A 208,782-nucleotide genomic window follows, 5' to 3' on the forward strand; every position below is an offset into this window, starting at 1 on the left:
TTGTATTGGTTTTTTATTTGTACCTTTGAGCAGAAAAACAAGCAGCAAATATTTATCTATCATGAAGCTAGTTCATGCTTGTTTTGGGGAATTATTTGCCTGAAAGGGGTATTTCTAGGATCAACATATTGCAGACAGCATCAGATCAGTTTGTCTGTGCAAGATGAGAGGTTTACTGTGGTTTCTTAGTGCAGTATTACTGCTGGGGTCAACAGATGGAGGCAAGACATATGGGGATCGCATGATATATGAAGAACAACATGAAAATAAAAGAGAAATTCTTAACAAGGCAATAATGAAAGCCAACGAGGACTATGGAAGTAAACACATTGATTTTTATTCAATCATATCTGAAGTGAGTATATCTTTCTGTGGAACATTTGCCATGTAACTGTCAGTTTATTTGTATGATTACTATTTGTATTCTGTAAATACACGGTGCACAAGCATATTTAAACAGCTCTTGCATGTATGTTTTAGATGTCATATATACCCGCATGACATACAAAATAACATTGCTTATAACTTTACATACCTGACAGGATCATTCAAAGCGGATGATCCAGGTGTTATTAACATCCACCACATGTGACAAGACAACCAGTGGCCATCGGAAGGATTGTGAAGTTTCAAAACAGAATAAAGTAAGGACTGGTTCTCATTACAAGATTGTGCTTGTCCAAATGCCTTTGGAAACCTTTGCAAAATCTACCTGAAGCTGACAGTTTCACACAGCTTTCTTTGTTTATCACAGCCTTTGGTTTCCTGTGTTGCATGTGGTCATGAAATGAATTGTGCACTGTTAAGAGAGACCGAAAAGGTAATTACTTACCCTTCTACAGCTACATAACTTCATCAGCTATTTCTGTACTAAAGGGTTGTAACTATTCTCTTTGCAGATAAAAAACTGTCAGGGTTGTGGTGCAGAGAACCCAAATGCAGGCAGGCAATGGCAATGAAGGGGTTAAACAAGATATTTATTGAACAACACAAAACAAGGACCCACGATGGGGTAAAACAGCAACAAGAAATAATAAACAAGCACAGAACGAAGACTGACTAAACACAAGACAAACTAAACTAACACTTACTACAACAAATGATAACAGGAACAAGAGACACGGGAGGAAACGAGGAACATCAGCAAACACAGTAGCACAGGAACAAGAACCGTAGGACACGAGAACAACCACATACATACAATGCACGAGCACAAGACAAAGAAACAAGAGGGTATTTATAGGAAACACAAACGAGGGATAACGACATGGGGCAGGTGTGAGACATTAAACACTCAGGGAAAGATTACGAGGAAACGAGAGGAATGGGACCAATGACAAGACACTGGAGAGAACGTATATTATTGTCAAACGGACAACAATATGTTTCTCTCCACACATAACCTAAGGACTCTGCCCCGATCCCACCACACGACTAGAATTTCATAAACAAGACGGTGGGACCGTGACAAAAAACGATCTAAAAAAATGTACAGCTGGAGAAACTTCTCGTATTGAAGAGCAGCATCGACTGTTCTAAATAGGATCGAACAGAAAACAATGAGCAAAAGTATGGATGTCTTGGATGCGTCTGAGAAGTAAAAGAATATTTGTAACTTGTTAACAGAGGAAGAAGCATTTGCAAATAAAAGGTTCTACAGTTTTGTGTTAAAACATTTTAAAACAATAATAGAAAAGGCTTTCTTATATCTGAAATTAGTCAAAATATAACGCCTCAATAACAGAATGCAATATCTGCAGCATCTGTGCATGATTTTTATCTCGGTTATATTTTACCAAAAAGATTTTGCAAGTCCAAAGGGTTAGCAAATATATAGGCTTTGTATATCTTTATGTAATGCAATTTTAATCCATGATTAATATTTGTTAATGTCAATGTTTCTTAGTGAAGAATCGAATAAAAAAAGTTTGTATGTTCTTTGCATTAAGACCCTAGCTTAGGCATGATAAATAATTTGTGTTCAATAAAATTATAAACATAAAGGCTTTTCTCTTGTGCATTGTTTAAATATAAATAAAACTTGTTACATGGCAATATTATTATTAATATTATCATATATCACATCTTGCATTTTGAACTTTCAACATTTGCAAGAGAAAGCATGAACTACAAACTAGAGTTTGGTCAGATTATGTAATGTTTGAGTTTATATTTAGAAATCTGTTTTAATCTTTGATCAAGCGATCATAGTCCTACAGTTAAAATAGCATGTTTAAAAGAGAGAATATGAGAAAACGTGTCAACAGTAGTGTTGTAGTCGAGACCAAGACAAGACCGAGACCAGAGGGTGTCAAGACCAGAGGGTGTCAAGACCAAGACCAGCACTCCCAAAATGTATTCAAAAGATCCACAAAACACTAAAAAGTCCAAATAAAATAATAATAGAAGTAACTTGGGTGATTTATTGTGCAGAAATGTATGTGAAGGATGTTTTATGTTCCCTGTTTTATCACCCACCTATTGTAACATATTACAATTTTTGTGCAGGTAAAAATTCCAACAACTAAACATAAAAAACACTGTAAATACCCAAGATTAATTTAAGTCTGTGACCTTCAACAAAACAAAACATTCAGCGACTTATAGTTTCATTGCTTTTTTATCTAATCAACAGCAAAATAGCTGTGTGTTGCTCAGAAATGCATAAAAGTTCAGGGTTACACTTTGTATTAAGGTACACAAATTCATTATTAACTATTTACTTATTAACATGCATATTGGTTGTATATTAGTATTTATAAAGCACGTTAATGGATTTTTCTGCATTACCTTATTCTACATCCCTTAATCCTACCTAATACCTACACCTCAAAATGACTTTAAAGCAGTAATTAGGAGTTATTGAGGCAAAACTTGTAGTTAATCGTTAGTTAATACTGAGAATTGTTCCTTTTTCTAAAGTGAGACCAAGTTCAGATTTGTTCTAGACTTGTTTGGGACTAGCCAAAATAGAACAAAAACGTGTGTTTAATTGTGTCTAAAACTTAAGTCGCTTATTAACTCAAGGTTTATTGAATAATTATACAAAATCAATATCACATCAGATGTTATAAAATGAAAAAACAAGATCTCTTTTTGCAATCACATCTCGGATATTGTGGACCTTTGTGTGTATTCATTTTGTTGACAGATTTCTTTAAGACAATCCCCCATTCTTCTCTTATCAGCAGTAAGAGTAACAAAAGTAACAGAAGAATCAAATAAGGAACAAGTGGTGAATGCTTTTAAAGCCAGAAGTTTGACATCCAATCGCATGAATGATGTTAACACATAATTCAGACAATGCACCAGCAATTAAGTGCAATTCCCACAGTGCGGTCTTGACCGGTCTTGAAATAAAATCCCAAGACCACTAAGTCTGAGACCAAGACCAAAGACAGTCGAGACAGAGACAAGACCAAGACCATCAAAAAATGGTCTTGAGACCAAGACCGGTCACTAGTAAACCGTGAACAAATCATTTCTTGTTTTATGGTAATTAAATAAGTATGGTTAAGGATATCTAATTCTTCACTAAAGTAAATCTAGTAGAAGTTAACCTCAGGCTAATTTAGATCTTGTCTGATAAAAGGTCACGGGGTCAAGTGGCATTTATTTTGTCATTTGCACAATTACACTGGGGAAACTGAAGTGAGCTTTTGCACTGGTGCCATAGATATATATATATATATATTTCCACGTGACTTAAAATAGTTTATAAAACATTGCATCTTTCATTCTCAAAGAGTCAATTAAGCAAATGTATGTGTGTATTACCTCGATATTCTGTCTAGGTGTTGTGGTATTGTTTCACTCTGACCCCTAAATGTGACTTCAATGTGAATTTTTAATAATAGTAGAACAAAATAAACCAGTCATACAAGTGACGAACATCTGGCTTAACTGCCAAGAATTCGACACGTGTTTCCGGTCTGCTTCTGTTGACTTCCGGGAACATGGTGGACACCGGGGCGGCGGGCGACCACTGGCGGAATGTGAGGGGAGTGTAGTGTTGTTGAGGTTACAGGCCGTGACAGACGTGTGACAGGAGATGAGTGTCATGTATGAATCTGTATCCTGATATAGTTCCGATCAGCCAGCTTTAGAAACGTTGTTAAGCGCTGTCTGACTTTCGCAAGCTGGGGAAAGGGACGTAACGCGTTACATGTCGATCAAACCATGTCGTGCTGGCTTCTGTACGGATCGCACGTTTTCACGGACGATATTAGCTGGATTTTATAACGTTGACAGTTTCGTGACAGAGAGGCAGCTTCAGCAGACACAAAACTTGCTGTAAAACCATCGGTGCTGTAGCTCGTTAGCTAAAGCTCAGCTCTGCTGTGCTCTTCTTCTTCCGGGGCCTCACTGGATGCTCACTTCATTCTTTCGCGACATGTCGGACTTCGTAAAAGCTTTAATAAAGACGACTTTTTAATTTCACACCCCTGTTCAGCACAACTAGCCAAATCGATATAAGCAGGCGCAATAATAGTTCCAATGCCACTGAATTCATCCAACTGACCCTGCACGTGCATCCATGCGTCATCTTCTGAGATAAACATGTAAGCCTGCTCTTAATAACACTTTAGTTACATCATATTCTATATGTGATTAATACGGCAGTAGTATGCCCATGTTTACTATTCATTTGCTGTGTTTGAAGCGTCTGTTACTTAAAGTTAATTTCCTAGTTGTCATTGTTCAAGTGCAGAGAGATTTTGTAACATTTAAAGGAAAGGTTCATACCATATTGTTAAATCTGTCATTACTCACCCTCATGTTGCTCCAAACCGGTCTTGACTTTTTGCTTTCATGTAACACACCATAAATCATAGTACTGTATGCCAACATTTCAGAGCTGCTCGCTTCTATACACTGAAAGAATCAATCCAAATGATACAACTTGTGCTCTATATTCTATACAATAGTTTTGTGCGAAGAACCGACTGAAATGTAGGTCGATGTTCAATGACAACCTTTAAAGACGACAGCCATGGTCATCTTTGACTTTCATTTTAAGGACTATAACAGCCTTGACATGCTGCTTTAAATAATTGTTTGGGGTTATACAGGGAAAGCAACATCACGAGGGTGAATAAATGATATGATATAACGGACACAAGGCATCTTTTTCATAGCTATTTTACTTTTTTTGTTGTTGGTCCAGTTTCAGCTGTAATACTGTATAAATATATTGTTGTGTAATGAGAAGTGCTTGAATCAGAATTTTCCTATGTTTTATTTACCCTCAAGACGTCCTAAGTGCATGTGACTTTATATATATATATATATATAAATGCGTCGGAGTTATAATACCACGTATACTTTTACTTCCAAGTGGTAGAATGGGGGGGGATTTTTTGAAGCTCCAAAAAGTGCATCCATCGATCAAAGAACAGCTCGACACGGCTCCGTGGTCTTAACAAAGGTTTTCTAGAGCGAATCGAATCAATTGTTTAAGAGAAATATGTTTTTCTGCTAAATGATGGTGATGAAAGCGCCCGCCCAGAGGAGGCGGTGTTTCTTTTGGCTGAAAATGAAAAATGCTGTGTTCGTCGCAGGAACTTACCTGCGTCGTTTGCCGGAAAAACAAGCCTCTCGTTCTCTTGCAGAGGATGTTAGACATTATCGTTAATAGCGTTGTCAATATGGATATTTCTCTTAAACAAACGCATCGATTCGCTTCAGAAGACCTTTGTTAAGACCACAGAGCCGTGTCGAGCCGTCCTTTGATCGATGGATGCATTTGTGGAGATTTCAAAAATTGCCCCCCATTCACTCCCATTCTACAGCTTGGAAGTAAAAGGATTCATGGTATTATAACTCCGACTGCGTTATTCTTCAAGAAGAAAGTCACATTCACTTAGGATGCCTTGAGGGCAAGGAAAACATGGGGAAATTTTGATTCAAGCCTGAAGTATCCCTTTAATTCAGATATGAGGGCTGATTCAGATGTGAGATTAGGAAAACCTTCCTTGTGATGGAAGGGCACATCAGCCTGACAATTCTCAAGTTACCGTCTATTTCTAGAGCACCTCTTGCCTGATTCATTAGTGTGGAGAAGAGTTTCTTTAAGGGCTAAAGTGTTGCATGTCACCAGTAAAACCCCTAAAGCAACAGTTGATATATATACGGTAGACAATAAATATGAAAAACAGTCAGCAATATCCTGTTATTAATAAAGAAACTGTTTCTTTTTGTAGGAGTGTTCTCTTGAGCTTCACAGTCGGATCACCCCATATGTCATGCTGGGGCTGCCAGTTAGCTTCGGCCTCTTAACCTGCAGGAGATTCTCCTTGCTCCACCATCCTTCTTGCCTACTGATTCCAGTTGCCCTCGCTAGTATGTACACCGCACGCATGTACAGTGGCGGCGGATGCAAACCAGCCCTCCGCAGCGGCCTAATCGGAGGCGGGCCGCCCATGCTGGAGAACCATCATCATCCCCTACCTCCCCATCATCCTCATGTCCATCAGCCTCCGAATTACCCACCTGTTTATCAAGCCCGTCTAGATTCCCACCGGGCACATTACCAGACCCACCAACATTACCACACACACCCGCAGGTCACCCACTTCCCTCCTTCACATTATCAACCCCATGCGCATTTGCACCACAGCAAGAAGAAGACGTGGAACTTCATCCACGAGAAGATGAGCTACGACACCTTCTTCACCATGAAGCGGCTGATCGATCGCTCGCGCACCGTGGATGAAGTTCTTCGCTGGGTCACGCAGAATCCAGGGAAGATCTCACACAATCATTACCCCATCGCTCTGCAGAAGATCGGTCAGCTTCTGGTTCTGCAGCAGGCTGGAGGTCAGGTGGCAGGGAGTGGAGCGGGCGCTGGAGGAGCGGGTAAAGCAGCTTTGCCGGCATCTTCTGGTGGAGGATCAGGGGAGAACGCCATACGACAGATTCTGGACAATCAGGATTTTCAGACGCTCTGTGATGCTATCGTCAATGACTGCTCCAAGTTTGATAACTTCAGCATTGTAAACTGCCTTTATGCTGTAGCTGCCCTTGGTGAGTACTTGAGGTTAATATTATTAATATATATATTTTTAATTGTGATTAAAATATACACAGTGGAGTTAAAATGACTCGGTTCTCACTACAAAATATGTTTATAATGTAATTTAAACCCAGAAGTAAAGTTTTAGGAGTTTGCCACTTTACAATTTAATGTTATTAAATAAAATTTTGAAGGAATTGATCCAAAAGTTATTTCGTAATTTATTCACTCTCATGTGGTTCAAAACCTGAATATGACTCTTTTTTTCTGTGGAACACAAAAGAAGATTTTGGTTTTGTGTTCATACAATGAAAGTCAATGGAGTATAATCTTGTTTGGTTTTAACATTCTTCAAAATATCTTCTATTGCTGAAGAACGTCAAACAAAGGTGGTTGCCCAAAAGCATCGTTAAGGGCAATTCACATTTCGCGTCTTTTGCACACGCAAGTTAGTTATTTTAAATGTAGACACGTAGGCACCTAGGGACTAGAGAAAGCGGCGCGGCTTGCGTTTTCCACACGGTTTAGATGCCAAATGTGAATTGCCCCTTAGGCAACAATGGTTGCAAGTTCCGTCGTTCCAGCATAGTTCAACGATGAAAAGTGTTTCCCAAAACAATCGTTCTGATGATCAATCGCAAGCAGCAACCTAAAGTTGCGTGGTTGGAACTACAGGTGTAGAGCTGTGGACAGAAGCGCAGTTCCTTTTTGTTATGACATGTAGACTTGCATGCATCATGCCTTTGAGCAAACTAAGCAAGCAACATGCAGTGCATTCTAAATCCATCATTCTAAACATATACACATTTAATTTTACAACTTCTAGTTTTTTAAGAAAATACAAGAGCTGTCTTTTGAAAAGTGCGCATGCGCTTGAGCCTACGTGCTCTAGGACCCTGGGGAATCCCTGGGCGGAATGAATAAAATATCCTGAAATAAAACAACAGATAACAAAAATAGGACAACAAAAGTTGCCGTAAAATGCAATGTATGTTATTTACAGCAAGAATTTGATATTAATTCGATCTGAACGTATTTATTAGTAGACGTCATTACACCACCTGTATGGCGTCATCGGCTAGATTGCTGATCCAACTTTGTTCAAACGATTGATCTCCGAGTCCGATTTAATACTATATTTTTATATAGTATTTATTTTAGTATAATTTTTAGTTCTTTACAATTTATGACTATAATGTATAATATAATACAATTTGTTATATTTTTGATTGGCTTTTTTAATTTACTTTAATAGTGCTGGAAAGTGACAATTTTTAAAGCACATATATTATTATTATACAAAACTTGTGTGTTTATGATAGGGCTGTTCAACGATTTAATCACACCCGGAATAACTTGTTTACATAAAATATGTCTGTGTACTGTGCATATTAATTTTGTATTTATACACACACATACACATTCATGTACATATTTAGGAAATATCTGAATGTTTATATTTATATATAATTAAGGTTATAAATATTTATTCATTTTTATATGTTATATTTTTCTTAAATATAAACGTGTATGTGAATGCAAATGTGAATGTGTGGATGCAAGTAAGCATGGAACAGCTCTAGTTTATGATCATAAAAGTCTTGGAAAAATGTTTGCATTTGTAAAAGGGGTCCTATTTTGCCTACTTTTTTATTTTAAGTTTCTTGATTTAAAGTTGTTTATTATGTGCTGAAAAATAGGAGTTCATGTTTCGATTTTCAAAAAAAATGCTTTGTATATTACGTCTTTCACCTGTGTTTTACACCGTCATCTCGATTCTCAGAAAACAGGCTGTTGAGTTCCTGGTTCTATGAAGTCCCTCTTTCTGAAACGCTCTGATTGGTCAATCTGAGCCAGTCTTTTGTGATTGGTCTACCGCTTATAGTGTGTGTTGAGATGTCCCGCCCATTACCCTATCCTATCCGGGGGGCAGGCTCAATGTGAATTTTGGGATTCGTGATGACAGTAACCCAACAAAAGTTTGTTTTAGTCCCAACGAGCCGTTTATCGTCGTCTTTAAAAAGTGATTTCTGTTAAAGAGAATATCTTCCTTTTCTGTGAACTTTGAGCTCCCCTTAAAGCATGTCACAATGCAGGACAATGCTGTTACCATGCAACATCAACTGCTTAGTTACTGTAGTTTTGAGATGTAATATTTGAATAATCAAACTTTCTTCTCTTCTTAAATCCTGTGTTGCTCAGGGCTGCCCAGTGACTCTCAGATCGTTCAGGTTCTGGAGGAAGAATCCCAAGCCCGCCTGTCTCAGTTTAACCAAAAGGACATTTCCATGGTATTCAGCAGCAGTATGAAGCTTCATCTGTCCAGCCAGCACCCTTTGATCGAGTCTTGTCTTGCCGGGTTGGAAAAGAACATCGAGCGGGAGCGTCACCCCCAGACACTCTTCCTCCTGCTCTCCTACTACCGCACCAAATGGAGAGCGCTGCGGGTGGCTGACGGAGCCTCTCCGGAGCAGCTGATGGTGAACCGGAAGATCCTGCGGTTGGTTAAGCACACACTGGCCAGCGTCAGCAGCGTGAGGGACCATGAGATGGCTCTGCTGGATGAGATGCTGTCGGTATGTGCCAGAGAGGCCAGCAACAAGAGCCTTGAGCTTATCTTCAGCTCTCACCTCTTCTACCAGAACAGACAGGAGAAGTTTGTGAGCAGCCTGGCAGGTAAGTTGATGAAGAAAATCAACAATTTTAGTCATTATTAATGGTGGTATTCCATGCGACTCGTATTCCATATAGCTTTATATTGCAAGTCTCGTGTAGCTAAACTATCTTTTTTCAGAGGAGTTGCCTAAAAAGGTTGATAGTATAACACCTTACACCATGGCCCTCATAGCCAAATACATCGCTCGCCACCGTCTCCGGGAGACACGCCTCCTGGACACCATCGCTGACTTTTTAGTCAAGAAGGGCGAATACCTGGACAGCAAGGTTAGACATGATGTAGTATTAGACCATGTTAATACTACTGGGGGCATTTTACATGAGCAATGTATTGTACATGTAACCATTCGGCATCTGTTTCTCTCTCCAGGTGATCCAAAAGCTTGTTTTCCCATTCAGTCGTATGAGTTATCGGCCTGCCAACGAAGCTCAGTTTTTCTCCAAGCTGGAGATGGTGCTGGAGTTAAAAGCTTTGAGCTCTCCGCTGGCCACCGTTAACATCCTCATGTCCCTGTTCCAGCTAGGTCATTTTCCTGGACTCGTACTGCACCGTGTCTTCTCTCCATCATTCATCAGTAACGTCACCAGTGAGTCTTAATACCCGTTTTCAATACAAACTATATTACAGGTGCATTTGTGGGACGCTTGTGAGATTAGTGCTTATCTCTTTAAATATGTATGCCCTAAAATGTCTCCAGATGGTTCATAGTTCATGGAATGTTTACTGAGCTTTATTTACAGTATAATGTGCTTGTAACCCATAAGTAAACAGTGAAACTTCCACGGTCTAGCAAGATCTCTTGCAACCACATCATCAGAAAGCGATAGCAACAGTGACCTCTGCTGGCTGATTTATTTCTTTTACATCAGAGCTTCCCAAACTTCAGAGGGGTATGGACTCCAAAAAACATTCCAAAAAGACGAAAAGAATTCAGATAAATTAACCATAAATGTGTTATTTAGTGTGACAGCAAAAAATCTCTCTAAAGCTATTTTATGTTATGAATATAAATATGAATTATATAAAATAATATATCAACAGTTTCTTTTCTAAGTTATTGCTATGTCACACCATTGGACAAACGTAAGGTATATATGTCAACTACCCAAAGTAAGTTTTCTCATTGCAGAAAATGATCAACATTTATGACCTGTTTTTCTTTTGAGAATTATGTCCACTACCATAAAATAAATCTGGTGAAAGTAAGAAAAGATTATGTAAACATACTCTTTAAATCCACATTAGATGACGTTTACATGTGTGTTTATGTCTGACAGTTCACAGGTCTATGGCAATAAAATCTATAACTTGTTTGAAAATTTTGGTTTACCCTGTGGCATGGCCCCCTGCCCTACCACTACAGGCCACCGGGGGCACCTCACAGTTTGGAAAGCACTGCATTATATAAAGTTTCTTACCGTCCATAGTTTACAGTATTTTAAAGCATTGGCATAAGAGTATTTACTGTATTGAATACAGTACAAACATTATTAGTAAAGTTTTTTTTAAATTTCTGATTAAATTCGAGAATTTGTGTTTTGTGTCGCTGTGTAGACAGCCCTTATGCCCTGATTGTACGTCGCTATCTTTCACTGCTGGATGCAGCTGTAGAGTTAGAGTACAGGGACTACACTGGACCTCGCCTTCAGGACACCCATAAAGTGCTCATGTTTGACCATGCATTAACTGCAGATGAGGTGAACCGCAAATACAGGTGAGAAACTCTATACATCCATCTTCTCTCGGTCAGAAATACAGCAGAGCATTGAGGCCATTTGTAAGCTTTTTGTAAATGTGTAAACTTCTGGACAGTACTAATTTTCAAGTGTTTTCACTCGAGATTAACTGATTTATCACCGAATAATTGGTATTGGTTGATAAAAGCACATTTTCACACTATCGAATATCGGACGATAGTTTAAAAACAGTCAATGATCAGGGCCGATATATCCTGTCAGTCAAAAGAGGACAGGAAAATGCAATGAATTTGTGCTCTGTGCATATAAAATGTTAAGAAATATCGCCAGTTTGATGTTCAATATTAATAGTCATTATATTAATTAATAACATTCAGAAAGTTAAGAAATATCGATTTTATCTTCAGAATCAGCAGATATCACTCTGAATAATCGGTATTGGTGGAGAAGTTTACCGATACATAGCTTGTGTACCGGTGCAGCTCTAGTTTTTACTTTGGAACATTTTACTTGACTACATTATAAATCATATATCACACTCCACAACATTGCAAAAAAGGGTAAAAAATAAATCTAAAAAAAGTCTTTTTTTTACTTTAATACTGAAGTTCATTAAAAATCTTGTACTTTCTTACTTTTGCTCAAGTTACATTTTTAAGTGAAAATACTTCAGTGAAAGTAAAAAAGTACTAAATTTTCAACATTTTCAAGTATTAAAGGTAAAAAATGACTTGTATTTATAAAATGTATTGGAAACGAGCTGAGAGTGTTATGTTTGTATTTCAGTTATAAAGGTCTGGTTGCAGAGGCGCTCCGGCAGCTTGTCGGCGAGCACGGCTACAAACAAGATGAGGTTCTTGCACCGGGATATTACACAGGTTATTTTCTTTTTATAATGTGCCACCAAGCATATAAATGTCTATCGTCAAGATCTAGGCATGTATCTAAAAGTCATGTGCGTTCTTATCTTACTCCAGATTTCCTGCTGTGGATCGATTGCACGGGCCGCGTTCTCCCGATCAGAACACCGGCAGCATCATTAACTGCAGGTTCAACCCCGTGTGTAGTGCCAAACCTCAAATCTCCTGAAGGTTCTGCCTCTGTCGCTGCTCTCACTACTGACTTCCAGAAGTTTTCTCCCTTCGCTCCGTCACTAGAGGAAGGGAGCGACAAACGAGCGGGGGAGGAGCCTGTCTTCCTCTCCGCTCACATACGCCCCTCGGTGGCAACATCAGGCGCTCCAAGGGTCGGCCCTAATGGAACAGTACCGCTCGACTACAACCCATATTACACAACTTCTGATTATTACTCTACCCTGGCCAAGGAGCACTCTCTAGAGAGCCAGGACAGCTCTACTCTTAGTAGCCCATCAGACTGCCTGACCCAGGCAGGACCTTCTGTTCCAGGGACGGTTGCCCCGCAAGACTCCCTCTTTCAGTTCTCCATTGGTAAAATCCTGGAGGATGAGGAGGGTGCTGCCATCACGGCAGGAGCAAACCCGGGGACGGACTGTGAGATCTCAACGTTTTATGAAGGTGTGTCGTACCCGGAGGGCGGTGAGAGCGACGTAGGGGCCAGTTCACCACTGAAGCTTCACAACGCAGACAACCCAGAAGCTGAGCAGACCACAGGAGAACAAGTGAAGAGGTTAGTCTGTGTATATGACTGGAAGCTATTTTAATAAAAGAAGATATTTTGAGAAATGTCTCAGATTTGGTGTCCATACAGTGAAAGTCAATGGGGGTCAATGTTGTTTGGTTACCAGCGTTCTTCAAAATATCTTCTTTTGTGTTCTGCAGAAGAAAGAAAGTCATGCAGGTTTGAGGAATATTAAGGAATTAAAGTGGTTAAATGCTTGCTTATCGTCTTGAACATATTTTCTGCCTTTTCTCATATGCAGGGTTATAATGTCTGTGAATGATAAATGGCATTATTGCCATAATTCTGATGTGCTGGTGGGATCCAGGGCAATGAGAGACCGACACCTGCAGTTACTGGGCTACGTGATACTGCAGGTGAACACAAATATTCATAAGTGTCATAAGCATAACTTTCATGATATACAAAGTAACCGCTCCAAAAGGTTATCTATAAAGATCTATATGATTTATGTAGAAGACGACAAACACATTAAAGTACATATGTCATGGTACCGTAATAGTATAAAATATAAATATACCGCCGCTGAAAAAATGTAAGCGACCATTTCAAAATTATTTTCAGTTTTTTTCTGAATTTTGTATTTACAGGTATGCGTTTAGGTAAAATTATATATATATTTTTTCATTCTCTGAACTACTAACAATATTCAAATAAAAATATTGATTCTATTTGCATTTATTTGCAGAAAATGAAAACTGGAGCATTTTTTTTTCAGGCCTTAAATACTGCAAAGAAAACAACAACAACAACAACAACAACAAGAATATTTGTACATGTATTTAGGAAAAGTTCAAAATTGTTTTTTTATGTGATAACCTTGATTTTTATCACAGTTTTCATGCGTCTTGTCTTGCTGTCAGTCTTTCACAGTGCTTGTGGATGACTTTGTCACTCCTGAGAATTTTTTTTTCAACAGACACTGGACTGGACACAATACATCTAAAAACTGTGTAGTAACGATGTAATTTTTGTCCGAGAGGTAAACCGTTTTTGTCTGTTTCTTATGTTCATGTGCTGTTCTTTGCAGCTGCCCTATCTGGAGCTGGAGAAGCTGAATGGGATAGAGGAAGTAAAGCAGTACCTACACAAAAAGCTGCTGGAAGTTCCTTTATGACATCATCAATGGAGAGAGAATGCGTTTGTGTGCTTCAGAGAGCATGTGCAACAGTTTCAAGAGGCTTTGTTGCTTTCAGAAAGACTTTTGTGTACGTGTGTGTATGTGTCTGTATGCGTGTTTGTTACGCACGGGATGTGAACAGTCCTTGTTTTCAGGACAACATCTGTGGACACGAGGAATCTGGGTGGGTGTTATATTAGTTCTTTAACTGTAGAGCGAGATCTCTGGGCAAATTTCAAAGGTATATCATAGTATGTAGTATGTGCCAGGATGATTTTCTTCATCAAGCACACGATACTTCCCTCAGCCAAGTAGGAAGCGCCATTTCTGTCACTTTGAGGGAAATATTTATCCTTCTCAATATACTTATATCAAAAAAACACAGTAGCACTTCTGAAATGTTTATGTTTTGTCCAGAGCGAGTGTTTTGGTATATTTGGTCATTGGTATGATCACTAAGGGATGAGAGAGGTTAGTTTATTATTATATGTTCCCCAGCGGTTTCTTTTGTATTCGCACATCTCTTTTGGTCAACACTTTTTTTTGGTGTGTTCATGTGCAGGTTTGGGAGTGTCTTTTGGGGCAAGTATGGAATATATTTTGTGCAAGTGCACTTGGTGTAAACACAAGTGTGGACTGGTCTGGTGAAGAGCTGTTTGTATTCCTTTATTTCAGATGCAGCCATAAAGATTTGAAACCTGAAAGAACTATGGATGTATATTAAAAATAGATGGGACCGTTAAGTCTTATGATTCTGTTGGATGTGAACTATATAAAGTTACAGAATGGAAAAAGGAATGTACAGAAATTTTAATATGGAGGGAAGGGTTATAGTTATACATTTTATTTTCTCAGAAAGATTGTCAATGTTGGTGTCATGAAAGAAAAGCAATGCACCCAGTTGACTGTAGGATAATTATTAAATAATTTTCATCTCTCCTGTGTTGGAGAATGTTGAGTTTTTAAGAGTGTGCCTTTAGATTATGGAGTTGCTGTCATTGTAATCGTCAATTCAATTCTTTATGTGATAAGACAAGTCAAATTTAACTTCAGTTTTAAAATAATGGTAATTTCATTAGTCGAAAGGCCTTAATCCATTGGGTTTGTCTGGACTGACAATAATCGGTTATTTTTGTCATAGTGACTATGAAAGGCAACCGTCTATCCAGATATTCAAGTTTACAAAACATGCATATTTGTTTTCAACTAAAACAGTGATAGCTTATTCAATTTCTTCAGGCCTTGCTTTAATCCATTTATGAAAGCATAACGATCTTGTAATCTGAGATCTTTTTCATATTAAATACTTATTTTGTGCGAGTCGTTCATATGCCACTTTCTCTGTGTGCATTTGCTTTGCTCTTTCTTTGGAGGGGAACATAATTTATTATGGGAAGTGAGTGTAAGTGGATTGTGTGAGTGAATGTCTGTTTATATATACATATTAAAATATCTATATAAAAAGATTATTACAAATTAAAAAGCAAAAAACCTTGTTTGTCTTAACACTTTAGAAGAGCAACTTTATTGAGGCTGGTGATTATATATTTAGTCAAAAGTAGAATATTGAGATCTCTAAGATGATTGAGCTCTAATAAATAGACTATTACGAGTTTAATGCTGTCTGGTCACTCACAATAGGAGACCTTGATTCAGTCTTCTGTCTAACAGAGTCTGATCAGGTGTTAGTGGCAGCTCTGAATTTCTCTTTTTGTGTCCGGCACATCTAGACATCTGTGTGTGAAGGACGGACACAAAAGACAACTTACTAAGATCAAGTCTAGTAGCAAAATAATATAGAGGCACCACTGAGTCACTTCAGAGCTGTGCCCAACACCGCAGTGTTGGGTAAGTTACTTCAAAAAAGTAATAAGTCATTTCTTGGTCAATATATTTAAATGATTCAGTAATTTCACTGTGAATAAAATGGCATTAATCGTTATTATTTAACGTTACTTCTTAAAAGCCTTTTCAACCTTGACCATGCAGGCAATAGAAGTGAAGCTCTTTATCAAATTTAGCCAATTAAACATCGACTTATTAAGAGATTTCTTAAAACAAAAATGCAAGCAATTAATAAACTGCCTCATCAATAACTCCTGTCTCCATAGGTCTTAATAATACAATATTTTGACACAGCAAAGAGAAATCTCTACAAACGACATGAACAAAATAAATTAATTTGAAACCCATTTCTAACCTATTTTTTATTTATTATAGTTTTATGTTCTTTTATAAAGAGTGGTTGAAAGCATGTAGACTATGTAGTGCACTTACAAATGAAGCGTAATTACTATTTCGGGGAGAAATTATTTAATTCCAGTCATTAGTAGGAGTAGTTCACTTAAAAATGTGCTCCCTAGAAAGGTTGTTATGTGTCCAGAACTTAGGCCAATAAACTTTTATTTTGACGTCTCATGTTTAACCGGAAGTGGCCTTTTTGGCATCGCTCTCTTCTGCCAGAGATCAGGAAGCGCAGACGTAAAACGGTGCAAATCATGGACCATCATACGATGTGATATGTCAACGGTAAGTCGAGTTCCCGTAACCTCTCACAGCTTTTATAAAGTCTTAATGCTGTTTACCTCGTGGACATGTTCAGATAGGACGCGACTGCATTAACAGCTGTGCTGAGCTTGTGTTAGCTGCGCTCGAGATGTAAGTTAGCAGTGAGCAATGCGCTTTACAGTCACACACACATAATAATTTACCAACAACACTTGATGTTCGTCAGCAAACACTTATTACGCAACGTGCTAAAGTTAATGGTTGTTTAGCTATTTAATTTAAATTACTTCGGTCGATTATAACTTTTCTATACGTACTGTCTAAGTTACGTGGCTGTAACTTGTTTTTTTTCGCTTCCTGCTGTCGCTTGTATCTTTACATCATGTTTGATGATTTTCGCGATTAAATTCACCTGTTGTTGGTGTGTCCCATTACAACAGTGTAAAATCGCTGCAAAGGAAGTGTATTTTGGGGTTCTCCTTTAAAGTAGTTGTCATATGGCTCGAAACATGCTGACACTTCCAGTTAAACTGGGAAAAGTGTCTGTGAGACCACCTCACTGTGCGTTCAAAGGTTGCATCTCATGCACGTAACAGTTTATAGGTGTATTTACATGCAGTATCTCACAGAAGTGAGTACACCCCTCACATTTTAGTAAATATTTTATTATATCTTTGTGTCATTTCTTCAGTGTTGTCACATGAAAAGATAAAATAAAATATTTACTAAAATGTGAGGGGTGTACTCACTTTTTGTCACTATGTTTTAAAAAGCCCCACCTCATATTATCTTCTCTACAATAAATTCATAAATAAAACCAGTAATTGTGAACATGTGCTATAGGTGCCTAGTTTGAAGTTGCCTTAGTCCAGGACACAGCAGACCAGGATGGCTCTAATAGAGGGGGTGGGTGATGAGGTCACCCTGCTCTTTGGAGTGGTTTTCCTGGTGCTCATCCTGGTTCTGGCCTGGGCCTCCACTCACACTGTCGAACCCCCTGAACACCTCCTCTCACCTAGCCCAGGGACCACCCCCTCCACAGAGACTGACACCCAGGAGCCACTGCCCCCGGGTAACACGGACACGTCGCCCGGCCATGTCAGGGAGAACGATAAGAGTGAGCCTGGAACTGAAGCGGGAGCGCAGGGGCAGAGCCCAGATGGCAGTACGGCAGGAGGAGGTGAGGGAGGGCTTCTGGAGGAAGCGCAGATTGGGAGGGATGGGTTGAGACATCGAGAGGCAGCGGGACCCTCTTTTTTGACTCCAACCGGTACCCCAAGTGCCACGCAGCCTTCTGCCGAAGAAGCACCGAACGACACCCAAAGAAACATGGTGCTCAGGCTGAAGTTCTTGAATGATACGGAGAGGGCGGCGCAAGTGAATCCTCAAGACACAATTGGTTACATTAAAAGGTAAGCAGATAAAAACTTATTCGTCACAAAAATGTTAACACTGTTTCTTTTAAGGCAGTATTTTCAAGGCGTTTTCCTTTGTGCCGATGTGGTAAATAAAAATAAAATTATGTTTGAGAATTGGTCAAAGAAAAATAGTCAAAAACTCTCGAAACAGCTTCTGTCTTAAATAGACATTTATGACCTGAAAGGGTATTTTATGCATTGTCTATGATTTATGTATATGGGATTATCCTTGGTGAATTAATTGTCTCTAGGCAACATACACATTTTTGTCAATCAATAAAAAAGCTTGTGCAAAGAAAATGTCTGTTGTAACAGCCCACACACACTGTTGCCATCCAGAGACATTTTTTTCCTACTTCAATTCTTCCTCCGATGTAATGTGTGCCACTATGTTTTCAATCAGAAAAGTGAAACAGAGTACAAGGATACTCGGAGGTAACAACAAAGATTGATTATGAAAACATCCATATACACTAGTACATGAACTTCTTGCTGTTTTGCAGTTCATCGGGTAGTGTGCCACAGGGCCATAACCACTATAGAGTGCAGGAATGATGTATTTTTATATGCAAGATCCGAAAAAGACTTGAAAATGGGCTTTTGATTAAAGGCCTGAAATAAGGCCTGTGGTTAACAAAAGCATATTTTATTGTTTTGTAATTCTACGACATAAATCTCGCTAGTATTACCCCACTGCCCACTCGTGATCTTTTTAAAAGCTTTTTCTGTAAAATGATGGTTGCTAACAAGATTTATGAAGATTGAATTCACAGAGTAGTTACTTACCAGGAAACATGTTTTTTAATAAAGTTTGAAAGAGTTATTAGGGGCTTGGTGGTTGTGACATTGATATCAAGCAACTGTGGTGTAGTCTGTTTATAGCCACATGTATTGCGCCACTAACTTCCAGGGTCTAGTTTATCAACCGTGCTCAGAAAAGGTTATATATTTTGTCCTACGAATTAAATTTAGAATGTGTCGAAGTACAAAAAAATCTGTATTTATCAAACGTGCGTACACTGTTCTTACGAGCACCAGTAAGTTATCATTGTTGATAAATTCATTTGCAGTCGGAAACGCCCCCAACGAACCATATATGGTGACGAAACCTCCCTTTATAAATCACATGAATGTACTCTGTGCTCTCACTGAACAGATCACAGCGGTCTTTGAAAACGCGTTCTTTGCACGATGCATGTTTTGCTCATTGCTTGTTTTTGTTGTTAATTTCATAATTATTTTATAGGAGATTTATTTTGCATAAATTAAAATGTTCAGAAAAGAAACCGAATTTGCAGTTCTTTTTTGGTGGAATTGCAATGTTATTATGATTTGGTAAAGCGATGTAGTAATGGAAAAGCAATAAGATGTTAACATTTTTTTATTTATATAATGATTAATATACAACCCTTTTTTTGTTCTTTTTCAGTTTGTTTTAATGTTTTTTTTTTTCTTTTTTCATATATTGTTGTGTTAAGTGTGTCTTTACATTGTGCTTTCAATAAAATAAGGATTGCCAAATCATGCAGCAAAGCGAGATCAGCCATGAGACTATAACTACATTTCAAATGATTTCCCATCTGTCTTTTGTAGCTTCTCACGCCAATTATACAAATGTTTAACTTGAACTATGGATTTACTAATTGAGTATTTGCACTTACGCACCCAGTATGCACACATCTGTGTGTATGCTCTCTTGATAAATGAGGCCCCAGGTTCTCCTACAGAAATACGTCATCCCTGCAGTACTCTAGGCAGACAAGTCCACCCAAGAAATCAAATATGGCCCCAATTATTAGATTTTTTTTAATGCCCTGCTGCACTTTATTATGCATTACTATTTATTATTAGACTCAAACTAGAGCATGATGTAATTTGTGAATTTGAATTGTGTTTTAGGACATTTATTAGAAAAAGAAATATTTAAATAATTCAAAATATATATTTTAATTTCGGGCTGTCACGATGATTAAATAATCGTCTCATCGCGATTGTTTGACCTCATCGCGATGGTTTCAGATCATCGCAATTATTGCACATCTCTATTGAAGACACTAGGGGGAGCTGTAGTGCATCTGCATATTGCAAATTTTATTATATATATTGTAACTAAAGCATGGTAATACTTGTAAAATGTACCACCACAACACAATCACTTTAAAAAAAACTAAAGCATATACCATAACAATAACCTGCAGTACAATTTAATATTATTTCAGTGTGAAAACCAGTCTACCAAAATCTCATTAACATAGAAGTAAACTTTATTGTAGTCTTGCAAGTGAGAAAAAAACAGACTAGAAGCTTTTCTATGACTGATAGCATTTTAATGGTGGCTTCAATTCACTCCTGATCGATTTACTTAATTTACAAGTATTTGGTGTTTGTATTATTGACAGGTAAAAGCCTAAACCTTAAGTATGACGACCTAATTTTTTCCCATGCATTTCCTAACCCTAACCCTAGTCTTTATATTCAGAACAATATGGTCGTTTCAAAGCTGAATAAAAAATGTATGAGAATTAAAAGCCAAAGCTCTAAAACCGACAATTAATCGTCATAATCGCAATGATTTATTAGACAATTAATCGTCAGCCAAATTTCATAATCGTGACAGCCCCTATTTCTTGTCTCTGTTCGTTATTTACAATAAACCCTCCGTTGTATTTTGATGTTCAAGATATGGTTATAGCCTTGGTTTGCAGTAACAGAGACCCAATGTAAAGTTTGACTCGCGTAAAAACCCAACTAAAGTCATTTTTTGTGAGTTACTGTTTTCTACATAAAATCATAATATAAAGATAAATCTGTAAAAATATAACCTTGATGTCTTCAATATTGACCGAGTAAGGCCGTCAAAGAATCCTAGTGAATACTTGGAATAAAACTTTGTTATTTATCATCTCATAATTAGATTTAGTTTCTAGTAATCCTGAAGACCTTGATTAGCTGAATCGGGTGTGTTTGATTAGGGTTGAAGCAAAAGCTGTGGCCCTCCAGGAATTGAGTTTGAGACCACTGACATAGACCAACCATAAAACAACACGGATGGATCCATACCGGGTTGATTTATCGCTCAAGAACGTGATTACACAAAATTACCAAAATGCCCATGCCTAGTAACCATTCTAGTAGAATCCGAGAATATGATGGAAAAAGGGTTCTGTGACATCTGCTGGAAATATGATGCATTTACCGTGTGGGTGTCGATGCTTGCAGTAGCTGAATGCAGCTTTGCATAAAGAAAAAGGTCATGGAAAAGTTTCCATCTTTGAAAGGCATTTAATGGGAAGACAGCTTTTGTTTGTTTGAGTTAAAACATTGCACAAACTATTCAATGATTTGTCATAAGCTTGACATTTTACAAGATATTTCAGATGTTTCTGATGCAGTTCATATTAATTGACTATTTGTATTTTGATGGACTGTGTGCAAGAAAGTCCTTTCAGGTCAGAGAAGTATACTAGATTTCCCCCAAATGTTTGGTTTAAAAGGTAAATGCTAATTTACCCATACAGAAATTGTTCTTGTATTTTATATGCATGTCTTGCAGTTTGTTATGGTGAGACCTAAACAGAGACCACATAGAGGTTATGTGAGTGAAACGAGTGACAAAACTGGTTAACAGATGCAGGCAGATCAATCTGTGTGTATGTTTATGTTCTAAACATGTGTCTGATTGCATTTTCAGGACTTATTTTGCTGGACAGGAGCACCAGGTACGTCTGATTTACCAGGGCCAGCTCCTTCAGGACGATGCACAGACGCTGGTGTCTCTCAACCTGGCTGACAACAGTGTTCTGCACTGCCACATCTCGCAGCACGCCACACGAGCGATGCCCGCAGGGGCACGTGCTGCTGATCAGGTGCATGTGGCACTTAACGTTGGCAGCCTCATGGTGCCTCTGTTTGTTTTTATGCTCTCTGTGCTCTGGTATTTTCAAATTCAGTACCGGCAGTTCTTCACCGCACCTGCCACGGCCTCACTCGTGGGCATTACCATCTTTTTTAGTTTTGTTGCGTTTGGGGTGTACCGCCGTTGATGGCCGATTCTGAACACTCACGTTCAGCACATACATGTTTGCACACACACAGACACATTCTTTGCACTTGCTCACCAGTGCCAGTTGCAAAATCTTCTGGGATTTCTGAACTCTGCAGGTTCGCTGAAGGCTGTGATTTCAGAGATACATCTCTGAGATTTGTGTTTGTTTGTTTGATTGATTTAGGTTTTTGTCTTATTGTTTTGTTCATCACTTTTGCCATTTTCATCTGCACCAAGCTTGTCACAGATAGAAACGTGGTATATTTTTGATTTTTAAATAGATTTGCTTATCATACCTGTCCTCGTTTTCTTATTTTTTCATATGCGCGCTGCCAGTGTGAAAGTTTCAAGCAGGGGCTCGTCTGGCTGTCTGTCGGACTTAAACTGTAGTAAAGCAAGGCAGGCACAACTGCTCTTATATGTTTGGACATTTAAAATTATTTGTGTACAATATGGCTTTTGAAACAGAGAAATAATCTATTAAATCATTCTTTTATTTACTGGTCTCTGTTGTTACTTATCATGTGTTTTCAATACTTGCACTATAGGTTTTTGTAAAAAAAAAAATGGCACGGAAATTATGTACATACTGTATGTGTTTTGCCAAATGTAAATATGAGTCAATAAATGGTTAGTCCAGTAGGCATCTTTTAAGCTTCCTGTGGCCCTTATATTTGAGACTTCAGCAATTCTTTTGAAGGAAAATAGCTGCAGTGCGCGTTTTATTCCATTAAATAAATACACAGAAGGTCTAATTTTGTGGTAAACTTTACAATTAAAGTTATAGTTTAAAATGTTCAGGTCATCTCCAGATGTAGTTTGACGACGTTCCCTTAAATCCTCATCGACTCCCCGCGCGTGCGCCGGCGTGTCTGCGGCACTCACAGCAGCTCGAGCCCGACTGAAATCCCAGACACGGGCCTTCCTCGCCAGCATCCCTCCATCCAGCTCCTGTACCCGGGGGAGGGGGGAGTATCCGAGAATCTGTCTGCAACAACGGAGAAGTTAGTGGACGCTGAGCGCCTGTAATTCAGGATTTTTTACCTCGACAACTGAACTGTGAGCAGCAAACTTGCAGCGATGGAACGAAAGGTAGGAGTGCAACGCCTGCATCGCATCGCTCATTATCTGCTTCCCATATGTAGTAAATGCGTTTTCAGCGAAAATAACATTTAAAAGGTTTTCTGCGTAAGCAGTGTTGTTATAACGGAAACAGTCTTGCCGCAAACGCCATATTTAACGTCTTGTATAATTTGGCGATATTTATGCAATGTTACTAATGTTTAATGTGACCGCAAACAACGCTGCTCTTGATTGACACCTGTCAAATGAACCGTTCTCCTGTCTCCAATTTCTCACATTGTTTTTAGAGGAAAACATCTCCGATTGTCTACTTAGCGTATTATTCATACTATAGTCGTCTGTGTGCTTCCATTCATAAATACTGTGTTATGGTGAAGTTCTCGTCCGTTAATGAGTGCACGTGCAACACGCGGAACTGCTGATGAGCATCCCCGTTTAACACAGAATCTGTTCTGCATTCTGTCTATTTGTGCTGCAGACAATGTGGCAGTGGACAGACAGAGTTGTTTGTAATACTGAAGTTTGTCATTCCAGTGGAGGCCCATCCACAGGAGCTCTTCCGTACAGTTCGGCAATGTGTGCATGTCTTTTAGTTTAACAGAATTTCATCTGCAGCCCGTTTACAAACCTGATCTTTAGGCCACCTAAATCCTATACATGCGGCTTTGAATAATTGCAGAGTTTATTCCATAGTGTATTTTACACAATGAAAGCAATTTCATCATGTGTGTTGAAATGAATTACTAACCTTTGTTGTAAAACGTATCTTTTTATTTGAGTATTTCTGAAAAACAGAATTATTAGATTTGAAGAACTGGTGAATCTTTTTGCACATGGACAACTGAATACATGTCTTCCCAAGCCTGTGTTTTCCCCCTCCAGCCCCCCTTTACTCTGATTGAATGGGACATTGCCACCCTCCAGTATTAGCCTTTATGGGGGTCCTTAAAGGGGGTATTCTACAACAGAGTTTTGAACCGAGATTATTCCTTCTCTATTTTGTTTTGCTACGGATATGAATATAATTAATAAATACTCCACATGTTGTGTGCAGCCGTCTTAACATTACATTCAGTGGAATCCAATATAATAATTCATTTATTCTGTGGTCAGCATATTTTGTGAAGGTGGGTTCATTGCGACAGTAAGAGTAGAACACCCATTTTTTCATTAAATCCTTTCCGGTTATTATTTTTAGAGAAGGTCATTTAATCATTTAACCTTCACTGTAATATCATTTTTAATAACCAACTGTGAGCATACAGATTGGCGTTATTCCATCCGACTGCCAGTGGAATTCCACTGCACACTGGTGGTCCAGCGACAGCCCCCTTCTCAGACCCCCATCCTTCCCAACCCAGACTCTGCAAGAGAAAACGCTACAACAGAAAGAGAGAGAGAGAGAGAGAGTGGAGAAAGGGAACACCAGAGTGCCGAGAAGGAGGGAGGGAGCACTCTCTTTTGGAGAGGAGAGGGAAAGTAGCATAGAGAGAGGTATTGGAAGCAGGAATGAAGAAATAAGAGAGAGATTTGGAAAAGGGTGCTTCATAAATGGACATGGAAGACTCTGCCGGAGGAGCTCGCAAAGCCACCAAGAGTAAACTGTTTGAGTTTCTCGTCCATGGAGTGGTGAGTGAGTTAGTGAGCGTGTTTGTGTGTGCATGTGGAAGCGTGTGAATGTGTGAAGCTGGGATGCGGCGGGGGCTGATTTTCATTTCAGTTTTATAAAGAATACCAGCAGCTTTGAAGGAGAGAGACTGAGTATGTGAAGGAGTAAAGACAGTGTTGAAAGGTTATTGGGTTTTTTTAGTATTAAGAAGGATTATGATAACATGAAACAGGGCCGTCGGTGGTGGATCATCACCTTGTGAAAGTATGAGAGGACTATGGTGGGAGAGAGGTGGAGAACTGCTAGAAGATGCTTTTGGTTTGTGTGTTTGCAGGCAAAGGAGGGTGTGTTGCAGAAGTGTGTGAGGAGCACCCTGGGGGCGCATCGCACATTAAAATGTAGCTGTTATTTTATTCACGGGTGAGCATGCAGTGGAAAAATGCTTGGCTGTAATTGCTTATGTGGTGTATGTATCAAGACGTTTACTGTATAGAGATAAATCTGTTAAATATGAATTTATGTATACTTTTGAGAACTTTTAGGGGCGTCGTTCAGTCTGCTGCCATTCCTTGCATGAATGTCAGAATAACAAATACTAAACAAATGCATAAAAAAATGTTAACGTGTTGGTTGTAAAGGGGATCGTTTATTTTCTGAGCCTTCTGTTGGCTTCAGTTTCCCCCTCAATTATTGTCATCATTAATCCTATGTTGTTCCAAACCTGTATTACTCTGTTTTCATGTGTGAACACAAAATGATTTGCACTTTTATTAAGCTGTACCCATTCTATGCTTTCAAAATGAAGAGGGTCTGGCGTTTTTAAGATTCAAATAAAATGCAAAAGCACTAAAAAGTGGTCTATACAATTGATATGTTCTATGTGCCTCCTGAACAACTTATTCATTTGAGTCAGATCTTTATCATTCATCCGGATCCAGATCACAAAACCTGAAGGTTTTGTTCACAAATCCGACTGATGTGTATTTTTTAATCAAAAGAATTTGCGGACTCGATAATAAAGCAGCGGTGGGTTTTGAGTTAACAGTTTATTTAGCAATAAATAACGACACAAATATTGGGCTATTTCTTATAATTACATTGTTTAGCAAAATAAGAAAGTATTTTTCAAATAACCTTGCTGAAAAATGTACTTCTATCTTAACCTTGTAGGTAGCTGCTTTCAAGTGGTCTTTAGATGAACTGGTAGACAATCAGTTTCAAAACACAATTCGACACATATTTCACATAAGTCTGGCACATTAGAAGTGCTTTTTCTATAACCTGTCCTCTATGATGTGCAGTGCAGCATCCCCAAACCGACCCTAATGCATCCAATGTGACCTTGAGAGCCAGGGATTGGCAGAGGCTTGCAAAGACGTGTATATACACTGCTTCCCGTGTCCAGCTGCGTCCACATGTTCCTGTCCCACTGCCTCTCAGCTCAGATGTTGTGAGATTGGACAGGCTCCGGACACCCCTGGAGCTTGGCCTACTTTGAGAAGTGATGATTGGGTCATGAGGGTCAGAGAACAATACAGGAGCATCTCTGGCAGAGGTGTGCTGTGCTCACACTGCAGGGAGGACTGGAGCTGGGGACTTTGGCTAAGATTCTGGAAATTCAGTGAACATCCAAAGAGTCACAGTGACTTTGTGACTCTGTCAGTATGAGTCATGAACAACAGACCTCAAATCTCTGCACTACCTGTGAAATAATAACTGATAATAAGATGAATCAGATTCAGTTCACATTCACTTTCAGTTTGGTAAAACACGTGCTTCAACAGGGTTTCTCCTTTTGTGTTCAACAAAAAATGTGGTTTGGAACAGTATGAGAATCAGTGGTAACCGTTAACATGTTCATAGTAATAATAATAAAAAATTACATGGAAAAACAACATGTTTCTCCAGTTTTCATTGTCCGCAAATAAATGCAAATAGAAAGAATATTTTTATTTGAAATTTGGGAGAAATATTCTTAGTATTTTACAGAATGAAACAAAAATGATCATTTAACATAAACACATATCAATAAATAGTAAATTTCAAAATCAGAAAAACTATACTATACTAAACATCTCATTTTAGGAAGAGCATTACTGGAAACAGTGAATCTCTGGTCAGAGTCACAAATCTCATTTATACAAAACCAGATTTCTGTTTATTTTTTCATATATACATAACTACTATAGACAAGAAATCAAGACTTGGGAAAAAATACTCCTTTAAAATGTGGAGGGAAAAAATTCCTTTTTGTTAATGGCTTCATTTTCTACTATCTAACATTCGTTTCATTTAAATGTGTATATTATATGCCTTTCTAGTCCTTTGATGTAAATGAAGAACATGGTGTGTTATGTAAGGGATAATGTACAGGCAACCGGTTGTTATCGCAGAAATAAGCCTGATACGGGCTTATTTCGTGATAAGAGCCGGCTGCTTGTACATTATCCCGCTTATTACACGGCTACTTGCCACATGAGAAAAAAACTGGACATGAAAAATGTGAATTAGAAATTTTTTTAGCTCATTTTTACCGAATGCAGACCTTCCGCAAGGAAAAGCCGTTTACTTTCGGTTTTAAGGCAAGAAACGATGTTCAAATGTCACGAACAGGCAATTTGGTTTAATCATTTGTAAATATAATGTCATATGTGACCCTGGACAACAAAACCAGTCTTATGGGTCAATTTTTCGAAATTGAGATTTTTACATCATCTGAAATCAGAATAAATAAGCTATCTATTGATGTATGGGTCATTAGGATAGGACAATATCTGGCGGAGATACAACCGTTTATAACTCTGGGATCTGAGGGCGCAAAAAATAAAAACATTGAGAAAATTGCCTTTGAAGTTGTTAATCAGAGCAGGCCATCCATTCACAAAAGTAACATTTTTATATATTTACGGTTTGAAATTTACAAAATATCCTCATGGAACATTAGGATACTTAATATCCCAATGATTTTTGGCATAAAAGAAAAATCTATCATTTTGACCCACACAATGTTTTTTGGGCTTTTACTAAAAATGTTCCCGTGCTACTTAAGACTGGTTCTGTGATCCAGGGTCACAAATATGTTATTAAGAGATATATTTTTATTTAATTTGTCAAAAAAAACTGTCAAAATGATTTTTGAGAGGTTATCTGGGAATAACGAACCTGCAAATGTCACGACTGGCCAATCAGAATCAAGTATTCCAACGAGCCGTGTAATAAATGTTAGAAAAGAACGTGTTTTTTTTACAAGGGGCAGATATCACACTTTAATGAGAAGTGAATGAACACTGAGTTATGTGTTAAGTAGACAGCTTTGGGGAAGAAACTGTTCCTAGGTGGTGGTGTTTTTAAACCGAATTGTTTTACATTTGAATCCCGATGGAAGAAGGTGGAATGATTTCCGTTGTAATGTATCATTATAGCACGATGTAGGGACTTTATAAAGAATAGATTTGAATGAAATTCATGAATGAAACATCAGAAAGGAAAACGTATGTGTGCTTGGTGGACTAAAAAGCTGTTAGCATCAGAGCTATCCTCTGGCATTTTGTCTTGTCCAGCACGTCTATGTTTGAGTAAAGGGCAAAGCAGCTGTCAGTTCTGAAGTGACAGGCACAGGTGTGAGAGACCCTGCATGGCCCGCTTCAGCTTCACATACTGAAGGAGAAGAGCGTGAAAAGACTCTTAAAGCGAACTTGTTTCTCAGCATTCTCCAAGACAACATCAGAATAATTAAATATTGGTGTTTATTCATGTTTGATGAAGAGGTGCATTAGCTCTGAACCAGCGATTCTCACTTTGTTTTTACAATGGCATACTTCTCCAAACAATAAACATCCTTTTGTGTACCCCCTCTCTCTGGACTCAAACACAGACTGCAGTCATTTTAATAGAACTTACAACACAATTTTATATATAGTATAAACATACAGTTTTATTTATAGTATATTCATATTAAAACCATTCGAAACAAATCAAACAGTTTATATTACGAAATAGAATTTTGAATGTTAGACTTGGATGTTTAGTTGTATTGGAGAAGGATCCCCTTTGTCACCTCAGTTTGGGAACCACTGCTGTAAAGAATCTTTGCAAATACAACGACCCTCTGATTATCTATGTTTAATGTATAATTATGCAAAACTATTATTTTGCAGTCCTATATATCGCGTAAGAGATATCTAAGGTATACTTTCTATAATAAATGGGTTCAACAAAGAATCTGACCTTCAGCCCACTGTGACATTTCTCTTGCGCCCGCAGCGTCCAGGGATGACCTCAGGGGCACGAATGCCCCATCAAGGAGCTCCCATGGGGCCTCCTGGACCTCCGTATGGAGGAACACCACCGATTCGGCCAGGGATGCCTAACCCGGTTTTGGACCCCAACCGAAAACGGCCTGCCCCGACCCAGCCTGTGCAACCTCCTCCCGTCCAGAACCGTCCCAGAAAGTGAGTTTTTGATACGAGACATAAGTTTAGATGGTTACTTTAGATCCAATGCACACAACATACTGTATATGCAATGAAATAAAAATATGCAATAGAAAATAAACTACATACTGCATTTTGGTTTCCAAGAGCTTTAACTATGGATATTTAAGTTCTTCTGCGTTTTCTAAAACCTGTACTAAGGTTCAAACTCTATATATAGCGCACTCTATTGACTGGAATAGTTTATGTTTGGCCAGTGTGGTTGCTCTTACTTTACAAAACCTTCATTTGATTTCTATCAAATGCCAAAATGCTCTTTAGTAGGTATTAATAGTGCCACTCACCAGTAATTGGGTACCTGAAATAGGTCCCTTTCATTTAGTGAACCTCTTAAAACTTTCCATAAGAGCAAATTCCATTCAAATGTAAGAAGCATGTTTTTTTCTGGAGTTCAGAGAATTTGATGTGAATAATCTCGAGGTCTTTACTGTCTCATATCTGCCCGTTTGGTGCCCCCTATTCTAACTTACTCTTTTCAAAAGTTTAGTTCAAACTCTATTCATACACACCTGAATCAACTGACTACACTCTAAAAAATGTCGGGTCAACCCAGTGTTGGGTCAAAAATAGACAAACCCAACCGTTGGGTTACAAAATAACCTATGCTTGGTGGTTTCAACCCAAAATGTTGGGTTGTTTTTACCTACTGTTGGGTCAAATATAAACATTTTTGGGTTAAATTAACCCGACAATTGGGTTTATCCGTTCTGACACAATGATGGATTAAAATAACCCAACTTTTTCAGAGTGTATGTTGTTTGGACTTTGGGAACATGGTTGGAACTACACTGGGGAAAATGGCACTCCAGGAGCAGGAGTGAGTAACACTGGCCTATACGAGGCTTTGTCACTGACAAGTAATTGGTAAAGTTGTATGAAGTCAATTGTAGTAACACCAAATTGTATCTTGTTTAGCTGTAGATGTTTCATTTGTGACCACTGAGGACAGATCACTGTATCCAAAAGATCCTCCTAGAACATTTAAATCATTAGGCTTTGTAATAAAAGTACTTTGGCATTTATTATGACTATTATGTCCGAGTTTCATCTGTATGAGTGACTAACTAGAGATACCCCAAATCCCACCAACCTATAGGAAACCACTTGGATTTCCAGCAACAAATGAGATATCTGCCAGACAGATGGACATGAGAGAAGCCCAGTCAGATCATCAAGTTGCATCCAAGTAGGCGCTTTGTTCTGCTGCATGTTAGCTTGATAGTGTGCGATGCCTGGTTGGCCTGTTCCAGTTTGAGCATCAAACCTCACTGGTCCCTATTTCACCCATGCATGTGTGCACTTAATGCAACAGAATAAAAAGTTAAAACAAACATTCAGTGAAATGGTAGTAGAAGTCAACATGACCTGAATCTGAGAATCAGTGTGATGTTATGCATGTGAGACAGAACATGGAGTTGCAGACAGAGAGAGCGCTTTTCCACCATCGCGCCGAACACTTCCACGTGAGCCTGATTCGACACGGCACGATTACAAACTGTTCTCGGCTCGGAATTTATATATATGGAATCGTGCTAATGAATGCGCGCAGAGGTGTTATGAAAATGAAACCATTTCGTACTGGCTGGCATGGATTGGCACGGAGTGGAACGATTAAGCAACGAGAGCGATTCGGCGCGATGGTGGAAGAGCGCTCGGAGATGTGTGAAGGTTGCATGATCCTACTGACAGAACATCGGATGTGGACAGATCCCTCTGCTTCAGACTCTTCTGAGGCCACCCCGTGTGTTCCCACAAAATGTGTTTCCTCTGGAAACTACCACCTGAATTCAATAAATGTTCACTGAAGAGTGCTTGCTCTCTGTTTCAACCTCATACCCCCCACCACATCTCTGTCTGTTCCTCTTAACCTCTCCCAGAGGAACAGTGTGGCTTGGGGTGGACGAGTCGGATCATGAGAAAGTTTATACTCCAGAGGGGGTGTGGATGTGAACGTGGACAGACATTTCCTGTTCCGATGGGCTCATGGCTCCTCAGTTCTGGTCCCGAGGAGCTGTCAGTGTTTGGAGGAGTGGAGTTTGGAAGCATGTCTGTCAGTGGAAAAATGTTCTTCACTAATGAATTACATGCATCATGTTTTGGTGGAGGAGGAATGGGTTTAAAGAACTTTTTGAAACAGAAAAGCTGTAAAGGATGTTCCAAGGTCGCCACGTTTTGTATTTTGAGAAATTTGCACCGCATAGATCTGGTTGTCACAAATGAGACATGTTACAATAACTGAGACAGCCAGATGTTTTAACAGCAGGACACCACACACTGTCAAACACAGAACATAATTGTAAAAAGTGTAGTAGTAACATATTTTTAAAAATAAAATTACAGTTTGATTGGAAAATCATACACTAGAATATTCTGTTTATAAATGTGAACATGTATTTGACTTTTCTTGATTTTCATTGTTTTCACATAAACAAGTGCGCTTATGTTTTTCCTTTAATAGGGGCATTTTTTTGTGTTTAAATTATTTTGACGTTATAAATATTGAAATGCTTTATGATGCTTGGTTGAAGTTATCATAGTTTCAATTTATATGATGGATTTTCATGTTGTTTCATATTCATATTGTTCATATTTATAAATTAGGGCTGTCAAATAATTAATTGTGATTAATCGCATCCAGAATAAAAGTTTGTGTTAACAAAATATATGTCTGTGTACTGTGCATATTAGTTTTGTATTTATAAACACAAAAACATACACATACATGTATATTTAGGAAATATTTAATTTATTTATATTTACCAATATAATTTAACGGTTATTTAACGGTCCGCCTGGAAACAACACGAAGCCGTCTGATCTAAGAAGTAAGCTGTCGTGTTTACATCGGTTGCTATAAGAATTCATCACGATCGACTAAACGCTTTATTCGTAAAAGTATGCGAGGTTCACGGCATAAACTTATAATCATTTTGTTGCTGTTAACTTTTGTCACGTTCATGAATATACACCGGTCTGTTACTGCGGGGACATTTCCATGCCTCTAAACATGACGCGGCACCAAACTAAACGTGATTGGTTGCTTTGCGAAAGAAAGCGGCGATAAGTTCCAGACCTTCAGTATGAAGGTCTTGCTACGCAAAACTAGTTCTGATGTGACTTTTATCTGACAAATACAAAAAAATACATATTTGAAATTACAATTAATTTCAGGGACATTCAGGGCCTGCAGTTGAAAACACTCAAAGATGACCATTTACATTATATGTTTCTCTTTATTTAAACTCCCTCTCTTTTATCACACGCACACACACACACACAGCTGGAAAAACGTCTGGATGGGTCCCAGTTATTCAGCAGATGGACTCTGCTATCAGTCACCATAGTAACATGCCTTCCTTCTCTCTCTCTCTCTCTCTCTCTCTCTCTCTCTCTCTTTTTCTTTCTTTATCTCTATTTTCCCCCATTTGTAGTGCCAAGAGAAGAAAAATGGCAGACAAGATTCTCCCTCAAAGGGTGAGGTCCATCACTAAGTCTTTTACTTTGTCTCCGTTTGTTCTTGCATGTGTTTATTTTATGTATGATTGCATGGTGCAGGCAATTGTGCTAGAAGGTGGGGGGCAGAAAGGGAAAGGGGGGTCAGAAAGATCTTATGTATTTGTGGTTGCAAAAGGGGCCGATTCCCAGGGCATGTATTGCCGTGTGGTTGCATGGAGAAGAGGGACGTGCGGAGGCACTTGACTGATTTGGTAATATGCCTCCGTCGGGATGTGACACGCAGTTATACGCTATGCACAGAGGAATTGGAGACCGGAGTTGATGTGTATCTGATAGTGGGTTCTAGAATACCAAGGATACAACACACATGGCCAATATCCTCCCAGTGTATTTTTAAACAGGCGAAAGGGAAAATGTTAATTTATTGTGATGGGGTTTGTAAATGAGGTTTGTTAATGCTGAAAGTCACATGGGAAATAGAGAATGATGCAATACAGTGAAAATCAGCAGCATGTCAGGATACAGTTTTCCTTTGCATCACACAAGGACAAACATGATTTGTTTCAGTAACAAGTCATAAACACAAAGCAGAATGTTAAATAGTCATTAGCATAAAAACAACATCGTTCGAGTGATCCAGACGTCTATGAAATCTGCAAGGGACCTGAATTTAGGTTTAATATTTCGCCACATTGGAATTATGTCTTATTTGGTGTCACTACATTTGTGTTATTAAAATGTTTGAATTAATTTTTTTATGTTCGGCCAACATAAAGTAGTTGGTTTATGCAATGCTAGTTTTTTTTTTTGTGCAATGCTAGTTTTTTATTCAACTTTGTTATATTTTTAGATTATATACAGGTATATATTTGACTTAAAGGGACAGTTCACCCGGAAATAAAAATTCTGTCATCGTTTACTCACTCCAAATCTGCATAAATTTATTTGTTCTGATGAACAAAGAGAAAGATATTTGGAAGAATGCTTGTAACCAAACAGTTCTTGGCCACCATTGACTACCATAGTAGGAAAAAATACAATGGTAGTCAAAAGTGCCCCAGAACTGTTTGCTATCCTACATTCTTCAAAAGATCAAAAGAAATTTATAAAGCAATTTTTGGTAGTCAATGGTGACCAAGAACTGTATGGTTAAAAGCATTCTTCCAAATATTTTTCTGTGTGTTCATCAGAACAAAGACATTTACAGATTTGGAACAACTCGAGGGTGAATAAATGATGACAGAATTTTCTATTTCGGCTGAACTGTCCCTTTAAGAGAGACGAAAACATTGATTAACTGCTCAAACACAAAAAGTTTGTGGCGAAAGCACTTTTTTGTGAGGGTCGTGTTAAGGACAAATGTTATTCAGTATATACAAAATAATAAATCGACTCCTACTAAAAAAATCGTTCTTCAAATTCACAGTGTACAATACTTTTTCATTAGATCCGTGAATTGGTGCCAGAGTCGCAGGCGTACATGGACCTCCTGGCATTTGAACGCAAGCTTGATCAAACCATCATGAGGAAGAGAGTGGATATACAGGAAGCCCTCAAAAGACCAATGAAGGTATGTGTTTGTGTTTATGGCTATACATGCATGCTGTCAGAGTACACTTATATAAAAATGTACCTGTCTTTTGTTGTAGCAAAAGCGCAAGCTACGGTTGTACATTTCAAACACATTCAATCCTGCCAAACCTGAAGCAGAGGACTCAGAGGGCAGCATTGCATCCTGGGAGTTGCGTGTAGAGGGCAAATTGTTGGATGATGTAAGCATTGAGTTTGCATTCATAATCTTACCATCTGTTCTTTTATTCAGTCTTATTTTCATGATCAGTATTATTGTTTTAGATGTCTCAAACTCAATAAATGGATCTTTGTTTTACTTAGGTTTACTTAATTCATTCAATGCAACATAATTCCTGAATATTTTGACAACTATATTTAATTCAATTATGTCTAATTGTTTTTAATTGTAAATATATTTTAAATATTTAATTTTATACTTAGGGGATGAATAATTGAAGGGATGGTTCACCCAAAAATGAAAATTCTGTCATCATTTCTTCACTCTTCTTGTCATTTCGAACCTGTGTATTGCTTTCTTTCCTCCGCAGAACACAAAAGAAGATATTTTGAAGAATGTTGATAACTGAACAGCGGTGGCACCCATTGACTTCTATTGTATGGACACAAAACCAATGCAAGTGTGAATGGCTGCCATCGCTGTTCGGTCAACAACATTTATCAAAATATCTTCTTTTGAGTTCTGCAGAAGAAAAAAAGTCATGCAGGTTTGAAATGACAAGAGGGTGAGTAAGTGTTTTCAGAATTTTCTTTTTTGGGTGAACTATCACTTTAATAATTCTTGCATGGGCTGTAACTGGATGTATGGAAATGTATTTGTGAGTGTATACATTCATATGCACGCACACACACACACGCACACGCACACACACACACACACACACACACACACAATACATCAATAGTAATATATTTAATACTGTATTAGAGGGATAGTCCACCCCAAAATACAAAGTATTAGACAGAAATTCTGTCATAATTCATTCACCCTCATGTAATTCCAAACCTGTACATGACTTTTTCTTCTGTGAAACACAAAAGAAGATATTTCGAGAAATGTTTCAGTGGTTTTGTGCTATAATGGAAATACAATGGATATCAGTGGGGACCAATGTTGTCTGGTCACTAACATTCTTCAAAATATTTTCTTTTGTGTTCTGCAGAAGAAAGAAAGTCATTCAGGCGTGAAATGACATGAGGGTGAATAAATATCGACAGAATTTTCAATTTTGAGTTGAGTGACATCATCAAAGATGCACCTGTAGTGGATGTGTCTGTGTGACCGAAGTTCAAATTCTTTTCTATTTGTGCAAATCCATTCAAACATTTTTTCTCTGAAAGGGCTTTGTTTGTAACAAAAGCCTAAATTTTATTCAGGTATCATAATTTTTTCTGAGTGTACTATACTATTATAGTTGAGCGGTTATACTATGTTCTATTATGCTATCCTCTGCACAGGTCTCTGCTGTATGTATGTATATTAAGACCTGATTACATTTTCAAGATCATTTTAATGCCTTGTCTGTTACTCACTTTAGCCTGGGAAACAAAAGAGGAAGTTTTCTTCATTCTTCAAGAGCCTGGTTATTGAGCTGGACAAGGATCTGTACGGCCCTGACAACCACTTAGTGGAGGTGAGAATTAACTCCGAAATGCAGCGATTAGAAGAAAATGGTTGATATTCGCTGTACAAAAAAGATGAAAGCGTTTAACGTGCTAGAACCTTAAGAGTTCTTGGGTTTCAAAGAAGGTTGAAAAGATGCGACACATTTCCCGCCGTGTCCAACTGCTACGTGTCCAACTGCAGTGAAATGCAAAAGAAAAGCCAATGTCATAGGGAAAAGTTTGGATAATCATACTACATGTATAATGCGTCTTTATGGTCGCCATAGCAACATGCTATGTAAGGAAGTTGCCCATGACACTGTGGAGTGATGATGACATTGCAGCCAGCACAGAGCTCTGGGCAGAATTACAAGAGAAAAGAAATGCATTGGTGAAGACAAACACTCATACAAAGCGAGTACCAAGACTCTCGATTCTGTGCTCTCTATTTTAGTGAAGAAGCTATTGTGAACAGGTGCTATTCAGACACACTCTGAACCTTTCCAGCTGTCTCTCACACTTAATATATATGGGCTTTGTTTGGGACATTCATGTCTAGAGAAGGCAGATTCTTCACAGCAGCTGCCCTCGAATCTCAAGGAGGGACCCTCGTGTCTTCGGCCCATTCATTAGGCAAGCGTTGTCCTCCTGGCACGGAACGGGTGCGAGGCTGCGTGCGCGGCACGCTCGGGTTTATTCATTCGCCAGCTCTTTAAACCGTCCTTGGTGGCTGTGGGTTTTCAGCACGGCACACCAGATTTTAGCGTGTGATAAAAGAATGATTTACCTGTGTAGAAAAACAGCATTGATAAAAGCCTCCAATGTCAAGGAAAGCTAATTGAGTTGAGCTGTGAGTCATTGCCATTATGTTGTTTCTTTTAAATAGTGGTGTGACCACTCAGAAACATGCGGAGGTTGAGGGAAGGTAGAAGCGAAAGCATTTTTAGCGAGAGCCTCGTTTTATTCAGTCTCCCACTTAAATGGTTTTGCTCTGCATGAAATGCACATAGTGTAAGTAGCCCTGTTAAAACGTCTGTTTGTTGAGTTATAAAGTTTCGTGTGAATGAGTACATCCTGGCAGCTTCACTTGATTGAACCTCTTGAGAATACACATACGTGTCTATACAGTTCCTTTTCTGAATTTACTATTTATAGGTTATACAGTATGTTTAGTTAAAAGTATGATTTTTGTTTTATTTTGTGAACTAGCACCGACAACATTTCTTCCCAATTCTAAATTAAAATATTGTTTTTATTTGTATTTATTTGCAGAAAATCTAAACTGGACAAACTGGTCAAAATAATAAAAAAATATGCAACGTGTTAAGACCTCAAATACTGCAAAGAAAACGAGTATGTATTTAGAATAATTTTTTGATCACCTTAATTTTTATCGTCTTGTCGTGCTGTCAGTCTCTCACGTTGCTGTTGGATGACTTTATGTCACTCCTGAGGTTTGATTTTGTTGAATTGCAACAGACACTGGAAAAGACAAATATGAGTAAAGACAAATATGGCAAATTTGAAATGGTGTTTTATACATAATATACAGCCGCGGAAAAAATGAAGAGACCACTCCAAATGTTCATTTCAAATCAACATTTTTAGATGTATATTGTGGCCATTCCTGTGAAATGGTCTCTTGTTTTTTTTCCGCGGCTGCATATGATACATTCTTCATTTTATGAGTATGGTTTTGTCCTAACAGTGGCACCGCACCCCGACAACCCAGGAGACAGATGGCTTTCAGGTGAAGAGGCCTGGTGATGTGAATGTGCGCTGTACTCTGCTGCTCATGCTGGATTATCAGGTGTGTGCAAATTTCCTGCATTATTGTTAGGTTTCTGGTGATAGATAACTAGGGGAGAGCTGCTGAAATTGACTGAAAGAGAATGCAAACAATCCTGGAAATAAACACAATGTTTTAGGATTATGACAAATAATAAAAAAGAGAAGTGATGTAATATGAAAAAATCGTAAGTCATGAATCAAATAAGCAAAAATGTGACATTGAGCTTAGTAACTTCAGATGGTTCAGATGGTTCTTATTGAAGCACACAGAATGTTTTCTGTAACATTTAAGATCATGCTATAGGATAACATCAGTACATGCCTCGACTTTTGACATTTTTTATGAACTTTTCACTTACATTGTTTGTATAATTAATTGTTAGTAATGGGGAAAAGCTGCGTAAATTACAATAATGCAAAAGAAGCTTTCTCACCAGTAAAGTCTGAAATTTTGTACTATTTTGTACTGGAATGGTTTAGCTGTGTCGTGCCATGTAACGTGATTTAATTCCTCTCAAACTTTTTTTAAAACTATTTTTGCACACATTAATACCATTAAGTTACCAGCTCTCCGGTCTTATTTACTTGAAAGTCTACATGGAACATTTGTACCTTGAAAGGTGATTAAGATGGTTAAAAAAAACATATTTTTACCGATCTCAGCATTTATTTTATTTCAATTGAAATCTAAAATCTTGATGTTGAATGATAAAATGAGATCATCTTTGTTATACCAAAAATACAATGTATTAGGTATAATGCACTGAACATGTAAATGCGCCGATATTTATCTTTACAAATAATGAAATTAGAACAGACATTACAGTTACGCTTGGATGTTTGTGAATGTCAGGTCTCTCACATTGATCTCAATGAGACTTCCTGGAAAAATACAGGTAAAATAAAAAAAAGGCGTTTGTTTTATTTTGTGTGTTCATATGCATATCATCAGCCTCCTCAGTTTAAATTGGACCCACGCCTTGCTCGTCTCCTGGGAATCCACACTCAGACCCGCTCGTGCATCATCCAAGCATTATGGCAGTACGTCAAGACCAACAAGCTGCAGGACTCTCATGAGAAGGAGTACATCAACTGTGATAAATACTTCCAGCAGGTACTGGCATCTGTCCTGTTAAATTCTTGCATAATTTCATGTGTCACCCTATAGCAAAGGTATGTACTGTAAGTTACTTTCCTGTACCAGATCTTTGACTGTCCTCGACTGAAGTTCTCTGAGATTCCCCAGCGACTGACCAACCTGCTTCTGCCACCTGATCCTATTGTGATCAATCATATTATCAGGTATTAAGTCATCGATTCATAATGGACAGCGGGCTCCAAACATCTCACAATCTTTCACTCAGATAAGGGAATATTCTTTAACGTTTTACGTCAGCTTTTTCTTTCTTTGATTTCTTACTTTTTCGAATTGATCAGTGTCGATACAAACGACCAGAAGAAGACAGCCTGCTATGACATCGATGTTGAAGTCGATGATCCTCTCAAGAGTCAAATGAGTGGATTCCTGCTGTCCACAGCCAATCAGCAAGAGATTGCATCTCTTGACAACAAGGTCAGACACGCAGCATCATCATTCATGTGTGAAAGAGACCTTCTTGTTTTAACCAACCACATATTAACCAAACTACATGCACATATCTTGTTCTTTAGATCCATGAAACCATTGAGTCCATCAACCAGCTAAAGATTCAAAGAGACTTCATGCTCAGCTTCTCCAGGGATCCTAAGGGCTACATCCAAGACTGGATCTGTTCCCAAAACCGAGACCTTAAGGTGCCTTTAATCACACCGTTTTAAGTCATAGTCATAACCAGTCATGTATAATAACTCATGATATGTTATTATATATTGCATTTGGTCTCTGGTATTAAGCCTAAAAATCCAATTTTGGAACAGTATCTCCACCTAGTGGCGAAAGGATGCAACTGCTACTACCATTAATGTTTGTTTTTTTAAACGGAATGCCATCTTTTTTATTGCTATGATTTGTTTCTTTTTATTTTGTGGATACAGGTGATGACGGATACAGCTGGGAATCCAGAGGAAGAGAGGAGAGCAGAGTTTTATAACCAGTCCTGGTCTCAGGAAGCTGTCAGTCGCTACTTTTATTGCAAGGTGAGAGGGACATAAACATAAACGTTCTTCTTTTTCTACTTGTAGAAAAGTAGAAAAGCACGGCACTAGCAATGCAAAGGCCAGGAGTTGGGTGATCAGAAAACACATGAATCTATCAAATGTACAGAACAAATTGAAGGGAGATTTTTACTTGTGTTTTTTTATTATGTAGATTCAACAACGAAGACAAGAGCTTGAACAAACTTTGGCGATGCGAACCACTTAGACACTTCACAGTTTCTAGAATGGATTGACAATTGATTTCTATCTCACGTGGTTTGGGCAATATTAGTCTAATGCTGCTGGACTATTCTACTCGGACGTGAAAATATTAGAGAAGCCCTCCTTTTTACTGTGCTATGGACTGATTTTAACCAGAAGGTTGTGAGACAATGAAAATTCTTTTTTAAATGTATGTGTAATGTACATTTGAATGTATATATTGTCACAATACAATGAACTTAAGAATGTGGCTTGAAAAGAATCTTATGGAAGTTTTGTCTTAAAATGTGCAGCAGGTGATGTAATTGTTTTAAGATCTGATTTGATGCACACAAAGTGCAAACATGCTACTGATTCCCACTTGCTGATTATTAAACTCTAGGAAAGGTCAAAATAGAAAAAATGAAACTTTTTGATGACTGGGACTTTAACGAAAATGACATGCTAAATGTTAATATGTATTTGTGGATAACATGTTGTTTTTCTACAATTGAATATTACGTGACGTTTTGCTTAAAGCTTTCTTTCGTGTGTTTTGCTTGTGAACTTGCACTGTGAAAAAAAGATCGCCCAGAAATCCACTGGAGTCAAATGTGTCAGAATACCGTTATTTGCAATATAAATTACATCTATTGTCATGATTTTTATACACTCTGAACGCTATAAATGATCTTTGAATATGTCGTTTTTAGACATTCTTCTGCTAAGTAAAACAAAATGTGATCTAAATATACTGTGTGCTGACAAAAATCTGTGTGTTACAGACAATAATGCATGTTGCAAGATAATTATTCTGTTTCTAACTTGTGTTTTTATAAAGTTTTCAGTTTTTCAGCATGATTCAGAAAATGTTTTAAACTTTGTTGCCTTAACAAAGAAATCACTGAGGATGCAGAGGAAGAATTAACCAAAGGTGAAATACAGTTGCTTTTTTGAATGCAAATAAATTACGTAGTTTAAATGAATTTTCCATTTCATCTGTTGATGGAATTTGCATACCTGTGCCCTGAGGTGTGCTTGATGGGTATGCATATGTCAGGTGGTATCATTTATATTCAGGAATATTTGTGTTGGCTGTCATAAATCTATTTTATTTGGTAAATTTCATATACTATAAAAAGACATACTGTTTTATGAATGTCTTAAAGTGAGCTGCATATGTAAACAGTAGAGAGTGAGACAGCTTACTAGGGTTTATAAAAGAGCCAGAGACAGACAGACATATGTATTGATGGAGGATAGATTGATATTAAAAATCATGTGATTATTCATAACACATATACATAAGAAAGTAAACTTAGAAATAAGAATATAAAATCACTGACTGATGAATGCATTAAGTTACATTAAAAGTGTTTGTTGAATGGGCCTTTATTATATATCGAGAATGTATATTAAACGTCCACGAGGTGGCGCAGGTGAGTCACAGGTTTCAGTTTTCAGGACAGCAGACTTGATCGAAATGGCGCAGAGTTTGGGTAAGATCGACTTCACCAGATATGTGTAGTGTGTTAAAACTTTCTTCATTGATCAGAATCTAATACTAAAGGCAACTGATCGTGTCGCTTAATAATTTTATTGTATTTCCGTGAAGTTATACGTGTTGAAAAGTGCGTGCATGTAATACTCGGTGTTTACTACAGCTAAAGACACTATTTCTTTATCAATAATAAGACTCGGTAATTTATTTTCCGTTGTCTTTTTCAGATTCAACACAAAACATTTCAACCTTGAATAAGCCACGTAAGTATCACAATCATAGTAGATAATCACATACCTTGTCTTTTCTCTTTTGAATTTCAGATCTGTTATTTCTTAATGGTATCTGCAAGTTTCATATTCTCTTATGACACATCATTATTATTTTAAGAAATGCATTCACAGGGCTGCCTGCCAACTTTTGTGTTCAGATTTCGAGGTGCGCGCGGAGACTCAAATTTCACTTTTCAATTCCACGTTTACAATTTATGTATTTAGATACACATGAAAATATAGCCTAGTAGGCAGAAGGCTACACTAAACGTTTCTGATCTCAAACGGATTGACAAATGCATAGAAGACCGCTCTATTGTTATATCATATGATTATATAATAATAAGTTTTCAATAAGATAAGAGTAAAACTATAATGAAAAGCCTATGTAACCACGTATTTTTCCTCTTGTGTCCCAATTCGGGGGGCTGCGTCCTATGAAGGCTGCATTTTAAGACCGATTGCGTCACATCAGCGCGACTGAAGGCTGGGAACGTTGACCCGATTCGAAGGCTGCTTCAGAGGCAGCCTCAAAATGCGACCTTATTTCGCGGGTTTTTAAAGTCGGCATGAAATTAAAAATGTTTTAGTTTTAATTGTTTTACACAGTGAATGAAGTATTTATTATAAACTATTTATCCGTGCACATCATTATTATTAAAAAAACATTTGCACTTGTGGTCTTTAATCAAAAACGTTAACCTCCTCCGCCTCTCGAAACGACTTCCTGTTGTCCCTGTTGTGATGACGAAAGAGTTGAACTATGGCAGCTGAGAAGGCCATTCTATGAGTTCTTTTTGAAGAATTTTCGGAGCCTGATGAAATCGGTATAAATGCGTGTTTAATACTGTAAAATACATGTATTCTAATATCTTCAATTGTTGCGTATACCGAGCTGCAGCAGACACATTTGTAAACAACTTTACTTCCCATTGTGCGAGCTGTGTCTTTAATACCCCGTGAGTTATACACGTTGCTGCTGATTGGGCTGAAATTCTTGACACACCCACCAAACAAGAGAAAACTTTCTCAAACCCCGTTGCACACCATTGCAAACCGTTTCCAGGAAACATGTCGTTCAACCCGGAAACCGTAGCAAAACGTTGCGCACCGGTTTGAGTTTAAACATGCCCCAGGTCATGAGGAATGGCGCGAGGGCGGGGCTGCAATGACTGACTGATTGCAAACTGGCATTCAAATCTTTCAATTTTTAACGATCCAATCAGTTCTCGGTGGACGAAATCAAATCCCGCCCTACATTTTTTCTCATTTCAGAAGTCGTTTCACTCGGGTATACAGTACGTCCCGATACGGAAAAAAGACGGAAACTACTTTCGTTACAGTATGTTAGACACATTAGTCCCTTTCACACATACAGTCTTTACTGGTAAATTGCAAGAAAATTGCAGTTAACAGATCATGTGTGAACAGGACCTTTACGGTAAAATGGTACTTCAAATTTTCCAGTAATAGAAGTAGTAACATTACCGGCAAATTCCAGTAAGTGGCGATGTGTGAACGAAGAAAGAAGACCCTTACGAAAATGAACCATGTTTTTTTTGTGGTACAAGTGTAGTAACCATGGTTTTTTGGCGTATTGATTACTTGGGGCAAAACAATGATTTTACTACAGTAACCATCGTTTACTATGGTTTGTACAAAAACGTGGTTTTCAAATCATGGTTATTTTGTGATAACCTTGTTTTACTACAGTAACCATGATTTTTTTGTTTTAACTGTAGTAAAACCATGGTAATTTTTCGTAAGGGTTGTGAAAAGGGCTCATTGTTTACTGTCAGTATGCTAGATATATTGTTTACAAGCTGTTTTCTTTATGTTAAAACACTGATATTTAAGTGAGTTGTACTGTTTTTTCAGCATACTCTCTGATATTTGCTCATTTGTAGGGTTGGGAATCGTTTCAATTTTATCGATTCCGATTCCAATTCTGATTCTGCTTATCGATTTCGATTCTTATCGATTCCCAGTTTCGATTCCACAGTTGAAGTAAAACATTTAGATATCAACCTGTATGGTCATTTAGCCTGCGTATAGACTTGTTTGCAAAATATATATATTTATGAGCAGAGTTTTGTGTATATTTACACATAGAAACACACCTTTTCTGATTTATTACAATTTGTATAGTTGAACTACATCATGGTTAAACTGCAGTTACTATAATGCAACTATGGTTAATTTGTGATTCCTGTGCTTTAATACAAATTCTATAGCTAAACTACGCTTACTATAGTAAAAAAATATCGATAATTTTCATAAGGGCTTTTATTGAGATATCAGCAGATCATGCAACGCATGTACTTTTCTGAAAATATGCACACAGGAATTGATAAGAGGAATTCAAATTTTAATTTCAAGTATCCGATTCCTATTCATTTCGATTCCGATCCGATTCCTAGCCTTTCAATTCCGATTCCAAATTGGAATTGATTTTCGATTCCCAACCCTACTCATTTGATAACAAGAAAGAGAGATGATGTATTCATGTGCGTGTGCTTAACCTGCACTGTCTTGTGTCTTTTTAGCGTCCGAGCTGTTTTTGGAGTTTGTCATGTTGCTTTTATGTTTAAATTAGATAAGTCATTTTTAAATAAGTTTATCGTTTTGTAGCTGTAGCTGAAGCTCATGCACAAGTTATCTTCTTTCACTAACAGTTTGTGTTTCTGTGTTTTGCAGGGCGCAGAAACAGTCTATTCCTACCTCCCACTTGTACGTCAATTTTACAAACTTCCTAAAATGTGACGTCACATATGCTGAATATGATTCTAAAAAGTTATATTCATATAAAATATTTATGTAAATATAAAGCAATATATATGTAGTGATGCCCAAACAAAAAACGATTTTATAATAGTCATCGCAGACAACGATGTGTGTATGTGTAATGATGTGTAAATATTAGGGATGTAACAATATCAAAATCTCACTCTACTATAATACCTCGGTATAGAATCGGCATTACGATATTTTTTGCAATATTTTAAATGGCGAATGATGACTTGGAAACGTGCTATAAGCATCCTCTTTTCTTTACCCTCTAATCATAACTGTTGCTTAGAGGTATGAGTTATAGTATGAGATGGGTCAAATGACCTAAAAATCTCTTTGATAAATAAGACAACTGCACCAGATGGACCTTGACAAAGGTAACATCTATTATTTTTCAAACATTCTCTATGTTAGGCCTGGAAGACCTATCGTTTCATACAGTCATGTGACCACGATAATATTGAGATAATTTTGCTGTTGCGATCACACGATACAGATAAAATACATCCCTAGTAAATATTAAATGTGTGCTTGCAGTGAGGATTGTTCTGCTGGGTAAAGATGTGTCAGCAAACAGTCGAGTGGGAAACGTCATGTTCGGGAGATCAGCGTTTGAGAGTGAATCTCTTCCATACGATCATCACAATGAGAGAGTCAGAGGAAAAGGCATGACGCTCATCAACTGTCCTCATTTGCTCCATCCCAACCTCTTGTACTCTCAGATCACAGAAGGAGTGAAAGAGTGTATCAGTATGTTTACTCCAGGACCTCATGTCATCCTTCTCATACTGCAGCATCATGACTTCAGTGAAGAGGACAAACACAGAGTCAAGAGTGTGTTGAAAGAATTCAGCGATCAGGCGATAAATCGCACAATAGTGCTGACTACTGATGAAGAAACACAAAGCTACATGAGTACATCTGTGGTAAAGAATGAATGGATTACTGATTTAAAAGAAGAGTGCGGAGGAGGACATCTTCAGTTTGATGAAGAACGACCAGCATGGCTCTCTGAGATGTTAACAAGGGTAGATGGGATACTGAAGAAAGAACCTGATGAATATCTTGAAAGTAAGGTATCAGGAACATCTGTTGATCCAGAGCCGATGGTAAGATCACAAGAGAAAGATTCTTCTCACAAAGATGATGGAAAACTTACAGAGAGCCATAGAAAGGGAAGAGATGAAGGAAATGTTCAAAGTTCTTATTGTAAGTATTTAAGATTGTGTTCTTATGAATGTCTACACTACAACTTTATTTATATAATAATGCTTTGTCATACTTAAAATATGTTTTTCAGCATCAGTAGCTGTAAAATCAAAGCTGAATTTGGTGTTGTGTGGAACTGATGCGACACTGAAGGTCACCCTATCCAAACTTTTACGAGGAAAAGCGAAAAAACCTTTAAGTCAGAAAGTAATCAGTTCCTCCGTGTGTGTGAAGAAAGAAGAGAAAGTACATGGACATCACATTTCTGTTGTGGAGCTGCCTGCTCTCACTCGACTCTCAGATGAGGAGATGATACATGAAACGTTCAACTGTTTGTCTCTCTGTTATCCTGGAGTCCATGTGTTTCTCATCATTGTTCCTGTCGGTCCATTGTCTAATGAAGACAAAGGAGAAATGGAGAAGATCCAGAAGACATTTTACTCCAGTGAACACTTCATGATGATTTTCACGACTGATGTCGATGTTGACAGAAATGTGACAAATTTTGTAGAATCATATGCTGAATGTCAGAGATTCATCAGTCTTTGTGGAGGACGATACAGAGTGATGGGGTTTAAAGAACATGAAGAATTTAAACCAACATCAGTAGAGCTGCTGGATTATATAAATAACATGAAGTCTGAACCGTATTCACTTCAGATGTATGTGAGATCTCAAGAGAAGAGAGCGAGACATGAAACTGAGGAGAAATATAAAGACGAACTGTGTGAATTGAAGAGTAAAATTAAAGAGTTGCAGCTAAAGGTCAGCTCATATGGTGAGTATTATTTTGAAATAATGACTTCGATGTAATGCAGTAGTAATGTTAAAGGTGCAGTGTGTGAAATTAAGGAGGATCTATTGACAGAAATGCAATATATTATACAGAACTATGTGTTCAGAGGTGTATAAAGACCTTACATAATGAAGTGTTTGAGCCTGTCCTCCGAGTAAAATCGACTCAAAAGGTCGTTTGTGGGTCTTCATTTAATCACCCTCAAGTTGTTTCAAATCTGTATAAATTTCTTTGTTCTGTTGAACACAAAGATATTTGGATGAATGTTAGCAACTGAGATTTCTGGGGGACCATTATCTACCATAGTGAAAGAAATGAACTGTATATTTTTTTGTTCAAAAGAATATGTTTTGAAGAATTTAAGAAAACAAACAGTTCTGTGGCACCTCTGACTAACATATTAGACAATCCCAGAAATCTCAGTTGCTAACATTCTTTTAAATATCTTTATTTGTGTTCAACAGAACAAAGAAATGTATACAGATTTGGCACTATTGAGGATGAATAATTCCTCATTTTGGATAAACTGTCTTTTTAATTACAGAAACAGACATGTGTATTAGGAACTTTAATGTGTGAATTCTTAACTTGACTTTCAGGTGTTGAAGATAAACAGGAGGATCTGAGGCATTTGAGAATCGTGTTGATTGGGAAGACAGGAAATGGAAAAAGTGCAACAGGAAACACAATTCTGGGAGAGGATAAGTTTGAAAGCCTTGCGAGTTCAGACTCGGTGACGACTGTTTGTGAGAAGAGAGTTGGTGAGATTGATGGTCGATCAGTTGCTATTGTTGATACTCCAGGAGTGTTTGACACAACAATGACAAATGAAAAAATACTGGAGGAAATAGTGAAATGTGTGTCGCTGTCAGCACCTGGACCTCATGTCTTCATCATTGTGTTATGTGTTGGAAGATTCACTCGGGAGGAGTCAGACACTGTAGATCTAATAAGAACATTCTTTGGTCCTAAAGTTGCACAGTTCAGCATCGTTTTGTTTACTAATGGAGATAAACTTCGTAATGAATCCATAGAGCATTTTGTGAATAGAAGTAACAATAACGACCTCCAAAAGCTGCTGCGGGACTGTGGAAACAGATTCCTGGCATTTAATAACAATGAAACAGGAGACAGAACTCAAGTGAATCGACTGTTAAACATCATAGAAGAGATGAAAACAACTAACCAGGGTCGATATTTTACGAACAGCATGTTTGAAGAAGCAGAGATCAGCATTAAAAAAAATATGGAGAAAATACTGAAGGAGAAAGAGAAAGAAATTCAGGCTCAAAATGAGGAATTAAAAGCCAAACATGAAATTGAAATGGAAAACATGAAGAAGAGACTAAACGAAGAGAAAAGAAGAACAGACGAGGAAAGAATGAAAATGGAAAGAAAGTTTAGGGAACATAAGGAAACTCTGAGAAAAGAGTTTGAGGAGAAAGAGAAATCAGAACGGCTGAAACGAGAGAAAGAAAAGCAGAAACAATTCGAGGAAGAAAAACAACAAAAAGCTGAATATCATCAGAAGATAGAAGAGATGAAGAAAGAGATTGAACATCAGAGATCACTGTATGAAAAACAGCAGAGAGAGAGAGAAGAGGAGTATAGAAAGAGAGAAGAGAAATTCAGACATGATGTTGAAGAAATGAAATATAAAGAAAGTCTCATCACACAGTTACAAAAGAAACAAGAGGAAGAGATTAAAAAGAGAGAATCCGAGGAGAAAAAGAGGCGTGAACAAGAAGAGAAAGAAAGTGAAGAATGGACCAGAAAAATAAGTGAAGCTGAAAACGACAGAAGAGACATTCAAGAAGAAATTAAACGACAACAGAGAGAATGGGAGGAGAAAATTAAACAACAGATGAGAGAACGAGAGGAAGATGAGAGAAAGAGAAAAGATAGTCATGAGGAGCAACTGAGGGAAAAACAAGAAGAACTGGAGAACATGAGATGGACATTTGAGAAAGAGAGAGAAGAAGAGAGACAACAGAGAGAAGACGAGAGACAGAAACAGAGACAAGAGAAAGAAGAGAAAGAGAGAGAGTATGAAGAGAAGAAAAATGACATAATCAAATGTTATGAGCAGCTGGAACGCGAGAGAAAAGTGATGTGGGAGACAAAAAGTCGAGAATATGATGAGAGAAGAGAAGAAGAGACAAAGAGATGGGAGAAAATGATTGATGACCTTAAAAGACAGCAAGAAAAAGAGATCAAGAGAAGAGAAACCCAGGAGAGAGAGAGAAAAGTAAGAGAAGAGAAAGAGAGACAAGAAATAAAGCAGGAACATGAGCTGAGAATAAAAGAGATGAAGAAGAAACATGAAGATGAAGCCAGAAAACAAGCAGAAGAATTAAATGAGTTCAGAGAGAAAAATGAGCAACATGTTCAAGAGCTCAAACAAATACTGGAAGAACGTCAAAAACAACAGGAATTACTGGAAAAACTATATGAACACTTAAAACAACAGAAAGGAGAAAAAATAGAGGAGCTACGAAAGCAAGTTGAAAAACTGAGAAACAAGTCAAGATGTGTCATCACGTAATTCTGTGAAAACTTGAAAGATTTCTAAGAATCCTTTTAATGCTTCTTTGTGAGTGTTATAGACTCAACAGAGGAAGATGAAGTGGAAGAAGAGTCTCTGCCTCACACATGTAAATGACCACAGCATCACATGAAGAGAAAAGGAGACCAGACACAGGTGCGAAAACTTCTAGAGAATCGAGAAGACGGTGGAGGAAAATGGAGGCCATTACTTAAAGATTCTTGAAGAACCTGCTGGCCAAAAAGACATGACAGCAATTAAAAGTAAAATAAACAATAAAATATTTAGTTGATTTACGACTGTGGAAAGATGAAGAGATCACTCCAGTTTCATCTTAAATCATCATTTTTGCATGTGTCAATTCTAGTCCGGTGTGTTTTTTTTATTTCATCAGACATGTTTGATATAGGGATCTGAGTTTATTTAAAGCAACTGTGTGTGTGTGTGTGTGTGTGTGTGTTTTCTGAGAAATTATTAAATTCTATTTACCAGTTATATTATATCCATTTTCATTTGATCACTGTTGTTTAATCTTATGTTGGATGCTGTATATGTATTGTCTTGCAGATATGACTTTCAGTGGTCTTATTCTCAAGGTAAACGTCATGAGAGACAATGTTGTGACGCAGTAATTTTCCAGTCTATGTTGAATATGCTTCTAGTTAGACGAAGTTAAACTGAGCACTGAAATTCGACTAAGATTATTTAATTAACTCTGCTCATTGTATTCTATCATCACTTTGTCTTCTGCCTGCTGTTCTTCCTGTTCATCTCTGCATCTGCCTCGTGGTTGATCTGAGATGTTAACTCACAACAGAGTTGATATTCTGAAAAAATATAGGCCCAGAGAGAGAGAGAGAGAGAGAGAGAGTGAAATTTAGTGCAAGAACTTGTTAACTGGGTAGGGCTGCACCAGTCATCCGTATAAGTCCTTAAAGGGTTCCTCCAAAAATCAACTTTGTGTGATTTTTTACTCACCCACATGACGTTAAACATGTTTAGAGAACTTCTGGCGTCTTCGGAGCACAAATAAAGATCCGAGAGCTTTCTAGGCCTCCTGATTGAAACCATGGTGTCAGTTTTTGCCAAGGTCCAGAAAAGTACTAAAGACATCATTAAATTGGTCCATCCGCGCATAGTGGCTCAGTAAAAATTTTTTGAAGCGACAAGAATGCTTTATGTGCTAAAAACAAATAAAAAAAAACAACTTTAATCGTTATATTCTCCTCAGTGTATGGGGCGCGTTCACGAGAGCGCTATCAAAAAAGCAAGAATTTTTACAAAAGGCTAGTTTGTAACTATGTAAGTTATTCGATATTTTACAGTTTTCCTGATCACACCTGATCAATTTTACAAGATCGTTGTCAAATGATAAGCCATAAAGTCGTCCATGGCTGCCACACACATCATTTTTGTGTTGCCATTGCCATACTCTAACCACTGAGCCACAGGAAAGCTTACGTCACCACTACCAATCCTCCGTTGTTAAAATTTGTTCCCTGGCAAGTAATTACTCTGTGCATGAATCCCCAACAATGATTTTAGACATTTGTGTCCATATTGCATTATTTGTGAAATTTATAGAGCGATCACGTCTGACGTCCCCGCCAAAGGAAGTAGTCGGTTTTAGCAACATGTTAGCAACCGCCTTTTTAAACACACAACAAAGGTTTTAAAAAAATCGCAAGCCGTTATAACTGTTGTGTTTTATGTCATAGATTAAAACGTGGAAATATTTAGAGGTTATGTTAGCTACAGACCTTAAATCAGGCGATTTACCAAAAAACATTCAAAAAACCCATAAAACTAAATAAATAAGAGGGTATGGACGTGTCGTCATTTTACCACGTGAACACCCCCGTGGGTGGCAAAACACTCAGCATTATTGTGCATATTGTGACTGCTTACAATATCAGGAAACACAGTTCCGCGCAACATTTCAGTGTCCAGGAACACCTGATTCCTTTGCAAGTCTAGTGAAGCCATAAGGATCACCGTCGAGTCCAGCTGCTTGTAAGTTCAGCAAATAATTGCGTGTTTTAGTTCTGGTTTCTTTGTTTCTCCTTTTCTCCTCAGCCATTTTGCCGGTGTTTTGCCACCCAGGGGAGCGTGTCCCAGGGCGTGTCCCGACATGTTCACGTGGGAAAGTGACGTCCATGCATACCCTCTATACGTCATCTCTGTGGTACTCAATTGCTCATTCTGTTTTTAAGTATTTTATAAAGCTGGAAATGAAGGTGTGTTTGCTAGAGAAATTCTAAAAAAAAATACGCTGTATGTCACACTTACTGCGTAGTCGATGTCAGATGTATGTTAGCTTGGACATACCAGTGAGTAAAACGAGAAATAATTTTCTCCTGATGAGAAAACCGTTCAACACTCCACATGCAGATAAATAGGCGGAGCGTCATTGCGTCTCGCCATCTGATTGGCTGGGGAGCCGGTATTGGCGACACGCGCTTAGTGCCGCTTGTAGCGCCAGCCATGAGCTTGCTTCTCCGCTGCTAGCGCTTCATCCATCACCAGGAAGAGAAACTAAGTAAGACAACGATCTAATCTCACAAATTTTGTGGTTTACTTTACTTTTTAATATTCCTTAAATATCGATGTCTATAAAACGTGTTGTCTTCAGTTACACGTTTAGTCATGTTTTCCGGACATCTTTTTGATGGAGTCCAGTTTTGCCGGTCGTTAGCTTGTGAGCTAGCTCGTGGGAACACAATGAACCTCGCGCCTGCTTAACGTTAACTACTTTATTCCTCGTTAAGCAGACAGATTTTTTTAATGCGTTTACTCAATACCTGTTCGTCTGTAAGACACGGTTATATAACAAGATTTACTTGTGATCTACGACCCATTAGTGTGGTATGGATGGTTAGAGTTAGCATTGGTAAATCGCCACATCGGTCGGGCCTCAAACACCGACATGAATTATTCACTTGATAGCAGCAGTATCCCCTGTACTTTACAACTAAAGAATCAGTCTGTCATGTATTTCTCTAATCGCGATATTGTTTAAGAAATTGTCGAAGGATGTTTTTGTACCACCGCCATCATTGCTGTTATTCTTAAATGCGTCAAGGAAAAGTACAGAACTCCACGTGAGCCGGAGCAGCCGTTCCACTGCCCTCTGCTGCCTAAAGATAGATGCATCTCAACCCAGGCCAATAAACGTACTTTATATAGACAGATCTGGCACTTGTTTGTAGAAATTGCATGCACTTCTTAGTTGTACACAAGTACACACGATCGTCGAACTAACTGTCCTGTAAACTATGTTTTCACTATATTATAGAATGAGTGTTTACCTGCCTAACGCAAATCTACTTGCGTTTCTTTTAGATTTTCGGAAGTGCGGTGTTCCTGGGATCAGTTCAGAAATGCCGTCAGATCTAGCGAAAAAGAAGGCAGCAAAGAAGAAAGAAGCAGCCAAAGCCCGTCAACAAAAGCCCACCACAAAGAAAGCAGATGAAGTTGATGGGGATGGGGGGAACCCTGAAGTTCAGCAGAATGGAGCAGCTGATGTCAATGGTGAGATATTCAACAAGTCAGTCTTGATCTATTGTTTGATACTTGAAATAATCTCACCGAGTTCTTCTTTTTTCTTATTTACAGGGATTTCCGGTTTGACAAAGGAGTTGGATGAGTTTGAGCTGAAGAAAGTGGAGGCACGAGCAGTGACCGGTGTGCTGGCATCTCATCCCAACAGCACCGATGTGCACATCAACAGTTTGTCTCTCACGTTTCACGGACAGGAGCTGCTCATGGACACTAGTTTGGAGCTCAACTCTGGTCGTCGCTATGGTCTTATCGGGCTCAATGGAACTGGTAATGACCTTTTAGATGGCTGTATTGATGATTTGATTTATGGTTGTGCCAGGGTCATGCTGTATGGCAGGATTTTCTATTGGTTGATGCGGACTTAAAACAAACTTTAATTTTTGTGCAGGAAAATCCATGCTGTTGTCAGCGATTGGCCACAGAGAGGTGCCCATTCCAGACCACATTGATATTTACCACCTTACCCGTGAGATGGCACCCAGTGAAAAGACTGCCCTGCAGTGTGTGATGGAGGTCGATGAGGAGAGGATTAAGCTGGAGAGAGAGGCTGAGAGACTCGCTCATGAAGATTGTGAGTTTCATGTTGATGGCAATTTCTTTTTTGTAATAATACATTTATATTTATGCAGTTATTTTCTATACAACGAAATTTCATAGTTAACCAGTATGTACAACATTTTCCAGTATGTTCCAAATTTGTTCGTGATCTTCAGGTCTGGAATGAAAAAGAAATAATAGAAATGTACTTGTCAGGTCTACTTGAAACTTTCCACGTTTTCATAGGAACTGCTTCTGTAACAGCTTCCTTTCCTAGGCGTGGTACATGAAGCATCTTAGCTGGATAAGGCTCCTTAATTCTGTGCAGTTTTTAAGGAATCTCTGGGCTAAGGCACACAAAACATACACATTTTTAATTAGTGTTGTGATGTATGAGCTGTACGTTTTTCTTAGTTTGCATCCACTCTCTTTTTAGCCGAATGTGAGAAGCTGATGGAGCTGTATGAGCGTTTGGAGGAGCTGGATGCTGATAAAGCTCAGATGAGGGCCTCGCGGATCCTCAACGGTCTGGGCTTCACGACCACCATGCAGCATAAGAAACTCAAAGACTTCAGCGGTGGCTGGAGGATGCGTGTCGCTCTCGCTCGGTACGTGGACATTTTGCAGCTTTTTTTTTTAGATGCTGGGAGATGATGTAACAAAAGGCCGAATGAAGCGCAGTTGCCTTGTGCTAACTGTGCTGTGACAAAAACTGTCTGAAGCGTTTTTCTGATCCCTCTAACTTAGTGTCAGTGTATTTTTTGCGTTGGTTAATTTTTAAGACGTTAGCGTTTCATCACTTGTTTTGTTTGTTTATCAGTGCACTGTTTCTGAAGCCGTTCATGTTGCTATTGGAAGAGCCAACTAACCACCTGGACTTGGATGCTTGTGTGTGGCTGGAGGAGGAACTCAGAGAGTAAGTTTTATTTTTAGCACAATGCCTGTGAACACAGAATGTTTATTGTGGGTTGCTGCTGATGACATGATGTTAACAAAAGGCCGAATTGTAGCTCTTCCGTCAAGCAGTTTGTTCTCAGTACGGATAGAGCGTTGACAAAAACTAGACCGAAGCGTTTAGCTGATCCATCAACACAACCCATTTTGCTTTTTAAATGTTTATGCACTTGTCCAGTTTATTTAATTCCAGGTATTTTGGGATGGATCGTTTTACTAAAGTGACTTTAACGTATTGGTTGCTTTCAACTGTTTCTTTTCATTTTCTTAGGTTCAAAAGAATCCTGGTTTTGATATCCCACTCTCAGGACTTCCTCAATGGCGTTTGTACCAACATTATTAACCTGCACCAACGCAAACTGAAATATTACACAGTAAGGACACCGATACTTTTACTGTTACGCTGTGCTTTTTGTGATGTTGTCTTTGACCACAAATTTGAGTTTTAATTTTGTAAACCTTTTCTTATGAAGGGTAATTATGACCAATATGTTAAAACCAGAGAAGAATTGGAAGAGAACCAGATGAAACGGTTTAATTGGGAGCAGGACCAGATCACTCATATGAAGGCAAGTATTTTCCAAGCATTTCACTAGGGGTGTCCCCGACTAAGGATTTACATAGTCGAGTCAGAATTGTCGCGTCTTGCCTATAGTCGAAGTATAGTATACTATATTAGTGTGTGTGCGCTCGAGATTGCATGTGGGGATGACACCAGGGTACAGCGCAAAGTGCACATTGATGCACCAAAAAAATCACACATTAATTTACAGAATTTGCTTGGAACAGAACATACCTTTATAATAATTAAAATAAGAAATGAAACGTAATAAGCTAGAATCAAGTCAAAATGTGGAAAATAAATGTGTTTGGGCAAAATGTCTGAAATGCAGGGGAATATCATTTTCAAAACACAAGCCACAAATAGTAAAATTAATGGACATTTTCCTTAAACACCACGTAACAATGCTGTGCCATATAATACTAGACCAGATCTCGCCTCAAAACTATTTTTAAAACGACTCGATAATAATGAATTATTTTTTACAAACGGAAATACAGCACGTTCCTTACCAATGCACTACAAATAAAGTTACTTCATTTACCGTATGTAAAGGAGGAATGCAATAAAGCATCTTACCATTTAAACAGTCAATAAGTCCCTTTCACCTTTTTTTCCTGCGCACTCTTTCTCCGTCCTCCTGACGAGCACGCTTGCTTTCAGTGCAGCGAATGACACGTTCCAAAAGTCTGCGCCGTGCTTGCTATATGCGGTGATTATGGTTATTTCACTATTCTTTTTGTCATGGAGTGCAAAGTTCAGTCTAAGTAAAGGACTACGTGCATTTAAAGAGAAGGTGTTAATTCATATTTAAATGCTCAAACATTCAGTAAGTGACAAATGTTTGGAAACGGTATACACATTAATTTGCGAGTCATCTGCGGGTGCGTGCTGCTTCTCTTTACCGGTCTCACAGCACAGAAGATGCCGAGAGACGTGACCCTGCGCTGGGTCATAGCCAGACCTCTCGCTCATATGCGCGGGCGGTTTCGGTACCAACCCTAAAAATGTCCCTTTTCTTTACTTCATAAATAATATTTTTGGCGGAGCAGTGCGTACCTGTCTGCTACGCCACTGCCCATATAATCAAAATGACATGATCCCCATTGCATAACACCTCTGCGAAGATTCGACTGAGATTGGTAGTCGAATCCGGCTCCTCCTATTGAAGCATCGAATCTTTGACGATTCTGGGTCACCCCTACATTACACAATATTCTTTCTAAGTGGAAATCGTCCAAATTTCTCACCAAGTGACGTCATGTGGTCATGTAACCTTGGCTTGTTCATCCTCAGAACTACATTGCTCGGTTTGGTCATGGCTCTGCTAAGCTGGCCAGACAGGCCCAGAGCAAAGAGAAGACTCTACAGAAGATGGTCGCCTCAGGTCTGACCGAGCGTGTTGTGAATGACAAAGTAAGGAAGAATGCAATAGATTATTCAATGCTTGATATTTAGAACCAACTCAAACCTTGCCTTAATTGTATTTCTTTCAGACCCTGTCATTTTATTTTCATCCCTGTGGGAAGATCCCCCCTCCTGTCATTATGGTTCAGAATGTCAGCTTCAGATATTCAGAAGAAACGGTATGAACGATCTTCACTCCTGTACCTCTTTCATGCATCCTTTGCTGAATTGTTGAGTCTTGAGTCAGATGTTCATGTCTCTTTTTTTGTTTTCAGTTTTTATTTTTAGCACAATGCCTGTGAACACAGAATGTTTATTGTGGGTTGCTGCTGATGACATGATGTTAACAAAAGGCCGAATTGTAGCTCTTCCGTCAAGCAGTTTGTTCTCAGTACGGATAGAGCGTTGACAAAAACTAGACCGAAGCGTTTAGCTGATCCATCAACGCAACCCATTTTGCTTTTTAAATGTTTATGAACTTATCAAGTTTATCATTCCAGGCATTTTGGGGTGCATTATTTGACTAAAGTGACTTCAACATACTGGTTGCTTTCAGCTGTTCATTTTCATGTTATTTTCTCCTCTTGTTTTCAATAGCCATTTATTTATAAGAACCTGGAATTTGGAATTGACTTGGATACACGGGTGGCCCTTGTGGGGCCCAATGGGGCTGGGAAGTCTACTTTGCTCAAGCTTCTTACTGGAGAGGTAATGCGCTTTAGCTCTGCATAAACGACACTTGGCAATTGAAGTTTTCTAGTTCACGTATTATGTGAAATCTAGTGTTTTGCCATTGTTTACATCATTTAAGGAATTATCTTCTCTTTCAGCTCCTGCCTTCGGATGGTATGATTAGAAAACACTCCCATGTGAAGATTGGCAGATATCATCAGGTGTGTTGGCCTTGCTGCATAAATAATATTTTATCTGGGTTTGCAGGTTTTTTGCCTATAATTGTAATTTTCCAAAGTAACTTAACATACAAGTAACACCCGAAAGTGTTAATCCTGCATTATGAGTTTAAAAAGGGCGGTGTATTGAATATTATTGGTTATCTCATGTCTCTTCATTAGTTATTACAAAATCCATAAGACGGGGCATGAGAAACAATGAGATTTGATGTGGCACACAATGGAATGAGGGTGACCATATTATAACGTGTTTTGTGAACTATTTCTTTAATATTTCTAATTTGTTTTTTTCCCATAGCACCTGACAGAGCAATTGGAGCTTGACCTTTCACCTCTGGAGTACATGATGAAGTGTTACCCTGAGATTAAGGAGAAAGAGGAAATGAGAAAGATCATTGGCCGTTATGGGCTCACTGGCAAACAGCAGGTGTGCAGTGTTTAGCTTTGGAAATCCTGTTGTTCTTCATTGCATGCCTTAAAATGGATTCAACTAAAAGACTTAAGTACAATATTATGCGGGCTTGTTTTCTTATACCAGGTGAGCCCCATTAGGAATCTGTCTGATGGGCAGAAGTGCCGAGTCTGCTTTGCCTGGCTGGCCTGGCAAAATCCGCACATGCTCTTTCTTGATGAGCCGACCAATCACCTTGACATTGAAACCATTGACGCTCTGGCTGAGGCCATCAATGACTTTGAGGGGGGAATGATGCTGGTCAGCCACGACTTTAGGCTTATTCAGCAGGTACTGTGAACATTAAGGAAAATCATATTTTTTTTATGTTCCTTAATTTCCTGAATCCATGTAAAATGGTTGCTCGTCAAAGGAATGCTGTTGGCCATGTGTGTTTGTTTTATTCATGACTGACTGGTTTGTGTTTATTTTAGGTGGCTCAGGAGATCTGGGTTTGTGAAAACCAGACCATCACTAAGTGGAAACGGGACATTCTAGCCTACAAGGAACATCTGAAATCTAAAATTGACAAACAGATGCATGATTAATATCTGATATAGTCTGATAAAAGGGCAGTTCCAACACCCCCGCTAGGCAGAATATCGGTGTACAAGTAAATACAAGCATGCTACTTAGACTGCAGTCAATGCACCACCTTTCAAAGTGTCATCTTTTACACTTGTCTCAGTTATCGGGGTTACCAGTGGAGGTAGCGGTCTTGTTTTCATTATATGTTAATATGCATTACAGTATTTGGACTTATCTTTGAGGAACCTATTCAAATCACGGTTAAGCACTTCATTTTTTATTAGAACCCTGTTTTGAGATAGGGCATATGTTGGACAGAGGATAAAATATGAAAGTGAACATCAAGGACTCTTGATGAATTTTATTTAATCAAATATTGTTTAAAGCTGTATTTGCAATGATGTCTGATTAAAAGGGTACATTGACAAGGTATATGCATTTTTCTTTGCCGTCAACGTTAGCTTTTTTCAGCACGTGGAATATATGGTTCAGTGTCTATTCTGTTAAAAGGATAGTTGACCCAAAAATAAATTAAGTATTTTCTTTAATTTATTAATCATTTATTCATGTTCTTAACTTGTATGTGACTTTCTTCCATCAAACACAAAAGATAGTTTTGGTGATTTTTTTTTTTGTGCCCATCCACTAGAAAACATCGGGGTCCAAAGTTGACAATGATATAAACTATGTATCATATAACGCTTTTTTGCCTATGGGTAAATGTTCTACTGTTTTTTTAATGATCTCAAACATATTTATCTGATTTACATGTGAGATTTCAATTAAAATAATTACTTTTATTACTGTACAAACATTGTATTCCCTAAACCTAACTTTCACACAAAACGTTCTGCGTTTTTACGTTTAAAAAAGCTGCTTAGTTTCAAGGTTCAAATGCTTATTTCTGGAGAAGAAAAGCGAAGATTGTTGAATTAAACTACTACTTTACGTGATGCCTTAAATACCTAAGCACATTGGTTGTTATATATGATTAATGTTACAGAAAGGTAGAGTAATTAAATTTTGTTTAATTTTTGACACGGCGTCGTCATTTCCGGAAACACCGGATGTACGTCAGGACACGGTTGAATTGATTGTTTTTACTTGAAAACGCGATTGGCTTTTATCCGTTACGGTTACAGAAAGGTAAATTGTATCAGAGATTGGTATCTAAGTGTTTCATTCGTCAAGTTTTTATGTGAATTTTAATAACGCTTCTTATGTGAATAAATACCCGATAGAATGCGCTTTGAAAGTATCATCGACGAGCTAGCTAAGCTAAGCGCTGTCAGCAAGTATATTACTCCTGTATGAATGATGCTGATTCAATTGTGACAGTTTTACTTCAGTGTAATAGTGTAATACGTGTATAGGTCATCGTAACACAATGTTCATGTTCTGTGCATTTGACAGCTCTCCAGTCAGTTAGACAGATCAACATGCGCGGCTAAAGTGATGTTCGCTATATACTACTTCACAACACTTCACAGTATTTTACATTCAAACCCAAAACAATGCGTTTCATTAGTGTTTGTCAATACATCAGTGTACTCTAAGCACAACTCCAGCTGTGCCTGTCATCCATAATAATGTGTCAGACTGTTTATCTGACCGTTTTAATGTTTTACTTTTACAGTAGACCATGAGTTTGCCAGCTGCACCACCCAGCTATGCCGAAGCCACGGCAGGCGATAAAGAACACGGAACTGGAAACCTAAATTATGCCAGTCAGCCGCCCCCAATGCCGCCTCTATCCCTGCCCATGCATCCCAACTGGGCTTACGTGCATCCTGGCCCCAGTAAGTCACATTATATTGCAGTTTGTATATATTCTTTTAAGTGCAGTGAATACTGTGTTATGAGTCTGCAGTCACGATTTAGTTGTTGTTCTCTCTGTGTGTGTACTCTTCGAGGTCCGGGGTATTCAAATCCTTACGCTGCGGACATGTCCTCGCCCTTCTCTGATCCCAGCTCCAGCAGTAGCTTTGATGGCTTGAATGGGAGCAACTGGGAGGACAAGAATATCCGCCGCATGTTCATCAGAAAGGTGAGAATGCGTTGCTGTTTTTTGTTATGTGTTTGCTCTCTCAAAAATCTGCCATTCAAGCATTGTTCATATACTGATATAAGTTTTGAAACACTTCTTTTGATGCATCACGTTATGCATGTGACATTTCACTTGCCTGACTTCACTTGCTCATCTTAAGGTTGACGTTTACGTGGAGTTGCCCACATGTACCATAGCCAAATAAACATGTCAAAATGTATTTCTGTTTTTTAGGTCTTCTGTATCCTCATGGTTCAGCTGATGGTCACATTTGGTGTGGTGTCACTCTTCACATTTTGGTAGGTAATACATAGGCTACATCACAACAGATGACAATAGACTTTCATTCCACCTTAGGATTTATGCTTTAGGCCATTTATTCTTTAGTTCCCGTACTGTCATTCATTACTGTAGTACTGTCATTCATTACTGTAGTACTGTCTTAAATTCCGCAGTGAGCCAGTCCGGAAGTTTGTCCAGTACAATCGGGTGTTTTATCTAACCTCATAGTAAGTGATGTCTATGCTACAGTACTTCAAATAATTTATGACCGCTTCTGGTCAGATATGTCTCTTAATCTGTTAATGACACTGCATTTTTTTGAACAGCATGACTTTCATGGGAACCTACCTGATGCTTGTATGCAGCACAAATGCACGGTAACCAGATATTAAAGTCGGTCTTACAGCGTCCATAGGGGTCCATATTATGGGTGTCACAGTATATCGGTATTGACAGTAACTGTGATATTAAAAACTATGATTATCTATATTGTGTTTACACGTGTGGTAATATCGTAAAAAATTCAGCACCTGTTTAAAATTTTGCCTTAAGACTCATAGAGGTTACAAACTCTCTCTCTCTGCCTCCCTAGACTCGTAATTTGAGTGTGATTCATTGATCAAATCAAAGAACAAACACCAAATAAGTGTAGTCTAGTGTTTTAAAATACAAAATAAAAGGGTGTAGTGTTATTTTGCATGTCTGAATGTGTGTGTCTCCTATGTACAGGCGAAGATACCCTACCAACATGTGTCTCCTTGGCATTTTTGTAAGTAATACTTCCTTAGTAGTTGTTTTTTTAACAGCCAGCTTTTACTTGTTTATAATGTTTTATTCATCTTAAGTGTGTGTTTTATATCTAATAAAACGAACAGGTTGAATAGTCTGTCCTTATTTGCAGACTTTGGCAATGTCCTATATGGCAGGCATGCTTGCGAGGTAAGATGTTTTACTCACATTTATGCAGAAAAAATACACGGACCTCAATTTGGAACAAAAGATTAGGGCCGATAAAAACAATCAGGTAATAACATTGAGGAATATATTTATAGCTGTAAATTATATCTGATTTGATAATTGCGCAATTAACCATATACTGTATATTCTTTAAATGGATAGTTAAACCAAAAAAGAAATTTCTGTTATCATTTACTCACCCTCTTGTCATTTTAAACCTTTCTTTCTTTTGCAGAACACAAAAGAGGATATTTTGTAGAATGTTGCTAACCCATTCACTTCTAATGTATAGACACAAAACCAATGCAAGTCAATGGTTGCCGCTGTTGTTCGGTTACCATCATTCTTCAAAATATCGTCTTTTATGTTCTACGGAAGTCATACAGTTTTGAAATTACGAGGGTTAGTAAACAATGACAGAATTTTTTATTTTTGGGTGAACAACCCCTTTAAGCCCTTTCATCAATCTATAACTCGCACTCTTTCTATTTTCAGCTATCATAATACCAAAGTGGTGATGATGTGTGTGGGCATCACAGCCCTGGTGTGTCTGGCCATCACGCTCTTCTGTTTTCAGTCCAGGGTGAGCTCACTTTGTGGTTAATAAACCGCTTCTTCCAGATGTGACGCCTGTAGTCTGTTTACACTAGCGTTGTGTTGTGTCATCTAGGTTGACTTCACCACCTGTCATGGATTACTCTTCTCCCTCATGATGGTGCTAATGATAACTGGCCTTCTGCTTTTCTTCACAGCTCCGTTCGGATATGTAAGCTGCTTGCAAACCTCGAATAGATATTATTTATGTAGACTTGGGATCATTACTTTAAAGCTGTTACTGTTATGCTCTGACTAACTCCAAAATCTGCCGCCTTTTCAGATACCTTGGCTGCACACTGCTTATGCCGGATTTGGTGCTCTGGTGTTCACCCTGGTTAGTATTTGTAATGACAAGAGCACACAACAAAACTAAAGTGGATTGTGGTAGATTGACATGTTTATGTTCTTAGAAGGAGATCTGATTTTTTCTCTCTTTAGTTTTTGGCGTTTGACATGCAGCTGTTGATTGGGAACAGGCGGTACTCTCTGAATCCAGAGGAGCACGTGTTCGGAGCCATCTGCCTCTACATGGACGTCATCTACATATTCCTCTTTTTCCTTCAGCTCTTTGGAAGCCGTGAGTGAGGTGTTCGTGCGGCACCCTCCAAAGGCCAGGCTGGAGATCAGCCTTATCCCCTATTAAACATACATACACACACCCCCTTCTCAGTTACTCCAAGGTTTGGTGAGGAGAGAGCAGTCTTCCTTCATTCTGTGTGGCAGTTTGATTTGTGATATTGTTTTTATGTCCTGGTCGTGATCAGGCGGCTCTTTGCACACCTGTAATGCACCCTGGTTGCGAGAAAACCACACTACCAATCAGACAAACACATGCTGTTTAGGATAGACAATCCCCTGCAAACGACCAGTGAGGAGGGTGATCAATGAAACATCTCAGTTCTGTCCCGTGATTTGAAATGCATCAGCACAAAATCATGGTTAGAATTCCAGTAGAGTTAAAAAAGTAACGTGTGTGATTCAGTGGGGAATATAGTGACAGTATTTTTCAATGGTATTATATCTTCGTTTGCACGTTGTATAGTTGAAGTTAATCTTACACCGGACAGGCAGCTCTTTGCTGATGATTATTGAATATATAACAGTCATAGGCTTTTAATCAGTTTCGTCAACAAGTAAAATATTGCGGCGAATAGCTGAGCCAGGTCCATTTGTAAACGTTTGTTTTCCTTGTGCAATAACCGGTTCTTTACTGGAGGACAGCAGCTGTACCTACAGAAAGTTGTTGCCGTCTGTATTTTGTGCCTCCTTTGAATGCTGGTTAATAATGAGGTATTGTTGTATGCAGTTTTAGGGTTGCTTTACATGTGCAGCCTAATCTATAAAAAATATGCTGTGTGCCAAATGTAACCCTGTCACGTGATGAGGACAGAGTTTTTAATTGTGGCACGTCGTCCAACAGGTCAGTCGTGAGGTCTGCAATATACTGTATGTGTCTATAGATTGCCTGAGTTGTGTGATGCTTGGGTGTTTATGCTCATTTTCAAGACTTGCTTTTAAAAATATTGATTTCCACATTTGAGTTAAATGTCTTAAGTACTGACATATTAGGTGCTGATTTGTTTAGAAAGAGATGATGAGAAGAAGACGGGGGCATACTTTATTACATGGGATTATGTGTTCCAATGAACACAGGACTGTATTTCCATTGGCTTTAACATAAAACAAATCTTTTGTCTCTTAAGAACTTACAGGTATAGAGAATGAGTGTTTTTTTCTGTAATGTTTACCTGTATTGACATTCCTCTCTGCTTGTGTTTTTGTAATGCATCTGTAAGCTAACCATTCTTCTAAGTGGATAGATCATTTATTCCTGAAACAGTAAAACATACCAATACACTTCATCTCTTGGTTTAACGTTAACAAAACATTGCCAGAATAAGTGGCCGTTTGGGAAAAACCCTTTGTACATATTTTTCTGAATGCATTTTTTGGTATTAAATGTGCACAGGTTTAAGTTCAAAAAGTTCAGTTCTGTCAGTTAAGTTTGATTTTAAAAACATTTTAGGCGGAGGACTTAAGCTGATCTATGTATTTTATGTGCAGTTGATAGTGTGCATATTAAGTGTGAGTGTTTTTTTTGTGTGTATGTGGATCACCCTATGCCTTTTCTCTCTCTGTGTGCACTTATGTGTCTAACCTATAAACACTGCATGATCTGTGATACAGAGACTCTTATTGTAATGTCACTGAATGTGTGGTAACATAAAACTGAAAAGAGATTACTACAAAGATTCCTGTAAAAAACTGACACTGCGGACAGTGGATAACAACAGGATACTGTGTTTTGAAACCTCATCAGTTCTTTACAATTAATAAATGAAAGAGTGAATCAATAATTGATATCTTGTTTGATTTATTTATTTATCAAAGCAGATGTTGGATGTATTCACTTTCTCTAAGTCACCTTGAAAGAAATTATATGTTCTACAGAAAATTGGCTGGTTGGCTGAGCAAGGGACCCGTTTCAGAAAGGAGGTTTAGTGAAAACTCTGAGTATATTAACCCTGAAATGAGAGAAACTCGGCGTTTTCCGTTTCAGAATGCGAGGTATGTCAAACATGAGAAAGCAGGGTAACCCGAGCCCGTTTCTAAAAGAGAGGTAACTTATACTCCGAGTCAGTAACCATAGTAGCTTACTCTGTGAACCTAACCTGGAGTGCGTTTCCCAAAAGCATCGTTAGCCAACTATGGTCGCAAGTTCCGTCGTTCCAACATAGTTCAACGATTGAAGTGTTTCCCAAAACCATCGTTCCAATGATCAATCGCAAACAGCATTGCAAAGTTTCGTGGTTGGAACTAAAGGTCTAGAGCTGTGGATAGAAGCATCGTTCCTTGTTATTATGACATGTAGACTTACATGCATCAAGCTTTTGACCACAGCAAACAAGCAAACCACAGTGCATTCCATATCCATCATTCTAAATATATACAAATTCAATTTTACATCTTTTAGTTAGTCAAGAAAATAGAAGCCCTGTTTTTGAAAAGTGACCCTGGGGAATCCCTGGGGTAGGAAGAAACTTATGAATGAGTTAAATATCGTGAAATAAAGCAATAGAGAGCAAAAATATGATAAGAAAAATAGTTTTCAGATGCAGTGTATATTATTTACAGCAATAATAGGACATTAAATCGATCTAAACGGATTAATTAGAAGACGTATTACTCACCCACCTATGTGACGTCATCGACTATGTTGTTGAGCTAACGTGTTCAAACAACAGCTGTGCGACAAAGTTATTGTTTTTCGGGAAACCGTTGTGAGTAGCTAGTTAGTTTCTCAAACGATGCATGTACTATGGTGGTTAAACAGCGAGTTATGTCGTTGTTCGGGAAACGCACCCCTGGTCGGGAGCAGGTTTTCTTTGGTAAATCCAGAGTTTCTTTCGATCTCCTCCCCCTTTTAAAAGCGCAAGTGGTGTACCTCATTCATTCACTCATTAATACAGTCATTCATGGCCCACATTTTGATCACACAGAGACTATCTCAGTGACTAATGTCATATGTGCTTTTATTGAGGATACTGTATGTGAAGAGGCTGCATTAAGTCATATGATTTCAGGAGAGGAATTTAGGACTCGAGTGGAATTTTGTCATTTCCCTGTGCATTTTTATTAAAACTGTACCATTTTTCTTTACAGTGAATTAGATATATCAAAATATATCTCATCCATCCTTACATCAATAACATCAGGCATCGTGGCCGTGTATTACATCAGAGCAGATTATTTCCCTTACATGCTCTCACAAATGATAGTTTTCTGTGGAGGATAAGAAATGACTTAATAAAGTTTGCAAATAAAGTGCATGAATAAAGGAATTAATAAATACAGAAAAATGCAGTGATAATAAACAATTAATTTAGGCGTGCAGCCATTCCTACCCAAAACTGCTCCGAGCAGGGTTCGAACCGATGATCATTCTGACTTTGACACGAGAGGACTCATGGGGAGTGAGAACATAAGAATTTTTATTATTAGTTCTGTTTTAGTTCTGTTTTATTTCTGTTGTTTCATGCATTTACTGATTAACTTATGTGTTTATTGGTACATTTGTCTGTTTATTCATTTAAAGTCATCTTCAACACATCCACTGTATGCAGAGCGGAAAGTGTGCCTCGCTCTCAAGCGCTTTCTGCCGCCATGTTGCTTTTTCTTTGGTGCCGTTGCCATGGTGTATTCGTGGTGCGCGCGCTTAACTCAATGTAAGCTTACCCAGAGTAACTCAAATCAGCTGTTCTGAATCAACTCGGAGTTCACATTTTAACTCGGTGTTGGTTGAACCTCCTTATTGAAATAGGCCCCAGCCCTTACGAAAATTTACCATGGTTTTACTGCAGTTAAAATTGAAAAAACATGGTTACTGTAGTAAAACAATGGTTTTGCCCTAAGTAATCAATGCGCCAAAAAACCATGGTTACTACACTTGTACCACAAAAAAAAAACATGGTTAATTTTCGTAAGGGAGGTTATATTTAAAACAACAATACATTTTATTTACACAATGCACATTAAAAAATGTAGGTTAGGGTATACGGTAGTTTTAATATTTGATCTGTTAAATATTTAATGCTATGTTGTTTGCACAATGAAATGTTATTCAAGGATAATGTACAACTAAACTGTGAGAGTATAACAGTGAAGAATGATTCATGAACGAGCAGATTTTTTAAAAACCTGTTGAATTAGTTCAAAAATCTTACTAACAGATTGGACGTTTACGTCTGATTCAAGGTAGAACCGGGAGATTCTTATAGCTCGATTGTGCACACAACTGATATCTATCTATCTATCTATCTATCTATCTATCTATCTATCTATCTATCTGTCTGTCTGTCTGTCTGTCTGTCTGTCTGTCTTCCTACCTACCTAGCTACCCACCCATCTACCTATCCACCCGCCCGCACCGCAAGTTTGTGAGAGACCCGGTGCCAAATGACTCATAGACAACCTGAATCTACGAGTCATTCTATCCATCCATCCATCCATCCATCCATCCATCCATCCATCCATCCATCCATCTCTCTGTCTGTCTGTCTGTCTGTCTGTCTTCCTACCTACCTACCTACCCACCCATCTACCTATCCATCTGTCTGTCGGTCCGTCCGTCCGTCTTCCTACCTACCTACCCACCAATCTACTTATCCACCCGCCCGCACCGACCTATCTATCTATCTATCTATCTATCTATCTATCTATCTATCTATCTATCTGTCTGTCTGTCTGTCTGTCTGTCTGTCTGTCTGTCTGTCTGTCTGTCTGTCTGTCTGTCTGTCTGTCTGTCTGTCTGTCTGTCTGTCTGTCTGTCGTTCTTCCTACCTACCACCTATCTACTTATCCACCCGCCCGCACCGCAAGTTTGTGAGAGACCCGGTGCCAAATGACTCGCAGACGACCTGAATCTACGAGTCATTCTACCTACCTATCTATCTGTCTGTCGGTCGGTCGGTAGGTCGGTCGGTCTTTCTATCTATCTATCTATCTATCTATCTATCTATCTATCTATCTATCTATCTATCTATCTATCTATCTATCTATCTATCTATCTATCTATCTATCTATCTATCTATCTATCTATCTATCTATCTATCTATCTATCTATCTATCTATCTATCTATCTATCTACGTATGTATCTGTCTGTCTGTCTGTCTTCCTACCTACCTACCTACCTACCCACCCATCTACCTATCCATCTATCTGTCTGTCGGTCGGTCGGTCCGTCCGTCCGTCTTCCTACCTACCTACCTACCTATCTACTTATCCACCCGCCCGCACCGCAAGTTTGTGAGAGACCCGGTGCCAAATGACCCGTAGACGACCTGAATCTAAGAGTCATTCTACCTATCTATCTGACTGTCTGGCTGTCGGTATCTATCTACGTATCTATCTACGTATCTATCTGTCTGTCTGTCTGTCTTCCTACCTACCTACCTACCCACCAATCTACCTATCCACCCGCCCGCACCGCAAGTTAGTGAGAGACCCGGTGCCAAATGATAGGACTAGAGCCTATCTACCTACCGAATCTACCTATATGCCTATATTTGTTATGATTGTTAATACTGTATCGTTATTTCCATGTCGTTTTGATGTTGTTACTAACCTTGAGCTCGATTGCCGTTCCTACATTTACTCGACGTGTTTGTCTCAAACTGGGTGTCTGTAAACAGCTGGCTGTTGCTGAAGATGAATGTTGCCTCCAGCAATGGAGATGTAGACATCTTGACTTCAGTAAAATGTTCAGCGAGTGGCTGTGGCTAGCTTAGCTTTTCCACTCAGACAACCGCCGAAGAACAACTGAAACGATGATTCGAGCGCGCGCCTTTTGAGTTATTTTAGCCTTGTTGCGTAATCATACTGTTACGTAATCACATGCTTGATATAAGGCACAGCAAAGCACAGTAAGCGATTTAGCGATCGTGTTGGGGAGCAGCTAAGAACAAGTAGTGAAGCTACTTATCTACATTTTTCATCAGTTAGACATACATTTAAAAATACACACATTTAAAATACATTTCGTTTGACCTTTTAACGAACCTTTAGCGCAGTGTCTTTTATATATTGTTGTATCGGTTGTCACGGTACCATAAACATGTCTTACGATACTATACCAGCTGAAGTATCTCGATACCAAGTAGTATCACGATGCTGCGCCATATAATTCAAATCTATACAAAAAAACACAGATTTAGATTAAACATTTTGTATTTACTATAGTAAACTGTATTATACTTTGCACTAGAATATGTTGTTGTATTAACTGTAGTAATTGGATACATTGTAGCAAATACATTTACATTTAGTCATTTGTAAATACAAACCCGATTCCAAAAAAGTTGGGACACTGTACAAATTGTGAATAAAAACAGAATGCAATGATGTGGAAGTTTCAAATTTCAATATTTTATTCAGAATACAACATAGATGACATATCAAATGTTTAAACTGAGAGAATGTATCATTTTAAGGGAAAAATAAGTTGATTTTAAATTTCATGGCATCAACACATCTCAAAAAAGTTGGGACAAGGCCATGTTTACCACTGTGTGGCATCCCCTCTTCTTCAGTCTGCAAACGTCTGGGCACTGAGGAGACAAGTTGCTCAAGTTTAGGAATAGGAATGTCTAAATTTTCATGACACTATTTATACTTTTAAGATAAACCGTCTAAGATGTTTAATTAATCCAAATTCCATGTGGGTTTTTATTCCCAATTATATCTTTAAAGTGTAAAATGAAAATTCTGTCATCATTTACTCACCCTCATGTAATTTCATACCTGTATAAATGACTTTGTTCTGATGAACACAGAGAAAGATATTTGGAAGAATGTTAGTCATTTTCAATTCAGGGTCATATTGACTACCAGTTTTTGATTGAAGTAGACTCACTGCTCGAGATTTTTTATTTAGCAATAAAAAAAATGTATTATGTTTTTGAAGTTGTATGAGAAAGATAGGTTTTTTTCTCATGCCATTTTCTCCTTAAAGGACATTGTCCTTTCTTCTGTTCTTTACATGTATGTCTATCATTGTGTTTAATCCCTTCATTGACTTTACGTCCTTATTGTTTTCCTGGAAGTTTTTGTACAATCTTGTATATTCTGAAATAAAAAAAAGTTCGACAATAAGTAATGCTGACATACCCATCCTATTGAGCATGTGTATCTTTGGATAGTTTAAAATAAAACAATACTTTTGAAATAATAATTGTACGCATGTAGCTTTAAACATCAAATCTTTTATATAAAACATTGCTCATTACCTCCTTAATCCGATAATATCCCACATTAAAAATACAGCTGTATATTTACTATTATTTGCAGTAAATTGTATTGTAGTGTATAGGGATGTAACAATTCACTCAGCTCACGATGCGATGCGAGTCACGATTCTGATCTCACGATGCGATTTAGTCACGATTTACTCACGATTTATTTTGAAAAAATGAGTTGAAACAAATTAGAAATGAACAACTTCCCTTGCATTATTTCTTAAATGCTTCACGTTTCTTTGTATGATAAAATAATGTTTTATTTCAAATAACAAAACTAAACTGCAATTTTATAACAAATTAATAATAGAAAAAGTCTCTTTAATATAAATAAACTAATACTGTATGTGCTTTTCTTGGATTTTTTTGCATTTAAGAAATATCAGCATCCACGTTTAGATTTGCAGTGAAAATAGCGGCCCCTGCTGTTCAAAAAATGTATCGCGATTCAGTTCAAGCCTCAACCGATTTGAATCGTTGCTCATTACAACCGATTTTCAACCGGCTCACGGTGAATCGTTACATCCCTAGTAGTGTATTATATTTACATTAATTACCTCACATTATTTACCTCATCCCACAAGACGAGTTTCTTTCCTCAGGCCATCCACCTCATGAACAGTTAGGATAAATGTTCTCCCACTGTGTAATAAAACATGTGCACCCAACTTTATATACTCATATTTATTTATACATAATTGATTTAATATATCATACAGCTATCCACATTGCCTTGCATTGTACATAGCACATTATAATTTGTATATAGCACATCTGTACTTACAATGTACTGTACACTCTGTTGCCTTTCGTCATATATTGTCTTTTTTGTCAAATGTGTTTTGTCTTTTACATATTTATGTTTTACTACTTGTCACTTTTCAAACTGTATGTGCACTGGAAGCTTCTGTCACTAAGACAAATTCCTTGTGTGTGTAAAGCACACTTGGCAATAAAGCTCTTTCTGATTCTGACTTTGTTCATGCATACTACAGTATTCTGTAATTATAGTACATTTTAATACTGTAACATACTTTATTATTTACTATGGTATGGTTAAAAACGCCAAAGTATCTAGGAATTGTACTACAGTTCACTATAGTATTCACTAAAGTATACTGCAAAATTAATTGCTTTAATGTCTTCTAAATAAGATATAAGTTAGATATATAAGATGTAGAAAGTGGCTTGGATATTTTATAGAAAATTCCCTGAGTTTCATAGGAAAAAGAAAATCATGCACATTTCTAGGGTGTAAATAGACAAATGTTTATTTCTGGGTGCACAATACCTAAATTAATTAGCATTGCTATTTAAATAATGCATGTCTTTTTTAAAATATTGTCTTAAGTTAATTTAAAGTATTGTATTTTAAGTAAAGTTCTGCAATATTTATATGATTAGATATTTATATAATAAGATAACACACATAAGGATGGGAACACGCTGTGATTATTGATCAAAGGCCTTTTAAATGTAACCTGTATGTGAACGTGCTGTTGAAAATAGAGATATAGTCTATTAAATATACTCTAAGATTTGCGCATTCTATTTTCTCATTTCTATTTAGTTCATCATGCGTCGTGTCAACGTTGGTCACGTGAACACCACCGCTAAGTCATTGCATAATCGCAACAACATGGCGCTGCGAACAGAGGGTGGCGGTAATGCACCAAGACGTTGGATGCCACCCGCCGTAAAACAAGAAGAAGAAGAAGAAGAAGAACATGGCGCTGCGCTCTTACTGCCGACAGCTTGTTTCACAGATAGCTCGTTTGAAGCATTGTGTAAACGACTGTACGATAAATGTACCCGCTTTAAGTTTATCTCGTGCAAGAATGAAAATGCCGCATCAGTCTGCCGGCTTGCAATCGAGTCGTTGTCAGAGCAGCTGGCGCAGAAGGTCGTGGTATCCCCCTGTTGTTGCATGTATCAATGAGAAGCATCGCACGAGAACAGCCGGGTGGGCTCTTGCAGCATGGGGTGCCATGGGTAAGTGTTGAATTATGTAAATTTATTACACGGCTTGTTGGAATGCTTGGTTCTGATTGGCCAGTCGCGACATTTGCAGGTTCGTTATTTCCAGATAACAACCTCTCAAAACTAATAACACACGGTAACCCGGATGCAGCAAATCATTTTGACAGTTTTTTTGACAAATTAAATTTAAATATGTCTTTTAATAACATTATATTTACAAATTATTGAACCAAATTGCGTGTTCGTGACATTTCAGCGTCGTTTCTTACCTTAAAACCGAAAGTAAACGGCTTTTCCTGGGTAAAACGAGCTAATAAAATATTTCAAATTCCCATTTCCTGTCCAGGTTTTTCTCATGTGGCAAGCAGCCGTGTAATAAGCGGGATAATGTACAAGCATCACAGTGTGATACAGACCTGATCACACTGTCGGGGCTTATTTCTGCGATAACAACCGGCTGCCTGTACATTATCCCGTACGCAATAGTATAAGCAAAACATGCATGATGTTGACATCGTGACCTGTCATAACAGTGTTGCATGTGAAATTTACATAATGTATAAGTCTCAAGCTAACTCTGAGATTTGCATTAGCGTTTTCGCTTTTTGGAAGCTCCGACGAGAGGACTGAAGAACAGAAACTTGAAGATGAACTAATTCTGCTGTTGAAGAAAGCCAAGGTTAATGTCATCTTACTGATCTCTCTTGCTGCACATAAATCACATCAAGACTGTAGAGTATATTTAACCTTAAGCCACATTTTTAAATTGTTTCCTCTAACATCCAATATTAACACTTAAGCTTCAATACATGTAGTGGGGTTAAGTCCACATCAATGGGCTGGAATTGATTATTAAAATGCAAATAAAGCTTTAGAATTTTGAACAATTTGTTGTAAAATATATGAGTTTATATGTGCTTTATAGGTGAATAATCAAATTAGCCAAATTGTGTTATTGACGACGTGGCTCATTTAAAGAGGAACTCCACCGAAAAATGACAATTCTACCATGAATTACTCACCCTCAGGTCGTTCTACAAGCCTAGGACATCCGTTCATCTTTTGAGTAATTCATGGCAGAATTTTCATTTTTCGGCAGAGTTCCCTTTAAATTCACTAGATGCTCTTCTCAAACCATACTAGGATATCATGGATCAGCGCATGTCGTCATTAAAACAAATAGCAAACCATGAAGAAAACCCTTAGTTCATATTTCGAAGATTTAATAATGTTAGTTAGGTTTGCACTTATACATGAAAATGTTTTAATAAAATAATACTGTTGACTTTTAATGCCTGAATGTTATCCATCGCCCTCCCTCACAGTACAGCATGATGATCGGGGAACTGGACGCAGCGAACGTTTTTTTGCACAAAGCTGTCCGACTGGCACATCAGACACACAATAATGACGCCATCATATACACATACAGCCTGGTGTGTTTTTTTATTATGCTAGTCAAATACATAATTACTGCCAAAGAACTATTAACATAATATGTATCTCTCTCCACAGATGGCAAATCTTGCTTTCGTTCAAGGTCAGCTGGATAATGTGAGCAACACTCACCATTGACTCTGTTTCTAACCATTACATACAGATGTACAGTACATCTGGGGTGAATGCGAGCATTTGATTGTGTGTCGTCTGTTTTACAGGCTGAGAAGCTGTTCAAAGCAGCGATGAGTTACATGCTGTCAGGTGGCACGCCACAGGTGATTTGAACATTCATGGAAAATGCTATTCATGTATATGCGCAAGAGTTACACGTTATTTTATTAAGTTCGCTATTTATGAACAAGGAGTCATAAGGGAATGAATAAAAAGTCTGACATTAGAAAGCATATTAATATAAGAACTCTTTAAAACATTTTTCTCTTTTTGGAAAGGATGACAATGCAGTAATTGAAATGTCGCTGAAGCTGGCCAGCATATATGCTACTCAGAACAAGTACGTTTTCATCTTCCACTAAAAACAGTCGAGTCGGTTGACCTTCTAACCTCTTCTCTGTTCAGTAACTCATACTTTTCATTTCCAGGAACGAGTTGGCAGAGCATGGCTTCCAGTTCTGCACAGAGTCTTTAGAGGCCAAGATTGAGAAACACAAAGACCTTCCACTGGAAAGTCTGTCAGGTAGTTAAAAAAAACAACTCTTTGTCAACACGTGTCTGAATTGATACTGAATGTTTGTGTCTTTTCTGACTAGATGAGGAGCGCAAAGACACCAGGTTGCTGTTGGGTCTTAGTCTAGACGCGAGAGCGCGTTATTTGGCAGCTAATCGCCATTTCACAAGGGCTTGCAGGGATTACCGGCATGCCATGCAGATTTGCCAGGAGGAGCAGGGAGAGTCACACCCACAGGTAATAGGCTTTCATTTCTGTGTAGAGCAATACATGGGTTTTGAGTATGAACGTACTGCTACATGTACTATAGTCATAATTATTCATTGATTAACATGTTCTAAGTCTGAGGACATTTAGAGGTCTTTCGATGTTTTGTGTGTCGAATAAATTCTGTCTCATGACACGCGTAGTTTTCCTGGTAAAGCAAGGCACAAGCAATGCCAAGATTTTGAGTTCAAACTGTCACAATATCAGATTTTCACTACACGGTTATCATGACCAGAAGAGTTTGTGATGATGATATCATCAGGATATCTATTGGAAAATGATGCGCTCCGTCAGATTCAGCTTTCATTTTGTTTCTCTTTTTTGCTATGCAGTAGCACAATCAATACTGCTGCTGAACTATTTACAGTATTTTCATCTGTGTACGTTTATCCCAATATCAATAGTTGTGTTTATTCATATTAATATCATATTAACCCACAAACCGATCAAATGTATACTTAAATTCACTGGGATGAAAGCATGTGCATAATTCAGTTGCAATCTGTTTCAGTCCCTGGTTCTGATGAGTGACCTGGCGACCGTTTTGGACCTGCAGGGGAAGCATGATGAAGCGCTGGCTCATGTTAAGAGGGCCATTGAGCTTGCACAAGCATCTGGTCACCCTGATCAACATGTACTTTTAGGAAATATGGCAGGAATTCTCATGCACAAAGGTTCAACTGCTCTCTTTATTTACAGTAACGTTCACCTGTCCAGTTGTGTTTTTACAAACCAGTAATTATGATTTAATATCGATGTCTGTAGGTATTGTTAATAAGGGAAGCACAGATGTGTCATTTTTGATTGTTTGTCTTGTTTTTTTGGTCATCAGGGGAGTTTGAGGAGGCTGGCAAACTGTATCAGGAGGCTCTGGTCCTAGCGCAAGCAGCTGGAGATGCAGAGGCTGTTGAACAGCTTCAGGAAGGGCTGAAGGAGCTGGCCAACAGGAAAAGTGAGAAAATGACAGATGAACAGGAAATCTAGGAATAATCCAAACAATGCATGTCAATCCAAATTCAATGCATTGAATGATGGCATCCTTAACAGGACCATAAAGATCCAACCATAAAAACGTGTAATATTCACTGGTCGTGTTTCACGTGTTTTACATTCAACAGTGCACGATTGAACTGATGCCTATTTAAATCTAAACTTTCATTAAACTTTTGTAGATTTACTTTTAGTTAGTATATGTGGTTCCTTTGTGAAACTGAATCAGGGCATATAGTAAATGCTGATGACTGAGCGCTAGTATGTCAGACATTTTATACATCAGGGTAACTCATCATCAGTCTGTTGACTTGATGTGCAATAGAACATTTTTCTTGTGTGTGTGTGAAATTTGCAATGATCTTATTTAAAGCCAATTAGTTGTGTAATGTATTTGTTGTGAGAAGTGATTTTGTGATTTTGCGATGAACAAATTTCGTTTGAATTGGTCTTGTTTACCCCAAAGAAGCAGGTGGTCGCAAAAATGCTTCCTGCAGTTATAGAAAACCCGGAAATATCAGGGAAATTAGGAATTGTGCCTTTGAAGGACAGGAGGTTTCATGCGGAAGTTAATAAAATCGGTCAAAAAAAGGTATAGTAGACCCAAAAATGAAATTTCTGTCATCATTTTGTACTCAACCTCAAGTTGTTCAAAACCTGTCTAAAGTTTGTTGTTCTGCTGAACACAAAGAAAAAAGAAGAATGTTTGTAAACACACAGTTCTGGGGCAGTTTTGACTATCATAGTGGAAAAAAAACTACTATGGAGCCTCAAAACTTTTCGGTTACAAACATTCTTCCAAATATATTTTATGGTTTTCAACAGATCAAAGACATTTAAACAGGTTTGCAAAAACGTGAGGGTGAGTAAATGATGACAGAATTTTCATTTTTGTGTGAACTATAACTTTGAGTCAAAACGTTTTTTTGCGGTTTTTCCTTTTTTGCCCATGTTTGCACAGAATCTAAATACAACTAAATAGTCCTGTTTGTGTAGATGCATCAAACTCGAAGAACTTAACCTGACAATAACTTGTGAAGATATCCAGTGCTTAAACATTTTGTTAAAGAAGCTTTCTCGAAATTTGCATAGTGCGTAGACTTAAATGAAAAGGAGATCCGCTCGGTTACTTAATAACTGGCCTTGGATCCTTTGTATCCATTAAACCATTAGTCAAGTTTTGGTCATTCTGTGAAGATGCTCCAGTTCTCAATAATCAAGTTAAATATTTCCTCCTTTCACTGGGCAAAGACATCCAACAGATTTTAATCAACAGCTATGTTCTGTTTTGTCCCCCTCAGCATCGTTGAGAGATGTTTTGAAAAAGCTATGTCATCATGTTCCCAATCCATTAGACTGAATCCAGACATGATATTTTAAACCCGTAATTATTAATAGTGGGAACGGCAAGTGCAGCCTTAATAAAGGAGGACTAGAGCAGCGTTGGGGCGGGTGCTGTCGGTGTGGTCTAGTCATATGACTGAGAGTATAAGACCGAGATCAACATGGCTCAAGAAGTCATTTTGAATCTCATAAGAGGGTGGTTTATCAGATAAGACTAGCTCATGTTGTCATACCAATCTAATATCAGTCTGTTGGGCCGTAAGGTGGGATAAACGATCTTTATATTGGCATAGACATTAATGCTGTGAGCTGTGGTTTTCTGCACCTATGAATCCTTCTTAAGAAGGTGCAATGGTAATAAAAAATACAAATAACTGGGTTGTATTAACTAGCAATTATATAGTAACCATATTAGGATCTGTAAAATACTTTCATAATGGTGCAATGTCTCCTGGATATTGTTAAAGGTTATAAAAATAACAAATGTCTGATGCATACTGTGTATGCAAATATTTATTATTCAGTGCACATTTGTTTTCTCCAGTAAAAAAATGAAAATTGGGGAAAAATTGGAATGACTCTTAATATCTTTGTGATTCAATTTTGCTGTTTGTATGTTAGTTAATATGCATGACGTATGTTTATTCATTCGCTAGATATTATTAGTCAGTACACAGCTCTTTGAAACGCTTCATCCAGATTGGAGTCCCTCATGGGACTGTTTGGAGCTGGTCTAAGCTGGTCCAAGCTGGTTGACCTGCCACCATGTTTCAAAAACCAGTTCCACCAGCTTGTGAGATGTACTAAGTGGCATCCGCTTTGCGTCAGAGTGCTGTTGGGGTTGTGTAATAATGACCAGCAGGCTGTGCTTTATTCCTTGAATTGCATTTTTGAAGTCCATTACACAAAATACTGGTTTAAATATTGTACTCTGCGTTCTCTACACACTTTTAAATACAAGATATTGGGTGCCCAGACCCACGAAGCTCTCTTAATGAAAGTTTATTATAATATCTTATTGAATTCTTACAACATGCTCAAAAGGTTAGCGTGTAGCTTCAGGCATAGCTCATGTTTAAGCAGTACAGCTTGCAGGTCGTTTTTTCACCAGTCCTTCTGAATCTGTTTACGCTGAGCTATATTCTTTGTTTTTCTTTTTGAGATGTAGCCTATAATATGAATAATGTGAAGCAGGGTTCATTTTTATGAAAGTCATACTGCTTTAGATGTAGGTTTCTCTTTCGCAGAAAAAATAAAAACACGTTCCAGATGTGCATTGATCTGTGTCTTTTTATGATAACTGCCTCTGCAGTTTGCCATCAATAAATGTACAGTATATGTACAATCATACAAAATCCTCTAAAGTGAGTTTTAGTTTAAGTTTAGTTTTATTGTGTTTAAACTGTGAAACGTGTTATTTTATGTAACACGGTTTTCAAAATCACGTCAGGTTTTTTCCTGAACATTCTCTGAACTATGCCACACTAGCCTGCTGACTTTAATACATTGCGGTGCACTCAAAGCAAAACAATAGCACTAACTATTGCAATAACGTTATTTATTTAAACTCCTCAGAGTAAACTTTAATCTTGCTACTGCTATTGATTTAGTCATACATTTTAGATGTAATTTTTAGTTAAATCGGGTATCTCATAAATGAATTATACGGGATGTAATTATATGATTAGCCTACTTCCCTGAAATGTTTAATTTTTTCCCATCCTTCAATAACAAAAGCTATTATTTATGCTGAAACAGCCGTTAATTGTCTTAATATTTGTGAGGCAGGTTTGCATAACACTGTTCACTCTCTAATTATTAACAACACGGACAAAGAGATTATTGTTCCCACAGTACACCTGGCTGTTCTCTCTTCTGCTTTCTCTCATCAATATTCTGCACATAATGATTCTAAAGGTAATTATATATTATCATCTGCTTTCACAGGACCCTTGTGTTTTCACCAAAGACACCCGGAGGTTCTCATGGTATTGCCATAGTGACGCTAAACAAACTGTTATGTTCAAATGATTTGTTTTCTTAGTGCTAATTTGTCAAATTTATCATTCATCTTAAAGTGATAGTTCACCCCAAAATAGAAATTCTGTCATCGTTTACGCACCATGTTCTCATCTCATACCTTTTTGACTTTCTTCTGCAGAGCACAAAAGAAGATATTTCGAAGAATGTTGTTAACCGGCACCCATTCACTTGCATTGGTTTTGTGAATGTGAATGGGTGCCAGTGCTGTTTGGTTACCAACATTCTTCAAAATATCTTCTTTTATGTTCTGCGGAAGAATGAAAGTCATCAAGGTTTGAAATGACAAGAGGGTGAGTAAACGACAGAATTTTCATTTTGGGTGAATTATTACTTAGAAGTTACTTCTTGAAAGGGCACCACCTAAGAGTGCTGATAGTAACTTAAGGTAAGGGTCAATATTAGTCTGACATTTTTTTACTAAAGTTCACAAAGGTGGTGTATTTAGTTATAAAGTATCTGCTTGTGCACAGCTACATATTCATTTTTTTTAGCCAGGACAATTGGTTACCAGTATAATGCAATAAATCATGCACACTTTTAGGGTCCATAGATCTTGGAGAACAGCAATTGGTCATTTTGGACAGATCTTTAATTGGTTTGAATTTTTTCTATTTTTCAATTTCGCATTGTTGTAAATGCAGCTTTACAGAAAACACATTTTATGAGGGACATACTTGAAGAATAAATCACATGATCTTTAAATGTAACAATCTCTTTAATGTTGCCGTTAAAGTGATAGTTGACCCAAAATGAAAATTCTGTCATCATTTACTCACCCTCTTATCATTTTAAACCTGTATTTCTTCTGCAGAACACAAAACAAGATGTTTTGAAGAATGTTTGTAACCAAACAACGACGGTACCTATTCACTTGCATTAGTTTTGTGTCCGTACAATAGAAGTCAATGGGTACCGCCATTGTTTTGTCGCCAACATTCTTCAAAATATCTTCTTTTGTGCTCTGCACAAAAAAATGAAATGACATGTATGTAGATGATGACAGAATTTTCATTTTTCTGTCATCATTTACTCACCCTCAGGTTGTTCCAAACCTGTAAACATTTATTTGTTGTGCTGAACACAAAGGAAGATATTTGGAAGAATGTCATTATCCAAACAGATCTCATCCCCCATTTACTAGGGATTTATTATACTATGGGAGTCAATGGGGAATGAGATCTGTTTGGTTACTGACATTCTTCCAAATATCTTCCTTTGTGTTTAGCAGAACAAAGAAATATATACAGTTGAGAACAATCTAAGGGTGAGTAAATAGTGACAGATTATTAATTTTGGGGTGAACTATCCCTTTAATATACAAATATACAAAAAAATAGTTTTTTTGTTCAAAAAAAAATATTTGAACAAATCCCTCTGAATCCCATTCTCATATGAACACTTACAAACAGACACCGAGATTGAGCGGTCGTTTTCGGGTTAATATTTGTGCTGTTCTTCTATGTGACTGCTACGTTTTTCACTTTTTTCCCTAGGGATTTAATAGGTCACCAATTAATCACGCACACACCATGCATCACTTCTTGTATATAAAGTTGAGTCTTGAGTGCCCCTTGCAAAAAGTTTATGAGAGGCCATGTAAAGACTTCGTGACAACACCTCCCTCTCTGATTGACTCGCTTTAGTTGACTTCCCGTGATCATCCTAACAGTCCTGGAGAAATCTTGCGTGCTCATTGTCAGGTGAGTGAGTTATGTCTTTTTCTTTGTGGCCAGATGTGGATCAATGAAATTGTTTATCGTTTTTAATAAACCTTGTGGTGTAGTTTCATAGATAAAATTGTATTGTACAGGTGGTTGAAACTTATACCTTTCGATCATTTTTAACTGGTCGATTCATTAACTTTGGTCATAGTCAATATTTGACTGTGAGATTGACCGTGCAGCCCATTTGTCACTGAGAGATCAACGTTTAAAATACTTTCCTCCGGCTGTAGATCTGAAGCAAACCAACGAAGAGGTCTGTATTTGTTTGAGCTCTGGTATTCACGCCATATGATCATGTTCTGTGTTTGTTGTCATTATTCTGTCAGTAAAGCTGTTTACACGGCTAGCGCTGTTTGTGATTTATAACGCAATGGTCGCGTCGCGTCGCTTGCTGACTGGTTGTCATTCACGACACCGCTGCATTCTGCATGTCGACATTTCTCTAAGCTTACCGGGCTGAATTTGACATTGAAGTTGACTGAATTGCTTTTGCGTCAGACCGGTCAGTTTTTTCGCATGCGCTGATGAATTTCGCGGTTTATACCACTGTCACGCGCGTTGAAGCGCACGCTTTGATGTGAGACGTCAACACTTTTGGGAAGAAAGCAGCTGCTCGCGTGTTTGCCGATGCATTTGACGGTAAATACTAATGCTGGGCAAGATATAGCCTACAGTCCGTCCCTACGACTGTCTGGGGTCTCCTGTGCGTCAGTTTTTCGTTTCGAGTACGTAAATCAGTGTTATTTGATTGAGATCTCTGTACGCGTTGTTGAAAGTCAGGCAAGCACGTTGAAACGCCAATCTGAGATACAAAGACTGCATCCCAGTTTCCGCCAAAATAGGTAGCCTACCATTCACAGAAAACACTAAAAGTGATTGTTAATAACAGTACTTTTTCCGAATAGATCTGTCATTTTATTTATTTATTTAGGCTATTTGTTTATTTTTTGCATTGCCTAATATTTACCTCCTATTTAACTGTATTTTGGCAACTATATTTGTTATGGATTAACCAGCATATAGTCTCATGTTATTGTTTTATTTCATTTCATTAATAAATGTCATACTGTAAGTCTAGGGATTCATATATAGTAGATCCACTGAGAATAGAATGTAAACATGACGAAATAGTTTGTTATTTATCAGGTTATTATTAGGTATTTATTAGGTTATTTGACTATGAATGCACGGTGTGTTTCCACATCATTGATTTCAGGTTATATGACTTTGCAGTTCATTCAGTTGTACCATCTGAACATGCTGAATCACACTTTGTCATTCTGGATCAGCGCTGGGAAATTGTCAGGCATGTTTGTCTGGAACGTCTCCGTTTATAAATGAAGACCTTAACAACAAATATTTGTCGCTGTAAAAATAACTCTTCCCAACACCCCGCACCCCTCACCCCGACGGCTCCCATCACAGCTGCTTGGTCTGAAAAATTTTTGGGCAGGGTTATGGTTATACTCGAAGCAATAATTATCCGAATAGTCATAGTCATTTTTTAGCCCACCAGTTGCTTGTCCTGTTAAATGTTCATTTACAGTTCCAGTTTAACCTTTAATAGGATACAAAGTTGTTTTAAAACATTTCTTAATAATACATTTGCAGCTAATGGTAGAATTTTTTTATAAAACTGATGGCTGTATTACGTGATCAGAACAATGCATCTGTAAATTGACATCATCACTGGGACAACACGTATGATGCAATGATCCGTTATATCATAATTTACAGCACACTATGTTTCTCTACTGGATATGACATCATTTTGCAATTGCGACTAGTGTATAACCCCGGGCAGTCCAGTGGACGCCTGAGGTCATACGCTGGATAAAGCGTATCTCTACTGATACAGTACACATGCATGTTTGCTTACTCTAAATGGTTGTTTTGTCTAGTAATGATACCGAGACGCTCTCATTTTCACACCACATAGGCAAAGGAATAATATATCTATTGTGTAATACCTTTAACCTTCGAAAAAAGTATATCAGTTAATGTCTTTTGTCGATGCGTATGCAATTGACAGCTGTTGCTTTTTCGCACATTATATGCATGCAGACATATCAGACCAACAGTTTATTAAAATCATTTAAAAAAGATTTTTGGAGAAAGTTATAGAAGGGCTGTATTGTCGAGTCATGTCCCCTTGGTCACATGTTTGTCAGAGGGCTAAAGGAGGAAACTTCATCGAGGGGGGGGCAGCTATCAGTGGATGCCTCAAGGTTGGAAGTGAACAATGTTGTGAGAGAGTGAGAGAGAGAGAGAGAGCGAGAGGTTGGGGTAAAAGGGTGCCAGAAATCCAATCACTGCCGATTTTTTCACCTCCTGTTCCTCCTCCTCTGTCTTTTGGTGGCCATCGGGCTTCAGTGGGTCTCTGCCATTGCACTACAATGACTGCTGTAGCTGTAGTCTCTGTGCTGTAAGCAGTGTGAGGTAAGTCTCTCTCTGTGTCTCATGATAGTTTAAGAGCAGCGTTGTGTCTTTGGTTTGATGCCTGCCACCGGGTTTTGATAATATGGGTGTATTTATATGGACATTTTTTATGGTGAAAGAGGATGCACAATCACATAATACAAAAGGCAAGAATTTGCTATTTTGTGAAAATGTAACTGCAGCCCTTCCTGTCTCTACAAAATGTTTCCTGTTTGAATTTTTCAATTTTACACAAACTGTGAGGGGAGAACAATACTTTGCTTAGAAATGTGCTTGAATGAATTGTAATGCGATGGTTATTTGCCTGCTGTTGTGGAGCTCACGGAGCTGTGAGTGTCTGGAATGCGACCGTCTCTTCAGTTCTTCATTCATTCTATCCAGTTCAGTGATGATGAGAGGTCTAGGGTTACACATGCTATCAAAGCAACGATGACTTCAGCTCAGAATAAGATTATCAGGGATGTTTTCTGAAATCTGAATGTTCTAGTTGTTTTTCTTTTGTACTCGAACAAATTATAATTCCAATAGTTTGCCTACATGAGACAAACTGAAAGCGGTAGTAGTGTTTGTGGTTGTCATATTTACATGGCTCTTGAAAATACTTTTGTACTTGCAAATGTCAGCCTTATGATGAAAATGTACAAAACATGGTTTAAATACCCATGTAAGGTCTCTGCGAAAGGTTTTAAAGCATTTTTGAATTGCATGTTCCAGAGTCAGCTGCTATCAGAAATGTCACATCTGTAATGTCAGGTCCGTAACATTATTTATGCGCACAGAAAAGTTAAAATCGCAAATATTTTAGCTGAAGAGCTGTCCCATCTCCATTTGCTTACCAAGTATGTTGTTTCTTGTTGTTCTCACATTTATAATGCATGTACACTTTTCTCATCTAAAATAGAAAGCATATGTATAGAGATGTTTTTCTGATATCTGGATTCTATCAACAGGGGCTTACTGTAAAAAGTTAAAAGCTGCCTTTCTTTTATTTAAATCAGATTGGCTTTACAGGTCACTTGAATTAAAATGATAATAACCGGACTAAAATAAAGTCAAATTGAATAAACATTTTTTAGTCATACGAAATGCAACTTTATAACTAATATGAAGTGTAACATAATTTAAAATCAAATGACTTGATTTAACTTGCCAATTTGATTTAACTCGAAAATGTCAGGCAGCTTTTGAACTAAAGTTTTCAAATTTCAGTTGAAATAGCTGGTTTTGCTCACTTAGTGTCACATTGTCTCTCAAAAGCCTCAAAGATCTTACCAAAGATTTTAACAAATTTAGTTTCATGTTTAAATTGCGTCCACGGAACTGTGCATTTATGTTTAATTTAATTCAAAAACAATTATTATTTTAAAACTAGATATAAGTATACTAACTATGATAAGTATTTAATATGTATTTAGGCAGTGTACAAGTATGTGAATATGCCCCAGACTCTCTGCCAGTTCATACTGTATAGTCTCTGGGGAGCATCTCTGCCGAATCACTGTCCTCAGTCACCTTTACTGCCCAAACTCAAATCACAAGCATAGAAGCAGCACGAGGCTCTTTTAAGTACCATAATGGTACACGTCAACACAATACTCATGCTCACTGAATTGTAAATAAAGCACTTTACCTTTACTTTGACGTATATACTGCTGTAAAACACAACCTTTGAATACACTGTATGACCTAATAATGATGGAAACCGTGCACATGAACTCAAGCTATTATAACTACTCAGCCTTGAAAATAATGTTCTCTGTTTAAGCAAGTACATGCTTCACCAACGTCACACATTACTTAACCTTTGAAAGGAGGGTGCTACACAGGAAACACAAAGAGTCAGAGGAAGTTGATAAGTCGAGAGAGCAGGAACAGTAGTGGCAACATTTTAATTTATTCCATAAAATGGCATTGACAGGTATAAATGATGTCTTAAATGATCCGATTAATGCAATCACTGTATTGTTATGTACTCTTTGTAAATGTGCTATAATTGGCAAAGAAAATCCTGTGACATTTCAATAACCGTAATATGACGTTATATGTTTTCCATTGAGAAGTGAATCTTTCCATCTGTTCTATCAGTTCATATGAGACGCTGAAACTGTGATACTGTGTATTACTGTCGCTTTGACCTTGTTATTGATGCTCGGACAGTGTCGCAGGAAACTGTGTCCTTGTTTCAGATGAATGAGTAATATCTTTATAGAATATGTCATTTTTTCTTTTCCCTCGAGAATTTATATTTAGGCTTCGGATTTTGAGAATTTTTATACAGTTGCATCAATTGTTTATCCGAGTATGAACGGCCCTTGTGGTCGTTCACGCTCTTATTACGTATGTATAATAAAAATACTCCAATGTGGTGGAGCTTTGAAAGTAAGTTGTGTTCACCTCTAATCACAGAATGTATCTTTTGTGTTTGTTACTCTGTAACTATATGGATGTTTACTGAAGCGCTTTAAAGGCCATTAATGAACAGGCTTTAACAGCTATTAAAGCCAAGCGATCTCTTTAGAGTCAAGAGCCGTCTTAAGTACAACATGTGAATGGAAACTTCAAAAACAGACACGCAGTGAGGAAAGCAAAAGTCATGTCTATCGCATTTCTGAATGGAATGAATGATATCGTGTAAACTGATCTGTGCTGAACTTTTAATTCAGACGTCCTCTTTATCAATGTGTCACATCATCACAGGTTATGCTGCCCGAAAGTTCCCAGTTGAGTCTGAGTGAAAGAGAAAAGGGCTAAAGCCAACGCGCTTTACACAACCACCCACAACACTTACCATAAACAATGAGTGACCCCCAGGACGCCGGTGATGTCACTTCTGCGTCAGGCTTGACTAGACATTTGGTAAGTAATCTTTAACTTGTTCACTGAATGCTCAGTTTTTCGTTTCTTAGGCTATAAAGATTATTAAGCTGGATATGCCTGTACATATGAGGCGAGCTTCATCTGTATAAATCCATGGTTAAAGGGATATTTAATTCAATTTAATTCAATTTTATATTGTTTCACAATGTGCATTGTTCCAAAGCAGCTTTACAGGAGAAAAACAGAAAAACACAGAAAAGGTCAAACACAGCACAGCGCATGGTGTTTATAGAACAAGCAAGCAAGATCATTCTAGTAAATAATATCTAATAAAAGACCTTATTTACACCCAAAATGTAAATTTATTTGTTTACTCATCCTCATGTCATTCCAAACCTGTATGACTTTCTTTCTTCTGCAGAACACAAAAGAAGATATTTTGAAGAATGTTGGTAACCGAACAACATTGACCCCTCCCCCATTGACTTCCATTGTATGGACACAAAACCACTGAGACATCAAAATACCTTCTTTTGTGTTCCACAGAAGAAAGAGTCATATACAGATTCTGAAAAAAATGGGTGAACATTCCCTTTAAGTTGGGGTCCTAGGGAATCAATATAGGATAAAATGCATACCTTGCACCAATGTATAGGTTGCATTGGAAAACAAACGTCTGCCAAATGCATAAATGTATACAGGTCTCATCCGTCAGCACCTGACCGATTAGCTCTGACTTCTATCTCTTTTCCACTCTTTCTATTCTTTAAATAAAAAATAAAATAAATAAACACCTTAGCTTTGTATGTGGTAGGCTATATGAGACCAAATTTACTGCGCCTATGCTTTTTGTTGTCTTTGCTTACATGGTTTACCTCATTTGTAAGTCGCTTTGGATAAAAGTGTCAGCTAAATGACTATATGTAAATTTAAATGTAGGTCAAGTCAACAAAGTAAGAGCACAGTCAAGGTAGTCTTCAGCTGACCTATTCCCTATGTTCTCTTTGGACCACTGCCTGACTCTCATTTCCGATACGTGGGATCGTTCTGGCTCACTGAATATAATCCTGCTCTTGACCACAAGAGTTCAGGCGTTTTTAAAGGGAACTGAGGGGGATCTCTGACTTTGTGTCTCGGGTTGTGTTCTTTTTGGCGCAGAGGAGCTCTGTGGCATAAATAGCTAGCCAAGTGTTATCTAAGGTGAGGCCACTGGTTTGGTTTATTCTCAGCTGTGGTTGATGTTGTAAACTTGGCTTATTTTATGAAGTGGTCTTAACGCACTGTCTAGATTAGATGCTGGATATACCACTTCTAATTAGCCAGAATAAGCTTTAAAACAGTTTGAATCACCATGGAGACAGAGCTGTCTGATGTGCCATACCCAGAAATCAGTTTACCTCTGAGGAAAATGTTGTGCCATTATGCAGCTGTGATGAAGTCGCACTGTGCAAATGGTGTCTTGGGTTTTAAATACGTCCCCTAGCATTCAATTCAATGTCACCTGGGTGCTTCTCTTCAAACAGACACATCTACACCAAATTACTTATGGGAAATTTAGCAGTGGACGACATTATGCAGATACATTATTTATGGACCAATTCTTTGCCTGCAAACAACTTCAATAGTTCTATGAAATGACAGTTAGTATGTGCATGATGTGTGCCAATTGCTTAAAGCAGTCCAGTGATTTGCACAGGGATTTAGTTTTCAAGGAAGTGGGCCTGGATTTTTCCTATGTGACTTGGTTTTACTTAAGCGAGTGGATCTTGACAAAACATATTACCTAATTATACCATGGTCTGTTTGAATACTGGATTCTGATTGGCTGGAAGGTGTGCATTAAAAGCCTTTAACGCACGGGTAGCTCCAGTCAGTTTGATTACATTTAAAATTAACTGACAAAATAACCGTCATTTTCACCCGTTTGATCTAAAATGACACTGTAAACATCAATAAAAGCTTTAACTTGGCAAATAACCATGGTATAAGCGGGATAATCCATGGCTAGCCGTGCATTAAAGGATTTTAATGCACTTCGCGGAGGCTACCACCCAGGTTCTTCGCCTCCACATCGTGCATTAAAATCCTTTAATGCACGGCTAGCCGTGGATTATCCCTTACTTGTCTATTTCCATTTTAGCCAGTTGTGGTGCAAGATCCTGCTGTTGCCACCAATATTTGACAGATTTGTCCTTACATGATGATAAGATAAGCAAGCTACACTGTAAAAAAATCCCATAAAAACTGACATTTTCTGGCAGCTGGGGCGCAGACAAATACAGTAAAATAAAAAATTCCAATAAAATTAAAGGTTTTTCACATTTTTCTTGTTAATTAGCAGGGGTTTTTTGTAATTTGATATTTTTTTCAGGTATTTCACTGTACGATTCCATGTTGTCTTGTAAATTTGCAGTCTTTTTCTGTAATTTGACGGTTACCATATTTAAAAAATATGTGAAAAATCTGTAAAAACAGTAAAATTTGGTAAAATTACAGTTTTTTTCATTATGTGAAAAATCTGTAAGAAAATAACAGTAAAATTCTGTCAATTCTGTAACGTAAATTATAGTTTTTACAGTGTATTTGTGTATAAACAGAAGCTCTTATACTTTTGCAGTTGTGCTACAGAAACTGTATCTCCATAAAAAATCTTCTGAACTGCTATTAAATGCCATTAAACTCTAAAATGTGTATAGTCAGTGAAGTATACACATCATCCCTGTGAAGAAAACACATGGGTTGATACAGAGAAACAAGAAACGGTTCAGTCACAGCTTTCATTGCTAAACATGTAAACAAAATCCCCTAAACTATATTTAGGGAATATTTACGTTTAACATCTCGTACATCCCACATAAAGTGGAAATTGTCACAGGAAGTTGATCTTGATTACTTTGATGTGGGTGGGACGAAACGTCCTGAAATGACACTGCTTAATTTCATGGTGGTTTGTTGAAGATTATGCAAAAGATCTGTTTTTTGTCTGACTGGATAAAAGAGCCTGAACAAAAGTCACAGCAGATTATTCAGTAAAGCAATTTTGTGTCCAGTGAAATGATCGGGTCATTCTGCAGGATCTCCTTTGCTTTGTCCCGTGCATTGTTCTCGATATTAAAACGCTGCTCAGATTTCACAGAGGCTGTGAGACATTTGTGGGAAAAATGCAAGTCAATATGAACCCACTGTTTGGATGAAGGGAGGAAGGTGGAGGGACGAGAGAAGCATCACATTTCATCAGACACGGTCAAGACAATTCAGTATTCAGAAATACAATACTTCATTGAATCATATTAGATACATTTCAATCAGGCCATGGCCATGTTTCGTCATAGTGCATAAACGTTAACACAGAGTCACAGACAAGCTCTAAGGAAATAAATATAGCGCACCTAGTCATTTTGTTATGATATTCCGTTAGGTTAGACTTAAAAACTTCTTTCATTATTTACTCACCCTTGTGTCATAACAAACCTGCATGACTTTCTTTCTTTTGCAGAACACAAAAGTAGACATTGACTTCCACTGTATGGACGCAAAACCACTGAGACATTTCTCAAAATATCTTCTTTTGTGTTCCACAGAAGAACGAGTCATACACAGGTTTTTACCGACATGAGGGTGAATAAAAGATGACAGAATTGTTATTTTTAAATTAAGACCTAGTGGTATGGATGCAGAATGGTTCTTCTGTATATAAGAATACAATGTAAGACATCAGTATGTGACAGCGGATCAAAGATGTCAGAGAACGATGGATGTTGACAAGTTTCAGGTTAGATCCTTTCATGAGCGATCTGCTTTTTGCTCTTGATGGAAAATCGCATCCTCTCCTTCCTCTTCTCTGAGGTCTACCTAATGTGTGGTTGCCATGGTTATGGCTGCAGCTACCTTTGGGTGTGTTGTCTGCACAGTGACTCCTTATTACTGCCTTCATTCAAAATCAAGCGATGTTTATCTCACTGATGCTTAACGAAACAAAACAGAGTTTAGTCATGATCGACCTATCTCTTGTGAGCGTCTGTAGGTGTGCTGACTCACTCTCTGTGGCATAGGTGGGACGAGCTACAGGATGCGTAACCTACGCGTGCCAAAGCCTTGTCTCTGTATGCAAGTTTAACCACAGAGGGCCTGCGTGTTTATCCTCTGGGTAACATATCACAGACCACAGGAGAGAAAACAAGAAGAGAGCAAAAGGAAGCTCACACTTAAACATATTGTTTTTATACATTTAATACGTATCCAGTCAAATGCAGGTGCTCAGCTGGAACAGGACCCTATGAAGGTATGCAGTTTAAAAACAGCTGTCTTTGCTCAAGAAATCAAGGTTCCGCATTCAATTTAAGCTAATTTTGAGCCTTGACATCTAGGGCAGCAGACAGACACATTCCATTTCATATATTTAAGAGCCCTTAGGAGATTGTAAAACATCTACTGTAATAAAAAGCAATATATTTGTGATTTATATGATGCTTGTAAAAAAATGTCATTTAGTCAGAATGCTTGGCTATAGAGAAAAATGCTTTTGTTTTTTCCCCAGATGCATAAATAGAGATGGTGTAGTTCTGGCAACTACCAGCAGGGGCAAACTGGACTGTGTAAACAAGTCAAATCCCTTGTTTTCCACCAGTCCTACTTTTAACTATGCTTAAATATAGTTCACTTTATGAATATAGTTCATTTCATTTTTATGGTTGAAAACAGGACTTTTATTTGTTTACTTAGCATAGTTCTCGAGATTTCATTTGTAAGATGGGTCAACCAATGAGAATGCATGTCTGCTATGTGTACTTGTTCCATGTATCTGCATTAGAAAAAATAGAAAATAATGATTTTTTATCTATATGGTTTATTGTAGCCTATCGCAGTGCAATCTCCTCCTCAGCCATGTGATGATGATGATGAAGGGGACTTGAACAGGACTCTGGGAGTACAGCGCTTTCAGCAGATCCTCAGCCCTGCCCAGCACATGCCCGCAGAACAACACCGCACCTTTAATGAGGAGGATTTTGAGTGTGAGAACTACACCCCTGTCATGTCTTCTTTTTGGCATTAAACGTGGTCCATAATGCTCTGTTAGTTTCTATACACTGATAACTTGAATTACTACAACAAAATATTTAAGAATCTTTTTTTTCTCATATGTAATTGGGTTCGTCTCTTTTGGAACCAACGCTGGATTGAAAATAATCCAGCATTGGTTCAAAAAGAGATGAACCCAACTGTTGGGTTGTAAACTAATTTATGCTGGGTTGTTCAAACCCGGCTCTCCTGATTTTGCCAAGTGGTTGATGTCCTTAGGGCAACATCATGTTGACCCTGGGACAACATTCAAATCAACCAATTAGATTTCAGAAATAAATTTACAGTTTATTTTAAATTTAATCTTCTAGACCATTGTTTTTCAATTATCATTTCCCTCTGATTTTAAGGGTAAATTAAGGTGTGGGGTTAGGTTTATTTATAAAAATGTTGTCCTTAGGTCAACAAAATTTGTTGCCCTGAGGACATCATCCACTTGGCAAATTAGGTTGAGCGTTCAAACCCAATGGTTGGGTTTGACCCTTTTTGACCCAGCACTGAGTTGAAAATAACCCCCGCATTTTTTAGAGTGTAGATAAAATCTATAGACATTAAAAAAACGTTTCGCCTAAATATTACAACTTTGTCACCATTTTATTTAACAAAACTGAAATTTAGAAGCCACAGTTCTCCATACGGCTAAAGCCAATGTCAAGCTCAAGCTGTCTTCATTTAGGCTACTCACCCTCAAGTTGTTCCAAATCTGTATCAATGTCTTTGTTCCGATGAACACAGAGGAAGATACTTGTGTTCATCAGAACAAAGACATTTATACAGATTTAGAACAACTTGGGGGTGAGTAAATGATGACAGAATTTTTATTTTCGGGTGAACTTTAAGTCAACAAGGCTTCATGATGTTGATTGAATCAAATGGACAGTTATTCAGGCTGATGTATGTGCCATTCACAGACCACCGTCATACCTCGCTACACATTCATCACCCTCTGTCCAAACACCTCCCCAGCGAGAGCCGGAGGAAAAAGCCTGGGAGGAAGCGGAGCACCGGACGGATGAGGAGTTTGTCCACCGGTGCGGCTCCCCCTATAGACGAGGATGACGAAGATGAAGGGGCAGATGAAGATTCCTGTAGCCAGCAGGAGAAAGAGGGCACTGCCACCACCACACCCACCCCGGACACCGACACAGAGATGAACAATGAACAGGTAGACATGGCTCACGTACACGGCAAATCTGTCTTTTATCAGCTTTGTGTCTTGTTTTTGCAGAATAATACCTTAAAATCAACAAAATCTCATTTTGAAATCCAAGAAAAGTTCGCAAGTTTTATGCTTCAAACACACTCTCTGTGTTTGACACTCAGTGTTTTGAATCCATTGATGACCCCGACTGGAGCGTACAGAAGAACATAAAAGTCACACCGCATCGAAAGCTGCCAATCCTACCAAATTCAGCACTTCACACCAGTATCAACATCCCAAGAGATGCTGCACCACCCGAGTATGTGCGCTCACACAGGAAAGAATTAAAAAAAGTGCATTTTTTTTCTAAACTAAGTTCACTTGCATCTTTACAGGGGCAGAACTTCAGTACGTACTCTTCCCAACGGCAGGCGTGTGTCTGCTCCATGCTTGTTTCCACTGAGTTCACCGGACGGAAGCTCCAAACTCGGCCGTAGCTATGACCTGCAGGAGCGCCGCCGCATGGGCAACATGACGGGCAATGCGCTCTACCAACACATGCCCACTGATGAGAGCGAGGCCAAGACACTCGCTACTGTTGACCTTGATGGCATCAAGAGTGAGTATGTGTGTGTGTTTTTGTGTAAAACATCATGCGGGTCTACACCGATATTACATCTGAAATTCAATTTGGTATGAAACACGCTATGAAATGCATACAGTGTATTTTATGGTGTGTAGTACAGTTTTCCATGCCTGTTCGAGCAGTATCATAGCACTGCACATTTTGGATATAATGTAGGTTAGCATCATTTCAGGTTTATAATAATTTGGAGTTGTAAGTATTGTATTTGTTAAAAATCTATATTTTAATATAGAGCAATGTTACGACGGCTCGTGAAACCGCAACAAAACAAAGAGGTGAACACGCGTTCAACGTTTTAAGCCCATTTCTGGGACATTTTTATTAAGAACACTCATATTTATATTACTGTTGAATGAATAATGTAATGTGGTGCGTGGGGTGAGAATGGAAGTCAGTTGGAAAACAAGTGTAGTAAAATGTAAGTGTTGAAGTGGATGTGTAGCTGCAAAACACGACGAGCGGTCAATAGACGTCCGAGCCCGAGGATGGCGTGTCAAGAGAGAGAGAGCCGCGGCGGAAGCCGTCCTTTTAAACCCCGGGAAACACTGGGCCCTAGTGGTTCCCGGATCGCCTCCAGCTGCTGCACCTCAGGGCAAATAAATGGGCAACATTAAAATGACATTAGCCACTATAAACCCCGGGGACCGTCACAACATAAACAAACGTTACTGCGCATGCAAGCATTTGTGGCCCAAACTGAACTTCCGACATAACAAGCAAAAGAAATAACAAGTAAATTACATTAGCTAGCAAGTTAAAAGTCAAATCAGTTATTATTTTGGCTTACCAGTAGAAGAACCGTTTCTTAGCTAAACTTAAATGCGACAAAGTTACACAATAGAACTAGTTCTATTATTAGCCACTAGCCACCAGTAAACAAACACAGACCGGAAGTTAACTTCAGGCCAGGCTTGTGTGTCCGATGAAACCATCTATACTAGTATAGTGATCCCTAACCCTGTTCCAGGAGTACCCAGCTCTTACATTTTTTGATGTAGTACAGTACAGTGAATTTGAAGGATTTTTGTTGTTTGATCATAGTGTTTTTCTGACATTTGTTTTGTGTTTTCGTGTTATAAAGGACTTTTTATTTTCACCTTTGTGCTCTCATTCTTGTGAGCATGAATCATGTTTTCAGTCTGTACATCTAATCATCTATGGCTGTGATTCAGGAATGTGGACATTCTGTAAGGGTGCACAACTGCCCACAACAACTGTGCCTTTGACTTTTCTTTTCTTTTGTGTGTGTGTGTGTGCGTGCGTGCGTGTGTCTGAGAGAGACAAAGAGAGAGAGAGAGCTGTAAATACAGATAATCACTGAACAATAGGTCACTTTGAGACCAACATGAAAATGAACAATGTTTTTGTGACCGTTCAGTTGATTTTTGTGGCTCTGTTACTCTGTTTGGATGCTGAGTATTATCAACTTTAGCAAATAGTTTAATTTCTGTTTTAAGAACAAATCATAAGTAAGTACAGAGTTACTGCAACTAAAGACTTCGACGTCATAACATGTGAGTACAGTATTGTTTTGACTGTTCATCATGTCACTTTCTTGCAGGTCACAGGTTTGAAGATGTCCCCGGTGTGCGGCGGCACCTGGTTACGAAGAGCGCTAAAGGTCAGGTGGTTCACATCGGCAAGGACCACAAAGAGCTCAGCAGTCGCGTCAGGACTAAACTGGATCGAACCCCACATGAGGTGAGACCTAACTCTGCAGCTGATCTCCAGACCTTTGTGTCTGATGGAATAAATGCATATTATGCCATTAATATCACCATTCGCTGTTCCATGATTCCTTGTGCTAGAGAGGGTCTTGTGCAGGTTTAGATTGCATGGTATGAATAAAGGAGCGATATCACTACCGTTGGCTCACTGAGCCTGCTGTTCTTTATTAGAGGAGATCGTGGCCCTGTTACGTGGACCACAGGGTTCGTCGTGCCCGACAGCTGAAGGTAGAGTTGCATGGAGGTGCTCTGTTTGGTTAAAAAAAGCAGACGCATGTGTGTGGTTTAAACTTATCGCTTGGTTATGTCCAATGTCTTATTTGTACATGGGTCAAGACGCAGGTTTTTTGGGAGGGAATGAGTGGTCACAATATCAGAATGGTGTGAAAGTGAGGTCACGCTTAACAACTGCATTATACATTTTGACATATTGACATTTCAGCATGATCACGTCTAAATAGGTTTTTGTGTGTCTGACATTTAAAACATACAGATATTTTTTGATGGTTTGGCTGAAGATAGACTAAAAACTAAAAAGATTTCATCTCTGCCCTTAATAAAAGTATTCTAACATATCTCAATGCATGACCAGCACGTTTGTTTTAACAAAGTTCAGTTACTGTAGGTCTAAAGGTTTTGTTGTCTTATTTTTTTAAACGCGCTTTGTACTTCAAACTCAACTTCCCACTGAACTCTTAAATGCCTTTTATGACATTTTCCATCAAACCTGTGCTTTGGATCTCAGAATATGAAAGATGTGAAGGAAGGATTGACACGTGTGTGTGTTCTGACAGGTGTTTGTAGAGCTGAATGAGCTTCTGATGGATAAGAACCAGGAGATGCAGTGGAGGGAAACGGCTCGTTGGATAAAGTTTGAGGAGGACGTTGAGGAGGAGACAGACCGCTGGGGGAAACCTCACGTTGCTTCACTCTCGTTCCGCAGTCTCCTGGAGCTCCGCAGGACCATTTCACATGGTGAGAGACAAGATAAGAGACCGTCTGATGTTGGAAAGAAAAACATCTCTCATTTGACAAAATAAGAATGGAGAAGATCAGCAAAGTCACAGAGAAATTTTAAATATAGAGCTCAGTTTAAATGTGCTTCTGTAAGTTTTGCATATCTGTCGCCATCTCTGTTTGAAACAGACTATTGCAAGTTATGTACTCATCTATAACTAGTATGTGACATTTTCCGAGAAATCTGACCCGACAGCTCAAATTATAAATCATTATTTTAAGCTTACAGTTGTGAATCAGGGTAAAGTAAGGAGTCTGTTTCGAACATTTATTTTTGAATGTGCTTACTATTTTTTTTAACCAAAAGGAATGCAGATACTTGAATTGGAATTAAAGGGATAGTTCGCCGAAAAATGAAAGTTCTGTCATGAATTACTCACTCTCTAGTTGTTCCAAATCTGTGTACATTTCTTTGTTTGTTTGAAAACAGAGAAAGAAATTTGGAAGAATGCTTGTAAGCAAACAGTTCTTGGACCCCATTGACTACCATAGTAGGAAAAAAATGAATGGTAGTCGTAAGTGCCCCAGAACTCTTTGCGTTCCTACATTCTTCAAAATATCTTCTTTTGTGTCGAACAGAACAAAGAAATTATAAAGTATTTTTTCCTACTATGGTAGTCAATGGGATCCAAGAACTTCTTTTGTTACAAGAATTCTTCCAAATATCTTTCTCTGTGAAAGAGGAGTAAATGAAGACAGAATTTTATTTTTAGGTGAACTATCCCTTTTAAGTTTTTATAGTTTACAAATTAAAACTAGTTCAAATTATTGAGATGAATTAAAATAAAATAAAACATTATTTGAATTAAGGAAACGCTAAAGAACTAAAGAAATGTTGCTTTAGCATTAAACTGAAATAAGTTTAAAATAAGTGAAAATTAAAACTAACATAAATTAAAAGTATACAGCAGTATTCAAAATAAACAAATAAATAATAAAATGACAAAAGCACACAAGACAATTGCTAAAAATGAAACTAAGAAAAAATATAAAAATAAAAGTTAATTCAAAATATCAATAAAACTACAAACTCTGACTGTAATGTTGTATTAATTTGATATTTATATAATATAAAAAACAATATTTTTGTTATAAATGAATGTGATTTGTATTAAAACCATAATTATATTAAAGACATTGATTTTTTTATTGAATTTGAATAAAATAATTATTTTATTTTATGTATTTACATGATTATATATACCTTTTTTTTATCAAGAATGTGATAAGGATTATACTGGATGCTGTGTCTGATGTATTGTTGGGTGTAAATAAACAGGTGCAGTGCTGTTGGACCTAGACCAGAAGACTCTGCCTGGTATTGCTCATCAGGTTGTGGAGCAGATGATTATCTCAGACCAGATCAGAGCAGAAGACAGAGCCAATGTGCTCAGAGCCCTGCTCCTCAAACACAGGTCAGTAGTGCACATGTTACACAACCAATAAACCACATTCACACCAGACACTGAAAATAATGAGATCGTTTCATGTGACTGAATCGGTTTCTTCTGTGCATCAGTCATCCAAGCGACGGCAAGGAACACAACTTGTTTCACCGAAACATCTCAGCAACTAGTCTTGCCTCTCTGATATCTCCTCATCACAGCAATAATCATATTGCTACATCCGAGCCTCCTGCCACATACCCGCTCATTGGAGGACTGCCTTACTTCAATTCACGCAGCATTGTTGATCTAGATAAGAACGAGGTAGTGTGTTCATTAAAAAAAGCTAGCGAAAAAATGACCCGTGTGTGGTTGTGTGTGTATTAAAGGGATACTTCACCCAAAAATGAAAATTCTGTCATCATTTACTCACCCATTTACCAGACTGTTCCAAACCTGTATAAATGTCTTTGTTCTGTTAAACACACAGGAAGATATTTGGAAGAATGTCAGCTCTCATCCCCTATCGACTCCCACAGTATTTATTTTCCCTATGGCATGAATGGGGGATGAGATCTGACAATCTTGCAAACATCTTCCTGTGTGTTCCAAAGACATTAATACGGGTTTGGAACAATCTGAGGGTGAGTAAACGATGACAGAATTTTCACTTTTGGGTGGAGTATCCCTTTAAGAGACATCTCCTTTTTCTTTCCGCAGAGAGACACACCTCAGTTTTTCGGTTTGCACAAGTCTAAATCGAAGCTGCTTGAGAAGATCCCAGAGAATGCAGAAGCTACTGTTGTCCTAGTAGGTCAGTTTCCCTCAATGGCCGAACGTCTTCATAACATCAAAACCTTAGGTCTTAAAGTCTTCACATTTATGATCTCAATTTCTAACAGGTAGCGTGGACTTCCTGGATCAGCCCACCATGGCCTTTGTGAGGCTGCAGGAGGCGGTTTTCTTGGAGTCGGTTCTAGAAGTGCCAGTTCCAGTGCGCTTTCTTTTTGTGCTCCTCGGCCCACCCACGGCCAACATTGACTATCACCAAATTGGTCGTTCCATATCCACGCTCATGTCTGATAAAGTAAGATAAAGCGTCAATGAGAGTCTATCAAATGTTGCTGCAGCTTACCGACTTCAATCTGTTATCTTCATACGTCCCTTCCAGCACTTCCATGAAGCGGCGTATTTGGCAGATGAACGGCAGGACCTGCTGACGGCCATCAACAGCTTCCTGGACTGCAGTATTGTGCTTCCGCCGTCTGAGGTGGGCGGAGATGAACTGCTGCACTCTGTCGCTCGCTTTCAGAGAGAAATGTTGCACAAACGAAATGAGCTAGAGGTCAAACTACAGGCCAAAGAACCCAAGAGCCCAGAGGATATTGGTACATCTCTCTCATATACAGTACATAATGCATTCATGAACAGATCAGAATTCGTCAGTTGCATCGTTTTAAAATAAATGTGTAAAATGACCTATTTGTGTCACATTTGTTATCTCATTCTGTTCTCTCTCAGCTCTTGAGCCGCCATCTAAGCCAGGCGATGATCCTCTTCGGAGAACGGGACGGCTGTTTGGTGGGGTTATCCGAGATGTACGGCGCCGCTACCCTAAATACATCAGTGATTTTACAGATGCTATAAGTCCTCAATGCATGGCCACTGTCATATTCATTTACTTCGCTGCACTTTCTCCTGCCATCACCTTTGGAGGACTGTTGGGTAAGTCAAAGTTATTCTTTTTTTACTGTTTAAAACACCATTTTTAATTAAAAAAGCAGGAGTTTCCAGTTTCCAGTGTTTTATTAGCATGATTCAGCTTTTAAATCAATACACCTATAAAAATGGGGGTAAAAATACTTTACAGAATTCTATTTGTTTTTTTAACTTAAAAATAAAAATCTATAAGAAATAAAGTCTGAGATTGAAAAAACAACGAATTACATCACGATTTTTAAAAGTTTCTACTTGAACTACCTAAAAGAATAAAAGTAGATATATACAAGTATGTTTACAAACATGAAAGTATGGTGCTGTTAAATTAATATACATTGTATAGATACACTTTTAAAAAATTCTACTTAAAAACTTCAAAATCCACCTTAAATTTTTTAAGTCAAATTGGCTTTACAAGTCATTTACACTTAAACTTAAAATTATATTCAACTGACTTAAAAAGTCTTTTATACAAATACAAAAATAATTATTTTGTATTATTCCAAAAATCTAGTTGAACCGATTTCTACCTAATTTTGTAAAGCCAGTTTAATTTAACTTCAAAATTGAAGGCAGCTTTTGAGCTAAAAATATTCTGTCAATGTTTTTATAAAGTGAGATAATCTGGGTTTAGATCAATTGAATACGAAATCCTTTTATCCTCATATTAAAATCTTCAAAAAGTGACGTTGGTTTCAGACATGGCAAATCTGAGAACGGTTTGTGACATTGTTAAGACATTGTCCATACGTGAGACTTGGATTGCTCCAAAGAAACATTTAAGATACTAAAGATTTCTCATCTCATGTATGGGGTCTTCCTCCACAGGTGAGAAGACGGGTGGTTTGATAGGGGTGTCAGAGCTGATCATTTCCACTGCTGTGCAGGGAATGTTGTTCTGTCTGCTCGGGGCTCAACCTCTGCTGGTGGTGGGCTTCTCGGGACCCCTTCTAGTGTTTGAAGAGTCCTACTATTCCGTAAGCATTTGTAAACCCGAAACTCAATTTTATGGTAGCAGAACGACCTGAATGAGCTAAACTATGAATCCATGTTTGCAGTTCTGCAGGTCCAATGACATCGACTACTTGACAGGCCGTGTGTGGATTGGATTCTGGTTGATCATCATTGTGGTTCTCATGGTGGCTTTTGAAGGAAGCTTCCTGGTGCGATTTGTTTCACGCTTCACCCAGGAGATCTTCTCCTTCCTCATCTCGCTTATCTTCATATATGAGACCTTCTTCAAACTGGGCAAAGTATGAATATCTCTTATGTTTTTGTGAGAAAATACTACTCGGTTTACAGGTGTTCAGACTGTGTTTGTCTGATGTGCAGATCTTTATGGATCATCCTCTCCAGAGCTGCTATGGAAAAGAAGACAATGACACTGCTTTATCGTCACCCAATGATACCAGCACATCTTCAGTCACCTCTCAAACCCTAAACCAGCCAAACACAGCTCTCCTTTCCCTGGTGCTCATGTCTGGAACCTTCTTCATTGCCTATTATATACGGAAATTCAAGAACAGTGCTTTTTTCCCTGGAAGGGTAAGGCAGTATTACTTCTTACATATTCATAAAAATAACTTTCAAGCAGTTGAAAAGTGTCAAAGTGTCTGTGAATGATAAAGTGGTATTGACCATAGTAAAATTCTGTTTTATCTGTGGCTCAGCTCCGAAGGGTTATTGGAGATTTCGGTGTTCCTATTGCAATCTCCATCATGGTTCTGTTGGACCAATGCATAAAGGACACTTATACACAGGTGAGACAAAACTAACTTTCATCAGCACAGCTATTGTTTAGAGCAGTGGTTCTCAAACTTTTTCGTTGTAAGGCCCCCTTTGTGTTAAGTGCATCGCTTTGCGGCCCCCCATATAAAGACGTATAATCTTAAACTTAGAATTTTAATTTAAAAACCAAAAACATTCAGTTATACAATGCTGGAACCTCAATTCTTTTGGTTGGTGGTGTCATTTTTCTGATGTTTGATTGCATAAAATCTATGATAAATTTCTATATTTCATAAATGCCACAAAATCTGTGGCCCCCATCTTGGGGCCCCCCAGGGGGCCACGGCACCCAGTTTGAGAACCACTGGTTTAGGGGGTATGCATGTGTCTGGCTAACCTTAAAGCCGCAAGTATGGTCCGGCCGTCCGCATGACGTAATTTTCGTTGTCTTGCTGTTTGCTCGGATTGTTTGCAATGGCGAATGACTTCCTCTATAATTAATTTGCAGTGGGTCTGTGAATAACGCGACTCAGCGCTGCCCTCTGACAGTCTGGTAGTGCACACATACTCATTTGTACTGCGCATGTGTCGAAATCGGACGTCCGCGCTTAATCCGTGATGAGTATGCTCAAGAAGCTGTGCAGACGCGTTGAAAAGTCAAGTATACCCGTGGCTTTAGTCTCTTTATTACTATGTGTAGTTGCACATTTGAAAGAAAATGCAAATTTCAAAAGATTTATCCATGGATTTTGACTATTTTGTCTTTCTGTAAACTGTAAACTATTGACTGTTGTTTTGGCTCGCTGAGTGCTTTTAAATGTGGTTTTGAACTTACCCAGCAAACACATAATGTTAGTTTTTGGTTTCCCAGTACGTTCTGGAAACATTCTATTTCTGTAAAGAAAACGTTCCTGGATAACCAAAAACTAACGTTCCTGTAACTTTCTGGGAACCAAAAATTGTTAAAGTAGTTCACTTTAAAATTTCATGATAATTAACTGAACGGCATGTCGTACAAGCCGCCCGTCTGTTAATTTCTTTTGTTGAAAACAAACTGAAGCTTTTGGGGAACACTTTCCAGCGTTCTTAAATGCACTTAAACGCGGTGGGCTGTTGGCTAAGGTCCAAATTTCAGTTTCATTGCAGCTTCAAAAGGCTCTACATGACAATAACTGAATAAGGGTGTTGTCTAGCAAAACGATCAGTCATTTCCCAAGAAAATTTACTTTTTAAACATAAATATATGGCTTGCACTGCCTCCATGTTGCTCGTCCATGACTTCACGTACTACGTAATCACGTTGGAAGACGGAAGTTCCGACCCAGTGTTTAGAAAGAAAATGTTGAATGACACGTTATGTCTTTGTGCAAGACTATTGTTTAAAATGGTCAGTTCGTGTGCAAATCAGGGATGTTTAAATCTTTTTAAATCTACGTCACGCTTTCTTGGAAAATTGTTTCGCTAGAAAACACCATTATTTATCGGCGGGTGTCGTGTAGAGTCTTTTGAAGCTGCAATGAAACTGAAATTTAGACCTTACCCAACAGCCCCCCGTTGAAGTCCATTATATGGAGAAGAACCCTGGAAAGCATTCCTAATAAGCCTCAATTTGTTTTCGACACAAGAAATAAACACATGGATGGCTTGTATATGTCGTTGAGTTAATTATCATTAAATCTTAATTTTAAAGTACTATTCCTTTAACTGGGCTAGTGCAGAGCACTTTAGATAAAGAAGCTGTATTTGCCAAAGTTTGCTCAGTTCATGTAATAGTATTTTATTATTAAAACAGTTTAGCATGCATCATAAATGTCCAGCGTTATCTTAAAATTCAGGCTCCAATTTTTGCTTTATTTAAAACAGCTATACATCACTGAAAAGTTTTTAAGATTTAGGGAAACCCATCGAAGTCACATGCAGTTTCTGCGAACACAACGTCACATGAATGGCTTTTCCTACCGATTTGCTGAAGAGGGCCTTGTGTCATGATAAAGTAAATGCATATGAATCTATTTAAAGAAGGAGACAAATAGGGCATTATGATGTTTTCTTTTAAGATGGGTTACACTGATCTCTGAACTTCTTTTCCCCAATCCAGAAACTAAGTGTACCTGATGGCTTCTCTGTGACCAGCCCGGACAAACGCGGTTGGTTTATACACCCACTGGGATCCGATGGTCAATTTCCCATCTGGATGATGGCCGCCAGCATTCTACCTGCCCTGCTGGTCTACATCCTTATTTTCATGGAAACTCAGATCACCACGTGAGTCACAGCCTACTCTTCTCAAACTGACCTCTGTAAAATTAAAATACAGTGTTCTCACCTACATTATATTACATCTCTGTTTTTATGTTGACAGTCTTATTGTGAGTCAGAAGGAGAGGATGCTGGTTAAGGGTTCAGGGTTTCATTTGGATCTTCTGATCATCGTGACCGCGGGTGGGATTTCAGCCTTGTTTGGACTGCCGTGGCTGACCGGTGCCACTGTACGTTCAGTAACCCACGCAAATAGCCTTACGGTCATGAGCAAAGCTGTCGCCCCCGGTGACAAACCGCGCATCCAGGAGGTGAAAGAGCAGAGAGTAACGGGATTTCTGGTGGCTCTTTTTGTTGGTGGGTGACTTACTTTCACGACTTATCATTTGTAACAGTCAAGATGCGCTAACATTTTTAAACTTATGATGATCTGCAGGCCTCTCCATTGTGATCGGAGACCTTTTGCGGCAAATTCCTATCGCTGTGCTGTTCGGCATATTCCTCTATATGGGAGTGATGTCTCTTAATGGGATCCAAGTGTCAGAACGCATGATGATGCTATTTATGCCTCCTAAGTACCACCCCGATCACACTTATGTCCGCAAGGTGTGTCACCTACAAGATATCTTGACCTCCATACTAGCCAAGAACAATATTCTTATTGGATATATAATATTCTTGGATGACACAAGTTCTCAAGCAATTTCAGTCTGAATTTATCTCAGTGTCAGTGACCTACGTATCTATTTCAGGTGCGAACTCTACGCATGCACCTGTTCACATGCTTCCAGCTGGTGTGTCTGGCTGTGCTGTGGACTGTCATGTCGACCGCAGCGTCATTAGCATTCCCATTTTTCCTTCTCCTCACTGTTCCATTCAGGAGGTTCCTGTTACCCCGAATATTTACTCAACGTGAGATACAATGGGTGAGTTTTTTTGGATGCGTCTTCAGAGGAAGTAATCTTGTTCATGCTATTTGTAGATACAAAGAGGTTTAAGAAGTTTACAATTCACTACAATATAAGACTGTGACTTTCTTTACACATCGATATTATTTTGTCTTTAACATCGTTTATTGCGTTTATGTGACAGCTTGATGCAGATGAAGCGGAGCCGTCATTTGATGAGAGGGAAGGCCAAGATGAATATACAGAGATGCACATGCCAGTATGACCTCATTCCTCTCTCATTCCTCATCTGACCTGATGTTCTTTTCAGGCAATAGTGTTCGGATGTACTACTTCAGTCAATTTTGTTTCAGTGAGATTTTTTTTGCTTAATTGATATAGAAATTTATTTATACATGTAAACGGTTATTAAAATGTCACTTGTATCTGTTAGAAAAGATCTTTATATCACCTGTACTTGTAATATTTTTTTCTGTTTATTTATCAGAGTTGAAATGTTGTTGTGAAATGTACGTGTTGTTGAGGGATAAATGAACGTATGATCTCGAGTCAGTTCAAGCTGGAAGCACTTTAAGGGAAATTTAAAATGAAGCCTTTTCTACTGCTTATCAACTTAAGGCAAGGCATAACTTTTAGAAATGAAAATCTGTACAGAATAACATTAATGCATATACAGTATATATATGTTTCATATTTTTATAACTAAACAAAAATAATACACAGCTTTATACTATATTCAGCTTTGTCAAAAACATATGTAAGCATTGTAACTAGATAACAAAACACAGAGTATACTCTGCAGTTTATTTGAAGAAAAGACTATAATCTTTATTGTCTCTGAACACTGTCAACACATAGCCAAAAGAGGTCTATGTGTTTATAATACACAAACACTAAGAGAATCATAGATAGTTTCCATAGGTACAATAATACATGAAGATACAAATGTGTTTCATATGATTTAAATTTAACCAGTCCACACTTGTGAAATGGAAGACATCTGTTGTTCAATGCACTTGTACTGTATGTTTATTTTTGTAAAGCATATTTTTTCTGCTATTCCAGAATGAACGTCGATATTCTGAATATTCAAAAATTATTCTCTTTTAAATTTCATGTCAGAAATTGTGCAGGGCTTCAGGTGGAATCAAGAAATTCAGAATGAGTGTTGATTTGGTATAATATTAAAATCTTTTGTGTGCCTCATTTACATTCCAGTCATCAAAATGATCTATTTTTATTAAGAAGAAACAAATAAATACATCTTGTGTGATTTAATCAGCTTTGTGTGCTTAGAAACCCTGCTAAAACTGACAAGGAGTTTCAAATTGTGCCTTTATTACACTTAAAAGTTTCTTTCAGATACAGTCGTGCTCTCACTGTATAATATATATAACTTAGATAAATAAAGAGTCACCTTTTTGGCACATTAAAAAGTATTCAACAACAAATATTGTGATTAATATAAAACTGTATATGTAAATGATGTGGACATACAGTATATCTTTATTTTGTCTCTGTAAATATTTTAAGTGCAGGCCCAAATTTGATTTTATATGTGTTTTGCTTTTCATTTTTCACGTCTGATAGATATAAATTATGAAACCATTATTAAAGTAGATGACAGAAATATACATTCTCTTATCATTAAATCACGCTGTTGCCATCCCAGATGGATGACTTCCTTTCTTCGGCTGAACACTATTGGAGTTTATAAAATAATATCTTACAAACTTTGTAATGCCATTTCATGGGGCCACTAGTTAAAAGCTTCAAAAAACACATCGGTCCATCATAAAAGTAAACCATACAACTCCAGTGGATTGATAAATGTATTTTAAAGGGAGACACACATAGCCTACTGTATGACAACTGAAGAATGTTGTGAAGAACTGAAGAATTGGTGATTTAATTGTGAGAATTTAGCTTAATCATGCATGAATGCATGTACGTCCTAATCATCAAACTGAATCTCAAGACGAGAGAATAGCGTTGTCTGCTTAAATGCAGTTTTAAAGTTTGAAATTAATCAAAATTAAAATGAATCACAATATCAAAAATTATCATCACAAAAATACAAATCGCTTTAATAAACTTGATCGCTCAGCAGCCTTTAAAACAAGTATCTGTTCCACGCAACGGAGAAGCTCTGGTTTCTCTGCAGACACCCGCTTTACTTTTAACAGGCTTCACTTGACCGAGCATTTATGGATTTTTTCCTCAACAAAAACATTATAAACAACATGAACATTATGATGATACAAAGACCTAAGTGTCTATATTGTCTTTGTAATATTAAATGCAGTCTGCTTTATTAAGCGGTTTTTCGTTCAAAAAATCTAAATGATAAAAAGCTTTCTCAGACTTTAAAAAACATTGCCGATTAAGTCATTTTTGAGTTCACATTTTTTTTGTACGTCATATAAATGAAAAATGCGCTGCTATAATATCCTGTGCCTTTTATATTGCAGTTGCAAAAATGCCAGCTCATTTTTACTTTAAGACTGCGTTCCGTTATAATTTGTATTGAGGCTCTGTAAAATTTCATTTGACAGTTCATATTTATCTTCGTAAATTGGCTGAGCTTAATCCTTCTCTCAGAACCTTTCATTCTTTTCGTTCTTATTGTCATTGTTCTGCATTTACCAATAAATATATAAGTCAAAGGTATTTAAGTCAAATAAATAAAAAACAATATATGCTACATAATAATAACCCAAACAATATAGCCCATTTAGCCCTATTTGGCTAAATATAAAAGGAAAGCGGCAATAAAAGCAAACCGCGCTATTGAGAGGGAAATTCCGTCACCTTGACAGCCCTACCTTCACGATGAAAAAATCTGCACATGACATTACAGTACATTATCAAGTGTGTATATGTGTGAAGGCGCACTGGGGGACAAATCCTGGGACACATTAGCCCTTCATTTTCCGAGATCTCTGTATGAAAAGGCTATTAAATAAGCGGCGGTGGCGAATTACGTTTTTACTTTTTTTGGTCAGTACGTCTACCTCGGTGTTGTTTCGTCATGTGCAGTGTAAATGCAGATATGTGATATGTGTCACTTTTAAAAGATGTAAGCGGGTCGTCAAAAAAATCGCATATAGCCACAAAAACGGAATTGAGCATCAAGAACGGCAGCGTAAATGCGGCCCTAGTGACATCATGGCAGTGACTACTATGGTCTCTAAGTCTGGTGCCTTTTCATGCAGTTATACTGCCATCTCATGGCTAATCGATGGTGGTAGCAACAATAATTTGTCTGTGATCATGGAAAGAATCATGGTTCCCTTTATTGCATTGAATGAAAAATCCACAAACATGATGTAAATCTGAAATACAATATTAACCATGCATTTACTATCATACGGTTTTACTATTTAGGCCAAAATCCGAAGGACAGACCAATGTCACAAAAATGTAAAAATATCATCACATCTACATATTATCTTGATTTAACAAATAAATACAAATTAGTGCAAGACAAGTTTTCTCTGTACAGTCACCTTCACGGTGTGAATGGAGCATGCTTGCATGGTCAAAGTGAGGGGGTTGAGTCAGTGGAGGCTGTCCCCTCCTTTCCCTGTGCCATTGGTCAGTTTCACATAAAGACATTTCCGACAACGTGACGACTGTGTACAATCAGATTGCGTGAGAGTCAATGGAGCACTGGCTCAGTCTGAGAGAAAACAGCTCCTCGATCACAGTCATAGTGGGTTTCAATAGTGGGAAACAGTCTGCATCGTCTATGCCAACACGTCAAACGTATAACAGCACGATGGAGCCAAACACAACAGACTCTTTTGAGTCACGCTAGGCGAGAATTTGGATCCCAGAGGCCGCTGTAGTTGCACCGGGAGCCGAGTGAACGTGACGGTGGGCGCCCAACTATAATCGCTTTAGCACTTGAAGTATGCTGAAGTGTTAGCTAAGAGTCCCGCTCTTGTGTTTTGTCCAATTAACTACACAGACATAAAAGACGATTCGCGTTTAAATTATAAACTAAAATTAATGTTTTTTTGATGACCTGCATGTCGGTAAAAAACACTAGATTTCTCCTGTGGTCCAAGTAATTTAAAGCTGACGGGCAAACTGATTCTCTAAAATGTTTTAAAATTAATACTCATTCAAGTAATAACTCGAAATTCGAAAATGTGCATTAAACCTAAAAATAAAAATAACTATTTAAGTTTAAGCCTCCGCCTTTTGTCTCCTTTTTTCTCGCATGTTTTCCCTCGGAGTTCCTCCCCCTGCGGCGCTGGGCGGAGTTTCATACCGAACCAGACGCTCCTTTTGTCGGATTCGTTTCGACCTGACTCCCCGGGGTTTACGGCTGAAAAACAGATACTTAAATACAATAAGACCGTTCAACACGAGCACATCGCAAATCGATAGGAACATCCGCGACTGGATTTTGAAAAAGGTGAGTCGTTTGATGATTTTTTTGACCCGTTTCGAGCGATTTTCAAATTGCTCGTCCCCGAGTCTTTGTAACATTCATGGCGGCTCTGCAGTGAAGGCTCTGGGGCGAGGGAATGCACAAGCGCCCGCTCATACCTCTCATTTTAATTCTGATTCGCCAGAACACGGCGTGCTTTCACGTAGATTTGATATGTGATTAAAATGAAACATTTAAGATATATATTTATGACGGATTCATTTTAAAATGATATAATGCATTTTGGGATTTTGCCCTAATGCCTGCAAAAATGTCCAAATATGCATGTATATATAATGGAATATATATCAGCTGGCAAGAAGGAGATTGTTGGTATGTATATATTAAGACATAATTTCCCAAATTTCATTGGTGTAAGCAATACTCCACGTACTTTCGCCAATTGCTCGCGCACTAGCTTAGGCATTCGTGCCAGCGGAAGCTGCGTGGTGACTCCTGCCGGAATAAAGACGCCATTACTGGGGCTCTAAACAGCGTAACGGTCGGTGCGTCACAGAAAACTTATTTTTCTGCTCAATAATTTATTCCGCTAAAGTGGGCTTCACACGGTGTAAGAAAACATTAGCATACTTTGTTGTCAATGTGATTATTAAAACACATTATGCATTTTTGGAAGTTTACTTTATGCTAGAGTAATTAGCGCAAAACTTTCAAACAAATAAATAAGTAAATACATCATTGTTAAGGTGGGAATTATGTTGCAGAGAGCGTGTTTTTTTTATTTTTATTATGTGTTTTTTGGCCGAATTGACCTTGCGCGCGGGCGGGAATGACACTGTAACCGAGAAACCCTGCGCCTGTGCGGGCGCGCAGCTACGCCACAGCGCGAGAGGGACGCGGGCGCGCGGCTTTCCAAACGCACTCGGGTGCAGCATGCAGTAGACTCGACACGGCGATGCGTTGAATTTTATTGCATATTGTGGGTTTACTGAAATGAGCAAAATGCCAGTCGATTATTACTAGCCAGTGTTTAAAGACAAGTTACAGTACAGTTTCCTCACTTAAAAAACAAAACCAGATGCAGAACTTGAGGTTGAAGGTAAATGTGATGGTACTATACGTAGTGTTTTAAATTCTCAAGCAGATTAAACAAACCTTATTTCAATGCCCCGATTACCGTTGAATGTTAAAAAGCGAAAGAGCAGTAATATTTGTATCCATGAAGTACTCGCCAATGAATGTGCTGTACTGTCAGCATGTGGAGAACAGGACAGGAGACACGTCGAGGCTCCCGTGGACATATGTCCATTTGCGGTTTTCTCGTCACATCGCGCTGCGGGTGATTACATAATCCGAAGAAGTCTTCCTCCCCATTCTTCCGAAGCCGATCACCGTCCTTACTTGACTTAAATTTTCTCTCGCATCCTCAAATCGCGGGAAGACTTGGGCAGATGCCACGCCGAAATGTCGGTCTTGCGTGTGTGTTACGTTAAAGTAGACAACTATATGTTAACGCAAATAAAGGTTTAATAATCGACAAGTATTGTACATTTAGGTTCATGTCGTCCGGTTCACAGCACCGAACCGTTTCGTTCTCCGATGCGCTAGTATGGCAACGGCGTGATGATGCTTCCCTGCCAAGGTGGATTAGAGGCGGGGCATGGCCACATCTTCCTCTGGGTGGCAGTGATGAGATCCATAAAATATCAGTTATCATATCACAATGAGAGGACCATTCATCCAAATTGAATCAGCTCTTTATTTAGCGGTTCTTTTTCCCCTAAATTCACCTTTGTGCTCAGCAGTCCTGCATCATGTGATATGTCTACAGACGAATGCGCACTAGCTCTAACATCTTAAATAATCTCCCCATGCAGCCACTTGGCCACTGAAGAGTCGAGTTGGAGTTTACAGACATCTGTCATCATGAATGGCAGCACCAGCGTGTCCAGCAGCCAGACTGGACGCATCAAAAGTGAGACAGGTACAGTCACACGATGGTGGATTGACACACAACTGTTATATTGCCACGGCTGGGACACCTTTTGATTTTGCCCATACAAAATGTTCACTGCATTCTGTGTGCTCTCTCTGTGTTAGCTGTAGATACATGGAGCAAAGAGGACTGTCTGACACTGCTGGAGAGGATACGCAGTCTGTTACCTGAAGGAGACGGTATGAAATATAAAACCACAGAGTCTCATTTTGACTGGGAAAAGGTGGGCTTTGGGGGTTTCACTGGAGAAATGTGCAAGCAGAAATGGCAGAAAGTTTCCACAGAGGTGAGCCAAATTTCCGTGCCGCTTTTCAAGCAAAAACGCTGGATGTGTATGTTCAGTCTCAATTAAAATGTGTGTTTTGTGGTTTTATTTCTCTTTTAATTCTTAAAAGAAATGATGACAACCTCAGTTAGGAGTCAGGACTGTATTGTTATTTATTATTTTGGACAAGTTATGATCAGACTGTTCTGATACAGTTGTTTCCCCTCACAGGTCCGTAAATACAGAACAATGACAGAGGTCATTTTTGATGCAATTGAATATGTGAAGAACCCTTACAAAGGGAAGAAACTTAAGGTAAGACTGCAAAAGTTTGAAATCTAAAATGTTGTGTAAAGTTATTGCATGGTGCTTATCTATTAATCTCATTTATTTGTGAATTGTTTTAGACACACCCAGACTTCCCAAAGAAACCCCTCACTCCCTACTTTCGCTTCTTCATGGAGAAGCGTGCCAAGTATGCAAAAATCCACCCTGAGATGAGCAACTTAGATCTCACAAAGATTCTGTCCAAAAAATACAAGGAACTCCCTGAAAAGAAGAAGGTGAGTGTGTCTGCGAATAGTGTGCTGTTTTCGTATTTGTATGAAGACATTGTTTTCGGAGACTTGAACGTTTCAGTGAAATATCATGTGTTAAATTTCTCATGTTGCTCTGTCAGATCAAGTACATTCAAGAGTTTCAGAGTGAGAAAGAGGAGTTCGAGAAGAACATGGCAAGATTCAAGTTAGTGTCCACCTTCATTGTCCCAAAATACCAAACGCAAGTTTTCTTTATTGGTGATTCAGCGTGAAGCTTCTGTTCTTTTTAGGGAGGACCACCCAGATTTAATAGAGGAGAGAAAGAAGTCAGACCTCCCAGAGAAGCCTAAGACCCCTCAGCAGTTGTGGTACAACCATGAAAAGAAGACCTACATGAAAATTCACCCTGATGTAAAAGAATTTGTCAAAAAGAAATTGAACTAGAGTTCATATGGTCTTCGTGCACGTCTCAACAAAATTTGTTTTCGTTTTAATGGCAACCCTCAGGTAAGTCCGAAGGAGCTGAAGGAAGCATTACGCAGACAGTGGTCCCAACTCCCAGACAAGAAGAGGCTGAAATGGATCAGCAGAGCTCTAGAGCTGCAGAAACACTATGAGGTATGGCTGCTTTCTACCTTGAGCAAAGGTAATAAAGGAAATTGTGAGCATAAGTCTGAATTACTGCTTCCTTATACAGGAAACCATGAGAGCGTATCTCGAAGCTCATCCAGAGGTAAACTCTGAGGAGCATGTTAAGTCTGTTCTTACCAAAGCTGAAAGACAGCTCAAGGACAAGTTTGATGGCCGGCCAACCAAACCACCACCGTAAGTATCATTGGTGGAATGGGGAAAAAGGCTTCATTTTTATCTTTGGGAATTTATTTTATCGTTGGAAATTTGAGGCCTGGAAACAGTCAGTATAGTCCCACCCCCGTGCCCATACACACGTCATGCAAAGAAGAGGTTATGTTTGGCGGTTCATATTTTTCATTCAAGATTATGAGAGCATATGAATTAATGGATTAAAAATGATATGCACAGATAAACCCTGCATTATAAACACCGCAATATTTCATATGAAAAAAGAATGGTCCGTTTTGATTTCGTTGTGACTTAGAGAATATTTTCTAAGCAATTTGGGAGGTTTTGAACTCTGTTTATAAGTCTTTTTCCCATACAGTTGCAGTTGTAATAATGATGTTTAAGTGTATTATTATTTATGGTTACTTGCTGCAGGAATGGATATTCTCTTTACTGCGCTGAACTAATGGTAAACATGAAGGATGTGCCAAGCACAGAGCGAATGGTTTTGTGCAGTAAGCAGTGGAAGCTGATGACACAGAGAGAGAAGGACATGTTCCAGAAACGATGTGAACAGGTCTGTCTGCCCAATCAGAATCAAAACGATCAATCAGTAATGATCCAGTAATGACTCTCTATAAATAATCATTATAATTCTGTTTCATCAGAAAAAGAAACAGTATGAGATTGACCTTCAAAGGTTTATTGAGGTAAGGATGTCCTGCCCACACTGAGTCTGTCAAGCCATCTTACAAGAGTCTTTGCTTATTTGAACTCTTTGCCTCGATCTCTGTGTTTCTGCAGAGTCTTCCGGAAGAGGAGAGGGACCGTGTGTTGTCAGAGGAGAAGCTTGGCGGCAACAAGCTGAACCTAGCGGGTGTCGGCAGCCCCCTGAGGGCTAAATCCCCATCTGTGAAGGTGGGCATGTGCGCAATGTTTATACACTCGCATGCTGTTTTGCTCTTGAGCTATGTCTTGAGTTATCATGTTGTTGTGTAGGATCGGTGTCGTGACCCTGAGCTGGATCAGTGGATGCTCGCAAAAGACAAGCGAGACGGTAAAAAGAAACCACGGCTTCCTGAAACTCCCAAGACTCCTGAGGAGATGTGGCAGCAGAGCGTGATAGGAGACTATCTGGCTAAATACAGGGTAAGCATAACATGTTGCGATGTTCTTTTATATACAATAAAACACGCGGTGACTAAACAGGACAATGATTAGATGATTTATTTAGTCTCTTGAAATCAAAAAGTGTGAACGCTGGCTTTAGACACTAAAGAAAGGGCTCTGTTTGAGCATCCTGACCAACCACATTGAATTTTATCTTTGTTTTGAATATGTTAATGAAAACCTACTGTCTGTGCTTGATTTGTGATTTTGGAGATAAAGTTCATCCTCCAAAAATGTGAAAAAGTTCCTCATCACTTTTAGAAACGAAATGTGTTCATTTTAGCAAAAGCACTTATCCAAAGCGATTTATGAAAGGGGAACATCCCAAGCAGTTTTAACGTTGATAGACTTATGTTCTTTGCAGAATGACAGGAAAAAAGCGCAAAACGCAATGGAAGCTGCCTGGAAGGCCATGGAAAAGAAAGAGAAGATTCCTTGGATCAAGAAGGCTGCTGAGGACCAGAAGCGATACGAGGTTCAGTACCGGACCGTGGTCAGTGACCAGACATTTGACCACTGTCTTCTCACCTGTGCACCTTCTCACTTTCCTCCTCTCTAGAGTAGAGGTGGGGGGGTTTGCAATGAATGCACTTGTATCTCAAACTGTGTTCACTGAAAATGTGACTCGCCATCAATACAGCCATTCTTGCATAATCTTATGCATCATCTACGTATATGTACAGTACATCATTATTGTCTTATATCTTGTTGCTTGTAGGAGCAATACTTCTTTTTGCTCATGACCCTTTTTCCCCCTTTTTGTCCTGCAGAGAGAGCTGTTAGAGACAAGAACCGTTCTGCCAGGACAAGGCCAAAGAAAGCCAAAATTCGACGGAGAGCCCAAGAAGCCCCCTGTGTGAGTGTTGTGTGTTTAGTTTTCACTTCCTCAACGCTTCCCGCAACAAAATACAGTGAATCTGTTCTCTGTTTCTCTCGTCATTTCGACCTCAGGAGTGGCTATCAGATGTTCTCTCAGGAACTCCTGACCAGTGGCGAGCTGAATCACTTCAGCCTGAAGGAGCGCATGGTGGAGATCGGCAAACGGTGGCACAAGCTCAATCAGAGTCAGAAGGACAAATATAAGAAACAGGTGGAGGAGCAACAGCTCGAGTACAAAGCCGAGCTTGACGCCTGGGTCAAGGTAGGACGTTTGGAAAATCATTTGGAGCTTCAAAGAAAATACACTTTCAATTTGTGTTTATTAGTGTGACATTCGGGTTATGTATTTTTCTCTCCGTTTTGCTCTTTCCTAGTCACTTTCTCCTCAGGAGCGTGCGGTTTATAAAGAGTTCTCCTCTACGGTAAGTAATCGCTTGATATATGCGTCAGTAAATCACTTTGTAATGCAATGCGCTGCATTTTAGTGTAACATTTCCAGTCTTTATACTGATTCCCCTTTCATTGGATGGCATGCTAGTTAATTTGGTTGACTTGGCTTGTAGAGGCTGTTTTATAGCATATATTTTTCTTCCGATTCAAAATAACACGCGCGTATCTTTGGTCAAACTATCCTGACCTGAAAATGTTATTAGGGCTGCACTAATAATCATGGCTTTAAGCTTGAACATGTTTTTTCTGTGCTGTTCTCTCCTTGCACCTCCACCCCCCCTCTCTCTGCCCTCACAGAAACGGCGAAGCACAACAAAAGCACAAAGTCCTGCGGCTAAAGTCCGAGTCACCAAGGGGAAGGCGGTAGGTGCCAGACCCACGACTGTGGGTGTCGGAGGGGGCAAGCGTTCCATGGCGTACCGAGCCAAGGTAACGCCCGCTCTCTCAAGGCGAATCACTCGCACCGGCTACACAAAACCTCAGTCTTAGCTAAATGCTGTGGATTGTATGTAAAGGCTTGAATGTTTTAAGGAATTGTTCATCCAAAAATGAAAACTCTGTCATGAATTATTCCACCTCGAGTTGTTCCGAACCTGTATAAATATCTTTGTTTAAAAACACAAATAAAGATATTTGGAAGAATGTTAGCAACTGAGACTTCTGGGGCACCATTGATGACCATTAAAATGGTCGTCAAAGGTGCTAAAGAACTGTTTGTTTTCCTAAATTCTTCAAAGTATTTTCTTTTGTGTTCAACAGAACAAAAAGAATTATACAAAAACTCTTTCTACTATGGTAGTCAATGGTGCCCCAGAGATTTCAGTCGCTAACATTCTTACATATTTGTGTTGAACCAAACAAAGAATAAATCATGACAGAATTTTCATTTTTGGGTGAACTGTCCCTTTAACGTTTGCAATATTTGATGTTAGGATGCGCAATAATGTGCAAAGTAGAAAGAAGTATGACTTTGGTTTCCAGCAGGACACATCAGAATCAGATGAGGATGATGATAAAACAGACTCCTCAGACTCGGACGATGAAGATGATGAATCGTCCGGCAGTACAGATAGCGATGATGACGACGACGATGAGGTTAATTTCAAATCTGCTCAAAAAACATGACAAAGCTGAGAGTCAGTCATTTTTATTTTAACTTGAAATTTCATGCGGTACAGAATGATGATGAAGACGACGATGACCAATCAGACGGCTCCAGCAGCTCATCATCAGAAGACAGCAGTGACTCTGAATCTGACTAACCAGTCCCATCAATCTCATAGAGGGAGCTGTGCCGGACACACCCCTTAGTAACACCCCTCCTACAAAACATGAGATGGGCCGACAGCTGTGAGCTCACAGCTTGCCGTCAACTGGCTCCCTATTTCAACAGGGCAGAAGAGAAGATGGAGTCCATCTCTCTCTCGATTATGACAGACTCAAAAGTCAGTCAGACAACTTTTTTCTTTTTAAGGAGCTGTGTTACTTGTGTGGTAATCGCAACAATTTTTATCGCCTTATATAGGTGTGTTATTAAAATATGTGTTGACTGTTTGTTTTTGTTCATTTTCTTTATTTTTAACTTGAAAATAATATGATTTAGCTGGTTAAGCTTTTAAACATTTTGACAGCATCAGGGTTGAGTTCAGAAGGGGGTGAGAGACTTTGAAATGGAGGTGATGGATCCTCCGGTTTATATTTGTTTGACTCCGCCAGTTGCTGGGCCTATGAGGGCTATATGAGCTGCTCAAGTCTTGTTTGGATCGTTCTGTTGCAGATCCTCCATAATAAATGCACTTTTTTTCTCTTGTATTTATTTGTATGTTTTCAAAAACACGAGAGACTGATTTTCACATACTAGTATGTGGGTAGGATCACACACTAAAATGTACTAAATAGCCTTTTGGAGAATCAAGTTTACTATTGCAGACTCAAATTAACATCAAATTTAACTTGCAAATATGTAAATGTTATTTGCGTATCTCAGCTATTGTAAACATTCATAGTTTTTAATCGGTTTAGTCAAACTAAAGTCTTTTAGGAGGAAAAAAGTGCAGGCTGTTCTGTCACATTAACCATATAAACCACTTTGACATTAAGACTTAAATACGGTTTCCTATTTGATGAGCTGAAAGACAATAATCTCATAAGCATCACCCTCGGTGAACCAGCGCAGTTCATCATTTCTGTTGATCAGCATAATGCTATTTTGAGGGGAAAGAACTGTCACGCTTTTATAAATGAACCTGGATGTAATGCCTTCTCATTTTTTCTGCCGGTGTCAGATTTCCATTTATAAGTTGTTAAGCATTCCCAGTTCCTGCCATTAGCTCTGAGGTTGTGTGCTTGCTGGATTCCCTCCTCCGGCCCCCCTCTTGCCCACATGCTTGATTCTCGCTTCCTGTCCAGCAGCTCCAGATGGGGCAGATCAATGCGCACATTCCAGCCTCAATGCAACTGTAGCGGCATGTGATTTCGCCCGTAATGTCCCAGCGCTGGATACAGCACAATGCAGTGAATATGGTGCGATCTGGAAACACGGAGCTCTCCGCACAATTTACTTTGCCGTTACTTTTGAAACTGCTATTACGGGGTGAAACCGCAGCGGTCTCGGTAAGTTATAAGGCGTGGCTTTCCCCCCGAATAGCTAAATTTGTTTCATGTCTCGTGATGAACGTGGTGTCAGGAGAAAATAATTATAAACTCCAGCAGAGGCACACTGCTTTGTGATATTTTTCTGCAAGAAAACAATGCGAATCCCATGTAAGTTTGGGTGGTTTAATTAGTTGCAAATCAAAAAATAGATGTTGGATGTTATGCTTCTCCACGCACTGATGATGATGCATTTGTATTGTCTAAACTCGAAGGCTGTTTTATTGAGGTGACTACAGAGCCATGAGGTCCTCATCCTCGCGTTTATCGAGTTTTTCCTCCAGGGATTCCTTATGGAGCCGGTGAGTTGCTCTTCTGTGCTATTTCACTAAGTACTCCATCTGCACATCATATGTGCCCTTGCTTCCAGTCAATAGGAAAGAGTTTAGTCTGCTTCTACATGTGCAAAGTTTTAGAAAACTTGATTTACATTAGAGTAATCCAGTTATTTTAGTGCAAACCTATTTTCATTTTAATGCTGTTTAAAACAACACATTTAGCCTATTTGGCGAATATTGCTGCAGTTCTTAAAAGGCACATTAGAGACAACAGAATATTTTGTATGCCAGTTGTTATATGTTTTGACTTTTCGATAGCACTATATGACGTTTAGAACCTAAATTTAGCGAACTCATATTGCATTGCAATGATTTCTAGCTCCAGAGCATGTAACATCGGTTCTGTAGGTGTACTTCAAATATCGAAAATAGTTCACTTGACTACACAAGGCTGCAAAAGCGAACCTCGCCATCGCGCTCCTCTCTGACGCATGCGCAGTGTTTACGCTTGTTTATTCCGTCATCGCTGGTGGGAGGAGATGAGCGTGCGTGCACGCGCTGGTGTCAGGGAGCGCACAGACCGTCAGGACGCCGGGGAAAACGGAGCAAAGAGAAAAGGAAAACAGAATGAAACCGCTTTCGACACCGGAACAACAGTAATTCAAGGAAATACTTAAAACAGATCCTGTACAGCATTTTAAAGCTGAATTTTGAAGGTAGGGCATATTAAAACAGCATCGCATCTTACAATTGGCCAGAACAAGGGGAGCCGTTTTTATGTAGATGCAAGTGGATCATTAAGACAAGGGAAGACGTGGAAATTACACGCGACGGTCATCTCTAGGGACAGGAATTGCATAGTCAGTGAAGGAAACGCCACTGCCACACTATTGACTAAGTTTAGTTGAATTTTACCATTCAACCTCACCCCAACAGAGACATCGCTGCGTTCCTGACCAACCCTATCTAATTAATGGTGCTATTGTGATTTTTCTCCCCTCCATTTTTATTGGGCGACTGTGTTGTTAAGGATGCCGGATCAGATCTCCGTGTCCGAGTTTCTCTCGGAGACGACGGAGGATTACAATTCCCCCACGACATCAAGCTTCACCACCCGCCTGCAGAGCTGTCGGAACACGGTCAACGTCCTGGAGGAGGTAAGGCCGCTATATTACCGTTATATGAGGGAGGATCAACTGACACTGTTGTGCACGGCAGGCATGAATGTACACAGCCCATGGGAATGTATTTAACGCTCACCTGTGCATTATATTCCCTCTCGAGTCGCTATTTTAAAGGTCCGGCTGGTCTTCGGTTGCATGTAGTTCAGTGGATGTGGATTTACAGTACATAATAGCAAATGCGGCGCTGGTTGGCATGCGGAATAGCAGTCATGTCTATTGTTAACGATTATACGTGTAACTATTACAATCTTTTGGGGATGTTATGTCACATCCTTTTTGATGGACTTTCAAATTAACTGTTCACAGGCTATCTTACTCTAATTCTCTCTTTGCTCATGTTTACAATTTTATCTATAACATGGAATAACGGTGCACCTCCTTTGAAGTCTACTGCGTATGGGTTGATAATACAAATGCATTTTTTTTCTTTTATAACATTACAGTCACGTGAAAAGAGATCAGCTGGACTTGCTGCTTATTGATTTGGTTGTCCGCCTGTTTGCCTACTTTAACAAAATCGTGATATCGCCTGTTAGTAAAATTCGTCTATTGATGAAATCGGTGATGAAATACAAACAGAGGTCAGGGCAGAATTTTAGGATTTTTTTTATCGTCAGGCAAATTTATCTGTGTGAGATTTGAGATTGTACACCAGTTTATACATGCACAAGTAGTATAATTATATCAAACTCAGATAATGAATAAAAAAGCAACAAATGCATTGGAACAGAAGTGAAGACAGATGGGCCAATGGCACCCATGACCTAGATGTCTGTGCATTGATTATTATTATGTTTTCAGATGCACTAGCAGAGTGAATAAAATCCAAAATTATGAGGAAAAATGTGGGACTGCATTTAAGCATGAACTTTTCTTTTATGCAATATTTGTGTATGTTCATCTTTAATTTACCAAAACCTTCTAAATCACAGAATCAGACCCTGTATCCATTATACAATATCATGTCCGTTATGCATTTTCTCATATTATTTGCACTCTTTGATGTTTTCAAGAAGGAAACATGAGACGCAGCCAGTTGTGCTTCCCTAATTCTCAAAGAGCAGAAATCCCACAAGTCATGCCAGCATCTCTCATCCTCCAAGGAGCTGAGATTTGTGATGATGTGCTAAGAATAGTTTGTGTAACAAGGAGAGGTTATTCTCTTGAGCAGAGAGAGAGAGAGAGAGGATTAACCTACTTAAACATGGGCCAGTGAACACCTGACTTGCCAAGATGACACAGAGCTGTGCAGGCAGATGAAGGGGCTTCCTCTTGCTATGCCACACAGCCCACTCTCTACTGACATAATGTTTTATTAATGGCCAAAAAAGCAACAGCGATCCTCAGATGACTCCAGGAGACGTGAACATTACCACCATGAATTAGCAATGTCTCGGTTAGTGATAGGAGCCATTGTGAGGCAGAATTAATGGGAGGTGAATGAACAGTCCTCTGAATAATACACATGGGCAAGCAAGCCGTATTTTTTACGAAGGTGTCGAGGAAGTGCACCGGAACCTCAGGGTGGGTTGTGTTAAAGAGCACATTAGTGGTTTTAGCTAATGACGTTTCCAGTGATCTGGAGAGACTTCTCAGTGCTGGATCAGAAAATCATACTGTCTGTCTCAGTTTTGGCAGCTACACCTTTTGGATTTTTTTACAGCATCACCCTGAAGACTGTTTAAGTACTAGCATTTAGCACTACACCTCCCTTGAGGTCTTCTATCAGGGTGGGCATCCTAATTCTAAGGGTGGTGAAAATAAATGGGTTATACTTGTATGATATCATGTTGTCAGTTGATCAGGTGACAAAAATGTGGAAAAAAACCATGAGAACAAAACAGTGTGGAATCGCAGACCTTCAAATTTAGGTGTGATATTTGAACTTATATACAATCAAAATGTGCTATTCCTCAATTGAAGCATTTACATTAGCAGTGTCAATTGTTGATTGACGCTTATTTTTGCCTGTGTTTGGGCTGCTAGAGGTTCAGAATATTTCAGAAGTCCTTAAAAAAAAAAAAACTTTAGCAGCAGAGAGTGAAAGACTCTTGTTGTAGTGAGTCATTGTGTACAGCAAACAGTTTGCTTGCCCTTCAGACATTCAACAGTATATTGTTTGTCATTCAAATGACTGTTAAAGTCGATTACAGGAGCAGATATGAATTTGCATATGCCTCGTAGCCAATACAAATTTGTAATATCATGGGAATATGTTACATCCAGTTTCTCTCAGTCTGATCTCAACAAAAGAGTTACTGTGACTGCAGCTATGTACTGTATCTCTATTCATTAAAGGTCCAGTGTGTAGTTTTTTGGAGGATATATTATATTGTGTTTGACAGAAACACAATATAATATACATAACAATAGGGCTTTTCACACTTGAAATCGTTAACCCAAGGTTATTCTTAACCGCAGCTAAACAGAATCCTGGGTTATCTGTTTCACGTTTCACACTGCTTAATTTACCAGGGGTTAAGAGATAACCCTGGGTATTCATAACCTAATGTTTCACACAGTACTTCACTAAACCCTGGGTTAACATTCTTATTTGCATATTTGCGGTGTCAACAGTCATGATTGGATAAATACTGCAGCGTCAAACTGACTGAATAAAAATAGTCCAAGGTCCCTTTAAATAACCGAATACCTTGTTGTTCCGCATCCGGGAAAAAATGACACCTCGCAAATCCTATGGCTGTTTTAAGCCTCCTTAGCGGACGATCACACAAAACATGCCTTTTATGTTTGGTTGACTCTTTGAAAAGATCAGGGCTTTTTTATGTTGCTAGGTAACCACCGAAACAGCTGTCCTGTTAGTCAAGGATTATAGCGTGAGCGCTCTAGTTGCTGTTATCTGTCATATTATCAGAAACTTAGAAAAGGTACTAGTGTTGTCAAAAATATCGATATTTCGATAAGTATCGATACTGAAGAATCTGAAACGGTTCCAATACCCATGTCTCACGTATCGATATCAGCTGCGCGTTCCCGCTCTTTCTCTTTTCCGACAGTGAGTTAACGCACACTGCACGTGAACGCATAACAACAGAGCCCCGCCTCCTCTCACAGACTCGACTCGTCTTGCAGCAGTTAAATCGTGTTTATGTTAGAAAAGATGGCCAGTCTCAGTAACACATCTGGCGTGGTGCACGCTCGTTACGCTTCCCGTGTTTACCATAGCGATCCATGTATGTGCGCTGATCAATAATTTCATCCACTCGTTTCATTCGCCCTGGTTATATGTTGTTTATGTTCTTACAGAGTCTCCGCAACAGTTCTCATGTTTAATGCACGCGTTTCTGTCTTTATGTGCGCTCATCAATGATTTCATCCACTCGTCTCGTTCGCTCCGGTTAATTTGATGTTTGAAGTAATGCTGGTGTGAGTAAAGTCTCCGCAACAGTTCTCGCGTGTGATACACATTTGCACTCCAGTGTTTACCATAGCGCTCTATGTGTGTGCTCATCAATGATTTCATCCACTCATCTCATTCGCTCTGGTTAAACGTTGTTAATGTTAGAAAGATGTCCAGTGCGGAGTCTCTGCAACACTTCTTGCGTTTAAGTTTGCGTTTCTGTCTATATGTGCGCTGATCAATGATTACAGTATGGGCCTATGTGAATAAAAGCAAATTAGCCAAATAAAAATGTAGGCTATTAACTAACATTAACGAACAATGAATGAGCAATACATTTGTTCAAGTATTTATTAATCTCATGTTAGTTAGTTGTTAGTTAAAAAATACAACTATTTATGTAAGCTCCCCTGTTGAAAAATCCAGTATATGCTGGGTAAGGTATGTTTTGATCGATGCTGGTTTGATCTTAAACCAGCTAAGAACCATCTTAAATCAGCATATGACCATCTTAAACCAGCACATGAACAGTTTAAACCAGCACAAACCAGCATCAAAACATACCAAACCAGCATAGGCTGTTTTTTTCAACAGGGTCTGGTCCATTAATACTGACAATTACAACTTTGATTTTAAATAGTAAATGTATTCGTAAAATTAACATTAGATTAACAATTAATAAAGAATGTAAAAATATATACCTCATTGTCTAGTCTTGTTCAATTTAACTTCAAATAAAAATTAAAAAGGCCTATATTGCTATTGCTTATTAGGGCCTTATTGCTATGGCAGTTTATTCCCCGTGGTATCGAAAATGGTATCGAATATCGATATTTTTTTAGGTATTGAATCGAAGTTAGAAATTCCAGTATCGTGACAACACTAAAAGGTACAAGCAAAGGGTGCTTGCCGGTTAACCCGCATCAGCCAACACAGTTTTTTTTTCAACTGCAGGCGCTCAGAGCGCTCCGCCAAAAAAGCGAGGCGCAGCAGGTGTCAAGAACGCGAGGTATAAGCGCACAAAACGCTCCCTGCCAACTGAAAACAATTCAAAAGAGGCGTGTCTAACAGCAAAAGACGAGTTCTGTCTGATCAGGCCCTAAGACGTTACTTACTCAAATAAACAAAAAACTCAAAGGATTGTTTACACACAGCGCACATAGTTTCTGTGACTGTGCACAGCTTGTGAAATGAGGTAAGTGCTGTTCAGTTTTCCATTGGGTGTCCGTTGCTAAGCGTCTGGTCGTATCATTCTACCCACGCTTTGTTTCACACTGCACACGTTGGCACTGCAATACGGGGTTAACCCTGCAAAAGCGGTGCTAACCCTGCTTCGGAGCAGGGTTTCATAACCCCGGGTAAAATGCGGGGATAACCTAATCCTATGTGTTTATTTTAAACTGGTAGGACAATCTGACAGGGTATTTTGCATTTTAAAATCATCCAACCTGTTTATTTTGTCGATGTGGTTTAGATTATATACATTTTTGCGCTGCGGTAGGAAAATCTGATAAGGTAGGCCAATTCGACGTAACACCAGTCTCCTTTCGTACCTGAGGACAATGGCCTTTCTCACTACAGCGCTTCTCCGCCCTCCTCCGCTGGCCTTCCTGCGTTGTCTTTGGTCGATATTAACCAACGTTTCATTTCGACAAATAAAAATATCCTAAACTTAAAGCCTGAAAAAAAATCTGCGTGCACATATGGGAATGGTTAACGTGGTGCTGTAAATTGACTTGCGGCACCTAACCTAATGCGGTTGCTAATGTGACGTAGTCACCTCAGGGATCACGATCGAAGGGGAGGAAATTCCAAAGGCTGATGGCTTTTTATTTGCATGGTTTTATTTTTAACTTAACTAATATTTTTGTGTTTTGTTACACTTATTGATTAAATACGGTATTCCAAATAATGAAAAAAATGATTTCTGGAAATCATCTTGCGACCCCCACCCTCGCGGCCTTGCGCCCCCCGGGGTCCCGACCCCTACTTTGGGAACCCCTGCTCTAAGCAACAGTTATGATTAGAGGATAAAGAAAAGAGGATGCTTATGGCACGTTTCCAAGTCATCATTTGTCATTCTAAACAGCGCAAAATACCGCACCGTGGATGTTATACCGAGGTATTATAACACAGTGAGATTTTGATATTGTTACATCCCCCTACTCATATTTGTTTGCAATGCGATCTGCAGCCCGCAGCACAGGGCTCGTTTCGTAAATACGTTAGCTCCTTCGGCAAAGAAGCGAAATTGTGACGACATCTTAGTCCTCTGTCAGCCACCGTAGTGCTTCGAAAGGGAGGGGTGGAGTGAGCTGTTGGTTGCAGTTCACAACCTCATCGCTAGATGCCGCTAAATTTCAAACAGTGGACCTTTAACTCTATAATATTCTACATATTCACTGTCCTTTACTCCTGCAATTTTGGCCACAACACCTTAGCCCTAATTCCATACAAGAAAAACACGCTGTCTCCATCCTGATAATGGTTTCCATGGTGCTTTTGCACATTCTCATAAGGACCAGATGGCACGGTGGATGTATAGACCACTTATCGAAAGACTGCTAACATGCAAACTCCTATAATGTTTAATAGATTATGTTATCTACTTACATTAAAATTGAATTTCCAGTATTTATCTAAAGAAGAATAAATTTGTCGTGGGCTTGGAGGGCAACACTTACACGCTGATGTCCTATACAACAAAACAGCGTGAAAGACATAAAAGATTCTCTGTTTTAGCCCAGCACGAAGGAGCACTGCCAGAACTGATAATCCGTCCCTGAGCGTTAAAGGGAGAATTCCCCAGTGAATAATGCTGCAGTTAGTGCTTCATTTACATGGGCACAGAATAAATCCCCTGCACAGAGACGTGCAGTCATATTCTGCACTGCAGCAAAAGCCATCCAACTGTAAACCAGATTCACAGTTTATGCCTGATGTGGAGCTTAAAGTATTGTACAAAAAGTACATATATAAGTACAAAACTAGACGTAAACCTGTTGAAGTGAGCTATTTTATGTGTGGGTTGGTGTGAAAACATAATAACGTCACGGTTGTATGCTTTTAGAAGTCAAACTTATCTCTAAATGTGTCAGTGGAATAGCTCTGTGAATGACACTTATATTTCCTAGTCATCTCTGTGTGAAGTACTAGATATAAAGATCTCACTTTTCTCACCATTTGCAGTGTAATTTGCTTCATTGTTTGCCACTTTAGGCTGAAAGATCAGAAGGGCATAACTGCTGAATTTTTGTATAAATGAATCATGTTTATTTTCAACAGGGTGTCATAATTCTGGGGGCTTTTTTGTACCTGCAACTCCAAAAAGGTATCCCACCATAGAGATCTATTGATTGCTCTGTTCTGTATTTGCTGTCAGATAAAACATTTGCGAATCGTTCAGCATACAAATAGCATTCTGGACGTAATTTATGACTCATTTTGTTTGTTTTTTGTCAAGTTGGCACAGGTTTGGCATCTGTGTGCTTTGTTAGCTTTACGCTAGTTTGTTTTCACATACATCTCTCCCTCATTCGCACGGGGTGGCCTCTGCACAGTAGTCATGGGAACAACGATAAATTGTTCTAGTGACCTATTTCATGGCGGAACCTGATCCGCAGCCATTGATTTGTGGCCAGATGGGAAATCAGGATTTGCGCTACTTTTTGTTGACTTGAAATTCCTGGTGCATGAGATCTATGGGATTGTATAGTCCGACATGTCTCTGCTGACCAGATTTTCATGTTTACAGATTTATGTTTTTCATTTAGTAGGGAGAAGATTCTCATACATTACATTGTTTCTTCCTCATAAATGCGCAGATGAAAATTTAAATATTCTATGAAAAGCAATCCCATATCCATTTGACGGGTATTATTGCTTCTGGTGTGTGCATTTTAATTTAATTCCTTCCAAGTATGCTATCTATTTAAAACGTACAGCATTTTGTCACATCCATAATGCATGCATATTTCCCTAATCTTACATAAAAAAAGTTGTGTATAGACTGATATTTTCTGATGTCTGGACTTTTATCAGAAGGGGTGAAGTAAAATATAATATATTGGTAATGAATGCATTCTGTGAGAATTAAATTAATATAAATAACCAGATTGCTTAATAAGATATACAGTAATTAACGTTAAAATATAAAGAATGTGAAATTAGTGATTTCACAATAACATAATTAATACGTTTTCTTAATATTTTGATTATTTGCTGTATGTACCATATTTTGAATACAGTCACAACAGAACAGGTTTTTGTCATGCCTACTTCAATACTTAAGTCCACAAGTATGTACATGTAATAGGCACAATATAAGCCTTACATAGGGTCATCCTGAAGTTTATTTAGTGATAATGATCGACTGTACATTGTATAACTGTCCACATGTGTGCTCACCTTGGATGTATGTGTGTGACTAGTGCTTGTGCAATATATATTAACAAGATGCGCCACTGCCATTACAATGAATGGAGAGGAATGCAACGCTCAATATGGCTGCTCTAGTGAAGAAGCCCCGCCTTCCAGCGGAACGATCCAATCGTCAATTGATAAAGACTGACCCCCAGATTCTCTAGTCTGGGGCGGAGCTTATGTGAGGCACTTGCCGGCCTGTGCGCATGCGCAGTAGCTGATGTGACCTCGAAAAAGGTGATTTTTAACGCAATTTAAGCTTAAACCGAAGTTATAGTATAGTCCATATCAGGTTTAATCATTGATCGGAAATATGCTATTTATTTGTTATTTTTGCCAGCGATTTGAGAAATATCTGCCTTCCACCATTCAAAGGGATAGGACTGTTGACTTGCTATGACGTAAATAACTGCCCAGAGGAGTTGCAAACATGGCCGCCGAGAGGTATGACTTCCGTAAACGGACTTTGGCTTGTGTCATTATCCGTCAGAAGCTCTGTAGCGGATGCTGATAACTGAACAGTGGCTGCTTAGTGTTAGTCAGCAGAATAATTGTCCTGCTGGTTTTTGCTGAGGTTTTGTGCTGTGTGTTTGTCATTCGAGAAATGTCCAAGCTGATTTCAGCTGGAAAAGCACATGCAGCAGCTCTGGCGGAGAGTCTGTCCTTATGCTGAGTTCACCAGACGTACTCCTAGGAACGCTTCAGGGCTGACCGGCACCTCTTCCTTTACTTCCTGGCACAGATCCAATGCTTAAAATATACTGTGTTTGACAACAGCGTTGTTGAAGGTTATTTTTGTTTTTGCTTAAATTTGTGAGTGTAGGTATTTGTGGATTAACTGTCGAAGTGAAATTTGACACACAACTGTACAAAGTACCAGAGTATTTTTGTAGGCCAACCTGGAAGTTAGCGTCGCACTGATTCCCTCGAACGAAAGCCCGTATACGTTTTTCCCATAGACTTTTGGAAGATCCCAAAAATAAGATCTGTGATTAACAAAGGTTTATGATGTTTACACGTTTTGTCTATCAAGATAATCTTTACAAATGAACACAACATACTTTGGAAGCCTAAATACAATCGCCAGAATTTAAAAGCTAACATGATGCTCTAGACAGACACTCGATTTCAACGTCACTTTTTCAAACTTTATTAAAAACGTGTTCCCTGGTAAGTAATTACTATGTGAATGAATCTCCATCCACGTTTTTAGAAATTTGTGCACATGTTGCATTACTTGTAAGAATAATATGCGCGATGACGTCTAATGTCCTCGCCAAAGGAAGTAGTCGCTTTTAGCAACTTTTTAACAACCGTCATTTTTAAGTCACAATAAAGCTTTAAAAAATCATGAGCGGGTTATAACTCTTGTGTTTTATGTAGGGATGTCAATTTAGACAAATTCCCATAATCGATTTTCATTTACATTAATGATCAATTAATCGATTGCTCGTTAACATTAATACTGAAATATTCCTCTGCAGTGGCATATAGGCATGACAGCGTCTGCGTCTGATTTGTTATTATAAGTGTGTTATTTTCTTTCTAAATGTGCATAGGACACAGCGCATGGACACTATCGGCAGTATTACAGAGAATCTGTAGAATTCGAAAAAGGGCATTTTAACTCACAAATGTCCATAACGTGTTACAACCTTTAGCGGTCCTGAAGTTGAGACTTGTGTCTCACACTGAGGCATAATTTGCTGGTGGGACGAGTGGGACATGTCGCCACCACTTTTTGCCAAGTCAATTGTGTCCCGAGCACTTATTTGAATAAAACTAAGCTTCTGGAACAAACATGCTGTGAACGCGCCACTTGCGCATCCATTGTCCAAGCACAAAAAATGTGTAACCCAATAAAGAAGTGTAATTTTTAATTATTCCCACCGAGTTATTGTATAAATATTTTTGTTATTAAAGTATTGTTTTCCATTGAAATAAATAACATCATTATTTTTAGTGCATGAGCAGAAGCTAAAATAACAGTTAAATGATGTGCTAAACCATTTCGAATAAAATAACTTATAAGCTGTCCACATGCGATCAATGCAAACCTAAAAACCCTGATTGTACTGTACACTTTAGGAATGCCGGTGAGGATTTAATAAACTTGTGACAACATACGTTACCGATACCACACATTATAAAAGAAAATATATTTGCATTTTGCATCTATAGCGCTTATTTTGATCTGCAGCTTTAGATCTTTTTTCTTTGACTAAAACAAATGCATAAAATGTTTCTTCATTATTATTCTTAACGAAAAACTCAACAATCATAAAATAGCCTAGTATCATTACAAACGCATTTATGGTAAACTTTTACTAACAAAGGCTGGATAGATGTATCCAAAGGAAAAACAACATTTTCTTTTGATACCAATAGTTATTCATTCATTATTTACTTTTAATTAAGTAACAACAAAAAATAGTACACTGACAAACTTGCTTATATAAAACAGAATGTATATTAACAAAACGAATAAGACTGATAACAATGTACCTGTTTTGTAACGTAAATAAATTCAAAGATCTTCGGATTATCCCCTTACTTCAACACAGTTTGTGGTTTATTATTATTTTAAATGAAAATGCAACAATAAAACAAGGACAACGCTACTTATATTAAACGAAGAAATAAAACTTTTATTAATAAGAGTTCTCCTCCGCCTTGACCTGTCAATCATCGCGCCTCAACGGCTGACAGACGTGCGCCTCGCAAACTCTTGCGTCCATTGTTCAAATGAACTTTCTTTTTATTTCTATAAAAGAAAAATGCAAAACTAAGGTGTGTCGGTAGCCAAGTAATGTAATAAGTGGATAGCCATTGCGTTTTTCCATGAGTCTGCTGTATGTGTTATGCGCATAAGCCGCACACACGTGCATGACTTTGAACATGATCACCATTAAGTTATTTCGAGTAAACTGTTATCGACAATTAATCGATCGTCGATTAATCATGAACATCCCCAGTTTTATATCATAAAACGTAACAATATTCAGAGGTTTTGTTAACCACAGACCGTTTCAGGCGATTAACCAAAAACCTATAAAAAAAACCCATCGACTTTGGGGTGATGGAACTGGGAGTCCTCCGTGTTTTGCACACAAAAACATGTCATCTCTGCGGTACTCCTTTGTAAATATGTTTTTTTTTGGTGAGTGAAGTATAGTTGCTAGTATACCGATTCTTAGCTGAACCTGACTTATTCATATCTTTGGGTCTTTTGTGATGTTCCTTTCCCAGAATCGCAAATGGGCTCTATGCATGCGTGACTTCCGCGTTTCACGGTCAGAAGTGGCGTTCTACCGTATTTGAATGGTATAACGAAATGTTAACTTATGAAAGTATCATTTCAAATACGGTAGAACAGCACTTCTATATACCACTTAGGGGTGTAACAATACATCGATATGGATCGATGTATCGATTCATTTTCTAACGATACGATGTATCGATGCCACACGTAAAATATCGATATGAGGTACCTTTATTTTGACACTCTCTTGTGCAAGGTCTCGCTTTCCCGGAGCAGGGATCACCTTTTAGCATCTAACTTACTACTCTGCGAAGGGAGAAGCCAAAGCCACTAGATGTTAAGCCTACAAAAAGCATAACAGCCCTGGCTTCAGCGGAACGCAGGAAAGGAGTCCAGATATAGTTTTCCATCTCTCTAAGAGTATCTTTGGAGAAGCATGTTTGATATGAAACAGACGATATGTACACGAGAACGGCTTTATTGGGCAATATGCTGTATTAAAATATGTTTAGAAACGGGTCTGAAGTTACAACACACAAAACTACGTGATGACATCATGAATATGTTAATTAGCCTATGACGCCATTCAGCCCCACTGTTCTATAAAATCCTAGCAGAAACACTATAGTTTATTGTTCTAAATGTCCCATTTGGACAGAGTGTGTGCAGTTTTCAAAGAGTTTAATTAAACGATCATCTTACATATTTTGGTTTCATTCGTGAGTTATTAAAAATGTAACTGCATGTGTAAGCTAGGCAAGTAATATCAAAATTTCAATTAGATTAATCGAATCACAACAATTTCCGAGGTATCAGCAAATATCGAATCGCTGGCGGAGAATATAGATACGGCATCGTATCGTGATGACCTGTCCGATTTACACCCCAATTACTGCTGTGTGCCGCAATGTACAGCATCTTCAAAATTTAACTATTCTCATTTTCCATTTCTCTCTGCTTTAAGTCTCCCCAACCGGAAACTACCTAGGGTTCTGACCGTGAAACGCGGAAGTCACGTATGCATAGAGCCCATTATGTGGTTTAGAGGGGAAATGTAAATTGATATCCCGTATCTGAATGAAATGCCGACACATCACTCACTATTGTCTGTCTGACAAATTCATTGAGTTTTCTGGATTTTTTGAAGTATTTAACAGAGCGTTTCTTTAACATCCCTCAGGAATATCCGCCTGGTTCTTTGCCTGTTTTTTTATGTGGTTTATTCATCAGATGCGGACAGAACATAGTGAGGGTTCTGAAATCCTTACAACCAAAGGCATACCTAACATCCAGATTCTGTTTTGAATGGTCTGCCGCCATGGATACGCACCAAACAGACCATAATTTTCACTGTGACCTGTTATTTTCTTATCTGGAGCCACAGATTCAATCAGTGCCAGTTGTGAAGTGGTGCTTTCCAGGCCTGTGGGTGTTCCTTAAAGTGTTGACTTCATGTAATGTTTCCCCTTGCGTCTTTCAAATTTTCTTGTTCGTTTGCACCTTATTGTTCCATAATTATTATAATAAAAACAGACTGAAGTTGGATCACCCTTGGCCTGACACATTGGCTTCTGACACATAAACTCCTTGAAACTTTGGCCTAAGCCCTGTTCCTTGTAACCTTCCCTCAAGTGCGCTGGCTTTGGCTTGGCAAAGACTTTATAGGAGTGAGGGGTTCGTGTTTTTGTGGCTGATAGCTGGTGCAGGTCTCTCCTGACCTAAATGCGCACATGGCAGTATGTTGAGGTCTTTTTGGCGGGCTGTGGAGAATGTTCTCTTTCCTTGCTTGGCAGGCATATGTTGGTCTTGATTCTCAATTGGCTGCCTTGATAAAGTCCACTATTGATCTGGTTGTTCTAAGTGTGAATCTTATGGACTGCGGTTTGATGGGAAGTAAAAAGTGTGTTTTGCAGCACTGTGATTTTACAGGTTTATTTTCCTCCTTTAATTTGGTGTCTAATACAGACCTGAAAGAGAATTTTCATTAGTAAAGTAAAGGAATGTTTTGTTGTATGTACTTTTTGCAACAAAGGGATGGTTTACTCAAAATGTAGATTATGTCATCATGTATTCGCGTGGACCCTGTATGATTGAGATATATATCACAGGGCTCTAGAGTGCGACCAATTTGGTCGCACATGCAACCTTATTTCTCAATGGTGCGAATAAAAAAAATCTTGCCGTTCGAGGGAGAAAAAAGTCTCCGCAACTCTGAAAGTCTCCCTGTGATTCAACAACAGACACACATTAGGCCCATATCGTGGTCTAAACCAATCAGAGATAGTGAAGGGCGGACCCCCCTCTGATTGGCCGTGGTCCAGATTTTCCTGTACGTGTGTGTACCAGAGGTCGCGTTAACCGAAATTTCTCTTTTTTTTTTTGCCAGTGACGGAAAAATCTGAAGGCCGTCCATCCGTCCGTCATTACAATGAGGGCAATTTGTAACTCACCGTTTCCCTTCATTAGAGCGTGATATGCTCGCGAAGGGACGTGCGTGTTTTCACCCGTCATTGTTACTGAATAGTAGGGATGTAACGATTCACTCAGCTCACGATGCGATGCGATTCACGATTCTGATCTCACGGTGCGATTTATTCACGATTTACTCACGATTTATTTTTACAAAATGAGTTGAAACAAATTAGAAATGAACAACTTTCCTTGCATTATTTCTTAAATGCTTCACGTTTCTTTGTATAATAAAATTATGTTTTATTTCAAATAACAAAACTAAACTGCAATTTTATAGCAAATTAATAATAGAAAAAGTCTCTTTAATATAAACAAACTAATACTGTCTGTGCTTTTCTTGGATTTCTTTTGCATTTAATAAATATCAGCAATGCCACGTTTAGGTTTGCAGTGAACATGGCGGCCCCTGCTGTTCAAAAAAAGGAATGCCACCTAACCCTCGATGTGACATCTCCACACCTTATAATAAACCGATATTCTCAACCGGCTCACGGTGAATCTTACATCCCTACTGAATAGACATATGTGAGCATTGGGAAAACCCGTCGGATGTCGCGCTGGGACCTATCAAGTAAACACACATAACATGAAGAATGAAGGAGTATCAATGCACATTTCCCGCCAGTCCTGTGTAAACTACGGCATTAGACATGTGCCGATATTCGGTAATGCGATTAACCTCGGTGATGGATTCGCGCGATGTTGTTATCGCGGGCACTTTCAAATACCGCGAAAATATATCGATTTTTGGGGGGGAACGTGTATTTGTTTATTTTTCATCAACCGGATAAAAGTACACCGCGTGTATGCTGCGTAGGATTGCGCACTCTAATCTAAACAATCCCATTCCCCATGTGGAGATGCCTACGTGCGCGCGCGTGTGTGCGTGTGCGCTGCTGAGCAAAAGACGCGTGCGCACTCTGATGTAAACAGTACCACACGGAGAGGAAGCATTGCGGAAGGAGGAACGCTGCCGACGATTTATCCCCCTTCTAAAAGGGTGAAGTCTGAGGTTTGGAAATATTTTGGGTTAAAAGTAAGCCGAGTAATGAAATTTGACAATGTGGCAGAATAATTATTTTAATTATACGTTGATGGAACGCAATAAAGTCATACACTGTCACAAAGTGCGAGTATATTTGCTGTTTATAAATGTTTAGCTTGCTATAATAGTTAACACACTGGCTTGGCTTGTTATTCAAACAATAATAATAATAATAATATGAATTGTAGTACTAGCGTTGTACAGACATAAGTATATTTAAAAGCAGTTAACAAAAGTTGTTCTTTTGCAGTTTGCACTTTATTCTGTTTGAATAAACTCACTTTATACATCATTACTGTGTGTTGTTTTATTTATATTTATTTGTATTTAAATGTTTGAGATTCTCTTTATTATTTAAAATAAAGTTGTTATCAAAGAGAAAACACTGAATTTGGTTTATATTTCAACCTGCATTTCTCATAGAATTGAATACTGCGATAATACTGCTTACCGCCACGAAACCTTAATCAATTAATCGCAGCATGGAAATTTGATACCGGCACATGCCTATACGGCATGCAAAGTTTTTTCATACAATGTTTTCGTGAGATGACAGAGTTCCCCGTCTGCAGCACCGGGAGTTATCTGATCGCAAAACATACAAGGGATGATCAAAAGTCCAGACACTATGCACATGATAAACAATGTAAAACTTGCTTCACTGCTTATTAGTTGTTGTCCGTAATGTTTGCTAGTTTCCTCGTGTAGTGATAACAACAGAGCTCTCGTTCTTTAAGTGTGCCCGCACCATTTTCCTTACTTTCGTTTTATTCAAACGGTTTTGTACAGTATTTTTATAGACTTCAACACTAGGAAATGTTTTTTTTATCAAATTGTTATTAGAGTAAGTCTTTTACCACTGTAAAGTGACTTTTACTTGTGATACTGGACTGTTGTGCTTTTATTTTTATCACTTAACTTTATACCCGTTTTCCTCCAAATTCCGTTCCTGAAAATCCTAGCGCTTCAGCTGACCTCAGCCATAACTTTTGTTACATACACAAGGTATGAGCAAAATAAAAACTGATTTGGAAAGGGCTTGAATATGGTATCAAAAACTGTAATATATAAATTTGCACCATGTGTTAGGTTTTCCCAGATCGAATCACATATGAACATAAACATTAAATATATAGATGAATATAAACAACAACGGCTTTATTGGGCATTCAGTTCCGAGACGCAAGTACAACGTGATGACGTCACGAACATACTAATTACCACCTAAAGCCACCTTGCACCATAGTGACGGGTAATAATAGATTATGACGGATTTTTACGAGCCTGTCAGTCAAAATGACGGACAATAAAAAAGTCTAGCGCAACCTCTGGTGTGTACGTGTGAAAATGCGTGTGCTGCAGTCAGACAGAGCGAGGTGAGGAGCCTATAGGCCCGTCAGTTAAACAGAGTGGATGTAGAGCGGATGATGAGAGAAGATGAAAAGAACGATTGACAACTTTTTCGTGAATAATGTGAGAAGGCCTGATCCGTCCGAAAATCATAAGCAATGCTCTGACACGGAGCCATCAACCTCCCAGGTTATGTCAAGCCCTGGTCCATTTATCTTGAGATGTTTTAAGTTTAAATTTCAGTTCAGTGAAGCGCTTTAAGCACCAACACTTTTTCAGTAAGTTACCTTTCTTGTAGAATTGTGCTTCAAATAAAGAACTTTATGTTGACCAGATTGTTAGTTAATCATTTACAAGTCAATTTTGCCTATATGGACAGCGATTTAAAAAAAAAAGTGAACTGGTAAAACTGCGGTGTTAAATGCAATGCGGTCGAAAATTTGGGTGCACCTAACTTTTGTGCTGGTGCACCTAAGAAAAAAAGTTAGGCGCACCAGTGCAACCAGTGCAAAAGTTAGTCTAGAGCCCTGTATCAGGGTGATTCTCACGAAATCTTGGTTTCAAGATGTCAAACATGAAAACACTTGCATCAACAAATTTCCTTTTGATTCATTTAAAACAAGGTATGACATGTTTAAAAGCATTCATTTCAAAACTTTTACTGACAGTTTAACAAAATTTTGATTTTTTTAAAATAAAAAAAAGCCTTTAAAATTCTCATTACCGTAACTATTTAACCAACAACTGTCTATGCCATAGCATGTTTTGCTATAAAAGAAGCCATGACGCCTAAGCAAGTTTTTATTAATCATACATAATAAGACCTTATTAATAAATTATATTTTATACAAAAATGATACATATACTGTATACGGAAAACTACATGTATACACAGTGTGATGAGAATATTAAGCTTTTGACTAGAGAAATGTAAAGTAATCTGTTAACCTGTTAGCCATTTTAAAGGTACTGGTACAGTAGATGTGTTTCTTCACATAAGATCAAACTTAATGGAAATGTATTTGTGTGTGTCCTTAAAAATGTTACGGAGGATGAGAATATCAGTCATGGACACTTCTTTTTTCCACTATTTCTTCATTTTTATTATACATGAATATTCTGTCAATGATTTTTTTGTCATTTGAAAACATCTAGTAAAACATCCAATTGTTTTTTTTCCGAATGTTTTAATTTTACTCTTTTTAAATTACGACACATAATGCACTCCGACAAATCGGGACACGTTACGGCAATGAGAATTTCAGCAGAAAAGCAATGAAATGGAAAAATTATTCATTGCTATGTTAAAATTATGCTTTGTGCAAGTACACAAAAAAAAAAGAAAAAAGGGGCAGTCGTGGCCTAATGGTTAGAGAGTCGGACTTGTGACCAGAAGGTTGCCAGTTCGATTCGCAGGGCCGGCGGGTAGCAACTGAGGTGCCCTTGAGCAAGGCACCTTACCCCTACTTGCTCCCCGGGCGCTGCAGTGATAGCTGCCCACTGCTCCGGGTGTACTTGTGTTCACCACTTGCTGTGCGTGTGTTCACTACTCTCTGGATGGGTTAAATGCAGAGGTCACATTTCGGGTATGGGTCACCATATCTGACTAATAGGTCACTTCACTTCACTCACTCACAATTATGTTTATTATGATCATTTTTTGTATTACCGAGTTATCTATTTTAAAATTAAAATCTTTACTGCCAAGATGTTTCGGTGTTTTTGTGAGGTTGACCTGGCATTACATACCAGTCTCATGCTAGCATGTCTCATTATTGTGGTTACTATCAGATGTGTGGTAGCTGCATATTTCACATGTTTACAGTATTAGCGGTGCTGCCTTTCCCTTATAATTTCCATAAGTGCATCAATTAAGCTATTTTCATTTTTATTGAGCTGTTATTGTCTTTGATAATTGACAGTGAGCTGTAGATGATGTCCATTAAATATGACCTTGTAAAGTTCGTCTATAGGACGGGAATTGTTTGAAACTTCAGTCTAGTATAGACTGGAATATAATGCAAGCCACACCCCTCAAAGGCCAGTGCTATTTATCAGCAGATGACCTGTTTCCTGTCAGGGTTTCCGTGGAAAGCATGTTTGCATTCACATTTCTTGTTCCTTTTTTAAAATTAGAGTGATGAATGTACATCTGATTACATTCTTGGACAGGGGTCTTCAATATGGTGTCCACCAATTATTGTTTGCTTTCCTAATTATGGTAATTTAAACATTAAAACGCTAAATACTAAAAACGTTTTGTTTTTGTTAACGTAAAGTATGTAACTCTCAGTTTTATTCAGAATGTATTGGGGTCATCTCTCTATCTTCCAAAAACATTTTAGTCAGATCTAGATCCTTGTCCTGTGATATTAGGACAAAAGTGTTTCATTTTGAGGCAGGTGTCGTGAAAGTTGAAGGATTTGCTATTAGATTGTGGCCTCAGGTTCCATCTTCCTCATTAATATCAACATTGAAGGGCTTCTTTGAGGACACCAGCATTATATTTAATACATTTGTGGATGTTTATTTGAGAGCGTGTGTTTTTTTGATGATGGTTAGAACCCATATTTATTACCTACCAGCACAAAGCACAAAAATCCTTTACAAATTACAAAGACATGCTGTCTTCTGTTCTCCAAATATACTTTTGCATAGAAAACTAATAAATGATTAGAATACAAATTTGACAACACATTTTTTCAAGTTTTCCTCCAAGACAACAAGTTAATTGCGTAGACTCATGACTTGCATGTTTTCCCTTGGTCTGTATGTGGTTTCTCTCTTTTAAAAACCAGGAACAAATACATATAAGGTCAGCTGGCGTAATGGAGGAAATGATTTGTTTACGTCCTCTTGTTTACTGTCGTGCATCAAATTATTTTAAGGAGAATCCATGAGCTGAGAGCTGCGAGGGCGTGTCCTGTTTGCTAGGTTCTCCCAGTGGATTCGATTTTTTGACATTTTTAAACAATTGACGATTATATAAATAACGTGATAAGCCTTCTTTAAGACTGATGTGTGGTTGAGGGGTTCTTCCTGCTCTCGTGCTGCGGTTGCTAGGAAACTGCACGTCAAGGGTCCAGCGCTGCTATGTCAAGTCGTTACACTTTGCTACACATTTCTTCCCTGTGTTGAGTTATTTCCAATTGATAAAGGAAATTTGAGGTATATGAATGCATTTTTTCCTTTTTTTATGTCCAACAGGCAAAAATGTAAACCTTAAATGTTATCACTAGCCTATAAAAGGCCTCGAAACCAACACGTGTAAAAAATATTTCATTGAGTCTTTGGTTTATAGTATATTGAGTGTAAGAGACCGGTCCGTTACACCAGTCTTAAAGAGAACATTTCAGTCAGTTTGTCCTTCGCTTGGCCTGTCCGAGTGTAGAAAAAGGTCTCCAAGGCTCTGCGGTGTCTGTGTTGTCACGGTTACAGTGTGATTGTGGATTTCCCAGTGTTTATTCCCCTAGAGGTGTGGAAAGCGACATCATTCCTGTGGAATTCAAAGATTGATGTAGTCAGTCATCATGAATCATACATGAATCACAAACTTATTTGAGCTTTTTTATATTCATCCTTTTTTCTCTTTCTGTCTGGTTTTCCAGGCTTTGGACCAAGACCGAACAGCTTTACAGAAAGTCAAGAAATCCGTCAAAGCTATCTACAACTCCGGTCAAGGTAAGTTTTGACCCAGATTAAATGCTATCTGTTCTGCAACAGTAGGGTTCAGGAAATACAATCCTTTTTTCAGAAGAGAAAGGGATTTTTGGCTAAATAAATAAGAACTACACCCGGCATGATTCTGAACCATCAATCAGAGAAGTCATTGTTACTATGGAAACAAGAATTGATGTAATCTCCACAGCCGTTGGTTTCTCTCAAAAGGTTGTAATGGTTTGTGTTTGACAGCCGTTTATCCTGGTTGTCCGGTGATATAAGAAAATGATTGGTGTCGAACATGCCTTTCATGGTGTCTTCTGACATTTTGCTCGTGACATTGGAATCTTTATTAGACATGTGACATTTTCACTGAATTCTTGAATGGACACTGTTAGTCTTCTTTCCGTCTCCTCTAGTTGATTCAGGAAAGCAAGCTTACATGCCCTCTGGGGCAAATGAGCATCCAAGGTCAGAAAATGCACCACTCTTATCCTTAATAATCCTCCAGACTATGTACTAACATTGTGTCGGTGGTTTTTGGTTTCCCTTTGCCGCCAAAGGCCAGCTGCTGTTGGATGAGAGCTTTATAGCATCTAGACCTGATCACAGATAGGCCGTGGTTTGAAGGATAGCTTCTAAGGTTTCAGAGAGGCAGTATAATATTACGTCTAATGCTCGACAACACATTTAGGATAGGTTTGGCCATAGCTAAGCAAATAATTAAAACTACGGTTTGTTCAAAACTTTTTTGGCTAAAAATAAACAAAATGCAGTTAGTGGGCATTATGTAAATCGCATTACTGCGCTCCAAAGGTAAGCTTATAATAATGATTAAAAACTTGAATTGGCTGGTACGATTTTGAATATGTCAATTTAACTTCAATTTCAACATACGTAAAGTACATAAAATATCCTGCTTCAAACAGAGATGGCGATAGTGAGGCACAAGTTACAAATTGTAGCTTTAATGTGCACAACGCTTATTACAAGTTAAAAATATATAGCAAATAACTGTTTCCAACTACTCCTGAAGATCCCATGTTTATACTTTCAATAAGCCATTGAACCAAATCTAACTTTGGACAATGGACGTCTTTATATTTTGCTCACATTTATTAATAAATATGTATTAGAAACGTTGCATAGTTGTACTTGGAATGTAAACTCAACTGAAGCTTTACTTTGAGCAGAATTTAAGAAGGCTTGACAAAAAATGACACACAACACATGCTCAGGAGATTGACTACAAAATATTTCCACAAAAGAGGATCGATAAATAATTGTAGTCAATGTTTTCGTATACTTAAAACAACCCATATTCACTGATAAAAGTTTAGTGTCTTGTTCATTTTTGTATCATACACTTCACACTTTGATGGTTTAATCCAACAAGAGATTACATGCAAAATATGCAAATATTGCTGCCAGTACTGGAATTCAGACTATTTCCTGTAGACCATTGATTACATTGTTTTCTGACACAGCCACAGATGTACACAGGCTCAGGGTCGGTGCAAGAGTTATTTACTTAATGCCGATATAGAATATTGATATGAATTGATTGTATAACCACATGTGGTGATTTTAAGCAATGTCGTTTGTGGGACCTCTTGCAAGCTGCGGTGCTCGATCAGACGTATTGGCTGACCTCCGTGTGACCTCAGTATTCCTTAGAGAGCACTTGTCCTCTGTGTCTCTTCAGCAATGCAGAGACATCTCCCTCGTGAGTCAGCAAACTGCAGTAGAAACTAGAAACCTCACCTGCTCTGTATGGGAATGAAGGCTGAATGTGGCCGCTCTGAGTCCTGCTGTTGGGGAAGATTGTCGCGTCTTGTGCTATGTGCTGCAGGGAGGATTTAAAGCAGTTCCTGCTGTGCTATCGACTCTCTGCTGTGTGCCTCGCAGGAGGCCACAGTGTCATGATCTTGCTGCTTAATCACATGTGACTGTGTAGTAAGCACTTTAATCAGCTCCAGGTGATTCATACCACAGCGCCTGACACACAGCACAGGCCTTTTGTTCCCAGGTGAATTCTTTTGTGGATTTTGCTTACAGTCCTCTTTGGATCTGTTTGACAGGGTTCTCTGCATGGTCAAATTCTCTTCATGTACAAAAATGTCAAGGTGATTTAAAATAATAGGAGATCTCAGCCAACTGAAATGTGTCTGTATTGCTACTTTATTATTATATACAGCCACAAAAAATAATAAGAGACCATTTCAAAATCTGTTTTTCTGATTTTCGAATTTACTATTTATAGATATAAATTTAAATACAAAGATATAAAGATTTAAATACAATCCATCCTCGGTATCAAGAAGACATCTGGGTACTTTCATGCCTTTTCTGTACTTGTTTTCTTGAGTATTGGAACAAGACTTTGACGGTTGATGATGATGTAGAGCGAGAACACGAGGACGCAAGGTCGCTGAAGAGCACATATTGGGAAACAGCCTTTACTGTAAGGGGTGATTCACATTTCGCGGTTAAAACCGCGCGGAAAACGCATCTCGGTGCGGTGCCGACGCGCCTAGAAAAATGTGCGTTGTGATCGCTTCGCTCCCTATTTGCGCGTGCCTGCCTACATTTAAAATAACGATCTTGCACGCGCAAAGACACGAGATGTGAATCGCCCCCTACAGTGTAGTTCAGTGTGGTACAATTAACTCTTTTTATTCTTGATACATTCTGCTCTTAAATATTGCAATTATTTAAAGTAAAAGTTTGCAAGATTTGTGAGATAATTTGGATTTTTTAAAGAGTTGAACATTTGATGAAATTAGTCACAAAATTGAAAGGAAAATCGAAACATTGAGAAAATCGCCTTTTGTTGTCCATCAGAGGCGCTGTAGCAGGCCATCGCTAAGAAGAAACGGGTTTGTTTTAATGCTCTCTATTGGCTAACTGCTGTATTGACGTTGTGTGAACCCGAAAGCAGAAATTCCAAGCTTTACATAGATGCCAAACTTGAGTGGGTCATTCCCAAAGAGTGGGCAGCAGCGAGTGTAGTTTGTAGGCGCGTTTCTGGTCATTTTCGTTCGCAATTTTTCTGCATTCAATTACGAAAGGTTTTGATATATTTACGGTAGGAAGCTTACAAAATAACTTCATGGAACATGATCTTTACTTAATATCCTTATGATTTTAGGCATAAAAGAAACATCTGTAATTTTGACCCATACAATGTATCGTTGGCTATTGCTACAAATATAGCCGTGCTACTTATAATAATAATAATAATAATAATAATTTGTTACATTTATAAAGCGCTTTTCTGGACACTCAAAGCGCTTTTGCAAGGAAGGGGGAATCTCCTCAACCACCACCAATGTGCAGCATCCACCTGGATGATGCGACGGCATCATTGCGCCAGAACGCCCACCACACACCAGCTTATTGGTGGAGAGGAGACAGAGTTTTTTACTTATGACTAGTTTTGTGTTCCAGGGTCACAAATCTGAATCTAGTCTGCATCTAAATCCTTATCCAGCAATTACAAATGACTGAAAAGGTTCAGGAAAATTCATGCAATGAATTGGAAATGAACAGAACGTGGGAATCCTAGTTGAATCCTAGCTAGCGTGACATGGTACAATCTGTTTAACCTTTCTGACAGTGGGTGACACACAGTTAGACATGAGCTCAAAAGACATAAACACAGATTTTTGCTAGTGTAATATCCTGAATGAGCAGCTCTAACATGCTGTCGACTCTCTTGAGTTCAGAAAGACGCAGTAAACTCTCCCAGCTGGTTGTTTAGTGAAGGTGATGACACCCTGTGTCAGGGCACCGGATCTCAAACACGACAAACGACCTTATAATGACTCTGCTGTGGGCCGGGGGCTTTGGGTCAGAGGTGCAGGGACAGCCGTGTTAATCCCAGAGGCCGGTGATACAGCGGTGTTCTAATGAGCTGGAGATTAGTTTACACACTGTTCATGCATCATTTTAATATTACAAACAACTTTTCATGCCTCTGATGTAGCATGAGACTTTACAGTTTGTGAAAAGACCCTGCGGTCTTCATGCCGTGACTGTCTCAGTGGGATTGAAACGTAAACTCTTTCGTGTATTGGAAAAGCCATTACTGGTTTATTTAGCATCCTGTGGATGGGGATTCACACAGGATGCTGTCCTAATTGAGGAATGAGGAGGGAATTCGTGAGACAGGGAATTCTGTGTTTAAGCACAGGTGCATTACTATGAATTTGGCATGATTTTTTATCATCATTTATGTGTAATGTCTCTTCTTCTGTCCCACAGAGCATGTGCAGAATGAAGAGAACTACGGTCAGGCGTTGGACAAGTTTGGCAGCAACTTTATCAGCCGAGATAACTCTGATCTGGGAACAGCCTTCATCAAGTTCTCAGGCCTCATCAAAGAACTGGCCGCTCTGCTCAAGAACCTGGTGAGGAATAAGAGACTATAACAACATTCCTCTTCACGCTCCAGATTGTTTTTAAAGGTGTAGGTTTTCTTTTAAGTCTGTTACGGTTTTATTTGAAACATTTAAGAAACTAGAACCTTTTCGGTTACGGAATGCTTCACTTTATCACTTGACCTTAATAAAGATATCATAATGAAGATTTATAAATTGAGCTTTGTTTTAATTCATGGTTATAATTCAGTTTAACATCATTTTATTTTCATCTGTGTAAAAGAACATAGAGTAACCTGCAGTTTGATGTTTTAAACAGAGGTCGCGACAGAGAGGCAAAAGAGATTTAAATGCAAACTCTGTCATCATTTGTTCACCCTAGCGTCGTTCAAAACATGTGTTTGACTCTTTCTTCTGTGGAACACAAAAGAAGATATTTTAAGAAATGTCTGTTTTTTGTCCATACAATGGAAGTCAATGGGGGTCAGTGTTGTCCGGTTACCAGCATTCTTCAAAATATCATCTTTTGTGTTCTACAGAGGAAAGAAAGTCATACGGGTTTGGAATGACATGAGCGCGAGTAAGTGATGAAAGAATTTTCAATTATTTACAACGGTGAATGTCTATGAATAGTATCTATTGCTTCCAGTTTGTAAACATGTTTATTTGAATATATTTACACTGGAAATTTACCAGACAAGCGGGCGGCACAGCGTAATAACTTAAAGTAATAATAAACATGCGCTATGAACAAACATGAAGTGAATGTTTGTGTAAGGCCAGTGGTCGGATTATAGATGTTTTTATTATAGATGTGATTATTAGTTGAGTGTCCAGCTGTGTGTGAGTGTTTCTCCTGTCTCTTCAGCTTCAGAGCCTCAGTCACAATGTCATCTTCACCCTGGACTCTCTGCTGAAAGGAGATCTGAAAGGAGTGAAGGGGGTAAGATTGAAAACCCTGCCGTCGGACCGCACTAATTGGAAAGGCCCCTCTCTGAAGAGCACACAGATTTACTGCCTCATACCCGCCTTAAATGACTCTCCTTGGATCCAAAAACATACACCGTAAATCTCGCCGGAGTTAAATTACAGGGCCCTTTTTTGCCGACGTCCTTTAGGACAGAACACTGTTAGCGCTACATAACGGTGTGGGAGTGTTTCTAAATGTTTACCGGCTGACTGCGGTAAAGAGCTCAGGCGTCAGACGGGCCGCTCCTGTCAGCCTGTTGTTGATCTCAAACATATAGCGATGGTGAGAATTACGTAAAGTGTAGGGCCGTCTGACGTGCCTGCTTGTTTTTGAAAGGGCCGTCTGATTGTTTTCACATTATCGTGACCCGGGCTAAGAGCCTTTGCAGCATCAGCTAAATTTCTGAGTGGAAGTGATGAGGCTTCACTTTTTTGTTCACTAGACTGAAAATACATGCCAACCGGCCCCCACTCGATTGCTCTTATTTCTCAAACGCCGTGCATCTCTCTCTGTCTTTCATTCTCTTACTTAGAGGAAATGTAACATTCTCTGATGCCCTTATTGACAGCGGCAAAGGCAGCTGAAGGGAATAAGTGACGTCCCTGGAGGACATTATCAGCACTCTCTAAAATCTTTCCTGAGCAGGAACAGATGCTTCATAAAGCATTAACAAGCACCCACGCTAATGCTCCTGTATGTGTAACCAGGACTCGCTCAGGACTCATAAATTGTTTGAGGAAATGAGGACAAAACACAGAACAAGGGGGTTTTGTATTTAGTTGCATCAGCATTACAGAGAAACACAGTTTGATATACATTTTTAAGACAAAAACTGTGCAAACATGTTGGCACTGTAGGAACATAGTTTTGAACAGTGTTGGGTAAGTTACTCTGAAAAAGTAATTAATTACTAGTTACTAATTACACATTCAATAGTGTAATTAGATTTCTGCACAAATTACTCTCTACAAAAAGCATTTAAATACTTATTACTAATTACTTTCTATATCCTATATCAACCTTGATGAGTTAAGTGAGTCAAGGATAGACATAAAATGACTCTCAATTCATTCAAATAAATCATATAAAACTACATAAAGTACAATTATTAACTGACTTGTATAACAAATGTGAGAAAGATACATTAATGCATGCATTTTAAAGTTAGATTTTGAATTTTAATGTCAATTCCACTATTGTATACATTACACAGTATTTAATTCAGTTACATCAGAAGTAACGGTAATTTAATTACAGAACAAACAAGAGTAATCCCTTACTTTACTTTTTTAAGGGAAAAGTAATTAAATTACAGTAACTAATTACTTAGTAACTAGTTACACCCAACACTGGTTTTGAATTATTTTTAGTGATAGTCTGACATTGGGTCGATATTTGGATTTTTTAATTATCGGCATCTGCAATTTTTTCTGTTCACCCACTTATGCGTTATACACATTATAAAAAGGCCACTCGGATGTAAAGCCAGACATATAAAAAGCCAGACAATAGCAAAGTGACCACAGTAAAATAGGTCATGTGAGGTGGATGAGATACAAATATTGTATAGTAAGTACTGATAATACATTTAAATTCCCATATATTTTATTCATATTTAGCCACATTTAGCTGCCCGAAATTAAAGGGATACTTCACCCAAAAATGAAAATTCTGTCATCATTTACTCACCTTTGAGTTGTTCCAAATCTGTATAAATGTCTTTGTTCTGATGAACACAGAGAAAGATATTTGGAAGAATGCTTATAACCAGACAGATTCTGCCCCCCATTGACTCCCATAGTAGGAAAAACAGCAAACAGTTCTGGGGCACTTTTGACTACCATTGTATTTTTTCCTACTGTGGTAGTCAATGGGGGCAAAATCTGTCGGGTTAAAAGCATTCTCTGTGTTCATCAGAACAAAGACATGTATACAGATTTGGAACAACTCGAAGGTGAGTAAATGATAGAATTTTCATTTTTGGGTGAACTATCACTTTAATGTAATGTCTTTCATGGTTCCAAGTCTACTCACTAGCCATGTAATACACAATAATTGTTCATTTAGTTAATTAACTCTTATTGCTTTTGTGTTATATCAGCCTCTTATCGGCCAATCGGCAACAGTGCTTTTTAGTAGTATTGGTATCAACATCAGCCATTAAAAACTCAGATCAATCGACCACTATTTATTTAGAATTTTGTTTAGTTACAACAAAATGCCTTGTTTGTATGTATATCTGTGTTATTCCCTTGCTTTGAGATTACTATTATTTTAAAATGTGGTAAAATATTAATACACTACCGGTCAAAAGTTTTCGAACACTTGTGTAAAATGTTTCATTTAAAGGCGTATGCTTAAATGTATGAAATAAGTTTTATAGACAAAATAAATAATTGTGCAAATATAAACGTTTTTCATTATAAACTAATATAATTTTTTAAAATAAAAAATGTCTTTGAAATGGATGACTTTGACTAAATAATGAAAAAAGAGCAACCAATAAGAGCTCAGAATAGATGGGAACTCCTTTAATAATGTTAAAAAAAACATCTTGAAACCCCAAGAAGTGGCATGATAGAATGGCAAGAGAACATTTCTGCAAATTTTAGGCAAAGGTGACTACATTGAAGATGCTAATATATAAAAAATATTTTCTTTATTGTTTAGATTTTGTAGTTGAAACGTAATCCTCATAGTTGCTTCTGTGGCATTCCACAGTGTTGATGATCTTACTATTCTAAAATGTGGAATAAATATGAATAAGTGAGTGGGTAAGTGTTCGAAAACTTTTGACCGGTAGTTTGAGAAAAGGCTGTTGCTTGTTGGAGTAGTGACTGTTTTATCAAATTAAAGCCATGTAGTGTGGCACAAAAACATAAAAGTGCTCAGGATAAGATCTGGCGAGCTGCTGACACACTTTAGGTAAAGATTAAGAACCATGTGAATAACATTATTACATTCAGAGAATAGGTTGCTGAGACTAACCAAACCTGATAAAGCACTTGGATTACCAAAAGTCTATATTAGTCCCACTACTGCACATTTGCGGTCTGCGTTTCAGGGTAATGTTCAGATAATACGTTATCTGCTGAAATTTAGATTGCTTTGTGGTGCTTTATATTGTGTAATAATGTGTTTAGTTTAACAGCTGTGAAAAATGTCTATAACTCTGCGCAGTAAACCTAATTTCTTCCCGCACTATTTATTTCATTTTCCCGCAACACAGGATCTTAAAAAGCCATTTGACAAGGCCTGGAAAGACTACGAGACCAAGTTGTAAGTATCTTTGTGGAGTAACTGGGTTTATATTCTCCGCTCTGTTTATTTAAATGGTTGTTTAATGTAATGCGGTGATGTACGGCGGTTTTATGGCAGCACAATATATCAATATTATGGCGAGACGATGGTAATTGCAAGATAAACCAAACGCAGTTTGTTGTTTCTCTGTTGTGATGGATTTCTGCGTTTACTGTAGCACAAAGATCGAAAAGGAAAAAAGGGAACACGCCAAGCAGCACGGTATGATCCGCACGGAGATCACCGGCGCAGAGATTGCGGAGGAGATGGAGAAAGAACGACGCATCTTTCAACTGCAGATGTGTGAGGTGTGTGTGTGGGAATCAAACTTTGTTGAACTTTCTTTGTGTAGTTTTGTTCAGAGTTAGCTTGAGAGGGATTTTGATTGTTCAGCAAGTTTGGGTTGACTTTTGTTTTACTCCATCATGATGGCTGTGCTCACTTGAGACGTTTTGGAGAGCCAAGAGATTTTTGAGATGCGCTCATATCTGTCACACAACAATGCAGTGTAGACACTAGACATTAACATTTATATCTGTCTGGTGCAGTTGTTAGGATCAGAATGATTTTATTTTGGTAAAGGGATAGTTCAGCCAAAAATAAAACTGTCATCATTTATACACCCTCTTGTCATTGCAAACACGCATGACTTTCTTTCTTCCACAAAACACAACAAAATATATTTTGAAGGATGTTGGTAATGTCGGTTTGCACACGTCTTATGCGTATTGTGTTGCTCACGGTTTCCAACAGTACCTGATCAAAGTGAACGAGATTAAAACCAAGAAGGGAGTGGATCTCCTCCAGAATCTCATCAAGTATTATCATGCACAGTGCAAGTAAGTATCCCAGAATTCAGTTTTCTCAATAGTGTCACTGTTTTAATTCCTAAGGAAAAGCTTTTAGATTAGTACCAGTGCAGTTTTAGATAAGCACGGTGTGAATTGCGGTTTGAAAATTGCATTAGATCCGTTTATTTGACATAATCCTGAAATTAGGCCTGTCAATCGATTAATCGCATTCAGAATAAATGTTTGCGTTTACATAAAATGACTTCTAATCTGGATGAGATGAATCACTATTAACCTGAAATATAATCAGCTGCCTTTATACAGTACATGCTTTAACAGAGTTGATGTCTATTCGCAGTTTTTTCCAGGATGGCTTGAAAACGGCTGATAAATTGAAGCAGTACATCGAGAAGTTAGCAGCGGATCTTTATAATGTAAGTTACCCATCCTTCATATCTTTTGTTAAGATCAGAACAGTTTTTAGTTCTGGGCAATTTCAGCTTTATGGATGTAACATTTTGTGTCAAAACTTGAAATATGAATTCTCAGAGAATGTATTTATTACCAATATAGTGAATCGTCTGTTTATATTTTACTATGAGTCCAGATATAAAAAAAATCAGTCTATGGACAAGTTTCCTATTTTAAAAGAGAGAAAAATTCACGTGTTATGGATGTGACCAAAATGGATGCATGTTTTTGAGAGACGACATACTTTGGAGAATTTCTGTGACTTAAAATGTGCAAACCAGAAGCAATATTACCCAACGAATAAAGAAGGGACGGCTCTTCATAGACCTCTAAATAGTTACTGTATTTTATAAAATTTACAAAAAATGGTATAAATATATTTTACTATATTTATTTTATTTTCATGCCCATTTATGTGAAATATGGAGCGTTATGAATTTGACAATTCGCTTACCTGACTATAGAAAACTATGCTTTAAAATCTTCACAAATATTAACATCTGACCTATCTGTATGGTGCAATCCTTTGGTATATTAGATAACCTATATGTGTATTAGATAGTATATTTAGCATTAAACATTATTGATGTACAAAAATGAAACTGAAATAAACTGTTCTTTCCAAAAAGTAATAAATGTCTGTGTCTCGACCAGAGAGTTTTCAGTGTTATGAAAACCTCTAGAAATGCAGCGTTGTTTATGTGGCCGTATGTAATAACACTGTAATTCTTTGTTGTCAGATAAAACAGACCCAGGATGAGGAGAAAAAACAGCTCACTGCTCTCAGAGATCTCATCAAGTCTTCTTTACAGCTGGACCAGAAAGAGGTAGATACCGTATGACCTCTGTCTTTAATCCACAACGGCATGTTAAGATCCTTTTGACTTTGATCACAGAGAATAAACACCATGTTCAGCCCTGAATGATAAAATCCTGCTTTTGCCGATTTTACCCAGCATTGGTGTATTATTCAAATTATTAGAATGAAAATTGGTGCGCATCCCTACTTTTACCCATAGTGAGAATGACCCTGTGGTAACAGTTCTAGGTGCAAAAAGTCCAAACGAGTTCTGATGTGAATTCGCTTTCCATTTCCAATGTGTGTCATGCCATTAAGAGCCTCTGAGAGACACGTGAAGTGGGTTTTCAGTGGTTTTATGCGAGCGTACACGTTCTCATGGAAGAAAGGGAATGTGGACATTAGGGTCAGGCACTGACAACACGAGCTCTTTTGTAGAGCCCAGCGTTTGATCTTTTATGTGTTTTGTTTGGAATCGATGTCCATTTGAACAGAACGTTCCTGCTCTAGAATGAATAACAATGCTCTGTGTTTGTATTATCCTCGGACGATTGTAACGTTGCGTTCGCTCGCATTTTCATTCTGTGCATTGCAATGATAATCAGACGTCTGCGTTTCTAACTCCTTCTCCTCTTTCTCTTTCACTGCCTTCCAAATGAAGTCTAGGAGAGTAAGTCCATCAAATAGATGTGTGATGTTGCCAGGAAGCTTGTTTTACCATCCTCTATTATACTGGGTGGGTCCAAACATCTGAGACCACTAGTGAAAATGCTTTGTTATTACAAATGATCAGTCATCTTAAAGGGACAGTTCACCCAAAAATGAAAATTCTGTCATCATTTACGCACCCTCATGTTGTTCCAAACCTGTAGAAATGTCTTTGTTCTGATGAACACAAAGGAAGATATTTGGAAGAATGTCAGTAACCAAACAGATCTCATCCCCCGTTGACTCCCATAGTATTTATTTTTCCTACTATGGCAGTAAATGGGGGATGAGATCTGTTTGGTGACCGAAAATCTTCCTCTGTTTTTAGCAATTTAAATCAAAAGTTCATGTTTTCATAGTAATTGTTCTCGCTTTGGCTTTAGTGGCGACACGGATTTAAGTTGGCACACGCTTGTGCAGAACCGACGATCTGTGTTATTGAAGAACGCTTTGAGAACGTTCCAAGTATGCAAATGACAACGTATTACAATGGGAAGCATGGAAGCACAGCCTGCGTCTCCAATTTGATGACATTTCCTGAAAGTTCTTCAAAATACTTTAGTTTAGTGGTCTCAGATGTTGGACACCACTGTAGATGTTTTATTCATTGAAATTTCATTTATTCTGATTTTTTTAGATGAAATAGGTTACAACAGCGTATCACAGTGTTTATATGTGTTCAGTACAGTGTGAAACATGGCAGTGAATGAGATTATGTGTGTGCGTGTGTGTGATGATGTGCAGGATTCTCAGAGCAAGCAGAGCGGCTACAGTATGCACCAGCTGCAGGGCAATAAAGAGTTTGGCAGTGAGAAGAAAGGCTATCTCTTCAAGAAGAGTGATGGGTGGGTTTGCACACTAATCCAAGTTGAATGCAGTCAAATGTTTTTTTAGACATTCTGTGTAGTGTGCCACTTAATTGCCTTTTAACAGTGCCTAATGGGACTGGCAGCACTTTAACTGAGCAAATAAACATTAAATAACTACAAGTTTCCTTTTCCATTTATCTTTGAGATGATCCGAAAGATATTTTCTCCTATAGGATCCGTAAGGTGTGGCAGAGGAGGAAGTGTTCAGTGAAGAATGGCATCCTTACTATCTCTCATGCCACAGTGAGTATTACGCTATTACCCAGAATTCTTTATACTGGCACAACCCAAGTTTTCCTCGTAATGCAAATGTTTTGGTACATTGAGCTGTGGTGCTCAGCTGAATAACAAGATGGGTCTTGTACCATCATGTTTCTGTAGCTCTATTGGTATAGCATTGCATTAGCAATGCAAAGTTCATTGGTTGAATTTCTGGGGAACACACATGATGATAACGTGTGCAGTTTGAATGCATGAGTCGCATGCAGAATAAAGGTTTGTGTTTACATAATATATGTCTGTGTACTGTGCATATTAATTTTGCATTTATAAACACATTCATGTATACATGTTTAGGAAATATTTACATGTATTTCTTTATATTTACCAATTATTTAAATTATATAAAACGTTTATTCATTTTTATATTTTTCTTAAATTTATGCATGTATGTGTATGTTTTTATACACACAAAATTAATACGCACAGTACACAGACATATATAAACACAAACGTTTTATTTTGGATGCGATTAATCGTTTGACAGCCCTAAAGAACACAGCAACCAATCAGAAGCAAGTATATAAATGGGTTTAAAAAAGGTTCTTGGTTACTTGGTGTTGAGTCTCAAAAAACTTGACAATTACTTATATATTCATAGAAAGTTCTGTTTAATTGTTTAATAATAGATGCGCTTTCAAACTGTTTATATAAACACAGCGAAGCACCACAGCTGCCCAAATTTGTATTAACCTTAAAAGTTGTCTCACTTCAGCACTCAAAAATCTGGGGTGTGTGGGTTACCATAAGGTTGCCCTGTTACCATAGAAACGCGCACCCGGTGCGATGTGACTCATACACTAATATTAGCGAACGAGACCCAGCACGCTCCGGCCCCAGGTGGTGTATGAGTTTTCTGTTGTCATGTGTTGCTCGGCAGACACTGTGAGGAGCCATTGCATTTCACACTCAATATTCCTGATTTAATGTGATGCGCTTTTCTGCCATTAGCTCTGTCTATATAAATGCGATCCATTCTGAAACAGACAGAATGTTTTTTAGTAATGTTTCAAAAACAGAACATGTCATCATGGTTGTTATAATAAGCTTGTACATATCATATGCTAAACATTATTACTGTGGACTATACGGGTTAATATTAACTACAGTATCTTGTAAACCCTTTGCATCAGTGACTACAAATTAGGACGAGTTAACTTCTATTATTTGATTCACTAAAGTGGTCTAATATAAATGACAGACTCTGTAACGATTCACCACGAGCCGCTTGAAAATCGATTATAATATGTGACAATTCAAGTCGGTTGAGATGTTAAATGAATCGCAATACATGTTTTGAACAGCAGGGGCCGCTGTGTTTACTGCAAACTAGGTAAAAGTGGATATGCGGATATTGCTTTAAAAAAAGTTAGAAAAACCACAGACAAATTCTTAGTTGGTTTTTATTAAAGAGACTCGTATTATTCGTTTTTAATTTGATTTGGGATTTGTTTTAAAATTGCAATTTAGTTTTATTTGACAAAAGATTTTTATGTTTACAAAGAAATGTGCAGCGTTTGCGAAATAATAAAAGGGTAGTTGTTCATTTCTAATTTTGTAAAACCGTGAAAAAATCGCATCGTGAGATCAGTATCAGAGTTAATCGTTACAGCCCTAGTCAGATGTGACGTGTCCGTTGAACTGCGGGTCACTTACTCACTCTGTAATTGTCCATTTTCCTTGTCCAGTCCAACAGGCAGCCGGTGAGACTGAATCTGCTGACCTGCCAGGTTAAACCCAGCGGAGAGGATAAGAAGTGCTTTGACCTGATCTCCCGTGAGTGGCCGTGAGGCAACAATTTCTCCCTGACACACTTCAGAGTACTTTCATCCATGCCAAGTGCTAGCTAGACTAACTCCATTACGCACTAAAAGCAGTGCACAGTGACTGATAACATAATGCACTTCTTCCATAATAGCACCATCTCTTTCTCTCTTCAGATAATAGAACTTATCATTTCCAGGCAGAGGATGAACAGGAGTTTGTGATGTAAGTGTGAATCTTGATGCTTTTCAATATAAAATGCATATTAGGGTCACACGACAAGCAGGAGTCGTAAAAGAAAACACATGACATAGACCCTCAAAACCAAAATGAGAAGTTAATGGACAAATAAAAATCATCAGCATATTCAGCTTGATTTAGAACTTGTATATAAACAACATTTGTCTTTGCGTGTCAGCAATGTTTTTCACATTACATTGCATCCATCTGTGTTAGCTTGCAAGACATTAATGCACATATACTTGCACGTGTGATGTGCAGATGGATCTCAGTGCTGACTAACAGCAAGGAGGAGGCTCTGAACATGGCCTTCCGTGGAGAACAGAGCGCTGGGGATGACAGTCTGGAAGACTTGACCAAAGCCATCATCGAAGACGTGCTACGCATGCCTGGAAATGAAGTCTGCTGTGACTGTGGAGCACCAGGTGAGCTCAAGATTAGGGCTGCAACAACTGATCGATAAAATCGATAATAATCGATGACGAAAATAGTTAGCAACGAATTTCATTATCGATTAGTTGGTCTGTGACGTCACTTGCGAGCTGCGCAGTTATAAATCAAGCGCGTCTTCTTCCCTTTTAAAATGACCGTTTACGGGTCCCTCCGTGCTGCATGAGCTGCGCAGTTTTAAAGTCCAACATGTCTCTCCGTCCGGGCAGCGCCAGGTACGCAGTTTTAGGGTGCGTTCATATTTGTAGTATGGTTCTTTTGGTTATTTTGGTCCGGACCAAATATAGATACCAGATATCGAACCTAAAGGCTTACGTGTAAAGTCGCAACGTGATTGGACCGCTTTTATGATTTATATTTTAAAACGGAACTTACCGGACATCCAAAACAATGCTGTTTGCCGGGTTATACATGCTCAGTGTATGCCTGCACATATGAGGGTATTTTTAGCAAGCCGATAAGACCTCGTGAAATGTTTAAAGCAGTCAAAACGGCGCCAGGGATTCCTCCGTTACATCCCTTTTATATTACCAAATAATTTGATTTTCGGCTCGTATATTGTTATCACTTCCTGTTTTTGGTTCAGTTTGATGCCTTTGGTCCGTGTTGCGTTCATATTGCAATCGAACCGCGCCAGAGTTCATTTGTGACCCTGGATCACAAAACCAGTCTTAAGTAGCACGGGAACATTTTTAATAAAAGACAAAAATACATTGTGTGGGTCAAAATTATCGATTTTTCTGTTATGCCAAAAAACATTAGGATATTAAGTAAAGATCATGTTCCATGAAGATATTTTGTAAATTTCCTACCTTAAATATATAAAAACTTTATTTTTGTGAGTGGATGGTCTGCCACAGTGCCCCTGATTAACAACTTCAAAGGCAATTTTCTCAATATTTTGATTTTTTTGCGCTCTCAGATTCCAGAGTTTTAAACGGTTGTATCTCAGCCAGATATTGTCCTATTGTAACAACTCATATATCTATAGAAAGTTTATTTATTCAGCTTTCAGATTGTGTAAAAATTGACCCATAAGACTGGTTTTGTTGTCCAGGGTCACATTTGAAAGTGGGCCGAGACCCACGTTTTCAGCGGTCTCGGTCTGCTTGTTTGGTGCGCACCAAGGTTCGGGTGGCAGCGTTCACACTTGCACAAATAAACCGCACCAACAGAGCAATCGCACCAGAGTCCGTTTTAATCGAACCAAACATGGCATATGTGAACACACCCTTAAAGTCTTTCCATGCGGCACAAGTTGCGCAGTTTTTAAGTCTGATGTGTTTTGCATGCATCTCTTCAAGCCGCGCAGTTTTAAAGTTTAAAGGGGAAAGGTGTTTTAAATGACAAAATTAAAGATTATATTAGTCAAACCCAAGTACATAAGGCTAAATACCCTGATCTGAGGGTTTATTTAGTTCAGAGGAGGGACGTAACAAAGTAGGCTACATTTACTTGAGTAGGCTACTATAATTAAGTACACTTTTTGAGTATCTATACTATACTTACGTATTATTTTTTTCTGGATACTTTTACTGTACTTCACTACATTTGAATGACAAATATCTCACTTTTCATGCCAAAACAAATATATATATATTTCCTTGGCCAACCACCCGCTGCTTCTAATATGGCACATAACTCAGCCTTGGTGTGTGAATTAGGGAGACACAACATTTTGGGAGAAGGCAAATGAGTTCAGTTGTGTATACTTTTCCCATCTCTGATTTAGTTATTATAAGCAAAACATCCAATTAAACTTTTTGTTTGATTAATCGAAAAAATAATCGCCCAACTAATCGATTATCAAAATAATCGTTAGTTGCAGCCAGAGTCGGCACCAGGGTGGACAAAGTGAGGGGGCTGCTATGTTTAGTGGGGGGGCCAGGGTTTAGGGGTTTAGAATGGGCTGGTGTCCCGAAATTTCATTCTATACCCGTCAGATTATCCTACCAGGCATGCGCACAACAATGTTACGTCATTTTCTTGCGCTATAAAATCATCCTACTTGTTTATTTTATACTGCTATGGGAATCTGATTGTGTATTTTCGTTGTTAAATCATTCTAGGCCTACATATTTATTTAGTACTGGTAGTACAATTATAGGGTGTTGCGCTGTAAATTAATCATACATGTTTCTTTTATGCTGGTAGAGTAATCTGACAGGGTATTTACGATGTAAATTTATTTAATGTGTTCATTTTAAACTGGTAGGACTATCTGACAGGGTATTTTGCATTGTAAAATCATCCTACCTGTTTATTTTGTCGATGTGGTTTAGATTATAGCCTAAATTTTGCCCTGCGGTAGGAAAATCTGACAGGTTGGACAATTCGAGGTTGAGACACGGCACATAGGCTGAGGTCTCGCTCTGTTCTGTTTCAGTGTGCGGCTCTTCTGGTGTTAAGAAGCGGCACTCCGCCAGGCCCCAGTTTTCTTCTCAAGTTTAAGTTTTAACAATTTACTTTTTTATCAGAGATAATCGCGGAAAACCTGATCTATATGCAACGTGGTAGGCTAACCAAATCATACCTGTAAAAGCAGCACATTCGCACATAACGAGTGCGCGAAGAAATCCATGTCCGCACACATCAGCCGCGCAATGCCTTTTTCATTGAGAGCCAGACATTTTAACTATAACACAATAAAAAATCTAGTTAAATCCTGTCCATCAGTGCGCAATACCTGCGATACAAAGCTTTTCATCCAGTGCACGCTGCCGTTTTGAAGTCTCAAGTTTAACAATTCTAAATGTCCATTTCGAGAACAGCATTGCATATTTCGCATAGCTTTTTCAAAGCTAATAAATTGAACTGAACTAAAAGACATGAAAGACACTGTATGAAAGACACTGAAACTGAAAGGCAAATTTTTTTAATATCAACTTGGAGGAGAGCAATGTTGTATGACGTTTTGACAAAAAGAACTGGAAATACACCGATCATAGCCTACATAAATTCAGCGGAAGTTAATAAATGAAGATTATTAATTTAGACGCATATATAGAAAAAAAATGTAGAAAAATGTCAAAAGCAGGTTTTTAAAAAAAAGCGACAGAAAAAGTATACAGGGGACTGTTCCCCAGTAGAGCTTTATGTCTAACAAAACAATCGCATCAATATAACAACACTAAAGAAGCGAGCTCTTGCTTTCTGATAGACAGTCTGTATCTCCACTTGTCGCCGTCTGCATAATGGTAATGCCCGTCTCTTGTTAAGCAATGCATACAGAAATGTTGCCGCTGGACACAAGCAGCCCTTTAGCTTGTGTTTTTAACAACACATGAAAGTATAGCACAAGACAATGTCTTTAAAATCTGTTAACGAATAAATAAATTATTTGTTACCCTCTGCTCTCGTTATTTCTTTAATAAATATAAACCAAATTCATTTTCCAAATGTTTTTTAAATGATTTCGTCTATTATCATTTTAAAAAGTGAGGGGGCACAGTGACTGAAGTGGCCGGGCCATGCCACCTAGGGCACGCTCATGGCAACGACTCTGGTTGCAGCCCTACTCAAGATATGTATTTGGTCTGTGCAGAAAAGCATCCAAATGTATATTCATGCTCCACCTTGTGGCTTTGAAGTGAATTGCAGGTCACAAAACTCAACTGCTGTAATAAAAGTCCCAATTTTTTCCCATTCTGCTAAAGAGCCCAAATGGTTATCCACTAACCTCGGCATCCTGACATGCATCGAGTGTTCGGGGATCCACAGGGAAATGGGAGTCCATATTTCACGGATCCAGTCCATGGAGCTTGACAAACTCGGCACCTCTGAACTCTTGGTAATTCTAATAGAGTATATTTAGTATGTCAAGTGTGTTGTCCTTTTATATGTCAGCTGTTAGTTGAATTAGTAAATAGTCTGAGACCACATTGAAAATCTGGATGTATTATTTCAACCTTAAAAAAATATAAGTAATGATAATAATGAAGATAATAATGTAAAAAGGATTTTAAACAGGAACATTTATGTGAAATTTTTTTGAATTTTTGTCACAAATCCTTACAAATCTTAACCTTTGTGACCATTGACTTTGGGAAATAATTTACCAAGGTCATATTTTCTTGTTTCCATTATCAACATATGCTGGTATTTCTAGTATTACCACAATTGTTTTTTTCCCTAAACATAATATATTATATTATGTATTATATATTTTTACTTGTATGATTGTAATCTAATTTAAGTTACGCAGAGATTTTTCACCAGTGGTCTCAGACCAGAATTTTTGCACGTGGTGTCACTTCACAGCAATTAATACACAGATAATTCATAGTTTTGCTATGGGTGTGTTAAATCTCTTAGCTTGCTAAAAATGTGGGTAACAGCAGTTTTAACGAAGTATTGGAAGGCAACCTACCAAGTCCATCCCCCAAACCAACACCATCAAGTGACATGTAAGTGTGTGTGTGTGTGGCTCTGTGACTTTTGTCATTACAGCGTCCCATATTTTCTATACAGAAATACTGTTGTATAGAAAAAACTTGGTATGTGATTTGAAGTGAAGTTTTAAAAGCAACTTTTTAACAGGACCGAAAGGAAGGAATACATACACGCCAAGTACGTGGAGCACAGATTTGCTCGGCGGACGGCGACCACAGCCACAGCCAGACAGGGTGATCTGTACGAGGCCGTGAGGACCCGAGACCTGATGGCCCTTATTCAGCTCTATGCAGATGGAGTGGAGCTTATGGACCCATTTCTAGAAGCAGGACAGGTACTCTGAGTACTCAATACATTTTCTCTGTCAGTCATGCAATTGCTGTTTATTTGGTGATAATCGGATTTAGTCTATGATCAAAATCATATAAATAAAAAATGGCAAGATTACGAAATTATGAAATGTATTTTATAAATGATATAAAATGTCCAAAAAAATGTAATGTATATGAGAAGGTTTCACAGCATATTTAAGTCAATGGTATTAATTCTGAGTGACGTTATTTCAAGCAATCCTTGTTTTGACTCCTACCGCCAACAGGACCCGGGAGAGACCGCGCTGCATTTTGCCGTACGGACCTCAGACCAGACCTCACTGCATTTGGTGGACTTCCTTGTCCAAAACAGGTACCAGACAGAATACTGCGAAGTGTGCAATAGACTGACTCATGAAGGAAGGAGAAAGAGATGATAATGTGGCTCTCTTTGTGTGTGTGTGTACAGTGGAACTCCAGACAGACAGACAGAGAGTGGAAATGCTGCTCTGCATTACTGCTGCACATATGAGAAGCCAGAGTGTCTCAAACTGCTGCTCAGGGGAAAGCCATCTATTGATCTAGGTAAGTACAAACATCTTTAGCCTGACCTGGACAATGTACATGAGGCCTGTCAAAACATGTTAACACATGCAATGCATTTAATACGTTGAACCAAATACACTTTTAGTCTTTAGTCGTTTAAAAAAAAAACTTAAGATGATCTAAGTGTACTTAACTGCTATTATGAGACACCATAACAAAAAACGGTAACACTTTACAATAAGGTGCTATTTGTTAACAATTATTTAATGCATTAGCTAACATGAACTAACAATGAACAATACTTCTACAGCATTTATTAATATAACTACATGTTAATTTCAGCATTTATAAATACATTATTAAAATCAAACGTTGTCACTGTTAACATTAGTTAATGCACCATGAACTAAAATGAATAGCTGTATTGACATGAACTAACATTAACAAGGATTAATAAATGCTGGAAAACGAAATTGTTCATTGTTAGCTAATGTTAGCTAATGCATTTACTAATGTTAACTAATAGCACCTTATTGTAAAGTGTTACCCAAAAAACATGCTTAAAAACTTAATGTATGAAAATGGAGCACTTTAAGTTCAAATGTACCATGTGTAATTAATTAAAGTTTATTTTAGTGCACAGTTTTATTTGTTACCTGCGATCATTTATACAAACTAAAACTAATCGGTAAGACTTTACAATAAGGTTGTATTTGTTAACAATTCGCTAATACATTAGCTAACATGAACTAACTATGAACGATACTTCTACTGCATTTATTAATCCTAGTTCATGTTATTTTCAGCATTTCCTAATACATTTTTTTAAAATCAAACGTTAACATCTGTTAACATTTGTTAATGCACCATGAACTAACGTGAATAACTGTTTTGACCTTAACTAACATTACCAAGGATTAATAAATGCTGAAAAAGTAAATGCAGGCCTGTAAAAACATATGGGCCTATTCAAATCTGACGGTGAATTACCTGCATGCGTCTCTGAATGCTTGGAGGCTTGTTTTTCCGACATGTTTCATTCCTCAGATTCTTCTCTTTGGCACTGTAATATCTCACAGGTGTGAAGATTTGCAGTTTGCTCAATTTAAATGTATCAGCACATTCAGGGCTGGACTGGGAAGAAAAATCGGCCCTGGCATTTTTAGACCCGCATCGGCCCTCCACCGAATCTGTCAACCGGGTGGTAGGGGGATTTGCATTCGCGTTGTGTGAATTCGCATTTACAATACGTCCATCTAAGCGGCCAACGTGTCCGTTACGGCCCCATAAGTTAGCGGCCCACCGGGAACACGCCCGGTACGCCAGATGACCAGTCCGCCCCTGAGCACATTCATGTAATTCATGCATATTGCAATGTACATAAGTGATGACAATCTGAATTATTCAAATGCTTTAGTAAAGACTGTTGTCTTGTCTGTTTTCAGTCAATCAAAATGGAGAGACCGCGTTTGACATCGCCAGGCGATTAAAGAATACACAGTGTGAAGAGCTAGTGAGTGTGAAGCTTTGTATTTCAGACTTTTTAATAGTAAGATAAAATAATATGAAGGTCTTTATTGATGATATTGTTTGTCATTTCCCAAAATAAATTGCTGTAGGGACAGATGTAATTGTTGATATGAGTGTGAGAAGAGGAGACATGCATTATGTTAATGGATTTGCGATTGAATGTGCAGCTGGTAGAGGCAGCGGCTGGCAGGTTTAATCCTCACGTCCATGTGGAATACGAGTGGAACCTGCGGCTGGAGGAAATCGATGAGAGTGACGATGACCTGGATGACAAGGTTAGTGTGACCTGCATGAGTGGCATCTACAAACATTTTATTTTTTACTAACTGGTCCTGAGGTCATACTTATTAAAGTATGGTCATACTCATGAACATGTTCCACATTGACAACCAGAACGTGCCAAAAGTTGCCAATAGTTTTAGTCCTTAGTTTTCGTTTATCCAGTCTTCTGAAATGTGTTTCTATTGTAAACAACTTGTGTTTTTCTCACAGCCCAGTCCAGTAAAGAAGGAGCGTTCTCCTCGTCCTCAGAGCTTCTGTCATTCCTCGAGCGTGTCTCCTCAAGAGAAACTGTCTCTGCCAGGGTACTTAGGACACAGGGACAAACAGAGACTCTCATACGGAGCGTTTGCCAACCCCGTCTACAGCACATCCACCGAAACACCTGCTTCTCCCATATCCGAGGGTCCTACAAACAAAGGTACGACACCTATGAGATCATAGTGCATGGACCGGTGTTACACTACAGCGCATGCGGAAAAATCTTAGAATGACAGTTAGCGTGCGTCTAACGTATTTACATGAACTCTTAATTGTGGGGGAGGTTATTTATACAGAGGACAGCAGCTAGATGTTGAAAAAGGAAATCCTCTCACACCAAGAGCACTGTTTGCTTGAACTCATCCGGAATGTGTAACCCTCGACTCATCTTGATATTCATCTCCAGCACCTGCCTGCATTCTGGGACCATATCAAGTGTTCTTGTATTATTTTCTTGTTTTTGGGGGGGGGTATTAAATGTACTGTACACTCCACATATAGTGATGATAGTGTAGCTTTTCCCAGTCGTGCCTGCCCCTCGCTTCCTGCCTCTCGACCAATCGCAACGTCAGCTCGTCTATCTTTCAGCTCCGCCCTCTGGACCGCCCACCTCCCTGCCGCTGGCGTCTCAATCGAGTGTGGGAGGCAGCTCAACTCTGTCTAAGAAGAGAGCTCCTCCTCCACCTCCCGGACACAAGCGTGCCCTCTCTGACCCCCCCAGCCCCGTGCTGCAGGCCCCCCAAAGCAAAGGTGCGTCCAGGTGGCAACACCTCCGTTTTGTGGTTTCAGAAATTATATTTTTGATAAGTAAGGGATGCTGACACCTCAGCTTGAGGAAAAGAGGAAATGGTGCAGTTTTGCTGTCGTTTTGCTATTGGTGTGAAACGGGTAAGCATGAATTTTGACACTGACCATCTCAATCTCAAATGCTTCTTGCAAATGACAAAAACTACTATAGTACTATAACTGCAAGTTCTGATGGACTCTTTTAGGATGGTTTAACTTCAGAAGTTTCTGCTAAACAAAAACTGGGTCACGCACAGTACACATCACCTATAAGATATCTTGGTAACATCAATAAAGGTCACTGGGATGTTTGAACAAAAGATGCTGTGCTGTCATGTTCCAAGATATGGAAGAGCTGTAGTATCACTTTAAACCTCTTTTTATTTTGAACCTCACAGGAAGTGAAACCACACAGTCTTCTGCAAACCGGACGTCTCCTGCCAATAAGTTTGAGGGAATTCAGCAGCAGCAGAGGTGCACAGCCACACCGACTTTCAGCCGTATAGATAAAAAAACTGCTGACTGTTTGTTTTCGGATTTTGCTACTTCACTTTTTAAAAAGGGATAGTTCACCCAAAAATGAAAATTCTGTCATCATTTACTCTACCTCAACCTGTATATATTTTATTGTTCCACTGAACGCAAAAGAAGCTATTTGGAAGAATGTTTGTAACCGAACAGTTCTGGGACACCATTGACTTTCCTTGTAGGAAAGTCAACAGTGCCCCAGAACTGTTTGGTTTCCTACATTATTCAAAATGTCTTCTTTTGCGTTCCACAGAAGAAATTTTGAAACTGATGAGAATTTGAAACAACCAGAGGGTAAGTAAATGATGACAGGATTTTCATTTTTGGGTGAACTTTCCCTTTAAAGTGGAAGTTCACCCCAAAATCAACTTTGTGTGATTTTTTTTACTCACCCACATGACGTTAAACATGTTTAGAGAACTTCCAAGCTGTGTGACTTACACACAATAACCACTTTGAACATATTTCTGCATATATAAAGGATCTTAGTTTGTGTTTTTATTAGTAATTGATACATTGAAATTAATCGGTGGAACAATTTGATTTAAGCACTACATCTGTGAACACAAAAACAACATTCGGCCCACGAGTTCTTCCCAAACTACCTCAAAAAGGTATCTAAGTATTTACATATTTTAATACATTTATCTTTTTTAAATCTATGTGATATACTCTGTGTGTTATGTTAACCTGTACATGATGTTCATAATCTTTCAGTGGCACTACGAAAGATTGACACAATCCACCTCCCTTCAGTGGACAAGACCAGTCCAGGACCGGATGTGCTGCAGAAACCCTCACAGGCCCAGGACACGCCACCCGTCAGAGCTTCAGATACAATAACTAGACCCACGGAACCCCCTCCTAAAATCCCGCAACCCGCCGAGCGCTCGCTGCCAGTCGAGGTGCCGCAGAAACCGCACGTCTCGGACCTCCCACCTAAACCGCAGTTGTCGGATCTTCCACCGAAACCACAACTGTCGGATTTACCACCAAAACCTCAGCTTGCTGATCTACCCCCGAAACCCCAGCTTAAGGATCTTCCACCTAAGCCGCAGCTCTCTGATCTCCCAGCCAAACCGGCGATGACTTCTGCAGCCGAGCACGCACAGAGACAACCGACACAGGAGGAAACGAGTCCCAAACCCCAGCTGACAGAAGTACAGTCATCCGGCCAACAGGAGGAGCTGTCACCCAGACAAGCTAGTGAGGATACGAACGGTGCACCTGCAGGAGCTGTGGAGATGCCAGTCCCTATGCCACGGAAAATAAACACAGTAGTGAGCGACAGACGTTTCTGAATGTTTAGAATGTCATGACATTTTATGTTGTAAGCTCCCTGCTGAAAAACCCCAGTATAAACCATCACAGAAATTCTATTACAAAATTCCTTTTTGTTGTGTTTTTTGGGCATTATTACAATAGGATTAATCTGCCAGATAACATCCCACCAATAGAATCCATCACACACCAGTAGATATCATTATATTTTCCATTATAACCATTAAATCCATTACAATTGATATAGTGTTTTGGGCATGGTTCTATTGGGGTTTTTTTTGGAACAGTTTAACAAGTTCAACACCAGTAATCTTTCTTAACAGGCAAAGAACAAAGCCAGGCGCGTGAAAACCATCTACGATTGTCAAGCGGATAATGATGATGAGTTGACCTTTGTAGAGGGAGAGGTTATCATTGTTACAGGAGAAGAGGACCAGGAGTGGTGGGTAAGTAAATCTTCCATGCAGTTTGAAAATTGTATGGAGTTTTGGAATTGAACATTTTCTCAACAGTTACCCGTCCTTGTATTACTCCATAAAAGAAGTCAATATGACATATATTCAGTTCACACTTCAGGACATTATTATCTGAACTGTTTCATTTTGAGAACGTTGTGTGAATCTATTTGCAAAAATTGGGTTACTTTATACATTTTTATTTATGATTATGTTCATTTTTAATATTGAAATGTTTTTAGATAAAGATTTTTGAAAAAAGTTGTATACCGTGATAAAAGTTCAAGCAATTATGGTAATACAGTATGAACACATGATGCTTTCACATGCTCTGAAGCCACAATATTGCTTTGTTGCGTATTGTGAAGTTCGGACTCGCGTTGTGTTGTTTACTTTTGTGGTATGGAAAGTAGCAGCTTAATATCTCCTTGTTCTTATAAAATAGGCTTTTCAGCAACATGAGGTTGAGTAGATTTTTGGGTGAACTGTCCAGTTAACTCTTTCCTACCAGCGGTTTTTAAATGTGTCAGTCCGCACCAGCATTTTTATCATTTTCAGAAAACTTTGATGGCCATCAGAATGTTTATCTTTATGAATATATGAACATACAATATATCAGATAAGAGAACAGACCTTCTACTTTAAAAAACAAAAAATGTATTCTATCTTCATTTGTTCTTTTATCACCTCTTGAATTTGGGGATCGTTTTTTTTGTACAGCCGTGGAAAAAATAAAGAGACCACTCCAAATTTTCATTTCAAATTAATATTTTAGATGTATTGTGGCCATTCAAGTCCAGTGTCTGTTGAATTTCAGCAAAATCAAACCTCGGGAGAACCTCATAAAGTCATCCAACGGCAATGACTATGTTTACATGCACCCTCGTAATGCATATATTGTATATTGTAAATATAATAATCGCAGTAAGCATAATCAAAGTAACACGTGGCGGACGCTGGTTTTATTCGCATTATAAAGGCATGTAAACACCTTAATCGCATTTATGCTGCTCTGACCAAGGTGAGCATGTGCTTCTGTCACGCACCTTAAGCACAAATTCATGGTAAACTTGACGGTCTGTTTTTTTACAGTCAACACAACTCGCTGTCAGCAGTCTCTTCTCCTTATCTTCATACTGAAACAGTGCGAACGTGATGACAGCGTACACAAACGCTGCGGAGACATTTTCATCATATTTCTATATTTATCACAGCGCCAAATAACTATGAAACACATCCGGAGGAAGGCGTTTAGCCTTTGACGCGAATAGATTAAAACGATAGCCAGTAACGCACCAACTGCACTGAGTATTAAAGCAAATAATCAGAATAATTAAAACTGCATGTAAACGGGAGAGAGAGAGGTTTACTCGTGTCTTGTAAACATGTTAATTAAATCCTTACTCAGATTATTGGAAATAATCGCATTATTGGTGCACATGTAAAGGTAGTCAATGTTAAAGACTGACAGCATGACAAGACACATGGAAATCATGATAAAAATCAAGGTTATCACATGAAAAAATATTTCGGAACTTTTCCTAAATACGTGTAGAAATATTACTGTTGTGTTGCTTAAAAGTGAAAATGAAGTTGTTTTCCTTGCAGGATTTGAGGTTTGAAAAAAATACAGAGCATCTTTTCTGTTATTTTGACCGGTTTCTCCAGTTTTCGTTTTCTGCAAATAAATGCAAATATAACCAATATTTTTCATTGAAATTTGGGAGAAATATTGTTAGTAGTTCACAGAATGAAACAAAAATGATCATTTTACCTAAACACAAACCTTAAATAGTACAGTTTAAAATCAGAAAAAGGGTCTCTGAAATGGTCTCTTAAGCTTTTCCGCGATTGTATATTACCTCTTGAACAAAAAGCCGAGGAAATTGCATTTTTTGCGTACTTTGCACGGATCGGATTTAGAAAGATGATCAAAACAGAGTGTTTGCTGTTTCTGGATCCCTGTATTTCTTCAGAAGATAAGTAATAGCCCCCACTGTTTAACAGTGAAAACATGTATTGGCTGAAATAACCGTCAATGCCTGGGAAGCGCTGTGGCTCAAATGCCAGAAAATTCTGTAAATGCTGCGGAAAGTGAATGATGCTCTCAGGACAGATTCTCCTCATTCTTTAATCTTTTTTGCTGTTTTACAGATCGGGCACATAGAGGGGCAACCTGACAGGAAAGGGGTCTTCCCAATGTCCTTTGTGCACATTTTGTCAGACTGACGGCATAGGATCAGCAGGTGTGAGGCTTTGTAACTAGCACAAGCTCGGCTCTCTCTGTGGCCTCACACTGAACTGTGGGCATTGCCTCTGTACATAGCTGCTGAATCCAAACAATCTCCAGACAAACAAAACATGAAGTATCAAGCCCATGCTCCCTTAATCCACGAGGGTGAAATGTGTAAACTATGTGTTGTTCATAAACTGTGTTATCCTGCCTACCAGTATTATCGTAGCCATGGCAACCCAGCATGCCAAACTGGGTTTTCAGTAGCTATTCTTGGAATCTAGCACTTAACATGTATGCTGTAACTTTGTGTATGTGTACACATATAGAATTTTATGTATGTCCATTTTAAGTGTGTCTCTGTACATGCATATGCACAGATGTAAGTGTATATTTATGTACGTATGTATAATGTACAAGTGTGCAAATGTATGTTAACCCTGCTTGCTTATGGAGCCAGAGTGACTCTAGACATTTTAGTGTACTGTTTTAAAAAAGAATCATCTCTTTGGAAGGAGTAAAAGATGAGAGCAAGAATACAATGACGTTACTATAACGGTGTTGAAATTCCCAGCATAGTGGCATGCTGATCAGGGATCGAAACCAAAATGTAAAGGTTTTCAGCATCTCATCTCGTATACATACACAATCAAAATATGCATTCGGTAAGTTTGAATTACTGGCCTGACGCGACCAAGCCAAGCCATCTTAATTCTGAAGGCCTCAATGACTTATTTTAGGAAAAGTGCTTGTTACCTCTTTACACCCATAGTCTCTTAATGCCGGTATGCTCATATCCATGGGATGTACCTCTCCCGCTGTTGACTAATGCCAAATCTGACAAAACTGATGCCTCAGCTCTGGGAAAGTGTCCTTGTCAATCTTGTTTTATGACATCATACAACATGGTCTCTTGTTATTATACATAAATCATTAAGCTCACGTGTGACTCTTCATACATGGATCTGATTGGTCAAAAGTGGTTGGCTTTGTACAAAAACACAATGTGTTTAAGATTGGTTAGGATGAGTTTGTTTTGTTCTGCTTACAGTGACTGGATTGTGATTTCTTGTGGTTTTGTTTGGGGTATTTTCTATTTGAATTCAACTTCAAGGGAACTCCGCAGTGAGTGACTGACTCGGTATGACTCGGAATGAACTAAGGCTGCCTCTTACTTTCTCTTTACCCTATCAGGGAGACCAGCATTCACTTGCTTTTGAACTTTTATTGTATTAACAAAAGAAATATGTGTGTTAATGAATGCCACCTGTACTATATTTGATGATGATAGTATTTGACATTTATAGGGCTAAAGTGTTTTAGCATGGAGAGGGATGGACCTTTTCCCTCCAAGTGTTTGTTTTACCCTTTGTTTTAGATCATTTTATGTGAATTGATAACAACTAAGGGATACATAAAAGTATTTAGCACAAAGAACTCCGTAAACATGCTAAAAACAACTTCAAGATTGTGAATACTGTTGGACCAAATGTCTTCGTCCAGATCGATGTTCAATCCAGCACGACTCCAGTGGGATTCTGCTTTTGCGAGCATTGTAACATATCAGTTGATGCTTGGAAACCGTTAAATGGCCAACATCACGTTTAATTAAACTGGATTCAGTCCTAATGTTACATTTAGGATGTATTTTGCCACTCGTATTGTTTTTTTTCTGGTCTGTGTTTTGATCCACTGTAAGTTCAGTCAGAAAGAAACCACACTATCAAGGTTAAAATGTTTAAATAAAGACCTTACGTTCAAACGCAGAGACTCCATGTTATTTTTGTCGTAAAGAGTTTTGTTATGCTTAAATAAAATCTCCAACATTCTAACGTTTCATCTGCATTGATAATGAGTGTTCTTATAAACAAAAAGCATATATGCTGAAATGTCATTCTACAAATCTGGTGCCATTCATGGATGTAATAAATGATTTTAACAATGAATAGCTACTCCTACTTGTACTTTATGATGGTATAGAGTTTTCTTTTACCACATCAGCGTGAAGCAGTTTTACATTTTTAGCTATGTCTTACTAAATACTCTGTTTAATTTGTATATAATAAACTTACTTTATAAGGGCAATGCTATTATTTGAGGTAGTCCATTTACGTATTGGTGGTACAAAACAATGGGCCACATTCTAGTCTAAATTAATGCATTTTGTGACAGCTCATCAATAGTTGTTTTACATCAAATACTCTGTTTTTTAAATTGTTCAAAAATCATGTTTTTTTTATTGCGCATTCCAATTAACATCAATCAAACTGCAGTTGGTTTGTTTTGATTTAAGCCATAATAACAAAAAAATACAGCTAATTAACACAATTTAAAAACATGATAACATAATGAAGAACGTGATTTATTGAAACGTTATATCATTTTGGAACCAAACTCGTCATTTTGTAAAAACACATTCTACACAGAAAATGTGTACAGTTAAACAGTTAAAAGAACAAAATATGTTTTCATATTTTAGCGAAATAACTTTAACATAAATGCATGATTGCAATATGCTTAACAAAATATCCTTAACTTAGTTATGTTGTTGTTCAACTGTTTCAATATAATAACTTTCAACAAGAAACGCACTGTTCACACACACATTCATTGTTCTAGTTTAGAAAATAACTTAAATTCTTCACTCGTTTATTATTAGCATGTTCCGTTTTTCTGGCCCATTTTAGTTGATAATCGGAAAGTTGTGTAGAATGTAAAAAACTAGTTAAAGCACGACACAATTCACCACAGACAGAGTAGTTCTTCGCTTCCTCTTTCTGTTTGGAATCAATGCCTTTTATAGTCGTGGGCACAGCCTCTGAAACGCTCGAGCCTCTTTAGCGCTGCCATCGTCGCGTCGAGCACAAGCCGCGCGTCTGACGCGAACGCAACACTTGTGATTGGCCAATCCGGAAAATGTAGACACACGCCACAATCTTCACAATGATCCGCTGAGCAGAGTGATCTGCAGCGTTTCCCGATATTTACATTTCACTGAATTGACTGGAAATTAAGGTAAGAAACGTGTTTTTGATATTTACGATAGTTTTGCACTGCGCGATGTGACACCTGCGGTGAATGAGTTGAGTTTCCTTCAACTCAGGTGAGGTTGAGCCGAGGCTCTGTTAAAGGTATCCGCGGGCTAAACTCAGTCACTACTGTATAGCTGAAACTAAACTGAAAGTAGGGTAAATTATACTTTAAAACTCAAGACACACCATTTTATGTCAATAACATTGAACTTTCGCTTCGCATGACGTTTGTATGAGCGCCAGTGCGTTTGATCGTGTTTGACGAGGTGTGTTCACTTCAGTTGGTGTTCAGTATAATGGACGGAGGTTACAGATGACTTCTCTTGCGTGATATATTTACGTTAGGTCTTTTCAGTTGTGTATTTTAGTATTGCTTTCCTGCTAAGGAGAGAGAAAAAAATGCATTTTCTCATGAAACGGAGATAATTCTTCTGAACAAAAGCAAGGGTGCTAGACTTCCTCTCTGTTCAAATAGATCATGCCACTTCCTGATTTTGTTTATTCAAAACACGCATTTCAATGCACAGCAAACTGAGAACGTTGGTCATGCAGCCACAGATAGTTTTAATTCATAGATTTTCCAAAGTGCGGTTGTAAACATTCATTTCGTAATGCTTGTTGTTCATTTGTATTTTTTACATCCAATAGTTAATCAGATTGTTACTCTGACATCGTAGCGTCATAACAAGTCCATTCGTTTTTAATTTAAACGTGTAACTACTTTACATCCTACAGAAACCTGCGTAGATATTTTGCATGTAAGCAAACGTTTTGTTTTTCCGCACGTGTACTATGTGACGTCATTGCACTCCCTACATTTTCTGTGCTGTGGAAAGCCACAGGTTTTAATTAAGCACATGAACTCTAAATATTGACACAGCACTCTTTCTTCTGACCTCCTACTGTGGTCAGCATTTATCAACGAGAATGTGTGCCCATCAGATTAAGTGAAAATATAGATATGGCAGCATTGTAAATCACTTGTTGCTTGTAAACAGCAGTTATTAGAAACAGGGGCCACCTCCTTTTTTTAGAGGTGGCCAGGTAAGACCCAGTGACTTTATTAGGGTGACCAAAAAATCCTTACAGACAGAAATTCTTTAACTTCTACTGTTATTTACACCAATTCTTCATTACACATAGTTGGCTGGTAGGGCTGCACGATAATTTATCGCGATACCACCGAATCCTATTGAAATCAAGCTGGCTGCGATATGCAATGTGTCGATATTTTTTTAATGCGTAGCTTGTCCGTGAAGCACGGCTCTGGGATCAGTAGGAAATGCTGCTCGATCTAAAAGCAGTGCGAGTTTGAGTCGCTTATAATGTGCATTTGAAAAAGCAACACCCGTCACACATGATCATTATAATATACTTTATTATCATAAAAATACCTGATGAGGCTTGAGTAACAGTGATAAAAAGATGTCCATAGGCATTTCCTAGATTCTTGAACGTGTTATGGTCTTCTTCTGCAGTGCGTATTTGGAGTTTCTGCACGAGAGCGACCCCTGGCTTTCGGATGCAGCAGCATTTTCCCGTACTTCACTCAAAAGCTGTGCATAAATCACGTGATATTTATCGGCGGTTTATCGCGACTGGTCAAAAACATACACAAAGGACGTAAACAATTTATTTGCAATGCTTTCATGCGCTAACATTATTTTAAAATAATTTGCTAGCTATCATTTGAAGGAAGTTAGCATTTTTTGTAGAAAATAAACATCGCAGTACCCCAACTTAAACTTTCGCGAAAATGTAATTAATGAATGAAATCCAGTTAAACAAGACTGATTTTAAGGACCCGATCCTTCTGCTCGCGATGAACTTCTATGGTACACAGACAGTACACCGTCACGAAGCGCTTAGCAGCTGTTCAGCTATAGCGCTCAGACTGTTTGCGTCAGTGCATCAGCATATGACATACATATGTTACTTTCAGTGCATACGCTAAATGATCTGCGCAGCACTCCGTAAACTCCGACACACATCTTAAAACTGCTTCGCACAACAGAGGTGGCCAGATAGGTGGCCATCGATCATTCAGGGGTAGCCGTGGCCACCCATGGCCACCATGTAGCTACGCCCCTGATTAGAAAGCAACAACCTGCTGATCTGTAATCACTCTTGAGATGTTAAACAGCAGCTTTCAGTGCAGGCAGACTTTGTGACGTCTCAGGTGCCGAAAGAATTCACGCTGTGACTGTATTTCTGGCATTAGCTGAGCATTCTTGTGTACTGGAGGCTGGTCTGAGGGCACTTTATATGCCCGTAAGGCATGTGTGACTAACTGAAGCACTAAGCTCTTCACAACATGGGGGCATATTCTTCCAGCTGCTGACTGCGCGATTTCAGTCTGTATATTATATTATATTATAGTCTTTATATTTTTTATTCTGTATTTTTCTTTTCCCACGCTTTGCTTTCGTTTTGCACCACGCACCTGAAGATCTGTAGAGATAAGACGCTGAATAAAATAAATCTGTCATGTTTGGGTGTGTATATTGATATCCATTTAAATGTTTGAAAACATATAGTGAGCTATATCTTCCTTTCAGTTTGTGCCTTTAAAGGTGGGAACCGTTTTTAAAGATATTTGTTCAACTTCCTGGTTATGCTTTGTTGCTTGAGAGGCTTGCTTTATCTGTCTTTAACTGAAAGTCATCACCATTTTGTGGTTAAACACTTTTTTGAAACACATTTGTAGGCTTTACTGCTAGATCAAGAGCTGCGCCAGATGCATTCATTTAAAAAAGGCACATGCAAAACTTAGAATCCTTACAAAACCAACCTGTTCCTTTTTGTTTATTAATAAAAAATAGGCATTTAATCATTGAATGCTTTATTTTTCACATACAGTGCAGAACAGTATAACATTTTCAATATTGATGGTTACCCCATTAAAGATGCAACAACAATATTTAAACACTAAGAATCCCAAGCATGTGTGATTTTACAGCAGCAGTGAGAGGGAAACACCTGTGCTGTCATGCCAGGAGAAGCCTGTTCGTACAGGCCCAATAGCTGCCGCTCACATTAGCTTTCTCCTGTTTCAGCCTGTGGCGTTTTTCCATGCGGCTTAGTTTGTTTGAGGAATAGAGAAGTGAATCCAAAAGCACTTCAACAGCCAGTGCATGCAGAAGTCATGTTAATGAGCACAAAAAAAAAGTGTTTTAGATAGAGGAAATAGAGCCGTGTCGAAGTTTATCTTGGTTTTAGTGCGAATTATTATTGTTAGTTGTTCAATGATCTAGCACGTAGACGTTTCAGTGCTGGCATTGTTACGGTTCAACGCTTGAAGTTTTGGTGCACAAAACTGACACAAAATGCAAAGAGGACAAAAGCTTTGTCATTACCCCACTGCATCAGAGATTGAGAAATTGACTGACGTATGGAGTTAGAATTTATGTGATTACAGTGTTTTATGCTGTTTAGATCTTTTTTCTTTTTTTTATGTATGTTTATTGCTTTTTTTAACCACACATAACTTCACAAATTATAACAAGCAATATTCACATAATTTAAATCATCAAACAACCAACAACAAAAAATAAAATAAAGGAAAACAGACAAAAAAATTATAATAGATTTAAATCAAATAAAATATAGAAAAGACACATAAAACAACATAAAAAACACATATCTGAAAGGCCTCCTATTACAGGACACCATAGGCGCCGATTTCTTTTTTCGCCAGTGGGTGCTCACGTCGCCAAAACCAAACCCCACCCCCACAGGCCCCAACCACCGTCACCAAATATGTATTTTTTCATAAGCAAATTATAACTTAAAATATTTTCAAACTCACAACGAACAATTCATTCTGTATATTAGGCTACTTACTTTACAGCGGAGCATACACAAGAAAGTGTAAAACATTTTAACAGCTTCTGTAAATTTTGTATTGTATAAATAATGCACACTAAACATTTTCACTTAAATGTTTACTTCACACAAAATACCTTGTTTTTGATAGCATTGTATGCTATCCAGGGAAATGTTTTTTTTCCCCAGTTTTCATGATATGTTCGAGACTGCTTCTGCCTCCCGACTTTAACGTTACTTCTGCTGTCATTACTTGATGATGTCGACGACAACGGCTGTTCACTTGAAGAAGTAGCAACACTGCTACTTACTGAAGAGATGCTAGGGTCAATTGAAATTTTCCATTTAATCACGAACCTGTCCATTTGTACACGAAATTTAAAGACAAATTGACATTCTCGCAACGATTAACAATGTCCACTGCTGTTTGCAAGGACAACCACTCTATCTGAATTACGACTCGTAAGATCAACCAATCAGAGAGGCACCCTATTTTTAAAAGCATTTTGATTGGTTAAAATTGATTGAGAAACATATGCCGTTTTTCCGTGGGTGCTCGGCAATTTCCGTGGGTGCTCGAGCCCCGGAGCACCCACAGGATCGGCACCTATGCAGGACACAATTTTTAATTGACAGGATGAACTCACTACGCCAGACATAAAAAAGAATTAAAAACTCATTCCACCAGTTACATTAACATATTTCTGCATCTTTCTCTTACGCACTGTGGTTGCTGTTTCTGATCCATCTGTTAATCTAAATTACTTGGGGACAAATAAAAAGTACATGAATGAAAAATAGTAAAAGTTCTTAAATGTTGGAAGCCAATAACCGATTGGCCGATCTATTAATATAATTTTTTTCTAAGCCTGGAACAAAAGGCAATAAGTGAACAACTGCTTTTATTTGAAAACATTGACTGCAGAAAAAAGGTAACATTTACAGTAGTTGTTTTTAATCATGTACCAAGCCTACAATGCACTAGTTAAAGATCCTTTAACTTTCAAACTTTAGTGGTATAATGTTTATTTAATGAACGAATTATAGATGTTCTTCCCATTATAAACTTATGAAAGTGTTTTCAATAGTCACAAGTTGAACAGGTATCAAGATTTCAGGTATCAAGCATTTAGACAGCAATCAGGTTCAAACAATATGCTTTTGTTCCTATAATTTACACATTCATTAATATCTACATACTACCTACACCAACAATGTTTTGCTTGTAAAAGTAAGTGAATGATCATGACAGAAGGACACTGACTGTACTGTATTTTATTGTGAGCAGTGTGCACCTGAAGTGGTTCAAACACAGCAAATTATTCATAATGTATCGGCTTTAATGTATCGGCCTGATTTTATTATCGGGCCGACACGATAACATTAAAAATAACAATTTATCGGCGGATACCGATATGGCCAATAATATATTGTGCATCCCTAAGTCAAAGTAAAAAAATGTTTTGTTATATGCTACTGTTTTAATTACGTTATTGCATGTACTTTACTTGAATTAAGTCATATTGCTCTATTTTGTCCGTTCTGTCATTAAAGCTGCAGTCATAACCTTTTTTGGTTTAAATAAACAAAAATCTGTTACTGAAAAATTGCATAATAATTCAGTGTTAAAAACTCTCTCCTTACCCAGATTCCTGTCGATAAGCTTGTATGCTAATGGTTTATAATTTGAGCTGCATGGTCAGATTTTTCAGGAAATGTCAGTTGTTTTTAAACCACGTGAAAAACTGCGTAAGGTATCCTGCAGTTTTATGTTTCAAACAGGGATGGCGGTAGACAGGCAAAAGTTATGAATTGCGGCTTTAAAAACAGCAAAAAAATGTTGTATGCCATGATGTCCATTTTCAATTGATTTGGTTGCTATTTCACCAAAATAATATAATTGTAAATTTCATATGTGACCATGCCTGTGAAAATCCAGCTTAAAGTACAGTCGTTGTGATTTTTCTGTTTTCTACATAAAATCATTCTACATAATGTAAAGAACCTGTGAAAAAAAATATAATCTTGCTATCTTTAAAATTGACTACGTAAGGCCATGTCAAAGACTGAAATCATAATCAAATAAATGATAGAAATCAAACTTTGATGCTTCTAATCTCATGTTCAGATGTCACTCACCAAATTAAATAACCAGCTTCAAATGACACATCACTGGTATCACTGATCTTCCTATTCTTTTCAATAGACTTTTACACAACTCTGGTTATCTCGCTGTTAACGCTGTTGGTTATTTTAAAAGGGGCTGAATCACTCGATATGTCTCGCTCTCTCTGCATTTTTCAGTTGAAATTACGTAAACGCACCAAATAATGCTGATCGTTCCAAGGCATTGCAGTTGGGCTTGAACCCACCCCTAGCCATAACCATAAGGGAAATAACAACGGTGTAGAAGCACGTTACCCTGGTTTTAACCTTAAACCTCAATAAACTGTAAATGATCCCTTAAACCTGATTGATTGATTGAAAAGTCCAAGAACATCTTTCACTTGGTAAAATCATAAAAGCCAGATGCCATAACATCTAATGTCCACCAGGAGGCAGTAAAAACCTTCCACAGTCAGCACCCTCAATCCCATAATATGAAGTAGATACGAAAACCATAATACTACCAAGGTCATACCAGCTGGAAGCATTTTTTTCTCAAGCCAAATCTTCAAAGCAACAATGTGACGCAATATTAAACAAATCATGTAAGCATTACATTTATTTGCATCTAAATGTGTGTGGATTAGATGTGTCAGAACTTCTATTATTGTCCTCTGGGGCTTGTGGAGAGTGGCAGTGGATGATGATGATGATGGTGGTTGTCTTTTGGCTGGTGGGCAGAGGGGCTCAATGTCTCATCCGTGATCACACGGGCAGGGATGGTTTGCGAGTGAATTTTAAAGTGATTTTCTACAACTGCAAATGTAAAGAACACCTGCCCTGAAGCATTATGAGATATTCCAGAAGTCATAATGGGTCATGAATATTGTTTCATAATAGACACATTTTCACCAGCTGTGTCATCGCTGTGTTTATTTTATAAATATCAAAGGACACCGTGATTCAATAGAGTCTGAGGAAGAAAGCAGATGTCAGAATTTCCGTCATACAGCGGATGGAGAAGTGACCGTTTTATGTTTGTGACTCATGGGTTCAGTGCTGTGCATGCCGTGTCGATGTGTAGTCTGTCTGTCTATTCAGGACACGTGCCAGCGGCGCTTTCCCTTCAGATGGCAGGAAATCGAACGTTTGTTTCACGTGTAACAACTCTGTTTGCTTGAGTAAATGGTGGTGGTGAGCAGGGTCACCTTGACAAGATTTGTGCAGTTATGTTACTTAAAGGTAAAGTGTGTGAGTCCGCAAAGGCAAGTGCAAAAACAAATTGGTAACACTTTACTTAAAGCATATATGTATAATGCATTATAAAAGTAGTTTTAATGTATTAATTATGCCTTGTAATGCACCTTATAATGTCTCTTGAATTTTAACTACAGTTTATACACTATAATACTTATCGATTCATTGTTTCACTTCGCATTCTTATTTTGGTTATTATTCTTTACAACAACATTGAATGTATTACAACATACATTATGAACAATTATAATGCATCATACCATTTAAAAACCCTTAATAATGCATTGTACCTAAAGGCTTTAAGTAAAGTCTTACCACAAAATTACTTCCGAACTTATCTGTCTGCCATTGGTCGACAAACTGAAAGTCCTTTTCCAAAATTCACGCCATTGGTGGGGCTGTGATGTTTAATGTATTTCGGAGCTTTATTTAAAATATATAAAATTAACTATTGTAAACAATGTTTTTTCCATGTGATTTTTTTTATATAAAATTTTGTATAGGTTAATAGCTTTTTATATAAAACAATAGTTTTTTATGTAAATTATTTTATACAAAAAATGTGTAATTTGTCCACCACTACATTCCCCAAACAGAATATGTTGTCTTCCATTATGAGGATAAACAGAGGAGGATACACAAATCAACTTTTTAGCAGTCTTTTTTGGATGTTACACTTAATTTTACAAAAATAAGTATATGATGATCATTTATTTACCCTCATGTGGAAAAAAAAGATATTTTGAGAAATGGTTTTGTGTCCATAATATGGAAGTCAATGAAAGTCAGTGTTTCATCAAAATATTTTCTTTAGTGTTCTGCAGAAAAAAGAAAGTCATACAGGTTTGGAAAGACATGAGGGTGAGTAAATGAACTATCCACCCAACTAGTCCACCCAAATAGTCCACCCAAAAACGAAAATTCTTCCACAGAACGCAAAAGATATTTGGAAGAAAGTTGGTAACCGAACAGCACTGGCACCCATTCACTTCTATTATATGGACACAAAACCAATGCAAGTGAATGGGGGCCCATTAACAACATTCTTCAAAATATCGTCTTTTGTGTTTTATGAAAAAAAAGAAGTCATACAGGTTCGAAATGACAAGAGGGTGAGTAAATGATGGCAGAATTTTCATTTTTGGGTGAACTATCCCTTTAAGCGCTAAAAGTGGTACTAGTTTTCTTCTAATAAACACACAGCGCTTTAGTGGCCGATGGCGTGCGTGCCTGCGCTCTGCACGTTTAGTTGACAGCCTTGACTCCTAGAGGCAACCTGCAGCGTATCCGTCCGTGTCCTGCCATTTCGGGGTTAATGTTAACCCAGTGTGACGTGTCACGGTGGAATCTAGGTCAAGAGATGCACTGCCGCAGACTGCCGTAGACCGCAGAGCCTCGCCTCGTGCACGTGACGTCCCTCCCCTCTCTGTGTCATATGACAGGGGAGGGGGGGGGCGTGGGGTCGTATTCTTCCCTGGTTGGGTCATAGTAGTAGTAGTAGAAGCGAGAGCACATGGACACACGCTGTCACATGCTAAAGCACGAGTACTGCAGTGGACACAAAACTGCATCCACACCCAGAATGTCAGACTGTCATTTAAACCAAACCTAGCTGATGTAAGACCTGAGATCTAGACGCGGTCACTTTATGGATCATTTTTACATTTTATTATACTGTTCAATTATTTATTGAACGTAAGTGCATTTTATTATTTTTATGTTCTTTGTAAACCTTCAAGAATGATAAAACTACTCTGCTTTCAATTCCCAAATTGTTTTTGAATCACCCGTCTCCACACTCATGATTCATCTTTTCAAATCCTTTCAACTCTGTTTGACTACTACTGTTCCTCGTCTTCACCGCTGCGCTCTTCACCCATTGGCTGTCGGCACAATTTGGGTTGAAAAATATTTTTAGGCTCCATGGAAACAGCAGAATGTTCCGGCTCCCTCCTCAGCCAATGGGATTCCAGGGTGGGTATGTTGTTGTCAAATGAGAAACCTCAGTTCAGATGGTACCATCCTGCCCCCACCTGAGGGGTGTAAAGCTGGCAGGGGGGCTTAGGGGGTTCAAGACAGATACAGCAGTGCCTGTTTAGCCCTGCTGGCCGCCCTAAATTCCATGAGATCACGGTTATGCCAAGATGTAAAGACAACACACCCCCACATGCTCGGAAGTATGCACTGTAGGTCAGTGAGACGCAGCATCGACCTGTTTACATCATTTCAACGTTTAGAATCAAAGTCCTTTGAAGAAGTCTTTCAATGAGGTGACACTCTGTTTACGTGGCAGAATTGCTTGAATCCTTGTTTTGAAGTCACCGCAGGAGCTCTGACTCCTGTGCCGACTGAGCTCAGAGACCGTAAGAGAAGGTGAATCACAATGAGAACGCACTCTTTTCAGGGAACATATGATTCTTATTTGAGCAGATTTAGCACAGCCCGCAGGGAGGGGGTCGCTTTGGAGTGTCAGGTTTGGGCTAGAGAAACACTTTGACTGCTAGATGGCGGCATGATCCTGCAGTAGGATCCACCCAATGACTGTTTGACGTTCTCAGCATTCTGTAGCTTTTACCCTGCAGTCGGGAGTGTGTGAGATTGAGTGTTCAAGAGGATAATGCAGCAGCGTTTGGGTGGCTTCTCATTTTCTAGAGGTTCTCAAACGTGTCGTGGGAGACCTCTAGTATTGCACATTTTGTGTCTGCCTCATCTGACACACCCGATTTAAGTGTAAGGGTTCTTTATACACTGCACATAAAAATAAGGGAACACCTGATCATCACAGCATAACACCAAGTCAGTTGACCTTCAGGAACATCAATCAACCCGGTAAGGAAGCATAAGTGATTGTGAACCATTTTCACTTGTTTTGGGGCAAATAAAAGCGACAACAGGTACACTGCAAGGGTGGTCTGGCAACAGCAAGGGTGGTCTGGGGAGGGCCCGTTCTCGGAGGGTCTTACAGACCTCCACGTGCTATGAAGTATGGGGATGAAATCCTCAGATCTATTGTCAGATCTTATGCTGGTATGGGGCAGCGTCCTCCTGGTGCATGATAACGCCCGGCCTCATGTGGCCAGAGTCTGTAGGCAGTTTCTGGATGATGAAGGCATTGATGCCATTGACTGGCCCTCATTTATGCTCACTTACTGTATGCTCTGATCTAAGTCATTGTTGGGAGTGCAATACGGGCACGTGGGACCATGCACATTACTGACTAACATTATGAGTTACTGTGATGAAATTCAAGCAAGTTGAATCGGCCAGTATTTCCATTTTTTAAAAAGTGATTTTACTGTAATTCCTGCCCTGAATGAGTTATGATTTTGGCTTTTATTGACCATTGTCAGATTAATTTGTTCTCACAACATTATGCAAAGTAGCCAAAGTAAGTGAAGAGTTTTAACCTGGATATTTCGGTCATTGAGATCTATAAAATGAGATTTAGGTGTTCCCATCATTTTTTTGAGCAGTGTATTTGTATATTAAGGGCCAACAATGAGTTCTTTATATCAACATCAGTTTAAATGCTGCAAACTATGTTTACATTCTCTAACTGAGCCGCAAACAAAATACTTTTTTTTATTGCAAACTAAAAAATTGTTCTAAATAAATGCACAGTTTGTCACCTTTAGGTACTTGAAAATGTGATGCAAAAAAAAAACTGAGGCCGATATGAACTAAAAGATGTAAAAAAACGGATTTAATGCACAATTTTTATGTACACATTCTCTGCACCATTGTCAATCCTAAATTCATTTTAAGAGCCTGCCTTTCATAAAAAACTGAAGAAGCTTGCTCATTTTATTAGCTGAAGTGGAAACTTTAATGTGTTGCATGTCAAATGCATGAAAGTAAATCTGTAAAAGATGTTTTTCTTTGTTTATTCTCTCCTTTAGGGCTCTCACGGTTCGTAATGGGGAATCTGATCAAGGTTCTCACACGAGACATTGACAACAATGCCGGGAACTTTTTCCTGGACTTTGAAAGTAAGTGTTGTGATTTCTGCAGTGCTGAATGCACCACAGTATGAATAAATCATTCACATCACCGCCTCATTGCTAAATGTTTTGCTGCATTGTTTACGGTTGTTACTGTATGTTTGCTGTTTCTTGTGAGTTGTCTCATGTGCCAAGAGCATTTTAGAATGCATAGTGTGTTTTAATTCAAGTCGAGGCTTAAGTGTAGGGGCGATCGTGGTGTCGCTGCCCCCAGAATCTGGAACGCCTTACCATCATTAAGACAAGCTTGTTCTCTGAATATGTTTAAGTCCAGGCTAAAGACATTTTTATTTTCTCAAGCGTATGATTGATGTGTTATTCTGTTTGTTTGTTTTTTTCTATTTTTCTTGTCTGTGTCCTTTACTGGAAAGCACATTGGTCAACGGTAGTTGATATGAATTGTGCTATATAAATAACTTGTCATTGTCATTTTTGAGCGTGATGGCTTTTGCAAGTGGATTATTAAAAAACATGTATGCCGAGCTAAAAAGTTTTGCTTATTATATGCACGTTGCAAATTTTCTAGTTTCGCATCCATTGTAATTTGAATATTTACAGAAATATCTCTTTAATTATGCTTAAATTATTCTGAGAGCAAACAACCCACACCCATTGCAGCCTAGCTGGCATATAAATATATTGTACACATACAGCCGCGCAAAAATGAAGAGACCATTTCAGAGACCGGTTTTCTGTTTTTAAAATGTACTATTTAATGGTATGTGTTTAGGTAAAATGATCATTTTTGTTTCATTTTGTGAACTACTAACACTATTTCTACCAAATAACAGATACATGTAATGTTTCTATTTGCATTTATTTGCAGAAAACTAAAACTGGAGAAACAGGTCAAAATAAAAGAAAAGATGCTCTGTATTTTTTCACAACTCAAATACTGAAAAGAAAACAAGTTCATGTTCACTTTTTAGGCAATACAACAGCATATTTTGTACATTTATTTAGGGACAGTGCCTTGTCTTGTGTCTTGTCATGCTGTCAGTCTTTCACGTTGCTGTTTGATGACTTTACGTCACTGAGGGGTTTGATTTTGTTGAAATTCAACAGACACTGGACTGGAATGGTCACGATACGTCTAGAAATGAACATTTGAAAAAAGGTCTTTGAATTTTTTCTGCGGCTGTATACTGTGAGACACGATGCTAAGTAGTTAGCTAACTTGTGTGGCATGTCATGCAGAAAGTACATCCACATTGAAACGTCTGGCTTTCCCATAACAGACGTTCTACGTGACTATGAGAAAAATATTTAGGTCATTTCCAGTAGATAAACGTGTGGCATGTTGATGTGTGTGACATCTATTTTTAAAACATACCAAACATTTCATATCTGTCTCATCGCTTGCATACAAGTTATTACCTATTCGCATGCCAGAGATAACCACGTGTTACACAGAAGCAGACTCGACCCAAGATTACTATCATGGATATGAAGATACGGTACGAATTGAGCTGATCTCTCCTCCGCATTCTCTCCGCTCTGCAGATGCCAAGCCCACAGAAGCAGAGAGGAGAGTATGGGAGGAGGTCAATGCGGTGCTAAAAGAGTCTGTGAGCATACTACACGACCTGCAGTCTTACAGCGGAGCAGGTGAAGCCATCAGACAGGCAAGTACAGTACCCATAATGCATTTCAGGCTCTCCAGACATCAGCCGGTGCTTTCACAAGGAGTACGTAGACTCACGTTGTGCTTTCTGCTGCAAAACAGAGATAAGAGAGATTTAATCGAGTGCTTTCTGTTATAACAGCTATTAAAATGGTTATTAAAAACGGGCAGTTGAGAATCGTTGAGAGAAAATAAGCTGCTTATGCGTGCCACTTGTGTGCACAGTGGATACCCAGAAAAACGCCCGCTGTGGTGTGAAACGGGTGCGAGTTCCCTAATTCATTGCATTTCTGTTCCTGCTAATGTTGTAAAAATGTTTCCATATCCCCAGTTGTGTTTTGACTGTGTATGTTCTTCCCTCAGGCCATACAGCATCCGAACGATGAGCGTGTGCAGGAGGGGGCGTGGACCGCTGTGGTTCCACTAGTGGGCAAACTGAAGAAGTTTTATGAGTTCTCACTAAAATTGGGTATGTTGTTTTATTCCTTAAAAGTGCACAGTACACAAAAACTATAAATGATAATACTGCTGTTGTAAGTCACAGGTGATAAATGAGAGATTGGTTTAGTGAACTCCATCTACAGTCCCAGTTTGGAAGACGCTTTGCTTGCTTGAATGATTCCTCACGGGATATACGTATGGTCCACTGACCCACTTACCATTTTAGCTGCTCTGAGCTTATTTCAGCCTTGAATGCCACGTATGGCCACCCTTATGCATGTCAAAGGAATAGTTCACTCGAATTTAAAAATTCAATTATTCATTAAATAAATGTATTATTTATTATTTCAATAATAATACTTTATTTACCATCATGCCATCCCAGATGTATGACTTCCATAATTGTATAACTAAATACCGTGCTGTTATCTTATACGGTGCTCAAAAAGCACATTTATCCATCATTAAAGTAATCCAAAAACAATTCATTGCATCATTTTTGGTAAACACTGGAAACGGGTCTCACAGACCCGAAAGCTACACAAGGGTCAAATTGAGCTAATATATTGTTACAGCATGTCATGTTCATTCATTTTAGACCACTGCGTTCGGTTACATAAATACAAACTTAAATACATGTATTTTATATTTAAGACGTATTTTTTACTGTGTTTTTGTACGTCGGTGGGTCGGAGTGATTCAGATGGAGGGATTGATGTTGAGAAATAGGTCACGGCCTAATTAAACCTGACATGGCCCATAATCGCACATAAACAGCAGCCAGTGTGTGCGCTCTCTGCTCAAAGATCTAAAACATCAAAGATCTAACATCACATCTGTGTTTATCCACCAGAGGCTTGATCAGATGGCCATCTGAACTCCAACTCTTTCCGTGCTTTATTTGTACCCCCATCAATCACCATAGTCATAAACATTTATCAGGAGGTCTTTCTTTCTCTCGTTCTGTATGTCCTGTAGAAGATGCTCTTCAAGACCTGTTGGAATACCTCACCAGCGCGCGCTGCAGTCCGACGCAACATCTGGAGCAGGAGCAGGCTCTGGCACGGCAGTTCGCCGAGATCCTGCATTTCACGCTGAGGTTCGATGAGCTGAAGGTAAGCAGGCAACCTCGGGACACACTGAGGTCTTGTGCGCCGTCACTTCGTAATGTGCTTCATCCATACAGCTGTAGTGAAGCCTCCAATAAAGGAATGATCATAAAAAGACGTGACGGCGGGCAAGAAGGGAGTCTGTGTGAATTGTAGAGCAGAGTAGGAATCAGTAGAGTCAAGTAGATGATAGGAAGCGTGACGGGATGTCAACACAAGAAAGAGAGCTACAGTAGAGTATTGAGTAAGTGGAAGAAAGAGGTTGTCATTATTTCACACCTGCGAGTCTTTTTTGTGGATTTCACGTCCAAAATTTTGCTTGCCGATGACACTTTAGAATAACAGATTAAGGGTTTATGAAAAAAAAATGTGGGCGCAATGCCCACTGGTGTAACCCACACACTCAAATCAAAAACATACAGAACATCTACTGACCAAACATCAGATGCAACTCATGTCCTTAGACTTTTCCTCAATGCACCACCAGAAGTTTACCTAGCATTTTTTCTAACAAGCTCCATATGGCGACAAATATGTGGAATATTTCTCCAATTATGCAAGTTAAACAGAAACTCTTTGGAAGTTTAAAAGAAATATAAACAAAAACAGTTTGGGAACAAAACCGAGAGACAATAGTTGTGTCCCAAATGACACGCACTATGCGCTCTACCATCTAGTGTATAGGGTAGTATATCATCTCAAATGGAATACTTAACGGTTTCACACTACTTGGAAGTATAGGTGGGCAGTTACGGCCGTGACATTTTCTGTCAAACATGAAATATAAATTCTCAGAGATTTATGCGCGCATGTCTGACAGCGTAAATAGGTGTCTCTGAATTGTTAAAAAAGGCCTCTCAAAATGCTTGCTAAGTTGCTACGGATGCGAAAAACGCAGAAAATCGAACCCAGTCCGATTTTTTTATGACGGACGAAAATATCGGAGGCAGTGTGTAAATGTGATTGACACAACGTGAGGTCGTATTTATTTTTTAACGTGCGGAAATTTCGGACGCAAATTTAGGACTCAATGTGCAATGGGCTTAAATGTAGAAAAAATGAAAAACTATCGTTACATTTGCAGGTACATGAGAAGAGATAGAAAAATACAGCTGCTGACCGATTTCCCGTGGCATTTTTAGTTATCATCGATGATGACATCACTGCACGCGAGAAACCTGACAAGTCTCAAATTTCCGAGTGAATGTGGATTTCTGCGTAGCCGGTTTATTGATATGCATGTTAACACGTGAAAACAGGTTTCTTTTATAAGCTGATTTTTGATAGATATCTGTTTATTTTGTGCATGTAAACGCACTCAATGCTATGGAAAATGTCTGATAAAATTGATTCGTAAGCCACTTAATTTTCTTTCCCATTACGTAGTTAACTCGGCAGGAACATGATTCATCTCATTAGTTGAACTAATGTAATACAAAGTCCAGTTGCAACTAATTAGTCAATTTAATGGAAAATCCAGAGAATCTGTAGAGAATCTGTTGTTTTTACATTATTTTACTGATGAGGTCTGCCAACAAACCCAAAGATAGATCAAATGTCCATATGCCTATATCAATTTGTAATCGCTTACTTGAATTCATATATCCAATGTGAATTAAATATTGATGAACAAATTTCCCATTGTGTACTAGTGAAAAGTTGAAATATGCCCGCATTCAGCTGCCAGTTCTGCATTTTAACGCTCGCCTTCTCTCTTGCCAGATGACCAACCCGGCCATCCAGAATGACTTCAGCTACTACAGAAGAACCCTGAGTCGCATGCGGATCAACAATCAAGCAGTGAGTGTATCCGGATCTCGCTCTCCATGAAAATGAGATCTCTCATTATCACAGGGCTTACGTTTTTGTAGTGCCCCGTTCCCCCGTGTCATGGGGGTTAATGAGAGCACTTCGGTTCTCTGATGGTCTGGATCTTTAGGTGACAGCAGAGCAAATCCTGACTCAGACATATCGCTCTCATCTCACGCTCGGCATCTCTTACACTTTTCCTGCATTTCTTTTGTACGTCTCCCTTCGCGTTCTTTCATGTTTTGGCTGACGCGGAGCAAAGCGCGCCCGGCTGACGTTGAGATGGTTGAGCGTGTTAATGACTTGAGTCTCATTAGCGGGTGCTGTATCATCAGGGAGGGTCTCAATAGGGGTCGACGCAGAGGATCGTTGACCTTGCCTCAGCAATTAAAAGCACTCTCTGCGAGGAATAATCATGACGGCACTTTTCATCTCATGAAACGTGTGCTCAGCTCCGGACGAACACGTATTAGGAATTCGGGACATGTCTGCGGATTAAAGCAGGATTTACATTTCATTTTTAGCATACTGCAACGAATGAAATGTTTCGAGACTGGTGCTAAACTGCCTTTTCAGCACATCTCAATGCCCAGTTTTCATTTCCATTTTCCTGATTAACTACTTGAGTAAAGCTGAGCGAGGAAAAGCTCATACATCACCTCCAAAAAGCCAAGTGGCTTAACTGACCCTTCTTCAAATGATATAGATTGTTCACATTAAGAGTATTAATAAAATGATCTATGTTGTCTTTTTTTAAAGGCAGAGGAGCATAATGAAGTTGACAACGAACTGGCCAATCGCATGTCTCTCTTTTACGCCAATGCCACGCCCATGCTGAAAACGTTAAGCGATGCCACAACTAAATTCGTATTAAAGGTAGGTGGTTGGATTTGCACAGAATTTAAAGGCTTGTCCAAATCTCCCTCATTAATACCAACCAATATAATACACAGTAACTTATATAATTAGTTTTAGCCAAGAATTAAACTGCATTACTTTTAGTGTCCTTTAACTAACCGATGCTTTCTCTGATCAGCATGCAGAGTTACCAGTAGAGAACACGACAGATTGTCTGAGTACAATGGCAAGTGTTTGTAAAGTCATGTTAGAGACACCGTAAGTCAACACATCTATTTTTAATCGTCCCTTCTGTTTCCTCGTGTAGCAGGTTGTAACTTTGTACTGTAATTTCATCCCTGTGTGTGTGTGTATTGATCAGGGAGTACCGCACTCGCTTCGCTAGTGAGGAAACTGTTTCATTCTGTCTGCGTGTGATGGTGGGTGTGATCATTCTGTATGACTACGTCCATCCTGCTGGAGCCTTCGTCAAATCCTCAAAAATCGATGTGAGTCTAATTTTCATTGTGATCAATGGTCAATAGGGGTGTCATGATATAGACGGTTTCAGCAGCAACAACATAAACGTCCAAACTTAACTTCCAGTAGACCTCTGCAAAGAATCAATATCTGTGGGGTAGCTTTAATTGAATTTATTACAATGAATATATAATAAAATATGAATATAAATTAAACATGAAATAAATCGTGTGCAGCCTCTAGCCAGACCGATAACTTGGGACCAGGTGCGTACATCCGATGAAACCAACTCTTACCAGTATTGACAGTGACTGTGATATTAAAAATTGTGATTATCAATACCGTTTAATTCTGCATGATAATATGATAATATCGTAATTAATTCAGCGCCCGTTTAAAATTTTGCATTAAGAGCCGCAATGGTTACAAACTCTCCACCTCCATACACTTGTATTTCATGATTCATTGATCAAAAAGGAGAAAATGCAAAATAAACAAAATTAAAGATGAATTTGACTGAAAACATAAAATGTAAAATGACATGTTTTGTATATTTGCAGTCAATTTGTGTAATTTGACATTTTTTACCGCATTTCAAAAATACATGAATTCATTAAAATAAAATTACTAATTATGTATATTTTCAAAACACATTTCAATAGACACTGCGCTAATATTGTTCTCATAATTTCTTTTGACCTCGTGTTGAAAATCTGATATCATGACAGTCCAGTCCTATATTCCATGTTCAGTATACTTTTTTATATGAAAACATAACTCTCCTTTTTATGATATAGATGAAAGGATGCATTAAGGTACTGCGATATCAGCCGCCCAACAGTGTGGAGGGGCTTCTCAATGCACTCAGGTTTGTGAGTTGCCTTCTTTTATACATTTGGTAGTTGTTCAGCATGTATTCTTATTGAATTATTAATGTCTGAACACAGTTATTGAATATACAGCAGGAGTAGTTCAGTCTGATTCGCTAATAAATTATTCTCGCGAGCTGTTTATTATCTTTTGTGTGTCACAGGTACACAACGAAACATTTGAATGACGAGACTACCGCCAAGCAAATCAAAAACATGTTACAAGCTTGACCATGTCTACCCAAAGTATTACCGCTCAAATACATTTGACCAGACGCTCGCGCAGTTTTTGTAATACGGGAATAGCCATGTATCATGTGGCAGCTACTGTTGACAGTCTGTTTTTATTTTAATTGTTGTAGTTATTTACATTTTATTTGACTAGAATTAAAGTTGTGTGGCCTTTAGATTTTAATAAAACTTCTTTGTTGTGGTGCCGCCCTAACAGAGATGAGCTGAATTCACTTTTACCATGTTCCCTACGGTTGACTGAGCAGCCAGGCAGTTTTTTGGCGTATTTTAACTGTTTGCTTTATAATGACAAATTTTACTGTGACTTTTATTAACAACTGAACTGAATAAACTTATTTTAACCAATTGAGTGGCGTGTGAACAGCATTTATATTATGTAAGAAGGACTTCTTGAAATCCCATTTCAAAACAATTATTTCCGAACCCACAACCTTTTTACTAGCATAGTATCAGGATCATCATTTCCAGTGAATGTGTTTATTCCAGTAAGTCATTACGTATAATACAGTCCGCTCACCAAGATGTAATTTATTGTTCTGGCCCTTTCAATCCCCACAGAATACTCAAGGAAGCCCAATACCTGGAACAATATACAAACGCATTTTTATAGAAATCCAGCCCGTCCTCCTTTCTGCGTACTAGATTGTAACATCTCTTCCACTTTCCTAAAGACTGTTTAGAAAATCCGTGCTGTCCATTGGCCTTTGATGGTCAACTGGTTAATCGGAATGGAACATGATTCCCACATCATCCAGCCCAGGAAGTGGGAGTTTGTTACACAGCCGTATGAGTAATACATTCCCTGCTCCAACTTACTGCTAAAGTATTTGATCTGCCTCCCTCTGGAACCGAACTCCATCTGCGAGGGAACCTCTCCCAGTTTGTATTACGATTCGATCTGCTTCGTATCTGCGACCTCGGCGGTGTTATTGTCTCGCTCATCGGCTCTGGGTTGAGATCGCACACCCTTTCCTTCTGTTTGTCTGGCTGTCTCAGCGTGTGTCATCAACAGGCACATATTTTCCCTCCTGTGGCATGTGTGATTCTTGCCCCCGCTGTTCCATCTTTCCTCGTCGGAAGCCCACTGTTTTTTTAATGGCTTTCCTGATGAGCTCGGACGCTTTTCCCGGGAGGCCGGTGTGAGGCCAAATCCCTGTCTATTCACTCTACCTCTGTGAGAAAGATACTTGCGATGACTTCCTGCCAATACCACTGAGTGTGCGACCCATAATTCCAGAGCGCTGCCTCGCTGTATGGGCCGCATAATGCAGACCAAACACCATATGTTCATTAGATCCCGACTGCTGGCATTTGAATCTGTCTTTAGAAGTTACTACAGAAACACAAAAAGACTAGTATGAAAATTCTTTCGTGTGCTCGCGCTCATGTCATTTCAAACCTGAATGACTTTCTTTCTTCGGCAGAACACAAAAGAAGATATTTTGAAGAACAACACTGGCCCCCATCGATTTTCACTGTATGACATTTCTCAAAATATCTGCTTTTGTGTTCCACGGAAGGACGAGTCATATTCAGGCTTAAAATGACATGAGGGTGAATAAAAGAGTTTTTGGGTGAACTCTTTAAGAACGTGATTTTGCCACACCTGCACATAAATCTGATTTAAATCACAGATCTGACTTCAGTTTACCCAAAAGCACAAGGAAGCAAGTTTCTGACCTTAAATGGCGGAATAAATGCCAGTCCAAACTGGAATGTTTGACTTTCAGAGTCCTGACTCTAGTGAAACGGAGCAGTGATGGTGAACTAACAACATTGTAATGTTTGGATTGTGAGTCAGTCAGATTTGAGCGCACTAGCACCACTGGATTCCGTATTTCTGCCCACTCCCACATCCTGTTATGGGAAGCATGTTTTTACACTTCTCTCAGCTGTGCCCTTATAACCGTATCAAACATTCCCCTGTGGTCCCTGCAGGTCTCTTGCTGTGTGTGTTAGTTCAGGAGCCGATGACGTGAATAAGTGCCGACTCAGATCTGCAGATGGCAGCAGTAACTTGTGAGACAGTGTATATCCATATGGTGGTCAAACATGCAGTTTATATTCAGAATGAGGATCATGATGATGGGGATAGAATACTGTAAGAATACATTGACGCAGTTAAGACTAAAGTAGTCCTACCGTTCAACTAAACAACTTACTTAAAGGGACAGTTCACCCAAAAATGAAAATTCTGTCATTCAAAACGGTATGACTTTTTTTGTTCTGCTAAACACAAAGAATGATATTTGGAAGAATGTCAGTAACCAAACAGTTCTTGGGCACCGTTGTTTACAACAGTATGAAAAAAATCTACAATGGTAGTCAATGGTGCCCCAGAACTGTGTAGTTTTACCATATTCTTCAAAATTTCCCAGCCTTAAAGGGATAGTCCACCCAAAAATGAACATTCTTTCATATTTCACTCACCCTCATGTCAGTCCAAACCCGTGTGACTTTCTTACCTCTGCGGAAGATATTTCGAAAAAGGATGGTGACCAAACAACACTGACCCCCATTGACGTCCATTGTATGGACGATATGGAAGATATTTGGAAGAATGTCAGCAACCAAACAGTTCTTGGGCATCGTTGTTTACAATAGTATGAAAAAAAATCTACAATGGTAGTCAATGGTGCCCCAGAACTGTGTAGTTTTACCATATTCTTCAAAATTTCTTTTGTGTTCAACAGAACAAAAAAAAATGTTAACAAGGGGGAGTAAACGAGGGGGCACAAATACATTTTCAGTGAATTTAAAGTAATTTTCGTTTTTGGGTGAACTATCCCTTTAATGGGCCACACGTTTTGTTTAATATACAGATTTGTTTTCAGAGTATATACGCTGAATTGAGTTTCCTATTCCCATTCCCATGCTCAAAGCGATAACAAATTTGCAAATGAGTTTAGGAAATGCTACTTAATTCAGTCTCGAGTCCATTAATACGCAGTTTTGCCTTTTAAGTAAATTGGTCTGAATACATTCACAAGAAAAGCCAGCCTTAAAGGGATAGTCCACCCAAACATGAACATTCTTTCATATTTCACTCACCCTCATGTCAGTCCAAACCCGTGTGACTTTCTTACCTCTGCAGAAGATATTTCGAAAAAGGATGGTGACCAAACACCACTGACCCCCATCGACTTCCATTGTATGGACACAAAACCACTGAGACATTTCTCAAAATATCTTTCACATGAGGGTAAATAAACGATGACAGAATTAGTATTTTGGGGTGAACCATCCCTCCAATGCTTAGTAGGCAAATTGTTTCACCGTCACATTCAACAAGTCTCTTTGTTTTCACGTTTTAATGGTCTGGCCACGGGCACAGCAGATGCTGTCAATGTTATGGGAAGGACCCTCAGCATGTTACTTCCTGAGGGGACGTCCTCTCTCGTCTCTATATAGAATAGTCAAAGACATTTTCAGCAGCAAAAACAAATAAATACACAACCAAAGAGAATAAACCAGTCAAGCACTCCAGTTATGACTGTGTTTGTGTACTTGTAAGCGTCTTTATTTGTCTGCGCTCCTGTCAGTGTTTGAGATGCTCTGAACCGGACTGTGTGTGGGATCTCGCAGCAGGACTGTGGCAGTTGTCCAGCTGTCATTGAGTAATCGTATTACTGTAATTAGGTAGCGTACTCCCTAATCCACTTCAGTCAAAACACTGGCCTGTGTCTGACTCACCCTTACCAAGACACGGGCACATTCTCATTACGCATTTCTGAGTACATCAGATCGAAGCCATGAATAGCGTATGTCATTCGGAGCTTTGTTTTACATTTAATCCAAGGGTTCGTTTAAAGTTTACATATCAAGATATTTTTGCCAAACAATGCAAATGCATCCAACAATTTATGACGTGACCAATGGAGACTCATCATAAATATTGTAGATATAAATTACAACAGACCGTATGTATGGACTGTACACACATGCATCATCTACAACCAAACAAACAAAAAGTTGCCAAACTAAAATACATTTCAGACATCGTACATCTTTGTCTAATGTCCCAGTGCAGGTGTCATTTCACTAATGCCTATAGGTGTCAAATAATTCATTGGGTTCAAATGTATATGCGAGGCCTGCAGGTGGAGCAACAGCACCAGCTTTATCCCTGTCCATACGTAAAGCTTTATCTCATGTGTACATTCTCTGCACGGCTGCTTTACATCCTCAAGACTCCCAGAAGAAAGGCTTGGTCGATGTGTCGTTGCATTGTGGTTCTTGGAGAGGATATCATAACTCCACTGCCATTGTGAGGAAAAGATTATACTGTATGAGATAAAATACGTCCTGTATCAAATCTCTTCCGCGATCAATAATCTCTACGAAAGGAGATGTGATAAAGCGAACGCTGTAAAGATCGACTGAGAGCTGCAGAAATATTCATGTCAGAATGTTATCACGGACCACGAGGTCCATGATTTGTTCTTGCGTACAGCAGAATCATTCTTAACCTGTCTATCTAGGCTACTTTGCATCTGTATTAAGCATTCCCAATAAAAAATGACAATAATCATTCATGTTAAATAAACAGTAGTGGAAAAAAATTAAGCGAGCATTCCAGATGTTCATTCATTCTGCAGATGCTTTGTGGCCATTCCAGTCCAGCGTCTGTTGAATTTCAACCAAATCAAACCTCAGGAAAGTCATCCGACAGCAATGTGAAAGACTGACAAAATAGACAAGACGCATGAAAGCTGTAATAAAGATCTAGGTGATCGCATGAAAAACAATGAACTTTTCCTATAGAAATATTACTGTTGTATTGCTTAAAAGGGAATATGAACGTGTTTTCTTTGCAGTATTTGAGGTCTGAAAAAATACAGAGCAGTTTTCCTGTTATTTTACATCTACGCTGGCCGACTTCAGAAGAAGGCCAACCGCATGTCAAAAGAGTTTCGTATAATTGTTCACCTGTCATCCAGAGGAGCTGCTAATCGGTATTTCTGTTCCTAAACAGTGACGATAAAGTACTATTCTATATTTTCTGCAAATAAATTGAAATAAAAACGTCTGTTAAGCCTATTGATAATTTAAAATAATCATAAATTCAAATACTTCACTTAACGCTGATAATATAATAAGCACTGAAAAAAAATCATTAATGGTGTGCACATTTGCTATCTCCGATTACATAGTTTCTCAGTTTGCTAACATGTCCATTTCTTTCAACATTTTTACAACAAACTATTTTACACTAAGTATGAAGGAATGATTCAGCAGTTACAGTATGTCCAATGAATGGATTATCTTGTATTGCCAGGAAGCAACACTTACCTTTATACACTGAACAACAGATTACTGTGAATGATTTAACTTTGAGTTAGAAGTCAAACAATAGTTTTCCATTAAGCACCGTTCTGCCATGTGTTCAGCCCTTATGTCAACAAACAGTCTAATTACCTCTAATATAATTTCCTCTGGCATTTCTCTCTTTCTTTTCCGTGTTGGCACACACAACAAGGGGTGTAGAGTGCAAATGACATTTGGACCCCAGCGGTCACAGTTCAGTCCTGGGATCTGTCACTATTGCCAACGGCTGGCCTTGCTCCATGACCTCGGGTCAGGTCTATCTTCACTCTCTTAACCACCACAGAGGTGCAAACAGCTCTCCTTTTCACCTCTCCTCCTTCACACAGCGCGTGGCAACAATCCGGCAGACAGAAATAACACTGAGATTGAAATAATTTATAATCTCACCTTGTAAAAAACTGAAAAAATACTGTAAAAAAAAAAATTCATTTATAAAACGCAAAAATCCACGGCAACGTTCATATTTATAAAAATGTTCTTTGACGTGGAAAAGTGCTTAGCGCCACGTCAGGGTCTGAGCAGACGTACACACTTTTGCTTGTCCGAGTGCTGCAGGTTTCTGGAAATATAAGTCATTCTTGCCACTTGTATTGGATTTGGATGTTGACAGGTGCTCTTTTATATAGCAACGACATTAATTAGACATCATTAAAAGGCAAAGATCTGAAACTGTTCAGCTGCGCGCAATTTCACAATCATCTGCGATTTATAGATTTCACATCTGATAGAGAGGCCTACACGCGATTTCTGTGCATACATTCGTTCTATGAATCACACGTACATACTTTGAGAAATTATCATAAAATCAAATTTAGGACGGTTTCTACGCAACATATTATAAATGAGGCCCCTGGGGCGACAGAAATAAACTGTAAAATAACCGTTTTTACATTGTTTTCTTGTAAATTTGCGCTTTTTCTGTAATTTTACATTTCTTTACCGTATTTAAAAAAATTGATGATGATTGATTTTTTTTAAGTGAATTTACGTAAAATAAGAGTTTTTAAATTGGAAAATCTGTAAAAAAAATAATCGAATTGCGTTGGTGTTAACCATGGCAAACAGATCATTGAGTGAGTTGAACTTGAGAATCAAAACAGTTTAACTCCAATTTTGGTCTGTTCAAGGATCACTGGACTACTTTTATGCCTTAAAATTGACCTCCATTAATCAGAATTGAATGGAAAAGTGTTACCAGTACAATTTGTGTTCCACAAAAAGTAATACAAAAAGTAATACAGGTACCAACATGAGGGTAAATAAAAATGTCAGAATTTCACCATAAAATTCTGAGCCACCATAAATCATGTTTATACAATAAAAGGGCCGAATGCATATGCTGGCATATCACGGCAGACAGCAGACTGTTTGCGTCCGACCTCGACTCAAACGGTCACATTATTTTCACAACACATCTCGAGCTGGACAGGAATGATTTACTGTTCCTGACATGTTATGGAAAGATTAAGCTCATTATTGTCATTTTAGCACTTTAGCAGATTTTAAAGCAGAAAACAGCCCAATTCTAAACCACGTCCAGCCCAAATCACCATTTAAACATTAACCCGAGTCTTTCAGTAAGTGACTTTTTCGATACATTGCAGATTATGACTTTGAGATTAAGTCAATCTTTAAGGGCCAACAAGAGGTGTGTTACTTCTCCAGAAATATGAACAGGCCCTTTATTGTGACATAATGGCTTTACATATGAGTTACAATGTTCCGGCAAGCAATTTGATCAACGAATTTTGTCCATTTTTGTCCTGCCAAACTAAAAATGAGTGAATGTACCTTTAAGAGCAAAACCGTTTCCTTAAAAACAATCCTTAGCAATGCAACAGAGGTATTACATCGGCAACACACAGAGGTGCTCTTTCCGAGCGTACGAGCCATAAATCTCCTGTGTTTAGAGGGCACGTTTTTGCTCACCGCAGAGAGTCTTTAGGGATCCCCCACGGCTATGGTCCATGACTCCTGCAGGCTGCCGATTTAACACAAGTGTAAATAAACAATACTTCTCTGCAGACACACACACACTCCTGCTGGAGTCAATTGAAGACTTTGACAGTTGCGCAACAAGGAATTGCTCAGCCAACAAAGGCGGTATTATGTTGAACAGGACCAGAGAGGGTGAATGTTTCTGTATAGTCACAGATATATAGTGGACTCTTCGGAGAAGGTCTGTTTTTCCCTCTCTGACTCTTTATCCAGATGACTGGAAATGAAAATAGAGACGTTCGGGCACGTGCACTATATTTGAACCCTCAAGGCTACCATGCGTTCACTTCCCAGGATGTGTTAGAGGCCGAGCGAGGGTCATTCTTCACCTCCGTGTGAGGCGAGTTCAAACACAACAGAGGTTTTCATAGGGTTTCCATAACATCTAACTCTCATTCGGTCATTGCGTGATAGATAACGCATTGAATCGTGCCATGTGTCCCGAAAGATCTCGATAGCCCTGGGAACATGCAGAGCTCGGACAATAGATTCCCTCCGTCACGTTATATTACAAACATCTGCACTTGAGTCGAGCTCCATTTCAGACACATTTGCTCGCTTGAGTGATTCAGTTCATTCGTAATGAAGCGTTGCTGAGATCACAGTAAAACGTACCTGTATTGCAAGTTGCTTTGGATAAAACAGTGTGTAACTAGCATCCTATCGCAAAGACGTTTAGAGATAAGTGTTTGCCGACTCACCGGCCTGTATTGCTGTGAAATATAATGGGCGTGTTATGAATAAAGCGTAAATGTGATAAATGACAAAATGTGTACGAGGTCAAATATGGGTTAGGTGAACAAATGTTTAAATTCTGAATAGCGACATACAAACATTTTGGGTCTTACATAATGTTTATTTTCAGGTAAATTCCCATTACATTTGGGATTTTAAAAAGAACAAGCCGAGCACCTTTTCTGCTGTAACTCCACACCACGCGCTTCATCCTTCAGATCTCAATTAGTTTCGTTGAATAATTATAAGCTTTTATTGTGCTATCAACTTTCTTTAGACGAGATTTGATTTCGGCACTGCTTTTGAAATAGGAGCCGCCTTCCACAGAAACAAATCATATCGGCCCATTAAAGTCGGGAGGGATCATGACCTCCTCATGTTGTACTGAAATTAATACAATGAAAGAACAGAGCAATATGTGTGGCTCGTATGAAAATCTATACCTTAATCTAATCCTATCACAGTGAGTTTATCTAATCCCGGTCTTTATTCTCGATTTCTGTGCTTTGGTCCATGGTGAGGTGGAAAACGATTTCACGGCATAACATGTTAATTAGAGAAATATTGTTTCTGCGTGTCAAATCCATAATCAGATTATTATGCAAAACTATTGAGACGTGAAGTTCACATGACATACAATTCAATGAGTATAGACGTTTTCAGTGGCGACAACATAAACAAACACTATGTGACCCAAACTTAATTTCCGGAAGACCTCCGCAAAGAATCAGTAACTGTTGAGCAGTGTTGGGTAAATTACTCTCAAAAAGTAATTAATTACTAGTTACTAATTACATATTCGACAGTGTAATTAGATTACTGTACAAATTACTCTGTCCAAAAAGTATTTAGTTACTTATTACTAATTACTATCAATATCCTATATCAACTTGATTAGTTAAGTGATTCAAGGATAGGCATGAAAGGGCTCTTTTAATTCATTCAAATAAATAATATTAAACTACATAAAGTAGTATTATTACCTGACCAAAGTATTACAAATTTGAGAATTATACATTAAAGCACAGATTTTAAAGTTAGACTCTGAATTTTGATGTCAATTCCACTATTACACACACATATATTACACAAAGTATTTAGTTTAATTACATCAAAAGTAACTAATTAAATTACAGAAAAAATAAGAGTAATCCCTTACTTTACTTTTTCAAGGGAAAAGTAATTAAATTACAGTAACTAGTTACACCCAACACTGCTGTTGAGTAGTTTAGTGTAATTTAATACAATTAGTGTACAATAAATAATGGATAGAAATGAATATATACAGATGAAATATAAAATAAATGTATTATATTATAACCAAACACAGACCGGAAGTTAACCTCAGGCCAAGCACGTGCATCTGATGAAACTCTATACTACTGATGAATGAATGCATCAAACCATTCATTAAAATCATTTATAATTATTAAACGAAACATCAGGCTGATATTTCTATAGACAACCATTTACAGAACATGCTAAAACTCTTAAAAAAGGCAAAATCTCAATTACAGTTCATTACATAACAGCGCAGAAAGAACAGTGGTCGGGGTCACTGAGTGCAGCCATGACACGTCAGAGGAGATCTGGCCCTCCCGGCTGAGCCTGGTTTCTCCCGAGGTTTTTTTTTCTCCATTATTCAGCATTGGAGTTTGGGTTCCTCGCCACAGCAGAGCAGTGCAGTGTTGGCTTGCTCACCGGGAGACTGCATTTATTTATTTATTTATTTATTTATTCATTTATTTATTAGATATTATTTATTATAATGATCTTGCTTGGTCTATAAACACCATGCACTGTGCTGTGTTTTACCTTTCTGTGTTTTTCTTATTTGCTCCTGTAAAGCTGCTTTGGAACAATGCACATTGTGAAAAGCGCTATATAAATAAAATTGAATTGAATTGAATTGAACAAGGGTCTACATACTGTACTTTCACTTCATCTCTAATCCCCCAAAAATAATGTTTAACATCATAACTGATTGAATAAATTTGCGGAATCATCATTTCTTGAAATCTCTAAACTTTAGATCAAGTTGTGAAATCACAAACTGTGTCAAAATACCATATCTTCAAAGAGGACCAGTGAATTCAGCTTGAAAGCGCCGCTAGTACAATAAAAAGATAAAGGATTCAAGTTCAGTCAATTTCACTAAGATCCGTTATGCAGAGAAGCGCTTTGAAATGTGCACGATTAGAAATTTTATTGTAACAAGTAAATCAGGTAAAGACACGATAAAAGCAATGTGCATAAATTCATAACCATGTACACAAAATCACAATAGCGAACAGAAATGCGTTTTAAAAACATTTTTCTAAAATTCTCAAAATGTTATTTTGCCTGAATGTATTTTTTATAACGCTTTTAGAATGTTTAACAATACAGTCGATAAAATGCTCTTTTGACATTATCACAACTATGCTTTTTGATAACATAAAGAGAGCGTTTAGGTAATGTTAGCTGGAGAGGTTTATATACTGTAAGGTTTAATATGAGTGTTGATCTAAGGCGAGTTTAATCATCTGAAACAGACCGAAGACATTGTATGTTTTACCAGCGTGAGTTTAATGTTACGCTTACGAACGAAAAGCATGATGAATGAAAAACCAAAGGAAGTCCTTTACACAAAAATATTCGGTATGCGTAATTCGCACTCCATTAAGCAGACCTGCTGAGGTTAATGTAAAATCCTGTTGTCCTCTTGATCACAAAATGTGCATGTACATAAATGCGTTAAATAGATTTGCAACAAAATTAAAAAAAATCTCAGGTACTGTTCAGGGAGCAGTTCAAAGATAGAGGGAGGAGGGGTGCTTCATCTTGTCCATTTCCCTTTGGCGCTCAAACTGTGGGATTCCAGGAATTGTGCTCATTTTGAAACTTAACTGCCAGCATGACAGGTGTGCCCAAGTCATGTTACATGGGTAACGGCTCACTTTGAAACCCTTTCTGCGTAAATCTGACAGGATGTGCGGGGCCTCATAGTCTGGGAAAGTATTTGGTGCCGTCACATTAGAAGAACATACATGATTACGACACACGTGACATTTGCTGTACATGCACATGGCTCTACTGTATGTGTGGTGTATAGCCTATGTAGGAGTCCAAATATCTGAAATCGTATTGAAGATTCAAAATCTCACTTTAACCTTGAAATAAACAAAAAGAAAGGTAACACTTCATTTCAGTGACATGTTACATGTACTGACTATATATAGTAATAAGTAAATGATCCATAATAACATGCACACAGCTAACCCTAAACCAAGCACTGATCTTATGAACCACTTTGCAAGATGTAAAAACTGGTCCAGAAGCACTTCCGGTTTTAGTTTTTCTTTACTATTTATTAGTATTTTTAAATCTTACATATATAATTAAATATGAACAATTTTTGTTTAACATTTTAAATCGGTTATAAATGTTCTGTTGGTTGCATTTTGTTTAAACGTTTGAGTAGTGTTAAAAAAAAAACTTCTGGAATCAACGTTGTTTATATCATCCAAAGAGGTCTATGTATATGTTCGAGGTAAGTATATGCTGTTAATAAATGTTACAGATTTCTTAAATACATTATTACACTGTAACAAGTAACACTTAAAGTTTAACTGAGAAAGATGTTTAAAATGAATTTAAAAAGTGAGGGTATGACAACATAAAACCAGAATTAGCTAAGACACAGTTTAGTCAGTTTGTGTCATTGACATCTTTCGTACCAACCTGATATTGCTGGAAATCATGACTATTTCATGAGGTGGCTAATTCGTATGAATATTTACGATGTGAATTATGCAAAAAACGGGATTATTAGGAAAAAAACCATACTAAACCCCTACACCGTCAATGGTGCAAAAGCGAACAGTACTAAAACGTACAAACAAGATTCATACGAATTAGTTTCCTTGTAAAATATGTACGAATTCCCATGAGATTGTGTTGTTTAGACTGTTTTGCTTTCATTGGGAACCTTTTCAAAGCGTGCTGAGATAATATGAATCATCAGACTGTAGAGTATTTCGGCTTGGGGTTACGTATGCCATCATTAAAGCATGATAATATTTGTTTATGAGGTTTGTGTGAGGGTGACACTCAATGAAAAGGAATAGCAAATCACAACACGTGAAATGTGTGTATAATTTTTTGAAGGATCTACGGACAGAAATGCAATATAATATTCATAACTATGTGTTCAGAGGTGTATAGAGACCTTACATAATGAAGCGTTATGTTTTATTACCTTAGAATGAGCTATTTCAATCTACATACACCGCGGGTCCCCTTACATGGAAGTCACCATGTTGTTTCTACAGTAGCCCTAAAGGGACAAACTGCTCTACAGAGCGCGTTTCGTAAATACTTGATCTCTTTCGGGAAAGATGACGACATCTTAATTCTGTGTCAGCCACCGTAGTGCTTCGAAAGGGAGGGGTGGAGTGAGCCGTTGGTTTGTAATTCACAACCTCGCCACTAGATGCCGCTAAATTGAATACACTGGACCTTTAATGCATTAAAGCCCTGATTGAGGATACAGAACTTGCCATTTACAATTAGAAAATTAAACAGGCAGCTACTACTTCATACTCCGTTATTTCACCCCATATCCCCTTTCCACCCTAAATCACCTCCTCACTGGTCACGCAAAGTTGTTTATTAGCTTCCTGACAAGAGCCCCATGCTGTTTTACCATCCTGTTGCTTGCCTTCCGTTTCATGTGAAAACCGTGTGATGTTTATTCAAATCTGCTGTCAAGATAATTTATTGACTTTACATCACCATCTGATGTTAGGATGATGCATGAAGGTAAAATAAGATGTTCAATGTCAACAGTCCATAAGGGTTAAATCACGATGTACAAACACGGCAGAACGTTGTATAACTTTGTAGTGAAAGCGGAGGTTGCGTTTCGCTTTCATCAGACCTCAGTAACAATGTTACATTGTTTGATGGGAAAGTTATGGGAGTGAGTGCAATGGAGAAAATCTGAAATGAAAACAAAGGATGAGTTTGTTGGTTATGTAACTGTGCTTACGGGGCATTAGAGTAATGTGCTCCACGCTGTTCACAGCAGACGCAGCAGCTGGCCACGATCGGCCGAACAACCAGAGAGAGAGACAGCGGTAAATGAACTTACACTGAAAGAAATAGAAACACAAGCGCTAAGGTCCTTTAAACAGCTCGGTGTTACACTCTATATCCTTTAATGCCGTGGTGGTCAGTAAACACGCCTCCTCACTATAAACACATGCTTATGACTGCATTTCATGTACATGCAATACTGTGTTAACTTCTATTCATGATGGTCAGCACCGGGCCCAGGATTAGATCTGCCAGTAATTCCGTACAGTAAATCTCACTACCACCCATGTTCAATGGCAGATGCTAGGGGTTTACAGATCAGTGTCCAAACTACATGGCTCGCCCATGACCTCGTCTGCCCAGACACAGACCTGTTTACACACACCTCCGGTTAACAAGCGTCAGGATTTTATGGTTCTAGGGTCTGCCATTTTGGCGTTAGCCAGCTGAAACTCTGACAGCTGGGCTTTATGTGTCTGGCATTTTGGGAAAGTGCGATCAGCTGTCAGGACGTCTAAAGACAAAAAGCTCCCATAGTGTTTTTGAGGTGTCTGGGCTGCAACACTTGCTCCATTGATGGAGTCTCACATACTGGGGGTTCTGTAGCTCCTGCGGTGCAAGGTCATGGGATCAATTGCTGGGGAACACACATCGAGATAAAATGTAGGCATAACATCATCTGCCACATGTGTACATGTAAATGTGTTTAAACAATATTCATAACGATATGAAAACACCGCCTTGTTTAGGGATGTGTGAGGAAGCCACGTCTGAATGCATGGATAGAGCAGGTTTGGAACAACTTGAGAGTGAGTAAATGATGACAGAATTTTCCATTTTTTGGTGGACTATCTCTTTAGTTATCTCTAAAGTTCAGCTGAATTTAGGGCAGTTTCCATAGGAGGTGCCTTTATATACAAAACACTGCCTGTTTAGCTGGTGACTGACTGTCTGCCATTGGGTTCAGATGCCGCCCATGTGTGTGTCTGCTGCTTGGAAAAAGTACCTGACCCAGTTTCAGCTTGCTATTGGATGGCTTTATCCACCCAGTCCCATTTTACATGTCCAGGAGCACTGATAACAACTGGAAAATGAAATCAAGCTCTTCCAATAACATGGAACGTTTAACTATTAAAATACAAAAGACTATTATTGCACACTTAAGGTTAGCATTCAAGTTATTATAGTTTACTAAAACATTTTTTAAATATTTCTGTTAATTGAAATTAAATAAAATATTGGTCTAAATATTATTTAAAGGGATAGTTCACCTAAAAATGAAAATTCTGTCATTATTTACTCACCCTCATGTAACGTCGTACTTGTATAAATGACACACAGAGAAAGATATTTGGAAGAATGTTAGTAATTTTCAGTTTCGGGACATCATTGACTACTATAGTAGGAAGAATTAAATGGTAGTCAAAAAGTGCCCGAGAACTCTTTGTTTTGCTAAATTCTTCAAAATATCTCATTATGTGTTCAAAAGAACAATATTTTTTCCTACTATGGTAGTGGATGATGTCCCAGAACTGAAAATTGCTAACATTCTTCCAATTATTTTTCTCTGTGTTCATCGGAGCAAAGACATTTATACAGGTTTGAAACAACCTGAGGGTGAGTAAATGATGACAGAATTTTTGGGTGAACTGTCCCTTTGAAACCTTTAGAAATGTTGCCTCAGCAATAAACTGCAGTAAACTGAGGCGCTAAAATTATTAACTGAAAATAAATTAAAGCTGAACTAAAACTAAACCTGAAACAAATATTTAAACTTATACAGCAATATAAAATAAAGCATATTTAATGACAAAAGCAAAACCCGCTTGAAAATGTAACTACAATGAACATGAAAACTAAAAATATAAAAATAAAACCTGATTCGAAATATAAAAATAGCACATAAGAAATGAGAACTAAGATGAACATATAAAAATAATACCTGATTCAAAATATTAATAAAACTGAAAGCAAAACTTTAAAATGCATTAGTTAATGCAATAAAAACAATGAATAATACTTAAAAAAAAAAAAGCATTTATTAAACTTGGTTAGGAAATAAGTTTAATGACCAATTGTATATAGTACTTCGCCGCGGTACTTCTGAAACCTCGTATCTCCTTATTTCGTTATTTTTTATTTGAAAGAACATCGTTATTATTAGTCACCCTTTATGTTTGTCACTGTTTTTTGCAAATATCTATTCAATAAAAAGTATTTAAACGTGCCTGTCAACTTTGACAACACAGTATTTAAGCATTTAAAAAGTACATTGTTTTTTCCATTTCCTGAAAAACAATGAATTTTGGAAGACCAGCAACGACTTATATCTTTAATATAGATAAATAAATGCTGTAACAATGTTGTTCATTATTAATTGTGATACCTAATACATTCACTAATGATAACAAATTAAACTATATTGTCAAGTATTAACTTTACTATATAAAAATAAGCATACAATAGTAAATGTAAAAAGCAAAATGACTTCTTTTAACTACAATAATTTGTAAGTGACAGCAACAAATATCTGTGAGTCAGCAGTGACAGAAGTATCAGGTTATTCACAAGATCACAGTCATGTATCTGCAGTGGTAATGAAGAGAGTACGGTGTTTGAACATTAAACATGACTGACCTCAACGCTAGAAATCTTCTGGCAGCTGTGGGTTAAAAGTATTTGGGTATCAAATGTAAGTGAGGCAGTCAAACGTGTGACACATATGAAGTGCTGATACCTCCTCAGTGTAGTAAAACGTGATACAGCTGTATATCATATTTTACTACACTGCTTTGCAATATTGCTAAATAAGTATAAACTTTCAGTATCTTGGATGGAATGATGCTCTTTTTTGCATTTAATGTGCAAGGTGCAGTATGTGCTCCAAAACATTTGATGGCATTCAAATATTTTGAATTTATAATGAGACTCTCATCAACGCATTAGGCATTTCTGCTTTCCGTTCACACACACGAGGTTCGCTTGTGTGCCAGTTTCAGTTAAAATACTGTGAAGTGATGCCACTAATTTTCATATAACCTAAAAAATTGCCTTCAGCAGAGATTATAAAGTAGCATCAAAGAAGGGTTCTTTTTTGTGGAAATGTGTGAAAAGACTGACTTTATTCATTCACTAAAGCAAGAGTGAAGCAAGATGATTGAAAATAATAACAAAATTGAGTATAAAAGGGAAGATTGTTCTTAGAAAAGTCTAGCATCATTGTCTTCAGATGGCACTTGGTTGTATATTTTAAATGTAATGCACTGTAAACTGACTGTAATGTAAATGTGTTGTAAACTGTAATGTCACTGAGCAAAACTCAACCGATGGCATTACGTTTTATTTTCACGACTGGATAAACAGTTCAATGCAAAGTTATAGTTTTGATTTCAGTTTTCTTTTTCGTTCTTCTTATTATTTTTAAATTAGGAATTTTTTTGTTTTTTTTGAGTTTTTAGTAAAATATTTAGCAACTTTGTTATGTGCTTTTGTCATTTGTTTATTTATTATGTTGCTATATAAGATTTTTTATTTTATTTTAGTTTTGTTTACTATTATAATTTTAGTCCTTTAAACTTATTTCAGTTTATTTCTGAGGTCAAATTTAATTTTTTCGTTAATTTTTTTCCTCCAGTAATTTTTAGGCTAATATTTGATTGGATTTCAATGAACAGAAACGCTTTCAACGTTTAAATTTAAGTAAAACTAAAATAACCTTGGTACAATGTGTACAGAGCTATACATTGTATAAGAGCGAGCCAAATTCACGAGACCATATATGGCACTTCCTTCCTTAGTATCCATGCCGGGCACACAACAGGCTGTAAATGTGTGCCAAGGGAAAGCAGGAACACACTCATATATCTTTCAGATAAGAAATGGTCTGTTTTTTATGTACACAAAGAACAAAGCGCAGCTGTCATGGCTGTTTCCTGTGTATATTCCCCGCCACTGCTTTCTAATATCCTTATCTCCTGTTGTCAAGTACACATTATCAGCCAGGTTTATAAAACTGGGTTGTGAAACTACCTATGTCACAGTTGTGAGTGGTTCAATCGGTTTTAAACTGCTTTCATGTCATAATAGTTGTTTGAATGCACAGTAATGTGAGCTACAGATGGAGAAAGCTTTTTTTTTTAGGTAAGCCTACATACAGTAAGAACATTTCAGCACATGCCCACGCATAAGTGCTCTTTGAACATTAATGTAAACTACGCTCCGTCAAGATAAGGAACTAACACTACAACACTTGTCAGAACAATAGGTCAGAACAATAAAGGACCCTAAACTGGCACATTCTGTCAACTGCTACCTGAATCGCATCTAATAAAATATGTGCTGCATTGGGATGTTGAAGATGCAGAATGATCTGGAAGGTAAACAGCCGACCAGTGTAAGTACAAACCCTGCCCAAACCAAACCGCTGTTATGACAAAGAGACCTTGTGACCACACTGGACTCCCGTGAACTCTTGGGTTCGCGGCTACTGTGTGCCACATGTTTAATTCTTTATCCTCTCGTGGTCAGCTCTCCTCAAGACCACCCTTCAGTCACAATCCTTAATAGTTTGCAGGTTTCGCTGTGAAAGCAGCATTCATCATGACCTTCGTCAGAGCTGGTCAACACCACAGCATGCTGCCATCACTGACGCTTGTGGGTGTAATCTAGAGCTGTCACATGTGGGATTCTGAAGTCTGCAACCAATATCCTTAAATACAGAGGACAGTTAGAGTTTGCAGTATGAAAAAAAACAGATTTTACTTTGTTGAACGAAATGACTAAACTCGGCAAAATGTGTTATTTTAGCACACACTTTTTAAAATAACCTTATTTGTAACAATTATTTCTTTTGCGCTTTTCACACTGTATTTATTTGTTTATTTTGCTGCATTGTTCTGAAAAAGATATTTGGAGAAATGTTTGTTCTGGGCACTACTGACTAGGACAAACACACTACTATGGTAGTCAAAATATCTTCTTTTGTGTCCAACAGGGGAAAGAAATGTATACATGTTTGGAACAACATGAGGGTGTTTAAATGATGACAGAATTTTACAAACAAATCGCAAGTCATTTCAACTCACTATTTTTTTTTTATGTATCTAGTGATAAGTAGCTGTAACTTACAGTATAAAAATAATATGAAATGGACGTAGCAAACTTCGCAAAACTATTTAAGATACTTAAAGGGACAGTTCACCCACAAAGAAAAACGATCATTTTATCATTATCATTTACTCACATTTAAGCTGTTCCAAACTGTATATATTTTTTGTTCTGATGATATTTGGAAGAATGCTCGTAACCAAACAGTTCTTGGCCACTATTGACTACCACAGTAGAAAAAATCACAATGGTCGTCAAAAGTGACCCAGAACGGTTTGCTTTCGTACATTCTTCAAAATATCTTCTTTGGTGTTTAACGGAACAAAGACATATATGAAGCAATTTTTCCTACTATGGTGTTTAATGGTGCCCAAGAACTGTTTGGTTTTACATATTCTTCAAAATATCTTCTTATGTGACTGAGGCCAGTAACACCAATGCCTAAAACCAACTGTCTATAAGACAAATGGGATTTCAATCTTATTCTTTCAATAGAAAACACATCAATGCATAAAAGACACGACAGGGTCTCAGATTTTCTGCAGTTTGACAGTTAAATATGAACTTGTTTATCACAGAAGCGTGATGGTTCAGGGAACACGAACATGTGCTTCCACGCACCCTTCACAGTTGGTCAATGTGTCCCTTTATAATGGTTACAACAGCAGTAGGTGTCTGTCATAATTGCTCCATAATAAAAAGATGCCCATCCCAGATCGGGTGTAATGTACTCTGACATTGTCATCGGCACAGCATGACCGCCACCGGAGCACAGGAGCTCTCAGCACCATGAATTTCATTTCATTAAGAGTGAATAACCCCCTCCTGTGTGACCACAGGGCGCTGTAGAACCAAAGAGCACAGGTAACACCAAACCACGGCTTTACTGGAAAACAGAGGTCATTGCATTCATGTGCAACACTATGGTCAAGATAACAGGAGGACTGAATCATCACAAATACTGTTTTTTCTGCCAAGCAACATATAACCTCATATATGTTGCTGTTGTGATAATGTTCATGTTTAAAATTGGTTGAATGGTTGTCCAGCGTCATAAAGAATGAAAATAAAGGTTGTTTCTGTCATGTTTTGACTAAAATCAAACACATCTAAGTAATGCCTCGGGCGTTACAACAATACAGATGTAAAAAAAATGATTCCACAGACATCTGGGTGATGAAAAACTCCGTGTTGTGAAATAAAAAATGTATCATCTGGGGTTTACTGGAATTGTCTAGTCAGCAGGGATTAGAGCTACAAGAACATACAGCGAGACTGTAAGGAAAGATGTTTATAAATCCACACGCTCTATACAATCATTACAATCTTAAAGCTGCGATCGGTTACGTTTACCTCTCTATCACCATCTCTGTCTGAAACATAACATTGCAGGTTCCTTTACATATTTGTCTTTACACGGGTTAAGGGCAAATGAGGGCCAATTGATATTTCTTTTGAAATCATTCCAGCCACCTCAAATTATACCGTATATCATTCTTCTAAACTTGCCGCTATGAATCGGGTTAAGGTTAAAGGGATACTTCACCCAAAAATGAAAGTTCTGTCATCATTTACTCACCCTCAGATTGTTCTGCCGAACACACACGAAGATATCTGGAAGATTGTCAAATCTCACCCTCCGTTGACTCATATAGTATTTATTTTCCCTATATGCCAGTAAATGGTGGGTGAGATCTGACATTCTTCCAAATTTCTTCCCGTGTGTTCAGCAAAACAAAGACATGTATACAGGTTTGGAACAATCTGAGGGTGAGTAAATGATGACAGATTTTTCATTTTTGGGTGGAGCATCCCTTTAATCGGGTTAAGAAGACACTCAAAAAAGTCACAAACTACAGCTTTACATTTGACTGTTCATGCAAGTTTTACGTATTGAAACATGCCCAACGTGTCATGTGTGTGGCATATGGTCAATGGGAGCTCTGAGCATCGACTGTAACAACAACACAAGCGCATTCATGATGGACTAAAAAAACTCCACTCACTTTAATTAAAGAAGAGCAGATAAAGCTATCAGATACTCCACTCACCACTCTTCACTCAATGCCAACAAGTCTGCCGCCATTATGGGTATTGCATAGCTGTGTTGCACTTGACACAGTTTGGAACAATGGCACAGGCGTTATCACGTTTCATCAGTTTGGTGGCACAAGGCTGAAAAGGATATGTGCAGTTTATGCTTCCACTAGTAAGCTGTCACATCTGATTGAGAAAAGAACTTTGGACAAGACATATCCGTTTAATAGTCTCTTTCAAGCAGCGTTTTAAAAACGGTTAACAAAGACATTTATAGTAATAAAGTTCTATTATGCTTATTCTGTCGCTTCTGGCAAGCGTGCGTTTCTTGTGTGTTCCTATTCTTGTTTTGGCTTAATGTTGATTTGCTACCCAAACTAGGCACCGCATGCGGTACATGACAGGGAATGTCAGAGGCGCTTGTTAAATTGATCACCCCTATTCTATTTCTAAGTCATGAGTCTGTCAATACAGCATATGTGTGATTTTCTTTACAATTATGATGTTTTGTGTGGTACAGCTCAAGGCAGTTCGTGGCATACGCACAAAATTTTGAATCTATTGATACGTGTTCATGGACACAAATTTACCCCTTTTTTTTTAGCACGTATGCACAAAAAAGATTGTACTGACTGAGACGAAAAAAGGGGGGAATTCGTGTCCATGAACACGAATTAGTAGATTACAGTTTGTGACAATGTCACAAATTCCTGTGAGACTGTGTTGCAACACAGGCAAAAGTCCATGTGAAATCAAACTTGATCCTGTTTACTCTGTTAGTGCATATTACTAGTATTTGTGGTTAACTTTTCATCTCTGCACAATTTCTTTTACATTTGGACAATTCCAGCGTTATGGATGTGACATTTTGAGTAAAAACTTGAATGATCAATTCTGTACACAGTAAAATCGCCAGTGTTAAAAAAGGTCAAATTAACACTCACGGTGTATATATAATTCACACTCTCAAAGTGTGGATTATATAAACACTGTGAGAGTTCATTTGACCCTTTTTAACACTGGCGATATTGCTGTATTTATTATATATTGAATCTAGGGATGCACCGAATGTTCGGCAACCGAAAATAGATGTTCGAAACGGTTGTCAGTAAGATTTGCTTGCATGGATGTTTTTTTCCCTTTAAATCATTTTGCAGTGCAGCCTTTAATAATCCAACAGTTTTCATTTATTCATATTTTTACCTTATAATGTTAAATGACACTTTTTAATGAAGTGTTTTGTCGTAGGGGTACAGAGTACAGTACATTCTTTCAGCAGTCAGTCATCATCCTAATATGTGACCCTGGACAACAAAACCAGTCTTATGGGTCAATTTTTCGAAATTGAGATTTTTACATAATCTGAATAAATAATATTTATATAGATGTATGAGTTGTTAAAATAGGACAATATCTGGCTGAGATAACCGTTTAAAACTCAGGAATCTAAGAGTGCAAAAAAATCTAAATATTGAGAAAATTGTTGTTGAAGTTGTTAATCAGGGGCACTGTGGCAGACCATCCACTCACAAAAATAAAGTTTTTATACATTTAAGGTAGGAAATTTACAAAATATCTTCATGGAACATGATTTTTACTTGATGATTTTTGGCATAAAAGAAAAATCGTTCATTTTGACCCATACAATGTTGTTTTTTCTTTTACTAAAAATGTTCCCGTGCTACTTAAGACTGGTTTTGTGATCCAGGGTCACATATAGACTATTCAAGAAGGGAGAGGGCTACATTTTTTTTTTATTTAGCCTACTTGTTTTATTCAATTTGATTTTAAGTTATATTGTATTATTGAAAAGCAAGACAAAATATAAAAAGCACATTTTGATCATTCAGTTGAAAAAATTGGCTAAATAAATAGAAGTAATAAGAAAAGCCATGTTACGTG

The 208,782-nt window shown here is 38.3% G+C and overlaps 11 protein-coding genes and 2 non-coding genes across 29 annotated transcripts; all 13 read left to right on the top strand.

Moving 5' to 3' along the window:
• The first annotated feature begins 3,931 nt into the window (after positions 1–3,931).
• On the top strand, positions 3,932–15,920 carry fastk (Fas-activated serine/threonine kinase). The gene is made up of 10 exons (XM_057334783.1): positions 3,932–4,562; positions 6,204–7,026; positions 9,218–9,691; positions 9,810–9,958; positions 10,062–10,278; positions 11,247–11,406; positions 12,176–12,267; positions 12,367–13,036; positions 13,290–13,404; positions 14,079–15,920. Exons 2-10 carry the CDS (start codon positions 6,246–6,248, stop codon positions 14,163–14,165), a joined length of 2,745 nt encoding a protein of 914 aa, XP_057190766.1. The 5' UTR covers positions 3,932–4,562; positions 6,204–6,245; the 3' UTR covers positions 14,166–15,920.
• A 697-nt stretch (positions 15,921–16,617) lies between these two features.
• Positions 16,618–22,644, top strand: tmub1 (transmembrane and ubiquitin-like domain containing 1). Its single transcript, XM_057334124.1, has 3 exons — positions 16,618–16,697; positions 17,520–18,088; positions 21,786–22,644. The coding sequence occupies exons 2-3, from the start codon at positions 17,565–17,567 to the stop codon at positions 22,135–22,137; spliced, it is 876 nt and encodes a 291-aa protein (XP_057190107.1). The 5' UTR covers positions 16,618–16,697; positions 17,520–17,564; the 3' UTR covers positions 22,138–22,644.
• Positions 22,645–23,019: 375 nt separating this feature from the next.
• On the top strand, positions 23,020–41,074 carry smarcd3a (SWI/SNF related, matrix associated, actin dependent regulator of chromatin, subfamily d, member 3a). Of its 4 annotated transcripts, XM_057335196.1 has the most exons (15): positions 24,603–24,851; positions 25,166–25,251; positions 29,095–29,282; positions 30,421–30,510; positions 32,756–32,798; positions 34,228–34,350; positions 34,430–34,552; positions 35,909–36,004; positions 37,684–37,785; positions 38,719–38,880; positions 38,971–39,068; positions 39,204–39,339; positions 39,438–39,560; positions 39,801–39,902; positions 40,075–41,074. In XM_057335196.1, exons 3-15 carry the CDS (start codon positions 29,104–29,106, stop codon positions 40,126–40,128), a joined length of 1,431 nt encoding a protein of 476 aa, XP_057191179.1. In that variant the 5' UTR covers positions 24,603–24,851; positions 25,166–25,251; positions 29,095–29,103; the 3' UTR covers positions 40,129–41,074. The 4 variants fall into 4 exon arrangements, with proteins under 4 accessions (XP_057191178.1, XP_057191177.1, XP_057191179.1 ...); XM_057335195.1 differs by lacking the exons at positions 24,603–24,851; positions 25,166–25,251 and adding an exon at positions 23,020–23,231; XM_057335194.1 differs by lacking the exon at positions 25,166–25,251 and having other exon boundaries at positions 24,602–24,851.
• A 504-nt stretch (positions 41,075–41,578) lies between these two features.
• On the top strand, positions 41,579–49,655 carry LOC130554555 (GTPase IMAP family member 8-like). Of its 3 annotated transcripts, none has more exons than XM_057334290.1 (6): positions 41,579–41,602; positions 41,832–41,867; positions 44,574–44,606; positions 45,204–45,875; positions 45,967–46,653; positions 47,271–49,655. In XM_057334290.1, exons 1-6 carry the CDS (start codon positions 41,587–41,589, stop codon positions 49,214–49,216), a joined length of 3,390 nt encoding a protein of 1,129 aa, XP_057190273.1. In that variant the 5' UTR covers positions 41,579–41,586; the 3' UTR covers positions 49,217–49,655. The 3 variants fall into 3 exon arrangements, with proteins under 3 accessions (XP_057190273.1, XP_057190274.1, XP_057190275.1); XM_057334291.1 differs by lacking the exon at positions 41,579–41,602 and adding an exon at positions 41,653–41,734; XM_057334292.1 differs by lacking the exon at positions 41,579–41,602 and adding an exon at positions 41,656–41,734 and having other exon boundaries at positions 45,461–45,875.
• Positions 49,656–51,629: 1,974 nt separating this feature from the next.
• Positions 51,630–58,557, top strand: abcf2a (ATP-binding cassette, sub-family F (GCN20), member 2a). The gene is made up of 15 exons (XM_057334031.1): positions 51,630–51,755; positions 52,559–52,747; positions 52,832–53,044; positions 53,166–53,348; positions 53,751–53,922; positions 54,135–54,230; positions 54,540–54,642; positions 54,742–54,837; positions 56,127–56,246; positions 56,327–56,416; positions 56,835–56,945; positions 57,068–57,130; positions 57,447–57,575; positions 57,687–57,890; positions 58,034–58,557. Exons 2-15 carry the CDS (start codon positions 52,597–52,599, stop codon positions 58,145–58,147), a joined length of 1,845 nt encoding a protein of 614 aa, XP_057190014.1. The 5' UTR covers positions 51,630–51,755; positions 52,559–52,596; the 3' UTR covers positions 58,148–58,557.
• LOC130555179 (small nucleolar RNA SNORD89) lies at positions 54,288–54,405 on the top strand. Its single transcript, XR_008963092.1, has one exon. It is a non-coding gene; the product is annotated as a small nucleolar RNA SNORD89 (small nucleolar RNA).
• On the top strand, positions 56,566–56,683 carry LOC130555180 (small nucleolar RNA SNORD89). The gene has a single exon (XR_008963093.1). It is a non-coding gene; the product is annotated as a small nucleolar RNA SNORD89 (small nucleolar RNA).
• Positions 58,558–59,168: 611 nt separating the features above from the next.
• On the top strand, positions 59,169–64,379 carry faim2a (Fas apoptotic inhibitory molecule 2a). The gene is made up of 12 exons (XM_057333993.1): positions 59,169–59,273; positions 59,764–59,926; positions 60,041–60,174; positions 60,409–60,473; positions 60,630–60,683; positions 60,783–60,833; positions 61,186–61,225; positions 61,358–61,395; positions 61,909–61,996; positions 62,084–62,179; positions 62,291–62,344; positions 62,449–64,379. Exons 2-12 carry the CDS (start codon positions 59,770–59,772, stop codon positions 62,593–62,595), a joined length of 924 nt encoding a protein of 307 aa, XP_057189976.1. The 5' UTR covers positions 59,169–59,273; positions 59,764–59,769; the 3' UTR covers positions 62,596–64,379.
• A 7,038-nt stretch (positions 64,380–71,417) lies between these two features.
• ttc19 (tetratricopeptide repeat domain 19) lies at positions 71,418–77,779 on the top strand. Of its 2 annotated transcripts, XM_057334984.1 has the most exons (10): positions 71,418–71,796; positions 72,378–72,463; positions 73,110–73,220; positions 73,300–73,338; positions 73,443–73,499; positions 73,674–73,735; positions 73,824–73,918; positions 73,992–74,146; positions 74,688–74,850; positions 75,009–77,779. In XM_057334984.1, the coding sequence occupies exons 1-10, from the start codon at positions 71,532–71,534 to the stop codon at positions 75,158–75,160; spliced, it is 1,185 nt and encodes a 394-aa protein (XP_057190967.1). In that variant the 5' UTR covers positions 71,418–71,531; the 3' UTR covers positions 75,161–77,779. The 2 variants fall into 2 exon arrangements, with proteins under 2 accessions (XP_057190967.1, XP_057190968.1); XM_057334985.1 differs by lacking the exon at positions 71,418–71,796 and having other exon boundaries at positions 73,115–73,220.
• A 2,365-nt stretch (positions 77,780–80,144) lies between these two features.
• Positions 80,145–105,720, top strand: slc4a2a (solute carrier family 4 member 2a). Of its 4 annotated transcripts, none has more exons than XM_057334368.1 (24): positions 80,145–80,253; positions 85,414–85,572; positions 90,389–90,545; positions 91,524–91,777; positions 91,936–92,072; positions 92,149–92,372; positions 93,961–94,100; positions 94,298–94,354; positions 94,921–95,101; positions 96,423–96,558; positions 96,663–96,852; positions 97,249–97,342; positions 97,431–97,615; positions 97,700–97,916; positions 98,050–98,253; positions 99,076–99,224; positions 99,306–99,500; positions 99,580–99,792; positions 99,918–100,007; positions 102,074–102,240; positions 102,338–102,591; positions 102,671–102,840; positions 102,987–103,160; positions 103,327–105,720. In XM_057334368.1, the coding sequence occupies exons 2-24, from the start codon at positions 85,513–85,515 to the stop codon at positions 103,405–103,407; spliced, it is 3,729 nt and encodes a 1,242-aa protein (XP_057190351.1). In that variant the 5' UTR covers positions 80,145–80,253; positions 85,414–85,512; the 3' UTR covers positions 103,408–105,720. The 4 variants fall into 4 exon arrangements, with proteins under 4 accessions (XP_057190351.1, XP_057190352.1, XP_057190350.1 ...); XM_057334369.1 differs by lacking the exon at positions 80,145–80,253 and adding an exon at positions 80,697–80,916; XM_057334367.1 differs by lacking the exon at positions 80,145–80,253 and adding an exon at positions 82,562–82,716.
• Positions 105,721–106,446: 726 nt separating this feature from the next.
• On the top strand, positions 106,447–115,456 carry ubtfl (upstream binding transcription factor, like). 5 transcript variants are annotated; one of them, XM_057334590.1, is made up of 20 exons: positions 106,447–107,568; positions 109,422–109,528; positions 109,645–109,826; positions 110,037–110,120; positions 110,213–110,368; positions 110,485–110,549; positions 110,635–110,755; positions 110,852–110,962; positions 111,042–111,169; positions 111,581–111,722; positions 111,814–111,855; positions 111,950–112,063; positions 112,145–112,294; positions 112,680–112,808; positions 113,086–113,171; positions 113,267–113,456; positions 113,569–113,616; positions 113,942–114,007; positions 114,626–114,739; positions 114,823–115,456. In XM_057334590.1, the coding sequence occupies exons 2-20, from the start codon at positions 109,471–109,473 to the stop codon at positions 114,904–114,906; spliced, it is 2,070 nt and encodes a 689-aa protein (XP_057190573.1). In that variant the 5' UTR covers positions 106,447–107,568; positions 109,422–109,470; the 3' UTR covers positions 114,907–115,456. The 5 variants fall into 5 exon arrangements, with proteins under 5 accessions (XP_057190573.1, XP_057190574.1, XP_057190571.1 ...); XM_057334591.1 differs by having other exon boundaries at positions 114,629–114,739; XM_057334588.1 differs by having other exon boundaries at positions 106,448–107,568; positions 113,942–114,073; positions 114,629–114,739.
• Positions 115,457–116,084: 628 nt separating this feature from the next.
• Positions 116,085–166,866, top strand: asap1a (ArfGAP with SH3 domain, ankyrin repeat and PH domain 1a). 4 transcript variants are annotated; one of them, XM_057333907.1, is made up of 31 exons: positions 116,085–116,407; positions 116,512–116,598; positions 117,605–117,731; positions 137,279–137,351; positions 141,597–141,742; positions 142,581–142,655; positions 145,912–145,961; positions 146,161–146,290; positions 146,736–146,821; positions 147,132–147,207; positions 147,985–148,071; positions 148,705–148,713; positions 149,496–149,596; positions 149,794–149,863; positions 151,588–151,675; positions 151,840–151,888; positions 152,165–152,328; positions 156,010–156,143; positions 156,668–156,759; positions 156,893–157,079; positions 157,344–157,429; positions 157,526–157,641; positions 159,048–159,115; positions 159,300–159,407; positions 159,625–159,832; positions 160,261–160,422; positions 160,857–160,932; positions 161,536–161,600; positions 161,704–162,266; positions 162,591–162,713; positions 164,877–166,866. In XM_057333907.1, exons 2-31 carry the CDS (start codon positions 116,540–116,542, stop codon positions 164,949–164,951), a joined length of 3,453 nt encoding a protein of 1,150 aa, XP_057189890.1. In that variant the 5' UTR covers positions 116,085–116,407; positions 116,512–116,539; the 3' UTR covers positions 164,952–166,866. The 4 variants fall into 4 exon arrangements, with proteins under 4 accessions (XP_057189890.1, XP_057189891.1, XP_057189892.1 ...); XM_057333908.1 differs by having other exon boundaries at positions 116,085–116,257; XM_057333909.1 differs by lacking the exon at positions 148,705–148,713.
• Positions 166,867–167,821: 955 nt separating this feature from the next.
• On the top strand, positions 167,822–186,968 carry fam49ba (family with sequence similarity 49 member Ba). Its single transcript, XM_057334046.1, has 11 exons — positions 167,822–167,970; positions 179,075–179,164; positions 180,680–180,801; positions 181,164–181,269; positions 182,220–182,356; positions 184,073–184,150; positions 184,919–185,035; positions 185,196–185,275; positions 185,379–185,505; positions 186,274–186,344; positions 186,510–186,968. Exons 2-11 carry the CDS (start codon positions 179,092–179,094, stop codon positions 186,574–186,576), a joined length of 978 nt encoding a protein of 325 aa, XP_057190029.1. The 5' UTR covers positions 167,822–167,970; positions 179,075–179,091; the 3' UTR covers positions 186,577–186,968.
• The last annotated feature ends 21,814 nt before the right edge of the window (positions 186,969–208,782 follow it).

Source organism: Triplophysa rosa, linkage group LG5 (assembly GCF_024868665.1).
Source record: "Triplophysa rosa linkage group LG5, Trosa_1v2, whole genome shotgun sequence".
In the NCBI taxonomy this organism is placed as follows: Eukaryota; Metazoa; Chordata; class Actinopteri; order Cypriniformes; family Nemacheilidae; genus Triplophysa; species Triplophysa rosa.

Coding starts and splice junctions, on each gene's coding strand:
- abcf2a (XM_057334031.1), top strand. CDS start 52,597: ATGCCGTCAGATCTAGCGAAAAAGAAGGCAGCAAAGAAGAAAGAAGCA. Junction 53,045..53,165: donor TATCGGGCTCAATGGAACTG/GTAATGACCTTT, acceptor ATTTTTGTGCAG/GAAAATCCATGCTGTTGTCA. Junction 57,576..57,686: donor GGCTCACTGGCAAACAGCAG/GTGTGCAGTGTT, acceptor TTCTTATACCAG/GTGAGCCCCATTAGGAATCT.
- ubtfl (XM_057334587.1), top strand. CDS start 109,471: ATGAATGGCAGCACCAGCGTGTCCAGCAGCCAGACTGGACGCATCAAA. Junction 110,550..110,634: donor AAGAACATGGCAAGATTCAA/GTTAGTGTCCAC, acceptor TGTTCTTTTTAG/GGAGGACCACCCAGATTTAA. Junction 111,170..111,580: donor CGGCCAACCAAACCACCACC/GTAAGTATCATT, acceptor TACTTGCTGCAG/GAATGGATATTCTCTTTACT.
- tmub1 (XM_057334124.1), top strand. CDS start 17,565: ATGGCTCTAATAGAGGGGGTGGGTGATGAGGTCACCCTGCTCTTTGGA. Junction 18,089..21,785: donor ACAATTGGTTACATTAAAAG/GTAAGCAGATAA, acceptor TTGCATTTTCAG/GACTTATTTTGCTGGACAGG.
- asap1a (XM_057333907.1), top strand. CDS start 116,540: ATGAGGTCCTCATCCTCGCGTTTATCGAGTTTTTCCTCCAGGGATTCC. Junction 116,599..117,604: donor AGGGATTCCTTATGGAGCCG/GTGAGTTGCTCT, acceptor TGTGTTGTTAAG/GATGCCGGATCAGATCTCCG. Junction 157,080..157,343: donor CATTTCTAGAAGCAGGACAG/GTACTCTGAGTA, acceptor TACCGCCAACAG/GACCCGGGAGAGACCGCGCT.
- smarcd3a (XM_057335194.1), top strand. CDS start 24,774: ATGGACATGGAAGACTCTGCCGGAGGAGCTCGCAAAGCCACCAAGAGT. Junction 34,553..35,908: donor AGGGCAAATTGTTGGATGAT/GTAAGCATTGAG, acceptor TACTCACTTTAG/CCTGGGAAACAAAAGAGGAA. Junction 36,005..37,683: donor CTGACAACCACTTAGTGGAG/GTGAGAATTAAC, acceptor TTGTCCTAACAG/TGGCACCGCACCCCGACAAC.
- fam49ba (XM_057334046.1), top strand. CDS start 179,092: ATGGGGAATCTGATCAAGGTTCTCACACGAGACATTGACAACAATGCC. Junction 179,165..180,679: donor CTTTTTCCTGGACTTTGAAA/GTAAGTGTTGTG, acceptor TCCGCTCTGCAG/ATGCCAAGCCCACAGAAGCA. Junction 186,345..186,509: donor GGGCTTCTCAATGCACTCAG/GTTTGTGAGTTG, acceptor TGTGTGTCACAG/GTACACAACGAAACATTTGA.
- LOC130554555 (XM_057334290.1), top strand. Junction 45,876..45,966: donor AAATGTTCAAAGTTCTTATT/GTAAGTATTTAA, acceptor TATGTTTTTCAG/CATCAGTAGCTGTAAAATCA. Junction 46,654..47,270: donor GCTAAAGGTCAGCTCATATG/GTGAGTATTATT, acceptor CTTGACTTTCAG/GTGTTGAAGATAAACAGGAG.
- fastk (XM_057334783.1), top strand. CDS start 6,246: ATGCTGGGGCTGCCAGTTAGCTTCGGCCTCTTAACCTGCAGGAGATTC. Junction 7,027..9,217: donor TTATGCTGTAGCTGCCCTTG/GTGAGTACTTGA, acceptor TGTGTTGCTCAG/GGCTGCCCAGTGACTCTCAG. Junction 9,692..9,809: donor GTTTGTGAGCAGCCTGGCAG/GTAAGTTGATGA, acceptor ATCTTTTTTCAG/AGGAGTTGCCTAAAAAGGTT.
- faim2a (XM_057333993.1), top strand. CDS start 59,770: ATGAGTTTGCCAGCTGCACCACCCAGCTATGCCGAAGCCACGGCAGGC. Junction 61,997..62,083: donor TCTTCTGTTTTCAGTCCAGG/GTGAGCTCACTT, acceptor TGTGTCATCTAG/GTTGACTTCACCACCTGTCA. Junction 62,180..62,290: donor TCACAGCTCCGTTCGGATAT/GTAAGCTGCTTG, acceptor CCGCCTTTTCAG/ATACCTTGGCTGCACACTGC.
- slc4a2a (XM_057334368.1), top strand. CDS start 85,513: ATGAGTGACCCCCAGGACGCCGGTGATGTCACTTCTGCGTCAGGCTTG. Junction 96,559..96,662: donor GCCCTGCTCCTCAAACACAG/GTCAGTAGTGCA, acceptor TCTGTGCATCAG/TCATCCAAGCGACGGCAAGG. Junction 96,853..97,248: donor TTGATCTAGATAAGAACGAG/GTAGTGTGTTCA, acceptor TTCTTTCCGCAG/AGAGACACACCTCAGTTTTT.
- ttc19 (XM_057334984.1), top strand. CDS start 71,532: ATGGCGCTGCGCTCTTACTGCCGACAGCTTGTTTCACAGATAGCTCGT. Junction 73,339..73,442: donor TTCAAGGTCAGCTGGATAAT/GTGAGCAACACT, acceptor TCTGTTTTACAG/GCTGAGAAGCTGTTCAAAGC. Junction 73,919..73,991: donor TCCACTGGAAAGTCTGTCAG/GTAGTTAAAAAA, acceptor TTTTCTGACTAG/ATGAGGAGCGCAAAGACACC.